The following is a 278,001-nucleotide window of genomic DNA, read 5'->3' as shown; positions in this document are numbered from 1 at the left end:
ATGAAGTGGGTCTTGAGAACTCGTTTGAAGTTTTGTGGAGAGTATATGGGAGAGAGGTAGAAAATTCCAGAGTTAGAGAGCAGCACGTACGAAGTTTTGGAGGTAGGAAGAAGCGGAGTGCATAAGCAGAGCAAAAAGGAGGGACAAGAGTGTAAAGTGAGATGAGGTCAGAGATGTAAATTGGAGAGCTTTGTAAGTGAGTATGAGAAACTTGAATTGGATTCTGAAAGTTAAGGGGAGCCGGTGTAGGGCTTTTATGAAGAGGTGGGTTGGATGAGCCGGTTTGCTGCATTGAGGATAGATTGGAAGGGAGAGAGATCTGCCAGGGATTCAGCATAGGAGATTACAGTAGTCCAGTCTGGAGAGTAGATAAAGGCCTTGGTAGAATTCTGGGTGAGAAAGGGACTGATACTGTAAATACGAGTAATTTTAGATGAGTTAGGACTCTGAGGCGCTGATTGTGTGGTTTGATCGAGAGGGGCGAGTCGAGAATTACTCCAAGACAACAGACCGTTCTTTCACATGTAATATATCACATATGACCCCATTCCCGGGGGGGGGGGGGATAGAGGTCGGACCTGCTTGGTCTTGATCCGATGCGCACGGGATATCTGATCTGATATCAGACACCTCTGATTTTCGGCCGATTTTCAGCCTGATCCGTCGGAATTGGGTCAAATCTGAGTAGTGTCATATTTGCCATGGTGCAATGGAATTTTTTCCACTGAGACAATGGTGGTAGCGCCTATTTGGGCCAAGGGTGATAATCCTGGTGGCACCACCAAAGTTATGGCCCATTTCAAGGCTAGACATATTGAATTGGTACCTGTACAGAAATGTTTTCCATACTTTGTAGTATACTTCCTAATTTGTAATAATTCGATAACAGGATTTTATAGTTACTGAACGATAACTATAGCAATTAAAATCAAACACCGATTCTGGATTTAGGTGCAAGGTTCTTGATGCTGATGTCCTGCTGTAAGGGTAGAAGCCGGATCATCCTTTTTGATACTGCAAATGATCACTATCACTGGCGATGCCATAATGGAACCAAGCTGGGTGATTAAATGAGTTACGCTCATTTCTCCTTCATCCACTAGGTGTCACTGGAGTTACACTGGGGAATAGAAGGTGACCACAGGGAGCATGGGCACTTTAAATGAAAGATTAGAGTGGCTAACTCCTCCCCTTCTACTTCTGCTCACAGGTCAGTCTTAGTTTGTGCCCGCAAGGGAGCGGACACACTTTTGCCCTCAGAGCACATAAAGATTTTTTTATTACAGCTGCGCAATTTTTCTTTGCAGAGTACAGGCAGATAGTTGCTGCACTATATGCCTGCTACGTTGGAGCCAGCCGCTGCAAAGGTTTGCACCCCGGCTCCCTGGCTGCAGAGACCACCGTTTCTGGAGTGAAACGGGCGCCGCCCACAAAAGCGCGTGCCGTGATCCTCTCACCGCCTACGGCAGAGCTGCAGTTGGTGAGTATTCGGTGACTTATAACATGGCAGGGGAAAACTCCAAGAGAATTGCTTGTAAGACATGTAATTCTAAATTGACACCTTCGTCTCCTGGGGTTCTTTACTGTGATAAATGCATTGTAAATCCCTCTGTCACAAGGCCCTGTGGACCCTCCTTTCTGGGCCGCACAGGTTACAGAGGTCATGTCTCGCTTGTCTTTCTGAGTTATCACAATCTCAGAGATAGAGAGCCAGCAGAATGATTTAGCCTCTGCCATCCAGAGCCTCACTAGAGCCTTAGCTCCAGGGCAAGCTGAGCCTCGCCCTTCCTCAAGACAGCCACCACCTTTGCAAAGGAGGAGGGCCTCTCCACTACACAACTCCCCAGGTTCTGACATTATGCCAGACTTGGAGAAGGGAGAATTTGCGCCCCCTGGTGACGACATGCATTATGTGCAGGATATGTTTGCTTATGACACACAGGACCCTGCTCAACCCTCTCAGGGAAAAGGTCAAGGTTGCTTGTAATGTTGCGGATGGAGTTGACACTCCTACCCGTCCGTCCCTTTTTGGGAAAAAGCAAAAATTGTCTCCAAACTTCCCCGCAGCTGAGGAATTGGATGAGCATGTTACCGAGGCTTGGAAACATCCAGACAAACGGTTTCAGACCCCAAAACGTTTTTTTCAAAACTATCCACTACTGCCGGAAGAGAGTGGAAATTCCACCTGCTGTGGATTCATCCGTGTCGCGACTGTCTAAGAAAAGGCTGTCCTTCCGGTTCCTGGGGCTACCACCCTCAAAGACATCTCTGACCGCAGGTTGGAGCTGACTTTGAAAAATATTTTTTCTGCAGCCGGCGTGTTGCAGTGTCCGGCGCAGAGCGGATGTTGGGTGAACAAGGCCATAGGTGTATGGGCGTCACAAATCTCGGCTGAGATACGTGACGGCTCAGACCCTGCTACTATTATGCAGTTGTCTGAACAGATCCAGGATGCCTCCACTTTTCTGATGGATGCATCCTCGGATGTGTGTGTAATTGCAGCTAGAATTTCTGCACTGTCCATTTCGGCCCATAGAGGCCTCTGGCTTCGCCAGTGGCAAGCGGATGCTGAAACAAAGTGGGCAGTGGAATCCATGGCCTTCAATGGTGAGCTCCTGATCAGACCAGAACTGGATAGATGGATGGCTACAGGCGGGAAGTCACACTTCCTCCCTTCTGCAGATCCACCCCCGTCTCGAAGAACCGCCCAGATGTCTTCCTTTCGTCCCTCAAGCAGGTTCAGAGGGGGTGCTCCATCACACCTGGGTTCCAGAGGTGGCGGTAGAGGCGCCTTTTCAACCACACTGGACCCCAATGCAACCAAGCCTACTGCATGACGGTCCTCCGTCCCATCTGGGGGATCCCAGGGTGGGAGCTCGTCTGCGGAACTTCGGTCCCATATGGCTCCAGTCCTGTCGGTACGCCTGGGTAAGAGATCTTGTGACCCTAGGTTACAAGATTCGCTTCAGTCTGTCTCCCCCAAACAGGTTCTTCAAAACCAGACTTCCTCTTCCTCCAGAGAAAGGACAACTGTTATTGGCAGCCATTGCCAAATTACAAGACATGGGAGTGGTGGTTCCTGTAGATCAGCGTACCCGGGGCTACTACTCCAGTCTGTTCCTCGTGCCAAAGCCGGACGGCTCTGTACATCCTATTCTCAATTTAAAGGATCTGAACCCGTACTTGCACGTGGTCAGATTAAAGATGGAGTCCCTGCAGTCCGTGATTCAGGGTTTGGAAGGAGAGTTCTTGGTATCCATCAATATCAAGGACGCTTACTTGCACATTCCCATCTGGCCCCCGCACCAAGCATACCTTCGGTCCGCAGTGCAGGAACAGCATTGGCAGTTTCAGGCTCTCCCGTCTGGCCTCTCCTCAGCACCTCAGATTTTCACCAAGGTGATGGTGGTCTTGATGAATGTTCTCCGCACGCAGGGAGTTACTATCATCCCCTACTTGGACGACCTTCTGTTGAAGAGTCGTTCCCGGGAAACCCTGCTGGAGCACATTCTTCTCACACAGAAATTCTTCACATCCCACTGGTGGATTCTCAACTTCGCCAAGTCACAGCTTCACCCAACTCAGCGTCTCTTATTCCTAGGGATGATCCTGGACACCAGCCAGATGCGGGTGTTTCTGCCAGCAAGATCCAGTCCTTACAGGTCCTGGTCAGGCTTGTCCTGCATCGCAGACAAGTGTCCGCGCACCAGACGTCTGGGGAAGATGGTATCTACGTTCGAGGCGATACAGTATGCCCGGTTTCACACTCGGCCGTTCCAGCTGTCGCTCCTCCATCAATGGTCGGGCTCTCACCTACACCTGCAGCAGCTGGTGACCCTGTCCCCTCGTGCTCGCCTGTCCTTGCTTTGGTGGCTCAACACCTCCAACCTGCAACAAGGAAGGAGGATTGCGATTTGGGATTGGACCCTCATCACAGACGCCAGCCTCCACGGTTGGGGAGCTGTCACCCTGGTTCGTCAGTTTCCTGGGGTTATGGACACGACAGGAGTCTCCTCTCGGTCAATGTTCTGGAACTACGAGAAGTCTATTACGCTCTTCTCCAGGCCAGACCTCTCCTCCAAGGCAAGGCCGTACGCATCCAGTCCGACAACTCCACGACCGTGGCGTATATCAACAAGCAGGGAGGCACCTGCAGTTGCGCGGCCATGAAGGAGGTCAGCAGGATCCTGCTCTGGGCCCAGGCCCACGCTTTGGCCCTGTCGGCCGTTTTCATACCTGGAGTGGAAAACTGGGAAGCCGACTTTCTCAGTCGGTGGGACGTACATCAGTGAGAGTGGTGCTTACACCCTCAAGTATTTCAGAAGCTGATCCATCGCTGGGGTTGTTCCCAAGTGGACCTGACAACTTTCAACTCCCCGGGTTCTTCGCTAGACCCTCAAGCAGAAGGGGTGGACGCGCTGGTCGCTTCTTGGCCCTTCCAGTATGTGTACCTCCTTCCACCGTTCCCGTTGATACCCCGAAGTGCTTCATCGAATCCGGAGGGAGTCACGGCTCTGTTGGTAGCACCAGACTGGCCACGTCAGTCTTGGTACACCAATCTGACAGATCTGCTAATAGACGAGCTGTGGCCCCTGCCTCTTCAGGACGACCTTCTCAGCCAAGGATCCTTCATCTTCCCAGATTTAGGTAGTCTTTATTTGACGGCGTGGCTGCTGAAAAGTCCATCCTGAGGAAGGCCGGTATACCTAGAGCGGTTATACCCACTATGCTGCGTGCCAGGAAAGAGGTCACCTCAGCACACTATCACCGTTAATGGCGTTCATATGTGGTTTTGTGTGAGAGGCGTGGTGTTTCCACATGCATGTTCAAGAAGGTGAGACTCCTTTTTCTTAAGGAAGGTTTGACTTTGGGGCTGAGGCTGAATACCCTAAAGGTACAGGTCTCCGTTCTCTCCATCTTTTTTCAGAAGAAGTTGGCTTTTCTTCCTGTTTTGCAAACCTTTTTCCATGTGGTGCTCCATTTACAGCCACCCATTCGTCCTCCAACGGCTCCCTGGGACCTGGACTTGGTCCTTCAGTACTTACAGACTTCTGTGTTTGAGCCCTTGGAGGAGGTGGACCTTCACTATCTCACGTGGGAGGTCGTACTGTTGCTGGCTTTGGCATCTGCCAGACTGGTATCTGAACTGGGGGCTCTTTCTTGTCGCTCACGTTTTCTTCAGTTCCATGCTGACAGAGCGGAGCTCCGTACTAGTCTGGATTTCCTTCCTAAGGTAGTATCTGCCTTTCACTTGAACCAAAGCGAGATCCCTGGATGTGGTTAGGGCCCTGCGAATCTATGTATCCCGCACAACCCCCATCAGGAAGTCTGACTCCCTTTTTGTCACCTACGACCCCTTACGTCGTGGATGGCCGGCTTCAAAGCAAACTCTAGGTGGATTCAGTAGACTATCCGTCAGGCCTATGTCACCTTCTCGGACTCCTCCTGCTTGCATCACGGCGCATTAAACCAGGTTGGTGGGTTCTTCTCGGGCGGCTGCCCGAGGGGTTTCTCTCCAGCAGCTCTACCGAGCTGCTACCTGGTCAGGCTGTAGAACCTTTAAGATCTACAGGTTTGATACCTTTGCGGCTCCTGCTTCAGTGTTTGGCCGCAGGGTGTTATGGGGTTCTCAGCGCTCACCCACCCGGGTTGAAGGCTCTGGGACGTCCCCAGTGTAACTCCAGTGACACCTAGTGGATGAAGGAGAAAGAGGGATTTGTACTTACTGTAAATCCTTTTCTCCGAGTCCACAGGTGTCACTGGATGCCCACCCAGCGCTGTTCTCTTCTGTTGCCTTCGGGATCATTACCTTGGCGTTTCCCTGCTAGGGTTACATTGGATATATTATTTTTTCGTTGTCTGTTGACTATGTACGTTTGAACTTTCAGTGTTTTTCTCACTGTTTTTCTTCTTTAATTCTTGTATTGAATGATGTATGTGGTGTTAACCACCTCTTCCGAAGTGTGTTTAATTTTCCTGTTCCCTTCTGGGCACAAACTTGACGACTGACCTGTGAGGGGAAGTAGAAGGGGAGGAGTTAGCCACTCTAATCTTTTATTAAAAGTGCCCATGCTCCCTGTGGTCGCCTTCTATTCCCCAGTGTAACTCCAGTGACACCTGTGGACACTGAGAAAAGGATTTATGGTAAGTACAAAATCCCTCTTTTATTGGCTCATGTGTATGCTGTACACCAGGCATTCACAACTATGGTCCTCAAGGCACACCAACAGTGCAGGTTTTAGTGATATCCAGGCTTGAGCACAGGTTAACAACTGCCTCAGTTTGTGCATGCCCCCACTACAACTGTCCCAACCCCTGCTTTTGTTCATCACGGTCGACATTGGCAAGTGTGTATGTACTTGCTGCTGCCACTGGGATCGCCCAGTGTGTACGGATCATAAGTCTTGTTCATGCTTTTATTCCTTTTAATAGAGGGATGAGCATACCATTCTAATTTGTTATCTTGGCTTATTGCCTTTGTTTGACTAGCGGCACCAACATTTCTCAATTATCTGTAACGCTGCCAAAAAGGCATGACTCCTATTTCTACAGGTGGATCTTTCTTCAGGCCTGAGACTGGGCTCCCTGAAGGTACAGGTTTCGGCCTTGTCCATCTACTTCCAAACCTGCTTAGCCTTACTTCCAGACGTACAGATCTTCTTCCAGGAGGTGCTCCTCATTCAACCCCCTTTCAGGGCTCCAACTGCCCCATGGAATTTGGACTTGGTTTTAGGGTTTCTACAATCAGCCTTATTCGAACCCTTCGATTCGGTGTAACTGTAATACCTCACATGGAAGACGGTGCTTATTTTGGCCCTAGCCTCCACTAGGAGAGTTTCTGAGCTAGGGGCTCTATCCTGTAAAGCACCGTTCTTGATTTTCCACCAGGATAGAGCGGAACTTTGTACCTGCAAGGCCTTTCGAGTTTCCATCAGTTGTGGTTGTTGAAACTCTCCCATGTTGAATGTGTGGTCAAAGTTTTCTTTTTCTAACTAGTTTGTTTTCCGTATACTGTTCTGTGGATATGTGTTATGTTTGTACTAACCTCCTCTTTGGAAGTGTGCTTTGTCTATCTTCCGGCCACAATTATTTTGACTGTCTGGGGGAAGTAGAAGGGGCAGAGCTGGCCACACTGTCTCTAAAATTCTTAAAGTGCCCATGTTCCCTGCAGTTGCCCTTCTATTCCCCACGGTTACTCCGGTGACACCTGTGGAATCGGAGAAAAGGATTTAACGGTAAGTACAAAATCCCGTTTTATTGAACACTGAGTTGCTTTATACCTTTTTAACCCTTTGCAGGCAAAATTTATTTTTCAACAAAAAGTCAGTTTTAAAGTAATTGTAATTTATTTAATTAAATAATTACATATACATATAAATTGTCAGCTGCATGCAGCGAACATACATATGTAGCATTGTTCGATCTATGGAATAGTCTAAGAGGACACCGACAGCAGGTGGAGAATTCCCGACTATGATCCCAGCGCTGCTAAACTACCCGTAAGTGGGATCCGAGTCCAACCGTGCTGTTGAAGAACACAATGAAGCATCACATTTAACAAGTCAAAGATAAGGCAACATTTATGTCTGCACCATCGTGGGGTATGTGTGTGAAAAAGGTTGGTGAGACTGGGCTGGAACAGTGGTGTAACTATATTTTGCTTCCCCCTGACAAAATTGTAATGCCACTCACACTATATGGCACTTTATACGCCACACTCTGTAATGCCTCTTACACATTATTTATATATATATATATATATATATATATATATTCAAACCCCCCTAGCACCCCTTATTTGCTAATACCATGCTCATTCCCTAATACAACCCCCTACAACCTCATTCACTTATGCTACACCCACCCTTAATTTGCCCCAAGCAGTACTTACACCCCACATTACCTATTAACACCCCACTACCACTCGTTATTATGAAACAGAACATCGTTTGCAATATACATGTATTAGAGGTAGCAAAAATTAAGGGGGGGAGGAGTATATTGCTTTTAATGTTATTTGACTAGCAGTCATAGGTCAACAAAAAATAGTCAAGTCCCCCCATATCACACATGCTAGCAGTTCAACTACCTCTCAGAGCTGGAGTCCATTCTGTGAGGCTGGGAATCCACGTCTGGGGCTAGGTGTTACTAAGGTATTCCGGTTGTCTTGGTCCCTTATCAGTGGTCCCCAGCGAGCATAAAGCCTAGTGAAAGGGAGCGACTGCAGCTGGGCATCATATGTTTCGTAATTCATCATACGCATCAAAAATTGTATAAGTGATTCCAATGAGGGCGATGTCCTGAGCAACCAACACTTCATAATGAGTTTCTTGGCCGCTGTGACCACCATAGTCAAAAAAGGAATATTGCATAGATTGTGTGGGCATAATTCCCATACATCAAAGTTGGCAAATAATAGGGGAAATGGATGTATTACTACCCTAGTATCTAATATGGTAGAAATATAATTCGTCACCTTATTCCAAAATCTCTTTATATGTCCGCAGGACCAAATATTGTGGAAAAAGTTTGCCGAAGACATACCACACTTCACACAAGATCCCGATTATAGATCATAGTTAATCGTTGCTTCCTCTCTCTCTTATGCTATTGGTTTTTAACTTGTTGAAGTAACGTTACTAAACCCCTTCCACAAGCAGCTGCATTCTCAGAAAAGCACCTCCGTTAAACGCCTAAAAATTACCTCGATATAAAAATGTTGACTGGGTGCTCCGATGTGCGCTGTCTTATAATTGTAGCAAGTATAAATAATACATATGATAGAATAAGAATATATTTAATGAGTTTGAAAAAACTCAGGAGCCCGAGGTGTGCTCCCTACCACCAGTGCTGTGCCTAAACACGTGGAAAGGGGGCCGTGTGATCGAATGGGCTTATCTCCCAAAGGAGAAGGACCCCGTTTTTCCCCTAACCCCTCTTCAACCATAAGGCCGAAGAGGGGAAAATAGGGAACGGTGGGTCCTCTTCGCCGAAGCTTAGAGAGACCCTCATTCCTCAACCCCCGGAAGGGTTGGGACGGTGGGTCCTCCGCACCCGAAGGTTTGGAGAGACCCTCAGTGGACTTCCCTCCGCCTTGCGGCTCGGGGTCGTCCTCGGGGGAACCGAAGCTCTCCCCAAAAGGCGATCGCTTCGGCACATTGGGGAAATGGAAGGCCCGAAAGGGTCGACCACACTACCCAAAAAAACGTGAAAGAAAACGTGAAAAGTGACAAACGTGAGAAGGAAAAGAAATAAATAATGAAGAAGACCCAGCGGGGGTGTGAAAAATTGTCCTACCCCATCCAAAAGGACGAGGTAAGGACGTGAAGTGCTAACCTAGAGGGAAGTGTGCAGTCCTAGTGCATGGTGATTTTGGGATCACCCGTGCATGTTCGGCACCCCCGAGTTTCCCCAGGGGCACAGTGCAGCCTCGGACTCCAAGCAGCCGACCAATCAGCGTCCGACCAAGTGTTTCTCTGCTCCCATCATAGGGCACTTTCCAGACCCTGGCCTGGGAATGGGTACTCCACTGGGCTTTTCGAAAGAATCCCTTAGGGGCTGCAACCCCCTCGGAAGAGCAATCTACTCAGTCTCAGTGTTTCTCCAATCCCAAGGTTAAGGTACTCAGCCAGACTTTTCACCACTCCCAGGCAAAAAAGAGGGGTCCCACACCCTCCGCCCATCAGAGCAGCTACTCAGTCCAGCCTTTCTCTATTCTCTGCCAGAGGCCAGTCCATACCCACTGATAAGAACAGATACTACACTTGATCTTAGCCAAAAAAATAAGAATATATTTAATATCACTTAAAATACATATACATAAACCAGTAACGTATATTCACCCAGGTGGTACAATGTCCAATGGAAGTACTAGAAATGGTGGCGTAACACACTGTGGTGGTTATTTTGGTTCACTCTTTCTAACAAAACCATGTGCACTGCAGGTGGGACAGATGTTACTTATGCAGAGAGAATTAGATTTGGGTGGGGTTTTACTTCAAAGTGAGATCTATATTGCAGTGTAAAAAATAAAGCAGCCAGTATTTACCCTGCACAGAAACAAAATAACTCACCCAAATATAATTCTCTCTGCACATTTTACATCTGCCCCCCTGAAAGTCCTTCCTGCCAGTCAGACACTACAGGCAGTCCCAATGGTAGGTGTTCCCTCCCTTCGGGACTGCCAGTCCAGTCTCTGATGAACAGAGAGCTGGCTTCATATGGAAAGCCAGTCCCTGCCTTACTGCGCAGCCCAATCTGGCTTCTATGTGCTGTGGTCCATATAAGCTGTGGTCCATATAAGCTGGGGATATGCACAGTTGCAGAGCAGTGTTGGCGCATGTGCCATTCTAAGCACCTGCTGGATCCATTGCGCAGGTGCTGGGACCTGGACTAGCAGCTGTTTCCTTATCGGCAGCGGGTGGTGGCAGCAGCCCCCCTGACACATGTAAGTAACAGCCACCACTGTATCTATCTCTGTACTGTGTATATTTTATATGCTTTGCTCAGACCAGTTGCGCATGTGTAGTAAACAGCTTTGCCTCAGTTTCTATATTCCTGGAAACTTTTTTCAGCGCAGTCCGATGCATGATGGATTCCTCCAGATCCCTGCAAAGATCTGTTATCCATATTCTTCGCGCAGAAGGTTTCAGAAAGTTATCACAGGATGGAAGGCGGTGTACGAAGAGCAGTATCTTGCACGATGCACTATATTCCACTGGTGTCAACATTATGAGGCAGTACACGAAAGCATCAAGGACTTGCCATGGCCTTAGCAGGTGCACATTGCCATCAACCCTGCCACGTTTTCTGCTGTGGAGAATCTCATTTGTCAGAATCGCTGGATCACCAAATATGAACTTGCTGCACTGCAATGGCAATGAAATCTGTTCCTAGCTCCAAGTACCGAAACAGATGGGTCAAGCAAACACTCATTCTCGCCAAGTTCTGGTTCTCTGATAGATGCTTGAGCACCCATTGTGCACAAACTTTGTCATAACCAATCTTGTTGTGGATTATGTGATGGGAAGTTCCCTTCCTTATTGACAGTGCAGCAGAAATTTCACATGTGGTGATTCGACGATTATGACTACTGAGATCCTCCACAGCCAAATCGTGAGGAGACACTGTTCTCTCCCCTTTTGCGTGAAGAAATTGGATAACCACACTTTTCTCTGATCTGGAAGAATCCATCATGCATCGGAACGTGCAAAACAACTTTCCAGGAATAAAAAAAACTGCAGCAAAGCCGTCCACTACATATGCACAACTGGGAAAAATGCCACGCCATTTATCAGCAAACAAATTAACCCACTGTGATCAGATACAATGCCGCTACAGCAAAAGTCTCCTTTTCATTAGGGCACACCTTATATATTGCCCATGAAAATTCTGGTCCCTCTGGTAGTTTTCTTTCTGTTCCATATTGTACCTTTTTTTTTTACAATCCCTTTTATTCAATTTATTTTACATACAAAATAACATATACATTATACAATTCACAATTACATGACAAGACCACTGGGATATAGCGCCTAGTCATATACATCGCATTATCGTTCCATATTGTACCTTAGAAGTTCTCTATGAATTCAGTGATGGTCCCTGACGGAGGACTCATATGTTGCTTTTACCTTGCAAAAACCTGACCAGGCTGTTCTGCTGTAACATTAGAGCTGCCATATGTCAGCCTTTTTCAGGTTGCTGGTAGTGTAAAAATAAACTTATAAAACGGAGGCAGGAAAAGTAATGATGATGAATATTTACTAGTTCCCAAATTCACACAGTACACAAAATACTTCCTCGCTGCTATGGTGACTGGACATTAGAAGCCAAACCAGGTGGTGGCCCAACATCCCCACTGACAAAGTACTGCTGGCTGTCTAATGTTCTTGCTGACATGGTAATAACGGCCGCCTAATGTCTCTGCTAACACGGCGCTACTTGCACAATATAACTGACCGCCTAATGTCTCTGTTGAGAAAGTATAACTGGCCGCCTAATGGTCTCAGCAGAGTTATACTCAGTCAACAGAGACATTAGGTGACATTATGCAGCTCGGTGGGGAGGAGCCTGGTGTAGCATGGAGTAGCAGCAGCGTGCTGCAGCTCCCACTATAGCTCCTGACAAATCCTGTATTCCCCAGGTTGGAAACCCCCGCAGGGGAAAAAAAACCCACAGAGCAAGCGCTCAAAAGAAACCTGAAAGGCACCTGGTAAAGCTGGTGGTGCTGCGGAGATCCGTGAAGCAAGCGTCGGTGTCCGGCCAGTGACGGGACGCCAGTACTGAAAAGTGAGATCCGGCGAGACCAGGCAGATGCCCCAGGTTGGATGATGACACTGCCGCGAGCCGCTCTGTGGTGAGGACGCGGGAGGATGTCGCGAGTGATAAGCGGAGGCGCTGCTGCCGACTGCCGGGAGGTTTGCAGAGAGGCTCCCTTCTTTCCCCCTCAGGAGACGGGCAGAGATATTTTGCTGCCGTTAAGGAGACACAGCCACCATTCAGAGGACTGGGCAAGTGAGCGAGTGGTGCGGCGGCAATACAAAGCTGAGATTCCCCAGAAGCCCCCGAAGCTAAGCAGTGTGAGCCCCCACAACAGATACTGCAAGCTATTACTGCATCAGAGCAAAAGGTTATGGAAAAAATTGGCCAGGTCCAAGTAGATGTCTCTCTACTAAGGCATGACTTTCAAAAGATCAGGGAAAGGGTAGATGAGACAGAAAAGCGTATATCTCAACTTGAAGACGATGTTAACCCACTAAAAAAGAAGGTTTGTGATTTAACCACACAGATATCAAGCACCCAATCCAAACTTTCAGTTATGGAGGGGAGGTTGCGCCGCAACAATATACGGATAGTTGGATTACCGGAGCACACAGAAGGCGTGGACACAGAAAAATTTGTTGAAAATTGGCTAATGCAACTGTTTTCCAGAGATGTATTTACCAACCAGTTCTCTGTGGAGAGAGCGCATAGGGTCCCAGGAAGAATGCCTAACCCTGGGGCTCCTGCACGCACCTTAATAGCCAAATTGCTGCATTTTAAGGACCGCGATACAGTGTTGCAACTAGCCCGGGCCAAAGGCCAAATACAATATGATAACCACCAGATATCATTCTACCCAGACTTTGCCCTCTATGTACAGAAAAATAGAGCAGGATTCTTGCAAGTCAAGAGACAATTGAGAACCCGGAATATACAATATTCTATGATATCTACCGCTAAATTAAGAATAATACATTAAAATATAACCCATTTCTTTCTAAACCCAGCTGAAGCAGAAAAATGGGTTGAAATCCTTGCAGGAGCCGCAAGCTAAAAATTAAAATGGATAGATGTATCTGGACATTAATGTGTGATGTCTTTCTGCGGGACTTAATTTTTTTTTTTTTTTTTTGCATCATAAGGTACTTAATTGCATCAACAAGAGAAGGTGAACTGCAGATGCTATGTCAATAAGAATAAGATGTTCAAGGTTAACTGCAGATGCTATAAATATTGATGTCCCTTTTTTTTTTCTTCTCTCCTCTCTGCATCATATGGTGCTTAATTGCATTAATAGGAGAAGGCTAACTGCAGATGCTATGTTAATAAGAATAAGATGCTTAAGGTTAACTGCAGATGCTATAAATATTGAGGTGTTTTTTTTTGTGTGTGTAGTTTCCAACAGGGGAAAAAATATATATATATAGGGCAAAGTGGGAGTGTTCTCTAAATGTTAACCCCTTCATGACAGAGCCAGTTTGTGCCTTCATGACAGAGCCCTTTTTTTCAAATCTGACATGTCTCACTTAAGTGGGGATAACTTTTTTTTGCTTTTACTTATCCCAGTGATTTTGAGATTGTTTTCTCGTGACACATTGTACTTCAAGTTAGTGGTAAATTTGGGTCGATACAGTCTGTGTTTTTTTGTGAAAAATACCAAAATATCGTGAAAAAATGGAAAATTTAGCAATATGCAAAATGTCACATTTTCTGCTTGTGAGACAAATAATCATACCACTCAAAATAGTTAATAACTAACAAAGACCATATGTCTACTTTATGTTGCAATCATTATTTCAACTTCCTTTTAATTTTTTTGGACACTAGGAGGCTTCAAATATGACTAGCAAATTCTCAAATTTTCAAGAAAATTTCAAACACTGATTTTTTTAGGGACCAGTTCAGTTCTGATGTGACTTTGAGGGACTTGTATGTGAGACACCCCCATAAATGATGCCATTTCAAAAACTGCACCCCTCACAGTATTCAAAACAGCATTTTGGAAGTTTGTTAACCCTTTAGGTGTTTCACAGGAATTAAAACAAAGTGTAGGTGAAATTTCAAAATTTCATTTTTTTTTCGGATTTTCAATTTTAATACATTTTTCTAAGGAACACAGTACATTTTACTAGAGAAATGTGACTAAAAATTGATTCCCCCAATTCTTTGGTTTTCATAAATATCCTATATGTGGCCCTAGTGTGCACGGTGACCAAACCACAGGCTTCATAATAGAAGGAGCACCTACTTGATTTTGGAGACTCCTTTTTATGAGATTATTTTTTAGGCACCATGTAGGTTTCTAGGCACCATAAGATGCTAAAAGTTAGGAACCCCCCCACAAGTGACCCCATTTTGCAAACTACACCCCTCAGGGAATTCATCTAGGGGTATAGTGTACATTTCAAACCCCCAGGGGTTTCACCAATTGTGGTACAACTGGGCAGTGAAAATGAAAAAAAATAATTTTTCATTTTCACAGCTCAGTTGTATCAAAATTGGTGAAACCCCGGGGGGTTTGAAATGTACTCTATACCCCTAGATGAATTCCCTGAGGGGTGTAGTTTGCAAAATGGGGTCACTTGTGGGGGGGTTCCACTGTATGGGTGTTTCGGGGGTCATTCAACCAGAATCTGTGCTGCAAAATCCAAAAATCACTCCTTCCCTTCTGAGTCCTGCCATGCACCCAACTGGTATTTTTTGGTCACATGTGAGGCATTGCCGTACCCGGGAGAAATTGGGGCACAGATTTTGGGGTGCTTTTTCTCCTTCATACCTTGTGAAAATGAAAAATTTTGAGCCAGATCTGCATTTTTGTGTAAAAAAATTTAATTTTTTACACAAAAATGCAGTTCTGGCTCAAAATTTTTAATTTTCACAAGGAATGAAGGAGACAAAGCACCCCAAAATCTGTGCCCCAATTTCTCCCGGGTACGGCAATGCCTCACATGTGACCAAAAAATACCAGTTGGGTGCATGGCAGGACTCAGAAGGGAAGGAGTGATTTTTGGTGGTGGAATGAATGGCGGGTGCTATGTCGCATTAGCAAGACCCCCGAAACACCAATACAGTGGAACCCCCCCACAAGTGACCCCATTTTGGTCACCAGCTTTGGGAGGGGGGCTGGCGCTGCGGCTGGCGGGGGGGTGGGAGGGGTGCTGGCGCTGCGGCAGCCGGGTGGGTGGGAGGGAGGGGGGCTGCCGGGTGGGAGGGGGGGGGGCTGGCGATCGTTGGTGATCGGTGCGGTATACGCACACACACACACACACACACACACACACACACACACACACACACATATATATATATATATATATATGTGTGTGTATATATATATATATATATACACATATATATACACACACATATATATATATATATATGTGTGTGTATATATATATATATACACACATTTGCACATTACTTTTAATTTTATTTAATTTTTCACTTTTCCAGCAGCAGCATGATGCTGCTGCTGCTGCTGCTGCTGCGGGGGGGAGGGGGGAGGAGGGGAGCGCAGCGTGCGCTCCGGACGTAGCGGTGGAGCCGCTGGAGCTGCTGCTGCTGCCGGGTGAGTGCCCGGCGGGTGGGAGGGGGGTGCTGCCGCTCGGTGGTGATCGGTGCTGCACCGATCACCACCGTTTTCTGTGTTACCGAGCGGCTTAGCCGCCGGTAACACAGGAAACGCTGTGATTGACTGTTCAGATTTGAACAGCCAATCACAGCGATCGCCGACCGGGGGGGGCACCCCTGCCCCCCCTGGGCGACGAGGGGGGATGTCTGCTGTCAGGGACAGCAGACATCTCCTAACTGTCACCGCGTCTATAGACGCAGTGACAGTTAGAATCCATGACGTACATGTACGTCAAATGTCGGGAAGTACTTCCCGACCATGACGTACATGTACGTCAAATGTCGTGAAGGGGTTAAAAATAGGTAAAGGAGGATTTACGTGCGTACGTTCCATATTAGCGTACGCTCTCCGTACGCGGCCGTTGAGGTTAAGTCCACCCACAACTCAGCCGCATACGTACGGCCAGAAACAACGTCAAAGGGGAGTGGCGTACAATTGAGCGTACGCCAACGTACACGGACGGCCCAGCCCTTACACTCCGACAACTGGCGTACAACAGAGCGTACGCCACCGTTTACGGACGTCTCTCGTCCGTCTTCCCACCGACTTCTTGCGGAAATCTGAGCGTACGCCAGCTTGCACGGACGGGTCGCTATTGTTTTCAATGGAAAACTCAGCTTATGTCACCGCTCGTGAGAGTGAGCGTACGTCCGTGTACGCTGGCATACCCTTCACATTTATGGACCTGCAAATCTTGCCTTTCAACTAAAATTCAGACAATTAATTAATTATTCTAATTGTTATTCAATTATTGTTTTCTATTAACTCAATTGTCTACCTTAATAAAGACCCTAATAAAACAACATTTTAACCCTCATTACATGTATATTTGTTATGTTCTAATGTGGCATTTTAATCACTATCTATGTGTCCCCACATTGCTTTTACTTTTAAATAAATTTATGTTGGTGTTTGTGTGTATGTACTAAATTATGTCCATAATTAGTTTGATCTGATTTTTTTAACATGTATACCTACCCTGATGTTATGTGTGATGTTTTAATCGAACAACAATAAAAAATCATGCCTTTTCACTATGTGTTATTTCACCCCAAAACACACACATTCACACATCATTCATTACCCCTCACCTCAAATTACCAATATAACTTACATTACACATCTGTATGTACCTGCCCTTACAAACCCTCTCACTTTGGCCCTTATTCTGGTTGGTGCGGCCAGAGCCGCACACGGTGCTCTGGCCGCACAAACCAATCCCCGCCCACGAGACGGATCGCCACGGCCGTCCGTACACGGACGGCTGGCGATCCGCATAAAAATGGTGGGGCGTACGCCTCCACCATGGTGGGAGCTGCCCCCTGCATTCGATGGTCGTCGACCATCGAAGGCAGGGCCGCACGCCACAGCAGCTCCCGCAAGCTGAGACCACACGGACAATCGTCCGTGTGTTAGCTTGTATGGGGGCTGAGAGCTGACATCCGGCGACGTCAGCTTTCCGCCCCCATCAGTGGCGTCATAGCCTCATTAGCATGCATACGCCCCGCGTTTGCATGGGAACGCCCATGAAACGCGGGGCGTATACATAGGGAAATGAGGGTATGAAGCCCCTCACGCCCCTATACGCCCCATTTGCGGCGGACGAAATACGTCTGCGGCGAATGGGGCTGCACATGCGCAGATTGACCTCTGCGCATGTGCAGACTAAAAACATCGGCGGTACGGCCGCACGCGGGCCGTACCGTCCGAACCAGAATAAGGGCCATATTTATGATTAAAAACACAGGCAACGGGCGTGGCCTGGCGAGCAAAGTGAATGGACGTCTCCTCACAGAGCTCCTGCCAGCCACGCTAGAAAACAGAATAAAACCTCTGACAAAAGGCACATCAAAGCCCCGAAAACTGCCTACAGCACTCCACAACAGCCCACAGAAGACTGCGAGCCTCTGCCGCGGAGCCGGAGTGCCCTTTTTAGGGCGCTTGCAGGTTGCGGCCTAGGCCGCTACAGGAAGCCGGGGTCTCGAGTTTAGAGGAGACGGAGCAGCGCGGTTTCCGAGACGCCGCGGGAGACCTCCTGACCGGCCGACAGCAAAGAGAAAGGAAAGGGGAGACACCGGAGGGACCCCCTAAGGCAAACCACACGCCGCAGCATAGAATACGGTCAGTATTGCGGGGAGACGGAGCGGCTGACGGGGTGCGTCACCCGCGGTGCGACACCACCGCTGCTGCCGGAGACCCACCTGCACACTGACCACGAAACCACAGCCCCAGACAACAGTAAGCAACCCCAGGAGAGGAACTGGGGGCTCTCCTGGTCCCCTCACATGCAGACCTCCCTCCCCTCACCGTCCGTTTGGGAGACGCTAGTGGCCGCCATTTTAAATCAATAATCCCTGCTAAGCAGTGACAACCATACCATATACAGGGGATAAGATAAAAGGCCCAAACAAATAAGCGAGAAGGCACAGTTACAGGCTCTCATTGAGAGGCAGAATACTCCAGCCTCCCCAAAATACCCTTATCTCAGCCACACAGGACGCAGAGGAAGGTCAGCCAGCAAAAATCATAATACACTCACCATCTAAATAAGACTGATATAAGGAGCAGCCCTGAAGCTATAAAGTGCAACATCCACTCGCAGGACACAGATCATCATGAATATGATAAGTACTTGAAGATGTGATGCACGTCCAGGCCACGTAGGGGGGACCATACGCAGAACCACTAACTGATGTAGCACTAGCTGGAAAGGGGCCACGCATGCAAGTCCAGACCTTTCCCATATGACAAAACGACGCCGTATTAAACCAACGGGGAAGACTCCAGTGCGACCGACACAAGCTCAGGCCTTCTGCACCTTATTTGGCACGCCAGCACAGGATACCGACCCACCTCCATCAGGGACCCACCAACCTGCTATTGAGGAATATCCCAGTGAGTCTCTGACGACATCTCCCACAACCTATGATCCAAAATTAACAATGGAGAAACCTGATCTCAATGCAATCTTAGCTAAACTACAGGCGATTCCAACCCGCCAAGAAATGCAGCAGGACCTACTCTCCACAGAACAAAGGATTCAAGAATCCATGCAGGCCCACATCACTACAATTAAAACAGACATTAAACATATGGCGAATAGAGTGGTTCTTCTAGAAGAGCAATGTGAAGATGTTGACTCCCAACTCTCAGATCTACATGACCTGATCTCACGCCAATCTAAGACGATGATAGAAATGGGTCGCAGACTGGATGACATGGACAACAGAGGGAGAAGAAATAACTTGAGGGTACGTGGGGTCCCGGAGGAGGTTGTGACCTCAAACATTGAATCGGCACTGACCAAAATATTTAATGAACTCCTAGAATCCAATCCAGACTATCAAATAACCTTTGATAGAGCACATCGAGCACTACGACCAAAAGGCGTCAACTCAGAGAAGCCGCGAGATATTATTTGCAGACTTCACTACTACCAAGAGAAGGAAGAAATTCTTAGGGCTGCAAGGCGCTCTCCAGATATCACATTCAACGGCCACAGTATTCAAATATATCAGGACCTTTCCTGGTCGACCCTCCAACAGAGGCGTATACTACGCCCCATCACAGACGACCTCAAAAAACACAATATCAGATTCCGGTGGGGATATCCAATAAGCATTCAAGTTATCCACAAGGGATCGTCCGTCATCCTCCAGGAACCCGAGGGGTTAGAAGAACTCTGCAAGACTTTGGGATTGTCCGTCCCCCTTTTGCCCAACTGGCTTGACCCTGCTGAACTTTCGACCTTACCCAGAATAAGGAGAAACAATTGGCAGGTGGTACAGAAAGATAAGAAAACGCCCTCGAGGAAAAAACAGGCAGTCGATCAAGCAACAGGAGGAGAAGAACCCCCGAGACAACCAACCAAGACATCGGCTGCCACCAACGATGACACGTGAATATGCCTCTCCCACCTGAATGACTCTTAAGCTATAATACACAATTACCTATTAAGGTCCAATAGTTAATGTTAATATATAGGATTTAGGAAAACTATGGGAGACAATCGCCTCCGGTTAGTAAGAGATAGGAAGCAGGAGAGAATTACCTCTCTCAAAAACTCTATTGCTAAAATAAAAGGGCGCCCCGAGGCCCACTTATTATAAGAAATAGTCAAGAAACGCTCCTGACTGTTACCATTTACATAATTATATACATTAGAGAGCTTATAAGGGGCTTCCCTAATGCCTAAAGTTGAAGGTCGGGACTTTAAACTGTATAATTAGTTTGGTTTATGTTTCAGCTAGATGCTTACATATAATGATATTTATCTGTCTTGAGTTAAAATGTTGGTGGTTCACTTAGGTTCCCCCAGAACCCCCCCGCTCTGCTATACATTTGTAGAACACGGGATGCCAGAGGTCTCCCATGTCTAGGAATGCAGAGTTCTACATTTAAATTAGGAAATGTTTACTGCATACATATTATAGCATGTTCACCCAATTCCTTTACTCCCTTATATGTCTCTTCTGCCCCCATTTCTGTTCCCACCCCCTTCCTCCCCTGTTCTAAGATGCCTAGTCCATCACCTCCGAAACTTCACAAACATAGAAACAATGGCTAGTCTGAAAATCGTATCACTAAATGCTAAGGGGCTAAATGTTCCCGAAAAAAGATCCAAGCTCCTCCATTCAATGCATATAGAAAAAGCAGACGTGGTGTTCTTCCAAGAGACCCACTTCAAAAAAGGCTCTGCTCCAAGACTGTACTCACGACATTACCCAACAGGCTACTTTAACGACTTCTCTGAGTCCAAATCTAAAGGGGTAGCAATACTATTCTCTAAAAACATACATCTAACAGAAGTATCTGAAACCCACATAGGAGACGGCAGGGGAATTTTAATTAAAGCCACCATGGCTAATCAAATATTTACTTTTATTAACCTCTACCTACCAAACAAGGGCCAGATACGCTTCCTTAGAGAGGCAATGGAGCTAATAGAGAACACAATAGAAGGAGTACTAGTGACAGGGGGAGATTTCAACTGGGCAATAGAACCCTCCATGGACACAACAAACCCACACCCCAGTTCTTCCAACAGAGACTTAAGACGCTTTAGATCCGTGTTACACGACTTTCAATTAATTGACACATGGAGACTTCTCCACCCAAGGGATAGAGACTACACATTCTATTCATATGCCCACAACACATATACACGAATCGACTATCTCTGCCTAAGCCATAGATCGCTAGACCTGGTAGTAGATGCTACAATTGGACAGATCGTGGGATCAGATCATGCACCTGTCACACTCGTGCTGACATTGCTGAGCCCCCCGACACGCCACTGGAATTGGCGCTTTAACGAACAATTTCTGAGAGATGACGAATCCAGAAACAAAATATCAAAAGCCATTGATGACTATATAGCCACTAATGTAACAGACGATGTATCACCAGTGGCAGTTTGGGAGGCGCACAAATGTGTAATACGAGGTAAATGCATTCAAATAGGTTCCTACCTTAAAAAGAAAAAAACAGAATGTAGAGAGGCACTCCTTAGCAAAATAAAGGATCTTGAAACACGACACAAATCCTCCCTAACCTCAGATGTTTTCCTAGAGCTTCAGGAAGCACGGATAGCTCTAAATAGTATCTTGAATGAGAGTACACGTAGGGCCTTCCGGAGATGTAGACACAAATTTCATAGATGGGGGAATAAACCAGGCAAACAACTAGCAAGAGCACTAAGAGCACAAAGAGCCTTGACATATGTTAAGGAAATGAAAGACACCTCAGGGACAATGTGCACTAAAAATACGCAGATAGCCGACATATTTCATGAATACTATTCCACCCTCTATAATCTCTCCGCAAAAACACGCCCCAGAGACATACTAGCACATGAACAAGACATCAAGGAATACCTGAAGGAAATTCAGTTCCCTACTCTTCCATCAGAACTCACATCAGCGCTTAACGATCCGTTCACAGATATAGAACTTGCAACGGCCCTTAAAACCACTCCATCTGGCAAGAGCCCGGGCCCAGACGGCTTTACAACCACATATTATAAAACATTCCAAGACAAACTACTACCCCTTCTTCTGCGAGCATGTAACGCGGTGTCACAAGAAACACCCCTCTCAGAACACTCGCTCAGCGCACACATCACTGTTATACCCAAAGAAAACAAAGACCCAGCCCTCCCTTCCAGTTATCGCCCAATCTCCCTACTCAATGTAGACGTAAAACTGTTCGCAAAATTATTAGCGAATCGACTAGCCCCACTAGTCCCATTGGTTGTACACCAAGATCAAGTGGGATTTGTGCGGGGGAGAGAGGCGAGAGACAACTCTATTCGAGTCTTTGACCTCATTGCTCATGCCCAATCCACGAACACTCCCACGATGCTCCTCTCCACCGATGCCGAAAAAGCTTTCGACAGGGTGGATTGGAAATTCATGGAAATGGCTCTGCGACACATGGGGCTGGAAGGCAGGTTTCTACAAAAAATCCTCGCTCTTTATAGGTCCCCCAGGGCTCAAATTAGAATAAATGGACTCTTGTCCAAACCGGTCACCATATCCAATGGGACGAGACAAGGATGCCCATTGTCCCCACTAATATATGTTATCTGTATGGAGGCGTTGGCCAGGGCGATCAGAAGCAACCCAAATGTTAGCGGTCTAATGGCTGGAAAAACCAATCACAGACTGGCTCTATTTGCAGATGATCTCCTGGCGATCATAACAAATCCAGTAATCACCCTCCCGAACCTCATGACGGAGTTTTCCCGATATGGGAAGCTGTCCAATTTTAAAATAAATTATACGAAATCCACCGCACTAAACATCTCGCTACCAAACGATACCAAGGAGGCTCTAAGTACTCGATTCCCCTTTACCTGGAACCCAACCCATATTAAATACTTGGGCATATCTATCCCGACCTCTCTAAAAGCAACGACATCCCTAAATTACATCCCATTACTAAGGTCCATACGCAGAGAAACGACACAATGGGCAACACAAAAATTCTCATGGTTGGGAAGGATGAATATCATAAAGATGAATGTCCTACCGAGGTTCCTCTATCTATTCCAGACGATACCTCTAAAACTGCCAGCTCAATATATAGGAGAGGCCCAAAGGGCAATCAGCAGATTTGTGTGGGGTGGGAAAAGACCCAGATTCAAACATAACTATCTATACCATAGGAAAAACAAAGGAGGTCAGCAGCTTCCGATGCTACTGGCATACTACCAGGCAGCAGTCCTACACAGGATTGTAGACTGGTCAAGATCAGATACGTGCTTTAAGCAATGGGTCGACTTAGAAACACACTCCTCAGCTCTGTGCCTTAAAGTAGCCCCATGGCTCCAAAACATACCCCATACCAGACACCCCACAGTTGAACCCACACTGACATTATGGAAAACCATCCGGTACAGACTGGGCCTTTCCTCTCCTGAATCTCTTCTTCTCCCCTTTATTAACAACCCGGAATTCCCACCGGGGATATCGGGGAGACAAGCATCCACCTGGCAGCAAAAAGGCCTGACCAGGGTGATCCATTTAGTGTCAGGGGGAAGTGTCAGGTCTTTCTCGGATCTCATGTTAGAAAAGAAGCTACACCACACAGATTCCTGGTTTTATTTTCAACTTCGTACACTCAAAAAGAACAGCAACCGCCCTCAAAAAAGTTCCCACTCTATTCGAAGTGCTGTGCTCCCACACCTCGGACCCCACCCATGTTATCTCCACGATTTATAAAGTCGTGTTACACAACCATTTCCCTGACCTCCCGCCTTTCTGTAAGGCGTGGGATCAGGACCTTACGCCAAAAGGCATAATTATAGATTGGGAGAAGCACTGTGCCAACATGGCGCAGTGCTCCACAAGTCTAGAGGTGGTGGAGACACAGTACAAATTACTGACCAGATGGTATAGATGCCCTCCTTTACTCCATAAATGCTACCCTTCAGTCTCACCTCTATGCTGGCGGTGTAACTCCCAAAGAGGCACTTTGATCCACATATGGTGGGACTGCCCTAAAATATCTACTTTCTGGGACAAAATAATCCAGCTGTCCTCAGCTATCATAGGATCCCAAGCCCCTGACAAACCTGATTTCTGGCTACTCTCCCACACTAAAATACCTATAGCAAAATATAAACGGTCACTATTAAAACACTTAAATAATGCAGCAAGAGCGGTGGTTCCGGTTCACTGGAGATCAACAGACCCCCCCACAATATGGGAATGGTTCCAAAGAATAGACTTTTATTGTGCAATGGAAGATATTTACCACTCAGCCCTAGATAAACAATCAGACTATAATACCACATGGTTACCCTGGCTAGAGTTCAAATTAACAGCGCCATACAAAGAACAGGCCCCACTTGCCTCACAACAGCCCCCGACACAGCACTAGAAACATCAAGGAAGAGAGACTAATAAAACTATACCCAACAGACACAATACCATTGTTTCAATCGACAGAAGCAACAAAGGACAGGCTCCTCACTCTTATCCTTCCCCCCTCCTTATTAGTCTTTCCCCCTCCCCCTATCCTACCCCTCGTATTGTCTCCCCCCCCCCACCCCCCCCCTTCACCCAGTTACATTTAGTGGTTTGATTAAATGACAAAAAGTTTGAAAGACAAAAATTTAAGGAAAGGAAAGAAAGGAAGAAAAAAAAAACGAATGATATTATAGAATAAGTACGGTTTATTGTACAAATGAATCATATATTATAGAGACTCGGTACTTATAACAATTTCTATGTTCAAGCATTGTCACGGTTAACATATCCTTTGCACTGTTACCACAAATGTCTGTAACACTATTTACCTGGAAAAAAAAAAAAACCAAAATAAAGAATTTATAAAAAAAAAAAACACAGGCAACTTCTAACTTTCAAAAAACTTTTATTCGTAACAAACATAATAAGGGGGGGAATAAAAAAAATTACATGAGGGCCTCCAGACGTACAAAAAGAATATTTAAATAAAATAAAGTCAGGAATATTTCCCGCATTATATTGGCCACCTCCTCCTGGTGCTGTTCAGTGTCTGTAGTGAAGGGGAAAAACACATTATAATTAATATATCATATACATAAATGTTTATTGCATTGTAACATAATATGAATTTGTGAGTTAAGTGTGAAGGCCACATACATTTTTCAACTACATTGAAGATGGGTATGCTGTAAACACGGTACAAAAGACTAGTATGTTTTCACACACATACTGTATATATTACATGAAATGAAATAAATTCCTCCTTATTGGATAAATGTATGCTGTATCACCATTGGGAGGTTTGTTTTGGGGGAATCACCTCTAACCTCACAATTAACCTGTGCTATTTAAGGGTAATGACATTGTTGTGGCTTAACCACTCCTTACTTACTAAAATGTTTGCCATTGCTGTACAAATTATAGGCCTAAAGGGGGTGGGGGTGGGGGTTGGGGAGTGGCTGGTGGAAGGGGATGGCGAAATTTGGTGGGCCCCAGCTGGACCCATTGTCTCTTCCTCCTCCTCTTCCTCCTCCTCTTCCTCCTCCTCTTCCTCCTCCTCGTCTGGCTGCTCCTGGGCTGCCTGCTCCCGGGCTTCTATGCGTGCTCTTGCCCGTGCTGAAATGTTCATGTTGATGGCATAGAAATCGAAGATTGGGTTTCATAAAAATTCACATTAGTCATGCTCATAACCTTCCAAATTATCATTGCTGTTATATTTCAGACATTTATCATGCAAACTAATTGATATGCTACACCCAAAAACTGAGCAACTACTTAAACCCCCCCCCCTATACACCCCATATACACCCCCTATACACCCCATATACACCCCCTATACACCCATATACACCCATATACACCCCCTATACACCCATATACACCCCCTATACACCCATATACACCCCCTATACACCCATATACACCCACATACTCAGGAACATATTTATAAAAAGTACAGAAAACATTGCAAAAAAACGCAGACATACTAGTAAATAAAAACTTACATCGGGCAATATGGCGGCGAATAGAGCAAAGTAACACTGGCTGCCGCCGGCGCACGTCAGACCAGCGGCGCTCCACCTGTGCCAGGCTTCTGCGGACGCCGGTCCGGGTGTATATTAGGCGGCGGGCAGCATTATACGCCCGCCGCTTGTCCATGTTGGACACATATGGGCCCCTGGGCCCCAGCCGACGGTCCATGACCTCAACCAAGGCCAGCAGCTCCTGGGTCGAAAACGTGCGAGCCCTGGTTGAAGTCATAGTGGCAATGGCGCAGTTATTAATTGCAGGTACATATATCACTTTTGGTGCTTGCTGATTGGTGTAAAAAATTGTTTGTTTAGTATTAACTTTATTAATCCTTCTTACATTAACAAACTGGATGCGAATAGAAACTTACGCAGACCGTTCCGATATACACACACCATAACCAACAGCATGCATTCAATGTATAGAGAGGAACTGTATATACAGTGTGCGTAAAAGAATACACGCAACCGTCTACTAATAAATACGCTGCTAAAAGGGGCACAATACACCGATTTCCATGGAGAGACGTACTGTATATACAGTGTGCGTAAAAGAATACACGCAACCGTCTACTAATAAATACGCTGCTAAAAGGGGCACAATGCAACATGTTGGTGTATGACAATTTCATACTCATTACATATGTAAGGAAAGCATTATAACGTGATGTTTTGAAATGTGACTCACAAAGCATACACGAACTCCAACAGATACCAGCTGACAACACTCATCATTGGAATGACAGGTGCACACATTTCATGATGTAGCACACAATGCTCCACAACCTGTGTATGTGCATATACAGGTGATTGATCAGGTGCGTTGAGACCTGCGTAATTTAAACGGCAATTATCGGCGGGAAATATCGGCGTAAATTAGCAACTACATTGCAGGGAAAAATATACGCCCCCTTGTTCATGGCGGGAGATTAACATATAAATATTCAGTCAGATGCAGGCCAGAATTGCTGCAAACATGTCTAGCTCAGACGATTCCGCAGCTGAGGACGCTCTACAGAGAGCTACAGCAGAATCCCTGCTTGAAGCTTTGCAGAAGAGGGAACAGGAGCGGAGAAGGAGGGCTCAAGAGAGAAGTAGCCTGCAAGACCAAGCGGGCCCCTCACTAACAGGCCCTGTTCAACCTCCACCAGCTCCACAAGGGCCAAGCAACCAGCCAGAACAAGAGGTTGCATCTCTCCAAACAGGTGTGACCCAGCAGGTGCATGGTGAGAGAACTGGGGCCACCAGAAAACGAGCTGCAACATCTAGGGTGAGGACTGAGCAGGATACCACCACCAAAAAGAGAAACCCTGCATTTGTAGAGGCAGAATTAAGAATTTTAGTGCCCAGAGCACGCGAATGGATCGAATTGCCAACCAGGAAGCCGGGTGCCAGTGCAAGGAGAAACCTTTGGGACAAGATCACAGAGGAAGTGAACCAGGTGTCACCAGTGGTCAGAGATTGGCTAGCGGTGAAGAAAAGGCAAGTGTGTTTGTCCCCCTGATAATGTCATATGTGTGTACATATGTTACATGTATGTTTTGAGAATAATAGAAAGGTGTGTTTGTAGATAGTGCTACACTTCAATGTCACATGTGAACACAACCATGTCTAATAACCCACATTGATATATGAAACATGCACCATTGGTGTGATGTGAGGTTATGGGCACAGTTCTGCTCATGTGAAGTATGTGATGGGACAAGAGAAAGTGTGTTTTTGAAAGAGTTGTTGTAACATATTCCATATGATGGTACTGAAACAAGAATGACCAAACTGTGCACATGTAGCTGGTGAGAAACTACACATCCCAGTATGCCATCCCATAGTTAAATTACTCCATAATAACCACACTGTCAAGCTATGGTGGAATGTGTAGTTTCACAACAGGTGGAGGTGCATAATTTGGCCATGGATGATGTCATTTCTGCATAGTGATCTATGTATGTGCATTTAGTGGCCTAATGAATGAGATGAGACACTGAAATGCCTCCTAATGGAGACATTAATGTGTGTGTGGGACACATATGGCTAAAAAACATAAGATCACCCACACTAGGAAATGTCACGTAGCACAGTGGTGCACATATCTCATGGTGATATTTGTATTTTTAAACTTGTAGGTGGACAGACTTCAAAACGACACTGAAGAGGAAGATGACTGACCGGTACAACCACAGCATGTCCACCGGGAGAGGGCCTATGCCAGATAATTTGGAGTATACCCCCCTGGAGCAGGACGCCTTGGACGTCATTGATGTGGCCGAGGTCAGGGGGATATCCAATATGGATAGTGAGCTCCCGGCGGAGGTCTTTGCTGCTGCTTTTGATGGTAAGTCACAGTAATGCATTGTATTTTGAAAGATATTTTTTTGTGCGTATGTGATGGTGACATTGTTTTCAATTATTATCCTAGAAGAAGCAGAAACCCAGGATGAACCGGCAGCATCTTCCTCTGAAGAGCCACAGGTGGAGCAAGTGGTCCAGCCTCCACCAAGACGACACCCCCAGCCACAGGAGACATGGGATGAGAGCGTGATGGTGATGCTGGAGAGGATCGAGCAGCAAGGGGTGGATGCTGCGATCCGTCAGCAGCAGGTTGGGGAATTTCTGGCGGATTGGAAGGCCACAAACAGGCAGCAGTGTGAGGCCTTCAACCGCATGAATGACACTCTGGCGGCTGGCATGCAAAGCATTGGCCAACACCTCAGCCGCCAGAATGAAATTCTTGCGGAGCTGCTGACCACCGCCAGGTCCCTAAGGGACAATCCCCCATCTGCTGGCCCACCCCAAGCTGCTCCCCAACCTTCCACCTCTGCTGACCCTCCTGTGTCCACTATGGGAAGACGCCGCAAGCCATCTGAGCCAAAGGCCCCTGTCCCCAAGGCCCCATCTAAAAGGGGGAAAAAAGGGCCCAAATAATGAGACCTGGTTCACTTCCTCTGTGGTTGGACCCCAAATGTTTAAATTGCACTGGACATCCACTTCCTGAGTTGGCCATCGATCCATTTTCGTGCCATGGGCATTAAAGTTCTTATTTTGACCTCTACAAATGCAGGATAAATTTTTGGTGGTGTGTATCTTGCTTAGTATTCACCCTGGTTGTTGCAGTACGTATTCTGGTGTCCCCATTTCTTTCACCATTGCATTTGCAGGGTAACACATGTTTGGAGATATGCAACCTCTTGTTCTGGCTGTTTTTTTATTTTTGTGTCTATTTTATTTGTTTATTTGATTTATGACATTAAAGTGTCAAATAAGCTGTGATGCTGAACAGCAAATAAATTTATTTTACCAATTAAAACAAAATTGTTGTATGTGTAATTTCTTGTGTGAAACAAATACTACATTTATGTGTACTTACTGACCAGGGTATTTTTGAACATTTGTTGAAGTGTGGTAGAAGTTTCCCATGTGTAACCCTCTCCATGGCCATTCCCATGTTCCTATCCAACTTTTCCCTGCTAATTAGTTTGTGTCAGCACATGTGCAGAGCAACTTAATAGGTGAGAAAGCAGTTTGTGTGCAGGTGAGGTAGCTCCTACAGTAGTAGGTAAAAGCAGGTCCAGAACAATGCTTTCCTCATGGAGTGGGTGAGGCAGACAAACAAGGGTCAAAAGGTACATTTGTGTAGGAATGCATATGTGTCCTCCCTAAAAAAAAGATGTGTGAATCGGCCAAACATGATAAAATTGCTTGTGAACAAACATGTATAACTTTTTAAATATATATGATTTTACAGTGTCATAAGCAGATGTAGGAATCCTTTGTTAGAGAGATGTGAGTGCAATAATGTGATTGGTGGCATCTTACATCCAGAGTGTAGTAAAATCCAATTCATAGCAGATCAGATAGTGGTACAGTTCTGTATTTTGGGTACTATACAAAGATTGTGTGCAAAATAGTGGGCATGGGCTTAAAACATTGCTGAAACATACTTTGTAGGTGTTAGATGTGGTTTATGTTATTGTATCATAAATACAAAACCTATGTTTGTATTAGAGTGAACACGTTGACACATGTCGACTTGTGTAGATTGAGTGTGCTACTGTGTAAAGTCTATGAAAGCACGTAGTGAATGTGTCTAACTGTTTAACAAATACCTACCTTAGCATATATAAGCAGGTCTTAAAAAGATTCTTACCTTAAATTAAACAAACCTTTAAATGTAGAGAAGTATAGAAAGATAAGCTTCCAATGTGTTTGAGTGCTGTGTGTGGCTTGCAGGTAGTGAAATCATGGTTTGGACTGAATAGACTGCAGCATTGCTTATTACATTCAGTATGTATGTGTTTGAGTAGTAATCAGCGTAAATTAGCAAACCCAGGCGCACGCAGGCATGCGGTATCTGTAGGGGTGGTCTGAGCTGGCGGTTGGCGGCCGCCTGTTTTGTGTCCGAAATGAACGGTGCTTTAGGCGATCGTGCGGTAGTAGCACCGCTCATTTTTGGTGCACACCCCCGTGTACGCCCATATTTCCCTCATTATTTCGGCCGCTCCCCTCAACACGCCCCTATGCCGCCCCCAATGCCCGTACTCTCGCGTACAGGTTTTTTCGCACGGAGAGACCCGTCCGTAAGCGTTGTGGAGTGTTCGCGCCTGCGCATTAGCGAATGTACGCATGCGCAGATCATGAAAAACCCCGGAACGTACGCGTACGGCCCGGCCGCACCAACCAGAATAAGGCCCTAAGTGTTTGTAAGGGGCGGATGGGAATTAGGTATACCTTGTGTCTTGGAGGTTATACAGGGTGGGTTAGGGAGGCGGGTATATGTGGGAATTTATGCAGAAAAGTGTGTATGTGTATGTTATTTTTTAAATGTGTGCATGTAAGGTCATCAAAAGGAACAAATACAATAACATGTAATCGCCTAGCATCCATCAACATGAATACCCTTAAAAGATATATGCAGAAAGAGGAATGACCGGGTACTCCGTACTGAGCTGGAATGTTAGAGGCTTAAATAACAAAGTCAAAAGGTCTCTTGTTCTGAGGCAAATAATAAAATATGGAGCGGATGTGATTTGCCTGTCGGAAACACATCTATATGGAGAACGGGTTCTCTCATTAAAAAAAACGTGGATTGGACATATTTTTAATTTCAACATTTACTCAAAATTCCAGAGGGGTGACGGTTCTAATCAAACGGACGGTTGCCTTCCAATTGGAAAAGAGCTTGATTGACCCATACGGTAGATTTGTGTTTCTTAAAGCCAGTATCAACCATAAGCTATCTATATACCACCCCCATATAAGAACGAGGTGCTTCGACAGGCAATTCAGTTTACATCCGAATCTCCAGACATTCCAGTTATATGCATGGGGGACTTCAATAATGTTATGTGTAAAAATCTCGACCGGTGGATAGAGAACGGACAGAGGTTAGAGGTCCTGGAAAATACACACCCTACCCCATTCTCGAAACTGGTTAATTAATTAGGGAGGATAGACATCTGGCGGCTATGGAACCAGGAGGGATTACAATACTCATGCTATTCAACCACCCACAATACATACTCGCATTAATATCTCCTATATTAGTCCCTACAGTAACAGAAATAAAATACCTTGCGCAAGGCATTTCAGACCACTCGCCCATATTGCTAAAAATAGACATGGGAATGGATCGTGGTGCGATAGCATGGAAGTTGAATCCCTTCTGGTTAGAGTTGATTGGCAATAATGGCGAGTTGATATCCAGCTGGGAGGAATATGTTATCAATAATAGCTCATTCGAAAATCCAGCCATAAGACACAACGCTTTTAAAGCAGTAATGAGAGGCACATTCTTTAAAAAAATAACAGAAATAAAAAGAAATGGAAGAAAAGAGGAGCAGGATTTAGAAAAAAGATACAGAGAAGCGGAACTTAAATATATTACATCAGGAGCGACTATTGATAGAAACAATTTAACAGATACCAGGCATGAATGGGCTACATATCTATATAGTAAATCTAAAAGAAGGTTACAATTTTCTAAATATAAACAATACTTTCAATCAGACACAGGTGGAAAACAACTAGCATTTATAGCCAAAGACGTAAAAAGTAGTAATTTAATATCAGGCATCAGAAATAAACAGGGGAAGCAATGCTACTCCTCCAGAGAAGTGGCTGAGGTGTTTAGGGATTACTATCAGGGGCTGTATGAGTCTGGGGAGACGGCCACGGACTCTGAGATACAAGAATATCTTGACCAAATCACTATGCCAACCTTAACAGAAAAAGACATACAAATGTTAGAGGCGCCATTTACAAGATCAGAAGTTGAGAAGGCAGTCCTCTCACTCCCGACCTCTAAGGCACCAGGTAGGGATGGGATCCCCACCGAGGTGTACAAGAAATTTGGTGACTTTTTTATACCCTATCTGACAGAATTATATAATACACTGACTGAATGGGGTTCATTTCCACCAACTATGTCAGAGGCTGTGATTATATTGATACTAAAAAAAGATAAGGACCCACTCTCCCCAGACTCATACAGGCCCATATCATTATTGAACACCGATGTGAAGATATTTGCTCGGGTGATTGCCACTAGATTAAGCGCGATAATAACAACAATAATCCATCCAGATCAGACTGGGTTCATGCCAGAGAAATCCACAATGGAAAATCTAAGACAGCTATACTGCCACTTACAGAGGGGACAGGGCCAGCAATCGGAGGCCTTGGTCGTATCTCTGGATGCGGCCAAGGCCTTCGATACTGTGGAGTGGAATTATTTATGGGCCGTATTGAAGAAATTTGCCTATGGTCCCCAATTTATTAAATGGATTAAAATATTATATGCTAGACCTGGGGTAGCCAACCCTAGTCCTCGAGAGCTACCAACAGTGCATGTTTTGCAGGTCTCCTCACGGAATCACAAGTGAGCTAATTAGCTTCATCTGTGTATCTTTTAAAATGTGTCAGTGATTAATGAGTGCAGCTGTGCAGCAGCTAGGTTGTCTGGAAAATGTGAACTGTTGGTAGCTCTCGAGGGCTAGGGTTGGCTACCACTGTGCTAGACCAACTGCAATAATATCAGCAAATGGATATACCTCAACCTCAATCAAAGTGAGTAGAGGCACTAGACAAGGCTGCCCCCTGTCCCCAATGTTATTTTCAATGGCAGTGGAACCCTTAGCATGCCTAATACGTGCACACCCAGAGATTAGGGGAATTAAAATAGGGGAAATTGAGGATGTCATAGCCTTATATGCAGACTATATGTTAGTGTTTTTGCAAGATGCTGGAAGATCTCTCCAGACTATGCTAGACGAGGTTAACGGATTTGGTAAATATTCTGGATTTTCCGTAAACTTGGACAAATCTAGCATATTCCCAATTTCCGGAGATATTGCTCAGGGGCATCAAATTATAACTCCCTTAAAATGGACCCAGAAGCTTAAATATCTAGGTATTTAGATAACCCCCCATGCGCAAAATTATGTAGAATTAAATGTAGACCCTGTAACAACGAGATTCAAGGAGCGAATCCATGTCTGGAAAAAATTACCGATAACATTAACAGGACAAATTAATATGTTCAAAATGATAATTCAACCTAAATACTTATATATGTGGCAAAATTCACCAGTTTTTATTCCTAAGTATGTCTTTACTGCAATAGAAAAAATTATCTCATCTTTTATATGGAAAGATAAATCGCCACGAATAGAGATTAAGACACTCTGTAATAAAAAAGAGCAGGGCGGTCTATCTCTCCCGAACCTTAGAAATTATTATATTGCCTCCCAGATGATGCATCTGGAAGCCTGGGTAAAAAATACAATGGACAAAACATTTCAAGCTTTTTTTGAGGAACAGACAGGCAACTGGGGCTCCCCTCTACACTTTCTGCTCTCGGGTATATCTCTAACAAATCTACCACACATCATTAGACAAGCACTAATGATATGGAGGTTGGTGCACACCATATGGCAGTGGTCGGGAATAGAGATTGAATCACCACTATGGGATAACAAAAAATTCCTTGAATTAAAAAAAACTGGCAGAAGGAAATATATGGCGCCAGAAAGAAATTGTTAGTATAGGTCAAACGGACAGTTTAAGCCATTTAGCCAACTACAAACAGAATTTAATATTGCAGCTACAAACTTTTATAGGTATCTACAATTAAGGCACGCCATTCAAAGTCAATTTGGCGGCCTAACGTTGATAATCACCTCATCACTAATTAAAATAATAAATAAATAATAGAGGCAGAGTGTCTAAAATATATATGGCTATGGACTCAAACCAGATTGGTATTCCACTGGACCAACTGAGAAAGAAGTGGGAGGTAGATATAGGTCCAATATCAGAAGAGACATGGAAAGGTGCCTTAAGATCGATAAGATATGCAACAGCTAGTACTAGATACCAGCAAATTCACTACTTTGTTCTGCATAGAATATACCGTACCCCAATGGGCTTGCATAGAGCCGGATTAAGAGAGGACACAAGATGCCCAAAATGTGTAGAGAAAGAAGCAGGGTTTATGCACCTTTTATGGGAATGCCCAGGGGTGCATACATTCTGGCAAAAAGTATGGAATGAACTCAGAATTACAGTCCCAACACTCGCCCAATTTAGATCTAGAGCATGTATATTTGGTATAGATATAGAGGGAGATCAGTCGCCCTTGCTATATCAATATATCATGAGTATGATTGCTATGGCAAAGGTAATAATAGCCCGCTCATGGTTCTCATCTAGACCACCTGAGATTATTAAATGGAGATTACTTGTAAAAGAAGTAATTAGACATGAGAGATTTATGCATAGCACAAGAAATACAATGAACAAGTTCCACGCTAAATGGGACAGATGGTGTAATTCCCCGGTTGCCAGATCAAGCGATGAAGATTTAACCGCAGATTTAACATAAGCACATAAATAAGGAAGGGAGTGAGGACGGGAAAAAGGGAAGGAGGAAAAAAAAAAAAAAAAGTAGATTACTGATAATACAAGGGAAACAACAGAAAGTCTTTTTTGGCGGTGCACTGGGAGGAGAGAAAATTGATAAGCAGCTGACCATTTGTTTATTATAGTTTCTTTTTTAAGGCTCACAGTTATGTATACTCTACACGAAAAGACAGATAAGTGGAAGGGAAAAGAAAAAGGGAAAATTTTTTTTTTTTACATTTATATATAAGGAAATGAAAATATGCACAAAAGATATAGGCACACGAATAATCACTATGTCTAATAAGAGACAAAAAAAATAAAAAAAATGTACTCGAGACACTACTAATATACCGATCTGCACGATAACAATAAGACGAAATATGCACGTTAGAATGAATAAATGGAATATGTTGTTCTAGACAATATATGCAATATGGTAATACACGATGCACTCTAGAATACACAAATGGAATAGGCTGAAACAGTGAAATTGGTAGCACAATAACAATAAAAGGTAATATGCACATTAGAACGAACAAAGGGACCATGCTGTGATAGATAAGCTAAGTAGTCAAATATAGTTTAACATAAAGCGAAATATAGATAAGTTCTGATTAATGGATGAACGCAGGAAATAGCTATATAATTCTGAGTATTAGGTATTAAAACCTTAGAAGTTTAGAGATGACCGATGTAATTGTTGTTTTGTATGTTCAAGTATGTAATGTAATGTATTGTATTTTAATATGTCCATGTAATGGACGCGATGTCTTATGTTTATGTGTATGTGAAAAACAAAATAAAGAATACTGAATAAAAAAAAAAAAAGGTACTTATGTATTATCTGGGCTCCCATGTTAAATGCACCCCATTTTTTTCATACCCCTACTATCCAACTACGCATGGAGTTGATTTTATATAGTGTGGCGAGCGCAGCGAGCCACCATGCCCGAAGCGTGGCGAGCCCCGCGAGGGGACGCGGTCTCATAAGAAAAACGGGAGCCCAGATATTACATAAGTACCAAAAAAAAAGACATTATGCAGCCAATTATACTGTGTCAGCAGAGACATTTGGCGGAGAGTAGTACTGTGTCAGCAGACAATACTCCCTGCTGACGTGGTGCTTCTGGACGCGTTATGTCTCTGCTGATGTGGTGCTCTGGCCATCTAATGTCATTGCATTATTGCTGGTTGGATCAGACATTGAGGAAGCATGGATAAGCAATAGGGAATAATACTATTAAAAGGATTCATGCAGGAACTATTTCAGGTGGGTTAAGTTCGAGGAGTCCCAGATGAGTGGATTCCCAGAAAAGTACTTTTAATTCATTGTATAAACTATGGTTATTGATCAATTCAGCAGATATCCAATACATCAATGGCATCAGTAAACTGGAGCCCCACCCTCTGCTTCTAGACTTAAGATCATCCTGGCACTTCAGGCTTCTCGAACCTTGACTGATTCCAGCTTATATAGGCTAAAAAGTCAAAACTAAGCTATTTCATAGTTCCAAAGTTCAAGTTACAAAATAATAAATATGGTTTGAAATTTGAAAATAGCATCAAAATAAAATGTATAACATGAATTACAGTATATAGATTTTATAGATTTAAGACACAAGGTGAAAAATATTGTCCCAGGTATAAGATCTTATGTGTTAACATATGTACCACTCAACCACTTGTCTAGTTGGTCTCATATAACCAAACAATAGGCTTTGGGGGTTATTCAGACCTGATAGTTGCTCTACGAAACTGCAGAGTCCTGCGATCAGATAGGCACCGCCCCACCAGAGTGAAAACTCACCATGTGCAAGGCTGCGAATGGCTTGCAAAAATCACGCCAATCAGTGGCTAGTTGCAAATCCATATGCTACTCACTATCTAATTATTTTCCTAGTCTGTGCAGTATGTGTGCATAACCCAGAACCTAACTTAACTAGTGTTCTAATGTTCAATGTGATATCCCCCTCTCTAAACCATATTGAAGTAGATATTAGACCATATATGTAAAAGGAGAATATAGTGACGTTTTACGAAAACATGTCATTCATCATATGACATTAGAATCCATAATATACAAAACAAAAACACAATAAGCAGATTAATCCTCCAATATCTGAAGATTCAAAACAAAATGAAGATGCTTCATAGTGAAATTCCAACAATATGCAGTTTATTGCAATGAACATAGATAATCCTTGGAGGACTGTACTGTATGAATTACTGGCAGCGGGGGCCTCACCAGGTGCCCGTTTCATATGACCAACGTGTTTCATCTCCCGACTGGAGTCTTTTTCAAGGTCAGAATATCAATGGTTCAATATTCTGACCCTAAAAAAGACTTGCGTTGGTCGTAGGAAACTGGGACCCTGAGAGGCTTTCATTTGCGGGACAGCACTGGGTATTCTTGATTGTAAAGCGCAACGGAATATACTGCGCTATATAAAAAAAACTGTAAATAAATAATTGGTGTTATTGCCCCTGGGCCTTTGCACTAAGCACTTAAGCACTGCACGCCAGTTCCAGCGCTGCTGGTAATTCTCACAGTACAGTCATTTTCAGGGCTGTCCGGTGCTCATTTTCTAGATGGGCAGCCCCCGGCTCATTTTCCAGCTGTTAGTTGCCATTAGTATGCACACGGCATCTGCCCAGTGATCACTGGCTGCTTTGCGGTGTATAGCAGTGTTGATCACAGGCTCCCCCAACTGTCCCAATCACCTGTGGAACATCAGGACAGTGTCCAACTGTAATTGGGACAGTTTGGAGGTATGCATTGGCACCTTAATTGATGTACTAAAAGGTTGTCATTATACAGTACATGTGTAGCTATGGCTCTGCAACACTGGAAACCTGACATAGGGTTACCAATGTATGGCGTATATGTACAGGATGTGTCAGCCATTTAAATTGTTTTATCAAAGGTAATAAACCGTCCACCTTTTTATTTTACATTTTAATTTGTGTTGACCTGTTCCTACCTCTCTACTTACAGGACTTAAAGGATCTGCATCTGGTGCCAGGCTTGGGTTATGTAGATGATTATAGATGCACTAGGCATCAGTTATATAGGTGAATAACATGGGCACCCAGCAGGTACAAGATCTACACTTGTGTCGCCCAGAATACATTTAAGGTGCACCAACTAAAATATTACATAAGGCACCAATGTGGTCAGGGGCTGTCCCTAACAAAATAACAAATAGACTAGTGATGTTGAGAAGAAAGCTACATTTGCTATAGAATTACATTAATTTTGTTATTATTATGTGTATAATGGAAACCTTCTAGAACAAGCAATGTGGGGGATTTAGGGTAAAGCATCATTAAGAAAAATGTATCCGCTCTTGGTTGTCATTACTACTGTTGATTTGATTGATTTCTTTATCGTTACAATTTATTACCATGTGTATAAATGTCAGGGAAGGCTATTGTATCATTTTCTGGTACAGTTCCTTTCTTTTTATTTTAAATAAGCCTTTGTCAAATGTCCGGTTGAACTTTCACCCCTTTTGGAATTACACCGATTCGTTTTGTGCTATTGATATTTTGAAAAATGTTTTCTGTTCTTCTCTATGCATATTGGGAATTCAGTTTGTGTTTTTTGTCTTTATTTCTTTCTCTTTGACCAATGTATACCCATTTGATCATTACTGTATGTTGGTTTTCATTTTCATGATATTCCCTTGCATAGCTGTATTTTGTATCTTTTATCTCGTTAGGAGAATAAAAAAAATGCATCAGTTGGCATGATCGCGTCTATGATGCATATATTTGCAAGTTTACATAAGATCCTTTTATTGTTGGAGGGGCTCATCTAAAATAAAGGGAATAAATACTAGATTTACAGTTTATTGTGAATACTAACTACTCATTGTATTTTCCAGCTCAGAATGGGATTGATGATGATGATCAGATATCAACAAGGATTGAAGACATGGCTGTGTCCTTGAATGTTATCAGTTCCATGCACCCAGAGACTTGGGGGGAAATTTACTAAAGGAAATTTGTAAAAAATAGGTGTATTTCTATCCAGAAATACACTTATTTTTGACATTTACTATCCCGAAAATACGGCAATTCGTATTCGTATTGATAGCACATCAATACAACTACGAATTGCCATATTTTCGGGATAGTAAATGTCAAAAATAAGTGTATTTCTGGATAGAAATACACCTATTTTTTTACAAATTTCCTTTAGTAAATTTCCCCCTTGATGTAGGGTAGTGTGTAGACCTGGAATAAAGTCCCTGTATTATGTTCTTTCAGTATGTGGGAGAATGCATTAGAATGGAAGCAGGAAAATATTCTGCACCCCTGCTGCTTAGAAGGTAATCTTACCCTGCTACATTTCTCTGTCCCTACTGTATGTCCTTACTGTCATTGTGTCCCTGCTGTCTCTCTCTCTCTCTGCTGTCACTCTCTCTCTCCCTGCTGTTCATTTACTGAAGTGTAAGTTTACAGAAGTGTAGGTCTTGTCCTTAGGGTCTAGCTATCATTTTCTAGAATGCATCAGATAAAGGACAGGCAGTATCTGATTGGCTGTAAAGGGCAATGCCTCCACCTTTGTAAAGCGGAATTTTTGTAGTCACCCTTTAGCTATAGTTTAAAAATAAAATCAGTGACAAAGAAGAGTTCTGTCATACTAGAGTGCGGTTTTAATTCTTTATTGTGGATTGTATATGCAAATATGTTACAGATTTTTTTTTGACAATAATTTAGAGATTGTTAACACAAAAACACTGCTGTAACATTACATTAAGATATACATTAACATGTATTTATATTAGTACAGTTAAAACACTTTGTGAAAATGATCAAATAAAATATTTGAAGGACTAATAAAACCGTATAATGAAATGTTCAAGAGATGAGTTTATGGAAGTAAAATACACTGTTCAGTGTTTCCCAGACATTACACTTTAATACCCCCATTTCCACCAAAGTTCAGAGTCTGAACCAGGATTTGGAATACTGGGCCAGATGTAATTAGCTTCAAAAGTGATAAAGGGCCTTATTCTAGTTCGCTCTTAGAGGCAAATTCCTTCTCAGGTGGACAAAACCATGTGCACTGCAGGGGGTCAGATGTAACAGGTGCAGATAGTTTGGGTGATTTATTTTGTTTCTGTGCAAGGTAAATACCGACGGCTTTATTTTTACACTGCAATATAGATCTCACTTAGAATTAGATTTGGGTGGGGTTTTTCTACAAAGTGAGATCTATATTGCAGTGTAAAAATAAAGCCGTCAGTATTTACCCTGCACAGAAACAAAATAAATCACCCAAATCCAATTCTATCTGCACCTGCTATATCTGCCCCCCCCCCCTGCAGTGCACATGGTTTTGTCCATCTGAGAAGGAATTTGCCTCTAAGAGTGAACTAGAATAAGGCCCAAAATGTAGAGTGATAAACCACCAGCCAATCAGCTCCTTACTACCATACTACAGGTTGGGTTTGAAAAATAACAGTTAGGAGCCATTGGATGGTACCTTTTCAATGAGTCAGACCTAGGACTTTACTCCTTTCACCCCGGTACAGACCAGTGACATTCCTTGGTCGACGCAGCTAACTCTCCCTTTTGGACGGTATTTGGAGATTAGGTAATCTCCAAGCACCAGGAAAATGGGCAGATATTCGCTCGACTTCATTAACATCAAAAGGGTGTGCAACTACATGAATTATACCTTATATTTGTCAGGGCAGTGTCACAATGAAATCTGAAAACAAATTCAGTTAGTAGCAAAGTTCTGTATTCCCTTCACATGTGAATTATTGCACAGTGTTCTACATAATAATCTTGTCATCTCAGAGGCACGAGAAAGAAAAAAAAAAAAGGAAGACTATTTTAGGACCATTTGGTACTGTTTACCTAGAACGGCGCCCACGATCTATATCGCGGGTATCTTGCCGCAAATCGAAGGCATCGCATGCATCTTATGTGTTTGTAATGTTAAATTACCTTCCAATCAACCAGATCAACCCAATGGACCCGATTTTACATAGGGAACAATGTTAAATTCCCTTCCAATCAAACAGATCAACCCAATGAAAAGGTCGGAGGACGCGTACCACCACCCCTCGCGGGCTCGCTGCGCTCGCCACGCTTCGGGATGACGTTGACCGCGGGGTGATGTTAACAATGGGGGGGGGGGGCATTTCACACTTCAGGGTGGTTATTCTATTCAATTTGTGGTCTGGGGGCTATTTAACATTGTTCCCTATGTTAAATCGTGTCCATTGTGTTGATCTGGTTGATTGGAAGGGAATTTAACATTGTTCCCTATGTAAAATCGGGTCGATCTGGTTGATTGGAAGGGAATTTAACATTGTTCCCTATGTAAAATCGGGTCCATTGGGTTGATCTGGTTGATTGGAAGGGAATTTAACATTGTTCCCTAGGTAAAATCGCTACAATCGCACCCATCGCAACGCATGCCACTATAATGGCATGCGATGTACATGCGATCAACGCGATGGGCGCCGTGCTAGGTAAACAGTACCGACCATTTTTGTGGGATTTACATGCAGAAACATAGCTAAGATATTACCAATGGAATTGGCCCATATGGTGACACATCTAGTTCCACACCCGAGTTTGAATCAACCAATCGCAGCATGTTTTCATAAATAGCAAGTATGCAAATTACAAAAGCATCATCCTCTTAATATGGCAAACTGAGGTCAACCATGCTCTTTAATCACTCGGTGGCAGAGTGATGGGCAACCGGTGCCACAACATAGAGTACAGGGTCTGTATTACTGGCTAGAAGGGTGCCTGGAGTTATCAGACAGCAACCCTTGCAGCCTGTAGAGCCAACTGACGTGTCCTCAGGAAGCCCCACCCCGTATTAACGTTGGATGCTCAGGCGGTGGACTGGCTCAGTGCACATTTGAGGCCTGTTACAGCTCTGGTGGACGTATTTGGTTATACATAAACAATCCATTCTATTGTAGATCACTCTGCTCACTAGAAAACAGCCTTTTTGCAATACTGTATTAGTTAAATTGTCACTTGTTGTTGTTTTTTTTTAATCCACAATGCAAATTTTTGCATTATATTGGTTCTGCCAATGGTTCCAACAGACAGTATAAAATGCCTTCATACACTTATATAAAAAGTAATCTGCTACACAGGAGGTTTCTTCCAATAGTTCCAATAAAATGACTACTGCACAAAAGAATTGATTACTAGATTAAAAATTATTTTTCTGTTGCTTTAGGGGATCATTTATCAATGAATGATAAAACTAGGTCCGAATGATAAATAGTAGCCAGCCTTTAACTGTCATGTTTTTAAAAAAAAATAACAGTTGGGAGCTGATTGTCTAGAGCAGAATTTTTCATGGCAAGCTAGGTCATAAGTTTCTATGTTGATAAAATAATTTAAAAAAATTACTTTAAGTAAACTGTGTTTCTATCTCATCCTTTGTGTCAGTTATGTGGTAATGGACAGGATTCACTTCTGTTCCTCCACAATATGCCTATTACTTTGACCATAAATAATTTGAATTGGTCATGGACCACCAATCCAGGCTACCCCCAGGGCACCCCAGTACACAGTTTGGGAACCACTGGGCTATAGCATTATTTATCATTTAAAACAGGTCTGATCACGCATCGGGCCCCTTACTTTTTCAGGTGTGGAGGTTGCTATCGCTGTCTTCTGAGTAATCATGCCACCAGCCAATTGCTAGTTGGTATGTTACCCCTGAAGGCTGCTGCACTTTACTGGGCTGTAATATGATTCAATGGGTATGGATCATTTGGTCGACAGTCATTCGGTCAACATTCTGAAAGGTCGACATGGGTCTAGGTCGACAGGTAATTAGATTGACATGGGGTTTTTCACTTTTTTTTTAACCCGAATGTCGACACGGACACAGTTTTAAGTGTACCGCTGAACTTCCCATGCTTCGAGCATGGTGCCTCACTGCTCTCGGCACACTATATTATTCTCCCACCATGCCCTAGTGCATTGTAGGGCATGAATACTGCCTGTTGGCTCAAAAAACTGTGAAAACCCCATGTCAACCTTTTGACTGTCGACCTTGCCCATGTCGACCTAAGGCTTGTGTCGACCTAATGACCTTTTGACCTAGACGCATGTCGACCTAGTGGTGTCGACCAACTTATGGTTCACCAAATGACCGTTTCCCCTATCCATCAGCAATATAACACTAATACAGTACAATTACACTGATAAATGCTATTTAAACAAAGTATAAAAAGTATATAACACGATCTTTGAAATGTCATTCTAATAAAAACCTTTAATTTATTGCAATTGGACTTAGTAATGCTACGTACTATGGCGGGATATACATTGTATATACTAGGAGCATAAATGTACAGTTCATTTAAAAACAAATGCACAAATATTACTGAAGTTGTATTACAGTACTGAAAGCCTAAATATGCCAATTGCTTTTATTGAGGGCATTCGCTCATAAAAAGGCACGGCCTGTCTATGTCACCATGGCGTAGCACACATCCCAGATGTTTGCATTGGATACCGCTAGGCTGATGTGTGGGCGCTCGGCTACAAAGGGCACTTACGTATTATAGACTATAATACGCCAATAGCAATGTTCATGCATCCGTTTTTCATCTCTATAAGTTTAACCATATGAATATCTATGGTTTCAAAGTTCCTTGAAGAGGACAGTATATGCTTTAAAACATGCATATAAAATAAAGCCAATCACCTATATTGCTGTAGAATCAGATGATCACTAGCCTAGAACTTGAAGATAAAAGATTTGGATACTTAGCAATTCAGTGTTGTATGAATACAGATTTCAATGGAACAATGCACAGTAATATTCGTTCATATATCTTTACAATATCAGACAATAGAAGATGTGTGGCATATTCCATAGATCATGCTGTATTGGAAGCAAACGGAATTTAAGGCAATTATATCTTTTGTTACTACAGCATAGGTTCTCAAACATGGTCTTAAATGCACCCCAATGGTCCTGGTTTTAGGTATGCCCATGTATAGCACAGAGAGTAAAAATCAAATGACTGAGGTGCTTATTCATTCACCTGTGGCCAAGCATGGATAAAATCAGACCCCAGACTATGGGTGTGCCTTGAGGACCACGTTTGAGAACCTCTGTACTAGTCCATGTAAAGCCGAACCAGTTACACGTTATGCCCTGTATGGTTCTCTGGAAGTCAAAATCGCATGACCTTAGCGATAACACCAAATGAACAAAAATAAAAAGTCAATTGTCCAAATTTTTGGCAACACTGTCTACTGGGGCAAATAACCTCCTCGCCTAACAGTTTGTGGTAAATAACTTTTCATGTCGGCACTTGCAAAGTCCATCTGTGAATTTTTCAGTTGACCTTCAGAATCTATGTCTTTCACATCATTACAATCCTGAAGGTCGTTCTCAGGATTTAGCCCAGCCATGTGCTGGTTCTGCGGAAACTGCTCCTGTAGAGGAATAGGAGGGTCCTCCGATGGTAACCCTTGAGGTCTGCCTCCATCCTCAGGATTACAGTTCTGTTTAAAATACTGGTTGGGTGTGGCTGAGGGACTGACTTCTAAGGCTTCCACCTCATCAGGTCTCTCCTCAGAATCGAGCAGAGGCTGGGTTGACTCAGACCTCGAGAAGATTGGTGGAACCACAGCAGTTGGCTGCTGGCCTCTGTAGCCACTGATAATCACTGTAGAATACTGCACATTGCTGGATGTGTTCTGTGCAGATTCAACGTCTTCTCTGTCAGAGAGGCTCAGCTGCTGCGACATGCAGGACGAGCCCCCAATGCCACTGCTCAGGCCCTCTGAGGTGTTCTCTTTCATTAGATCCACAGACTTTAGGTCTTGTTCACTGTAAGGCTTCTTCTCATCGACAGTGATCTCTACCACGCTGACATCCGTAAAGCTACCATCTTGAAATGGTTGGCTTTTAGAATCATGCTATAGATTAAAAAAAAATAAAAAAAAGATATATTATTTCAACCGTATGCCTCCACAGGCAGCACACTGTATCCCAGTGCTCTCTCAATCACCTGTACCGACACACTTAAGGGACTGCTGTTGGCGCACATGGAAGATATTTTGTCAAAAGGATTTGGTGAGCTACTCAGGCACTAGTGCAGTTTATTATAAAGAGACTGTGGGGTAGATGTATGAAGCAGTTATAAGGGAGGAGAAGTGATAAAGTCCCTGGCCAATCAGCTTCTACTTGTCCCTTTTTAAACTCAGCCTGTAACTTAACAGTCAGGAGCTGATTGCCTGGTGATGAAGTACCAGGCACTTTATCACTTCTCTCTTATCACTGCTTCATACATCTACCCCTGAGTATCATAAATAGCTAGTAGCTAGCCAGATCACCACAGTAACTCACTACAGCAAAGAGTAGATCAGCTATGAAGTGAGACAATCTTGTTGAATGCAGTGACCAGTCATTTATTGTGCTAGTAAGGACAGTATTGCATATGGCAGTGACATAGTCATGATAGAGTTTTGTGCTTCTACAGAGATACCCAGCTAATAGGTTCAGCTCAGACGGAAAGTAACAAACAGGTGATGGTTATTAAGAGCTGGGAATGGTTACAGGGCAGTGTTCCCTCTAAGCTGTGCGCGCGCACACATCTTGACGAGTGTGCGCACAGACATTACAACAGAGCGCACAAAGCAGCAGTGGTCCGTTTTTGCAGTTGTGGACTCAATTAATGTGTGTTTCACCCATTAAATGCATTGTGTGCTGTGTTTTGAATGTTCAAATGTTTAATATAATTGTGAAGTGAAGTTAACACAAATGCTGAACGTCATTTTCCAGTTATATATGTGACGCACAAAAATTGAAATTTCCTTCCAAAGTTGCACAGCCAAAATCTTTTGCCGCACACAACCTTTGTAAAATTAGAGGGAACATTGTTACAGGGTATAAACAAAAAGATCAGTGCCAAAAGTGAGTAATAGCATTGTATAAAGTAGGGTATGGTTATTGTGGATAGGTCATATGGTGGCTTTTACCTTCGCCCCTATAGTCAAATATAGGACAATGGTAGGGAAGGTATCATCATAAACTCCTAGTTGCTGGTAGGTGTAGGGAGGATGAAGAACCACGGTACATAAGTACAGCCCAAGGCCCAAGAAAATCTTTATCTACTGTATCACTAGAAAACAGATAGATTAACCAGGCTGAATATGTTTTCACTGGAGAAACGGAGGTTGAGAGGTGATATGATTAGTATACTAATACTAGTATTCAAATACAGGATTGGGAATCATATGGAACTGGGAGATGATTTGTTCAGTAACAGGGCTATACTTAGGACACGCGGGCATGTGCTGGGGCTCGAGGAAAATAAATTCCAAACTGAATTAAGAGGATTCTTCACCATTAGAGCAGTAAAATTCTGGAATTCATTGCGGGTGGGGGTGGTTACAGCAACTACTGTTAATGAATTTAAAATCACAACTGGATATAATTTTGGCCACTAAGGGAATACTATAGATATGACTTAGTCCATCGAGCTCAACCTATCTGACTTGTAACTACTGACTTGAGTATTGCCTTTTTTCCAGCCTTAATTACTATGTTACTTTGTATGTTATTGCTGGCTACACTTCGGCAACTGAACAATATACAATGTCCTCTTTGCAGGGATAAAAATGTCTTTATACATCCCAAAAAAAAAAATTGTTCCCTTCTTGATAATTTCACAAAGGACCCAAACAGTTGTTTCTGCAACATTTCTGTTTTTTTTTCTTTTGAGCAACTCTTACCCTGCTTGGCGTCTGAGGTGACCATTGGGCAATGTTACTTTTCGAGGGGTCTGGAACATTCGGCCAAATGTGTTTCTTAATCCTAAAAAGGAAAAGGAAAATATAAAAAAGGAAACATATGAGGTCACTTTGTGTCCAAGCAATTAAGCAATTAGTTTAACCAGAAAATACAATGTTGTGGGGGGTATGACACTGTAAAGCAAGTGATGTCACTTCCCTTTGTTTTGTGATGTGCATTTAATTGTGTAGTGTTTTAGTCCCAACAAACCACAAAAGAACATGGGAGACAAATTGCTGGGTACTCACATGTCTCTCTTTTTGCAAAACAAGAGACCACCAAATAGGAGGAAGAGTAAGAAACCGAGGCAGGTAGACACCACGATGGCTTCAATCTCTCCTGTGTCTATAAGCAGAAGAGGGGTAAAAAGAAAAACGATTAAAAACTGCAAAAATGAGCAGAATGATGTAATGAGAACATTTATTTGAAACACAACGAACAGAGTTATACAGCTTTTCCATATCAGTTGCTGACTAATAACGACATAAAATGTATTTTTTTTTCTGCTTTTCATGATAATTTGGCCTCTAGGTGGCACCGTTCCACTTAGAAATGTTACGAAAGTACAGAAAGCTGCCAGGAAGCTCACACTTCGTATCAGGAATCTACACTTTGTATGAGTAATATTTAATGCAGGGGTTCTCAAACTTGGTTCTCAGGACCCCACACAGTTCACCGTTTCCAGGTCACCCAGCAGGTGCACAGGTGTACTAAATACTCACGGACTCATTTTAAAAGATCCACAGGCGGAGCTAATTATTTCACTTGTGAATCTGTGAGGAGACCTGCAAAACATGCACTGTGTGGGGTCCTGAGGACAGAGTTTGAGAACCTGTGATTTAATGTGATGGATTCTCAACAAATCCAGGGGGGCATATCACTGTGAATGTGAGGATACGGGCAGTAGCGATTAGTAGAAAAGGACTTTTATCCAAAAGGAAAGTCAAATATCTGGATCTTCTTTCTAATGCACTGTAAACAGTTTTATATGCTAGTAATAATATCTCGGTCATATTAGCATCCACGTCTACCCCCTGCAATGGGGCCTCTTACCCAACTCGTGGGTTACAAATGTGCTGTGTATCCCCTCCGTGCCTCCTTTATCGTTGTTTGCAGTCACGTAGACTCTATACAAAGTCTTGCCAAGTAACTTAGTGAGGGTGTACTCTGTTTGTGTCGCATTAACCAGGATACCTGAAAATCAATGCAAGACTTGTATTATTTATTTATCTCTTAACACATCACATGACATAGAAAACACATTGCTACTCCCCCCTTCTTACACCCATAATTCCACGGTTTCCCCTTGAGCCTCCATCTATGATTTAGTGCAGCGGATCTCAAACTGGCTCATGACCATCTCAGCATGGGGTTGCGGACCTTGCAGTGAGACACTGGTCCTGACCGCCGCAGGAGGCCTTGTTTTATAAAGATTGTAGGCCTGCAGGCTATTTCCACTTGATCGCCTTTACCAAACAGCCCTAGTCATTACCAAAATTGTGGGTACATAATGACAGCCTGTAAAATGGTTGATACTTTCTCTCTCATCAAGATTTGATATGGACTCTACTATAGTAAATGTATTTTATTTTTAGTAGAAAGAGCATCACTCTGCTCAGATTAAAAGACCTTAGTATAGCAGCTACCAGTAAGCAATAGCAGAGTCCCCAAAACTTTTATGAATGTCAGTATTTACTATTTACGGTATCTTCGGTACACCACCGATAATCTAGCACCCTCGTTTCTGCCATTGTGCATGATTATCGGTGGTATCATTCAGAGAATGGTTCACCCCAGCAATTCCTCCCCAGAAGCGCAGCTCCTTCACCCGCAGAGTGACTCGCTCCCTCACCCGCTGGTCCTCTAAACCTTCCCCTAACCCAGGGCTGGGCAACACCGGCCCTCCAGATGTTAGTGAACTACACATCCCAGCATGCCTTGCATCAGTTTCAGCATGGCCACATAGCAAAACTAAGGCAAAGCATCCTGGGATGTGTAGTTCACTAACATCTGGAGGGCCTGTGTTGCCCAGCCCTGCCCTATCCCAAGTTCCTGCAGCACCTGATGTGTCCAGATTAAAAGAGGTTCCAGACTATCGGGTGTCTGAAAAACGGTGGTGTACCTGTATTATGCATGAATTAGCAACCTTACAGCAAAGGTTACACATACAGGTTTCACAGAGCCACTAGATAGGATACTAGATCTTATACGATTTAGTATGCGATTTGACATCAGATATAGGATAAGATTTACTATCCATTTCATTACCCCACTATCCACTAGGGTGTGGAGTTGATTTTATATAGCATAGCGAGCCACCGAGCCCGAAGCGTGGCTTGCGCAGCGAGCCCCGCGAGGGTACACGGATTGTATTTTATGGAATTGCATGCAATATTGGTGACTTGCTTTGAAACAACATCCGTGTCCCCTCGCGGGGCTCGCCACGCTATATAAAATCAACTCCACGCCCTAGTGGATAGTGGGGTAATGAAATGGATAGTAAATCTTATACTATATCTTATGCGATATCTGATGTCAAATCGCATACTAAATCGTATAAGATCTAGTATCCTATCTAGTGGCGCCGTGAAACTACACAAGTACCCACATACATATATGGGTCATTTATATATTCAGTCTGTATAGAATCATCTGCATGCTTACTTTGTTCTACGCCATTCGCAGTGGAATATGTCAGAGTATAATTCCTGATGAAGCCATTGCGCTTCTCCAGAGAAAGTGGATTCCATTGCAGGACAGCTCTGGTCTTCTCTACGGTCTTTGAAGAAACAGAAGGTCCAACTGAGGGTGCTGCGAAGAGAAGAAGTGAGAATCATTTGTTAATGGGAATTAGCAGCCCAACGAACGTCCCCTTCTGCTTCAGTTCCAGTTGCTGGGATTAGTTAGGCTGACAATGCATTTGCAAAAGCAAACTCCTTTAATGTAATCTAAATTGCAGTGTAATACAGCCTACACACATGCCGATATTAAGGCATTTTCTAAGCGATTTTGCTTAGTTTTGCAAAGTCGCTTAGCAAATGCCCTCACATCGGTGTATGTGTGGGGGCTGTATCGGCATCCGTGCGCGTCCCCGCGTGTCTTTATCGGTGGCCGAGATTGATGGACAGTGTCCATCAATCTCGGCATCGGCAGTGTTCTCCCACCGGAGAACACTGGCGCTGTCCGCTCGCTTAGCACACAGAGCTGACAGCTCGCTCTGTGTGTGGGCTGTCAGCTCTGTGTGCTAGGCGATAGCGGCGCAGCACAGCCCGACCTAGCATAGCTAGGTAGCCCTGCACACATCGGCATGTGTGTAGGGCCTATAAGAATAAAGCAGCTAGTATTTACTGCACGTTACATCTGCCCCCCTCCCTCCAGTGCACAAGGCAATTGCTTTTGTAAACCAACCAGAATCACCCCCTTAGTGTGGTGGATATTTCTTTGGCTTGCATAGTAAAGGCACATCCAGGGCAATAAATCAGTTACTGGACTGTTACAGTTGATGTACACACACACACACACACACACACACACACACACACACAAAATAGAGAAATATATATGCAGAGCAACAAACCATAGAATACTTAAAAGGGTAAAGTAAGGTCTTGACAGGTCTTTATTTTCCACCTGTTTTACTTACGTTTCTGTTCAAGATACGCCCCAACGCATGCCGGCCTTTCCTGGCCATCGGTATATAGAGGATGGACTTGGATCAGATAGTATGTATAAGGTTGAAGATCATCTGGAAACAAAAATCTAAGTGAATATTTAACAAAGCCATAGCACTTTCTATTTCTTCATCAGACTCCATGACAGCCCAGATGTATGAGTTTACACTTGGTCAGCTGAAATCCTCAATGACTGAAAGAACACAGCCTTCAATAATCTTTGTAGTTGGCATGTTGTCAAGGTATGTGGACACTTGGATGCTTACTACACAGGAACTTTAGGTGCATGACATTGCAAGAAATGGCTACAACATAGAATTCCAGGAAGTCATTAATCAGGGCTGACTATTTTTATGCCAGTATTTTTTGCTTCGTTTTAATGAGAAAAAGAAAAAGTTAATCTGGTTTATTATCTTAATACTGTGAAACTTAGCTATGTATTTCAAACCTTGATCAACCTTGTTTATTGCTTTCAAATATTAACTATCCAAAGTTATTAGGCCTTGATGAAATATTTGACTTTTTTTTTTAAATGTTTCTTTTTCTGAGTATATGTAGACAAACATACAAATCTCAATAGAACTCAGTGTTTCTAATTAAACTTTAAAAATGATGATTAAACCAATTTGTTTCTTGGTTTATGGCCTTTAAAAATGAGAATCTTCATTGTGATTTTCTCCTGTCCTATATGATTGTTAAGGGGCCCATACACGCACAGATTTTCCCAGTGCGATGTATGCGATGAGATGCGCGCTCCCGCGGCATCTAATCACACAGTACAATGTGATGCGATGCTAATTTAGCACAAAACGTACCGTATAAATCGGTACACGTATGGGCCCCTTTAGAGGACGATTTAGTGAAATCTTAGCTGAAGCTAAGCACATTTAGTACCTATCTGTCTCCCACTATTTCTCTGCTGTGTGCATTTACTGAATTGGTTCAGCTTACTCTAATGAAGACAACATGTCACAAGAATGTGGAATACCACCATTACCTTATAATAGGATTTTTTTTTTTTTGAAAGTCAAGGTGCAATGCCTGTACTCGTATCAAAATTAAAAGGGATTCCCATAATACTTGTTTCAATGTTTATGTTAGTGTGTGTGTGTGTGTGTGTGTGTGTGTGTGTGTTGCAGAGACAGTCGATGATTGGACAGTTGAGAGACTCTATGCTGTTGCCAGATAGGTAATTGTTTGCATAAATTATAACTTAGAATCAGAGATATTGTTTTCATTAAACATATTATTGATGAAAGGTGATTTTAACCATAGTGAATAGTCTAGATAGATATAGTGTATAGTGAGGACTATATATAAATGTATTAGGTGAATGCTTATATGATTTAGGATAGTGTTTGAATATGTCCGTATATAGATCTACAATTGTGTCTTACTGCAAGGTTAGGGATTTTTATGTAGGTACAGTATATGTCTACTGTATGCCTGGTTCACAGCAAATAAATAATTAGAACCTGGTAGAATAAAGAATAAAGTCAACAGGTCATCTGGTTGTTAGGCCACATATTATGTAAACAGATCCTGGTATGTGCAGGGGGATGTTTAGATGCAAAGTTACAGATCACAATCAAAGATCTGCATACCTTAAGAAGTGTAGAAGCCAGCTGACCTACTGTACTGTCCAGTTATAGGGCAGGCCAGAGGCAATGACAACATGATAACAAACTACTACCAACAGGTTATAATTGTTCATGCCAATACCCTAGGCAAAACAGATCATTGTCACATCAACACAACCAAAGGGAAGCCTCTGAAGATTAAAGAAATACTACGTTTTATGATCTTAAGATCATAAATACCCTACATGCTCACTACCTTGGGGCAGAATGAGCAGGGCATGTTTTATGACACTGTGGAATCTGGCAAACCCTATAATTATCTCACACACTGGGCACAATGGGAATAGGCCAGTTTGAATGGGCAAAATATGGGATAAAAAGGAACAAGCTTATGGGTAGAAGTCAGTCAGCAGAGGGACATCAGGAGGAGAGACATCAGGAGGAGAGGAGAAGGATGAGAGTAAAAAGGGGAAGATGAATAAAGCTTGGTGGAGATGTTCACACCTAAGGAATGGAACAATGAACTTGCAAGTATTCAATTGGTGTTAGTAATTGTCTAAGTTTGTTAATTTGTTTTATGTTCAATGTTTTATAAGGAAGTATAAATATAATTATAATTAGCATATATATCACTATTGTGCACAACTTATTCTGTATGATTTGTGTTTTTCCTGTAAATAAAATATCTTTAATCAGAGCGGCAAAACCAAGTTTGAACTCACTTTGGGATTATAATTTCATAATTCCTATATATGAGAATTGCATGTATGTATCAGCAGCCTAGGTTGTAAGTCTGACGCAATATATTTGCAGATATATAGGATAAACGTGTATTATAGAGTATACATAATTTATTATTATTGAAGAGTCCCCTTTTCAATAATTGGCACCCCAGGTATTAATATAATACAAGATTCCCAGTCCACAATGCTAATGCACATATTGTAGAAATCCCACAACAAATGTGTAGCCGGCATGTACGCACGAACGTGCTATTTCATATGGAAGAGCTGGTATCAGCACACGAGCTGGGCGGTGACTGAGGGTGGGCTAGAGAAAGTGCACACAAATTGTGGGCATGTAATGGGAGGGTCTTGGGCACGACACTGCAAGCAAGTTGTGTTCACAGAGACACTGACTGGTGTGCCAAAGGTTGTTCTACCGCATACAAAGGTGCAGACTTATCTATAGAAAACAATATTCATGCTTAGAATTTCCTTACCTCTAAGAAATGCTCCCACGGTGGAACTTTGCTCCCGCTGCCATTGAACGTCACAGTCCATTACTATTGTATTACTACACCACTCAATCACATAACCAATTACAGGTGTTCTTGGGGTGCTCCATTCAACCCAAAGCTTCCCATCCTTGGGAAAGGCCTTCACATCAATTTCTTGTGGCTGTGGGGCAGCTTTAAAAATATGAAAACCAAACAAAAAAATAAATATAACAAAAAAAGAACAGAACAGAACAGGCCAATAACACTGGAGGAGGCAATAGTCACTCATAATGACATCTAATGCCACATTAGTAACAGGCCCTGGTCCCAACCTTCACCAAAATAAAAGGGTACCCCAAATGGAATCATGAATAAGCAACCTTCCTATGGCCCGTGAGGCAAATTTTTTCAAATATATTTATTGAATTCTGCAATCATTACAAATGTACAAAAGGAGAACATAAAATAAGACCCGCAATGGGTGTAACCATTTTAAATATCCAACTAGACATCAGAAATAATTTTCTATAAAGGTTGTTTACTGTATATCACGTCTATTGTTTGTAACAGTATAAAACATGTAACATAAGTGTATACAGCTTATATCCCTGCTCAAACACTAATAACTGAGGATAAACCCAGAGCAGTGGCATAATATAGTCAGAATTTAACACTTGTAATGAAATTAAAATAGGATGGGTGGGGGGGTAAAGAAAGGAAAAACGGGTGGGAGAGGCTGGAGGGACGGGGGGACGACACGTAATCTGTCAGTCGGTGTACAGTCTGGCTACTATAGTCATAGAACTTATCATCTGTGTAGTAGATAGACATTTTGACATCCTAGTTATCCGAGGCAAAAAACTTTTATTGTTGGGCTAAACAAGATCGCAGCTGGTTACTAATGTCTCATAAGTATGGGACACACCAAAACGTATAATTTTTTTTTTTTTTTTGGGTGGGGGGTGCTCCACCTGGGGCAATAACTAATTAAAACAGGTAAACAGAAGTAGAAATTATCAATACTGTGCAGATAATTAAAGAAAAAATTATTATATATTAAAAACAAACCACAGTTGAAATTGATACAAAGGGGGAAATTTACTAAAAGGAAATTTGTAAAAAAAATAGGTGTATTTGTATCCAGAAATACACTTATTTTTGACATTTACTATCCCGAAAATACGGCAATTCGTATTCGTCTTGATGTGCTATCAATACGAATTGCCGTATTTTCGGGATAGTAAATGTCAAAAATAAGTGTATTTCTGGATACAAATACACCTATTTTTTTTACAAATTTCCCCCAAAGACACCACTTTTGTACTTTCAAAAGGAGCAAAATTATCCTGGTAAACCATTAGAATCCGCCAACACAAGATGGCGCTGTAACACAGGATTAAACTGCCAGGAAGTAATGTCAGAGGCAATGACCTATACCCAGAAATAAAAGCCAGCATTAATTGCAATGGGGAAGAGCCGTAATGACAGGCAATGCAGAGAATACGGAATACTGTAGCCAGGGACTACCCAAAAAACCAATCCTGCATAAGAGTACCATTATGGGGATCATAAAGCCCAATCTGGGACTGTCATTACAGAATAAAAACAATTATCAATTAATTTTATAAAAAGGAACAGGTTAGCCATAAGCATTCATGTAATTCTATATATGTAACCAATATCTCTGAACTCTATTATCATGTAGTGTTCAAGATTGGTTACGAATACTATTCAGTGAGCTGGGGAAAAAAGATCTTGTGTACTTACTCAGTATTAACCCCTCCCTCATGCACCTGAGTAATATTACTGAACTAATTGAGCATCTATCACTATCTGTATGTATGTTGTTAGAGGCAGAAGGGAGCCCATATTAGGAGATATGGGTCCTGATATGCCACATGGAGTAGTCTGGGGTTGCTCAAAGGTAGGTAGCTCTTAGTATGGATATATCAAGTAAGGAGCCATTATCATGTGGCTCCTTGCTGGTTAATCGTAGACCGAATTTAGGGTAACCGTGGTGTGGGGTGCGGTGCCAATGGACTGGTTGGGCTGGGTGGCTTTAGTGCGGCACGCCCTTACATTCTATTAACACTTTTCCCTCACTAACACTATCTCTCTCTTATTTTAATTACATTTCATTTGATCTCTCTATATATAGCTTCGGCTTCCTATCACTTATTATTACTAACTATTGTATCTCACTGGCGTGCCGCACTGGGCTTCCTAGCTTATGATAGTTTTTGGGGTGCCGCACCCTGCACCTAGATATAGCGCTAGGGACCCCCAATATACAGAGAAGCCTTGACGTGGCTTGGGGGCATACCATACACCTGCGCAGGTATATGTAACCAATATCTCGGAATTCTATTATCATGTAGTGTTCAAGATTGGTTACTAATACTAATACTGAAAAAATGTCTTGTTTACTTACTCAGTATTAACCCCTCCCTTATGTACCTGAGTAATATTACTGAACTAATTGAGCATCTACGGCGCCCCCGATTTCCATCGTACAGCATCGCATCGCAATATAGCGGCATGCGATGCGATCTGATTGGGTGCTTACAATGTGAAATGCACCCCCATTCTCAACGCCACCCCCACTATCAACGCCAACCCAAAGCTGGGCGAGCGCAGCGAGCCCGCGAGGGGCGGCTGTACGCGTCCTCTGACCTTTTCATACCCCCACTATCCACGTCGGCGGGGAGTTGAATTCAGATAGTGTGTCGAGCGCAGCGAGCCACCGAGCCCGAAGTGTGGCGTGCGCAGCGAGCCCCACGAGGGGACGCAAATTACTCAACTTGTATTCCACGTCCCCTCGCCACGCTTCGGGCTCGGTGGCTCGCTGCACTCGCCACATTATCTAAATTCAACTCCACGCCAACGTGGATAGTGGGGGTATGAAAAGGTCGGAGGACGCGTACCGCCGCCCCTTGCGGCCTCGCTGCGCTCGCCACGCTTTGGGTTGGCGTTGATAGTGGGGGTGGCGTGGACAATGGGGGTGCATTTACCATTGTAAGCACCCATCAGGGTTGTACAATTAAAAATCGCATCGCATGCGATTTGCTGGCATGTGATGCTATGCGATATTTAATTGTACCATCAGGGTCATTTTCCCGAATATCGCATTGCATACCTTATGGCATGGTATGTGATGGGCGCCGTGCAAGGAAACAAGTACCGCATCTACCACTATCTGTATGTATGTAATTCTATATCATCAGATATTTGTATGCTGTAGCACAGTCACATTATGCAGAGGTATACAGAGACTAAATACATACCCAGGTTTGCAGCTGGAATAATCAAAGTGGTTGCAGGAGAGGTCCCGTAGCTGTTAGAGGCGGTGACCGATACTTGTAACGGGGATCTGAAGACTGTTAGATTATAGCTTGGGCCATTTGCAGTGAAAGACTCGATTATCTTTGTGGCTTTCCTAATGCTAACATTGTATGTCAGTATTATGCCATTAGCATAGGATGGTGAAATCTGGTCACAAAAAAAAAAAAAAGGTTTTATTTTATTTTGATTATGACCAAAACGCGAATATAAAAGTAAATACATTTTATATATTGTAACTCACACATTTATGTTACTGCACAATATACTGGTATGTGATGTAGAAGAGTGAGAATCCTACCACTATCTTATCTTTCTTGGAATTAGGAATGGCCATCGACCATTAGAAATCATCGATTGTTTATGGCCAATGTTGAATAGTTTTGCCATCGATGGGGAGAACCAGATGGTTTCCCACCATCGATGTCAAGCTTAAACAAATAGTTTAGTTTTTTATTTTTCCTTAAGGGGCCGGGACACGGAGCATAGCTCCACCCCCGACACCCGCAATGCCCCACCCCTGTATTTTGATTGGACCACAGGCCAATCAAAGAAAATGGATGACCATCAATATGTAAAAACATTGATGGTCATCCATTGAATAATAATACACTTTCGATGGCCAGTTGTACTTTTGCCATCGATGGCAATGATGACCATCCCTACTTTGAATGTGACAATTATGCTGTTCTTCAGACAACACTACACTGCCATATTGTAGTGACATAATACACGCCACCACATGTATGGATATTCCTATAGGTACCCTAATGAACCCACCAGTAAAGCTGGGTACACATATATACAATCCCTGTTTCTTGCAACCGTTCGGCCGACCGTACTCCCGTTGGACCGTCCACAAACAACAGCCGCTCACGCGCGTACACACCTGTACAATTTTACTTGCGAGTCTTATTCCTTAGTATGGAAGTACCAGTGATCAGAACAAATACAGGAAAAATCTCTAGTGTAGAAACGTATTTGAATTCTAGATTTGATAGGCAATATTCCTATCCATGCTGGTGACATACTGTACTATTATACCCCCCTCTAGATCTTATTTATAATGTTAAGCAGCATGCTTAGATGGGCTACAAGTAAATGACAGTATTTACCTTCCACATCAACCGAACAATCCTCTTCCCGTCCTCGTCTTCATCACTGATCTTCCTCCAAAGTTCTGGACCACGGGATGGTGCTGGGGAATAGAAAGGGACAAAGTTATGGCCGTTATTTAATTTACCATTTGCAGTTTCCTGTGTGACTTTAGCTGTGGATCTCTCTTGGTGGTCGCAATGTGCCACAGAACTGCCCATCTTTACAGCATTTAGAGAAATGGAAAAACATCTGGTTTTCTGTAACATTGGTGTGTGCGTGGAGGAGGTCAAGGGGCAAATTAGGCCGGCAATACAAAAGGGCCACTGCCAAGGTAACCATAGAGATCACCAATGGAGAGCATGGGTGTCCTACAATAAGCCATTAAGCCGGGTTAATGACATTCATCACCACACTAGGAACAGTGCAGTGATATTATGGAATCCAATTAGAAAATGTTTTTATCAAGAGCTCAGGATACTGTGGGCAGAATGTACTAAGCATCGCATCCACAAGGCGGCACATCCCGGCATTTACCGTATAGATCCTAAATCGCCTATGTACTTATACATGTGGCAGAGATAGATTACAGAGAATAATGGCATTACACTGCAGGGTTGTAGCTGTCGGGAATGATACATGTGCAGGTGTTTGCAGAGGTATAGAATGAACACGCCAGCAGATGACTTGTGCTATGAACAGCCAGAGTTACGTACTCAATGGTGTTTATTTAATGTGACAGGTGCAGCCGTACTCACTGTCGTAGACACTGGATTGAAGCCTCAGTGTAGGGGGCTGGTTCTACACAGCTCACCAGCAGGTAAGTATGCTGCTGGCAGGTAGTGGTGCTATAATAGCAGGTAATCACTAGGTAATAATGTAGGTGATCACTCAGCTTCTTTCTAGAGGTAAGGGGAAGACTTGTGTGTAACAAAGCTTGGAGATAAATATGTGAGTGATTACTAACCAAATCAGCGACTGTCATATTACTCACACAGCCCATAAAATAAAAAGGTAGCATTGCTGTACAGCAGGGGTGGCAAAACCGGTCCTCGAGATCTACCAACGGTCCACGTTTTCCAGGTTACCTAGCTGGTGCACAGCTGTAGTCATTACTGTCACATTTTCAAACCTGCTGCATTCATTCCTACTATAGATCCACAGGTTGCCTGGAAAACATGCACCGTTGGTCGATCTTGAGGATAGGTTTGGCCACCCCTGCTGTACAGCATTCACCCTGCAACATCAGCCTCCTGCACTGCTGTAGAGTAGCACACTGTTCTAATATCCGCCTCCTGTGTGCATAGTACCCAGCTCCTCTACCTGCAGCATCCAACCTCTGCTGTACTATCTGCAATCCAGTTATCCTTTATATGGACTTTGTTGTGCTGGACTTGCAGAACATGGGTCCCTTGAGTAGGGTCATGTGAAGTTGCATTAGTGTAGGTAGTATAGTGGGGAGTAAGGTCATGTTTAGGTAGTATAGGCAGGTTGGTGTGGGTGCATCAGTTTAGATAGTCGAGGTGGGAGTGCAATAGTGTACCTAGTGTAGGTTGGAGTAATGTTGGTGTGAAGTATAGGTCTGTAGGTTGGAAGGTGCATTAGTGTAGGTAGTATAGGGTCAGTGTAAGGGCGCACTAGTGTAGCTAATATAGGGTCAGTGTAAGGGTGCATTAGTGTAGGTAGTATATGGTCAGTGTAAGGGTGCATTAGTGTAGGTAGTATATGGTCAGTGTAAGGGTGCATTAGTGTAGGTAGTATATGGTCAGTGTAAGGGTGCATTAGTGTAGGTAGTATATGGTCAGTGTAAGGGTGCACTAGTGTAGGTAGTAAGCTTATTGGTGAGAGTAGTGTTGGTGCAAGGGCACATTAGCGTAGATAATATAGGTGGTTCCAAGAGATTCTGGGCTGCATAATAAATGGAACATTACAGTGTTTTCTTCCTCGACACCAGTAACGTAGCATTTCATATGCAGATACAGCTGCAGTCACACTGAATATAAAGCATGCTTGTGCATCACTCAATTGTGCAAATAAGATGCGTTTTAATGAGACTGAAAAGAGACATTCGATGTGCCATGGCATGGTGGGACTGGGAGGGCCGTTTAACCAGAAATGAGGCTAGATGTAGGTGGACACATCTATATACTGTAAGCACAAAGCAATAAACTAATTTTGTCATTTAGCTAAATGACCCCAACTGCAATGCCGAAAAACTATTTTTACTTTTTCTACAAATGCCAAAATATATAACAATATAATGAATGCAACTTCACTGATAATTTAAAGAGCTCTAGAAATTCTGCAGAGGTGAGCAATCAACATGCAGATCTACCAAACATGAATAGAATGGGTGGACATGAGACATAAGGTAATATGGACTGGCCTGTGAAAGCTCACATCCTCCATGACTTACTAGATTCAGGCGTGGTGGCTGTATATTCCTTACTCCAATTACTCCAGAACCCAGTGTCAGTCTGCTTACAGCGGAGAGAAATGACATAGGCTGTGTATGGCTGCAGACCTTGCAGTGTGTAGGAAGTTCTGAGGGAGTTTATGTCACTTGATGGAACCTGATAAAATAAATACAGGCATGGTCAGTAACCAGTTTGCAGGTGCTGCCTCAATGTTGTATTTCAGCATATTAGAATAATTTTTTTTTTAATGATATTGGTAAAAATGATCTATATACATCTTGCATTTGCGCTTTATGCTCTCCTATATCCAACGCTTAAAAGACGATAAATAACTCCGGTACTTGTGTATTATAGCGGCGCCCCCGATGTACATTGCGCAATGTTTTTATCGCATCGCATGCCATGCACCCGATGGCATGCGATGCAACGCGATTTTTGCCCCTATGCGATAAAACATTGTATAAGCACCCTAAAGGGTGCTTACAATCTGAAATGCACCCCCACGCCACCCCCCACTATAAACGTGAACCCGAAGCGCAGCGAGCGCAGCGGTACGCGTCCTCCGACCTTTTCATACCCCCACTATCCACGTCGGCGTGGAGTTGAGAATAGAAAGTGTGGCGAGAGCAGCAAGCCACCGAGCCCGAAGCGTGGCGAGCGCAGCGCGCCCCGCGAGGGGCCGCCGATACCTGTGAAGCCCGCGCTCGGTGGCTCGCTGCGCTCGCTACACTTTCTATTCTCAACTCCACGCCGACGTGGATAGTGGGGGTATGAAAAGGTCGGAGGACGCGTACCGCCACACTTCGGGTTCACGTTTATAGTGGGTGGGGGGCGCATTTCACATTGTAAGCACCCATTAGGGTGCTTATACAATTTTTTATCGCATCGCATTGTATGCCATACACAATGTCATACAATTTTAAAATTGTATGACATTGTACAATATCGCATCGCATACCATCGCATGCCTTATGGTATGCTATGCGATGCGATGCGATGGGCGCCGCTATAATACACAAGTACCATAACTCCACTAATGATGTTGTGGGTAAGTATATACTGTATATATGTAGGCTTGTCATAATACCGCTTGTTGTCACAGGTCAGCTCAAAAGAAAGTAAGAAACCCCACGTCGACCTTCCCCATGTCGACATTATGCTTGGACAGCTCGTGACGATAAGAAGCCTATACTCTTCTATAGTGTAATGCCATCTTGGTACTTATGTATTATCTGGGCTCCCATGTTAAATGCACCCCATTTTTTCATACCCCTACTATCCAACTACTCATGGAGTTGATTTTATATAGTGTGGCGAGCGCAGCGAGCCACCATGCCCGAAGCGTGGCGAGGGGACGCGGTCTCATTAGAAAAACGGGAGCCCAGATATTACATAAGTACCACCATCTTTAGATGGCGTTGCCAACAGCATCCAAGCCCCAGAATGTATGCCAATCTTGAGAATGAAGCCTAGGAGAAAAGGACAAACCCCAGGTCTGGCCATCTATAGAATGATAGCCAACAAACATTACGTAGGCTATCAAATAATATAAGTCATACAGACATCCAAAATATATATTCACAGGCCATGGTTCTGATGATGTGTATTGGTCCTACACACTAATACATCACAGCAGTGTTTCCAAACTGCGGTTCTCAAGGAAAACTACAGTCCAGGTTTAAAAGATATCCATGTTTGAGCACAGATCGTTAAAATCACAATGACAGTGGTATTAAGTCACCTAAGCTGGGTCGGTAATGTGCCTCAACGGTTTGTATGCCAAGGGAATTTGTCAAAATAGGTGTGAAAATTGCCAAGCAAACATTTTTATTCATCATTATGACCGGTAATGTTACCTTATATAGGAAATATCATCTATTTTTACAGACATTTGTTATTTGAATTTATATAACAAATGTGAGCGACGCTGGCATTTTTAGCTGATATTTTGAACATCTCTCACAGATGTTGGCACTCAAAGGGTTAAGATGGCCATACACAAGGGAGACTTGTATGCGATCCCAGCCAAGCCTGCCAGAGGATTGGTGATGCTATATATGTCTATTGTGCAGCCCATGCGATCTTCAGGCTCGGATACGATGCACACAGGACCGCGCATTGCGTCGGACATGATGCCACAGAGCACATGCGCTTTTGACACTTCTCTCACAGGAATTGGATGAAAAGAGCCCAAATTGCTGTGGAATCTCCCTAGTGTATGGAAGGAGGTTGGGAACACTGTGCTCGGGAGTGGAAAGGCTGTTCTGCACTGATCCACCACAGTCCCGGACTCACTGACAGTTTGGGTGGTTTCACTATTTGAATTTTGGACTGTGGTGCCCCAACTCTGCATCTGCCACTGGCAAACAGAGCATTTTGTACCTTATAGAATGGGTCATGGCTGTATGCCTTTAGCCTAGGACAACCAGGTTCTAGCTATTAAATGCTCTTTAAACCATGGATAGCATTTGGAAATTACCACTGATGCGTCTGATGCGCAAGGAAACTAATTTGCTATGTGTTATCTGCTATTTAACTAGGTCATGAAATATTGATCTCCATTGGATTGTGCAAGCAGGGGTACAGGTACCTCATCCCATTCTGTGCTCTCACTGGTCCGATACCGCAGGTTATATTTTAAAAAAGTCAAAAAGTCGTTCTTTGGATTTTTCCACTCAATTTTCAAAGCCTTTTGTAGCTCTGCAGCCGATACCACTCGCACAATTTCTGGAGGATTGGGCATAACTTCATGTACATATATAAACAAAAAGGAAAATAGAAATATACATTTAGAACTTTGGCAAGACACACATTAGAATATTTAAATACAAACATACATACTTAACTTTGTGGCGGCACTCCAAACATGCAGTAGAATGAAGAATCAATTAGGAATAAGCCAGAACCCTCCGAAAGACACACTGTCACGATAGTAGAATGTAGGAGACGGCGGCACCCGTAAATAAAGGACACCAGGCCGATTTGAGCCAACGTTTCAAAGCCGTGTGGCTTCTTTATCAAGGTGCAGGAGAACGTGCACCTTGATAAAGAAGCCATCTGGCTTTGAAACGCTGGCCCAAATCGACCTGGTGTCATTTATTTCCAGGTGCCGCCATCTCCTACATTCTATCTATATATTCCAAATCATCCGGCACTCACATAGAATCCAATAGCAGCTCGCCCCGGTGCTCAAAGAGAAAGTTTATGCAGACTATCCAACAAATAATGGCACTCCGGAGGCTTCAATAAACATTATAAAGGTGGAACTGTAACTATTACAATACAGCTCCACTCCGACACCAGGCCAGCACTATACCACCAACGGATAACAGGTATTTTAGCACTCTATTGTAACACCCCTTCATGCTCCCCCAATACACACACCCACTTTCTTTCCACCACTACCACCAACCCATGCACTTTAAACGGGATGCGGTCATTTGGTCTACTGCATTATGGTCGACAGTCATTAGGTCGAATCCATTAGGTCGACATGCTAAAAGGTCGACATGACTCTAGGTCGACATGGGAAAAGGTCGACATGATTCTAGTTCGAAAGGTCATTAGTTCGACAGGTCATTAGTTCGACAAGGTCATTAGTTCGACAAGGTCATTAGTTCGACATTGTCTATGTCGACATTCACAAGGTCGACATGGAGTTTTTCACTGTTTTTTGAGCCAACATGTGCTGACAGGCGGTATTTCATGCCCTACCATCCACTAGGGCGTGGTGGGAGAATAAAATAGTGTGCCGAGCGTAGCGAGGCACCGTGCCCGACGCATAGCGAGCACAGCGAGCGATGCGAGGGGATGCAGTGCACTTTAAACTGTGTCCATGTCGACTGTGTTGACATTCAGGTAAAAAAACAGTGAAAAACCCCATGTCGACCTTGTGAATGTCGACATAGACAATGTCGAACTAATGACCTTGTCGAACTAATGACCTGTCGAACTAATGACCTTTCGACCTAGAATCATGTCGACCTTTTCCCATGTCGACCTAGAGTCATGTCGACCTTTTAGCATGTCGACCTAATGGATTCGACCATAATGCAATAGACCAAATGATCCCAACCCCTTTAAACCTACCTACACTTACAGCACAGCAACAACATCCATAACCCATGTTACCCCGACCCCACAACACCACACCCCCACCACCCCCATTAACGCCCACAATTGCTTACTCTCACTCCAATTGACAATACACACATTCAGACAAAAAATACAAACATCATTCAAAAAAAATTTGGTTGTCATTTTAATGGGGCGTAGTTAGTAAAGGAGATGAATGAATGAGCACACAAATCGCACACAAATTTCCCCACTAACTCTTTCCAAGGCTTAGTACATCTGCGCACAGAGAGAGGCATACTTACCTAGATTAAAAATATCAACTGTTATCCGGTCCGATTCAACTGTACCAAGATCATTCTTGGCTTCCACCGAGAAGTTTGTGTCGATGTAGAACTCGAAGTCTGGATAATTTAACGTGCACGAGTTGTTCGCTTCTAAAGCTTCGCAGTCCTTCCGTGATTGGTTATTTCTCCTGCAAATCAGAAAAATTATTATTTATATCTTTATGTGCAAGATCTAAAAATATATACGCACCATAAAAGAAAAAACACTCACAAAGAGGTACAGTACTGTACTGCTTCAGGGATTTACATTTATGAGTTTATAGCTTATGTACTGTACTGCTTCAGGGATTTACGTTTATGAGTTTATGTACTGTACTGCTTCAGGGATTTACATTTATGAGTTTATAGCTTATGTACTGTACTGCTTCAGGGATTTACGTTTATGAGTTTATAGTTTATGTACTGTACTGCTTCAGGGATTTACATTTATGAGTTTATAGCTTATGTACTGTACTGCTTCAGGGATTTACGTTTATGAGTTTATAGTTTATGTACTATACTGCTTCAGGGATTTACGTTTATGAGTTTATAGTTTATGTACTGTACTGCTTCAGGGATTTACATTTATGAGTTTATAGCTTATGTACTGTACTGCTTCAGGGATTTACGTTTATGAGTTTATAGTTTATGTACTGTACTGCTTCAGGGATTTACGTTTATGAGTTTATAGTTTATGTACTGTACTGCTTCAGGGATTTACATTTATGAGTTTATAGCTTATGTACTGTACTGCTTCAGGGATTTACGTTTATGAGTTTATAGTTTATGTACTGTACTGCTTCAGGGATTTACGTTTATGAGTTTATAGTTTATGTACTGTACTGCTTCAGGGATTTATATGTACAGGGACAATGACAAAATCCACACCCATATAAGAGCATTCAGTAATTGCACTAGTCTCTCAGGAATTAAAGCAGCCAAATATTCAGGGTCACCTGCAAAGGGCCAGCATTTTTGAAAAGTTGCCAAGGATCATATGGCAGCATTACAATTACCCCCCCTTTTTTTTTTTTTTTTTTAAACACATTTTATTGGGTGAATCACGAGCAATTGACAAGTGTAGCAAAATACCTTGACATTTACAATGACAACATTGAATGGGCTTACAATAAGGTGATTCAAGATTTTTCCATTTAAGAAAGAAAGAGAGCCTCGCGATGGCAGTGTGGCCGACCGCCCAGGAAAGACATTTCCGCGAGGCGAGTAAAGGAACCAAAGGCGGATGGAGGGAGAGAAGAGAGTTTATAGAAGTTAAGAGAAAAGGATAGACAGAAGGACAGAGGGAGAGAAAGAGTGGGAGGGGTGGCCTCGGTGAGGTGTTCTAGAGACTAATTGAGGGGGGAGGGGTATTCTGAGAGGTCAGCCAGGGAGACCAGGTTTTATTGAATGTTTTGAAAGAGTTACGTAGAACACCCCCCCTTTTTTTTTAATGGTTAAAATACATAAACATGCACTCATACTGTACCTCTACAATGGCAAATAAAAATATATATAAAACAAAAATTATATAGATGTAATTATTCCTGTAAATAATGGAGATGAATGCGGAAACACACACATACATGATGATCATCCCTGGTTACTTTCTAAACCATCAGAGACCACCTTACCTTCATCTGTGGGTTTTGGAATACCCATAATTGGAAAGGGTTCTCCCTTCTGCCCTAGCAGCAGGGTAACTAAGGTGTCTTTGCATCAATGAGGGGCTATTAGCCTGGTCATTTTTTTTGTTTTTTCCTCTATCCACCCCTTTAGGATGTAACTATTAAAACAAAGTATTTAAGATATGAAAAGATCTATATTATTTGTAATACACCTATGATTATCATATTCTAGTTTTAATTTATATAAAGCCCCTGAAGTCTTTTTAAAAGGTATGAAACATTTACAACTACAAAAAATAAAGAATATATATCAGTAATTCTTTGTGTAAGTAATGGAGATGAATGAATGAATGAGCACACAAATGATAACCGCTTGTTTAGCAGTTCACGTCCCGAGACCACCTTACTTACCTTGGTCTCTGGGTTTTGGAATACACATAATTGGAAAGGGTCCTGCCTTTTGCCTGAACATCAGGGTAGCTAATAAGGTTGCGTTGCATCAATGAGGGGCTATTGGCCTCGTCCAATATGTTCCTATAGTACAGCAGCAAAAGACAAGCACACACAAGAGGGAGACAGCCCAGAGGGTTAGACAAGCTACAGAGAAAGCCTGGAAGACATTGGTTACAGATCAGGAGAAAGCACACGGTTAATAAAGAAAGCTGCAGAAAGCCTAAGCATGGCTCCGTGCCTGATTACAGGAGAATTACATAGAACAGGAAAGGAAACTCTAAATACAGATCTCTATATATGGTGATATGGAATAAGAGCTATGTAGGAGCGCAAGGTCTGGTTCCAACAAGGGCCATCAGCTATATTCTACATACAACACAGAGGAAGCTACCAGAGTTATTGAACCTCTACGCTAGGGCATAAGAGCGCACCGCCAATCTAGTTTTGTTGGAAATCTACTAGTTGGACTTTAGCAGAGCAAAGATTAGAATAACTCTGGCTGCTTCCTCCCGGCACTAATCACAGAGCTGTGAATTAAAATCGACCCCTTTGTTCTGACCAATGTATTGCTGGACCACCCCTATGAGCCTTTGTACGTTCTCCTCAAACAGTTGACATAAAAATATTATTTGGTTAGTCACTTAAAAAGTGGAGAAAGGACATATTCCTACAGCCCCTGTAAGTAGTGTTGGGGCTGTGCAGAACCAGTAAATATAGAGGTGCAAGAAGCTCAGCTTATATTGGCTATTGTTCAAGACAAAGATTTGTGCGGGCAAAGTCTAAATCTCATCTGCCTATTGGGGAGATTCTGGTTCATCATGCGGATTTGCCTAGGGGACCGATGTTGAAGGCCTGCTTATGCGCATGTTCCGGTCTTCACTGCGAGCACCTCCGGAGACTTGCCACTAGTCTCTGTGGTGCTCGCACCGGGGGTGGCATAAAAGGAGATGGGAAGGAGGTGTTTGCATTTGCGTTTCCTGGGTGTACCCATGAAAACGGTGGATGCGCCCAGGAAAACGCTGTGTCCCCACTTCCGAATAGGGGCAACCATCTGCCTTCCGGGGTAGGGCGCTGCTAATCTAAGTCAATAGAGACTGACTTTGCGAGATTTGCAAGCGCTACAGAAATCATTAGATGGTCGGCGATGGTCATCAAATGATTTTGGGCCCGCACACAAGCCTGCGAATGGAAGTTTATGCAAAACATCCATTCTCAGTGCCACGGGGAAATTCAGTAAGTAGCGGGGGTGCGGGAGTCTCCTTTGCGAGCCAACCAGAATCAGGGACATTACACCGGCTCACACCAACAGTGTGTACAATTGGCTAATAAGATAGACCGCCTCACCAACTTGCACATGCACAAAGGAGGAAAGCATTTGCTTTGCATCAGGATTATGCAGGTGCCAAGCCGCAGAGGTAGATTATGCAGGAACTCTCTGATGAGCAGCACTTAACTACATACAGACAAACTTGGAGAGCGAAAAGGAAAGTGCTAATACAGACAAAACAGGAGTAGGTTTATCAACATCCCCTTAATAAGAGATCTTCTAATACAGAAACAGTTTGCGTGAAATGTGATCGCGCCATAAATGCTCCGTATTCATGTGTGTAATGTGTGGGTGTAGGGCATATACCCTACAGAATAAGGCTCTGATACTGCAGGTGCTGCCAACCTCCCTATCCCATAACCCTTTCTGGGATGAGATAATATACAGGATTATGCACAGGTCATAATAAAATTATTTGTCTGCATTGTCATGAATATTTCTGTCCAAAACGGTTAAAGAGACAGTTACTGAATAAGAGGTTATCACTATACAATTCTGCTTACTTTTTACTGAGGAACAGAAGACTGCACAAGCTCTCCATGCTGATTTATAAAGCAGTGATAAGAGGACCAGTGGAGATGTTGGCTGTAGCAACCAGCTTTAAAAGGTAGCATGTATCAAATACAATATGCGGTACTTGTTTAGTTTCACGGCAGCACTTCCCAGCAGATCGCATCGTATGCGAATATCGTTTGATTTTACAAAGTGTGGTGAGCGCAGCAAGCCGCCGAAGCGTGGCGAGCACAGCGGAAAACTAGCCCGAAGCCACGCTTCGGGCTCGGTGGCTCGCTCCGCTCGCCACACTTTATAAAATCAGCTCCACGCCAATGTGGATAGAGGGGGTATGAAAAGGTCGGGAGTATGTGTACCGCGTCCCCTCACGGGGAACACTGAGCTCGCCACGTTTCGGGCTGATGTGGATAGTGGGGGTGTGTTAAATCGCATCGCAGATCGAATCGTATGCAAATCGTATGCAAATATTGCATGCGATTTACATACAACCTGCTGGGAAGTGCCGCCGTGAAACTAAAGAAGTACCCATTATGCTGTATAAAACCATAGGTAGAAAACTGATTGGTTGCTAGGGGCAACTGCCCCACCTTCACTTCATCTTTTCATTGTTTGATACATCAACCCCCAGTTATCACTGATTGCATATAACAATCCAAATCAAAACAAATGTCATTTATAAACTTTCATTACCATGTCTGTTTTACAGTGTATTTAGTGGGTATTATCGTTGGTCTCCCCGGGTTCCATGAGCAGGTCAACCTCTCTCGGTTATAACAAATGCAGGACAGATTGCTAGGCTTTTCTGGAGGCACTGCAAAATACAATGAACGGATTTATTAACAACATGCGTTTTACAATTCATTAACATTTATATGAACTGGCAGCACTCCAGGTTTTAAGCATATCCATGCTGGAGTCCAAATGGTCAGATCAAATGGACTGTGGTACGACGGGGTAGATGTATGAAGCAGTGATAAGGGAGGAGGTGTGATAAAGGGCAGGATGTATCAACAGATATCGCCACCCCTCGCCACGCCCCCGCCGCAATGCCAGCGCATATGTACTAACATATGCAGCTGGCATTGTGGTGCGGTGAAAGAGGCCCCCCGCGATACCTGTACTCCCAACCACACACTGCTCCCCTTACGCCGGGAGAGCTCAGCGTGGCTGTCCGCGGCGCCTATAGGCTTCTATAGGGTAACCCTGCCCAGCGGTAACGGTGTGGCCAGGTTTTAGTACATATGAAAAAGCGGTAAAACGGGGGGGTTTTACCACATTTTCAGCCCGTTTTTGAGCACATTTTTCACCCAGGCCATTTCCCCCCCTTTTTTTGGGGGGGGGGGGGGGGGGGTCAACATGGGCGCCAACCACAAGAATGTGCAGCAGTTGTGCCAATACATGCGGTTTTCAGCAATGCTGGAAATCAGCACTGGGATTGAATAGGTGAATCAAATTTGTCCCCAAAAAGGGGCGAAACCTGCAGTCTTTTCACCGGGCAGAAATAGCTTTTATATATACTTTAACATACTTACAGCCCAATGTGATAAAGATTCCATGAAGAGTGGTCTTAATCTGTCCATGAATATTAATGCTGCAGGTGAGGCTTGTACCCTTATCCAGGGTGGGCTCAAACGTCACGCTAGACACGGTCTCATTTATCACGGTGTACTGGCTCTCTGGAATCAGGTTAGTATAGACTTCCCAGTACAGTTTATCACTACTGGCTTTGTCGTTGTACTTCTGCAAACAGGTCTGGTTTAGAATACAGAGAGCTGTGAAGTTGGTGTGAAGCTCCACGACCGGTGACTGGGGAATGATGTGGGCACATGACGTGATTGAGGCACCACCTGAAACAAGGATTTTAAAGAAAATCATTTGTTTTAGTGACAGAATATAATTCCACACAGCAAAATGAACTTGTAATTTCCCACCACTAGTGATCAGAAACATGGTCCCTCTACTTCCAAACTAGCAGTGGGCATCCTTAGAACAGAATACCTAGAGAAACACTGTGTGCTCTATCCCAACAGTGGGGTTTTACAGAAACACTGCGTGCTCTATACCAACAGCGGGGCTTTACAGAAACACTGCTCAGTCTATCCCAACAGTGGGGCTTTACAGAAACACTGCTCAGTCTATCCCAACAGTGGGGTTTTACAGAAACACTGCGCGTTCTATCCCAACAGTGGGGCTTTATAGAAACACTGCGCGCTCTATCCCAACAGAGGGGTTTTACAGAAACACTGTGCGCTGTATCCCAACAGTGGGGCTTTACAGAAACACTGCGTGCTCTATCCCAACAGTGGGGCTTTACAGAAACACTGCATGCTCTATCCCAACAGTGGGGCTTTATAGAAACACTGCGCGCTCTATCCCAACAGTGGGGTTTTACAGAAACACTGCTCAGTCTATCCCAACAGTGGGGCTTTACAGAAACACTGCTCAGTCTATCCCAACAGTGGGGTTTTACAGAAACACTGCGCGTTCTATCCCAACAGTGGGGCTTTATAGAAACACTGCGCGCTCTATCCCAACAGAGGGGTTTTACAGAAACACTGCGCGCTCTATCCCAACAGAGGGGTTTTACAGAAACACTGCATGCTCTATCCCAACAGTGGGGCTTTACAGAAACACTACGTGCTCTATCCCAACAGTGGGGTTTTATAGAAACACTGCGCACTCTATCCCAACAGAGGAGTTTTACAGAAACACTGCGCGCTTTATCCCAACAGCGGGGTTTTACAGAAACACTGCGCGCTCTATCCCAACAGCGGGGTTTTACAGAAACACTGCGCGCTCTATCCTAACAGTGGGGTTTTACAGAAACACTGCGCGCTCTATCCCAACAGCAGGGTTTTACAGAAACACTGCGTGCTCTATCCCAACAGAGGAGTTTTACAGAAACACTGCGCGCTCTATCCCAACAGCGGGGTTTTACAGAAACACTGCGCGCTCTATCCCAACAGCGGGGTTTTACAGAAACACTGCGCGCTCTATCCCAACAGCGGGGTTTTACAGAAACACTGCGTGCTCTATCCCAACAGCGGGGTTTTACAGAAACACTGCGCGCTCTATCCCAACAGCAGGGTTTTACAGAAACACTGCGCGCTCTATCCTAACAGCGGGGTTTTACAGAAACACTGTGTGCTCTATCCCAACAGCGGGGTTTTACAGAAACACTGTGTGCTCTATCCCAACAGCGGGGTTTTACAGAAACACTGTGTGCTCTATCCCAACAGCGGGGTTTTACAGAAACACTGCATGGTCTATCCCAACAGCGGGGTTTTACAGAAACACTGCATGGTCTATCCCAACAGTGGGGTTTTACAGAAACAGCTTAAAGTGGACTTATCACCTACACATTTTACAAATTCTATTCTCACAAAAATAAACTCCAGCCCAAACTATAATCTGCTTTTAAAATGTATCAGATACCATAATTGACTGTGGTTTTAAAGGACTTCTGTAAAGACTTGTAGTATATACATTATGTCTTGCAAAATATACCATTATAAAATACATGAAAATCCCCATTATTGGAAAACCTATTAGATCTGAGAAGTGACCTGTTACCAGATCCAATAACATTTTTCTTGCCTTACTACAACGTGCTTTGTGGACTACGCAATAAGAAGTGACAGGTTTGCTAAGAAGCCAGTATGCCCTGAAGCCAGCATAGCACAGTATGCTACTCCGTATCTCTCCTTACTGCTGCTGCTGCTGGCCAGGAGTGTCCAGTACATACACATCAGATGTGCGATACACTGGTGAATGAAAGGCAAGTGAGTGCACGCATCCTGAGCCAAGCGCATGCCCCTATGGACAAGTCATAAAAGACAGTGTCATCCCCGTTTTCAGGTGAAGGGGGAGTAACTTGGTGGAAACCAGACACTGGCACATAAGCAAAGCTCAGATTTTATAGGTCTTTTTAATAATTTAAATACATATGTCATCTCTCCACGATTATCATACAGATAAGATCTACTTTGTCTCATCCTCACATACTGTACCTTGTGCAATGAAGACTGCAGAGAAAACGCAGAGAAGGTAATGATGAATCATGTTGGCACCTGAAAGAGAAAAGACAGAAGGTGAGTAAAAACTTCCTTAAGCCCCAGACACCTGAGGAGATGATTTGCCATAACCAGACCACTTGGGGTTTTTGTATGAATATTTGGCTCCACCTAGTGTTCACAGTAAAATATTGCATGGACTAGGAGACAGACATAGCATATAGAGGTGTGCACGTACATCTAGCCTCCTTCCGTGTTAAACAGCCCTTCTAGTTTTGCCATGGGTTGACGCGGTAGCACAGAACCTCTTTGCCTGTAACTGTTCCATTGCAATGCGTCTTATATGCAATACTGTGAGCATAATACGAACAAGCAGCTTCTGTCATACCAGCTATGGTAAACCTTGTAATGTAGCATTGCATATGCAGATACACATCCAGACGCAGTTGCACATCCTATATTGTGATACGATGCACATGATACCTAGTCGCACAAGCTCACACATTATTTGAAACACTCGTAGCACACAGAGGAAAAATTTAGGTGAATACATCTGGATTGCTTCGTTCCAAATCGGCAGTACGGATGGTATAATGCTGCATTACTGCCTCACAGCGCTGAGGTCATGGGTTCCATTCCCTCCATGGCCCTAAATGTGTGGAGTTTGCATATTCTCCCCATACTTGCGTGGGTTTCCTCCGGGTACTTTAGTTTCCTCCCACATTCCAAAAATATACTGGTAGGTTAATTGGCTCCCAAGTTAGAGAGTTAGATATGGGTGAGGTGTGTTGAAACTGAGATCTAAATTGCAGTGTGAAGCTGGCCATACACTAGTGCGATTTGGCCACTTTGCATCAGATTTTGACAAACCTGGCCGAGAAATCGGGTGAAAAGTGAACATAGATCAGGCTGTAAGTAAGAAGTCTGGCTAGCCTTTATGGTTTGAGATGGGGGTTAAGTGCGGATGACCGGCTTCTTGGAGGCTACTTTTATGCACACAGATATAACACTTGGTACTAGGAAAAGAAACGCAGCTGCACCATAACCCAACCGCAGCCTAACCAGAACCAATTGTGGACACAATAGATCAAGAACTTTAACCCCACAGTCAGCTAAAAAGGGGTTAAAGATCAAAATTCGTGGATTACAAATAAGAACATTGTCTTATGGATAAATACATGGAAAAATCCCAAAAAGGAGGAAAAGGGAATGCGGCAACATGGCAAGGACAGCAAAAACAAAGGCCTATCTTTTGTTAGCCCATCTCCATCTCTGCTGGATGAGGAGCTATCAAGAGATTTAAATGACTCCTCACAACAAAGTTTGTCATCGACTTTCAAGGCCCAGGAGATATCAGACATCCTGGCCCCTCTGTTGGACAATAAATTGACAGGCTTAAAAGAGGCCATAAACTCGATAGCAGTCTAACTTAAAAAGAGTATAATGTCCGGTTTGAGGAGGCAGAGAAAAGAATCGTGGCAGTGGAGGAAGAACTAGACATGGCTAAAGCAACTATAGTGGCTCAAGCATCATCCCTGTCAGCAAGTCAAGATAAATTGGAAGAGCTGGAAAATTGAAACCGACGCAATAACATACACCTAATAGGCCTATCGGAATCCATGAAAAATAAATTACTGATGGAACTTGTTTCAAAATGGCTCCCCAAGGAATTAAAATGCACAGCAATAAACGACCCTATGCGGGTGGAGAGGGTACATCGCATCGGCCCAGAACAACCGGATCAACGCAGACCACACCCTGTGATCTTCAAACTCCTAAATTACACAGATAAAATCATGAATGGACGCATTTAGGAGAAATCGGGACCTGGAATACAAAGGGGAAAGACTGTTGCTATTCCAAGATTTTTCATATGAAGTGCAGATGAAAAGGAAGGAATTCACTCCTATATGTAATGCATTGTACAATGCTGGAATACGCGTCTCGCAACTGTATCCAGCTAAGCGAAGAGTCCAACATAGCGGGAAGCAACATGTATTTGAAACAACTGCATCGGCTCAATCGTTTATGGCAACAGTGGTAAACAAGCAAACAGAAGGCCTGGGAAATAGAGACTAAACAGAATATGGACACGCAAGTATATCATTGCCCAAAAAATAAATATCAATGAAAAATTACAAAAATACGGCATGTTATGCTGCTAGTTATTTTTGGGTTTGGGGGTAATGGAGTGAATTGCGCTGCTGATAGAATAGATAGATAATATGATGAACACACTAGATGGCTGTAGAAGATAAATGAGTAATGGACACACTGTTTGTAAATTTAGTTATTTTATATGAAAAAATGAAAAAAATATATATATAGCATTACATTAGTAATCAACACATTAAAACATTAAAAAATTCCTTTAGTACAATGAAATTGTAGGCAATACAATTATCTATGAAATAGTAATCCAAATCGATGGAGATATCTTTTGTATTGGTAGCAGCAGACTTTCAGTATAATAATTTGTTACACTATAGTCAATTGATAGATGTATCACTTTTATGATCAAAGTGAGAAACAGAATGTCCAGATCTTAGATGGACTTTGTATACTTTATACAATATTAGCAATTAAGAGTATGAAATTTGCAGACACAGGTAAATATATGTATGCTCACCCTTGATAGTAAATGAATTCGGAGTTGGAATTCTCCAGCACTCGGTAGTCAGGTTTTTATGGGGAGATGGTGTCACCACTAGTGAATAATCCTGTTGCTCCTCTCGGCAAGTGCCGGTGTAGCCAGCCAGTGGTTCAGTATGGATTGACCACACTGACCACTGCGGAAAAGGAGTAGTTCTTAGGAAATTTTCATTTACCGGGTGCTTCGTTGGATGGGGGTTCAGTACACCTGATGTGATAGGTGTTTGATGACGCAGCTGATGGCCGGCAGCGAGGGGGGGGGGATGCGCTGCACTTCAGCTGGCTTGTAGAGTCCAGATAACGGTGGTGAGCAAGTAGGTTTACCTGTGTTGTTTGTAGCAGCGGTAAGCAGGGATGCTGTTCCTTAGCCCGCTAATATATGATGTAATCAGCGGTAACCAGCGCTGGGTTTCTGCGGCTGGGAAATATGGTCAGCGTTGGGTAGCGGTCAGCCGGTGGCATGTAGAGGTTGCGCTGCCACTGTGAGTGCGGTCCGTGACCAGCAACAAGCTGGGATGCTATAGCTTAGCCGGCTTGACGTAGTCAGCACTCGGCGGTGACCGGCTCTGTGTAAATGCGGCTGAGACGATTTCAGATCAGCGTGTATTGGCAGATAGCCGGCAGCATGTGAAGATTTGTGCTGCTAGTGGAACAACTGAAGTCTGCTGACGTGAATCTCCAAGTGAGAGTAGGTGATGACGTCATCAATTCAAATTCAGTGCTGAGATAGTACACAAATTTTGTTTCACGTTTTGAAACCTTGTTTTTTGAACAATTAAAATATATTTGTGTGTATTTTATGTGGTAATAAAATATATTTGTGTGTATATTATGTGTTTATACAGCATAAATGCAAGATACTTCAAAATACATCATTGAAATATTAAAATATTCCGAAATACGGAATAATCCGTTATCCAAAATTCTCCTGGTCCCGAGCATTTTGGATACGGGATACTCAACCTGTATTACACAAATAACAGGATGTTCCGTATGGGAACATCTACAGATGCAAACTGCTTTAAATCAGGGCTGGGCAATTGCGACCCTCCAGATGTTGAGGAACTACACATCCCAGCATGCCTTGCAGCAGTTTCAGCATGGCCACATAGCAAAACTAATGCAAAGCATCCTGGGATGTGTAGTTCCTCAACATCTGGAGGGCGGCAATTGCCCAGCCCTGCTTTAAATGCTCAGAACCAGGGACGGATCTATTCCATTGCATGTGGGGATGCGGGGAAGTAAAAAGATATTGGGAAATAGTAAGTAATTACATAAAAGACACGTATGACATCATGGAAATTCTTACACCTGAATGGGCCCTGTGGGATCTCCTATATATTTGGCTACATCTGTCACTCAAAGTGGGTGTCTGTGTCTATAACGCTCTGTTCCTGGACTTTCCTCTTAATGTGTGATTGCCTTCATCTGTGCTGAACACCTTTCTGAGAAATTAACCTGTTTAAAACAGGTGATGGCAATCATACATTAAGGGGAAGTCTAGAAACAGAGCATTGTGTCCCTCCTGGAGAGGGTCATGTTGGGAGGTATGTGACAGAGAACCAGCCCAGTGAGCCCACAGACAGTGCCAGACACCCACTGCCTTCCCATGTTGCCCAGCACTGCTACTCCACAGCCACCAGGTGAGCGCCCCCCTCCCGCGATTTGCGGCAAAACCTCCCCCCCCCCCCCCGCGCGCCCCCCCCCCCCTCCCGCGATTCGCGGCAAAAACACCCGCTCCCCCGCGACCCCCTCTACCGCGATTCGCAGCAAAAACACCCCCGCGACCCCCCCCTCCCGCGATTCGCTGCAAAAAGAACCCCCCCACGACCCCTCCCGCAATTCGCGGCATAACCACCACCCCGCGACCCCCCCCCTCCCGCGAATCGCGGCAAACCCTCCCCCGTGACACACCACCCCCCCCCCCCCCCGATTTGCGGAACCCCCCCCCCCCCGGGACCTCCCTCCCGCGATTCGCGCCAAAAAGAACCCCCCCGCGACCCCCCTCCCGCGATTCGCGGCACCCCCCCCCCGCAATTCGCAGCAGCCCCAGGATTAAATGGCACATGCAAAACACTGACATGGCTATGGTCGACAATGAAAAAGGTTGACATGAGTTTTTGAAGATTTATTTTTAATTTTTTTAATTTTTTCATATTCATTGTCATGTGTCGACATGGACACCAATGAAGTGGCACACTTATGTCAACATTTACATGTGTTGACCTTTCTGTGTTGATTTTTTCTTGTGGCGATTCGCGTCACACCCCCCCGCAACCCCCCCTCCCGCGATTCGCGGCACCCCCCGTGACCCCCCACCTCCCGCAATTCGCGGCAACCCCCCACCGGAACCCCTGTGAACCCCGCCCTCCCGCGATTCGCGGCACCCAACCCCGCGACCCCCCCCTCCCGCAATTCGCGGCACCCCCCGTGATTCGCGGCAGCTCCAGAATTAAATTGCACATGGAAAACACTGACATGGCTATGGTCGACAATGAAAAAGGTTGACATGAGTTTTTGAAGTTTTTTTTTCATTTTTTGAATATTTTCATATTCATTCTCATGTGTCGACATGGACACCAATGAAGTGCCACACTTATGTCAACATTTACATGTGTTGACCTTTCTGTGTTGATTTTTTCTTGTGGCGATTTGCGTCACACCCCCCCCACAACCCCCACTCCCGCGATTCACGGCACACACACACACACCTCCCCCGCGATTCTCGGCACCCCACCCCGTGATTCACGGCACACCCCCGCGACCCCCCCTCCCATGATTCGCCGCAACCCCTGCCCCGTAACCCCCCCTCCCGCGATTCACGGCACCCACCCCCGCGCCCCCCCCTCCCGCAATTCGCGGCACCCCCCCGCGATTCGCGGCAGCTCCAGAATTAAATTGCACATGGAAAACACTGACATGGCTATGGTCGACAATGAAAAAGGTTGACATGAGTTTTTGAAGTTTTTTCTTTCATTTTTTGAATGTTTTCATATTCATTCTCATGTGTCGACATGGACACCAATGAAGTGCCACACTTATGTCAACATTTACATGTGTTGACCTTTCTGTGTTGATTTTTTCTTGTGGCGATTCGCGTCACAATCCCCCCACCCCCCCGCAACCCCCACTCCCGCGATTCACGGCACACACACACCCCCCCCGCGATTCTCGGCACCCCACCCCGTGACCCCCCCTCCTGTGATTCACGGCACACCCCCGCGACCCCCCCTACCATGATTCGCCGCAACCCCCGCCCCCGTAACCCCCCTCCCGCGATTTGCGGCAACCCACCCCGCGACCCCCCTCCCGCGATTTTCTGCAATCCCTCCCCTCCCGCGATTCGCAGCATCCACCCCCCCACAACCCCCCCTCCTGCAATTCGCGGCACCCCCCGCGACCCCCCCTCCTGCAATTCGCGGCACCCTCCGCGACCCCCCCTCCCGCGATTCGCGGACACCTAACATACAGGGCATCTTTCATACAATTCTAACCATATTTCTCATATACAAACGTTCACAAATTAAGGGGGCGCAGCCCCTTACGACGGTGTGAAGAGCGCCCGTAGGGCGCGATGAATCACCTAGTATTCATGTAAATCCCCTGCAAATTAGATTTACGCAAGGGCAACGCATATTAATAGCTAAAATAGCCGCAGCTACAAGGAAGACGATATTATCACAGTGGACTCTTTCGAATACACTAACAATATCAATATTAATTCCCAGAATAACACACACACTTATTCCAGATGGATTGGATGGAAATGATTAGAGTTAAAAGAAGAAAAAGTTACAAAGTTTTTTTTTTTTACTACGGATAATAATAAAGATAATTAAAAAAAAAAAAAATTCATCAGAAGTTCTTGCAGTGGAAACAGCGTATTATCACAAAGAAAGAAAAAAGAACATTAGACCATCTTTAAACAGGGTCAGATTAACAAAAAGGATAGATGAGACCACACTGCTCCAGGCACCCACATAAGAGACCCATTCTCATGACAGCCAGCTGGCTGCACGATTGGTCATAACTCATAAACCCTTTGAGTGCCAACGTCGCTGTGAGAGATGCGCAAAATATCCTCCTAAAAATACTAGCGTCGCTCACATTTGTTATATAAATTCAAATAAAAAATGTGTAAAAAAAGATATTTCCTATATAAGGTAACATTACAGGCCATGATGATGAATAACAACTAGGTGATTCATCGCGCCCTTCGGGCGCTCTTCACACCGTCGTAAAGGGCTGCGCCCCCTTAATTTGTGAACGTTTGTATATGAGAAATATGGTTAGAATTGTATGAAAGATGCCCTGTATTGCAACTTAGGTGTCCGCGAATCGCGGGAGGGGGGGTCGCGGAGGGTGCCGCGAATTGCAGGAGGGGGGGTCGCGGGGGGTGCCGCGAATTACAGGAGGGGGGGTTGTGGGGGGGTGGATGCTGCGAATCACGGGAGGGGAGGGATTGCAGAGAATCGCGGGAGAGGGGTCGCGGGGTGGGTTGCTGCAAATCGCGGGAGGGGGGTTACGGGGGCGGGGGTTGCGGCGAATCATGGTAGGGGGGGTCGCGGGGGGTGTGCCGTGAATCACGGGAGGGGGGGTCACGGGGTGGGGTGCCGAGAATCGCGGGGGGGGTGTGTTTGTGCCGTGAATCGCGGGAGTGGGGGTTGCGGGGGGGGTGGGGGGGTGTGACGCGAATCGCCACAAGAAAAAATCAACACAGAAAGGTCAACACATGTAAATGTTGACATAAGTGTGGCACTTCATTGGTGTCCATGTCGACACATGAGAATGAATATGAAAACATTCAAAAAATGAAAAAAAAAACTTCAAAAACTCATGTCAACCTTTTTCATTGTCGACCATAGCCATGTCAGTGTTTTTTCCATGTGCAATTTAATTCTGGAGCTGCCGCGAATCGCGGGGGGGGTGCCGCGAATTGCGGGAGGGGGGGTCGCGTGGGTGCCGCGAATCGCGGGAGGGGGGGTTGCGGCGAATCATGGGAGGGGGGGTCGCGGGGGTGTGCCGTGAATCATGGGAGGGGGGGTCACGGGGTGGGGTGCCGAGAATCGCGGGGGAGGTGTGTGTGTGTGTGCGCCGTGAATCGCGGGAGTGGGGGTTGTGGGGGGGGGGTGGGGTGTGACGCAAATCGCCACAAGAAAAAATCAACACAGAAAGGTCAACACATGTAAATGTTGACATAAGTGTGCCACTTCATTGGTGTCCATGTTGACACATGACAATGAATATGAAAACATTAAAAAAATGAAATAAATCTTCAAAAACTCATGTCAACCTTTTTTATTGTCGACCATAGCCGTGCCAGTGTTTTGCATGTGCCATTTAATCCTGGGGCTGCCGCGAATCGCGGGGGGTGCCGCGATTTGCGGGAGGGGGGGGGGGTTGCGGGGGGTGGGTGCCGCGAATCGCGGGAGAGCAGTGTTTATGGCGGTTCCGGTGGGGGGTTGCCGTGAATTGCGGGAGGGGGGGGTCGCAGGGGGGTGCCGCGAATCGCCGGAGGGGGGGTTGCGGGGGGTGTGACGCGAATCGCCACAAGAAAAAAATCAACACAGAAAGGTCAACATATGTAAATGTTGACATAAGTGTGGCACTTCATTGGTGTCCATGTCGACACATGAGAATGAATATGAAAATATTCAAAAAATGACAAAAAAACTTCAAAAACTCATGTCAACCTTTTTCATTGTCGACCATAGCCATGTCAGTGTTTTCCATGTGCAATTTAATTCTGGAGCTGCCGCGAATCACGGGGGGGTGCCGCGAATTGCGGGAGGGGGGGTCGCGGGGGTGGGTGCCGCGAATCGCGGGAGGGCGGGGTTCACAGGGGTTCCGGTGGGGGGTTGCCGCGAATTGCTGGAGGTGGGGGGTCACGGGGGGTGCCGCGAATCGCTGGCGGGGGGGTTGCGGGGGGGTGTGACGCGAATCGCCACAAGAAAAAATCAACACAGAAAGGTCAACACATGTAAATGTTGACATAAGTGTGCCACTTCATTGGTGTCCATGTCGACACATGACAATGAATATGAAAAAATTAAAAATAAATCTTCAAAAACTCATGTCAACCTTTTTCATTGTCGACCATAGCCATGTCAGTGTTTTGCATGTGCCATTTAATCCTGGGGCTGCTGCGAATTGCGGGGGGGGTGCCGCGAATCGCGGGAGGGGGGTCGCAGGGGGGGTGCCGCCAATCGTGCAAGGGGGGGTCGCGGGGGGGTTCTTTTTGCAGCGAATCGCGGGAGGGAGGTCGCGCGGGGGGGTGTTTTTTCCGCGAATCGGGGGGGGGGGTCACGGGGGAGGGTTTGCCGCGATTCGCGGGAGGGGGGGGTCGCGGGTGGTGGTTATGCCGCGAATTGAGGGAGGGGTCGTGGGGGGGTTCTTTTTGCAGCGAATCGCGGGAGGGGGGGTCGCGGGGGTGTTTTTGCTGCGAATCGCGGTAGGGGGGGGTCGCATGGGAGCGGGTGTTTTTGCCGCGAATCGCGGGAGGGGGGGGAGGTTTTGCCGCAAATCGCGGGAGGGGGGCGCTCACCTGGTGGCTGTGGAGTAGCAGTGCTGGGCAACATGGGAAGGCAGTGGGTGTCTGGCACTGTCTGTGGGCTCACTGGGCTGGTTCTCTGTCACATACCTCCCAACATGACCCTCTCCAGGAGGGACACAATGCTGTTTCTAGACTTCCCCTTAATGTATGATTGCCATCACCTGTTTTAAACAGGTTAATTTCTCAGAAAGGTGTTCAGCACAGATGAAGGCAATCACACATTAAGAGGAAAGTCCAGGAACAGAGCGTTATAGACACAGACACCCACTTTGAGTGACAGATGTAGCCAAATATATAGGAGATGTTTGCTTGCCAATTTTCACACCAATTTTGACAAATTCACTTGGCACCCAAACTTCATCACTTTTTGAAGCTTGATCTGCCCCTGAGGCTGATAGTGTAGAAGGTGTACACGCCCACATGGCACTGGCCACGCCCACAGCTCCTCCCCTTCTCACCATAGCAGGACCTTGACCATTTTCAGCCTCAGGCCCACTTGTCCCTTAATCTGGCCTTGATCAGAGACACAGGCTTCTGTACATAAATTGCCCAACAATGTGTATGTGACAGGAGTTGTGCTAGAACAAGGGGTCAAGCCCTTGAGATGGAAAGTTGTCAGTATTCCAAGCATAAGTGCAAGGGACAAATATAAAACATAGAAATCAAACAAATACAGACAATAAGCCATACAAAATAGTAACAGCCTGAGTGAATAAGATGCAGAGAGCAGCGAGTATCATCAGGAAGTAGAAATAGAAACTTTCCACTGATGTTGCAATACACAGTTCCTAGAACAGGGGAACATGAAGTGCAGATTTCTACAAACAGTATTAGTGCTGACAGGACCAATCAGAATAATTTCATACCGAAGGTGAAAAGATGACTGGCTCAGGTACTCCCATAAGGGAGATGCAGGGGGCCAGAATCAGGGGTGGGCACAGTGAATCAGTTCAACATGGCCAGTCCGCTGCAATGCATGTCATCACCCCCCCTTCCTTCTCTGCTGTCTACCAGAAGGACTGTACACAGGGCACACGGCCCACCTAGAGGAAAGTTAGAGGAAAGGAAGTTTCTCACCCAGCGTAGGAAAACTTTCTTTGGTACTTATGTAGTATCTGGGCTGCCGATTTTTTGATTGTATGCCTTAAGTTAAGGCATACAATCAGATGCGATGCGATGCGATGACCCGATTTTTCCATAGGATTCAATGTTAAAATGGACTGAGTCCATTTTAACATGGAATTCAATGGGAAAAAGGGGTCCTTTTCATACCCCTACTATCCAAGTGGGCATGGAGTTGGATATAAACCTGTGGCGAGCGTAGCGAGCCACCGAGCCCGAAGCGTGGCGAGCGAAGCGAGCCCCGCGAGGGGACGGTATTCTGTGTCCCCTCGCGGGGCTCGCCACGCTTCGGGCTCGGTGGCTCGCTACGCTCGCCACAGGTTTATATCCAACTCCATGCCCACTTGGATAGTAGGGGTATGAAAAGGACCCCTTTTTCCCATTGAATTCCATGTTAAAATGGACTCAAAAAAATCGGGTCCATCGCATCGCATCGCATCGCATCGCATGCGATTTGGTCGGGTGCGATGCGATGCGATGGACCCGATTTCAAAATCGGCAGCCCAGTTACTACATAAGTACCCTTTCTTTACAATAAGGGCAGTTAAAATATGGAATATGGATATCTTGGTTTTGGCAAGGTCTTTGGGCGCTGCTTTTGACATTTTGCAGCCTCACTATCACAGGATGGGGCTATTCCTTAAAACCCCAAGACGTGGTTACAGAGCTACAAAGAAATGTTTTGTGATTGCGCTAAATCAATTAAACATAAAGTGAATTATACTTAGCTTCAATTTCTGGTAGTGTAGTTCTTAATCCTGTTCAATATCGTACAGATGTATCCTCATTAGGCATATTTTTGGGGAAAAATTGGGGAAAGGAAGTAAAAGTGGGTTCTTCTTCACTTATATTGAAGAACCCACCAAAACGGTGTCTCTTTTAAAAAGGCTACTAGAGGCACCGTTGATAGAGTTGAAGTCGCCGGTGTCTCTGGTCAATTAAATATCCACACTAAAAGTTTTTTTTTTAATATATTTCACTCAGAAGCACCCTTCTTAGTGAAATCTTTACATTTCTCATCTATTGTATGGGGCTTAAATGTACACAGCCCCTTACACTACTGAATATACTTTAAGGAGAATTCAATTTACCAGATTAGTAGGTGCACAAAGTTCTTTACCTCCCAGCAATGCTGCAAAGTTACAGAAAGTTGTTAGAATACACAGGGGGAGGATCTCCTAAGAAACCTGCCTATAATAACAAAACAAGTATAAAAAAAAAAAAAAAAGTTAACGTTCATTAAATTAAAAACACTTGCTTCATAAAAATGCACTTCTCCTGGTGCAGGGAAAACCCACCTACAACACTAAAGGAATAGTACATCGTAGGACCCTATTTTAGAACTACACATTTCTCAGTGTGTTGATGAAAGAAAGACAGACCGAGAGACAGACCGACAGACAGAAAGACAGCAAGCAAGGGCAAATACAAAGAATAAAAAAGGAAAAAAAAAGAAAAGAATAAAAGAAAAAGGCCAGTTCTTAGGCCTTATAGTGTGAGAAGTGCATATATGCAGTCTTTTGTGAATACAAATTTCAGATTAGAATCTCTGGCACAGACATGCGTACATTTGAGAGCACCAAAAAATAACAAATATATTGTTCAAAGTTTAATACAACAATCACTGCAATGTCCCAAATTCAGGAAGTACTGCATGGTGTGGTTTGTGGTTCTCTGGTCTCCCATCACACCTTCCTTATTGTGAAATACTGTCCTAAAGATGGGTCTACATTCAATTTATTTATTTTTTTAAACTAGAGTGTGTCTTGGCACTGGGTATTTACAGACAGTCAAAGGCATGAGGGTCCTGCTCGCAAATTTACAATCTATTTGGACTCCCAAACAGGACTTTTCGTGGTGTGACCAGTACTTTAGTTGGATTTAAATGCTATACACGGCTAAAGCTAGTCTATTTGGGGCGAGGCAGGCATGATAATTATTGGATGCCCAGAACAATTGAATTGCTCTGTTGGTTGTCCATTAAATTATTGCAGTGGATTGAATTGCATCTATAGAAATCAGTGAACCATTAACATTAATCCCAAATCTGTATACAAACCACAACTGAAAGAATGGCTACTTCCTGCATCTGAACCAGTTATAAGAGACCACGTAAATAGTGGACTGTTAGTTACTAAACATCGGTAGTGGATAGCATCTGGGCAGTACGGATGGTGTAATTACTGCCTCACAGAGGCAGTCTCACCATTGGCCTAACTGTGCGGAGCTTGTATATGGGATGCAGTTATAATCCCGGCGGTCGGAATCCCGACCGCTGAAATCCCGACACTTTTTTCCTCTATGGGTGTCCACAACACCCATAGAGGGAGAATAAATTAGTGTGCCGAGCATAGCGAGGTACCGGGTCCACTGCGTGGCAAGTTCAGCGAGCCCGCAAGGAGGGCGATCCACGTCCCCCCCTTGTTGGGATTTCGGCGGTCGGGATTCCGGCATCAGGATTTTGAACGCCGGGATTCCGCATCAAATCCATATATTCTCCCTGTGCTTGCGTGGGTTTCCAATGGGTACTCTGGTTTCCTCCCACAAAAAGGTAAGCTGGCGTGGAGGGAGAATAGAATAGTGTGCATGGCGAGCGTCTCGAGCCATGCAAGGGGACGTGGTGCACCGATACGTTGTCCATGTCGACATTTCAGACAGAAAACGTGAAAACCCCATGTCAACCTTTTGACTGTTGACCTTCCCAATGACGACGACCTAATGACCCTGTCGGTCTAAGCCCATGTAAACCTTTTCAGGCGTCAACCTAAGGCCATATTGACCTTCAGTGGTTGACCCAATGCATGGTGACCTTCCTGTGGTCAACCCTATGACCCATACTCCTCAAAAAAGGATAGAGGCTAATGAGCAATATTCTGACACTTGTGAATGTAAGGCCTAAGTTACAGACCTCAGATCACTGACTCACAGCTGTCACATAAGCAATAGTATAAATGATAAAACGAGATTACAAAACGCAAACCGCAGGACTACTTCCCCCCAGAGTGTTTCCTAATCATTTGCTGCACTGATTTTGTGTTATATTTTACAGTATATTTACCATCTCTGATGGTTGTGTTATGTATAAAATCAGCCGATGCCGGATGGCCTCCCCAGTCGGGATCCCGACTTATAGTACAGGGGCTATTCTCCCTCAGAGGGCTTACTAGGGCTCGCCCCTCCACCCCCCTCTCGGGAAATCCCAACTGTTGGGAAATCCTACCACACCCAGACCAGCAGTCGTACTACTGCAGCTCTCACAACTATACAGTTCCCAGGTCATACTGTATGGGGTAAATGTGCGGGTTTATATAAGTGGGGATGTTGCCGATAGAAACCAATTAGACTCTAGATAATATGACTGGTTGCTTTAGGCAAGAGCACCACTTTGATAAACCTGCACTTAAGTAAATATACCCCTAAAATGTTCAACTTTTGGTGAGATAAGAGTCTTATAAGTCGTGTAAGTCCAGGACACACAACATAACAAACAATTATGTCTCACATGTGGTGCCTTAATGCCAGTCCCTATTTACAGTCTTCAAATGGTATTGACTGTTGTGGTTTAGTATGAAATCCCATTAATGCCAAATGGATTCACCCAACCGAATCCGCACAACAAAAGTGTTAGACACCCTTTATGCAAATCGCACTGCTATTGCCAGCATTTTTAACGTTGCTGTAATGGTAACTCACCCCTTCTGCCAGCAATTGAATTTCCCCTCTTATGCTGGCCACACATCAGACCAACTTTCATCCAACTAGTTGGTTGGATGGAATAAAAATCTGGTACTGGATGGGAGCAAATGACAATGAGCAATTTGCTCACAAACCCAGGAAAATGGACAAAAACATTCAGTGAAATTATTTAAATGAAACAGATACAATTACAGTACATTGTCTGAGTGACAGGTTTTGTCTGTTTCTAGATTTTCTGAGCAAATTACTGAATTACAAATTACATTTGCTCCCATCCAGTACCAGATTTTTATCCATCCAACCAACTAGTTGGATGGTTGGATGAGAGTTGGTCTGATGTGTGGCCAGCATATGATCTTACATTATCATAACCGGAATCTCTCTTTAGATAATATTTATTCTAGTGTAGAAAATAGAAGGATGGAGCTGAAAGACGTCAGTAGCTTGTGTTTTGTAGGTTTCTAATAGTTGGGTGAAAAAGAAAATGCAGTTACCCTTAGCAACCTGGGTTCTGATTCAGTTGTGGTTGGAGAGTGCATTCCTGCTGCTTATTTGGAAGCAGCAGTAATGCTCTGATATGGTAATTTAGCCGGAGGCATCTGGTATATGTAGATACATACTGCATGCATGTGCGCTACGCAAAGCCGTCCACAAAGCCGCTCATCTGCTGGCAATACAAGCATATGAGCGGCTTTCCCATAGATGTAGTGTGCACCACCGCTCACCACCGGGACGTACACACTGGGCGGCTTTCAGCTGAAAGCCGCTCAAACTTGGTAATTGAGCAGCTTTCAGCTCAAAATCACCCAATTTGTGTGGGCCTTTACTGCGCTGAAAACAAAATTTCAATGCAGTGATTTCATTGGCTAACAAAAAAGAAATTGCAACCACAAACTGAGAAGCTTTTGGACTGGAAGATGAAATGCAATTATGGTGATTTAGTGTGAGGTCAACTTAAATAATAGACGTGAACACCACCTTACCAATTTCTAGTTAGGAACCAATTTCAGGATGTAACTATAAATGGCTCCTTTCACTTTGAAACTACAGTAATACTACTCAGTTTAAAGTAAATGCAGTACATTCTAGAAACATGCGAACACTATTTCAAACTCCAGTTCCCCTAAAAACAGTCAGAAACAGAACACTAGAATAAGATATCAGAGCTTGTGACATTTGGCAGTAATAACGGATTACGGTGTGAAAAAGCCATGCAAGAAATTGATGGTAGGTATGGTAAGGTTATATATACTTTAGCAGAAGGAAGTGGAGGCTGGTCACTGACTGGCCGCTGACATGAATGAGAAATGTAATGCACCTTCTTCTTATGCAACAAATAAGGAAAATAGGTTACTAGGCTGTATAAGGGGCATGGAGACTTGGAACTCAAATGTATGTATGCCACTCTTCAAAGCACTGGTTATACCACATCAAGAATACAGAGTATATTGGGCCCTGCACTACAAAAAGGACATCATAAAACTGGAAAAAGTCCAAAGAAGAGCAACAAAGCAAAGAGCGGTTGGAGAATTTGAGCTATGAAGACAGTTTGGATAAATTGGGATTGTTTGCGCTGGAAAAGAGACGTGTAAGGGGAGAGACATGCTTAATGTACGAATATATCAGGGGGCAATATAAGGAACTGTCAGACACCCTTTTTTCATGGAGGAAGGAATCTAAGGCACTTGGGCACGCATTCAAAGAGGAGAGAAAATATCGTACCTTCAGATGGAGAAACTTTTTTACGGTCAGGGCACCTAAATTTTGGAACCGTCTTCCTGTAGAGGTGCTGTCGGCAGATACACTAAATACATTTAAAATAAGGTTGGACAAACATCTATTGGGTAAGAATATCCAGGGGTACAAATAACAATCAGAATCTTTCTAGACGGAAATCAGAATACACATCTTACATAAACTGATACAGCAAATAGATCGTACACTCTAATCAAAGGTTGAACTCAATGGATCCAGGTCATTATTCAACCTAGGACGTCACATGAAATAGGTGGACATAGCTAATAGGGTCGATAATGGGAAGGTTGAGAGTCAAAAGGTTGACATGAGTTTTTTTTTTTATCCTGAATTTCGACATAAGTCGACATGGACATCGTATCACTGTACCGCTTTCGCTGCACTCGTCACACTATTATATTCTCCCATAACAACCTAGTGGATGGTAGGGTATGACCTACCGCTTAATGGCGCAAATCGGCTAGAAAAAAACGTGACAAACCGTCAACCGTCGTAATTGTCGACCTAATGCTTGAGTTGACCTTAGCCATGTCCACAGATTCATGTGTTGACCTTAGCCATGTCAAACTTTAGTGGTTGACCTAATGTATGTCAACCTTCATAGCATGAACCTAGAGATTGTATCCCTGTAGCAGAATATTCAAATCAATTTCTGAGACTGCAATCAAAAGAAAGAACGGAAAGCAAAATAAAAATAAAATAAAAATTACTACGGAGAGGGCTAGAAGCTAGACATACAGCCACCGGTGGCATCATACTGCATTGATCTTGTCCACTTGTTGATATACGATGGACGATCATTGTAGTAAATAACAGAAATTACCTGATTACATCTACTCATGTCAACTGGGTTGTATTACACAGTCCTGCTAATGAGATACGCTGTTAATGCCCTATAATCAGGGCTCAACAAAACCCAGGGGCCAGGTCACCATGGTGACTAGATTTGCCAGGAAACAGATCTCCCCAGGCAGAGCAGTAGCTTGCGTTAATGGCAACAGCCGGGCAGATCGGTTTACAACTCACCCAGCTACCATTGTATCAGAGCAGGTCTGCAATGCAGCTATTTTAGAACTTGAGGCGGCTCTCGAGCCAATCAGAGCACCGCATTGAGTTTTGAAATAGCCGTGCCACAGACCTGAATTACAGCGGCAGCCGGGTGAGTTGTCCAACGCTCTGCCCACGCATGGCAGCGGTGGGGAGGGAAGAGGAGGAGGCAAAGTACATGCAAACCCTGGCAAAGTGCACGTAGGTAAGCAGCACTTATGTGGCATAATATGTAATAGGCATTACAGTGTGTGGTATTATATGTAAATGGGAATTACAGTCTGAGGCGGCTCTCGAGCCAATCAGAGCACCGCATTGAGTTTTGAAATAGCCGTGCCACAGACCTGAATTACAGCGGCAGCCGGGTGAGTTGTCCAACGCTCTGCCCACGCATGGCAGCGGTGGGGAGGGAAGAGGAGGAGGCAAAGTACATGCAAACCCTGGCAAAGTGCACGTAGGTAAGCAGCACTTATGTGGCATAATATGTAATAGGCATTACAGTGTGTGGTATTATATGTAAATGGGAATTACAGTCTGTGGCATAATGTGCAATGGGCATTACGTGTTTTGGTAGAACTTATAATGGACATTATGGCGTGTGGAATAATATGCAATAGGTATTACGATGTGCGGCATAACATATCATGGGCAATTGGAATGTGGTATAAAATGTAATGGGTGTGTGAAAGGCATTAATTTGTAAATTTTGAGAGGCTTATTTCCTTGGCCAAAAGCATCGCACAGGAATGGTGATCTTAATGGCTGAACTTATTCACCAGCTTTATCACATTAGTTATTTAATGCAGAACTTTATTTAACCCTCTACCTGTGAATAATACTCTGTAAAAGTCTTAAAAATATCACTCATGTTGAAAGATATTAGATTATACAGTACCATCCATCCCCCCACCTTGTTTCTCAGGGGGTTAAATTTAGACTCATTAGAATCCATGTTTACATAACTCTGCATACACAATGGTCAGATGTAGTCAGGCTTCTGTCCAATAACATGTTCAGGGAACTCCAGTAATGTACGCTAGTGCCTGGATAGAACATACAATGCAGTTTTGTGGTGTGCTTGCCTCACACACTTCAGCCTTTGTTACTAGTTTACACCAATTTGTTGTTTTGCAATTGCTATAGAAGATATTCAAGTAATAAACATAAAACGTTGCCGGACATTCCTGAAAGTGGATTGAAGAGACCTAAAATCTACTTTCCTCCTTTTTGGACCTTCCAACCAGGGAATTCAAGTGGAAATCGTGTAATAAATGCCCTGCCTCATTTGCACACTCCAAGGAGACCCACCAAAATTCTAGAGTGTCCAGGCAGAGTCACAGTAGCTGCAGGATGTTACATGGAGCCGCTGCGATGTGATGAACGGCGCCCATCTACTGCTTTTGCAGCTACGCTGCGCGGACAGGGGGCCATCCTAAAGATGTGCATCTCTGTCCAGTATATCATATAAAATGCTAGGTACAAACTGATTGATTGCTATGGACAAGTGCGGTCCAGAAGGCATTAAGGGGTCATTTCTTAGGGTGTAGTATGGCGGTTTGACAATCGGGATCCCGACGGTCAGTATCCCAACATTGGAATCCCGACTGCTGGTGCTACAACAGGGGGGCGAGTGCAAAGAAGCCCCTTGCGGCTCGGTGGCTCGCAACAGGTTCTATTCTCCCTCTATGGGTGACATGGACCCCCACAAGAAAGAATAGCCCCTGTCAGTTGGGATCCCCCCAGTCGGGCATATAAACAGTTGGGATTCCGATGTCGGGCAGTCACCGGGCACCCGATTTTTTTGCTGCCGTACAGACAGAAAGAGAAAATGCACCGTTCAAATTTGCAACTGCATTACAGATCAATACGCAAATCACGGAACATCGGAGAAACTTTGCTGTCTGAGCCCGTGAGTAGTTCTATGGCGGCCACTGAGAAGGGCTGGAAGTGTTAAACACTATTGTCCCCTTAGAAAACACCCAGTACATCTTTTTTTTCCCAGGCACACCAAGAAAACGGCATGTTTCCATCCACCAAATGCCAACAGCGGCTACATTGAAATTGCGAATGGATGGTGCAAGGGCATTGCGAACAGTAGGCACGCACAGTCATTCAATAAATTGACTGTCGAATTCTTAAATTAGCGATCAATACTGAACACGGCTTCCTTAAGTTATTCCTGCGAGATACCATTCACAAGCAATTAACAATTTTAGTAATCACGATGATACACCTTGAATTATGGCAGTCTCCAACCCACATCAGGAATACTGAAATCTGTCATTATTGGGCCTTTCACTAATGTAACCAATTTTAATCATTTTATTTATTATTTTTATCCAATATTTCATTTTCAAAATCTACCTCGCTTTTACCAATGCCTGCCGTTACCCAAATATAAGGGAAGGACATTGTGGCAGCAATTTCATGAAGCTGCACACAGGCAACTGCAAGTAGACGCTGCTGGGCATATTTCAGCCTGTGGTTTAGAATCAGGGCCAGAACAAGTACAGACGTTTACTTGGCAAAATACAGACATTAAAATAAGTGCCCACTGAAGCAGAGTGTTCCCTCTAAGCTTCTTTCGCAGGGTGCCGCACCCTGTCCATTTTTAAAACCTCAAAATGCACCTTGCCCTTTTTGTGTGTGACATTGTGCGCCCTTATGCTACCCCTCACCACGCTGACATGTCGCTGAGAACTTTTGGTGTGTGCGATCAGGTATTACAGTGTACGCCATCATGTGTAATGGGCATTATGGTATGTGGTATAATGTGTACGAGGCATTACAGTGTGTGCCATAAATTATCATTACGACAGAATATGTAATGGGCATAGTAGAGTATGACCATGTTTAATGGGTGTAAGCCCAGCGCAGTGTACAGGCCCCCCTCCTGACTTGACTTACCGGAACCGGCTCCTGCTTCCCCACCTCCTTGTCCGCTGAGATGCAGCCTGGAGCGCAGGCTTCTTCAAATGTAGCACCAGCTGGTGAGCCAATCAGAGCTTGCGTACTGGCAGCCACTCTGATTGGCTCAAAAGCTGGTGCAGCATTTTAATTGGCCTCAGGTGTCCTGGGTTGAATAAACCTGCATTCTAGGACCTGCTTTGTTCAGCGCAATGCAGGCAGTCGGGGTGGGTGGGTGGGGGGGGGGGTTTGGTGGGCAAAATGAGCTGCCTGGGCCCTTCCAGAGGCTGGGGCCCAGGACAGCTGTACCCATAGCACCCCCCTATTGGTGGCCCTGGCAGTGTGCAATGTTTTATATATGTTTTTTATTTCTACTGTAAATTTCTAATATAAATTGTGCCCTCCCGATTGAAAAAAAGTGCCCTGCCTGGTGGTCACCCCCCTGCCCTAAACAAATCCTAGAGTGAACACTAGTAGCATACACATACTGTACTTCCTAATCTAGTTTACCCGCAACAGCCTTGTAGATAAAGGGCCAAAAAAAGCCAAACATGGTGGGTATCAAAAGAAAAAATAATAAGATTCCTTCCCTAGAATGTCCAATGGAAAACTCAATATGGTAGAGAAAGTCATAACGGTCACCTGTCCGTAATTACCAGGGACAGTTTGAGAAGGGTCTAGTGTTCAGTACTAACTACAGATGTATAAACCTAGGGGCTCATTTATCAATGAGCGGTAAAAACAGTGTATGATAAAACATGTGTATAATAAATAAGCCCCCAACAGTAATTTTTCAAGCGTGACAGTTAAGAACCAATTGGTTGGAGTACCTTTTGGGATTCACAATAAGTTTGAACACTCATTAGTAAATGAGCCCTTAGTTTGTGGTCTTGTTTGTTGCGATGCATACATTTAGCATTAGCGCTCAGTCGCAACCATGGTAGAGGAAGCAGGAGCGTGTGTATGCATGCTCCCGAGATGCCATGATTCACTTGCTGTGAAGACAGTACCAATGTGCACAGAGAGACCACGCACAATGAGTTTCTGTTTCCTGCCTCAGCCGCAAAGTGTCCTGGGAACTTTCTTATAGAATGTTGGAAACGATTTACAAGTTCAGGAAAACTCTGAAACAGATCAACATCAAAAGGAAGTCAGGACTGAGTCACTGCGTACGGTTACAGTCTGAGTACTAAACAAAGAAAGGGTACATTAATCAAAGCTTAGCGAGATACTGGAGAGAAATAAAGTACTTCTTTCTTTACAGGTTCTCCTTGAAAATTACGGTCAGGGGCGGATTGTTCAGTACTTTATTTCTCTCCATTCTAGGATGCAACACAAAGAACATAGCTTGAAGAGATAAAATGCCAATCAGGCTGGGTTTCAAAAATGACAGGTATAAGGTGATTGCTTGGTACTTGATCTCTCTCCGAGTTTTGACACATCTCCCCCTTATCCTGCAACACGTGTGAGATTTTATGTGCCCAGAATCATTACTTTTATAGCCCCTGTTAATTTGCCAGATAACGATTGAGCTTGTTAATAGTAAACTGCTCCAGTCACACTTGATTGACATTGGCAGCACATCACACCCACAATGAACAGTTACAAGAATCCTTTGCACAGGATGTTGTAACATTACTCTGACAGACATACACTATAAAGACATGAGTCAACTCCTACATACTGGAACTATACTGAGCTGTAATAAAGTATCATGAAAAAGCTGCAAAAACCGGAGGCACTCACGTAAGCTCCCAGGATCCGATATGATATCCCGGCGGTCGGGATCCCGGCGGTCGGAATCCCGACACTGGAATCCCGACCGCCGAAATCCCGACAAGGGGGGGGACATGGATCGCCCCCCCTTGCGGGCTCGCTGCGCTCGCCACGCAGCGGGCCCGCTGCGCTCGCCACGCAGCGGGCCCGGTGCCTCGCTACGCTCGGCACGCTATTATATTCTCCCTCTATGGGTGTCGTGGACACCCACGGAGGGAGAAAGTTTCGGGATTTCGGCGGTCGGGATTCCAGTGTCGGGATTCCGACCGCCGGGATCCCGACCGCCGGGAAATTAACCGCATCCCAGCTCCCAGTGTGTGCGCGTAGCTGGGTACATAACGTGAGTGGACACTTTGCTCCAATACCCTGGTTTATGGGTCACACACTCTACACTCTGCCACCCAGTAGTGAAAAACAACATTGTTAATTATTCATCCTTGATCCCTGTTGTATGTTTGCGCAAGCCGGTCTGTTGTCGAACAACTGTTTCTGGTCCGCTTGTGCAACGAGAATCCGCAACAAATATCAGCACATTTTTTATTTGCAATCCGGCCGCAGTTTGATTGACAGATAGTCTCCGCTTGCGGGCGGTAACCAGCCATTTTCTGGGAGTGTCAGGATAACTGCAGGCACTTCCAGGCGTTTTTTTTTTCCCAGGGAAGGGGCGTGATGTCGGCTTCCGCCTCAAGCAGCCTGTGTCGGTCGCAGACTTGTGTTAGAGTTATGCACAACAGCAAAATCATTCAATGGTGACTGGAGAATGACAGTAATTTGCAGTACACTGATCGATTTGCATGGAGCGAGCGTTCACTGTTGCAGGGCAGCGGTTATATGATCACAGACCTCTGCAATTTTGCACAGGTCTGAATGAGGGCCATTGTCTTGTGAGCACCTCGGATGTAAAAGCTCTGCAGTCCATCCCAAATCTCTAAAAATGTATCGTACACATTGTGTTTCATCTTTCATTTCCATTATCCAGATTACAGAAATGTATTGACCCAGTCGCCTGCATTACTGTCCAGAACCGGATTACATAAGGTCACTTATGTATATGTGCACATTCGGGAGGAACTGGGCGGGCAGCTGATATCCAATGATGTCAGCTGCCCGCCACCGGTGCACGTCACGCCCCATGCCCCTCCTGCAATGTTGAGTGCACGCATCTGGCGAACTGGCCACACGCACAGAAATACGCATGCGCATTGCACAAACATTACCTGGAGCTACCTCGGGACACTCTAAGCGGGTGTAAAGAATGCATATCATTCTATACACGGGCCGCAGCGACGGCTGATCTGCACACCTTAGCTGATGCCAGGGGCACACACACACACACACACACACACATTATAATTCTGCCTTTTTACTGGCTTTATCTAAGGGCATCACGGACGGTGTAATGGGTTAGCATTACTGCCTCACAGCATTGAGGTCATGGGTTCACTACCCACCATGGCCCTAACTGTGCGGAGTTTGTATATTCTCCCCGTGCTTAAGGGGGTTTCCTCCGTGTGCTCTGTATATTTTTGGATTGTGGGAGGAAACCAGATAGGTTAATTGGCTTCCAACAAATTAACCCTAGAATGTCTGTGTTTGCATGTACATGTGGTAGGGAATATAGATTTTAAGCTCCACTGGGGCAGGGACTGATGTGAATGTTCAAATATTCTCTGTAAAGTGCTGCGGAATATGTGTGCGCTATATAAGAAACTTAATAAATAAAATATGGGTTCAAATTTTAATTTGACATTCCATCTGTCTGGAGGAGCTTGAGTTTACTGTGCGTCCTTGGGTGGCAGATTTCTGGTGTTGGTTTCACTGTTTACAACCCTCAGTATCCATCCTTAACCCTTTGAGTGCCAAGTGAATTTGTCAAAATCGGTGTGAAAATTGCCAGGCAAACATTTGTATTCATCATAATGACCTGTAATGTTACCTTCTATATATCAAAAAATTATTATTTTTTTTTACACATTTTTTATTTTAATTTATATAACAAATGTGAGTGACGCTGGTATTTTTAGTCGATATTTTGCGCATCTCTCACAGATATGTTGGCACTCAAAGGGTTAAATGCGAATATGCCCTTTCATATAAAGTTGCAAATGGGTAATTAACCGTAAAATTATACAAAACAAATAAATACATCACTGCCTATGACTAGAGATCTTCATGAGCCGTAATTTTGACCACATCCCATCTAGAAGGAAACATTCATTTTACCAGTAAATTGAGCTTTTATTTTGTGTATGCCGGTAGACTGTTGCCCTTCCGTGAAATTTATATTTCCACACCGACCTCTCCGCTCTGCACAAGATCTGCGTCTCTCATCCACACTCTTACTCGCTCTCACTTAAGGGGTGTACACACGGGGAGATTTTGGCTAATGGACAATTTTGACTAAGCGATTTTGGTTAGATGCACTGGAGATTTTGACTAAGCGATTTTGTCTAAAGGTCCATACACATTGGGCGACTATGCCCTGCGTATATGGACAGCGATGATCATTTACATCGCTGGGGGGAAAGCTGCTCAGTGCATACATACTGAGCGGCTTTCCCCAGTGCATACACACTGAGCGCCGACGGAGGATTCCAGACCGCACTCTCATTGCGGGTCATTAAGGTCACCAACCCCACTGTTGTCTGTACATGCAGTAAAATCCAGACTATATCATCAATGACAGTATGCTCCTGGATGTAGCCACAATATCGTTTGTCCAGGAGTTCCAGGCAGTTCAAGGGAAATCGTTAACAATAACGATCATGGACGATATTGGCTTATGTGTACCCAGTTTAAGGGCTTTATTCAAAAAACACAAAAGATTACCCTGTTTATGTAACCACGCAGTATTAGCACATAAGGTTCTAACAACTTATTGACTTGTCCCTTAAGAGCAGATAAATAGTGGTGGATGGAGACCTTACTCAAAGTCCACCGATGATCATTCCAAAATTAGCTTGTGTCATCTAGTCCGTAGTAAGCATCAGTCCTATGTAGAGTACACACTGGATATACAAGGAAATTATTTCTGTGTTTACTGAAACCAAATTCAAATTTTCAACTGCATTTAAAATGCACTTCATACATAGACAGATCTTGGGCCAGATTCTCTAAGCTCCAAAAGTGATAAAATAGAGAGTGATAAACAGACAGCCAATCAGCTCCTGCCTGACATTTTTCAAACACAGTCTGTGACATGGCAGGTAGGAGCTGATTGGCTGGCTGTTTATCACTCTCCATTTTATCACTTTTGAAATTTAGAGAATCTGGGCCCTTATTTGCCACAATATCAATTCTAAATGCCGGGCCCCCATACACTAGTGGGGTCCGGTATGGGATCTGGCGGTCAAAATACCGACACCGGGATCCCGACAGCCACAATCCCGATAGGGGGGGGGGGGGGTAGCAAGCACAACGCCTCCTCTTACGGGCTCGCTGCGCTTGCTACTCCGCCGGCCACTCATTTATTCTCCCTCTATGGGTGTTGTGGACACCGACAGAGGAAGAATATGTTGGGATTGTGGTGGTCAGGATCCCAGCGTCGGTATTTCGACCGCATCCCCACTAGTGCTATTTGGGCCTTTTTCACATGATTTTGATACAATAAGTTGAGTGAAGTGTGGCAAATTTACTGAGGATTACAATCCACCATCCCCTGCGTATCCAGGGATTGTCTTTGCTGCAACAAGGATTTATCATATCCCCTGCAATACCTTTTATGCAAAGTGACCGCGTACGATACAGCTGCCAGGACATATATAAGGTGGCTTTAGGCTCAAGTTCAGAACTCTATTCCCATGGACATTATTTGGAAAGAGGAATCTGTGGTGAGCAGAGCGAGCACGGTGCCTGAAGCAAGCCTGCAAGGGTACAGGTTTGAAAAATGTTCTAAACAAGTTTAGTTATTAGTAACCCTGGAGGCCTCATGTTCTGAACTTGAACCTGTTACTGACACGTGCACTGGAAATGAAACATGAATGCTGAGGTACGTTGTACATGGGTGGCATTCAGCAGTCTGTTAAATGGCACTGTTCCCCATACAACTAGTACAGCTGAGCAATCGTGGATGCTTATGGAGAAATAACCTGGCAAGTAAATAATGCTGCAACCAAGACTTTCTGCCATTATTATGAGATTTCTTAAACATCCTTTTCTCGCAGACATCTGTGCTGTACTAATCCCGTTGCTCACATGTGGATTGACATGCCGCATATTTCTTTGATTATTATTTTTATTGCTTCAATCATATTAGGCAGCGCTGTATACAGAATGCAGTATCCCCTGACATTAGAGATTACAGTGTGAAAATCCCCAGAACAAGCACATTGTAGGATAGTAGCACACAGTGTACTGGGCCTAGTTAATGTGATCATGAAAACAAACCGACAACCAGAGGGAAGGGTGACTGACCGGCTGGGCTGCAGCCTGAAGTTTGTGAGGGAGGGGAGACCCACTGCAGCCAGGGACACCTACTACAAACAGGGCCAGAGTAAGGCTGCGGGGTACCCAGGCAAAAAGCTTGTGATGGGCGGGGGTCAACAGTCAAAAAGTCAACATGAATTTTACATAGGTTTTTTTTTTTTTCCCCGAATGTCGACAATGACACCTTCGAAGTGTACCACTGTGCCCGCCATGCTTGGGGAACTATATTATTCTCCCATCACACCGTAGCGGATGGTAGGGCATAAAATACCACCTGTCGGCATATGTCAGCTCAAAACAAAATAAGTGTAAACTTCATGCTGACCTTTTGACTGTCAACCTTGCCATTGTCCACCTAATGCTTGTGTCATCCTTCCAACCATTTAAACATTAGCCATAACGACCTCTTTCAGTTGTCAACATAAGTCAGGCTGTCAACCTTCAGTGGACAACAATGCATGTCGACCCAGTGACCGCATCTCTACAAATGTCAGTGAGAAATCTTGGAGATGTTATGAGGATATTCCCCCCAGTACCACAAATGTGTAACACACACACACACACACACACACACACACACAAATATGTGTCACAGATGCCCCAGTTCTGTCACAGATAGAGAGCCCCCCATACCGGTTAAGTAACTATGGAGGGGGCGCGGCTGGGGCTTCCAAACTATTCCAGCAGTTGGGAGCACAAGCCATGCTTGTACTTGTAGTTCTCCGGCAGCTAGAAATACAATACAATACCGTCAGCAATCCCTATTCTATACCCGGGCAGCCGCAGGATGTGATCACCAGCCTGGCTGCCGGGGCTGCGGGTGTCTATAGGGCTCAGCTACAGAGCAGCGACACAAAGTAGCAGTGATGCAGAGCTACAATGTCACAGCCACAGAACGTTCACGTACCTGTCTTATACCCCGGCCGCGCAGCGTTCTGTCCTTCCGGCAAAGTCCAGGGACATGATCTCGAGGCCTATTCCCCAGCTGCCCAGCATCACAGTCACACAGACGGGAAGTGAGGATATTAAGCTGTGCCTGGTCGGGACACTGGTGGGGCTCAGGCTGATTCCCAGCTCCCTGACCCTCCCGAGCCCGCTGCCATTGGACTACACAGGCACGTGACTTCCAAAACCTAAGCAAAAAAAAAAAAAAAACAACACCTCCTCCCCTCTTCCATTCTGCACAGCCCGTCAATGCAATGTACAGCCTCTTGTGCACCGCCCCTGGCTGCCTCATCATCACAGTCACACTCAGTCAGTCACTTCCAGTAACACAGCCTCATCATTACTGCAAAGGGGAGCACATCCAGGCAGCACCAGCAATATATCAGCCCCCGGAGCTTTATCAATGACAGGAGTTCAGCTGCTATTACAGCACAAAGTGGACTATTAATTATACAACTATTAAAAACAGAAACAAATATCTAACTGTTATTATATAGTATGAGAGAGACAGAATCTTTCATGTCAGTTTATTCGCATTGTGAATTCTCTAAATAACTATCCCAGATAATAAAAAGCTAATGCTGCACCTCACCTCTATTGGGAGATTCAAGAGGTTTGCATGCCGGAGGACACTAGATGGTGGCTTATGGAGCAATTCAAGTTTTGCTCCATTCGGATGCGCACAACCTGAATTGTAGTACTGTATAATTCCCACAGTTGAGTTGTTACTCCAGGCCTGAAATGTTTCTGAAGATGTATTACAGAGAAAACAGTCACAGGACATAACTATCATTTCAGGATGATGAACTGTCCTTTCTGGACCTCTCACTTTTAATGATGAGATTTTGCCCTTGTGAAAGTCATGTGGGTGAGAAAAAGGGACGGCACTCAGGGACAATTGTAATGTAAAATATAACTGATTGTGCACTTACAATTCAACAGATTTCCAATTATGGAATTTCAAAATTTCATGTTTCATCCCATTGACCACTTTCACAATTAACATTTGCATCAACAAAAGTCCTTGAAACGAGGTACAGCTTCGGTGAGATAAAACTAACATCTCTTTTTCAAATTCCTTTCTCAGATTATAGTCCTTGTTCCATAGCTGCCTACCCTCCTGTATTCTGCAGGAAAATAGCAGCAATCTCCCTCTCTCCCTCATTAGTCCAGCAATCTCCCTCATGTCACCTAGCCCACATTACACTGTAAAATTATTTTTAGGAAAAAGGAATGAGAGACCGATACATTTACATTGAATCATCAGCACCATTTCCCAGCACTTTACCAAGTATAGTAGCTCTTACTAACTAGGGATGGCCATCGTTGCCATTGCCATCGATGGTTGGCATCGATGGCAATTCAGCAACTGGCCATCGATGGTGCTAAACTATGCAATGGATGACCATCGATATTTTTACATATCGATGGTCATCCATTGTGTTTGATTGATTGGCTTCTGGGCCAATCAAAACACGGGGCGGGGCTTCGCGGGTGTCGGGGGCGGAGCTATGCTCCGTGGCCCGGCACTTTAGGGAAAAAGCAAAAACGAAACTATTCGTTTAAGCTTTACATCGATGGTGGGAAACCATCTGGTTCTCCCCCATCGATGGCAAAACTATTTGACATCGGCCATAAACCATCGATGATTTCTAATCATCGATGGTCTATGGCCATCCCTATTACTAACTGCTTTGGGGCTCATCTACATTTGGATATGTCATTTTCAAAGATTCCTCTCAGATGTAGCAGTACACATAAACGCTTCCAGGTGCCACATTCACAATCTCTTTTCACAATCTTTCCATATATGGAACCAGACACGCCCTATGGGAGGAGCATGACACGCCCCATCAATGGGGCTGTTAGCAAAATTCTATTACCAACTATAATCTCCCTGAAACTAGTTTTCAAAAGTAGGCAAGTATGCCTTGTTCCCAAAGGATCCATCTTCGTCAAGTAATTCTCGGTACTTATGTACTAACTGGGCTGCCGATTTTGAAATCGGGTCCATCGCATCGCATCACATCCGACCATATCGCATGCGATGCGATGCGATGCGATGCGATGCGATGGACCCCATTTTTTCATATGATTCAATGTTAAAATGGACTGAGTCCAAAAGGGGTCCTTTTCATACCCCTACTATCCAAGTGGGCATGGAGTTGGATATAAACCTGTGGCGAGCGTAGCGAGCCACCGAGCCAGAAGCGTGGCGAGCGTAGCGAGCCCCGCGAGGGGACACAGAATACCGTCCCCTCGCTTCGCTCGCCACGCTTCGGGCTCGGTGGCTCGCTACGCTCGCCACAGGTTTATATCCAACTCCATGCCCACTTGGATAGTAGGGGTATGAAAAGGACCCCTTTTCCCATTGAATTCCATGTTAAAATGGACTCAGTCCATTTTAACATTGAATCCTATGGAAAAATCGGGTCATCGCATCGCATGCAATCAAAAAATCGGCAGCCCAGATAATACATAAGTACCTAATTCTCCCTAACCAAAGGTCGGATTCAGACATGATCACTCATCTTCCAAGGTGCAGATGTCTGCGAGCAGATAGCCGCAGCCCAGAAAGACTGAAGACCCAGCAAATGTTCTACTGAATTGCGAAAACCTCGCTATTTGTATTCATCTACATATCCATGCGCAATTCCAAAACCATCAAATGATTTCCCCAGTTTGCGCAAATGTGAGTATAGTTTGACACTTCCACAACTCTGAGACAGAGACGGGCTGACCGAGGCCGGCACTGATGTCACAATCCCTCCCTTCAAATGCACACACCTGCGTTTTTCCGGAGACTCCCATAAAATGGGAGGTTCTTTGCATTACTTTTTTTTCACAATTTGCACCTGTGCATGCACGCTACGATCCATACACATGCGCAGGTGTTTGATAATCAAACGGATTTCAAATTTGCACAACAGCAATCACTTATGAAACAAACATGGGTGTATTAGCAATGGTGAGGTCCACTGCAGCCCTTCCCATCCACACATAAACAAATCTGCCAGAACTCAGGAAAACGTTGGAGTTTATCGAAATTGATATAAATGTTGTGTATTCCTTGATCAGAATATCTGATGGCTGTCTCTTTGCTTAAGGCTCAATCTAATGTGCACATCGTGAGCGGGTCTTCAGTGTTTCTTCCGACCCTCTCACGATGACAGGGGGGGGGGGGGGGGGGCACGACCCACTCACGATGTGCACTGTGAGCGGGTCCGATCCGATGGCGACCCGCACCGGGGAGTATGGACGTTCTTCAGATCCTACCTGCAGCAGGTAGGATCTGAAGAACGACCGACCGACCCGTGGGACTGCGCATCGGATCGGTATTGATCCACACCAGGACAGAAAAGGGCCCAATCACCACACAATCTACATCCAATCGGTCGGAATTGGATCTAGATTGATGGGATCGGGCCCTAGTCGTCCTGGTGTGTACCCAGCATAATTGTGTGGCCTATTTATTGCTCTGGAATTCCTACTATTAGCTTGGGACGTCAGTCCTTCAGGACGTTAGGGATCTAGTGTATGAAGGGTCTAGTTATAATAAAGGGTCAGCTTTAAATCAATAGAAGCGTTATACCGGCGTTCTATTAGTTATAACTTCATAGGATATCAATTGTGAATTGACTCCTCTCTTCATTCCATCAACGGAATTCTACTGCAGAATATCGCTTTAAAACTGGAAAAAGCTGTTATTGTGGTTCTAAATGTGCTATGCCAAGAACTTAGAAATATTGGGATATTGTCACTGATCTTACACCTCTTAGGTCTGGTGGGGGAGGTGTATTGGGAGGGGCAGTTAACTAAGGATTGACACATGTTTATGTAGGCTGATATATTTAGTATAGCTTGGGACGCCAGTCCTTCAGAACGTTTCCCGGTGGGCCAATCCGCCCCTCTCCCAAAAGTCATTAAAAAGGGGCCGGCCGTGGGTTGGCTGGGCCGCGGGCAGCGGCCGCAGCACTTTGCCCACTTCCAAAATGGCCATGGGAGGGCTGCTGCACAGCAGCTCCCAGGCCCCCAGTTCCCGTTCCCCCTCTGACCGGCCAGCACTGAAGCAGCAGCAGGTGAGCCGCCCACCGCCCCCCCCCCCCCCCCCCGGCGAGCATTATTGCATACCGCCATTGCGGTGTGCGCATAATGGCCCTTATTCAGATCTGATTGCAGTACAAATTTGTTTGGAAAATGGGCAAAACCATGTGCACTGCAGGTGGGGCAGATGTACCATGTGCAGAGAGAGTTGGGTGGGGTGTGTTAAAACTGAAATCTAAATTGCAGTGTAAAAATAATGCAGCCAGTATTTACCCTGCACAGAAACAAAATAACTCACACAAATCTAAATCTCTCATATCACATATTACATCTGACCCACCTGGTTTTGCCCATTTCCAAACAAATTTGTACTGCGATCAGATCTGAATAAAGGCCAATGTGTAAGGGGTATTGTGGTGTATCACATATGTGTAATGGGCATTGCGGTGTGCCACATAATTTGCAATCTGCATTGTGGTGTGCGCATAATGTATAATGGGCATTGCAGTGTGTTGCATAATGTATGACACATTATGCAAGGGGGGTCCATTATAAATTTTGCTATGGGGCCAACAACGTTCTAGTTACGCCCCTGCCTGTACTGCTCTCATGAGACCAGGACATTGATGATTCTATGAAAATGATTTCTAAATATTTCCTTTTCATCAGTTCCCTGCAAAGGTGTTTATTGTAATAGTCTTTTAACTGGTCTTCCCAAGAACAGACTCTCACCACTGCAATCCATTTTAAATGCTGCTGCTAGGCTGATCTTCCTTGCAAGACGCTCATTGTCTGCTGATTCGCTCTGCCAGTCCCTCTATTGGTTGCCTGTATCTTACCGTATTCAATATAAAACACTTCTACTCGCATATAAAGCTATTAACCATACTGCACCAGCATTTATCTCTCTACTTATCACAAAATATCTCCCATCTCGACCACTCCGCTCTGCACAGGATTTGCGTCTCTCTTCTGCACAGATCACTAGCTCCCATTCACTATTACAGGATTTTCATCGGGCTGACCCCACCCTATGAAATGCCCTTCCACGCACAATAAGACTCTCCACTAGCCTCCAAATGTTCCCGTGTTCCCTGAAAACTCACCTCTTCAGGCAAGCCTATCATATTTTAGTACCACCCGCAAGGCTGTCTTAACAGCAGTGTGGGCCCCTGGGCAAAGCAATGCACTGGGGCCCTTACCCATTCTCCCCTCCTAAGGGTGGGGGGTGCTATCAGCAGCAGCTTTGGTGTCCCACGGGTAGCAGGGGGTGCTCTATCTTCCATTCAACATGTAGGACCTGGAGCAGTAACTTCTGCTAATTACTCCTTTACTGCACAGGTGGTGGGAGGGTGAACACTAACGTGTGGAAGGGGGCACTGAGCTGAATGAAGGGTCCCTTGTAAATGACTTTCAGGGAGGTAGGGGGTGTTTTATATGCAGGGGAGGGTTGGATAATGGGTTGGATAATGGAGTGGGCTTAATATTCGGTGGAAGGGTAGATGGTTTGACTGCAGATATTGCCATTATCTGGAAATAGATTTCTTAGCCTTCAATAGTATAAAAACCTAGAGTCTCAACTTTCAGGAGGTGCTGGGAACTTGGGGATCAGAGATCAGGAGCCAGAGCAATCCATTTACAAAAATATAAAACTGTACACCAGACGTTTGGAGCTGGAGCAGCTTGAACGCTGATATCTCTGGTTCTGTGGATGATAGAGACAAGCCGCAAGTGTCGACAGAAAGGGGAGAGTCCCAGCTTTTGGATACCCTTATTCACCTGGGGCCCCAGGGCAAGTGCCCAATAAGCCCATACAAAAAGACGGCCCTGACCACACGCATAACCCTCTGAGGCACATATGTATTATATAGCTTCCCTTCTGAACTTGCAACTTGGTGGGACTGCTATGCTATTACTGGTGCCTGTCCTTGTGTTTCCCTTCTATATCCCTATAGATTGTAAGCTTTCAGCAGGGCCCTCTTACCTCCAAGTCTATTGTTACCTAGTTTGTTTTATCTCTGTTTACAATTGTAAAGCGCAACAGAATCTGCTGCACTATATAAGAAACTGTTAATAAATAAAAAAAGGTGTGCTCATGTCCACCCCCCCCATGTGCTATTCCTGTAATGTGTACCTCTGCAGATTGCACACCCTGCCAGCATTGACCTAACCAGATGGTTTCCACAGATGGTTTCTCTGCGGGCAGGAATTTGAGGAAAAATTACTTCATAGATAGGGGTAGTGGATAACTGGAATAGCCTCCTATCAGAGGTGGTAGAGTTAAATGCAGTAGGCCAATTTAAACATGCTTGGGATAGGCATATTGATATCCTTACAAAAAATAAGGATCAAATATGGTTGATGTTGTAACATGTTTAAAAAGGGGGCAGACTAGATGGGCCAAGTGGTTCTTATCTGCCATCAAATTCTATGTTTCTATGTTTCTGTCTCTAACTGGGTTTTATTGTGCATGACTCTTCAGCCACAATAACATCACATGTTTGAGTAGCTATACTTAAAGTTCAGGTTGATTAGACTACAGGTGCATATTGTTTACTTAGCTCTATAAAAAAGTTTTGCATGTGATGTGCCTAAACCTGTGATTATGTTATATTAGTGTCACAGTGTTGTATGGCTTTACCGGCCTACCCACATGTGTTGTATATATGCAGAGCCACAGAACAATATGTATGTTTTCCTAAGACTTTCCCTTTTTTTTTTTAGCCATGACAAAGGTAACTTCAACAAATGTCTTGATATAAGTTCACCAACAGACCTTTTTACAAGAGTCAACTGATGGAGTGCGCACCTGGGTTTGGAAGTCCAAACTGTCAACCTAAAGTGCTTACCTGGTAGCCTTACATAATTTATTAATATACAAAACACTGAATGGAGTGATATAATTAGAAGAAAGGAGAAAATGACTCCCCCACTATTACTCTTCTTGATTACGGTTACACACTTACTACTAATATCTGAGCTGTCAGGCTGGATTCTCAGGACTGTCCAGCACAGTGTTGGAAGGTATTAAGCCTCAAAATAAGGACATTTGTCTTACAGAGTATAAGTAAATAACATATACATGAATCCTGATTTTCCACATCAAGATTCATCATCTGAACACTGTCCTTACAGTATGCTGCAAAATGAAGATGGAGAGATAGACAATGCTGAATGAACTGTATTACTTCCATCCATCCATCAAAGCTACAGCCTTCCAGTAATCACAGCCCTCCTCTCCTTATCACTGTCTGAGTTTGCTGACACACACTGTAGAATAACATCCTAGACCAGATTTCTAATGCCTATAAGTTGCATACATAATTATTAACATGAATTGAGTCATACCTCCCAACTGTCCCGATTTTCGTGGGACAGTCCCCTTTTTTTGTGACTGCCCCGCGACCCAATGGCAGGCAGCAATGTCCCGTGATGGGGGGAAGGGCAGTTGGGAGTCCCCCGGCCCCTGTCCCGCACTGTGCTGCTCAGCAGAGCATCGGGGAATAGATGCTGTGTGCACGCATGTTATCGAATAACTGTACAGATGCTTTGTGCATGCATTTTTATCAAATAACTGCACAGATGCTGTGTGCATGCATGTTATCAAATAACTGCACAGATGCTGTGTGCATGCATGTTATCAAATAACTGCACAGATGCTGTGTGCATGCATGTTATTGAATAACTGCACAGATGCTGTGTGCATGCATGTTATCGAATAACTGCACAGATGCTGTGTGCATGCATGTTATTGAATAACTGCACATGCATGCACGGGCAAGCCCAAATAGCATTAAAAAAAACAATATATCGCTCTTATCGGAATACACAGTTTGCAATAGCAATATGACTGTAGCTGGCGTTTTGGGACATAAGCAGAATTTTCTTGCAGATCAGCAAACAACTTTGAACCAGGCCTTGTTACTTTCAATGGTCTAGCTTTTGTACGTTACATACCAATGTACATTGTTTGCATATCTTTTTTTATTTAACACAATAAGAACAAGTAGAGAGTAAAAAAAAAACAAAAAAAAAAAACATTTAATTCCATATTTAACTGAAAAACTTTTTTTTCCCCTTGACTCGGTTCCTCTCCTACAATGTCCATCATGTTTTTGGCATGGAAGATCACAAAATAACAACTTATAAAAAAAATGATTATCTCTTATTTAAAAAATAAAAATAAATTGCAAAAACCTAGTTCATGTCATAATCATCCTGAAAGAAGGTACAAAATACTCACATAATGCTCGTCGTACAAACCCAACACACAGTAGAACATACATAAAATACACAATAGGAATCTCTATAGTAATGGCTATCGATCTGTGACTAGTCCTTAGTATCCGATTTGTCTGGCGATTTCATAAGGCTCTCTGTTGCATTGTGTCCCTTCTGGCTTGGGATAGCTGGGAGTACTCGGCTTGTCCTTAGAGGTTCTCTTCTTAGGACCGGTAGGAAAGAATACAAAGAATGACTCTGAGTTTTAGAGATGATTAATGGTGATAAATTGTTACCAGTCCTTAAAGAATTTGAAGGCAGAGACATTGACTTCTTTACACCTTGACAAACTTGGCCAGATGGCAGCTGGACTGAAAAAGACAAACAAAATAAACAAAAAAAACATATTACATAAGCATACATGAACAGCGCATAGCACAATAGAACGTTAAACCTAATTACTTGCAGCCAAATAAACTTCTTTTGTGTGCTACAACAATGCCAAAGATGCATTACCACTTAGCAACCATTAAGACATTGGGGTCTATCAAATGAGGGCAAAAATCACTGTGTCATTGGTTGTTATTGGTTTTTAACATATTTGTATCTGTTAGTAGATAACCCCATGCAGCCCCAGATGTACAGTATTTGCTATGGACTCACAAGATTGATACAATTCTCAACTCTCCATTAGCAGAATGATACAGAGGCATAGTGAGAAGGTACCTTGTCCCTGTGATTCTGCTGGCAGATGGGAGGGGCTTTAAGGTGAAATAATGTAACTCAGTGAATAGGGATGGCCATAGGTGCAGTCACCAACGCTGGTTGCCTTTGATGGTGATTCTGCAACCAGCCATCGATACTCATAAACTATGTCATGGATAACCATTGATAGTTTTAGCTATCGATGGTTATCCATTATCTTTGACTGAATGGCCCGTAGGCTAATCAAAATGTGGGGGCGGAGCCAGGGCCGGCAACAGAAATTTTCCTGGGGATGCCTGTTTAAACACGCAGCTCCCGGCCGCCGGGCGCTTACACACACTGACATGAGCCCGTGCTGCTGTGGTGCTCATGTCAGTGTGTGTAAGCGGTGGCCAGAAGCTGCGTGTTCTGACAGGCATCCCCAGGAAGCTTCCACTCCCGAGTTTGCAGCGCCGCGGCCGCAAATATTCTTGTTAGGGGGGACGGGGGTGGTTTATGTGTCAGCCGCCCACGGCAATCGAGTACCGGGCGGCTGACTGCAGGGATGAGTGGCAGATTCTGGGGCCCCTCCGATGGTCGGGCCCGGGTCAGCTGTCCCCTTTGACCCCCCCTGTCACTGGGCCTGGGCGGAGCTATACTCCGTGTCCCGACATATTGAAGAAAAAAAATCATTGGTTCTTTTTTTCGCCAACGATGTAAATAAATCTTTTTCACCCACATTGGTGGAAAAATTATTCAACATCATCCATAAACCATCGATGATTTCAAATCATCGATGGTTGAGGGCTTCTTTAATCGTTCGATCAGAATACTTCACTAGTATGTATAGGACTTGCAGAGATATAAAGTGGAGAAAGATAAACGTACCAACCAATTTGTTCCTGTCAGTTAAACTTAGCAAAGTCATCAAATCATCAGAAGATGTCACCATGCTTCAAAATGATCTTGCAATTCTAGATGAGTGGGCAAAAAAATGGAAGATGAGGTTCAATGTAGATAAATGTAAGGTTATGCACCTTGGGAGACACAACCAGTGTGCAAGTTACAACCTTAGTGGAGAGGAACTGGGTAATTCCATACTTGAAAAGGATCTAGGAGTCCAAATAGACAGCAAACTAGGATGTAGTGCCCATTGTAATGTAGCTACAAAAAAGGCCAACAAAATTCTGGCATGTATTAAGAGGGGAATGGAAACTCAGTAGCGCACGCAGGGGGGGGTTTCCGAGTACCCAGAAACCCCCCAGAAGTCTAAGGGCCCTAGGCTGAAAGCTGAGTGTCCCCTCTTTCCATGGGTACAAGAATTTTAAAAATCGGCCCTTGGGAACCGGAGATATATGACTTCAAAGCAGTGGTCCCCATCCAAGCTTGTTATTTGCTCTTCCCAGTCAGGTCTTTCAGGTTCTGTCTGACTTAGAGTTTTTCTGAGGGTACATTCCAAAAGCTGGGACTCTCCCCCTTTGATGGACACTAGGAGCTTGTCTCTACTGTTCCCAGAACCAGAGATATCAGCCTTCCAGCAGCTGGTTACTGCTCCAGCTCCACACACCTGGTATGTAGTTTTATATGCTCATTGGCAAATTGCTCTGCCTCCTGAATCCTCTAGTCCCCAGTACCATTTGATAGGTGGGATTCTCTAGTTTTTAATTTCATTACAATCTAAGAAATCTATTTCCGGGAACTGGAGATATCTGCAGTCAAGCAAGCTGTCCTCCCACCAGAAAATGATGAATAATAAGCCCACTCCACTATACACCCCTCCTCTGCATATTAAACATCCTCTACCACCCTGGAAGTTATGTATCAGGGCCCCTACATTCAGCCCAATGCCCCCTTCTCCCACTTCATCTCCCACCATCTGTGCAGTAAAGGGGTAATTAGTGTAAATTACTGATCCAGGCCCTACATGCTGAGCAGTTGATATAATACCCCCTACCACCCGGTTGTTTTTATTATTTATATACATTTGGTCTATCTATAATACTTTAACTGACCCGGCATATACTGGGTCACCTAAGTGTCCATTTCCGTGCTTTGCTCCGCCCCTTTGGAAACCCCCTTCTGAAAATCCTGCGTTTGCCACTGAAACTAGGGACTCAAGGCGAGCAACAAAGCTTATTAGGGGAATGGAGAATTTAAGCTACGGGGAGAGATTAAGCAATTTGGGACTATTTACATTAGAAAAGAGACATTTAAGGGGGGACATGCTCAACATGTACAAGTATATCAAGGGCCAATATAAGGAACTGTCACACACCCTCTTTTCTACTAGAAAGGAATCTAGGATGCGAGGGCATGAGTATAGATTAGAAGAAAAAAGATTTCATTCAGCTAGTAGAAAGAATTTCTTTACGGTCAGAACAGTCAAACTCTGGAACTCTCTTCCCAGATTGGTGGTAATGGCTGGCTCATTAAATGCGTTCAAGGCAAAGTTGGACAAACATTTACTGGAGAAAAACATCCATGGGTACAAATAAGAAATATAATTTGTCTGTAAAATACCAGAACCTACCAAATCAGCAATGGATATCTATACCAGGTTGAACTAGATGGACGCAAGTCTTTTTTCAGCCTTACCTACTATTTAACTATGTAACTATGTTTAACTTTATCTCTCCACATTTGAATACATATACGCCTATATGTTGACGCAACATTTACCATCTCTCTTAAATACATTATTTCAGCAGTAAAAACATTTTTATTACAAATCCATAGGTCTCAGACAGACAACGCGAGTTCATTCTTAACTCTCAATAATTAATTTTGGCGCTTTATTTTTAATTGACTCTATTATTTTGAGGTTCCTGGCACGGCAATGGGCACCAGGTTTATGGGGCAAATTATGGGCAAACCTGGTGCTCTATGGTAGACATATTGATGGTATATTTGGTACTTGTTTCCTAGCACGGCCACAATCGTGGGGATCGTGTACCTTTAAGTTAAGGTACACGATCCCCACGATGGACCCGATTTCCTTTGAAATCAGGTCCATTTTGCCGGCAAAGGTACAAAATCGGGGGCATCGCGTCGGTCGGGACCATTAACATTGGTACCGACGCGACCGACACGATGCCCCCGATTTTGCCATAGGCTTCAATGTTAAAATATTTTTTAACATTGAAATCGTGAGCATCGCGTCGGTCTTGTGCCATTATAATGGCACAAGATGAGATGGACTTGATTAAGTCCATCTCACATTGATAAAAATGTGAAAAATGTGAAATGGCCAATATGACCCATTTCACATTATATATGGCCCCGTCGTCACCCCACGATAGACGCCCACCTGAAGCATGGCGAGCGCTGCGAGCCCGCGAGGGGCGGCGGTGCGCGTCCTCCGACCTTTTCATTCCCCTACTATCCACGTCGGTGTGGAGTTGAGAATGTATAGTGCCTGCCTGGGCTGGGCCGCGGGCACTTTGACCAAATCCTAAATGGCCGTGTGAGGGCTGCTGCGCATGTGCGGCCACAAGCAGCTCCTCCCGCGGTGCTTTGCTGTGGTGAGTGGCCTCCGGCTCCAATTAAAACAGGATATCAGCAGTTATTTCCCCTTCTCCTCCCCGGGCCTATCTGGGCCTATCTGTGATTCTGTGGCCATGCAGCTTCCACCTCCTCCTAGTCTCCATCCCCAGCAGGGGCGTAACTAGCGTGAGGCAACCCCCGCGGCCGCTTGGGGGAGCGGGGGCAGCGGGGGCGCCTGCACCCTCATACCCCACGGTGCAGTGCAGGGACTGGGTCGGGACGCGCTGTCAGACAGCGGCGCCGGCAGCAGGAACTCTCTCTCTCTCCCCTCTGACGGCAGCTAAGCTCCGAGTGTCATAGAGACAGGCTGCCGCTGGCTGCAGATAGAGGGAGCTAGTGTGCAGATCCTCTAAGCTCCAGCCTCCGGCGTGTCCTGTCCTGTACGAGAGAAGGCCTGCCCTGGAAGGAATCTTGTGGCCAGCAGCTGAGTAGGTACTAGGTAGTGGTACACTTTGCTGAAGTTTGAGGGAGTGGGGGAGGACTCGGAGGTGGTATGTTTGTGTGTATATGCTGTGTGTGTGCTTGTATGCATGTGTGTATGTATTATATGTGTGTGTGTGACTGTGTACATGCTGTGTTTATGTATTCTGTGTGTATGTTTGCTATGTGTGTCTTCTGTACATGCTGTGTATCTTTTTTGTGTGTATGCTATGTGTTTGAAGTTATGCTGTGCTTGTGTGTGTGTGTGTGTGTATCTGATGTGTGTGTGTATCTATGTTATGTTGGTGTCTGTACAAGGTGTGAGTATGCTATGTATGTGTGTGTGTGAATGTATGCTATGTGTGTGAATGTGTGCTATGTGTGTGTGTGTGCTATGTGTGTGTGAATGTGTGCTATGTGTGTGTGTGAATGTGTGCTGTGTGTGTGAATGTGTGCTATGTGTGTGAATGCCCCTGCTCTCCCCTCAGACCATTTTCACTACTAGCAGTAATGGAAGCTGAAGCTGCAGTCATAGATATATTTACACAGCAGCTACAGTTAGTAAAGTGTAGACACAGCAGAAACTGAGGTATGTAGTGGGAATAAAGGGGGGGGGGGGGGGACTTGTGTGCAGGGTGTGCATCATGTAAGGAGTGAATAAGATATTGTAGGTATAATGGCTAAGAGGGGTGGGAAATGGAATGTCATAAAATTCTGATGACAAATGATTGGCAAGGAGGAAATGTGCTAACATTATGATGAAAAATGTGAATGGTGGGAGGTGGGGGCATGTTATTAAAAATATGGACAGGTAACACAAATATCATGAGAAGGGGGCATGTGAAGAAAAATTTGAATGGTGGGGGCAATTGAGGATAATTGTGATGGGCAGGGGAGACATGTGAAGAAAAATGTGGGAATAGGGAAATTAAATGAAAAATTTAGTAGTGGGCAGTGAAGGAAAATTGAATAGGCAGGGTGTGTGCATGGATGAGAAGTTGATGAGCATGCAAGACTTTCAATATATTTTGTAAGGTCTTTGGTACTTTCTACAGATGGGCAACGGAGCCTGCCTCCGGTCCCCGCCCCTGTCGCCCTCAAACCCCCCACCCCGAGCGTCCCCCTAACCCTGCCCATCTCCCTGAAGCGGAGAGGGGCAGGGACATGCAGCGTCCCCGCCGAGAGACTGGGACGTGCGCGCATGTGAAACGCACGCGCGTCCCAGTTCAGTGTAGCCCCTGCCACCAGCGCTCGCCAGCAGGGAGGGTCTGGCGAGCCCCGGCCAAGGATGGCAGGGGCTCCATCTGTATATCCATGCCATTCCTTTCTTTACCTCTGCCACAATCTACATTTGTCCCTCTAGGCACCCCTCTCCCCACTCGTCCTTCCTCATCTGTACATCTGCTACCTCCTCATCCTCATGTGGGCCTGCGCCTCCTCCATCCATGGCTGGTGGCTGCCATTAAAAGTGACCAACAGAAACAAGAATTATGGCAGGTAAGCACAATTTACACACACACACACACACACACACACACATTATATATATATATATATATATATATATATATATATACATACACACACACACACACACACACACATACGTGAGATGTGTCGTTACACATTGTGTCATATTGTGAAAGGGGGTCCTAAGGTAAGTCGCATATAGTGTAGGTGCACTATTTGGAGGGGGGGCGCCAGAAAGTTTTTTGGCAGGGGGGAGCAAAATTTATAGTTACGCCACTGATCCCGAAGGTCTGTCCGTCTCCACCCCCCCTTTTCAATATGTGCGCGCAGCTACTGACTCTGCGCTGCCCCATCTGTCTCGCAGCTCCTTGATTCATCCTGCGTTGTCATCTTGGTCTTTGCAGCTGTTCACTATACCCTCGTGGCAGTCCTGCAGTTCTTATGTATTTTAAATAATATGTCTTACTGGCCGATAATAAGGGTTAAGGTTAAGGCAAACCCTAACCCTTATAAGGAGAGACTGAGCATGATGCTGGCAGCTTCCAATTAATTTTATGAGACTCTTCATTTGGAAGTGGACTGGATACCTCATAAGCACAAGAATTCTAATAGCTTCTATGTCTCTTTACAGACTGCTGTGTCTGATTCCAAGTGAAGAGCAAGCGATGGCGCTATTTTATAGCTATTTCCTATTTAATTTGCTACTTTTTGTAACTCAAGCAGTTTGGTTTATATGTACTACATAGTACCATACTTGCCAACTTTTGAAAACTAGCTTCAGGGAGATTATAGTTGGTAGTAGAATTTTGCACAGCGCCCCATTGAGGGGCATGTCATGCTCCTCCCAAAGGGCGTGTCTAGTTCCATATATGGAGAGATTGTGAAAAGATATTCTCAACGTGGCACCTAGAAGCGTGGCTGTGTACTGCTACATCTGAGAGGAATCTTGTAAAATGACTTATATCCAAATGTAGATGAGCCCCAAAGCAGTTAGTAAGAGCTACTATACTTGGTAAAGTGCTGCGAAATGGTGCTGATGATTCAATGTAAATGTATCTATCTCTCATTCCTTTTTTCACAAAAAATGTAACAGTGTAATGTGGGCTAGGTGACACGAAGGAAGATTGCTAGACTAATGAGGGAGAGAGGGAGATGCTGCTATTTCAGGGAGTCTCCTGCAGAATGCAGGCGAGGAGGTAACTATGATGTAACAGTGTAATGTGGGCTTGGTGAAATGAGGGAGATTGCTAGACTAATGAGGGAGAGAGGAAGATTCCTGCTATTTCAGGGAGTCTCCTCCAGAATGCAGGAGGGTAGGCAGCTACAGATGGACCGTCCCTCTTCCTTGCAGGGGCTGGCGGTAGGTTTGCCACAACATGTGCCTGTGTCTTCTTACAACGGAGCTTCCCCTGGATCCTCGCCGCCGGCCCCCCACCTCCCATCTCCCCCCTTAACCCTGCCGGTCTCCCTGAAGCAGAGATGGGCAGGGCTGCCAGGAAACTGGGACGTGCGTGTGGGATGCTCGTGCATCCCAGTCAGATGGGGCGTTCTGGTGGGCCCAGTGGGGGCGCTCTGGTGGGCCCCAGCACTAGCGGAGACGCGCTCCATCTGTATGCCTAGTACCCACATAATTTATGATTTGTACTTTGCACTTTGTTAATTCTAAACTTCCAATATATTGAATTTATACAAATAATAAGAGAATAATATTCAGCAGAAGACAGTATAGGAAATTACATACGTTTCTGTTTCAGTTCCCGCTGTCAAGTTCCTGAAAATTTTGTATTTTTGGAGCTTGATGAATTGATGTCCCCGTAATAGTGTATGGGGCCAGTAGGCCAGATCAGGATTAAAGGTGTCCATACACGGTGCGAGGGTGCTGTGCGCTCCCGCGGGCATCCTTATCGCACAGCACATAAAGTCTGTGCAGCTTGTGCTTTTTGAACTATGTCCCAATCGCATTGCATCGCACTCAAATCTCTAGTTCAAAACGCACAGGAATATTGTACCGTGTATGGGCACCTTAACAGGTAAGTGGAAGATAACTGTAGCAACTTTTGCTTTACCTTTATAGTGAATGCAAAAAATGCAAAATCATGCACTTGGGTCTCAAAAATCCAAAGACTAAATATAGTATAAATGGCACTATAATGGAAACTACGGAGGAAGAGAGGGATCTAGGTGTCACTATTTCAGCAGACTTAAAGGCAGTTAGGCAATGTAACAAAGCAATGAAGAAGGCAAGTCAGATGCTTGGTTGCATAAGGAGAGGTATCCAGAGGCGTAGGGAGGGCGGAGCCACCGGAGCTCATGCTCCGGGCGCCGATTGGTCAAATGGCGCCGCCGGCCCGCCCCCCCTGCAGTCTGCACAAGTGCAAGCAGTCTGCACAAGTTCAAGAATCATGGCAGCCGCCGGCGCTGCGCACACTGCCCGTTAGTATAGTACTATGAATCATTGTACTTTACTAACGGGCAGCGTGCGCAGTGCCGGCGGCTGCCCTGCCCGGCGCCTGCCTCCTGCCCTGCTCGCCCGGTCCCTGCCGCCAAGCGTCACGGACAGTGGGGCCGGGTGGCGGGCTGACACTCCGACCAGTCCTCTCCAGTGGCGTATCTAGCGCAAGGCAGCTACCGCTTGGGGAGCAAGCGGCAGCGGGCTTCGGTGTGGGTGCCTGGCAGTGGCATTCTATCGTGCCGCAGACCCTGCGGCAGGTTGGAGGAGGCAGCGCAGACGGGGTCTTCAGTGGCGCATTGAAGATCCGGAAGTACAGACTCCGGAGGCTCAGGAGCTGCTGCTGCAAGTAAGGAGGTGCCCGGCGCACGCATCATGGCCTGGTCCAGCTGTCACTGGGGTTAAGGAGGTCTCTCTCGTCTGCTCCTCTTATCAGCGGCCTGTGCTCAGCTGTCTGCCTGAGCAGAGTTCAGTATATGCTCCTCCCACATGTGACAGGCATTTGCAGCAGTCAGACAACGTGAGGAAGGCTGAGCCATTGGTGATTGAAGTCACAACAGCTGCCTGGCCTGGGGGCTTCATTCTGGGGGTCCCATGAAATCTTGGACACGGTGCTTCAGTCCTAGAGGTGTGCAGGAATAGGTAAGCAGTCTGGGGGTCCTCAGGGTAACTATAATGATGCTTGTGCCTCAGTGTCTTATAGGTTGTTATATAGCGCAGCAGATTCCGTTACAGGTTGTTATATAGCGCATCAGATTCCGTTACAGCGTCTTATATAGCGCAGCAGATTCTGTTACAGTGTCTTATATAGCGCAGCAGATTCTGTTACAGTGTCTTATATAGCGCAGCAGATTCCGTTACAGCGTCTTATATAGCGCTGCAGATTCCGTTGCAGCGTGTTATATGGCGCATCAGATTCCGTTACAGTGTCTTATATAGCGCAGCAGATTCCATTAAAGCGTCTTATATAGCGCAGCAGATTCTGTTACAGTGTCTTATATAGCGTAGCAGATTCCGTTACAGTGTCTTCTATAGCGCAGCAGATACCATTACAGCGTCTTATATAGCGCAGCAGATTCCGTTACAGTGTCTTATATAGCGCAGCAGATTCCGTTACAGTGTCTTATATAGCGCAGCAGATTCCGTTACAGTGTCTTATATAGCGCAGCAGATTCCGTTACAGTGTCTTATATAGCGCAGCAGATTCCGTTACAGGTTCTTATATAGCGCAGCAGATTCTGTTAGCCACGCCCCCAATTCATTACCGGAGGGGGGCGCGAAATATGCCCTTGGGCAGCATGGCACCTAGCTACACCGCTGGAGGTATCAGCAGTAGAAAGAAAGAATATGGTACAACCTCACCTAGAGTACTGTGTTCAGTTCTGGAGGCCATACCTCCAGAAGGATATAAATACATTTGAGACTGTACAAAGAAGGGCAACTAAAATGGTGCATGGACTACAGATGGAACGCCTCTCAGCCAGTGCTGGGGCTCGCCAGAACGCCCCCACTGGCAAGCCAGCGCCCCATCTGACTGGGACGCGCGAGCATCCCACATGCACGTGTGTCCCAGTTTCCTGGTGGCCGGGAAGGAAACCCTGCCAGTCTCCGCTTCAGGGAGACGAGCAGGGTTAGCAGGGGGAGCGGGGAGGAGGGGAGCGGGGAGGTGGGGGACCGCGTTGGGGACCCACGGCTAGGCGGCGTGGACCCGGGGGAGCTCTGTTGTAAGGGGATGTGTACGCGTCCCCTTCTGGCGGCTGGAAGATTCGCCAGCCCCTGCAAGGAAGAGGGACGCTCCATCTGTACATCACAAAACGTACCAGGAAAGACTAAAAGATCTTAATATGTATAGTTTAGAGCAGAGAAGGGAAATGTCACAATCCTGTCTGAACTCTGTGTATCTGGCCTGTCATTGTACTATTCACTGCTGTGTATTCCAGCCAGCTGCAATTAGATTGCAATCACGCTTCCTAGAGAGACTATGCTCTGTGGTAGTCCTAGCTCTGTGTGAGATCTTCTGCTGCCAATCATGTGTAGTCTAGTTCCCTGTCATAATTGCCCAGCCAATTTATGTATGCTGGGAAATCCAAGACACATTGCTAGTGCTTCAATTGTCTCCTGTGATTCAGTTGTGTCTTTGCTGCTGCTGCTGCTGCTGTGTGTGTTCAAGTTCCAGGTATTCCAGCTCCTGTGTTCCTGAGTCCAGCAAGGGCTACTCACCTCAGAAGTCTCCAGCCTAGCTCCTGTCGATGTTCTACCATCGTTCTGCATTCCAGTCGATGTTCTTCCATCGTTCAGAATTACAGTCGATGTGCTAACATCGTTCAGAATTACAGTCGATGTTCTACCATCATTCAGCATTCCAGTCGATGTTCTACCATCGTTCAGCATTCCAGTCAATATTCTACCATCGTTCCACTGTTCTAACCAGCATTCCAAGTATTCCACAGTTCAAGCAACTCCACGTAACGTATTACCACTCTGTAGTTATTGGCTTATAGACTTTATGGACTTCATCAGTGCTTTGAACTGCAACTGTCATCTTGCTTCCATTATTGCCGTTGCTTGTCACCAATTGCATACATTACTATATCATCAGTTGCCAAGTACAACCTTCTGTTTCCAGCCTCCATAATAAAACTGGTTGTACTTTTACCTCTGCTTGTTTACTGCCTCTGGGTGCACTTCGGTGCTGTTCATGTACAAAGGTCTGATCAAGCCTCCCCGATTTGTACATCGGTCCGAGCCTATGCCTGAGGCCTTCGTCACGTGACAGGAAAGGGGGGACATGATAGAAAATTTCAAATATATCAAGGGGTTTAACAAGGTACAGATGGGAGACATTCTTCACAGGAAGAGGAGCAACAGAACACGAGGACATGCACTGACACTAGAGGGAGGAAGATTCAGGGGAAATTTGAGGAAAAAATACTTCACAGAAAGTGTGGTGGATAAGTGGAATAGCCTCCCATCAGAGGTGGTAGAGGCAAATACAGTAGAGCCATTTAATGCTTGGGATAGACATATGAAGTGGCGTAACTATAGCTCCACAGCCCCCGCGGTGGCGGGGGGGGGGGGGCGCAGAGAAATTGGGGGCGCCGCCGGGGGGGCTGCAGGGCTATAGTTACCCGCGGTCTGCGTCTCGCCCGGCTCTCTGTCGGGACCTTCCTGACGTCACGGTCCCGGCCGGCTCCTGCTGCAATGAAAACTGACAATTAGAAAATGGCTGCCCCCATACTGCAGACAGTTTTCTGTCTGCAGTATGAGTACAGCCATTTTCTAAGAGTCCGTTTTCATTGTAGCAGCAGGAGCTGGCCGGGACCGTGACGTCAGGAAGGTCCCGACAGAGCCGGGCGAGACGCAGACCGCGGGTAAGAAGGGGGGGCAGGTTAGGTGTGTGTGGAGGGGGGGGGGGGCGCCGAATAAACGTGCGCCGGGGAGACGCTAAATAGTTAGTTACGCCCCTGGACATATGGATAACCTTACAGAAAGAAATAAGGATCAAATATGGCTTGAGGTAACATGTTTAAAAAAGGGGCAGACTAGATGGGCCAAGTGGTTCTTATCTTATTAATGGGAAGTTCTACAAAAGTAGAAGGAAAAGTTATTTGACACCAACTTTTGTAGAAGTTAATAGATAACGATAAGACCCCTCCGTAATATTTGTTTCATTGCACATAGCAACAGAACATGTTTACTATAAAATACACTCTCATCGACATGAACCATACATAACTATGACATGCAACTGAAGAGTGTTCGGGAAACATCCTGAATTCCCGTCTAAGGCTGGATATGGTATCAGGAAGCAGGATTTCCTTAGCCCATTGTAAAATACACATCATGTTATCTTGTTAATAATCATTTCACTGTCCTGTGAAAAGTACCTATCTATTTTGTTTAAAAAAAAATAGCATTTATCAAAACACATTTTTCCTGTAATTCTGAGAAATAATATTGCAACCTTGAGTAATATTTATTTTTCTACAAAGCTGACACAATGGAGGGGAAAGATATGATGGTTGGCTAAAACTATGTAGTCACATGGTAAACTTGAGGTCAATATTAAGTTTGCTCCATGTGGAATAGTGTTGCAACAATGCCAACCAGAAAAGGAATATGTATGGGACTGAGTTATAGAAAATCCCTATTTTAAGAGAAACCGTCTGCTTGCGTTGGTGACAAGGCTCCCCTATCATGTAGGTGCTGAATGCTGGTCTTTTCATTGGGACCTTGATTATCAAATATCAATGAGAACATATGTGTCTCCGAAACACTGCCATCCACTGGCAGAGAGTGAAACTACATCTCTTTCTCACACATCCACAAACACAGAAGGTAGCAGGTGCAAAAAATAGTCCATTGGTTCCCCACCAGTTATACCATGTTCTCATTGCCACCCCTGCAAAATCCCGGGTTTTTCTTGCCGGGTTTTTGGCGGGGCACAGAGAATGGATACTTTTCTACCCCGTTCATACAGCACCTTAAACCCGGGAAATTCCCGTGTATGACGCGTTCACACTGCTTCCCCTGGTCTGCCCTGCCAACAAGTGTGTGAATATAAAAGCAGCTTTGATTGGCTGTTGAAAAAGTAGCTGTGATTGGCTGTTTTAGAAAGCAGCTGTTATTGGCTGGCTGAGGATGATGTCATATAAAGTGGCCTGTTTTTTCCAAGCACACTGCATTGCTGGAATCATGGCTGATGAGATGCTTTTGTTTTGCACCATTTTGCTGTTTCATGCAGCAAATGAGAGCTTGCTGCAGCTGCTTACATTGTGCTACCTTGCACAATGCACCTTGAAGAGGAGGAGAGCGCAATTTCTTGCTGAGAGAGACAGTGCTCGCCTTCATTATGTGCGAAGGAGAAGAGCTTTCATCACCTCCAGCGTTACCTCCATATTGAGGTTCAGCACATCCAGTACCCGGCGAATGTGGACCAGAGACTGCTCTCATGGCGAGGTATTTTGGTCTACAGTGGAGGGTTATGAGGATGACCAGTGGATGGAGCATTTTCGCATGTCACGTGGGACCTTTCAGTATGTGCTGGACCTTCTAACCCCTGCACTTTCCAGACAGACCACAAACTGCAGAATACCCATCTCACCTAGAAAGAGACTAGCGATAGCGCTATGGTGGTATGCTACACCGGGAGAATACCGCACAGTCGCCTGCTTGTTTGGAGTGGGGAGATCCACTGTATGCACTTTAGTTCATGAGGTGACGCAGGCTTTGCTGGAAGGACTTTACCGTCGTTTCATCACCTTACCTCAAGGACAAAGGTTGGACGACATCTTGCTGGTTTCCTGCATCGTGGATATCCACAGTGTGCTGGAGCTATAGACGGTACACACATTCCTATTATTGCCCCCACAGAAAACCATGCGGATTACTTTAATCGCAAAGGCTGGCACTCCATAATTCTACAGGCTGTAGTGGACCACAAGTATTGGTAAGTACATTTTTTTATGATAATATTAAACTGTGCTTTGCGTATTGCTAGGGTAACTAAACAGAAATCTTAACACTTTATATTTTCAGCTTCACTGATGTCTTCATTGGCTGGCCTGGCCGTTCCCATGATGCAAGGGTTCTAGCAAATTCGGACCTATACCTTATTGCTGAGGAGAAGCAGGATGGCTGGTTGTTCCCTAGAGAGGTAAAGATATGTTTTTGCTTGTTGCAGTTGGGATATTTTTAGTGTTATGTATGCATGTATGTATAACCAACGTACCACATGTATTGTTGTTTTTCAATGTCTCTCTTTACACCGGTAGAGAAAAGTGGCAATCAGAATAGCATACTTGTACTCCAAGAATTCCATATTGTAACTCTTATTTTACTTTGCAGAAATCGAAGATCATCGATGGGGTGGAGATCCCAGTACATATAATCGGGGATGCAGCATACCCATTACAACGATGGTTAATGAAGGGGTTCACCCAGCGCCATCAACTTACCCCGGAACAAATTGATTTCACCCACACCCTCAGTTCTGCACGAATGGTGGTAGAAAATGCCTTTGGCCGTCTAAAAGGCCGTTGGCGTTGTTTAATGAAGCGCAATGACATTGATACCAGCTTCATGCCTCATGTAGTTGCTGCCTGCTGTGTGTTGCACAACATATGTGAGTTTAAGAAAGAACAGTTTCTACCAGAATGGACCGTACTGGAGCCTGAGGTATCAGATCACTCTGCAGATTCTGAGATGTATGAGGGGACAAACACATGTGCAGAAGACATTCGCAACACCATTACCAATCACATATTTGCTTTAACCCACTAGTGTACAATAGTTTTTAATTTTCAATAAACTTCAAAAACATTTCTGTTTGTTTGTACATATTTTATTCATATGTACAACATATATTTTTTTAGTTAAATAGCATAAAGTGTACCAAAAATGCACATAGAAAAATATAATAAAATTGTAATGACAATACCCAAACGCCTTACATAACTTCTGTACAGGCCGGGTGGGCAGCCAAATAAACAAAAAGTCACTAAACACCTCTACAGCACATGGTAGCGGGGGTATTCCTTTCTTGGAGCCGTTCGATTCTCCGCATGACTATGTGGACCAGCCGCATAATCAAGGCAGTGCGGTGGAACTGTGGGAGGCTGAGTTGCACCCGGTGTACGCTCAGGGAAATGGCAGTGATTTGCTGGAGGCTGAGGTGTCCCAGCAGCATACTCAGGGCACTGCGGAGGAACTGGTGGAGGCTGAGGTGCACCAGCTGTACGCTCTTGGAAATGTCGAGGATTTGCTGGAGGTTGTGGTGTCCCAGACGCATACTCTGGGGAGTGCGGTGGAACTGGGGGAGGCTGAGGTGGACCTGCTGTACACTCAGGGAAATGGAGGGCATTTGCTTGAGGCTGAGGAGTCCCAGCAGCATACTCAGGGAAAAGGTGTGACATTGGTGGATGGTGAGGTGTGCTGTGTGGCACCATGTTCCCCTGGTTTGGGGCTACAAAATTTGGTTGGCCTGCGCTATACATTGGATAACCATACTGAAAATTATTGTGTGGTGGCTGGGGCAGTACATGGCCTTGTGCCCTAAATAGACTATTAAGGAACTCCATCTGCGTATCTCGGTTCTCTCGATTGATACGCTCATGCATACCAACAATGGCAGTAATGAACGTGTTCTTTAGGTCACGCTCATTGTCCATAAATCGCTGCAGACGAGCATCTTCATGAACTTGCATCGAATGATCCATTTCCTTCAGGTGTTCAAGCATTACGGTGGTCATTGCTTTTGTGGCTTGTTCCATCTTTGTGGCCCTCTTTCTTCTCAGTGGCACATTATAAACTATGGGAAAAACAAACAACACATTACTATACAAGACTATAATAATGTTACTTCTCCTTCTACCCAAAAGACATTGTTGGTGCCCATGCACTCGGAAAACCATCTGTGCTGAAGGCTAGATATCAGTAAAACCTTAACTTCTCATTCAGACCTGTTAGCAATGTTGCTGACAGGCCTGAATCAGATCCCCTCTGCACAGATGCATGTGGATGTTAAATTTCAAAAATACTTAAATAAAAAAGCAGTGTTGGCACATGCATGCTTGAGGCCTTTTCCCTCCTGCACTCTTGCTACATGCTGCGACATATTTCTTTAATAAACAAAAATATAGTACTGTGTAATAATGGTGTGTGTAAAAGTTATAAACTTACTGTTGGTGCGCAACTTTGGACGTGCACTCTGTGGCAATGCTTCAAAGGCTGGACTTCCTTCAGCAGGTAGTGATGATGCAGGCGTTGATGGTGGTCGCTGCAAAGGTGATGGCGGATGCTGCACAGGTGAAGAGAATGCGGTGGGGCCTACAGCGGAATTGTGGGAGTTAAATGATGAATCCAGAACTTCACATTGGGCTTCACCATGGACTGAGCGGGAATCCATTTCACTGTCTGTGGCCTCAAGGTCAATGGGTGACGCTGCTGCTGCTACTGCGTTTTCTTCACAGACACTTGCTGCACTGCCAGCAAAACTGCTGGAGGAGGACAGTGATATGGGATTAGCCAGTGCAGAGTTCCCAAAGATGACATTGCACTGGTCATAAAATGGCCAGTCCATACAGGCACCACCACTCTTCCTCCTGTTTAGGTCATGGACCTTAGCATACTGCTTCCGCAGGGCTTTGAGTTTATTCACTACCTGTTGCTGCGTTTTGACGATGCCACGGGCAGACAGGATTTTGGCGATGTTGTAGTAAACAACGGAGTCCTTCACTGTGCCGGTCACTTGTTTTTTAATCTCCTCCTCTCCTCTCACTGCAAGCAACTCGAGCACTTCCTCATCCCTCCAATGCGACATGTCTGCTCTCCTCGACGCAGCATATGGACGTCAGACGCAGCACTAAATGGACGTCACATGTCACCTGATCACATCCCCCAATGAGCTTCTTTTTTTCCATCATGTTTGAAAAACCCGTGTCTGCGCTGTTCAGACTGAAGTACACCCGTGAGTTTGAAGAAACTCAGGAGCCCGAGGTGTGCTCCCTACCACCAGTGCTGTGCCTAAACACGTGCAAAAGCGGCCGTGCGATCGAGTGGGCTTATCTCCCGAAGGAGACGGGCCCCGTTTTTCCCCTAACCCCTCTCAGCCATAAGGCCGACGAGGGGAAAATAGGGAACGGTGGGTCCTCTTCGCCGAAGCTTAGAGAGACCCTCATTCCTCAACCCCCGAAAGGGTTAGGACGGTGGGTCCTCCGCAGCCCATGCTTTGGAGAGACCCGCAGTGGACTTCCCTCCGCCTTGCGGCTCGGGGTCGTCCTCGGGGGGACCGCAGCTCTCCCCAAAAGGAGAGAGCTTTGGCACGTTGGGGAAATGGAAGGCCCGTAAGGGACGACCACACAACCCAAAAAAACGTGACACACTACAGAAAACAGAAAACGTGAAAAGTGCACGAACGTGAAGAAGAAGAGAAATAAATAATAAAGAGGACCCCAGCCAGAAGGCCGGGGTGGGGGTGTGAAAAATTGTCCTACCCCATCCAAAAGGACGAGGTAAGGACGTGAAGCGCTAACCTAGAGGGGAAGTGCGCAGTGCTAGTGCCATACTAGTGCATGGTGATTTTGGCACCCCCGAGTTTCCCCGGGGGCACAGTGCAGCCTCGGACTCCAAGCAGCCAGCGTCCAACCAAGTGTTTCTCCGTCTCAGCAGCAGGCACTTTCCAGCCCCTGGCATGGGAATGGGTACTCCACTGAGCCTTTCGAAAGACTCCCTTAGGGGCTGCACCCCCCTCGGAAGAGCAATCTACTCAGTCCCAGTGTTTCTCCGCTCCCAGGGTTAAGATACTAGGCTGAGCTTTTCGCTGTGCCCAGGCTGGTGGTTAGCCAACCTGGACCAATCTACTCGGTCTCAGCTTTTCTCCGCTCCCTGGGAATGGATACTAGACTGAGCCTTTCGCTGACTCATCCTTCGGGGGCTACGAACCCCGTCAAGAGAGTCAATCTACTAGGCCCAGTGTTTCTCCCCCCCTCTTACCAGTGGATTTACGGAAACAACACCTCCTACCAAAGGCAGAGGTGAAGATACTTAGTGAGACTTTTCACTGCTCCCGGGAAAAAACAGAGGGGTCCCACACCCTCCGCCCATCAGAGCAGCTACTCAGTCCCACCTTTCTCTATTCTCTGCCAGAGGCCAGTCCATACCAACTGATAAGAACAGATACTACACTTGATCTTAGCCAAAAGGCCGAGAAGCAACTGAAGTACACCCGTGTTTTACCCAGGAAAAACCCTGCAAAAAACCCGTGTGTAATTCCCGGGGCATAACACCCGGGAATTTTACAAGGACGCATTCACACTGAGACACGACACGGGAAATTACTGCTCGCCCTGCCAAATACCTGGGTTTTTTAGGCAATGAGAACGGGGTATTAGTGAGAAATAAGGAGCACTCTCCAATATAACCAAGTAAAACTTGTTATAAATCTTGGCTAATGTTTATTTCAACACAAGAAGTAAAAAGTTTTATATCCAATTAAGACAGCTTAACATCCATACAGCTGACATGTTGGTCCCCAATCATGGACCTTTCTCAAGGAGCCTATATCATACAGAAACAAACAATATAGTACTTAGTCATAAGATACTCAGCAATATATAATCGAGCTAGCATCTGTGTTAGATAGAAAAAAAACAATATATTACTTAGGGCAGTATTCATTGGGAAAAATTTGCCGTGTTTTATGGTGAGTTTGTGCTATTTTCACGTTGGAAGGAGCATTTTGCTCTCCAAAAGTGAACCACCCTATTCAATGTGATATTTTCGCCGTCTTTCTAAGTGATTTTCGCCGTATCTCTCCGTGTCTCTCCGTGTCGCAATTCTCCATCTTTTCATGGAGAACTGGAATGTGAACTTTTAAACTAAAAGGTTTTTTTTTTATTTTGGTGTCCAAAAATCAGGATTTTTTTCTGTGAAGGGGCATGCTATTTTTATTCATACACATGAATATATATTTAATTTAAAAAAATATATTTTTTTAATATTTTTTTTTACACAGAGCAGCCAGCAGGGGGCCGGAGCTCTCGAGCCGCTCATTAGATATTCATATATTCACTGCACCCGATCATTACATATGCACGATCGGGTGCAGTGAATACTGGGTCCCCCGCTGGCTATAGGGGGGGCAGCTTGTGCTGCCTGGGTCCCGGGGAGCCCACCTCCCCTCCACATATGTTCTGGGGCAGCCAGGGAGACTTTAATCTCCCTGGCTGCCACCGTCCCCCGGCTCCCTGCCAGCTCCCTGCCGCAGACGCTCGTCCGCTGCAGGGGTTAAGACTCACCGCGAGTGGCGGCGAGTCTTAACCACATTGAATAGTGGGAGCAGGAGTGGCAGCGAGCCCTCCGGAACAGGGCGAGTGCATGGCGAGAGAAAAAATCTCTCGCCATGCACGAAGAATAATTCTCATTGAATACAGCCCTTAGCCATAAGAGGTTTTCAGGTGAACAAACAGTCAGCGTAGTCACAAAGACCCAATGGTGGAATGGAACAATGCTGTTCCATTCCACCATTGGGTTTTTGTGACTACGCTGACTGTATCCCCCTAATATCTAAAAAGACAAATATATAAAGGAACAAATAATGTGAAAAACAGCATATAACAAAAAACATGAAAAACCTACATAGAATGCTTCATCTGGAAGCATTGAATTTAGTAAAACTGTATATATATTTGAGACATCATTATAACAATTATTCGGACTACAAAAAGTATTAGTTAATAAATGGAGTAATCTCATACCCCTCGTTTAATCCGTGTGGGACTAGGATTAGGGATGGAGATTGACCATCGATGATTAGAAATCATCAATGGTTTATGGCCGATATTGAATAGTTTTGCCATCGATGGGGGAGCTATGCAAAGCCATCCACAAAGCCGTTCATCTGCTGGTAATACCAGCAGATGAACGGCTTTCTCATCGCAGGGCCGTACACTGGGCGGCTTTGAGCTGAAAGCCGTTCGAAACACCAAGTTTGTGCGGCTTTCAGCTCAAAATTTCCCAGCATGTATGGGCCTTAACTGTATTCTTTATCGTTATATGTGTAATAAATACTTTTGTATATTGTTCATTTTCCTGTAAATACCATTCTAGAAAATGAAAGCAGTCACAATTCTCAGAACATCAGCTACTTTCATTTTCCAGAAATACAAATATTGAATAGGAGAAGTGATAGTGAGCCACGTGCTGTGCTGTACATACTGTGCTGTACGTACTGTGCTGTACACAGTATTTCTGATGATGAGGAGCTTACATCTATACACTTACTTTTCTTTACACAGTGATCCGGTATTGGGGCCAGGTTATTTCGCGTTAGACGGAATTCCCTCGTTCTTGGCATTTCCTGGGATAGACGGGGAGAGTTATGACCTGAAAATAATTAGAAATATTATTGATAGGGAATTTAATTACACAAAGGCTTTTTCTCACATTATTACTGAGAAAACGATTTAAAACACAATCCATCGGGGGAGAGAGAACACGGAGAGAGAGATAAAGTACCAGGAAAATCAGCTCCTAACTGCCAGGTTATAGGCTGTGTTTGAAAAATTATTCTTATACTTCTACTGGTTAAAAGTAGAGATGTGTGGGTTCGGTTTTAACCGTGAAAAAGTAATTTGAGCATCGGCCATATTCAGAAATCACAGGACCACAAAGATAAGCTGACGTCAGGGAAGCTTGGAAAGTTCTTTGTTTAATGAGCTCAATAAATCATATTTATACTTTAACATAATGTTGCTCTCCTCCCAGCAAGGAGGAGATATTAAAGAAAGCATACATATTCATATTCAACACACCCCAAAGGTGGGGTTACAATTAAAACTTTGGTTCAACGTGCAAAAAACGTGGTATCTCTGACGATAACATAGGCGTTTACTTCTAATGATGGGAGTATTTCTAAGTCACTTCACAAAGGCATATGGATTTCATCAAAACTCTTCTCATTAAAATGGAATTGCATGTTTTTCTCTTTCTTATCTTACTTTAAGAATGTGGTCCTCTCCTACATCCCACAGCTGGTTCATATCCATTTTAATTGGGATTCTAGTAGAACCAAGGACAAGCTGACTATATGTAAAGCTTAACTATTTCAGCTTCTTGAAGATGAACATACATTTGCCATAATTCTAATAATACATCTTACTAAAAGGAATATTCAGCTTATATAGACAATATAGTGTTTAGTAAGATTCACTCTATCAACCGCATTTACTCGGTTCTTATCACCAATTAGAGCAAATTTGGATTTTTCTGATTGGCTATAGTCTGTCACATGCACTGGATAGCCAATAAGATCCTACTTTAAGATCCGAGTCAATCTGGAAAAAAACAGAACCGGCACATCTCTAGTTAAAAGTCTGTCAAAATGACAGCTTCTGCAATGTACTTTCACTTTGAGCTGTGACAGTTTATATTTTCACTCTGAGCTGTGACATTTTTTCGCCCACAAACTCTCCACCCACCTCCAATCCTTATGTGCTCCTACCTCCAATCAGAGGTGGATTTAGCCCTCATGGGGCCCTAGGCAATATACTGATTTGGGCGCTCCTCCATCAAACAATCCATAGCCAGGGCCGCAGCAGCGGCAGTAGGCTCAGCATGAGTGTCTCACTGACAGCGTGAGAGCTCGCGGGAGGTGGTCACGCCTCCAACAATTAGATCACCCCCCAATTTTAACAGGGCCCGGCATACCCCTCAGCGGCCCTGTCCATAGCACTATATTTTTGGTGCTGATTGCAGGCTGCATCAATAGAGAAACTTGGCGCATACATAGTCTACGGATAAATGCTCAGCTGCATGAACACCGCATTGTTTACAGATTTGAATCAGGCTTCATATCTGTGTCACATTTAATGTAATCTAAATACCCAGAACCATTTTGTGTGTCAAATATTTTCTATCTTATTAAAGAACATTAAAGGAACATTAGGAAGTGTGGGCAGGTCCATGCGATGTCACATAGACCTCCTTTAGGAACATTTTTCCAGGAAATCTTCAAGGAGCCCCTTTGGACCTTCCGGGCCCTAGAGAGGCACCTAGGATGCTTTGAGAAAAATCAACCTCTGCCTCCAATCTCTGTCTTCACAGCTCCATCTCTCCATATCCAGCGAGTTTCAAATAGATCGGTAACCCTGCAAAAATTGCTTTCACTTTCTGTTATGACATCTTTTAGTACACAAAGGAATAATTGAGTCTGTTGAGTGGCCTTTAGTGGATAGTGGTGGTACTTCACCTCACAGAGGTAAGGCGTAGTTAGCCTTATATATATAGAGGGAGCCAGCCTCTTTCTTGCAGGGGCTGGCGATTCCATCGCCAGCCCCCCCAGCCATGAGATGCTCGCATGCACCATTACTACGGAGCTCCCCGCCGCCGCCCACCGCTTCCCCCGCCCAGAGCCGGCCTTAGGCATAGGCAAACTAGGCAATTGCCTAGGGCATTTGGAATGCCTAGGGGCATCAGCAGCTTCTGCTGATTAAAATGATATGCAGCATGCCTATATTCTGTGTGTGAGTGAGGCTGTATCTGCATATGAAATAGTGTATACATGGAAATCACTATAACGTAGCGTTCCGTATGCAGGTACAGCCACAGTGGCACACAGAATATAGGCATGCTGCATATCATTTTAATCATCGGAAGCTCCTTGTGTGTGCTGGTCATAACAATGCAAATAAGACAAATTTTCAGCAAAAAAGGCACCCAACGTTAGCAGAACTGGCCAGGAGCAGCATGACCTATTGAGGCAAGATGTATGATGAAACATCTGTATCTAAGCAGAGGCAGAGGTCACAGTGTTAGCAGCTGTGTGAGTGCTGTCTGCGGGTGGGTTGGTTGTGCAATAGTGTTCGGCATATGTGTAAGGGGCATTATGTGTGTCATGTATAATTGCATTAATAATGTGTGACATATGTGTAAGGGGCATTATGTGTGTCATGTATAAACACATTATTAATGTGCGACATATGTGTAACAGGCATTATGTGTGTCATGTGTATAAGGTCATTAATAATGTGCAACATATGTGTAAGGGGCATTATGTGTGTCATTATGTGTATGAAGGGCATTAATAAAGGTTGGCATAATGTGTAAGGGGCATTACTGTGTGATATTATCAGGGGTGCCGAGAGAAAGGGGTAGGGGGTACAAATTACCCAGGCCAAAGTCTGATGGAAGGGCTCAGTGGGGGCCCCGGGCCCCCTCCCCTTAAGTGACAACAGCAGCTGCAGCGGCTCTTCTCCTCTGCCCAGCACACACTGCTTTTGTGCTGGGTTGCAGTGTGGCCATGGAGGTGCTTAAAATACAATATTTTCTCAGGATTTTTTTCTAAGGGTATAATGTGAAGAGTAATGTACATAAGGTAAAGTGGTACTACAGTGTGATGTAACATGAATAAAGGACACCATCACATGATATAATGTGAATAAAGTTGCACTACTGTGTGGCATAATTTGAATTGGGGGTACTATTGTGTGGCCATGCCCCTTCCCAGCAAGAACACACCCCTGTTTGGGCTGTGCGCCGAATGTGTGCACTGTTTCTATTTAAAATATTGCGGGTAGGTGCACCTAAATTATGACTGCTATGATCAGGGTTGATGGTGCTGGGAAAGGGGAGCAGGGTCAGAGGCGGAACTAGTGGCGGTGCTATCGGGCACCAGCCAAAATCTTGAATAGGGCATCATTTAGGCTAGGGCCAGCTCTGCCCCCACCGCCATCCACCAGTCCCCACCACCGCCCTGAAACCCCCTAACCCTGCCCGTCTCCCTGAAGCAGAGACGGGCAGGGTCATGCCGACCAGCTGCAGAGTGACTGGGATGTGCATGCGTGTGAGACGCACGTACGTCCCAGTCTGATGAGGTCCCTCTCCACCAGCGCTCGGCAGCGGGGAGGTTCTGGCGAGCGCTGAGAATGAAAGAGAAGGTCTCCATCTGTATTGATTAACAGGTGGGGTGCAGGCTGCAGCAATGTTTTTTGGTGTAAGATACACAATTGTAGCAATGCACTTGTGTCTGGACCCTGGTGCATGCAGTTCCAAATGTGGAGACGTACACTGTAACATGCATGCCCACCATGACTGGCTCCGGGCACAGCTGTTGTTTTTTTTACATGAAATGGGCATTTCTTGGTGTACCCAGTATCTTCCTTTGTATGACTTTTCTCTATGGAGTGAGCCAGCCATCAGGAACACTGCATTTAAGTTGACTCTACCAGTAAATTTATGATTGCCCCAACAAAATAATAAATATGTGTTGCCCTCTATTGGATGCTAATACATTAATGTGCAGCTTTACTCTACGTTGCCCTCTGTTGGATGTTAATGCATTACAGTATTCAGCTTTACTCTATGTCGCCCTCTATTGGATTCTAATACATTAATGTGCAGCTTTACTCTGTTGCCCTCTGTTGGATGCTAATACATTAATGTGCAGCTTTACTCTATATCGCCCTCTATTGGATGCTAATGCATTACAGTGTTCAGCTTTAACTCTATGTCGCCCTCTATTGGATGCTAATGCATTAATGTGCAGCTTTACTCTACGTTGCACTCTGTTGGATGTTAATGCATTACAGCAGTGGTTCCCAAACTGTGTGCCATGGCACACTGGGGTGCCTTGGGGGACTTGCAGGGGTGCCCTGGGTTGATGGTCCAGGACCAATTCAAGTTATTTATATCCAATATAATAGTCAAATTATGGACAAACAGAAGTACATTTTGTCCATTACAACATAACTGATCCTAAGGATGAGATACAAACACAATTTATTCAATTTAATATTTGTTTCTGACTTTCTCAATGAGAAACCTTTAGCCTAGGGGTGCCGCGAAAAAAATTCTGATGCTTCAGGGTGCCGTGAGTCAAAAAAGTTTGGGAACCCCTGCATTACAGTATTCAGATTTACTCTATGTCGCCCTCTATTGGATTCTAATACATTAATGTGCAGCTTTACTCTATATCGCCCTCTATTGGATGCTAATGCATTACAGTGTTCAGCTTTACTCTATGTCGCCCTCTATTGGATGCTAATGCATTATAGTGTTCAACTTTACTCTATGTCGCCCTCTATTGGATGCTAATGCATTGCAGTGTTCAGCTTTACTCTATGTCGCCCTCTATTGGATGCTAATGCATTACAGTGAGCAGCTTTACTCTATGTCACCCCTTATTGGATGCTAATACATTAATGTGTAGCTTTACTCTATGTCGCCGCCTATTGGATGCTAATGCATTACAGTGTTCAGCTTTACTCTATGTCGCCCTCTATTGGCTGCTAATGCATTGCAGTGTTCAGCTTTACTTATGTCGCCCTCTATTGGATGCTACTACATTAATGTGAAGAGTAATGTATATAAGGTAAAGTGGTACTACAGTGTGATGTAACGTGAATAAGTGACACCATCACATGATATAATGTGAATAAAGCTGCACTACTGTGTGGCATAATTTGAATTGGGGGTACTATTGTGTGGCCATGCCCCTTCCCAGCAAGAACACACCCCTGTTTGGGCTGTGCGCCGAATGTGTGCACTGTTTCTATTTAAAAAATTGCGGGTAGGGGCACCTAAATGATGACTGCTATGATGAGGGTTGATGGTGCTAGGAAAGGGGAGCAGGGTCAGAGGCGGAACTAGTGGGGGTGCTAGGGGGCACCAGCCAAAATCTTGCCTAGGGCATCATTTAGGCTAGGGCCGGCTCTGCCCCCACCGGTCCCCACCACCGCCCTGAAACCCCCTAACCCTGCCCGTCTCCCAGAAGCAGAGACGGGCAGGGTCACGCCGACCAGCCGCAGAGTGACTGGGATGTCGCCCTCTATTGGATGCTAATACATTAATGTGCAGCTTTACTATTATTTTTTATTATTTTATTAACAATTTCTGGTACTTTCATACCCCTACTATCCAACTATGCATGGAGTTGATGTTATATAGTGTGGCGAGCGCAGCAAGCCCCGCGAGGGGATGCGGTCTCATAAGAAAATCGGGAGCCCAGATATTACATAAGTACCCAATTTCTTATATAGCCAGGGGCGGGCTGGGCCGGGGGATAGAGTGCCATGTGCCCCCCGGGCTGCTCAATCAATGTGCCGCCCCGGGCCGCTTGTGTTCTTAGGCTGGTGCTGCAGCCACGACTGGCTGACCAGTCTCAGACTGGTCTCCAGAAACATGGCCGCCGGACTCCAGCACTGAGGACATGTCTAAGTGAAGGAGGCCGGCGGCCATGTTTCTGGAGCCCAGTCGGAGCTCCAGTGCGTTCCACTTCTACATCCCCATGTTGCAGCCCACCTCGGTCCGGCATAAAGATCAGGTAAGCCAGAGTAGCCGGTGGCCGGGGTCCAGTTATTATTAGTAGGGGGAGAAGCCTTTGGGGGGTCCCTTTATTATTATTATTATTATATAGGGGAAACAGCATGTGGGCTCCCATTATTATTATACAGGGGGAGCAGCCTATGGGGGTCTCATTATTATTATACAGGGGGAGCAGCCTGTGGGGGTTTCATAATTATTATACAGGGGGAGCAGCCTGTGGGGGTCCTATTATTATACAGGGGAGCAGCCTTTGGTGTCCTATTATTATTATTATACAGGGGAGCTGCCTGTGGTGTCCTATTGTTATACAGGGGAGCAGCCTGTGGTGTCCTATTATTATTATTATACAGGGGGAGCAGCCTGTGGGGGTCCAGCTATTATTATACAGGGGAGCTGCTTGTGGGGGTCCTATTATTATACAGGGTGAGCAGCCTGTGGGGGTCCCATTATTATGATACAGGGGGAGCAGCCTGTGGGGGTCCCATTTTTATTATTATTATTATACAGGAGTAGCAGCCTGTGAGGGTCCCGTTATTATTATACAGGGGAAGCAGCCTGTGGGGGTACCTCTCTCTCTCTCTCTCTCGAAACCGGAGTACCCGGAGGAAACCCGTGCAAGTACGGGGAGAATATACAAACTCTGCACAGTTAGAGCCATGGTGGGAATCAAACCCATGACCTCAGTGCTGTTAGGCCAGTGGTTCCCAAACTGTGTGCCGTGGCTCCCTGGGGTGCCTCGGGACACATGCAGGGGTGCCGCGGCTTGGTGGTCTAGGACCAACTCAAATTATTAATGGTTAATTATTAATGAGCAAAACCAGTGCTGGTGGCTGCCAATCATAGAATGTGTACAAACAGAAGCAAATACTGCCCTTTACCACATAACTGCCACTAAGAATCGCATATAAACCCAATCTAATAAAACATTTTGGGACCTAGGGTGCCGTGAAAAAAATTCTGATTCTCTAGGGTGCCGTGAATCAAAAAAGATTGGGAACCCCTGTGTTAGGCAGTAATGCTAACCACCATCCGTACTACTCTATGTCGCCCTCTATTGGATGCTAATACATTACAGTGTGCAGTTTTACTCTAGGTCGCCCTCTATTGGATTCTAATACATTACAGTGTGCAGCTTTACTCTATGTCACCCTCTATTGGATTCTAATACATTACAGTGTGCAGCTTTACTCTATGTCACCCTCTATTGGAAGCTAATACATTACAGTGCGCAGCTTTACTCTAGGTCGCCCACTATTGGATGCTAATACATTACAGTGCGCAGCTTTACTCTATGTCGCCCTCTATTGGATGCTAATAAATTATAGTGTGCAGCTTTACTCTATGTTTCCCTCTATTGGATGCTAATACAATGCAGTTTTACTCTATATCGCCCTCTATTGGATGGTAATACATTAATGTGCCGCTTTACTCTATGTCGCCCTCTGTCGGATGCTAATACATTAATGTGAAGCTTTACTCTATGTCGCCCTCTGTTGGATGCTTAGACATTAATGTGCAGCTTTACTCTATGTTGCCCTCTATTGGATGCATTGCTTAGACATTAATGTACAGCTTTACTCTATGTTGCCCTCTATTGGATGCATTGCTTAGACATTAATGTACAGCTTTACTCTATATCGTCCTCTATTGGATGCTAAGTAGGGATGGCCATTGTTGCCTTTCCATCGATGGTTGCCATCGATGGCAAAAGTGCAATTGACCATCGATAGTGTATAAGTATGCAATGGATTACCATCAATGTTTTTACATATCGATGGCCATCCATTTGCTTTGAAAGATTGGCCTCTGGGCCAATCAAAATACAGGGGTGGGGCTTCACGGGTGTCGGGGGCGGAGCTACATGCAGCTTTACGCTGTCAGCAACATCCCATGTGAAATAGAACTCCCATTGTAGTAAATTTTCTAATTAGCATTGGATATTAAGCATTGTTCTGCAGTTAATGCATGTGATTGTATTCAGAATTGCTGGTGATTTAGTTGTAAGTGACATGTAATGTGAATATAGGTGTTATTGAAATAAGCTATCCATACCCTCCAACTGTACCGATTCAGCCGGTACCGTACCCCATTTTAACGGTCTGTACCAGCTAACTAACAGTGTACCGAATGTACTGGTTTTTAATGGCTTTTGACTCCTCCTGCTCGGTTTGACGATCGGGTGCCCGGCGGCGGCAGATAGAGAATTCTGTAATCCCGGCTTAATTCACCTCTTCTGCACCCATTCCCAGTGGTGCATTGCGGGTCCCAGTGTGCATCACAGCACTGCAGACCCTAAAGGCAAAGCCTCTGGAGACAGCACATGCACAGTTGTAGTTTCCAGACACCTTGGAGTAGCAGCAGTAGCACTTTGGCAGCCGCGGGACTGGTGAAGGCAGGGAGCAAGTGGCACAAATCTAATACCACTTGTTAAAGTAAATACAAAAAATGCCCTGTACACATTCAGAAAGGGGATGTGGCCACAGCTTCTTTGTTGATGACCATGCTCTTTGACAGTGGCCACGCCCCTTTCCCAATGTGTACTGATTCTGCTGTTCCAATGTTGGAGGGTATGGTTATCCTGTTTAATCTGCAGCAGTGACCCATTAGTTTCAGCTAAGTAAATATTCTCTCACCGTGTTGTTTAACCCTATGGGGGGGGCACAGACCTTGTTGTCCAGGGCCCCCACACACCTTAATCCGGCCCTGTCTACCCCAGCTGTTTAAGCTGTGGTTTCTGGCATGTTATAATGGGAGCAGAGTTGTAAATCATTGTGGCACATGTTTGTTCAAAACCACAATTCAAAAAAGTGAGCAGCAACAGGAGACTGGACAACTCTGTAATGAGGCAATGACAGTCCCCCAAATTCGTGACTCTCCCAGACCTTCTAGGTCAGTTGGCAAGTATGACCCAGGATCACTGCAGAGAATGTGGAAGAAGCATGCACATCTATATCCACCTGCCGAGCGATTGCTCACTACATAGATCTGCTTAACTAAAATGGTTTAAACCAGTGGTCTCCAACCTTTTTGGGGGCATGAGCTACTCGAGACAAAATAAACCTCCTAAAGAGCTACTAAAATAATAAAAAAAAACATCTGTTTAATAACCAAAAAATGCCCTTTACACATTATGCCACACACTGTAATGTCCCTGACACATTATGACACATACCGCAATGACCCAGACATAATATGCCATACACTGTAATGTCCAATATGCAGCATACATACCTACCAACTCTGGAGGCAGAGAAGAAGCTAATAGGGGGCATGGCCTACTATCCTACTATCGTGCCATAAACTGGTATTATTTATTATTTATTTACAGGTTCTTATATAGCGCAGCAGATTCCGTAGCGCTTTACAATTGTAAACAGAGATAAAACAAACTGTGTAACAACAGACAGACTTGGAGGTGAGAGTATGCCCCAACAGTGCCAGAAACTGCTATGCCCCCACAGTGCCAGAAACTGCTATGCCCCCACAGTGCCAGAAACTGCTATGCCCCCACTGTGCCAGAAACTACTATGCCCCCACAGTGCTAGTTTCCCAGCAGCAGCACTCACTATTGTTGCTGCTGCCGCCGGGCGTAAACAGGACAGTCCGGCATCCCCCTGCAGTGCTGTCCTGTTGCCGAGGGGAGGAGAGCACAGTACACCGCACGTCTCTCCTTCCCCCCTCACTTCCCTGTGACTGGACTGTCCGCAAATCAAAGCTCGCGGGCCGGCTCCTGATTGGCTACCGGCACGCGAGCTCTGATTGGCGGACGGCCCAGTCACAGGGATGCACAGTGAGGCGTAGGAGAGACGCACAATGCACTCTTTTCCCCTCAGAGGGAGAAGGGAAGTGCCGGTGGGTAATAAAGAGATGGGCGGCAGGTAATGGAGGGACGGACGGCTGCGGAGTGGTCGAGCCACCCGGATCGTTGCCGAGAGCTACTGGTAGCGACGACCAGTTGGCGACCACCAGTTGGCGACCACTGGTTTAAACTAACACTTATGGGAAAATATTTGCCTATTTTCAAACCTTCCTTTTCTAGGAAAGGTTATTGAGAAAGTGGCTGCAACTCAACTAGAAGCCTGCCTGTCAACCCATGATATTTAATCATTTTGGATCTCATTGCAGCATTTGACACTGTGGACCATAGGATTCTAAATAAGCACCTGAAGAATTTCTAGACTGAACAGTCTTTAGCTGGTTCAAATCATTTCTCACTTTCAGGTCACAGAGTTTGTCTTCTGGAGTAGACTCATCGTCACCAGTGCCAATGCCATGTGGTGTCCTACAGGGTTCTATGCTATCTCCCATGCTTATTGAAGCATACATGCTATCACTGGGTGAAGTACTTAGAAATGATGGCCTGGTTTACCAATAACCATACCTGTCCTTTGCTCCAGGTACTGATAATGATAACCCAATAACAATCCTACAGTATAAGAATGCCCACACATATAAAAAAGATCTGCAGATAATACCAGATAATTAAACATGTTTAAAAACCTGATTAAGCAATCGATTGGCGATTTTGATTGGGATTGCCAAAAGGGGAGCCCACACATCTAAAATTAATTGTGGCAATCATCTCCATATCTGAAAATTGTCACAATTAATTGCTGATGTATGGGGCCCTTAAGGCTGTCTAGCTGAGCTCCAGAAGTGCACGAGTGCTAGATGGCTGCAACTGATCCCTGATAAAACAAAGCTCCTTATGACAGGTCACAGGACAAGGCTGCAGCATAGTCTAGCAAATAATAGGACTTATGCTTGGAGGTTCAGAACTACAAAACACTAAATTTTGCCGTTGTCCTGGATGGTGGCGTGACACTGAAACATCAAGTATCAGGCAATATCAATAGCAATGCACTCCTACCTGGGTCTCCCAGCAAAATAATTGCACCACCTGCAGATGGTATAAAATGCTGCTGCCAGGCTAATAACCAACCAGCTCCATTCCACCCACATAACACCCATTCTCTACTCCAGGGGTGGTCAAACATGTCCTCATGTTCTACCAACAGTTTGCGTTTCCCAGACCGCTTAGGTTTAGTCATTACTTACTGTCATATTTTTAAACATATGCTGCAGTCATTCCTAACCAACACATTCTACAGATCCACAGGTGGCCTGGAAAACATGAACTGTTGGTAGCTCTTGAGGACCAGTTTGGTCACTCCCGCTCTACTCCCTTCACTGGCTTCCTGCAGGATTGACTTACTCACATTTGAAGCCCTACAAGAGAGGCCCAAGGTACCTGAAGACGCTTCTGATTTCACACGGTGATTTGCATATGATGGACTGTTAACTAGGGATGGCCATCGTTGCCATGGGGGGGGGGGGGAGCTATGCTCGGTGTCGCGGCACTTTGGAAAAAAAAAAAAACATCGTTTTGCTGTTCCATCGATGGAGGGAAACCATCTGGTTCTCCCCCATCGATGGCAAAAGCATTGGACATCGGCCATGAACCATCAATGATTTCAAATCATCGATGGTCGATGGCCATCCCTACTGTTAACCCTATAACTGTACCTACAATCTCCTCTGGGGAATGAGCTTTTAGGTATGTGGTCCAATTTCTTCATAATAAAATAATAATTATAATAGTCATAGTAAATATGACTTAATTGTCATATTGTAAATCAGAGCATGTTACATTTCAACATTTACAAATATATGTACAGGATTCCCATTCCCATGATTCAATATTTATTTCTTGAAAATGAAGCTTCTTGGCAGGGTACTGTTACATTTGAAACACTACTAATGCTATTTGACTAAATTTGAATACATGGCTGTGATTCCAAAGTTGCAACCAATTGTACAGTCACCATTTGCATCTTTGTATTCATCACTATAAACGTTACATTATACATTATACAAACTGACACACAAGCCACACCCCTTCAGGAGACTGCATTAACGATTTTTCAATCACCATGTGAGTCTGAATGTGCCAATACACTCCCATACCATGCCTTTACTGCACTTTCAATGATAATGCAAATCCACGGCAGTTGCACTCACACCCACTTCCTGCGATTCCAGCTCTAGCTCCACCCCCCTAGTTGCAGTGAGTCTCAAGTCAGACATAAGATAAAAAAAGGTTAATTTCCTGAAAGTTGCACATGCACAGTGAGAAAAATCACAATTAGAGACGGGAAAAGGTCTGAAATTACTTTTAACACTGTGCAAGCATGACAATAAGCATAACTGAGTCAGACAGGAGAAAGCTAACTGATTATTACATGGTGAGTTTGAAGAAACTCAGGGAGCCCGAGGTGTGCTCCCAACACCCAGTGCATGACCTAAATCATGCATAGGGGGCCTTACGTACTTATGGACCCTCTCCCAAAAGAGAAGGGCCCCATTACTCCCCTAACCCCTCTTAGCTATAAGGCCAAAGAGGGGAAAAAAGGGATCGGTGGGTCCTCTTCGCCGGAGCTCAGAGAGATCCTCTTTACTCAACCCCCGGAAGGGTTAGGACGGTATGAACATAAGGGTCATACACACAGCCCCAAAAAAATGTTACAAACTACAGAAAACGGAAAACGTGAAAAGTGACAAACGTGAGAAGGAAAATAAATAAATAATATCACCCCCAAATGCAAAGTTAGTAAATGAGGCCCTGCTAAATTCATTTAGTATATTCCTTCCATTGTACACTTTACCTGAATGTGAATTTTCCATATGAGGAAGATGAGGGGGATATAGGCTGTCAATATGATTAGATTTTTTGGGCAAAGCAAGATCCTTGAACTTGTCTGGATGAGGTGAAGTCCATGATTTATGGGGGAGGATTTGGTTAGCAGCTATATTCCAAGGATTATCTTTCAAAGTCTGGCAACTAATCCTGTGGTCAAACAAGTCATGTTCACTCTTGCTTTTTTGAGACCTGTGTGCAAAATGGAACGAGTTGTTCTGCGGGACATCTGACGTAGTCTGCAAAGTTGTTAAAAAGGTGTTTCCAAGAGTTATCGGAGGGAGACTCTGCGTTCTTATGGGTGGAAGACCTTTGCAGTTCAGCTTGTCTGGCAGTAGATATTTCTGTGAGTCCACTGTCCTTTTTTTACAATTGACAGAGGCCATTTGTTCATCTGTTGGATCTTTGCAGTTTGTGTCCAGGATACAGTCAAATGTGGTGATGATGTCATCAACCTCTGAGGTCTCTTCTCCATTATACCTGAGTTTGTCTTTCTGGTGGGCTTTCTGCTCCATTTTCTTCTTCTTGCATGAGAATATCTGATTTAGCACAGTGAGACGTCCTTCTTTCCTGATGCCTTTGGAGCCTGGTGAAGCGAGCGGTTGCAATGCATCTGGTCTACTGCAAATGCAGAAAACATGGATGTTATCTAACAGAACTTCATCCAATACATCAATACTAATGTCTAATCAATACTAAACATTGGCCATCGGCCAGCTGCGCAAACATTTTCATTCTGTCCACCCGTGGATCAGGCCTTCAGACTTAACTTTCAGCATATGTTGGAGTTTATAAACAGGATCTATCTACATCCCCAAGTTCATATGACCACAAGGTGTCATTAAAATAAATATAATTACTTCAGATAAATTATATCAAAATATATTCCCTTTAACCTTACCATACATAATGCTTAGGTAATGGAGAGCACAAGGAAAGAAGACTATGGGCGGTATTCAATAAAGGATTCCGACTGTCGGAAACGTCCCGGCACTCGGAATCCTGGGCTGTTTTGGCTTGACAGGAACTCAACAGCTGGAATTCAATGTTCCGGCTGTCGAGTGTCGGAAAGAAGGCGTGTGGACAAAAAATGTCCGTGAGCTCTCTCTGCACATCAGCCCCAACTGCAGTGCAGATGGTTTTGTCCATTAGAGAGAGAATTTGCTTTTGAGAGTGAACTAGAATCAGGCCCCATGTGTTTGTCACACATAAGTAAAAAAATAAATAAAATGTCGACCATATGTATGTAGGGATGCCAATCCCGGGGCCTTTTTTTCAATCCCGAAAATTGGGGATTGAAAAATGCCCAATTCCGGGATTCCGGGGATCCCGGGATTGACTTCCCTAATATAGAAATGAGGTAGCCAGGTTAAACCCACCCCGGCCGCCCCGCATATTAACTTACATGTGCAGTGCGGTGCGGCCAGGAGGGTGGCCAGTGAAGGCGGGAGCCGCGAGGGAGTTTTGAAGTGGGAGCCGGTGAGCGGGTGAAGCTGAGAGACAGTGAGCGAGCGAAGCCGGTGGGCGGGCACACAGTAAAAACGTGTGTCTGAGCACTCGCTCAGACGCTGCCCGGCATTACACTGCGCATGCGCAGTCTAATCCCAATTCCCGGGATTGGAAACTCCAATCCCGGGATTAAAATCCCGGCGTTTTAGGGGCCAAATCCCGGGATCCCACCGATCCCGGGATTGGCCACCCTATATGTATGTTGACCACTGTGACCACTGTCACATTGATCATTTGAACCTATCGGCCTTATACACTGTTGACCTTTTACATTTCTATTAACAGTATTTACCTTTAGTACACATGGACCATACGGGGTTGACCTATTGACTGTTGACCTACCATTAGGAACCCTTGGATATAAACCCAAAATCTCTGCGCAATTTAAATCTGGCCCACTTGGACAGCAACACGATTTGTCCAGGTGAAAAGTGACCTGCTTCTTCTGCTTACAGATCCAATGTTATCATGTGATGAAAGAAACAATGATGAAAATGGTTCCGTATATTGTAGATTGTTTTTAATTTCGTCCTTTATAGCTTTTACAGTTACCTCCACACAGACTATGGGTGAAATTTACTAAGAACGAATAGCTACGAATGGGCCTATTTGTAGCCATAGGTAAAATAAGGCCGGTATTTGACCCAAAAATATGCCTGGAAAATACTACTTATTTTCCAGGCGAGTGTTTTGGGAACCAGGACTGGCCCTTGAGCCAGTGTTTTGGGAACCAGGACTGGCCTTTGAGCCTGGTGCTGGTTTTTGAAATTGCAGGGAACCCCTAACTTGACTTGTTTGGCCCCTGAATTTGTAAAACCAGGACCGGCTGGTTATAGTCTTTTGGGGGAATCCCACGCTTTTTTTTGTTATTATTATTTTTTTTTACACAGGGCAGCATTGCACATATCTGTCTGATCCATGCAATGCTGCTGCTTCATACGTATTTGGTGGCCGTAAATATGGCCGCCAAATACGTATATAAAATGCGTAGGAATACAAATGCATACGGCCGGCTATGCCATCGGAAGATACGAATCCGGTAAAAACTGCAGATGAGTAAATTTGCCCTATTTACAAGGCCGGTCGTATCCATTGGTAACCGGCATCGGCCGTATTCCACATTCTTAGTAAATTTCCCCCTATGTACAGTATGCTACTTAATTATTCACTCACTTCAAGCTGAGACTGGAACATAATGTAGTATATTGTTTCCCAAAGCACGAATATATCATTCACAGGAATATTCTGCAGGGAAGATTAATATTATGCATTGGTTCAATGTTATGTGTTTTCTTCAACAGTCCATGTATATTGTATGAATGAAGTGATATTGTGTGAAATGCTAGTGTAGTACTGTGTCCACATGGTGTGATTTGTGCTATAGATTTTGACAAAACCACATAGCACATAATGCAAATTGCACCATGCTGTGCAGCATCCGATCCCGATGTGATCCCATAAGCGCAGCCCCACAGCATCAAAATCGTATATAGAAATAAACTGTGCAGCACACTCTATTTCTATGATATCAGAACGAGGGCCATGCTGCTTAATGCAGCATGCCCCCACATCCAACCCCTTCACCCTGCCAGCAGATGCTAGCACCCTGCCGGGTCCCAGCGGCACCCATGTTGAACCGATATTGACGGCCACCAAATTGCCCCGTGTGTACACACTTTAACACGTGCTGCGTCTATAATTAGTCAATATTCAAAATAGCAACGAAAAAAAGTATAAATTCATATTCCAGCCTATTCTAGCAGAGTAAGAGACCGTGGGGGTTATTGTAATTGGTTCGGTCCTCCGCACGTTCGCACGGGGGAACAATGTTTTTCTGCATTTCTGTGTATGTGCAACTACATGTTCTTTGTCCTGCTCACACCTAGCAGTGCGGGTGGGGGGCGTGGGGCGATGGCGGTGAGGGGCATAGCCCATGGAAACACCCAGCATTTCATGGGTGTTCCCATGAAAACACTGGGGGTTCCCATGCAAATCGAATGGTAACATGGGAGCGGGGGGCAGGTAGCTGACGTCATAGGCCGCACAGGGCGCTCGCAGATCAGAGAAACCATACAGGCGTCTCTGATCTGCGGGCACTGGAGAAATCATTCCATGGTCACTGACCATCGAATGATTTTTCTCCTGCACCCAAAGCTGCGAATAAATGATTATGCAAATCATCCATTTGCAGCCGTGCGGGGGATCGTGCCATGTAAGGGGGGGGGACGACGACAGGCGACCGTATGGGCGGCATTTAGTCCACACACAACACTGCAAAATTCGCAGTGTTGCGTGTGGACCAGAATAAGGTCCCATGTTGGCTCTAAACCAGGGGTCCTCAAACTATTTTGCTCTGTGACCCCATCAGATAATAAAAGTAATTACAAGAGCCCAGCAAGTTACTGCAAAAGGTAATCACATCACATGTGTAGTCAGCAGACAGCACATACATGGCAGCATTGTGGAGGCACAGAGTGATGGGAGGAGTCTAATATACCATAACCTATCACATCACATGTGTAGTCAGCAGACAGCACATACATGGCAGCATTGTGGGGACACAAAATGTGAGGAGTCTAAATAACAGACAACAAAGATTTTTTGGGCTCCTTGAATCACTGACTGAGATTAGAAAAGTCATCAGCCTGATGGTCAGCAACATGGAGTCGCGACCCCATGCTGAGAAGGTCGGGACCCACTATGCCACTATGGGGTCAGGACCCACAGTTTGAGAACCGCTGCTCTAAACCATACAGGGGGGAGATGTTTCAAACCTTCGAAAGAGAAAAAGAAGACAAGTTCCTACAGCAACCAAACAATTCTAGCCATCATTTATCTAGTACATTATACTGACACTGATTGGCGGATGTGAGCAATTTCTTAACTTGCTATGAATGTCAAACTACAACCCATAAATGTATCTATACGCTTTGTTAATCTTATATATAAAAGCAGTTGGTCTGTTTGTAGGTCTGCCCAGTTATGCTTTCGACTACTCTTACTCCGATTTGGAAGAACCCAATACGAGGAGGTCCAGTTGGATTCTGGCCAGGATTTAGGGGGGGTCTATGCGGAACTTTGACACAGGGAGCCTGTTCTGGGAGTTCCACTGGATGGAATAACGGAGGTGTGAAGTCTGTGGGTGTGGTTGCTGCATGAAGCAGGATGACACTGCTTTCGATAGAGCAGATCAAAACACTGTGCGACTCAGGGTCTCTTTCGTATCGAATCGAAAGAGACACTGAATTGCACCACATGTAATGGGGCATACAGAGTTTATTTACTAAGATGGAAGTTTTTTTGAAGATGGTATGTTGCTATGGGCAACCAATCAGAATCTACTACTTTATTTAGCACCTTGAAGAAGAGATATAATCTGATTGTTTTCCCATAGCAACATCCCATCTGAAATATAACTTATTAAATAAACCCCCTAAGAGAATGAAAAACTCGGCAGAACCCAACTGGGCGATATTGGACCGACTTTGGACCGATTTAGGTTAGTACGTAAACCAGGACGAGTCCTGCGTGATCGCTCAAAGTCCCCCATTAGCTTCAGCTTTTACATAGTTAATTTTATTCAAAATGATAAAATGATAAGTCTATACGGAGACATTATTTAGAAGACCAGTGTGTATACATGCAACAATTTTTGGGGGTGATGAGGTTTCTGCTGTCCACATATTTACCTGTTCTCCTGAGAAAGTAGTTTGATGCATATAGCGTGCCCGCAGTACATGGCGTAGGTTAGGGGCGTATTCTCATTGATGTCCCTGGGGTTCATATCTACTCCTAACTTCAGCAGAGTCTGAACGCAGTCAGATTTTCCCGCTGCTGCAGCCCAGTGTAGAGGAGTTCTAGAGCAGAATATGTAGAGACATAAATACACCTATATATACACACAGTATAAAGCACACATATTATTTACCAACAGATGAAAATATGACTGGTTCACAATCACGAATCTACAGTATATGCTTAGATAATGGCCTGTGTAGCCTATCCCTAAATCCACTGTTACCAGTACTGCTAGGAGGTGTGGCCAGATGTAGGTTGGCCCCACCCGGACTTCTACAGGAAGTACTGTATATGCTAAGTGGGTTGCCCCCAGAGGGGACTTGGTCCTCATACTTGGTATCAACCTTCCCCTCCCTCCAACTCTCATGCATTTCTATGTACTTAAATTCACTTCCAATTTTTGCACCAATAAAAACAACATATATCCAGTTTTATGAATGTACATAATGGCAAATAAAGGGTATTATTCAGACCTGCTCGCTAGGCTGTGTATAGTTGGAGCCTAGCGAGCAGGTTAACATTGCCCTGGCAAACGCACGCCCCCTGCCAGCCGGATCCCTCGCTGCGCGCGAATGTGTAGCTTACACATCCGCTTGCATGCGCCCGCACAGAGGAGAATACATTCGATGCTTGCTCACCATCAAATTATTTTTCCTATGTTCTCAACAGAAATGTAAGATTTACTTTTCTGCTGCATGCTGATGTCCGGTTTGGGCGCAGGCGCTGATCTCATCTGACATCATCTGCCCGCCCAGAGCAGCCCGGGGAGCGCCTGCGTTCCAAAGGGCCCATCCAGCATTTCTATGTTCATGAAATGCCAGGTTTCCACCCTGTTCGCTGCGGGGGTTTGCACCTGTCAAACAGGCATTTCAAATACAGGCTTGCTATTGCAGGAATTGTCCTGCAAATGGGGTGCCGGACGGGGTCCCAACATTCGGCATCCCAACAGTCATTTACCCAACATCGGGATCCCGACTGTTAAAACACCGACAGACGGGTTCCCAATAGAGGGAGAATAGAATAGGTGGCGAGCGTAGCAAGCCACCGTACCCGCAAGGGGTGGTGTTGCGCTCACCATGCTGTCTGAGTCCGGCCAGTCGGGATCCCGACTGTCGTAACCCTATACCACACCCCTGCAAATGCACATACGGGCAAATACGTCAGTAGATAAATGCAACTCATATCCCAGAACCACCAAGAACAAAATTTAAGTTGGGAATTCAGAGCCAAAGTCAATGCCAGATGAGAGGAGGCTCAGCAAACCAAGGTCAGCAGATGGGAGGCCTAAGAGGAGGTCGGGACAAGGGTATCTCTGAAGGTCTCAGAAGTCCAGCAAGCAGAACCAGGTATTCCTAAAAGCCTCGTATTTACTATCTGCAGAAGTCAATATATTCTCCACCGCCATAAAGAAGTCTTACAAAACTAGTAATAAACTGTTAGACACGCTGATGTACTGGAATAATTCACTTAGCAGCAATATTTAAGTGACAGAATAGGAATTTCTTGTGTTTTGAATGGGGCAGTGGAGACAAATGAAACAGCCAAAACACAGAGACAGACAGGTCTAGAGCAGTGATTCTCAGCCTCGGCCCTCAGGACCCCCAAATGCTCACGTTTTTTACAGGTCACCCGGCAGGTGCACAGGTTTTTCACTGCCACATTTTAAAAGATCCGCAGGTGGGGCTAATTACTTCACTTGTGATTCTGTGTGGAGACCTGGAAAACGTGAACTGTTGGCGGGTCCTGAGGACCAAGATTGAGAACCACTGGACTAGAAGCAGTGGAAGCTTGGACATTGCCATCATATGTGAAACAGGTTACGAGGAGCCCTAATCCGGCCATACACTAGAGCGATATCGTGTATGGAAGATTTTTGACAGGTCGTGCGATCAGTTGTGATCAGTTGTGATCAGTTGTGATCAGTTGTGTAGTATATCGGTTCGAATGGAGGTCCCGCGAGTTGAGAGGTTGACCATCAGATCATATGTGCTGCACGTTTGATCACTCGTGATTGGGTGCAGATAGTGTGTTATTTTTTTTTTGCACATGCAATCAGTCGTTCGGTGGCTCGCACAACTGACCTCATTTAACTGGCAATTTCTCCAACACTTCCATCCCCCCTGTGTGACGATAGGTCCTATTCGGCAGCTGAATCACACAAAGGATCGTTAGCACATCATCCGCACATTGTGTGTCAAAAATAAACCAAATGGTGAGTCCAGGGCTGCCGGGTAGTTTAAGGGAAATCATGACACAATCAGAATCGCAAGCAGGTCTAGGTTCTAGTGTATGGCCATCTTTAGAGCAAAGCAAGCATGTGTTGGGAACACCAGTCTCATCTTTGAGAGAGTATCTGGACATCTATACCATTGGGATAACAGACTGTATTGAGTTTCCACCATGCAGGAACTAGATGATCAAGAGTGAGTTTAGCGGAAAATATTTTTTAACTTATCTTACCCCAAAATCATCCCAGACCTCTTGTTCCATGGTTCTAGTAAGTTATGGAAGAGTTGAACTAGCATCCGCTGACAGCTGGTTATATAGCAGGGAGATAACATGAGTTGGGACACCAGAGCTAGAAGTACTCAAAAAGTCTAGGAGCCAAATGTACTGGAGGTACTGGAGATTGAAGGAAATGGTGGGCCTGCACATATTGCCATGTTCCGGCCAAAGAAGTTCCACTCATCACACAACATCAAAACAAGCTCATTTGACCCCTACTAACTAGCTGTCCAACATGGAACAAAGAAAACGGCCCAAAAACATTATGGATCTATAATAAGCCTTGGATGGAGATAAGGTGAACAGAGATAAAGTACCAGCCAATCAGTTCCTAACTGCCATGTCACAGACTGCGTTTTGAAAAAGGACAGGAGCTGGTTTGGCTGGTACTTTATCTCCATCCACTTTATCTCCATCCATGGCTTGGTAAATAGGACCCTTAGTGCCCTAGGCAAGATCTTGGTTGGTGCCCCTTATATATTCCCACCCACAAGTTTAGTTAGATGTGGGTGTGGCTTTCCTCCTCCTGGCGCTGGAAGATACCATCAGTGGAATAAAGAGGATATGCTCCTGAGGGATAATAGTGTTTTACTATACCTAAAGACAAAATGATAGGGTTTAAGGGAAAGGCACTTATACTTTAGAAGGCATTTTATAGAGCACATCTCTGAGCCTTTCAGCACAGCACCCCTCTCCCCTTATAGCAGAACACAGCACCCTTCTCCCCTTACAGCAGAATACAGCACCTCTCTCCCCTTACAGCAGAACACAGCACCCCTCTCCTCTTACAGCAGAACACAGCACCCCTCTCCTCTTTACAGCAGAACACAGCACCCCTCTCCTCTTACAGCAGAACACAGCACCCCTCTCCCCTTACAGCAGAACAAAGCACCCCTCTCCTCCTACAGCAGAACACAGCACCTCTCTCCCTTTACAGCAGAACACAGCACCTCTCTCCCTTTACAGCAGAACACAGCACCTCTCTCCCTTTACAGCAGAACACAGCACTCCTCTCCCCTTACAGGAGAACACAGCACCTCTCTCCCCTAACAGCAGAACACAGCACCCCTCTCCCCTTACAGCAGAACACAGCACCCCTCTCCTCTTTACAGCATAACACAGCACCCCTCTCCCCTTACAGCAGAACACAACACCCCTCTCCTCTTTAAAGCAGAACACAGCACCTCTCTCCCCTTACATCAGAACACAGCGACTCTCTCCCCTTACAGCAGAACACAGCACCCCTCTCCCCTTACAGCAGAACACAGCACCCCTCTCCCCTTACAGCAGAACACAGCACCCCTCTCCCCTTACAGCAGAACACAGCACCTCTCTCCCCTTACAGCAGAACACAGCACCTCTCTCCCCTTAAAGCATAACACAGCACCCCTCTCCCCTCACAGCACAACACAGCACCCCTCTCCCCTTACAGCAGAACACAGCACCCCTCTCCCCTGAAGGATTTCCAACATGAAAGGGTGGGCCCAATGGTGGGATGAAAGATGGGGAGCCCCAGAGCTATGACAATTTGGGCCAGCAGTTCCATTCCCTTAATATTAAACCACTGCTTTTTTGTTTCTATTCTAAACCTCCCTAGGATTCTATTGAGCAGACTAGCTGGATAATATCCCCAAATATTAGTAAAACAGAGCCCCCCTCCCCATGTATTCTGTCTGTACATCAATTCCAGCTTCAAAGTGGCTGCTCCACCCTCCACCTTCTTCCTCCCACCCCCAAAACTCTGCTCAGAGCCTGCTGTACGTCTACAAACCACTGAGTGGGGATCTGGATGGGGATGGTCTGCAGAAGGTTGAGGATGCTGCTGCATGCCTGGTTGACATTATAGTCAACATAGAGAAAACAGAATATTGAGTATACACACTAGTTTTTCCGAAGGGCCAAAATGAGCAATATATTTTTAAAAAGTACAGGGTTTAACCAAGAATTTATTGAACTTCTCAGCAGACTCTGGGTCCTAGTGCCCAGCATGTGTAATACATAGCAGAAATAGATGGATAGTGTTGCACTCCCAACTATCCCAACCATTATAACATAGAAAAATAAAAATATGTACAGTAATTGCGTAATAAGAGCTGCAGGCTCCGTGTCTGTGACTGAGCCCTAAGACTTAAAAAACCTTAAAATCCCGGTTGTATTATTATCTCATCTATTATAGCACATTATTACACAGATTAGATCAAAATTGGTGGAATAACTTATCTTAATATGCTACAGATGTCATAATTACCATTACCATATGTATAAAGGCTTTTAGCTAGGACGTGTAGTAGTCCCAGCTGGCTGGTTTAGGAGGTAAGGCTAGCCACTATTATTAAAATAATATATTATATTTAGACTATTCATCTCCTGGGGAAAATAAGCTTTTAATTACATTTTCATCACCATTATAATTCCATGGAGAAGACTGCACTCTGGGACAGCAGCACATATGAGAGTGCTTTATGGCAGTACAAAGAGACCTGTCTCTCCTGACATACCCATGCACTATTAGCTGGGCTCTGTCTGTCACTCATTTGTCTGCTGTAATCTCCATCAAGCCTCGGTCATGTGCTGAGCCCTCCCAGTCCCCGCACCTTCATTAACTGAACAGTATTGCCCATGGCGGTAGTATTGCTCCTGGCAGTAGTGACAGAGATCAAGCGGCAGCTAGTGGAGAGAGAGGGGGGAAATGGGAATTTCTTAGCCAGACCCACAGTTGTGCCCACAGCGTTGGCCTTCAGCTGTCTATTAATGATGGTGTTTTATGTATTATTTATTTTGTGTCTTTGTGCTATATGTAATAAATTCATCAAAGGAGCTTATTTTACGCCTATTAAATAAATTGACTCCTTTGATAAATGTAGATGATAAGCTAAAAAGGCCATGAAATGTTTCAATCATAACAAACTAAAGGGGTCACTAAATAATAAATAAATACGGATCCAGGATAAAATACATATTGCTGGCTGTCCTGGCTGTATCGCTAAGAACAAGTCATTATTTTAGCCAGGACTATTGAAATGGCATATTAGGAAAGTACTAGCACTATGTAATGGACACGTAAGCCCAAATGTTGACCTCAGGTGTTGACCTAAGCCCTGTTGTCCTACAGTGGTCGACACCAATGCATGTCGACCCATACCCACTTTATGTAGGAACTTGTCATGTAATGACACCAGTCAAGGACTACAGCTTTTACCCATTTATGGCATGAAGCCGTTTTCTGAGGGTATCTGGATGGCAGATTGACCGTACAAAAGTCCACAGTCAATAGGTCGACAGGTAAGTGTTCAAGAGGGGTAAAATGGTTAGGCACTAGGAGGAAGGTTATGCTCTAGAGCAGGGGTGGCCAACCAATCAGATGCAAAGAACCAAAAAAAATAAAAATCTGTTTTGGTAAGACAAAGAGCCGATACCATGAAAAAAGGGTGTGGCCTAGCTCCTGAAAGGCCCCACCCCATTTTGAAATAGGTTGTGGCTTATATACAGATTGAGCCAGTTACATCTATTCGGCCTGAGCGCCATATCTTTCCGTCTCAGGGCGCCATTAGATGAGAATGGGACGCATGTGCCTGTGAGACAATCGCACATCCCCGTCTCGGCAACCGGCGCATCGAGACGGAAAGATGTGGCACACCGGCCGGATAGATGAAACATCCATATATGTTGGTATATATCATTGGCGCCAATTCTGTGGGAGCTCAAGGGCCCGAGCACCCACGGAAATTGATGAGCACCCATGGGCCCTTAGTCCCTCTGCTGGGCCGCCATATTAACTTGCTAATTTGTGGCTGCAGCACCCACCTCGCCAAACCAGCCGCCTGGGAAACAGTATGCCGGGATAGCAGGAAGAGTGTATTCCGTCCGTGGTGTAATAAGTGGACGTGGGGCGGGTGGGCCAGCCTGTGCATACTGTGGGGCAAACCAGCCGCCTGGGAAACAGTATGCCGGGATAGCGGGAAGAGTGTATTCCGTCCGTGGTGTAATAAGTGGACGTGGGGCGGGTGGGCCAGCCTGTGCATACTGTGGGGCTCAGGCGTTTGACGTCAGACGCTGGCGCCGCACAGCACATATACCGTGCACTGACTGAGTAGCGCAGCAGCGGTGGAGAGTAACTGTGCATGCGCACATAATTTTATGCACATGTGCAGCCCATTGGTGTAAGCGGGCGTGGCAAACTGCATGTTCGCTGCTCCGTTCACACCTAGCAGTGCGGGCGGGGGGGATGGGGGTCAGTGCGAGGGGCTGCACCCATGGGAATGGCAAGCATTTCATGGGCAACCCCATGAAAACACTGGGCGTTTCCATGTAAATTTGCCTGTGACACGGGTGCGGGGGGCAGGCAGCTGATGGCAGCTGATGTCAGCTGCCCGTCTGCTTCCCGTACAGGGCCCCTGCAGGTGTAAGACACCATAGAGGTGTCATATGGTTGACCACTAATGGTCGACAGTCACAAGGTCGACAGAGTCAAAAGGTCAAGGCAAAAAAGAAAAAGAAGTGGCGCTGGTTTTGATGAAATAATCATACAAATATTTAATATAAATTAAAAAAAACATAACATAAATAAATTAATACAACAATCAGATAAAATGGTGATTTGATATCTGGACCGGAGGCTGAATGGAGTGGGACCAATGAATGGTTAGTCTTGGCAAATGAAGATATGGCTATTGCCTGAAATAATTCAGGTTGCCTGGTGGGCTGATAGTTACCACTGGTAGCAATTTGGCCATCAACAAGTGGCAGCTCTTGGCACAGCACCCGTGGTAGCGCCTGTCCGTGCACCCTAGGGAGCACATTGCAATCCAGAGTCAAAAGGTCGACAGGTGAAAGATCAACATGGTTATATGGTCGACATGGTCAAAAGGTCGTCCTTTAAAGCCTGTCGAACTTTAGACCCTGACGACCTATTGTGTGTCAACCTTTAAACCCTGTCGACATTTTGACTGTCGACCTTTTGACCCTGTCGACGTTTTCACTGTCAACCATTAGTGGTTGACCATATGACTGTCTATGATGAGTCAGTCTATGATCAGTCCGGATACCGGGGGGGAAGGGAGAGATGCGTTAAAATGATACGCAAAGCTGTCAACAAGAATGACCTCTAATACGCATAGTTACCTCCTCCCCTGCATTCTACAGGAGACTCCCTGAAATAACATCAATCTCCCTCTCTCCCTCATTAGTTTTAGCAATCTCCCTCATTTCACCTAGCCCACATTACACTGTTACACCATAGTTACCTCCCCTCCTGCATTCTGCAGGAGACTCCCCGGAATAACAGCAATCTCCCTCTCTCCCTCATTAGTCTAGCAATCTCCCTCATGTCACCTAGCCCACATTACACTGTTACATTTTTGGGGAAAAAAAGGAATGAGAGATAGACACATTTACATTGAATCACCAGCACCATTTCCCAGCAATTTACCAAATATAGTATCTCTTACTAACTGCTTTGGGGATCATCTACATCTGGATATAAGTCATTTTACAAGATTCCTCTCAGATGTAGCAGTACACAGCCACGCTTCTAGGTGCCACGTTCACAATCTCTTTTCACAATCTCTCCATATAGGGAATTAAACACGCCCTGTGGGTGGAGCATGACACACCCTCTCAATGGGGTGCTGTGCAAAATTCTACTACCAACTTTAATCTCCCTGAAACTAGTTTTCAAAAGTAGGCAAGTATACGGCTACACCAACTTTTGGAAAGCAGAGGAGGGGATATTTGTGGTGGTTGCACTGCAAGGGGCACATGAGCCAATGTTTACCTGTCATCCACATCAAGGGCCTGCAAATTGCATTCTGGGACTCTGGCCAGCTCGCAGATGATGTCACTGTATCCGGCTGCAGCTGCTATGTGCATACATGTCTTCCCATTCTCATCGTCATAGTTGATGGTGGACTGACCCTGCTGATGATCCAATATTATTGAGCACAGCACCCTATTTCCACTCTGAAATTAAAGCAGAATACGTGTATATTGAGTAAGTCATGCAAATTAGGAAATACTACCACACTTAGGTCTGACAGTCTGACCTAACTATTGGGTTCCTTATGTCAGAGATGTAAATGGATCCTCACTATTTGAAGACAAGAACCACTTAATAGATTTAGGGTGGGATGTACTAAAGGGAAAATGCGGTAAAACGGGGGTTTTACCGCATTTTCCTATGTACCATTACCCGTCTGCCCGTTTCCGCCAGGCAGGGTATTGCCACCTCTGGGTGGTGATACCCTATAGAAGCCTATGGGCTTCTATCGACGTCCGCTGCCCGCCATCCGAGCGACCCGTCCTCCCATCCTCCATCGATCTCCTCCTCCCCCAGCAGGTGTCACAGCCGGGAGGACATCCGGCTGCAGGGGGGAGGAGGAGATGCCGGGGACACTGACAGCCGCCGAGATGTGACGGAGACCCCTGCACACCACATTACAGGTATCGCGCGGGTCTCCGTCACTGCACCCCAATGGTAGCATTGCGGCGGCTGGGCAGTGAGGGGCGGCGATGTATATTAATACATCCTGCCCTTAGAGCTTTTACTTAAAAGCCAAATATATTATGCAGAAACCTCCCAGCTATCCCTGGTGTTGGAATATGCCTGTCTGGCAGTTTTGGTATGTTTCAATCTAAATGAAACTAAACATCCTGACAGATGAAAGTTTTCTTAGGTTGCCTGCAATAACTAGCACTTTATTCACATGATTTCCTGGAGCCCTATTGCTTCCTATGGGGAGGAAGTCCTAACAAACACACCACCCTCTCTGGCACACTTGCCTACTTTTGAAACTAGTTTCAGGAAGATTATAGTTAGTAACAGAATTTTGCACAGCACCCCATTGAGGGGACGTGTCACACTCCACCCAAAGGGCGTGTCTAGTTCCATATATGGAGAGATTGTGAAAAGAGATTGTGAACATGACACCTAGAAGCATGGGTGTGCACTGCTACATCTGAGAGGAATTTTGTAAAATGACTTATATCCAGATGTAGATGAGCCCCAAAGCAGTTAGTAAGAGATACTATACTTGGTAAAGTGTTGGGAAATAGCGCTGATGATTCAGTGTAAATGTATCTGTCTCTCATTCCTTTTTTCCCAAAAAATTTAATAGTGTAATGTGGGCGAGGTGAAATGAGGGAGGTTGCTAGACTAATGAGGTAGAGAGGGAGATTGCTGTTATTTCAGGGAGTCTCCTGCAGAATGCAGGAGAGTAGGCAACTCTGCTCTCTGGCCATGACTTTCTCTTAGCAGTGATCATGATGCCCAAGCGCACTAACACTACCAGTCCTGGTAACATACAGTACCACCGCTAATAATTACCAGTGGGATCATCTGTGCGAAGTTATGTGGGGACAGCGGTAGTTAAATACCCTCCGCCAAAACTTGCAGAGTTGTACTGTATACCTAATTATCCCTTAATGTTGTGTATACAGAAAAAGGTACAGAAAATTTCAATGTTCAGTTAATGTTATGGAAAACAGGTGTCACTAAAACTTTTACTACACCATAAAGTAAATCAACACACTGTATAAATCAGTACCTGCACTGCCCAGTGAAGAGCTGTTTTGAAGTCTTTATCCACCAGAGTGGGGTCTGCACCCTTCTGCAACAAGAGCTGAACGTGCTGTGGCCGGTTATGAAAGGCTGCCCAGTGGAGGGAGGTCATCCCCTGTCATACACACAAACAATATAGAAATGCGGATTTGATAACACAAATTGGAGACACAACTGTTGCCTATACAGTACAAAGAGATGAGTAAATAATTATTCCCCTCATTACACATTTGGTTACAATATATTACTTGTTTCCTCTGCAAAATCTGGCCTCAGTACTACCCAAATGCTCATTGCATGGGCTCGTTCCAGCTCTTTTTTACTATCAATTCTGCAAAGTAATGCTGGGTACACACCAGGACGACTAGGGCCCGATTCTGTCAATTTAGATCCAATTCCGACCGGTTGTATGCAGATTGTATGTACTATCGTGTGTTTTTGTCATTTATTTGATCCGATTCCGATCCGATGCGCGTACACGCCACTCGTTTGGTCGCATCTTTGGTCCTACGTGCTGCAGGTAGGATCCGGCAATCCCAGGCCGACCGACCGTCAATCATATGCAGATCGTGAGTGTTTTTTGCCGCCTCCGTCGTCCGTCCGTCGGTGCGTCCGTCGTTTGATCCAGCCTATTTGAGTAGCATTTCCTAAACACTCCCCCGGCGCCATGTTTTTCCACATAGCAAACAGTGCTGGCGCAGCAGTTGGACTCTCCTTCTTGTCTCAGCTCCCAGAACAACAACCTGGTATGTTTGCACTCCCAATGCTCTCCTATGCATGCCCACTGTTGCCACCAATGTATATAGTGTGTATAGAGCACTGGTTTGTCAACCGTGCACCCGACCATGTCACTGTTTGCTCGGGTGGGCCCCATGTGTGTATATATATATATATATATATATATATATATATATATAACCATTGTCCACCATTGCAGTATTCCATGCACTCCTCTCTGCTAGGCCCCATTCACCTGTGTGTGTGTGTGTTTGTTTGTGTATATATAGATATATATACATAAACCATTGTCCACCATTGCAGTATTCCATGCACTCCTCTCTGCTAGGCCCCATTCACCTGTGTTTGTGTATATATAGATATATACATATAACCATTGTCCACCATTGCAGTATTCCATGCACTCCTCTCTGCTAGGCCCCATTCACCTGTGTGTGTGAATAGCAAAATGCACAATAAAATGTATAGTGGTTTTCATAAAAGTTTATTAACATTTTAAATACTTAAAACATAAGAACTAGGTAAACTGGTAACTATAACTATAAAAATTTAAATCAGAAACAAAACATGGATCTAACTATAAAAATTTAAATATGAAACAAAACATGGATATAACTATAACAACTAAAATGGTTTTATCTTTTTACAGTCCAAATGTCCAACGCAAAGGAACAAGAGTTTTTAGAAGGGTTTATAGAAAAATATCGTTCACACGAATGCCTGTGGCGAACAAAATCCAAAGAATATTCAAACAAAATGAAAAGAAACCAAGCCTTGGAGGACTTGGCTCACTACAGTCTCCCATTTCACCCAGAGGCCAATGTTGAATGGGTGAGGAAACGCATCCAGAATCTGCGCACAGTGTTCTTAAAGGAACACAAGAAGGTGGAGGCAGCAAAGAAGTCTGGTGCTGGAGTCGACGAGATGTATCAAACATCGCTCTGGTACTATGATAGGTTGACGTTCACCCTCAGCCAGGAGTCGATGAGAACAGGAGTAGTCCTGATGGTCGAACAGGAAAACCAAGAAGTCACGGCGCAGGAGGAGGAGAATTCGCAGTCTGCATCGGTGAGTCTATTTTTTTGGCTATCTAATTGATTCCTCCTGCTAATCCACAGCGCCCTCCCCATTAAAGTAGGCCATGTACTCTTCCCTCACCTGTTTGGCTCGTGCACTCCCTGTGTAGTGTTGTGTTGGGGTTTGCAAGGAGGATATCTGCACTACCTCCTCTGGCAGTTCTTGGTCTTCTTGGAGTGCTGTGCCTGTAGCCCTTTGCTGTGTGGCTTTTCTGCGGAGCAAATTGTGCAGGACACAGCACGCCGTGACAACCCAGTCAATTTTGTCCACCCTCAGGTTAATGGCAGTGTGGAAAATGCGAAACCGGCTAGCCAGGATGCCAAAAGCATTTTCCACAACACGCCGTGCCCTGGATAGCCTGTAGTTAAAGATCCTTTTGTCATGGTTCAGGCCCCTTTGCGCATATGGCTTCATGACATGCTCGTGCAGGCCAAAAGCCTCGTCTGCCACAAACACAAAGTTAAGCCCCTGTTTAGTTTCCTGGACAGACGGCAAGTGAAGGGTGTTTGCTATGAGCCTTTCGTAGAACTTTGTGTCCTTGAAAGTGCCACCATCCGATGCACGGCCATTCCTTCCTACATCCAGGAAGATAAACTCATAGTTCGCATTAACAACAGCCATTAGTACAATGCTAAAATAGCCCTTGTAATTAAAATAGTAGGAACCACTATTGATAGGCTGGGCTATGCGGACATGTTTGCCATCAATGGCTCCACCGCAATTTGGAAAGTTCCATCGCTGTTCAAACTCCTCTGCGATGACTTTCCATGCATTCACGCTGGTAGGGAACTGAAATTAGAAGTAAATAGAATTGATTAGTAAACATGTTCAATTTTTTTACAGCTTGGTGACTACCCACCTGCAACCCCAGACCTATCTGTCCTATCTGATAATGCATGCACATCGAGCGAAGCTCCTACTCCGGCACGCACTCCGCCACCCACCCTGGAACCCACTCCACCACTCCCCCGTGCCAAAAAAATGCGTGGCAAAGGAAAAAAAGGAGAAGCAGCAGCACATGAAGAATTTATGATGCGGGCACAGCAAGTCCTGCAAAGAAACCCGGACAAACATGACAACTACTTCACTTATGTGGCAGAGTGTGTTCGCAACATGGCTCCGGACCAGCAACTTACTTTTGAAAAGGTATGCATGGAGTTGGTGTATAATGGCAGTTTAGGGTATCTCAACAGTGGCACTAAAATAGTTGGCATGGGTAGTGCACCAGACACACCACTGTCATTAGAATCACCAGTGCCTACTCCGCCTGCCACCGTAGCAGGCCAGTCGAGCACAATTCCAACACATACCCAGTCAACACCTACACAGCCTTCTCAACCCCCCCAGTACCGTCAATTCTACAGTTCTTTACTGATAGAAGATCCAGAGTCTCCTGTTTTTGAGGATCTGTCTTAAAAAATAGGCTATTTTATCATTTACCATCGACATGGTCTCAGCTGCAGGTATGTGATGGCCACTGCTCACATGGCGTATGGCGCACATCAATGGGGCCGGGACCATTGCATCTGCGCCATGCGCCATGTGGGCTGCAGCCTTTACATATCTGCAGCAGACATCCTCTGCCACACAAGGGCCACAGTGTGTTTTTTTGTTTTTTTTATATGCTGCTACCTGTACCTGCATTACCAGAGGGAGAACAGGATTCTCCTCAATCTGGATAGCAAACTCCATTTATTGCCCTTTTGTCTTTGCCAATAGTATGGGGTACTGTGCGGCAGACATGGTCTCAGCTGCAGGTATGTGATGGCCACTGCTCACATGGCGTATGGCGCACATCAATGGGGCCGGGGCCATTGCATCTGCGCCATGCGCCATGTGGGCCGCAGCCTTTACATATCTGCAGCAGACATCCTCTGCCACACAGTACCTTATCCCTACTGTTGTAAGGGCCTGTTCCAGAAGTTACCAGAGTGTGTTTTTTTTCTTTTTATATGCTGCTACCTGTACCTGCATTACCAGAGGGAGAACAGGATTCTCCTCAATCTGGAGAGCAAACTCCATTTATTGCCCTTTTTTCTTTACCAATAGTATGGGGTACTGTGCGGCAGACATGGTCTCAGCTGCAGGTATGTGATGGCCACTGCTCACATGTCGTATGGAGCACATCAATGGGGCCGGGGCCATTGCATCTGTGCCATGCGCCATGTGGGCCGCAGCCTTTACTTATCTGCGGCAGACATCCTCTGCCACACAGTAGCCCGTACTTATTGGGAAAGTTTAAACTGGGTCATACATACTTAAATCTTTATATATAGTGTGTGTTTTTGTACAATATCTTTTATATATGGTATTATAATGTGTTGACACAATCTATTTACTATTTTACATGTTTTACCTATGAAAGGCCTAAAAAACCTGTTTCTGTCCTAGGCCTAAATTATAAATAAAAATATTTTGTTTGCACAATAAAGTGTACGGTGTATATTTCATCCTTACCTTGCAATACTGGTACTGCAGCACCTTCACAATGGCTTTGCAGGTCTCCGGGATGATGAGACCCAAAGCTTGCAGGGAGATGAGGGATCCAAACTTTAGGTCAGCAAGAGACCGTCCTGTCGCCAGAAACCTCAGGGTCACCACCAGCCGTTCCTCAGCAGGGATAGCCATGCGATACTTGGTATCCTGCTTCTCGATGTGGGGAGTCACCAGACGCAGCAATTCCTGGAATGTGGCATCATCCATCCTCAAGAAGTTACGAAAATCGTCTGGGTTATTTTCCCTGATGTCCCTGAGCAGTGGCATGTGCGAACGAGTCTGACGCTGAAGTAGCCACTGCTTTGTCCAGCATGATCTTTCTCTCCTGCGCTGGGCTCTCTGACGCCTGAGCTTCAACACTGCATAATAGAGCAGGTACTGTTGCTGGTGACTACCCATCACTGCATTCTCCATAGTGCAGGGTTAAAAGACACTTTGTAATGGCAGGCAAAACAAAGTAATGTGTAAATAGCTATGTCCAGCGTTCAGCAGGTATAAACCAAGCCTCACTAGTAACAAAGCAGAAATACACTGGTTTAAAATGGCTGCTGCTATTCCTATCCCCCTCTGCTAGTCCTATCCCCCTCTGCTAGTCCAGCCCCTTCATTCAAATTTCAAAGGCCAATATGACGACGGTCGCATGTGTGCTTGCAAAAAAACAAAAACCAGAGATCCGACCGTCTTAACAACCATCGCGGGTGCATCGGGATCGGATCTAGATCTTTCCGCAAAAAAAAACAATTTTTGCTAATCGTTTGCTGTGGACTGCCTGGGAGCTCCCGGGAAGTCCAAGGGAAATCGTTCCATGGTCGTCTATCGGTCGTGGACGACGGTGGTCGTCCTGGTGTGTACCCTACATAAGGAATTTAACTGTGCCAAGTGAATTTGTCAAAATAGGTGTAAAAATTGGCAATCAAACATTTTCATTCATCATAATGACTTGTAATGTTTCCCTGGTACTTCCTTGTGTATTATCACGGCGCCCATCGCGTTGCATCGCATACCACTAATTAAGGTATGCGATGGGACCCGATTTGAGCCTTTCCCCGGGATGAGTGTACAATTTTAATATCGCATCGCATGCCATTATAATGGCATGCGATGCGATGCAATTTCCATGTTAAATGCCCACCCAGACCCGATTTTTAATTGTATCCCCACCCTGATGGGTAATGACTATGTTAAGTGCCCCCCCATTGTTAACGCCACCCCACTATCAACACCAACCCGAAGCGTGGCGAGCGCAGCGGTACGCGTCCTCCGACCTTTTCATACCCCCACTATCCATGTCGGCATGGAGTTGATTTTATATAGTGTGGTGAGCGCAGCGAGCCACTGAGCCCGAACCGTGACGAGCGCAGCGTCAGGTTGGCGTTGATAGTGGGGTGGCGTTAACAATGGGGGGGCATTTAACATAGTCATTACCCATCAGGGTGGGTGTACAATCTAAAATCGGGTCTGGGGGGGCATTTAACATAGGAATCAGGCAACTGGGTGCCTGTACAATTAAAAATCGGGTACAATCATGCGATCATATTGCGATCATATTGGATATTGCCCAAGCTGGATTGAAGTCCCAATCCGCCCCTGGCTGCAATCACAATGATTTTATTTATATCTAGTATAACTAAAAAGTAATATAATTAAATGAACACTTCATTTAATTATATTACTACTCAGTCACAGAATTTGGTCCGGTCAGCCTAAAAGGCTGTGATTAAACATAACAAGTTTAGCTTTTAATATTAGATTAAGGTTCCAAGGACTCTGAATATAATCACAGCATTGTCCCAGCTTTAATGAAAAGAATAATTATTACTATATTTTTTGATTATAATTATTGTTTTCGTTCATGTGCCGAAGTAATTCTCGGTGCTGTGCAGTGTGGTAACAAAGACAAAGCAGACAAAATACTGAAACAAAAGAGCTTAATGGATCCTTTTATTATTGTTACATATTCAATGCGATCTGGGCTTGATATTGGGTGTGGTATAGGGTTCCGACGAGATCGAGATCCCGACAGTCATTAGTCCGACGTCGGGATCCCGACTGGCCGGACTCATACAGCATGGTGCTCGCCACGCTGCGGGCACAGTGGCTCGCTAAGCTCGCCACCTATTCCAGGGTTGCCGACTTTATTATTCTCCTCTCCCGGAGAGGAGAGTTTCAGCAGCCGCTCAGCGGGCGGGGCTTAAGAGTGACATCACTATGCCCCATGATGTTAAACCAGCGAATTCACGGATCTCCGTGGAGGGGAGGGGCTAAAATGACGCGATTGTGCCGTTTTAGTTCCGCCCCCTCCTCTGAGACCCGAGGATTGCGGCATTTTAATGCCGCGATCCGGGGGACAGCGGGGGTCCCCCCTGAATCCTGGAGGGTTGCCCACCCTTCCGGGGGGCCGGGAGGGGGACCCGATTTTCGGGAGACTCCCGGAAATTCCGGGAGGGTCGGCAACCCTGACCTATTCTATTGGACCCCCACGAGGGAGAATGGCCGGTGGCCATCGGTAACCCGTCTGTCGGTGTTTTAACAGTCGGGATCCCTACTGTCGGAACCATGTCCGGCACCCCTTGATATTAACACCCAAGATCGCATTGTAATATGAGATCACTTCAGCTGTAGGAATTTATAACACCCGCAGGGACCCAGGCCCTGATAGGTGGTTCCAGTTCTTAGATCTACAGTGTCTAGATAGACAGTCAATAGGTCTACCCCAAAAGGTCGACATGCAATAGGTCGACAGGGTGAAAGGTCAACATGAAAAAGGTAGACCCGTGAAAAAGTCAACATGATTTTTTCCTGATTTTTTTTTTTAACTGGCTTGTTTTTACTTCACCATCCATGTTGGCAAAGAGGGAGAATATAATACTGCGTGCATAGCGTGGCACCGTGCCCGAAGCATGGTGATCAAAGCAAGCCATGCCATGCAAAGGTATATACTAATTGGGGGTTCATGCCGATCTGCTCAATGAGCTGCTGGGGCTGCTATGCACATACACAGCTGACATTTCTGAAGGAGGGTTCCATGGTAATCACCCGGCACTACATCCACAATATGTAGCCCATAGGCCAGGGGTGGGGGAACCTCCGGCCCACGGGCAGTAAACGTCCCGTAACCAGTCTGAGTGGCCCGCCCACCCACTCAGCGGTCTGGCCGAGAGTCAAGTACGGGCGAGTTCTCGCAAGAGGTCGGTAGTTCTTACGAGATGCCTCTTAATCAGCAGCAGCCGGAGACAGAGTCCTATTCAGTGGCAGCCGCCGGAGCGTGGGACGGCTGCAGCGGGGCAATTTGTAAGCAGCATTTTCATGTATGGCCCCCGAAGGAGTTTTACCCATTACAAACAACCCTTGCCACAAAAAAGGTTCCCCACCACTTTCATAGGTTATAACAGGCTACCACCATCTTCAGAGGATGAGAGAACAGTGGCGTAACTATAGCTCTGCAGCCCCCGCCATGGCGGGAGGCGCAGAGAAAGTGTGGGCGCCAGGGGGTCTGCGGGGCTATAGTTACCCACTGAATTATTATTATTTTTTTTGGGGGGGGGGGGGGGGGGGCGCTGCCAACATTTTTGGCAGGGGGGAGAAAAATTAATAGTTACGCCACTGTGAGAGAGTGGAGTAGAGTACATGGGGGGGGGGGGGGGAGTAGAGTAGAGTAGGAGAGGGGGTAGAGGACGATGGTTGGTGGAGGTCGAGGATGAGAGGATGTAGAAGACAAAAGGGGTAGAGGACAAAAGGGGAGGTATAGGATGAAGGGGGGGGGTAGAGGAGGAGGGGGATATAGAAGGGAAGGGGGTAGAGGTTTAGAGGGGCAGATTGAAGGAAGAGCATGGTTTTGAAATGGTTGTGACAGCCATCACCCTCTTATCTTAACCGCCCCCCCCCCATGTATCTCACTCTGTCCCTCTCATTCCAATACAGATCCAAGTAAAGCCGAGTAAAACTGAACCCGCTCATCTCTACTATTCATTCTATGTGCAAGCTGCAAGCAAACCAACTTTCATTCAGCACTACTCACCTCATTGTCCTGATGGTTAATCTCACTTAGCGTGGACTGTTGTAGCAGCACAGATAGGAGCCTATGTCGAAACAGACAAACAAAAATAGTTGCAGTTACAGTAATACAGAATCAGTAAAAAAAGGATACTTTAAAAATCTCTACATACAGGCCCTTATTTTGGTTCATACTGTCCTCCGCTCGCGTGCACAGAGAACCGATGTTTTTTTTCTGCCCATGCGCATTTCTACACGTGTACATGCGTCAGATGCATGCTCATGATTACGTGGCGGCACTGAGCTCATGATCACCTGGCGTCACTGAGCTCATGATTACGTGGCGGCACTGAGCTCATGATTACATAGGGGCACTGAGCTCATGATCACCTGGTGGCACTGAGCTCATGATTACGTGGCGGCACTGAGCTCATGATTACGTGGCGGCACTGAGCTCATAATTACGTGGCGGCACTGAGCTCATGATTACATGGCGGCACTGAGCTCATGATTACGTGGCGGCACTGAGCGCATGATTACGTGGCGGCACTGAGCTCATGATTACGTGGCGGCACTGAGCTCATGATTACGTGGCGGCACTGAGCTCATGATTACGTGGCGGCACTCAGCTCATGATTACGTGGCGGCACTCAGCTCATGATTATGTGGAGGCACTGAGCTCATGATTACGTGGCGGCACTGAGCCCATGATTACGTGGCGGCACTGAGCTCATGATTACGTGGCAGCACTGAACTCATGATTACGTGGCGGCACTGAGCTCATGTTTACGTGGCGGCACTGAGCTCATGTTTACGTGGCGGCACTGAGCTCATGATTACGTGGCGGCACTGAGCTCATGATTACGTGGCGGCACTGAGCGCATGATTATGTGGCGGCACTGAGCTCATGATTATGTGGCGGCACTGAGCTCATGATTATGTGGCGGCACTGAGCTCATGATTACGTGGCGGCACCGAGCTCATGATTACGTGGCGGCACTGAGCTCATGATTACGTGGCGGCACTGAGCTCATGATTACGTGGCAGCACTGAGCTCATGATTATGTGGATTTGTGGTTACAAGATAACATAAAACTGATGCTACAAGTACATAGCGAAACAGTATTAAGCAACATTCTGCCTGTACCTGACGTCAGCTTCCGCAGTGGCTGCGTGCAGAGGAAGTCTTCCATTTTTATCAGGTATATTCTGCTTGGCTCCATTCCTGAGCAGACTGACACAGCCTTCCAGCCACCCCTGCAAGTAGGGGACAACATACCATAGTCTGTATCATTGAAAGGGAGAGACACGTTACTGCATTACCTACACATTCATTTCCGCACTCTATGTCTGAGGTTTGCATTGTTCTTGATCTTGTCAGATATAATACACTGTGTAAACTGGAAGTACGATTGTAAATATAAAATCATTTATTATTGATAACCCTATTGTGAAAGGAAGACAGTCTCTTGCTAATGCCCAGGCAGGTCTCTTCCCTGCTAGTCCAGTACATGAAATGCCACTTTGTAGGGTACTCAGGGGCATAGGGAGTAATTCAGACCAGACCACATGGCTGTTCGCACAGTGGCGGTTGTGGATAAATTTGGCATGCATACTGCCCACAGTACGCATGCGTGAGGCCATCCTGAAATGACGTCCTGCTACTCTTTCTATCCACAAGCCATGTGCAGGATTCCTCCGGGTACTCCGGTTTCCTCCCACAATCCAAAAATATACTGGTAGGTCAATTGGCTTCCAACAAAAATTAACCCTAGAATGTCTTTGTGTACGTGTACATGTGGTAGGGAATATAGATTGTAAGCTCCACTGGGGCAGGGACTGATGTGAATGTTCAACTATACTCTGTACAGCGCTGCGGTATATGTGTGCGCTATATAAGATACTGTTAATAAATAAATAATATGGTGAGCTGGTTACGATGGATGGTTAATTTCATGGATGCGAACAGATGTGTAGCCGTACTTATCCTTTAGCACAGCGAGCATATTAATTTGTAAGGCGGAATGTTACACTAGTGGGGCGGTGGCTTAACTGAACGCTGGATGCTGGGAATTCGCGGCCGTGTGATCAGGTTTTAATTACTCCACATATAGCAATTCCTAAATAAAATAGTCAGGGCAGATGGACAATACTCAGAGGATCCAGTGATACCGTCCTGGAAAAGAAAGTTTCAACTTACCAATAAATAAATATTTTTAAAAAATGACACAAAGAAAAACTAGTTTCAAAATCAAATAAAAAATTCAAAGTGAGGTAGTTGACAATTGGCAGTCAAAAAGGTCAATTGCTTTAAATAGTCTGCAATCTGCGGTTGACATTTTGGGTAGTATTCAATGCCACTCACCACGGCCGGCGAGGGGGTTAAACAGCGAGGATCGCAGAAAACCAGCGATCCTCGCTGATTAACCCCCTCGCCGACCGCTTGCCTTATTCATTGTTCCAGGATTCCCCAAACAGCGAGACCCGCGGCTAATGCAGCGAACCCGCTGTATTTAGCAGCAAGTCTCGATGCTTCTGCAGCCGCATACTCCGATTCCCCCTCGCTCAAAAAACAGAGCGAGGGGGAATTGGCATATGAGGGGGGTGAGTTGAATACTGACAGGGTGAGTGGTGACAGCGAGCAGGAAGCCCTGCTCGCTGTCGCCGCTCGTCCTTGGCATTGAATAGACCCCTTTGACTGTTGAACAATCATGATAAACCCATTTCAAAGGCGTCTGTTATTGTTTTCTTTCACTCTCCAGAACAGCCGTTCTCAGCTCCAGTCCTCGAGTACCACCAACGGGTCATGTTTTCATGATTTCTGTAATCCTGCATAGGTCAGTAATTAATCCGCAGACAGAAAATCCTGAGAACATGACCTGCTGGGAAATCTTGAGGCATAAGGTTAGAAGATAGACATTTGCCTACCAGATAAGTGGCTAGTGACAGGCTCGTTCGTCCACAGGCATCTTGGGTGTTTATATTAGCTCCCATTTTCAGTAACAGCTTCACTGTATCAACCTGACGTCCTGATACAGAGTGCATCAATGGCGTGCAACCTGGAGAAAATCATTAGGAATTTGGTTTGAACAGTGTCTAAAATGAGCTTTATTCAAGTCATTCCAACATTATAATTTATTCATAATACAGGTCAAGTCTCCTATATCTAGGGTGACCAACTCATCCCTTTAATCCGGGACACATTAATTACACAGGTTCTGTGGCTGGCTTTCACCTGCTTTTAAACTGCCACACCTCAAGACTCCATTTCACCTGGTTTTAAACTGCCACAGAACCTGTGTAATTAATATGTGTCCTGGATTAAAGGGATGAGTTGGTCACCCTACCTATATCTGAAATGGTTGTACTTGTGACCAAAAGCATTTTGGATTCCGGGATTTCCATTTTTTCCCCCTATTTTGGAATACTTTCATGTAGATCCCTTTAAGATGCAGACAGGGCCCTCATATATATCAGGCTGTGTATATTCACTGCCTAGCGAGCAGGTTAACATCACATGCATTATCACCTATGCGCATATGCAGAACCCCCCATCGGGGACGGGGATGAATTTGGACCTGTGCCTGACCAGGTCTGAATTGGCCCCACAGAGTGAGATGTGGGCTGCATGAACATTGGGGAAGGCTTGCAGAGTCCAGAATGTGGCATCTGCAGCACCACCGGGCTCTGCGTCTGGGTAGAGGAGAGGTCCATCTACGCCGCCCTTTTGTTTTATCCCAGGGTAGTCACTTGGGGATTATTTTTTTGCAGGGGAAGATTGACATTTTCCGGTGGGCCGGTCCAGATTTGGCTGCTTTCTCCCCTGGCTGGGCCGTGGGCTGCAGACCGCACTACCACAGTGGTTAGCGGCCGCAGCCACCAACTCCTGGCTGACCACAGTAAATATGGCCACCAACCAATTCCTGGCCGCCCACAATAAATATGGCCGCGGCTTTGACCAGTGTGAAGATGGCTGCGGGTCGCTTGAGCGCGGTGGTGGGCGGAAACGGTCGCAGGCAGCGTGGCACCAAAGCCGGGTAATTGGCAGTACCCCCCCCCCCCAGCCGGGTCATTAGCGTAACCACACCCCATGCCCGGACTGGATTCAGTAATCAATCCGCCCCTGTTTGTTTGCTTTTCTCCTGTAATATTTTCTAATTAAGGGCTAAAGCCTAACTTGTGGTAAAAACCATGAATCCACTGCAGTATTTAATTCTCTCTGCACATGCTACATCTGCCCCCCCCCCCACTGCAGTGCAAATGGTTTTGTCCATTCGAGAAAGAATTTGCCCTTGCGAGTGAACCAGAATAAGGGCCATAAGGTTGACAATTTGTGAAGTGTCAATAATGAGATGACACATGTGATCAGATCTTTATCAAGGACATACAAATGTACAAGTAACACATTATCCTCCAATGAGCTAATTAGCAGAAACCGGCTCAAAATGTCCTTGTGAAGAACAAACCACAGAAAAAAAGCTTAAACCGCATTAAAACAAAGGCAAAGTCATGTAGTAAATAATTATGAATACATTATTAACATACTGTATATAGCAATAGTAACTACAGTGTATTGCCCTCCCTGCTGGTGAAAGTTTTTCCTGGAATTCTTTGATGAAGGCTTCTACATGCAAAGTAAAGGGCATATACCACGAAGAGTGCCAGGCTGCCCTCCTGAGTTACTTCTGTTTTAAGTGAAAGAGGAACTAGAGACTAGAGCAGGGGTTGGCAATTATTTAAGCTGGGGGGCTACTTAACACTTCCAGCAAATATTCCAGGGTCGCACTCCAGAAAAAGGGTGTGTGTCTTTGAATGAATTATAGCACACCATATACCCCTTTTACACATCATGCAACACAATAGTAGACCCTTTGTACGTGCCCCTTACATATTATGTCACACAGATTGAGGCAAATGTCTCATTATGCCACACGGAATGAGTGAAAATTCACATTGAAGGAGTCAAAATTCACATTGTTCTGAACAGAATAAGCCAAAATTCACATGGAATGAGTCCAAATTCACATTATGCCACACAAAATTATCCAAAATTCAGCGCCACTTGCCATTGCGTTACTGAATTTACCCCCTAGAGATTATTGTTACAGCCATGCTAGTTGGCTGATTGGAAGGAAAATCTGTTAATGTACGGGTGCAAAGGACCATCAAACATTTCCTTCTAAATGCTGGAAAATGGTCAAAAAGGGTCATTCAGGCAAATTGGTGAAATCAAATGGATTTATTGGGTGGTGTCACATCCACCATGGCGTTTACCCAAAACCCCTGTGCTGTACTCAGCCCTAGGCTCTCTAGCTGCACTTATAGAACCATGGCGCTCACCTCTGCTTGTGTCCCTGGCTCCGGTGGGGTACATGTGGCCGCATTGTCATCGCGTGGTGATACTGGCGCTATGTGCTCCGCTTCAATGCAGGGTATGAGTGGCGTGCCGCCATGTGTGTTTGTGCCTTGTTAGCTCTCTGACTGAATGCCGGCGTTGCGCACAGGGCCATCTTAAGAGCATTATGGGCCCCCAGGCAAAACAGTGCAGCGGGGCCCCGATCAAATATGTACATTCAAAAAAATATATATAATAGGAGGGAGAGTGAGAGAGAGACTGAGAGAAAATGGCACCCACTCAACAAACTTGTACCCGCCCGGACCCCACAATGCACTCTGTCCATGCACATAAACAACCTCCTGTTCTTCCATGTTTGCTGCACAAACTAACCAGGTGTATAACAAAAAGAAAGAAAAAAACAAAAACCTGTAATAGATATATAGAGATAAATATATATTTATATCTCTAGAAGCAAAATTGCACCCACTTAAACAACATGTCCCCACATGGCAATCTGCTAGAGCACATAAAAATAGCATAAAACAGGTCTTAGAAAAAAAAATTATAATCTCTGTACAGGCCAGGTGCTTGACATAATTTTTTTTAAGTATAGGAGCCAGACAAACAAAAAACAGTGCGCTGAAAAAATTACACCCTAATGCCTATAACATGTCACACACCTGTTACATATTATACCATATGCCATAAGGCCATTACACGTTATGCGTCACACTGTAATAACTATTACATAGTATACCACACGCGGTAATGCCCATTATGTGTTATGCCAAACACCGGAATGGCCATTACACATGCCACACACTGTAATGCCCATTACATATAATAACATATGCTGTAATGTCTATTAAGTATTATGCCACATAAGTGGTGCTTACATGCTTGTTGCTATAGGTTTCTTGCTAGATACCAGGGGTCTCTTGCTTGATGCCAAGGGTTTCTAGCTTGATGCAAACAAAAGGGTTTTGTGCTCAATGCCAGGTGTTGCATGCTCTTTGCCAGGGTTTACATGCCCGTTGTCACTGGGGATTAAACCTCCGCCTCTTCGCTCCCTCTCTTCACCATGCATGGTATTAACGGCAACAGTCGGGGCAAAGTGGTGGACAACTCACCCGTGCTTGGGCATGCACATGACATATGGGGACATTGGAGGACTGGAGATTATTTTATTTTATGCTTGCAGCTTTCTTTATGTGCTTGGGCATGCACATGCCATGTGGGGACATGTTTCATGTTTGTTAAGAGGATGGACACCATTTTCTTTCCAGAGAGAAAATGATGCCCATCCCCTCAACAAAGATGATGTCCCCACATGGCATGTGCATGCCCAAGCACGGAAAGAAAGCTGCAAGCATAAAATAAAATAACCTCCAGTGTCCCCATATGTCATGTACATGACCAAGCGCATTTAGAAATCATTAAGCTGCAAGTTGATAACCTGCCCTCCTCCCATGATGTCCATTATATTTATTAACGGTCAGGTCTCAGGGGTCAATCACTCTGAGATACCTGCACAGCACCACTGGTATTCTTCTGCACAGCGCTGCCGGCCACCGGGTCTTCTGCCCATTGACACCAGGCAGTTTGCAGAGTCTCTGCACTTTGGTGCCAGGCTCGAGCTGCATGGTCTCCCACGCAGCGCCTCTGGCTTCAGAGTTGCAAGCAGCAGTGTCTTATTCTCCCACCACTGCTGAACTAGGGCATGGGACGGCGGCGCAGCCACTGGGAATGATATAGGGCAGGCAGGGGTAAAGCAGAAGGATGGGTAGTGACTAGGTCAGTGACAGTGATGGGGGAGCAACGGGCCCCTGGATCAGCTTGGGCCCCATAGCAGCTGCACTCCCTGCAGTTACGCCACTCTCTGAGTCCCACTCCCGACCTCATTACAAGCAGGCAGCGGCAGGGGTAGCCGCCCGTGACTCCAGCCACCCACCTGCTCCAAAGAAGATATCTGCTTCTGCGCAGCATGCTAGCCAGCTCCACACGTTGTTAGCGGGCCGCGGTGGTGTCCGTCGTCCTGCCTCCGCACTTTGCTGATGCGGTGCAACTGCAAAATGTAATGAGTGGCGTGACCATGACGTCTTTACATCCGGGCAGCCGCTCATTAAATATGCATGAGGGAGGAGCCGCATCCAAGGAGCAGACTGTGCTCTCCGAAACTGGCAGCCAGCCAGAAATCGGAGTCAGGTAGCTTTCATTTTTATTTATTTATTTATAGTGGCCGCCAGACAGAGCACCGACCCTGGGCATTGGGCCCCTAGGGTTATGGGGCCCCTGGGCAACTGCCCATCAAGCCCATACGCTAAGACGGCCCTGGTTGCGCAGCTGCGTACAATCCAGGCCGGCTGTAATCTGTCGCCCTCACTGGCGGGCTCATCTTGTTGGTAACCTCAGCCTCTCCTGTGCGGCTCCGCCTCCCCTGTCAGATTGCCTGACCTATTGCTGCACAGTTCACCTGTTAAGTACTGACTGGCCGGGGTAGTCCGGCAGTCAGTACAATGATGTCGATCCCTCAGCATCATTGCTCCAGCCTGGCTCTGTAGCTATCTGCTACCATCCTGAGCATCCTCACTGAAGATTCTCTGCTGGTCGTCTACTGCTCCAAGTGCCAAGGACTCCCTACCACCAAAGAGGATCCAGCAAGGTCAGCCCTTCCAAGGGGTCTCACCTTGCTTTCATTCCCGATGGTTACTTCCACGGTCACCTCTGTCTGCAGCTACGACCATACTCAGCAAGGACAAGTCTTCTTCATTTATTTCTTTATCCAGTTACCTCCAATCTTCATTCGCTCATCCAAGCTTCAACTCAATCATCCTATTCTCAAATTAATCATCCAATTCTCAATCCAATCATCCAATCCTCATCCAACTCTCAATCCAATCATCATCCAATCATCCAATTCTCAATCCAATCATCCAATCCTCAATCCAATCATCCAAACTTCAATCCAATCATCCAATCCTCAATCTAATCATCCAATCTTAAATACAATCATCCAATCTTCAACCAATCCTTCTTTCTTCAAAATATCCAATCCGATTCTTTATTAATCCTACAACTCTTCAAACAATATCACAATATTCTTTCAAAGACCAAGCATCATCATCTTCTGCAATAATATATTGGACTATTGACTTTATATTTGCATATCTGCCATATATCTTTTATGCCATCAGTATCATTGTCTTGCAATATCTTTATTAAATCAGTTTAATTTTATCTCACTTGTTTCACTCCATTCTGTCGTGGATGCAACCCCCATACGTTAAAGCACCCAGCCTACGTTACTCTACGGCTGGTGCTTCTAAGAGCGTGACAGGCGGGATGTAATGTGCCCGAGTTCAGAGGCTGTGCAGAATGCCATCTGAACTAGGACTTTGGCAATCATTAACTAAACATGGCTTTGCACGGCCGCCAAACTCCCAGGAGGGGGTGGACAGCCGGGAACTGCTTATTGAGGGTCCCATTCTTCATGCTGGCATTGCCGCTGCTTCCTGTCAATCAGCGGTGTCCGGCAGCAGCACACAGAAGCAGCGTGTTTAGAAGAGTAGGGAGAGCGCCTCGCCTGTCTGGGGCCTCCCCTGCTTTGCGATCCGCCGGTTCTGGCGAGCGGCCATGGGCAAACTCCGATGCTGGAAACAAATCCCCGGCACTTTGCATACAGTACCTCTCTCTCCTCACCCTTGCATAACTAGAGCGGAGAACGGGGCACTGTATGTGCTGCATAGTGCTGGGGATTTCCTTCCGGCATTGGGGTTTGCGAATCGGGCTGTTTTCACTCCTTGCAGTGAATCTTTTTAACTGAAAATCAGATTCACCCTATTCAATGGTGGGGGGAGGGGGGGCTCACCTTCTCCCCCACAAATTCAATACATAGCACAATGTACATAAAGTAATGTTTCCATCAGTACGTTACATTGGCACAGCCATCTGCCAGTCACCTTAAGAAGTTAACATCTGGCAGTCACCTTCAGAACTTTACCCCCCACAGTACATCAGAACGTGTGATAGCTAACAAGCATGGAATAAATTAGGCCTTCACTGTATTCCTCAGCTGTCACCTGCAAGGCCCTCCTCCCCCGAGTGCTGGTGCCCTAGGCTGCAGCCTACTTAGCCTATTGCTTAATAAGGCACTGGATATGTCCAGCCATGTGCAATATGGATAACCCTATGCACAATACATTCATCTCACTCACTACTTTCTGTACTCTCAATTATTTACTAATGACTTTTTAATGAATGTTTATTAAATGTCTTCTTCTGATCTTAAATGGCTTATGAGAGAATACGGAATTACTGCCGCTGAAGTTTATAATACAATTATAGTTCACAGTGTAGAATAAATCAGGCTGATTACTGTCAGTGTTACATCTATTTTGAAAATCCACAGAACTGAACTAAAATCATAGTAAAATCTGAATTGTCAATAAACCACATGATCTATTCCTTCCACAACCTACTATACCTCCTATGAAAACCTATGTTTTGGTAAGTGGGGGGTAGATTTATTAAGCTCGGTGAAGTGATAAAGTGTCTGGTTTTTATCACCGGCCAATCAGCTCCTACCTGTCATTTTTCAAACCAAGCCTGTAACTTCACAGTGAGGAGCCTATTGGCTGGTGATAAAAACCAGACACTTTATCACTTCACCAAGCTTAATAAATCTGCCCGTGTGTCACTGAATAAAATTTACAAAAGTATGACATTAATGATTTGCATCTGATATTCCAGAGGATTCTACTTTTGATGCAGTTTTATCACTAAACATATTTCCCGCTTAAGGACAATGGACCTTATTCTAGTCAGTTTGCAGCAGGGCTGTGTTCACACGGGGACCAATGTTTCTGTACTGTGCATGAACATGTGCATACGCTAGGTGGGTGCACCCACGGCGACCAGGACAGTGGGTGGCATAAGCAAACGCAGGGGGGGGGGGGGGGGGGTTCTGGTTGTCTGAAAAAAAACCTCCTCCTGGCAAGTGCAAGTATATTATGACAACAATAGCACTGGTATATAATATGATCAGTAGAGCTGCCACCACATCATGCAGTGTAAGGGACAGAGCAGAGCTGCTGCACATGCCTAGTGTACCAGCTTCTTCTACCACATTTACTGTATGTGTGGATCTGAGCCCTCAAACATCACAATGGACCAGAGAGCAGCTGCCAGGAGGAAGAGACAGGAGCCTTACCATGAAGTGGGAGATTGTGAGCTTAGAAAGTGCAGTACTGGTTGTATTATGTCTATGTATTTATTTATTATGATATGTTTAACCTTTTCCTGACCACTTATCTTATTTAAATGTTTGAAACGGCGTATACTATAGACCATCTGTACTGTTAAATATTAATACTGTATTCCATACAGTGTGCAGTGTATAAAAAGACCAATTTACAGGGCTGTTACCGCTCCCCCAGACTCCCGTACTTACTCCAATGTGCTGCAGAGTGGGAACTGATGTCAGAGAACCACCCTGCTTGGGCACCTCTGCATTTGTTCTGACACTCCCAGAAAACTTCAGGTTTCCACTCCCCAAAGCATGCTTCCTCCCCAGCAGCTCTGCGTTTACGATCCTCTGTCATCTGAACATGCAGTCAAATCTGCCCTTATTGTCAATGACAGTGTTCAACGGGGCCAGGTGATGTCACTAAATGATATCATTAATGATATTGTTTAGTGTGTATGCCCTGTATTGTTCATCAGGGAGTACCACCAATATCGTTAACGATATCCGCGGTGCTGCGAAACGCATAGTGTGTACCCACCATTAAAGAAGGGCAATGTAGCATCAGGACCCAGAGCGTAACTAGATATTCATAGGCCCCATAGCAAAAGTTTTCAAGGACCCCCTATTTAGCAACTGATGGTGATAAATGTATTAAAACATATTACTTAGACAGTAAAGATGGGCCCCGTTCAGCTCTTGGCCCCATAGCAGCTGCATCATACCTCCCAAAAGTCCCGAAAACCGCGGAAATATCCCGGGTTTCGGGGACATTCCCGCGTCCCTCCCACGGCCGGCAGTGTCCCGTGGTGAGGGGGTCTGTTGGGAGTCCCCCCTGTCGGCTGGTGAGCAGCGGTGAATTAACGTTGTGTGCATGCGCACATCGTCTATTCCTGCAGCCAGGGGGCTGAGGGCATGGCTAGAGGCTCACAGAGCCTCTGGGTCATGCCCCCATAGCAGCAAAACAGGGGCGTGGCCTCGCGGGGAGCCATGCACATAGGCCACACCCCTTTAATTAGGCCACGCCTTTGGCGCGCATCCCCCTGTCCCTCCTCCGGCTCCCAAGAAGTTGGGAGGTATGGCTGCACCCCTTGCATCTATGGTAGTTGCGCTCTTGTCAAGACTACATTGAATCACATTGGTATGTGATGGCGATGCACAACACATTGCACCTCCCCCATTCCAGAACATGCCTTACAAATAAAATCCTGTTCTACACTCCATAGAAATCATTTATCTCTTGTGAGATTGTGTTTGTCCTCTGTTAACCTGTTTTTTACTGTATAACAGAAGAAAATAATTAACACTCCAATGTCCTCATAGCATCAGAAAGTAAATTAATGTATTTGCTCTTTTTTTACTTAATTGCTACATTTATCACCAAATAAACTGTGAAATGTTGTATTTACTGATGTAAACTCAATGACCTGTGATACTCGTCATTGTGGTTCTAGTATAGAGAGATGAGTAACCAAGTAACAGGTCTTGATATTGAGGGAGATGATTGTATTGCTTTGTCTGGTAAAGCATCCTTAAAATAGCAGGAATGATTTTAGTCTCATGTAATAAAAATGTAGCTTTTTATGCTGTGAATCATTGTTTCTAGAGTGTGCTACGAACACAATGTTTTTTTATAGTATTTAAAAATGCTTGGGTTATTTTTTCTATGCAGCAATCATATGTCTCTGGGCTTGTGTACATGGTCCCTTACATTCAGATCTGATCGCAGTACAAATTTGTTCTCAAAATGGGCATAACCATGTGCACTGCAGGTGGGGCAGATGTAACATGTATAGAGAGAGTTAGATTTGTGTGAGTTATTTTGTTTCTGTGCAGGGTAAATACTGACTGCATTATTTTTACACTGCAATTTAGATTTCAGTTTCAACACACCCCACCCAAATTTAACTCTCTCTGCACATGTTACATCTGCCCCACCTGCGGTGCAGCATAGTTTTGCCCATTTTGAAAAGAAATTTGTACTGCGATCAGATCTGAATAAGGGGCTTGGTATAAGGGGGGAGTCAGGGTCAGGAGCGGGATGGGAGGGGTTGTAGTGGTGGTGAACTGATTGACTCGCTATTTGTTAGATACATTCCTTCATATTTTAATAGATTATTAGAATTTAACAGTAATTAGATTTAAGAAAATATATTTACATAAAAAAAAATTAAGTAATTGAATTCTATTATCATACTGAGAAACCTGGTAAATCACCAGCTGCAATCCTGTGATACTGTAGGTAGTGAAGAGCCCCACTGCGCATTTCTCCCTTTGATACATATATACTGTATGTATACATTTTTATTATGAGTCAGTTTCCCCTTTTCTTTTTTTCTATTAATTTTTGTCAAAAGATAAATAATGTAAAGTTAGTAAGAATATCAGAAAAGACTGGATGGTGTGTGTGGGCAGCGTGGTGGCGGAGGTGGGGGGAGGTTTGGGGATGCGGTTACCTGCTGCTTTTCATCTATTCAGGATGATCCCTGCTTTCACATATGACCATTGAGCTACTTTTCCCTAAGGGATTCTGCTTTTTATCATGCATCCCTTTTATCATGTCATTGAACATCCTCTCAATTTTTTTTTTTTACTAGGCACCGGTTCTAGTCTCCTTTGTCTACTCACACTGGGGCTCATGTAGAATTGCACGTAACTGAGATGCATTTTGCACTTACTGTACAAAAACCCCGGGCAGAACGGCAGTTGGAGGAGGTGTATAATCACAGTGAAAATGTACAGTAACTGTGCCTTGGTCCATACACACTGGGCAACTATGCCCAGCGTGTATGGACAGCGATGATCGCTATCATTGCTGGGGGGAAAGCTGCTCAGTGCATACACATTAAGCAGGTTTCCCCCTGTCCGGTGCCGACAGCGGGGGGCGGACAGCTTTGCATAGCACAGCGCTATGCAAAGCCGTCCTCAAAGCCGCTCATCTGCTGGTAATACCAGCAGATGAGCGGCTTTGCCGGTGATGATATGGGATCGCGCAGCAGTGCTCATTGCCGGGCCGTGCAAACTTGGCGGCTTTGAGCTGAAAGCCGCTCAAACTTGCTGTTTTGAGCAGCTTTCATCTCAATGTCGCCCAGTGTTTATGCTGACACCAAGACAGACACATATGCACCAGTTAGGAGGCAGGTGCTCAACCTCAGGTACAAACTGTGATTCGTACAATTGATGTACTGTAATGCTGTGTACATGCGATTCTGACTTGCGATTTTGACTATATTTGACTATAAAATCGCATAGCAAATAGTTGATTGTTCCGATTAAGATCTATGTTTTGTTCTGCAGGTCCAACCTCCGACCCGATGCGCATGGAACCGTGCATCAGATCGGACGTCATACATATGCGATTTGGCCCAGCTTCCTCCGATTTCTTGGCCCGATCTCCCAGAATCAGGTGAAATTGGGCCAAAATCACATAGTGTATGGGGTCTTTAGGGTTAGATGAAAATAGCATGTTCACATTCAGACCACATATCCAACACCACACTCCTACCTGCCAAAAACAACCGCCTCACCCCCCTCTGAGGCTTTGTGGTAGTTTATGTGGATACAGTGGCGTAAGTTCATACGAGTCGCCCGGAGGCGGTATAGATAGTGGGCCCCCCCCCCTACCCTCCAAAATATACATACACACACACACACACACACATATAGTTTATATGGACTACACAGAGCTTGGGGAATATAATAATGCATTTAGTCCATAATATTACACTATATTTACAAAAAATATAGTATTCTCAATATAGCTACATATATATAGGGTTAGTGGCATGTGGTGTAGTGCATATCTTTACAGTAGCTATTTTATTAGTAACCTACAACTTATCCCAAGCAGCTAATGACTTGAAAACATCATTTGTAGCATAAAATACATTGGAATGTTTTCAGCAAATAGAGATTGTCAAACTGACGGATGTCTGCAAGACTTTCTCTGACCTTCTCCACTCGAACGGCTGGGTCAGTTCCCCCATCAATTTCCCCTCTCCCGTCTTCCAGCAGCTACAGTGTCAGTGCGGATCTGACAGCAGGAGGGATCCGCTGCTGCTTCTGATACTGTGGTCTCCTCTCCTGCCTGCCCTGCACTCGAAGCCTGGAGATCACCGCTTGCTGCCTCTGATGCTGTGGTCTCCTCTCCTGCCTGCCCTGCACTCGTGGGCGGGAGATCGCCGCTTGCTGCCTCTGCTGTGCAGCTATGCTGCCTGCGGTGCGTAGGACTCGCAGACATGGCTGAGGATTCCAGGGGATTAAGTGGGCAGCGGGACACATACTGGCTTGACAGGAGGTGCAGAATGCGGGAGCATTGGCAAGTATGGGTCAGTGGCTGGGGTGTCTTGCTTGTGCCTGCAGCTGCTCTCTGTGCCCCCCCTGATGGCTAACGCCCGGCGGCAAATGTCTCCATTGCCTCCGGGAGTTACGCCACTGTGTGGATATATGGAGTTATACCGGCTATGTGGTGATATACTGTAGGTACTAGTAGGCCCTGCTCTAAGCAAATGCTTCGAAAGCTAGTCTGACACCTTGTGATTGCCTCTGTTTGAGCATGTGTGAGAGAGAAAGAGATGTAGTTTCACTCGCTGCCAACAGATGGTAGTGTTTAGAAGACACACAAACGGACAATAGACCTATATATAGATGAGGCTAATTTATTAGACTAAAATGATTTGGGATCCTCACTTACAGGGGCTATTCTCCATTGTAGGGGTCCACAACCCTCATAGAGGGAGAATAGAACCTTTGGTAAACGCAGCGAGCCACTAAGCCTGCATCGGTGTCCCGACTGTTGGGCCGCTATACCACACCCAAGGATGTATACTGACTGTGTGATGTGAAGGAGCTATATGGAGGTATACCGGCTAGGTGATGGTAAATGAGGCCTCTGGCACGCTGCCCCCCACCCCCCTCCCAAGCCCCACAGCAGGACAGCCCCTGGATCCATCCTAGCTGAATCCTGTGGTGTGCTGAAGGGGAGATGGCATGTTTGAGCCCCTCCACTGCTTCCCTGGGAGTAGCAATGTCTAGATGGCGCCGCTGATGGCTGCCTAGGATCTATGCCGCTAGTCAAAATATGTACCCCGTGTTACCCATGTCGTGTTCTATATCTGTACTGTTTTTTACTTGCTACCTATCTGGCTGGTGCAGTCACCAAGTGGCGCCGCTGAATGGCTGCCTGGGTGCTGTACAGTTCAGTAATATATGTTCCGCATATCCGTGTCCCTCATCATGATACGCGTATCTGAACGTGTGATATATATATATGATATATATATATATATATATATATATATATATATATGAGTAGTAGTTGTGGGTTGGCGCCCTTTGGTGAGATCTTCAATAATTAGATCTATGAAGCCTTAAGTAGGAATTCCATACACATAGAAGTAAAGTCCAAAATTCATATAAATTTATTAAAATGTCTCTGGTTCCACACTACAATGGTGGTTAGATCAGATCATAAAAAGTTCAGTGGTACAGTTCATATCAGCACTATAGACGATCCCAACGCGTTTCGTCCCAACACGGGACTTCATCAGGGGTCCGCAAAAGGCATAGGGACAATTTCCACAGTATTTTCGCTACGGACGTCTCCGACTGGGTTTATGTAAAATGGGACCTTAAGGATTCAAAGAACCTTGGGGAGTAATTACCATAAAAATTCAATTAATCCATAGGTGCACTCTCTTTCTTAATTGTGGGTTAGGCTTCCCGATATTTGGCTCGGCACAATCAGGTCGCAAAAGTGCCGGTAATTTTAAGGCTTGGGATTTCGGGGTTCTAGGGTATTCACCCCGCTATACCATCACAGACTCCGTTCACTTTTTCGGAGGAGGTTAGGTATGGGATCCTTTTTTAATGAACACTTAATAGATGTATTCAGACTTTGCCAATTGGCCTTGTTGGATAGACACACTTATTCAGAGACCGTCCTGGATCAAGATATATTCGAGAATAAGGTGTAGCCAATGTGTAGTCAGAAACAGATCGGAAACAGGGTTTATCACTGTCCTTTTGGAGATATGTACCAGTGTGAAGGTTCAGTGGGAACAGTCTTGACTGTTATTTCATTATCTACATTGTTGAAATCTTGGGAGTGCCATCCTGCCCGTTTGCTACATTTGTCCTACTTTGGATTGGAAAGGCAACCCAAGTCGCTGCTTGCTCTCATACCAGAGTGCCAGGACCCATTCTACTATATATATATATATATATATATATATATATATATATATATATATATATATATCTGTACTGTCATTGTTACTTGTTCCCATCCTGCCTGCAAATCGAATTCCTAGTATACGCAAGTATACCTGGCCAATGAAGCTGATTCTGATGTGATGGTAAATGAGGCCACATAGAGGTATACTGGTGTTCAAGAGAAATAGATGGGGCGGGATGTACTAAACAAAAAATGCGGTAAAAACACGGATTTCTGGGTTTTTACCGCATTTTCAAGATCACTAAATCCCCTCCTGGCGGGTCTTCGCTGAGGTGGGTTACGCCAGCTCTAGCTGCCATAAACCCATAGAAGCCTGCTGTGTGAGGGATCTTACGTGGATCCCTCCCAGCATGCCCCTCAGCCACTAGCTACTCTGCGCATGCGCAGTTGGACTTCCCCTCTAGAAACGAGGAAGTCCAGGCAGCTGCGGGGATTGGAAAGGGAGAGCTGTCCTTTGTATTGCTCATCAAATATGTTAGTATATATGAGGTGAGAATCAACGCGATGGGCGGTGAGATGTAATGCCGCTTCTTGGTACATCCCACCCAGAGTGAGAGAGAGAGAGAGAGAGAGATATGCATACTAGAAGTAATTAAGTGTGCCGAATGGTAGTTAGCTGTTTGTTACAATTATAGTACTTTAATGTTTAACCACAGAGGCTGCTGGATGTATAGTGTTATTTTGCCAAGTACTGATAAAAGACACATAGCGCATGTACTATCACATCTTCATAAGAGGTTTCACAGCACTAATACCTTCATTGTCACAGTATTCTAGAATTGACGGGTCTTCACGGATGATTGCTGTCAGTGTGTTGACATCGCCATTAGCGGATGCTTGGTATACCACAGTCAAGTCAATCTCTTCTGCTGAATCACCTTCAAATAGAAAGGGACAAAGCCTTGTTACTCGCGAGAACAAGCGCATTTAGTTACATTTACAATGATGACATAAGTTTGCAGTGTCCATGCATTTCCGCTGTACTCAGATTTAAGCTTCCTTTACACAGTCACCCTGCACTGTCCCATTCATGTGAGACTGCTTAGCCAGTGATTAGAGGTATAGAAAAGACAGGGACTACAGGAAAGATCACTGACATTTACGGCAATGCAGTGACAAAGCAGGACAGCAGTTAGACACACCTTGGACATTTCATGAGAGTCCGTGTAAATAGCGCACAAGACAATTATTTATTTTTTAATCCCTGTGTGAGATTCTTTGGGGGAAATTTACTAAGATGGGCGTTCTATTTCACATGTGATCTATTACAGTATCTTCTAGAAGGTGCGAAATAAATAAGAAGTAGATTCTGATTGGTTGCCCATAGCAACATCTTTTGGCCTTTCTGTTGTATTTATCACTGTGGTGAAACATAGTTTAGTGGAATATTGTAAGTGGGGCTTCATATAGACATTTATACATTATGTACTATCTGTGTATAACACCTACTTTTTATCAACAAACTGAGGGCGAGAGCCTTGAAAAGTGATAAAATGAGTGATAAACCACCAGCCAATCAGCTCCTACCTGTCATTTTCCGAACACAGTCTGTGACATGGCAGCTTGGAGCTGATTGGTTTGTGGTTTGTCACTCTCCATTCTATCACTTTTCAAGCTAAGTACATCTGGCCCTAAAACCTTTATTGATCCTTGTTGGGTTCAAAATGACAAACTGTCCTATATTGCAGCAGTTTCTGCTGAAACCGCTGTGTATTTTCTTCATATTCATTTAATGGTACTTTTATAGACACAACATTAAATTGACATGGAAACAGTCCACTGTGGAAAATAATAATAATAATTTATATTTTATTATTCCTATAGCACTAATTCAGCTTGAATAGCTAATCTGCAAAATTGCAGATGACTGCGAGTAGTTAGCTGCCGCCCACACAGAAAGAAAACCCACCCGTGCAAATTTGCGAGTAATTTGCGAATGGATCCCTAACTAGCATTGACTGGCAAATCCATACACAATTTCCGAATCTTCGAAAGGATTTTGCACAAGTAAGGAGACCTGATGACAGGAAGTAAGCGTTAGTCAGGGACAACCAAGGCATGAAGCAGGGGAAAAGGAGTGGCTAAACCATGCCGGTGCCCGAAAAGTGGGCGTGGCCTCTATAAACGGGGTGAGGTTTTGCAGGAATGATGCTTCCCATTAGCCACGCCTCCATTTTTATCACTGTGGGGGCATGGCCAGCGCTCGTGCCCCCATTCCTTCTGTTTCAGTGAATAAACGCTGTGCTCATGAAGCAGGGTGTAGCTGCTCCCTACCCCCTGTTATGGTTCCATAAAAAAAAAAAAAACCTGGGGAAGTTTATTACATGTGATTCTTTTGTGGATGGATGATGCCTTTATTACTATTGACGTTAAAACAATGTGATGTTTGGTTTATCACTTTGTTGCCTAATTTCTTCACAATTAGCCACTTCTAAGAATTTCTCACCAGTGTTCTCAGATGTTGGTGTCAAAGAAACATTCTGTTAATTGGACAAAGCTGAGAACACTAACAGGGATTGACTATATAAGAATTCATGAATGGAAACATACGTCATCTAAACACACTATAGGGCAAATTTATTAACAATTTATTTTACTAAAATAATGTCCAAAAATTTGTTTTCTCACACTTTTCACGTTATTTTAGTAGTATCACTGGAATGTATTAAAGGGCTTTTGGATCAGTTTTCGGAAAAAAAGAATTGGAGAAAAAAAATTGGGACTGGATAGGGTTAAAGTGATTGTACTTGTAAAATGATTTAAAGTATAGTATATACAGTTTAAAATAGACTTGTGGAATGGGGAAATAAGCAATAGCTCAGCTTTGAACTAAGCACTTCCATCAATATTATGCAAGGAAGGACAATATCACAAAGACGTCCTGACGATGAGCTGAATCTTCATTGTTTAGCAATCGGTTCCTAAACCATCAGGGCTTGTGATCTGATCTGACTTCAAGCAGAAGTAAAAGGTTTCAAGGTCCACCAGTATAAGATAACATATGTATGATTAGCGCACAGCCTGGAACCAGTGGCATCAAAAGGGGGTGCGGCCCACACCCGGGTGTCACCCTCGGAGTGAGTAACACAAAAAGGCTTTCCCACAGTGGCTGGAGCCGGGTGCTGCAGTGTGACATTGTCCTGGCCTATCCAGCTAATGTCATAGAGGATAGAGGAGCCTGTAGTCTCAAGCAGACTACACCCCTTTTTCAGTCACATGTCTCCAGTATGTGAGGGGATACTACAGAGTGCACATCGGGTGTCAACAGAAGCCATGATGCTTCTGTCTGGACCAGATCCCTGGATGGGGAGTTGGGCCAACGAGCAGTGGGGGCCACCAGGATGTCCCCTGTGGGCCAGTCCATCCCTGAACATATACCTTCATACCCATGCAGTTAAGGCTTGCTAAATCCAGTAGTACCACATAAAATTAAAGCTGATTCCTTTATGCATGTTACCTTTAAATCTAAGAGGGGTATTCAATGCGGCCGGCGATAGGGTTTGTACGGCTAGGATGGCTTAGTTTCGGTGAGGAGAAGCCATCCTCGCCGTCAAACTCCCTTGGCGCATGCAATGTTTGGGCAGAATCCTCGCCGTGAGAGGCCAACGAGGATCCCCTTAAATTATAAGGTTCACCGCAAATGCAGCGAGTCCGCCGCATTTTGTGGTGAGCCCCGACAGTTTAATGGCCACACTCGCCGTTTCCATCTTGCCTCAGGGAACAGGTGAGGAGGCAAACGTTGAGTGGCGAGGATTCATAGAATATCTTGATATGGGTTTTTTCACGATCTTTCAAACCGACATGTGCCAACAGGTGGTATTTCATGCCCTACCATCCACTATGGCGTGGTGGGAGAATAAAATAGTGTGCCCAAAGCAGGGGGCTGCGGTTGACTTCCAACTGTGTCTATGTCGACTGTGTCGACATTCGGGTCAAAAACCAGTGAAAAAACCCATGTCGACCTCGCAACCTGTTGACCTAACCCATGTTGACCTTGTCCCATGTCGACCTAGACACCTGTCGACCTTCATCCATGTCGACCTAGAACCCTGTCGATCTTGTTGCCTGTCGACCCAACGGTGTCGACCTAATGACCGTCGACCTAAGTCGGGTTGACAATACGATCCACACCCATACAGACACATGTAATTAGGACACAAAGACCAGTAGGACAATGTGAGTTGAAAACAGAGACTCCTGGGAAATATGGTATAGCCGCCACAGACCAAGCAAAGACAAATCTGTTCTCACAGGAAGCAGATGTCTAGATGTGTGCTGTGCACACGTATGCATGGATGGCTTTCCAGTAACGCAGAATTAATTACCTTACCTTTTCCTGGAAAATCTTATCTGTTGTCTTTGGTGACCTCCCAAGGCAGCTGACATCCCTGAATTTAATTATGGTCTTGTTACATCTCATGTCCCTGCGTGTTTGCGTGCAATGCTTGTCTATTTCATTTGTATATTATTTACCAATTACGAGACTTGTCCACACATCTGCCTAAACATTTACAATGTTCTCGTTTAGACATTTCCAAGGGTACAGTAGCTTTAAATGGTATTTATGATTTATAAAAATTGACGGCTGCAAAAATGTTTATATTGACTTTATAGCTTCAGGGAAAGAAAATAAAATCCCCTTCCCAGCAAATATCAATTCTCAGCAGCGAAATAGAGCAATACATGGTAAAAACAAGAAACGTCAATTTTTGATCTGTTGTTAGGCCTTAATTCCACTTTACCTGAGGAATGTAACCTGCAGCCATCCAGCTGCCCCCATGTAGCATACTTCTGATGCAGTTCTATATTTAATTGCTCCACAAAACAGAGCGTAATGGGCCCCATACATCAGCAATTAATTGTGACAATCCTCTGTTCTGGAGATGATTGTCACAATTAATCTTTAATGTGTGGGCTCCCCCTTTTGGCAATCCCAATCAAAAATTAACCCCTTCATGACAGAGCCAGTTTGTGCCTTCATGACAGAGCCCTTTTTTTCAAATCTGACATGTCTCACTTAAGTGGGGATAACTTTTTTTTGCTTTTACTTATCCCAGTGATTTTGAGATTGTTTTCTCGTGACACATTGTACTTCAAGTTAGTGGTAAATTTGGGTCGATACAGTCTGTGTTTTTTTGTGAAAAATACCAAAATATCGTGAAAAAATGGAAAATTTAGCAATATGCAAAATGTCACATTTTCTGCTTGTGAGACAAATAATCATACCACTCAAAATAGTTAATAACTAACAAAGACCATATGTCTACTTTATGTTGCAATCATTATTTCAACTTCCTTTTAATTTTTTTGGACACTAGGAGGCTTCAAATATGACTAGCAAATTCTCAAATTTTCAAGAAAATTTCAAACACTGATTTTTTTAGGGACCAGTTCAGTTCTGATGTGACTTTGAGGGACTTGTATGTGAGACACCCCCATAAATGATGCCATTTCAAAAACTGCACCCCTCACAGTATTCAAAACAGCATTTTGGAAGTTTGTTAACCCTTTAGGTGTTTCACAGGAATTAAAACAAAGTGTAGGTGAAATTTCAAAATTTCATTTTTTTTTCGGATTTTCAATTTTAATACATTTTTCTAAGGAACACAGTACATTTTACTAGAGAAATGTGACTAAAAATTGATTCCCCCAATTCTTTGGTTTTCATAAATATCCTATATGTGGCCCTAGTGTGCACGGTGACCAAACCACAGGCTTCATAATAGAAGGAGCACCTACTTGATTTTGGAGACTCCTTTTTATGAGATTATTTTTTAGGCACCATGTAGGTTTCTAGGCACCATAAGATGCTAAAAGTTAGGAACCCCCCCACAAGTGACCCCATTTTGCAAACTACACCCCTCAGGGAATTCATCTAGGGGTATAGTGTACATTTCAAACCCCCAGGGGTTTCACCAATTGTGGTACAACTGGGCAGTGAAAATGAAAAAAAATAATTTTTCATTTTCACAGCTCAGTTGTATCAAAATTGGTGAAACCCCGGGGGGTTTGAAATGTACTCTATACCCCTAGATGAATTCCCTGAGGGGTGTAGTTTGCAAAATGGGGTCACTTGTGGGGGGGTTCCACTGTATGGGTGTTTCGGGGGTCATTCAACCAGAATCTGTGCTGCAAAATCCAAAAATCACTCCTTCCCTTCTGACTCCTGTCATGCACCCAACTGGTATTTTTTGGTCACATGTGAGGCATTGCCGTACCCGGGAGAAATTGGGGCACAGATTTTGGGGTGCTTTGTCTCCTTCATTCCTTGTGAAAATGAAAAATTTTGAGCCAGATCTGCATTTTTGTGTAAAAAAATTTAATTTTTTACACAAAAATGCAGTTCTGGCTCAAAATTTTTAATTTTCACAAGGAATGAAGGAGACAAAGCACCCCAAAATCTGTGCCCCAATTTCTCCCGGGTACGGCAATGCCTCACATGTGACCAAAAAATACCAGTTGGGTGCATGGCAGGACTCAGAAGGGAAGGAGTGATTTTTGGTGGTGGAATGAATGGCGGGTGCTATGTCGCATTAGCAAGACCCCCGAAGCACCAATACAGTGGAACCCCCCCACAAGTGACCCCATTTTGGTCACCAGCTTTGGGAGGGGGGCTGGCGCTGCGGCTGGCGGGGGGGTGGGAGGGGTGCTGGCGCTGCGGCAGCCGGGTGGGTGGGAGGGAGGGGGGCTGCCGGGTGGGAGGGGGGGGGGGCTGGCGATCGTTGGTGATCGGTGCGGTATACGCACACACACACACACACACACACACACACACACACACACATATATATATATATATATATATATATATATATGTGTGTATATATATATATATATATATATACATACATATATATACACACACATATATATATATATATATATATGTGTGTGTATATATATATACACACATTTGCACATTATTTTTTATTTTATTTTATTTTTCACTTTTCCAGCAGCAGCATGATGCTGCTGCTGCTGCTGCTGCTGCTGCGGGGGGGAGGGGGGAGGAGGGGAGCGCAGCGTGCGCTCCGGACGTAGCGGTGGAGCCGCTGGAGCTGCTGCTGCTGCCGGGTGAGTGCCCGGCGGGTGGGAGGGGGGTGCTGCCGCTCGGTGGTGATCGGTGCTGCACCGATCACCACCGTTTTCTGTGTTACCGAGCGGCTTAGCCGCCGGTAACACAGGAAACGCTGTGATTGACTGTTCAGATTTGAACAGCCAATCACAGCGATCGCCGACCGGGGGGGGCACCCCTGCCCCCCCTGGGCGACGAGGGGGGATGTCTGCTGTCAGGGACAGCAGACATCTCCTAACTGTCACCGCGTCTATAGACGCAGTGACAGTTAGAATCCATGACGTACATGTACGTCAAATGTCGGGAAGTACTTCCCGACCATGACGTACATGTACGTCAAATGTCGTGAAGGGGTTAATAGGGATCGCCAATCGATTGCTGAATCAGATTTTTAAATGTTTAAAAATCTGGTTTTATTGGAGTTTCATTTTTGTATGTGTGGGCATTCTAACAGGAAAAATCTGCCGATCACTGAAACAAATCTGTAGTGTGTGGGCAAGTCAAATAGATTGTAGAAACCATTTATCTGGGGGGAAAAAATCACTGGATCTGGGAAGCAATTCATTGTGATTGCTGATGTATGGGGGCCATTATAGTCACTTAAAGATCCAAACTGATATTCTTCCTGCTGGAACATTGACATTGATTGGCAGTCTGATGCCATTTGGGGGTGATGTGGTAAAGGATTCAGTTTGAAAAAACGGAGGCCTATCGCTACCATTTATGGCAGGGATGGAGAACCTTTGGCCCTCCAGCTGCTGTTGAACTACACACCCCAGCATGCCCTGCAACAGTTATAGCATGACCAAATAGCAAAACTGTAGCAGGGTATGCTGGGATGTTTAGTTCAACAACAGCTGGAGGGCCAAAGGGTTCCCATCCCTGATTTATGGTGTGGGAAGAGGCCAGGTCGTTGTAAGAAAGGGATTTCCTGGCGGGTGCTACATGCTGCCCGATGGTGGGTGCTTTGATCCGATGCTACATTCTAAGACGAAGCTCAGGTCACTAGTGCAGCAGGAGGCGTCTACATGTAATAGACGCCTCCTGCTGCAGTCACATACAACGCAAGCAGCAGTGACAGCAAATCCAACCACGCCTGAATGACGCCATTGTGTTTTTTGGGATCCTTGCAAGCACTTAAGAACACAAGGAAATCCTTGCAAGCACTTGTAGAACACAGAAACTCCACACAGATAACTGGAAATTGAACTCATAAGATCAGGACTGTGTATCAGTAATGCTAACCATTATGCCACACATGCTGCCACAAGCCATGCTATATGCAAACCTCGGGACCCTTATGCCATGTCGATTTTATATGCCTCAGTCCTCAGAGGCCCTTTTGTGCACATAAACAGTAAGTCAGGCAAGGGGAACTCCCAATTGCTCCCCCCCCACCGCGGGACACTGCCAGCTCCCGGTGGGACAGTCCCCAAAAAAGAGACTGTCTCGTGAAAATCGGGACAGTTGGAAGGTATGCTTTGGACATAGTATCTCTGTACCCAGGAGCATGTCCAATCTGTCGAAGTACATAGGAAGAAGAAGAACATGTGTTTGGACACGCGTGCACATAAGACATATTGGGCCGTGTTACTATGGCTACCCTGTCACACCGAGGCCGGAGACAGCACACAGTACACTCTACAACACCTGCAGGGAAATAATTAGGCACTTGTGTAGTTTCACGGCGCCAGCATGGCGCCGTGCGCCTGAATCCCCTTGCGGGGCTCGCTTCGCTTGCCCACGCTATGCTTGCCACGCTATTTAAAATCAACTCCATGCCAACATGGATAGTGGAGGTATGAACTATCCATGTTGGCATGGAGTTAAGTTAGTTTTTTGGACATATTTCGTGGCGAGCGTACACCCGGAAGTAGCACGGTGCCACTACACAAGTACCAATAATTATTTAACCAACAAGCTCCTACAGCTTGTCCAGTGATGTGGACAGCATATTACCCTGATATTGCTCACCCAGGTTATGTGAGGATATGTACATGAATACAGCCTCGCTACATCACCTTAGTTACCACATTGTATTCCTAGCTACAGTGCCTGCTATGTAGCTCATTTACAATACAGATATGATGAAACTTCATTAGTGTATTGGACACTATCACCATTTATATGCTGATCCTTTGTTTCATTGGGTTTATTTAAGTTGTTGTTCTTTGTAAATTGCGCAACCATGGTTGGCTAATTGGAGATCTGCCTAATGGGGTTCTGAGATGTGCGAGTGTGGGATGCACAGGTTCCCAGTGGCAGCCCATATGTGTTATTTGTAGCTGCAAAGCAAATGTAATTAATTTAATTTATATTGGGTAAAAAGTTTAGGCATCACTATATATAGAAGAAGAACATTGGTTATAAACAAGGTCAATGACACATGGATAGAATGAATTCTACGGTATATCTTTTCATCATATATTCCAATACAAGAAAAATGTCAAATTGCCATTAAACTGTAGCCCATATACAGGGGCGGATCCAGGATAAAATGACAGGGGGGGCACCATGATAAAAGAGGGTTTAGGTGGGGGAGGGGCGGTGTTAGTGCTGCCAGTGTACAAGCTAAGAGAGTGGAAGAGGGTGAAAATGGGATTAAAAATAGGCCCTGGCATTTAAAATACGCAGGCCCACCATGGTGACAAAAGTGAAGGATGTAGTTGTGCGTGCGCCGAAGGCGCGCTCCAGAAAAGGGGATGTGGCCACTCAACAGGGGGCATGTCCTTGAGTGTAGTGTACAACACCATATACAATTTCTACACATTATGCAACAAAATACTAGACCCCATTATACTTACCCCTTACACATGATGCCAAATGGATTGAGCCAAAATTCACATAATGCCACACGGATTGAGACAAAATTCACATAATGCCACACAGATTAAGCCAAAATTCACAATACGCTTCATAAACAGGGACATTGTCCACCAAAGGCGCGCATTAAACATTTACACCATAATGTCCATTACACGTTAAGCTACATGCCATTATGTCCATTCCTATTAAAAATTATGCTACATAAGTGCTGCTTATCTACATGCTCATTACCAAGGGTTCCATGCTCATTGCCAGAGGTTCCATGCTCGTTGCCATGTGGGATTACATGCTCATTGCCAAGGGGGAATACATGCTTGCGGTAAATGGGGGACAGCCGCCGCAGGGGAGAAGTGATAGCCACTGAACGTGGCAGAGCCTGGCTGTATTCAGAGCACTGCAGGTCCTGGCTATTTGAAATAATACCCCTTTCACACCAGAAAATGCATTCCCATTAAGACCCCTTTTACACCAGCCTAGTCACTGTATTTTCTGGTGTGAGGGGGAGAGAAAACCACCCCTCCCCCCCTTTAACCAGTTATCTAATTTAATCGGCTATATTTTCGGAACCAACTGACCCATTTACATGAGACAAGTATCATATTGAAGAACTTTTGAGTGGGCTTTGAATGATTTTGGTCCAGTGAAACTGGGACATTTGGTTTCAGAGTAATCTGCCCTCAAAAAACATGAACAGCCATGAAATTACATTTCAAAAATAAAAAAAATCGGATTACATGCAATATCTCTGGAACCGATTGACCGATATGGACCAGCCTGATATCATATTGAAGGCCCAGCGATTTGGAATTGAATGAGATCAATCACAAGCTTCTGTGATGCCAGGGGTAAACTGGCAGCCATCGGAACTGGGTGGGGGTCGGAATTGACGGGTCCCATATTATCCTATGGGGAAAAAACGTTACAGCTTTGCCAGACGATATCTCCGGTTCCCGGGGGGCTAGAGACACGGGGCTTGGCTCGTTGGAAAGCCCTGGCCCTCAGCTACAAAATGAAATGACAGGGGGGGCACGTGCCCAGGTGCCTCCCCCCCTGAATCCGCCACTGCCCATATATACTCTCTTAAGGTGTGTACACACGGTGTGATGTTGCAGTCGCCTATATAGATTCGAAATCGGTGGCCACCGGCACCCAGCAGGGAGGGAGAAGCGGTTCCTCCCAGCACTGACCTATTCGTTTATGACTATATAGTCAAAATCGAGAGGTGGGCGGCTCGGCAGCGAATGTATGCTCCTCAGCGAACTATGCTGAATCAGGCCCGCAGTGTCTCCCACCATTTCTCTCGAAACACACAACTGGGTACTTGTGTACTATCACGGCGCTCATCGCATCGCAGACCATAAGGCATGCGATGCGATGCGATGCGATATCGCGCGATGTTCCACAATGTCATACAATTTTAAAATTGTATGGCATTGTATATGGCATACAATGCCATACAATGTGATGGGATGCGATTATAACTTGTATAAGCACCCTACTGGGTGCTTACAATGTTAAATGCACCCCCACGCCACCCCCCAAGTATAAACATGAACCTGAAGCATGGCGAGCGCAGCGAGCCGCGGCAGTACGCGTCCTACGACCTTTTCATACCCCCACTATCCACGTCGGCGTGGAGTTGATTTTATAAAGTGTGACGAGCGCAGCGAGCCACCGAGCCTGAAGCGTGGCGAGCACAGCGAGGGGACAAGCAGAACTTCACAGGTATACGCGTCCCCACGCGGGCTCGCTGCGCTCGCCACGCTTCGGGTTCACGTTTATACTTGGGGGGTGGCGTGGGGGTGCATTTAACATTGTAAGCACCCATTAGGGTGCTTAAAAGCACCCATTAGGGTGCTTATACAATTTTACATCGCATAGGGGGCTTAAATCGCATCGCATCGCATGCCATCGGGTGTATGGCATGTGATGCGATTAAAAATCGCGCAACTAATTATTGTGGGCGCCGTGATAGTACACAAGTACCGACAACTGAATGTCTAAAAAATTAATTGGAATTTAAAAAGTTAACACCGACTGGAGAGAAGGAGATTTGGTGGAAGAACTCAAAAAAGGCTGAAATTAGGTAGCTATATGAATTCAAAACTTTAACACCGAATGGTCTCAATATAGATATTGAATTAAGGGTACTTGTTTCCTAGCACGATGCCCGTCGTGGATAATCGCATAGCTTAAGTTAAGGTAACTTAAGGTATGCGATTGACGCGACCGACCCGCTATTTTGCTATTTTTAGCCTTTTTTCTCCGTCAATGAAAAAATCGCCTTGATCGCGACCATTGCATGCCATTATAATGGCATGCGATGCGACCGACGCGATCAACACGATTTTACATAGAAGACAATGTTAAAAGGGCCAATGTCCCTGATTTTTTATTGTATAGGCACCCTAATGGGTATTTTACATGTGAAATGGCCCCCCATTGTTAGCATCAATACTGGGGTGGCGTTAACTATGGGGGGCCATTTCACCCATGAGGGGGTATGCAATAAAAATTGGGGTCTGGAGTGTATTTTACATTGGTCCCAATGTAAAATTGGGTCCCAGGGACCATTTTACATTGCTTCCAATGTAAAAATCGCGTCAATCGCGTCGATCGCATCGCATGCGATTTGGTTGCATGCGATGCGATCGACGCAATTTTTTAGGTCCCGATGCCTGCAATTAAAATCGCTGGTGCCGTGGTAGGAAACAAGTACCGAATTAAGGGCCTGATTCTTTTTCACTCGCAAAAGCAAATTCTCTCTCTAATGGACAAACCCATGTGCACTGCAGTTGGGGCAGATGTAACATGTGCAGGGAGAGTTAGATTTGGGTGGGGTTTGTACTTCAAACTTATATCTATATTGCAGTGTAAAAATAAAGCAGCCAGTAGTTACTCTGCACAGAAAAAAATAACACCCAAATATAAAGGCCCCAATACATTAGGCTGACTTGTCCGGAGGATCTGACCAACACATCGTGGATGCTAAAAAGCACCCGCGATGTGTCGCGGATGCGTCCGATCCGACAGATTGAACCTGCAGCAGGTTCAATATGTAGGGTCTGACCCGATGCATTGGGATCGCGCATTGGGTCGGATGGGGTGTCAAACGATATATAGGTCCAATCCGTCAATATCGGGCAAAATTGGCCCAAATTGGATAAGTGTTTGGGGGCCTTAACTCTCTCTGCACATGTTACATCAGCCCCACCTGCAGTGCATATGGTTTTGCCCATTAGAGAGAGAACTTGCTTCTCCAAGTGAACCAGAATCAGGCCCTGCATTTCTTTCATCATACAAAAAACACCCATACATACAGTATAATTATTAATGTATAAATGTCACTTTAAAGGCCGATACACACTAGATGATAAGTTGCCCAGTGTGTATGGCCCGTCGATGAGTGGTGAGCGCTGATGCAGGCTCCCGCATCATTGCCGGCTGCCGCTGTTCATCTGCTGGTATTACCATATGGAAAGCCGTCCACCCCCGCAAAAACCATTTGCACGGTCGAAAAATTTTCTGACCAGCGATTTTCACCATCATCGCTGTGCATACACGCTGGGCAAAAATGCCCAGTGTGCATGTACCTTAAAAAACAATGAACCCATGTGCTTGCCGCCTTTTTAGAAAGGGTTGCCGTGCTTTTCCATTTTTCTCAATAAAGTTTTAAAACAAGAGATCCAATGAAAATGGTGATGATCAGGTATACGGTCACTAGGTCGACAAGAGGAAGGTTGACATGCATTGAGTCGACCACTGAAGGTCGACATGGGGTTAGGTTGACAGGGTCATGAGGTCAACACGTGCATTAGGTTGACTTGTTTTTTTTTTAAACTTTTTTGACGACAGGCGGTATTTCATGCTCTACCATCCGCTAGGGCGTGGTGGGAGAATATAATAGTGAGCGAGGCACCATGCCCAAAGCATGGCGAGCCCAACGAGCCATGTGAGAGGACGCTGTGCATTTTTTTGGGTGTCGATTGGTTGTCCATAGCAACATCCCATGTTGAAACTCTCATCTTAGTAAATTTCAACTTTGTTTAGATTGTACTTCATCACGTTACTTGTAGCCTATGAAGCCAAGAAACTCAGCTGGATCCGCATTTAGGGGCGTTTTCTCTCTGCCGGGAGCAGTAGGGTGTGAGCACTCACACCCTACTGCGCATGTGCGAATCTCCAGGAAAATGTCACCGCTGTCACTTTTCCATCGATTTTCATATCGCTGCTGCCTGCAGCACTAGAGCATGCAGACTCCACTGTCCATTCACAGACCGCCATAAAATGGCCACGCAACATTTTTCTGGCAATTACTGCAGGGTGTGCGGTGTGAGCCCCTACGAAACACTTGGGCCCGTGTGCACTGCGCACACTGCAGCCATTCTAGATACACCACTCTCCTCATTGTATAGTTAAGAGTCTTAAGACCAATACACATGGGGTGATTTTCCCCTTATTTCTGAGCGATCAGTCTTAGAAAGTAAGCACACATCACCCTGGGCCAGATGTACTAAGCTTCAAAAGTGATAAAATGTAGAGTGATAAACAACCAGCCAATCAGCTCCTGCCTGACATTTTTCAAACACAGTCTGTGACATGGCAGTTACTAGCTGATTGGCTGGCTGTATATCACTCTCCATTTTTTCACTTTTGAAGCTTAGTACATCTGCCTGTGTTGTGTACAGCTCATAGCGACGGTGATGCGTGGTCCCGCACGTCGCCATCCCCTGACTAGATTTTGACTATATGCACTAGATTTTGATCAGCACAGATCGCTCAGCACACATTGCTGGGGCATTGCATGTGTGTCAGCGATGTTTGCTGAGCGATCTGTGTTGAAGTACATAGCTCAGCGCAGGGCCCCGCTGTGTATGGGGCCCCTGTTGTGTACGGGGCTCCCGCTGTGTATAGGGGCTCCCGCTGTGTACGAGGCTCCCGCTGTGTACAGGGCTCCCGCTGTGTACGAGGCTCCCTCGGTGTACGGGGCTCCCGCTGTGGATAGGGGCTCCCGCTGTGAACGAGGCTCCTGCTGTGTACGGGGGTCCCGCTGTGTACAGGGGCTCCCGCTGTGTACGAGGCTCCCGCTGTGTACGGGGCTCCCGCTGTGTACGAGGCTCCCGCTGTGTACGGGGCCCCCGCTGTGTACGGGGCTCCCTCTGTGTACGGCGCTCCCGCTGTGTATAGGGGCTCCCGCTGTGTACGAGGCTCCCGCTGTGTACGGGGCTCCCGCTGTGTACAGGGGCTCCCGCTGTGTACGAGGCTCCCTCTGTGTACGGGGCTCCCGCTGTGTACGAGGCTCCCGCTGTGTACAAGGCTCCCGCTGTGTACGAGGCTTTACTGAAGATAAGTAAAATTGATCATTGTATTTATTTCACTCTATGATCTTGGCAGGAACCTTTGTAGAAAAATTGCATTAACCTCAGTGAGCGTTCCATAAACTGCCAAAAATGAGAAATCCAGATCATATCCAAATCTATTTTCTGTTCTTTATATATGGAGGAAAAAAGATGAATTTTGTGGATTATGAAGAAAAAAACATTACCTTTAAGAGTTCATGCATTGCTTACTGGCCACAGCGGAATGTACTAGGTGGTGATTTATTACAGTCTGCAAGGTGGCATTACAGCTTTAGCATTTGCCTTCGCAATCAATGCTCTGGTCACTCTTTTAATTTCTAAACCTAGTAAGGTGGGAGAGGGCGACTTACCGGCACCCCGCTCTGGTCAACGAAATAATGGAAACATGACGACATAGTTTGTGGCAATTAAAATGGTCACAGCTTTATTTCACAAATCCATAAACATAACCAAACACTTTTGCAGGGCAAGGGATAGAAAGGGGAGCGGTGCGCTCTGTTCCTGCTAATGTGGTACCCCTGGGACGTGTCCGTTCCACCGCCGTGGGTACGCGACCACGCCCCCTACCAAGTTGGTACCGCCTGGGCCGTGCCAGTCACCACCATGTGACTCACATGAACACGCCCCTTACACGCTATGGGCCGTGCCAGTCACCACCATGTGACTCACGTGAACACGCCCCTTACACGCTATGGGCCGTGCCAGCCACCATCATGTGACTCACGTGAACACGCCCCTTACCATTATGGGATCAGCTACCATCCGCACCTCACCCTACCTGGCACGCAACCCGTATGGCCCCTGCCGTATTAATGCTGGAACCAGGCGTGCGGCCGCCTAATGGTGAGTATGCGAGGCATTCTGTAACTCCCCTACATTTCCTGCCTTGTGCACCGCTCCCTTCCCGCAATACTGTGACAACATTATTATTCAAGCATCTTATACACCGTAATGACAATGACAACCAAAGTCAATGTTACAATTACCCTCATAGCCAATATAGTCCTCCTATACAACATAATACAACAAGTATGCAAACAGTATATACATATATATATATTATATAAATTTCCCTTTTTTTTTTTTTTTTTTTTTTTTATAATTTTTTATCAACCTTTTTTTTTTTTTTTTTTTTTTTATAATTTAATTTTTTTTTTTTTTTTTTGAAATATTCGAATTTTTTTTTTTTTTTTTTTTTTTCTTTTAAACACAACATTTTGACGTGACAACTACAACATTTCTAAACATGTCCAATACAAGATTCACAACCTGACACCTGCCAAGTGCCTTTCTCCGGCTTTTACCAAAACAACTGGGCTGGGTGGGTGGGTGTTTCTGTCCTAGCTGGGTGATGAGTGAACTCAGACCCCCTGCTCTCTGCTTTTGTTCCTGCTGCTGCTCACGCCCCCCTCAATTAAACCTGTCCTTTCTCACTGGCCCTCCTCATGGCTAGGTGACAAGAAGGGGACCGGCTACCCTGGCTGCTGCCTCCCCCCCCATCCCCCCGAACCCAGGTTTCCCTCCGTTGACCTGCAGGGTGCCTAGCGCCCCACCCCCTTATCCTGCTTCAGGGGCCATTTTGGCCCCCTGCGCTCCCTTAAGGTGGGAGAGGGCGACTTACCGGCACCCCGCTCTGGTCAACGAAATAATGGAAACATGACGACATAGTTTGTGGCAATTAAAATGGTCACAGCTTTATTTCACAAATCCATAAACATAACCAAACACTTTTGCAGGGCAAGGGATAGAAAGGGGAGCGGTGCGCTCTGTTCCTGCTAATGTGGTACCCCTGGGACGTGTCCGTTCCACCGCCGTGGGTACGCGACCACGCCCCCTACCAAGTTGGTACCGCCTGGGCCGTGCCAGTCACCACCATGTGACTCACATGAACACGCCCCTTACACGCTATGGGCCGTGCCAGTCACCACCATGTGACTCACGTGAACACGCCCCTTACACGCTATGGGCCGTGCCAGCCACCATCATGTGACTCACGTGAACACGCCCCTTACCATTATGGGATCAGCTACCATCCGCACCTCACCCTACCTGGCACGCAACCCGTATGGCCCCTGCCGTATTAATGCTGGAACCAGGCGTGCGGCCGCCTAATGGTGAGTATGCGAGGCATTCTGTAACTCCCCTACATTTCCTGCCTTGTGCACCGCTCCCTTCCCGCCACACGAGGTTCCCGGCGCGCCGGGTACCGAAGCCCCCACCCTGCCCTAGCAACACCACCTTCCTCCGCAACTTATGCACTTTGTGGCTCCTCACCTGCACTGCATGGGACTCCTCCCACCGGACTGTGACCGTTCCCCACTGGTTGCCCCCCAGTAACCTCATGCCACCCGGATCGTGCAAATGCATCTAAAACCATAATCACCATATGGCCCTTGAAATACATTTAAATGCTGCTGCTATGCTGATCTTCCCAGCAAGACACTCATTTGCCTGCAGCTCCACTCTGCCGCTCCACATTGGTTACAATGGTTCAATGGTTTGGTTCAAAGATGGCGCTGATATTACACCAGTGCAGCCCACCTCACACACAATGATTCAACATAAAACACTTCTATGCATATAGAGCCATCGACCCTACTGCACCAGCCTATATCTCCTCACTTTCCACCAAATATCTCCCATCCACTTTGTCCAGTCTGCCCTGAAAACTACCTCTCAGGCAAACCTGCCATATTTTGTCTGCTGTTACCAGCTTGTTTAATCACTGTCTACCAGTGTCAGGTGCCACGGACACAGCTGCACTATCTATGAAACCGTAAATAAACAAATAATTAATGAACTTGCCCGCATGTTTTTCCTGCCCAGCTGTTTGCTTCTAATAAACCAGCTGTCCCAGCCTTGTGAACAATGTGTACTACTCCGCCCCCCCCCTGGAGTGACCCTGCTATCAGCGTTTGGCCTCTCCTTTCAAAGACCACAAGCTGTGTGCCTTCCTGCCATAAAACCAACAGGGCTGGGGGGGGGGGGGGGGGGGGGGCGGAATTGTCCTCAATTGGTATCACTCTAGCATCAAAGTATTTCCTCACCCTATCTGGGAAGGTGGGGGCTGCCCATGGGCGCTTGTGGAACTATCTCTCCCAGCACATCTGCTGTCTAGGACACCTTCTAAACAAAAGAAAGGGACAAAATGCCATACATTTGCAGTTTGCCCCAGGTAAATTTAACGTGCCTCTGCTCGCACTGTATATACAGTGTAAGCCTGTCCAGTGTGCCCATGTCTTTACCTTAAACCCACCTTCCCCATATCATTGCATATACCATGTAACCCGCGCTGGGCCAGACTGGCTTCCTTATAAGGACCCTAAAACCCTCCAGGAAGCCCTCTGGTGCAAAAACCCTGACTTCCCCGCCTCGGCTTGCCCTATTTTACTTAACCGGGCATCTGGCCCTGGCGCGGCTAACTTCTTAATCTTAATGTTTAATCCTGCCAATCGCAGCCTTTCCCTCAGCTCCTTGCACTTCTCATCAAGGTCTGTACCTGAGTCGCTATCTCCCGCAATGCTCTGCTTGTTACGGCTGAGCGCCCCTGTGCCTATGCCATCATCTGCGGTGCTCTGCTTGCTATTACTGCACGGCAATGCCCCTGTGCCTACCGCTATGCTCTGTCTGCCCTCTCCAGTAACCTCGGACACGGAAACATTTTTCACATTGCTACCCAGCCAAACCGCACCAATACATGCATATACATTACAAACATTGCTTATCTCACCAATACCGTGCGTTGCCAATCCGATGCTTCCTTGAACCGCGCTTTTCTGGGCAATGGCCCCAGTCTCCACCGATTGTGTTGGCACCCTGCTGGCCGAGGCATGGGTCAAACTGCTTCCACCTGGCTGTGCTGCCGCCCTGCTGGTCGAGGCATGGGCCAATGTGTCCCCAATTGTTCCGTGGCAAGATCCCCCCGCCCCCCTCTGGCTTGCTCCAACAATGCCTGCGTCTGCTCCTCATCGGCAAGACATTCTGGCCCCTGCGCCCTTGGGGTATCAAATCTCTGTGCCCGCTGCCCATTAGCAGGGGTAGTGGGGCTGCAATACTCCCTCCGGGGGAGGGAAACAAAATGGGCCGAGTGGGCGAAATTACCCTGGCTCCCGCCCCCCGCCGCTGGCACCTGGCAATCCTCCCGGCCCCCCCTACGACTTGGGGTGAAATTGGGCTGCCGAGCAGAGCTATTGTAGCTCTGGGTTTCCGCCAGGAAGACCCACTTTCCCCGCACCCCTGGAGACCCTGATGTGCTCTCCCTGCTCCCCCTCCCCCCTGTGTCCCGGCATACCTCTCTGCACCCCTTCCGGCGTGTCCAATTGGGCCTGGTGCATAAAAACACTGTCCTGGCCCTCCACCCCTGATTCGTGCCCCTCTGATCCCGCGGCCTCAGGAATCACCTCCCCCCTCAAACGCTTGCCTTCACCCTGTAGCAATGCCCCGTCTGACCTGGCCGGAATTTCCCTTCTGTGTCCCCGTGCTGCTGCTTGTGCTGCTGCTGGCCAGATGCTTGAGAAACCTTGCTGAACCGACTTGCTCTGCACTTCTTTCCTCAGACCACTAGATGGCGCCCGCGAGCTTCTTCTCCCCTGTATGTGTTGCCTTCCTCGATCATCCCCCCTCTGAAACGTGCTGGCTTACTCCTGCTTCCATCCGAACGATTTACTGGCTTTTTACGTCCCTCCATGCTGCTCCCTTAGATGGCCTGCGAATGCTGGAATGTGAGGAATGTTAGGTATGAAGCCGGTACTGCTGGATGTGCAGCTGGGAAAGCACTATCCTCCTTGAATGTGCACTCAGCTGGGACTGCTACAGGCCTTCTTGGAATGCAGTAACTGCTCCCTGCTGATTCCTTTGTTCTGCTGGATATAAGTGTTGGAGCTGCTGAAGATGTGTTTCTGTCCTAGCTGGGTGATGAGTGAACTCAGACCCCCTGCTCTCTGCTTTTGTTCCTGCTGCTGCTCACGCCCCCCTCAATTAAACCTGTCCTTTCTCACTGGCCCTCCTCATGGCTAGGTGACAAGAAGGGGACCGGCTACCCTGGCTGCTGCCTCCCCCCCCATCCCCCCGAACCCAGGTTTCCCTCCGTTGACCTGCAGGGTGCCTAGCGCCCCACCCCCTTATCCTGCTTCAGGGGCCATTTTGGCCCCCTGCGCTCCCTAAAGTGCTGAAACGTAACAGAAAATGCTGAGAGATTTTTCCAACACCTGATTGGAAAAATAGCACACAGCTCAGATCTGCCAAGATTATGGAATGCACAGGTAGAAAGGATTATTTGCATCTTTATTCATAGTTTCAGTGAGGCTGCTTCTATAGAGCATAAAACATCACATGACATCTCTTCAGCGATCACCGCTGCTCTGCAACCCCGCCTCCTCCGGCCCTGGGAGGGACAGCGGGACAGTCTCCAAGTCACGGGACTGTACCGCAGTAATCAGGACAGTAGAGAGGTATGCAGTAGTGCAATTTAACACTACAGTTTTTGCATTATATAAGGGACAGAATGGCTTAATAATTACACTCCATAGACAATCACCTTATGGAATTCCTTATCTCTCTAAGGGCCAGATGTTCTAAGCTTGAAAAGTGATAAAAGGGAGAGTGATAAGAAGCCAGCCAATCAGCTCGTAACTGCCATTAGAGGCTGTCAGAGGCTGGGTTTGAAAAATTACAGGTAGGAGATGATTGGCTGATGGTTTATCACTCTCCATTTTATCACTTTTCAAGGCTTAGTACATCTCCCCCTAATCCCTTCAGGGATGGCTATAGCCTAATTTGACTGCCGGCGGTCATATTCAACCCGCTTCATACCACACATACCTCATGCCCAGCGAATACTTTTAGTTCATGCAGCTATAATTCATGATCAATGGTTTACCATCATTTGTCCACATTTTTCACTCCTATATTTAAATATAGAAGCCATGTGAATTATTTTTTTACTGATCATTCATTGGATGAAAAACATGACTAAAGGACAAATCCTTGTGTGAATCCCCAGCTGTGTACATGGGAAATGACACAATGTCTGCATTGCAGTCTATAGTACTGCAGTGCATATGGTCAGATATGAAATAATTATATTGTCTTTCTTAAGCATTGGGGCATAAAAAGTCACATTTCATCGATGTTCTTTATAGCAGCCTTTTGAACTCGCTTCCCATTGTCTGGGCTTACATAAACGAAAGCAAAAGAGAGGGGTATAATGCAAGTAAAACTGGAGCATACTGCCACCTCTGTCCTCAGTGGCTCCACAATATCCTGGCACGCTCACCCCTGCATACCTCCTTACCATTCTGATTTCAGCAAGAAAGTCCTTATTCCAAATTCACAAATGGACTGCATTACCCTGATTGCCAGGCAGTATGTCTGGTTGCTGCTGGTGTGCATTGTAAGCCGGTACAGAGTACAGTTGCCTCTCATCATAGGTGTGCGCAGCCCATTTTATTAGGGGGTGCACCATTGGAGGAGCGTGTTCATCACACCTACTGGGCATGTCCATCAAAGCCGACTGGGCATGTCCATCACGCCTACTGGGCATCAATGCAAACTAAATAGAAGGTGACTTATTTATGTATATGGGCTTCAGAATTAATCATTCCCACATCACACACGAGAAACAAGGAAAGTGCGCGCCAAAGGCGCGCTGCAAAAATGTACACTGTAATGGCCATTACACATAATGCCACACCCCATAATGCCCATTACACATAATGCCACTCACCATAATGCCCATTACACATAATGCCACACACCGTAATGCCTATCACACATAATGTCGCACACAGTAATGCCCATTACACCTAATGCCACCCAGCATAATGCCCAATACACATAATACCACAGACCATAATGCCCATCAAACATAATGCCACACACAGTAATGGACATTCCACATTATGCCAGGGCTTGACGAATTTTTGTAAAATAGGGATAATAGGGACAGTGTGCGCTGAAGGCGCGTGCCAAAAACTCACACTGTATTGCCTAATACACGTCACAAACCCACATGCCATAATGACCAATACACGATATGTCACACACATTATACCAAACACTGTAATTCCCATTACACCACAAACTGTAAGTCCCTTTACATATTACGCCACACACCGTAATGCCCATTACATGTTGTGACTCACACCGTCATGCCCGTTACACCTCACACTGTGAAGCCCGTTACACGTTGCGCCTCACACTGTGATGCCCATTACATGTTGCACCTCACACTGTGCTGCCCATTACACATTACACCTCACACCATGATGCCCCTTACACATTGACCCAGACCACGATGCCCATTACATCTCACACCGTGATGCCCATTACACATTACACCTGACACTGTGATGCCCATTGCACATTATGCAATAATGCCCAGTACACATTCCATAATGCCCATTACATATTATACCACACATTGTAATAATAGCTATTACATATGATGCCACATAAGTGTTGCTGGGGGCCCCACACGCTGTACACCCTTCACCCATTTAATTCTACTCACCTCATCATCGGTCCGGCAGAGCAGCGGTAAAGACCACTGGGAAAATGGCTGCGAGGTGACCCATATTCACATTACACAGCATGTAGTGACCCATAATCACTATACGCAGTGTGCAGTGACCCATATTCACATTACACAGTATGTAGTGACCCAAATTCACATTACACAGCATGTACTGACCAATATTCGCACTAGTGACCGATATTCACATTACACAGCGCGTAGTGACCCATATTTATATTATACAGCGCGCAGTGACCCATACTCACATTATACAGTGCGCAGTGACCAATATTCACATTATACAGCACGCAGTGACTAATATTCACATTATAGAGCGCGCAGTGACCAATATTCACACGTAGTGACCCATTTTCACATTACACAGCACAGTGACCAATATTCGCACATAGTGACCCATAGTCACATTACACAGCGCATAGTGACTAATATTCATACATAGTGACCCATAGTCACATTACATAGTGCGTAGTGACCCATATTCATATTATACAGCGCGCAGTGACCAATACTCACACGTAGTGACCAATATTCACATTACACAGAGTGTAGTGACCCATATTCACATTACACAGTGCATAGTGACTAATATTAGCACATAGTGACCCATATTCATATTACACAGTGCATAGTGACTTATATTTGTATTATATGTAAACGCTAGATGTACCCTGAGGTATATAGATGCGGGGAACATATATTCGCTGCGCCACTGGACCCCCGGGTGGGGAACAATATAGGCTGAGACGGTACAGTTATCACACAGGGAACACGTACCTGTCGAGCATCACAGAGCCTAGGCAACCAAAGAAAAAAAATTCTTATCCACGGCGCCACTGGTCGCCGCAACAGCCGTGTCTGGCTGTTGCGGCGACCAGTGGCGCCGTGGATAAGATAATACAGCAGGGACAGTATGGTTAATACAGCAGGGACAGTACGGTTATCACACAGGGCACACATACGTGCTGAGCTGCACAGCGCCTAGGCAGCCATCAGCTGCGCCACTGGTCACCGCATCAGCCAGGCAGGTAACAATACAGCAGGGACATTACAGTTTTCACAGTTATTTGCGGGCGGTGTTCTACTTGCTAAGCAGCAAAAGATTGTTGCTTAGTGAGTGATCCTGAATCAGGCCCCCTGTTCCCCTCACTACATTCTCACACACAGCCCACTCCCACACAATAAATGTCACACTCCCCAGTCTCTGCAGTGCACACATTACCTTCAGGCTTCAGCCAGGAGCCAGCCTGAGAGCCTGCCACAGTGGCAGAACAGTAGGCAGGGCCGCTGCAGCTGCAGTGTGGTCTACCCGGGCACAGGAAAAGGCAGGGGCATGGCCTAATCACGGACCCCCGTGGCCACGCCCCCTTTTGAACACTCGACTCGTGCTGACTGCTGCTGAAGGAGCCCAGCCAGGCCAGCAACCCAGCGCAGGTACTGCTAGCCGGCCGGGAGAGGGGGCACTGCCGCTGCCGGTCATTAGGAGGTGCTGCAATTGTGCCGGGGGTGCCAGTCATTAGGAGGTGCCTGTGCACCCCTGGCACCCCCTGTGTGCACGCCTATGCCTCTCATACACGGCAGATAACATGAGATAGGTGGGGACTGGAGACAGCTAAAAGACAGCCTGGTGTGGCACACCCCTCTACACACAAGACATTCCTCCTCAGTGATGTGGCAAGGTACCCAGTCCCAGTACAATGATCCAATGTTGGGAGACATGCCCTTGTTTGTGGTTTCCTAACTCAGTCCTTAAGGTACCCTTATAGTCCAGGTTTTAATCATATCTATGGTTGAATACAGATGAGTAGAGAGTGACAGACTGGTGGTGTGATTAAACTCCGAATCTGCTTATGACACCAGTGAAGGGCATTGAAGCGGAATTAGCATAAAGGGCGGGATGCACTAACGCAAAAATGCCGTAAAAAACCCTGTGATCTGGGTTTTTTCCACATTTTCCTATGAACTAATGCTCGCACGCTGGGGAACCACTGCGGGGAGTATTGCCAGAAAAAGATGGCAATACCCTATATAAGCCTATGGGCTTCTATCCGCAGCACTGTGTGCGGTATCTGTCACAGATCCGTCCCAGCATGCCCTGCGGCCAGCGCGGTCACTCTGCGCATGCATTGCAAAGAACAGCTTTTATTGCAAGAGCTTTCCCTTGTGTTACTAATCGCATACAGTATGTTAGGGCATATGCGATTATTATGGAAGCGGTAGCCGGTGAATACCAGCAAAGTAGGGCTGCAACCCCACAGACATAATTGCAGATGGCTGCAACCGTTTCTAACTTAGAATTAGGCCCCAGGAAGAGAGATCCCGCCACTTCAACAGAACACCCCCCCTCTACAGACCCCACCTGCACAAGGGCTGCATAAAGAAACTTTTTGGACTGGATTTCCATCCCAATCCGCTACTGCCTTTAGGTCATGAGGGCGGCACATGAGGCAGCACAAGGCTATAATGTAGCACATGTGGCTATGTGAACATAAACTAGATGGGGAAAATTCAGGCAACATGAGGTCATGTCACGATAGATGGAAGTATATACATGGGAGTATGTAAGAGACATTTAGGTGTGATACTATTTCATATACTATACATTGCACAGTAAGTATTTATCTCAGTAGAAAGTAGGCTCTATCATTTCTGCTGTAATGGTGCACTAACCTTCACTACTGTAACATTACTTTCAGTGGCTTGTGGTGCTAATAACAGCTTAGTGCCACCCGCTTATCATATCATTATTATTTCACAATAAAATAGCATAAAACGAAATGATCAAATGTAGGATTAGTTTCAAATAATTCCAAAAAAGAAGCCTAAAAAAATGGAATTGGAGAATCTTGTTACTCTTTACTAAGACTGAAGTTAAAATGGAAATGATGGCTCCACTGGTTACTCACTACTACTTGTATGGAAATACCCAGTGGTCGAAGTGGGCCGGTATGGGACAGTATGACATACCGGCACCTTTCTTCCACTGACCCAGAAATGCTTTTGTTTTTTACACTAATTAGCCTTCAGGCAATCTGTTCTGCAGGAGGCGGGGGAGTGGCCATCCTGCTGCACTTAGAAGGCAAGTCTGTGATGAGCAGGTCCCCTCCCCTTTGGCATTCTCGCCACTGGTCAGTCACGTGCCCGGCCCCTCCCATGTGTGCTGCCTGCCTGCTGCTGCGGTCTCCGTCACCGCGTGGTGGATGAGCCTTCTGCTGCCGCTGGGTTGCCCTAGCTGAGTCAGACAGTAAGTCACAGTGCTCTCCTTACCTTCCCTGCCGCCGCCCAGCCAGCCGCTCCCCTGTGCCTTCTACCTTCCCTCCCTCCCTCCTTGCCTGGAGCTTACCCTGGCGCAACACGCCAGTACTTAAGTCCCGCCGGCTGCACTACCCACCCTCCTGCCCCCGTAGTTTAATCTGCTGCCGCAAGCCATTTACTATAACAAGGAGCTCCCATTCTCAGACCCGGATGCTGCAAGTCTGTCAGCCCAGACTGACTTTTGGGAACAGGGGAAAAATCATTCGATGGTCGTGACCATCGAATGATTTTTCCCCCGTACTCTCCCCTGCGAATGGATGTTTAAGCAAAACATCCATTGGCAGTGCGGTGGGGATGTGCAGACCGTGGCAGGGGTGGTCATTCGCACGACCGGCAGCGTTAGAAGGCTCGCTAAGCAGCGATTTTTCACCCCCAGCCAGAATCACCCCCTGTATTGGGTTAGTGCGAGTACCAACTGCATCTTGTGCATAACCTGACACTTACCTAATAAGATAATTATTTCCATGCACACAATGTATGCCCCATATGCTTGCAGGTTTGTATCATGCCGTCAATGTTTTGTTTATTGCAATTAATGAGTTATTGGGCCAGATGTATCAAGCTTAAAAAAAATATCAAATGGAGATTGATAAACCACCAGCCAACATTACTGCATGTTTATAAGCTGGGTTTGAAAAATGACTGGTAGGAGCTGATTGCAGGTGGTTTATCACTCTCCACTTAAGGGGCCAGATTCTCTAAGCTTCAAAAGTGATAAAATGGAGCATGATAAACAGCCAGCCAATCAGCTCCTGCCTGCCATGTCACAGACTGTGTTTGAAAAATGTCAGGCAGGAGCTGATTGGTTGGTTGTTTATCACTCTCCAATTTATCACATTTGAAGATTAGTGCATCTGGCCCACAGCCTGTGAAATGGCAGGTAGGATCTGATTGGCTGGCTGTTTATCGCTCTCCATTTTATCACTTTTGAAGCTTAGTGCATCTGGCCCTATCACTTTTTGAAGCTTGATATATCTGGCCCATTGACATTATAATCATTGATCATGTCGGCTATGCAGAATGTATAAGAATTATAAAACTGGACTGATGGCTTTGTACATATAGTAAGATATCCTACAGACATTTAAGCGTTAACTCCTAATTCCTCTGACCAACATTTCTCGGAATGACGTTTTGATAAGCAGGTGGAACTGGAAAGATCCCCGCTGAGCAAGGCCTTGTCTGGAAGTCCTGTCTCTCACATTTATGTTGTTAGAACTGGGTCCCCACTGTGCTTTACAGATCTCAGAGCCAAAGACGAGTGCTATAGGTTTGTTAACCATAGTATTCAATAGACTGTGACAAGACAACGGAAAAGTCATACTGAAAGTTGCATGATGTTTGCAGTTCTATATCTTGCCTCATCTTAATTAGGTTTACCATATCATCTCTTTCAACCAGGACATTTATGAATTGCGCAGGTTCTCTAGCGGATTAAAAGCAGGGTAGATTCAGTCTTGAAGTCAACAGCCACAGAATCTGTGTAATTCATGAGTGTTCCAGGTTTAAAGGGATTGTATGGTAAGCCTAGTCTTAATTATTTTATGCCATAGCAGAGGTTCCTAAATGAGTTCCTCAAAACACCCTAATGGTCCAAGTTTTAAGGATAAAAAAGCTTGGACAAAGGTCACTGTAATTAGTACATCAATAAATTTGATTTAACCATCTGTGCTCAGCCATAGATATCCTTAAAATCTGGACTGTTAGGGTGCCTTGAAGAACGTTTCGGAACCTCTATGTCAGGCATGTCCAAACTATGGCCCTCCAGCTCTTGTGAAACTACTAAGTTCCATCATGCCTTGCCACTTTTTTGCTATTAGGGAATGGTAAATCTATGGCAAGGCATGCTGGGATGTGTAGTGAGTGCATACTTGCCTACTTTGGATTTCACCTCTCCGGGAGAAGGCGAAGCCCGGAGAGGCAATGCATCAGGGGGCAGGGGCAAGGCTGACATCACTTGACATAAATGACGCGAAATGCCCCCCGCGGACCCACAGTAATTAAACCAGCGGGCAAGGGGGGAGCGGGGCAATCACCACCTTCCCGAGGGGGCCGGGAGAAGGACCCGATTTTTCGGGAGGCTCCTGGCCATTCCGGGAGGTTAGGCAAGTGTGGTGTAGTTTCTCAACAGCTGGAGGGCCACAGTTTGGACATGCCTGCTCTATGTCATAGGAACTACCTAATGATGCCTTCTGGTTTAACTGCCTTGCAGTGCTGGTCTTCAAATCTGACTCCTGTGTGATAAATGTGTGGAGTATTATCAGTGTTGAACTAGTGCATGAAGGGCCTACTGGGAGGTGCCATGCTTGGCGGTGTGACCAGCCTCTATATGGAATGTAACCAGCTACTGCAGAGTGCATGATTTGGGCCTCTTTATAAATATAATTACAGTAAATACTGATAGTACACGCATGATAATGTACCAGATTAATAACACAATGCACTGTAGAAAGTACAACAGTATATTGTAATATATGTCTAATGTCTAATTTAAATGCACAGTCTGGAGCCTGATCCTTAGTGGTACCATGGTCGAACACTAGAGGTTGACGGGGTCAAGTTAGAGGCCTACACTTGGTCATCCGCATTTAGATAGACAGGGACGGGAGATGAATAGAAGGTAAGCATCGACGCGAACCTGGTCGATAGTAGCAAAATCGACACGGGTTGTTCATCTTTTTTTGTTCCAAATGTCAGCAAGATGCCTGTGGACACTCGCCATGCTTTGGGGATGGTGCCTTACTAGGCTTGCTACACTATTTTCTTCCTACTCCATGTCCACTTGGATCATAGAGTAGGAACCAAGTGCACCAAAAAAAGACAAAAAAGCTGTGTCTACCTTGCTACGGTCAACCAGGTTCCCGTCAATGCTTACCTTCTGCCAATCTCCCGTCCCTGTCTATCTAAATGTGGACGACCAAGTATAACTAGACGCTGTCAACCTCTAGTGGTCAACCATGGTAAGGTCGACCACTAGACCATCAATCCACAGTCCGGATACTGCTGAACACACCTCCTTGTGGCAACTGCATTTGATGGTAAGGTACTAAGCTCCTCCCTGTTGCCCACAATTCCTGCCTATTGTTGTCACATCATGATGCCACATGTGTGGGTGGCGAGGCTGGCCTAGGCTGGATTGGAGCGCTGGGGGAGGGGACTGATACACTTTAGGTTTAGGCACTGCGGGTGAGAGGGAGTTAGGGTTAGGCTCCTGGGGATAATTAGGGTTAGGCATTGAGAAGTTAGACAATAAGGGGGTACATTTAGGTTTTTGGTGGGGGGTTAGTGGAGAAAGGGGGATGGTTAGCATACTTACCTGAACGGTGTTGGGATCCTGACCACTAGGATGCCACTGTCTGTCTTCTGACTGCCAAAACCCCAAGTGCAAGGATCACAATCCTATAGTGAAGCTATAATATCGCCCAGCGTAAAGCAGGCATATATATTACTCTATTGTTCCTGGCATTAACCTGATGCATACATATCACTGTTCCCTTCTGGCGCATATGCTACGCTGGCAGAGCCAGGCACACTTTGAGACGCAACTAGCTCTGCAAGCTACACAAAATACATCTCTCATTCAGCACATGTGACACATGCAGCACTATTCTATACCATCCTTCCTATATGTATATTTAGGTGGCACTCTCCCAAATGTCTGATGTTTGTTGACATTCACAAATGCTTTCTCATTGAAAATCTATGACAAATATCTAGGGTCCCCTGCACTTTTCCTCTGGTGTATGTGTATGTGCCAAACCAAGTGAGCCTTTTGCTGATAATAAGTCTCTAGTCTATAAATAAAGTCCAGACCATTTAAACTTTGACGGGGAGGAACCCCATTCATTCCCTGGTGCAATAGAGTGCACCCAATTGCTGCATACTGCTTCTGCTGAATCCTTGCACTGCAAAAAGGCAGCTTCACTCCATCTGCATTTCCATAGCAACCTAAACATGCAAAATTGGTTCCCCTAGTGTTTATTCTGCCAGAAGCTACTCTAAGCACACAGTATATTTCCTGCAATAAGGTACCGGCAGGCCCGTTGTGGATATAAACTCAGACACTTCGCTGTTCCAATGATCCAACATACCCAAATTGTTTTGCTAATAGAAATCATTTGAGTGAAGCCGCACAGGCCAGAGCAGCATGCAGCAAGCATCAGCGGTTCACTTGTATTGTCGTTGTGGAGAAACACCAAATCGTGTCTCTCCTGGGTCTAATTCATGGGGGTCAGACACGATTCATTACAAATGTCATGAGGATGCTACGAACGGCGAGGGGAATTAACACTAGATGACTGCCAATTGCGGGAGAGATTTTAGCGTACAAACTGTGTCGTGAGGGCTATAAAAACAGCACAGACTAAACCTAAACACTACAAAAATAATAAAGTAACGAGATAAAAAAATATGCAGCATAGAAGGATATTATAAATGCAGTAAGTGACGTGTTTTACATGTCTGATGAAAACTATTCTGGAATTCATCATTCAGGAAATAAAAACATGCATTTGACAAGACGTTAGTGTCTACAAAAATCTAATGATTATTAAATATTTTAAAAACCTGCATGAATTCCGGACATAGTTTTTCCGTAACGAGCGACATCACTTCACATGCTCAGATTATTATTAAACACATACGACGAATAGGAAGCCAGCGACTGCTGAATTAACAGTCCATAAGCAGCTGAAATGGTGAAAGCACTTAATCGTTGACTTACCTTTATGTTGATCAAACACGGAGGAGTTGCTGAAATCCATGTTTTCCTGTCTATATGGGGAAAGACGGAGTAAATTTCATCAGCCAGGTTTCCAGGAAGGATCCAGCGTTTTACGGAAATAAATACATGTGATTACAGCAATCTTTTCTATGTGACGATACAGAATTATCTTTACGGATGCTGATGGGAGACTGGGCTAAATAACATCATCACGTTATTCCCATCTAGCTGAGATGCCTTTTAAATGAAATTCACTCATTGCTAGTTAATGGCAGACCTTATTTGTGGATGTGGAGGGTGTTCTGGTGGGTGAATCATATCTTTTGTTATAGCTGGTACAGAGGCAGTGCAGCTTTCCAGCATTAGGAGCAGGAATGCTGCTATAAGCAAATAGACATCTCAATGGGTGAATGATTGCCGGATCCACAGAGGTTTGTACTGGGCATGTGCAGGCAGGACGTCTGTGCAGCACTGGTTGTAATGTACACACAGCACTGATTGCAGACAACACATATAGGAGTTTGAGAATGAAACGAAAGACAACGTTGACTTATTAAAGAATATTAAAGCCACACATTGGGTTTAAAATATACATACTATAGTGTCCATATACAATCTTTTCTTTTGTGCATATGATTTGTAAATCCCTTATTATCCCCTGTTGTGTTAGGGGAATAAATGTAAGAATTCCATGTGCTCAATCAATAGACAAAGACATCTGTGATAGAACAAAACTCCTGCTTACATTCTGGTAGGTCTCTGTCGCTGACTGTTCTAGAGCTGATAGTTACACCGATGTGCGTAGTGGAGAATAAATATGCCGCAAACAACAGATCGCATGTGTGTGTGCTCATTCACATTTGTGTTAGTCTGACAGTTAGGGGCATATTCAATTAGCCATGTTATTTTTTTTTTTTAAAGCTGAATTTTAACCACTTATATGGGTAATAATATTTTCCAAAAAACGCTCAGAAATTGTAAATTTTTTGTGTGTGATCGAAGTAGGTTAAGAACATATATTAAAACTAGGTGATTCATCACGCCCTACGGGCACTCTTCACACCGTCGTAAGGGGCTGCGCCCCCTTAATTTGTGTACGTTTGTATATGAGAAATATGGTTAGAATTGTATGAAAGATGCCCTGTATTGCAACTTGGGTGTCCGCGAATCGCGGGAGGGGGGGTCGCGGGGGGTGCCGCGAATTGCGGGAGGGGGGGTCGCGGGGGGTGCCGCGAATTGCGGGAGGGGGGGTTGCGGGGGGTGGGGGAGTGGTTGCTGCGAATCGCGGGAGGGGAGGGGTTGCAGAGAATCGGGGGAGGGGGGGTGGCGGGGGGTGGGTTGCCGCAAATCGCACGGGGGGGGGTTGCGGGGAATCGTGGGAGGGGGTCCGGGGGGTGTGCCGCGAATCGCGGGAGGTGGGGTCACGGGGTGGGGTGCCGAGAATCGCGGGAGGGGGAGTTGCGGGGGGTGGGGGTGCCGTGAATCGCGGGAGTGGGGGTTGCGGGGGGGGGGGGGGGTGTGATGCGAATCACCACAAGAAAAAATCAACACAGAAAGGTCAACACATGTAAATGTTGACATAAGTGTGGCACTTCATTGGTGTCCATGTCGAGACATGAGAATGAATATGAAAACATTAAAAAAAATGAAAAATAAATCTTCAAAAACTCATGTCAACCTTTTTCATCGTCGATCATAGCTAGCCATGTCAGTGTTTTGCATGTGCCATTTAATCCTGGGGCTGCCACGAATCGCGGGGGTGGGAGTGGGGGGGGTGGGGGTTTGCTGGGAATTGCGGGAGGGGGGGTTGCGGGGGGGGTGCCGCAAAACGGGGGAGGGCGGGGTTCACAGGGGTTCCGGTGGGGGGTTGCTGCGAATTTTAACCACTTATATGGGTAATATTATTTTCCAAAAAACGCTCAGAAATGTTAATTTTTTTGTGTGTGATCGAAGTAGGTTAAGAACATATATTAAAACTAGGTGATTCATCACGCCCTACGGGCGCTCTTCAGACCGTCGTAAGGGGCTGTGCCCCCTTAATTTGTGAACGTTTGTATATGAGAAATATGGTTAGAATTGTATGAAAGATGCCCTATATTGCAACTTGGGTGTCCGCGAATTGCGGGAGGGGGGGTCGCAGGGTGTGCCGCGAATTGCGGGACGGGGGGTTGCGGGGGGGGTGGGGGGGTGCTTGCTGCGAATCGCGGGAGGGATTGCAGAGGATCGGGGGAGGGGGGGTGGCGGGGTGGGTGGGGGTGGGGTGGGGTGCCGCAAATCGCGGGAGGGGAGTTGCGGGGGCGCGGGTTGCGGCGAATCGTGGGAGGGGGGGTCCGGGGGGGTGTGCCGCGAATCGCGGGAGGGGGGGTCACCGGGTGGGGTGCCGAGAATGGCAGGAGGGGGGGTTGCGGGGGGGGGGTGTTCACGGGGGTTCCGGTGGGGGGTTGCTGCGAATTGTGGGAGGGGGGGGTCGCGGGGGGGTGCCGCGAATCGCGGGAGGGGGGGGTTGCAGGGGGGGGGGTATGTGTGCCGTGAATCGCGGGAGTGGGGGTTGCGGGGGGGGGGGGTGATGCGAATCGCCACAAGAAAAAATCAACACAGAAAGGTCAAAAAAGAAAAAGAAATCTTCAAAGACTCATGTACTCATGTTAATCTTTTTCATTGTCGACCATAGCTAGCCATGTCAGTGTTTTGCATGTGCCATTTAATCCTGGGGCTGCCGCGAATCGCGCATGGGGGGGGGGTGTAGAGTACAGTACATCTGTACAGTAGTGTACAGATGGCCAGAACAGGGCATACATCAGATGGCGTACATCACTGATGCCACAGTCATGGCGTACATCACTGATGCCACAGCCATACCTCTGGTGCCCCAAGATCATTGAGGCCCATCACTGTTGTCCCCTTGACACCCCCCCTTTGTCGCCGGGCCTACGCACATTGCACCCATTATAAATACGCATTGACATGGGACAAGTACAGTATTGGATGTTATATGGACAGGACAGGCGGGAGTTACGTTTTTTTTTTTTTACTAATTAAAAAAAAAATTACTGTAAGTTACAAAAAGTGTCTTACAGTACATGCATTTATATATGTGCACCTTAACCCCTTCCCGACAATTGACGTACATTTACGTCATGGTCGGGAAGTACTTCCCGACACATGGCGTAAATGTACGTCATGGCTTGTAACTGTCACCGCGTCTATAGACGCGGTGACAGTTTCAACATGTCTGCTGTCCCTGACAGCAGACATGTCCGTGCATGCCCAGGGGGGGCTGCGATGCCGCCCCCCCGTCGGCGATCGCTGTGATTGGCTGTTCAGTGTGAACAGCCAATTACAGCGTTTTCTGTGTCACCGGCGAATAACGTTCGCCGGTGACACGCGATCGGAGGTGATTGGTGCTGTAAAGTACAGCACCAATCACAGAAAGGTCAAAAAAGAAAAAGAAATCTTCAAAGACTCATGTACTCATGTTAATCTTTTTCATTGTCGACCATAGCTAGCCATGTCAGTGTTTTGCATGTGCCATTTAATCCTGGGGCTGCCGCGAATCGCGCATGGGGGGGGGGTGTAGAGTACAGTACATCTGTACAGTAGTGTACAGATGGCCAGAACAGGGCATACATCAGATGGCGTACATCACTGATGCCACAGTCATGGCGTACATCACTGATGCCATAGCCATACCTCTGGTGCCCCAAGATCATTGAGGCCCATCACTGTTGTCCCCTTGACACCCCCCCCCTTTGTCGCCGGGCCTACGCACATTGCACCCATTATAAATACGCATTGACATGGGACAAGTACAGTATTGGATGTTATATGGACAGGACAGGCGGGAGTTACTGTACATTTTTTTTTTTTTACTAATTAAAAAAAAAATTACTGTAAGTTACAAAAAGTGTCTTACAGTACATGCATTTATATATGTGCACCTTAACCCCTTCCCGACAATTGACGTACATTTACGTCATGGTCGGGAAGTACTTCCCGACACATGGCGTAAATGTACGTCATGGCTTGTAACTGTCACCGCGTCTATAGACGCGGTGACAGTTTCAACATGTCTGCTGTCCCTGACAGCAGACATGTCCGTGCATGCCCAGGGGGGGCTGCGATGCCGCCCCCCCGTCGGCGATCGCTGTGATTGGCTGTTCAGTGTGAACAGCCAATTACAGCGTTTTCTGTGTCACCGGCGAATAACGTTCGCCGGTGACACGCGATCGGAGGTGATTGGTGCTGTAAAGTACAGCACCAATCACCGCGGGGTGTAAGGGTGACACTGGTGTCACCCCACCTCACCCCGCCCGCCCCCAAAGGCCGTGATTGGTCCGTCGGACCGACGGACCAATCACAGCCATGGAGGGGGGTTTAAACTAACGGTGACTGCACTGCAGACGCCATTCCGGTCTGGAATTGCGTGCAGTGCGGTCACCGTGCCTAGCTGCCGCAGTATACTGACCTGAACCTTGCCAAATACTTACCTGATCCTTGCAAATATCTTGCCTGCTTCATCACTGCTTGTAGTGTGCTGGATGCTTCCTGGATCCTGTTACTTGTGACTTCCTGTGTTGTGAACTTGTGCTGCTGCAGTGTAATAGCGTTAGATAGAGAGAGATAGTGTCAGAGAGTGCTATATTTTGTGCTGCTGCAGTGTGATATAGTTATAGATAGAGACATAGAGAGAGAGAGATAGAGAGAGATAGAGAGAGATAGAGAGATATAGAGAGAGATAGAGAGAGAGAGATAGAGAGAGATAGAGAGGCCTAGTGACAGAGAGTGCTATATTTTGTGCTGCTGCAGTGTGATAGTTATAGAGAGATAGAGAGAGATAGAGAGAGATAGAGAGAGAGAGAGATAGAGATAGTGACAGATTGTGCTATATATTTTTTATATAACTGACTGCTGCCCCCCCTTTTGTGCTGATCAGTATAAATTAACTGATCAGCAACTTTTTGGGGGCGCAGGTTTTTTTTATATATATATATACCTGTCACTGCTGCTGCTGCAGTGTCATAGAGTGTTAGATAGTGAGAGATAGAGAGATAGAGAGAGATAGTGACAGAGAGTGATAGAGAGTGCTAAATTTTGTGTCTGCTGCCCCCGCCTTTTGTGCTGATCACTATATCTGAGGTGAACAGCAACTTTTTGGGGGTGTAGAGGTTTTTTTTTTTTATATATACCTGCCAGTTGCACTGTCAGTTGCACCAAAGGTTGTGCACCTGCTGCCCCTCACTGGTAATCAGTGTTGCATCACTGATCACCTTTTTTTTTTTTGTGTGTGCTGTGGGGTCTTTTTTTAATTTTTTTTTTACACACACTGTGATTTTGTGGGTGTCCTGTGGCCGCTGTGCGCTGATCAGTGACGTACATCACTGATCATCTTTTTCGGCACAGGGTTGATCTATTTTTTTTTTTTTTTTGATCAAATTCCTGTTGCCTTTGAGCGCTGTTCAGTGACGGACGTTACTGACCAACATCTGTGCTCAATTTTTGGCGCAGGACCTTTTTTTTTTTTTTTTTAACCCCTTCAATTTTTTTTTTTAACCCCTTCAATTTTTTTTTTTAACCCCTTCAATTTTTTTTTTTTTAACCCCTTCATTTTTTTTTTTGTATAAAGTATTTTTTTTTTTCTGCACTACATACACACTACATACCCCCCGGGTTGAAATAAAGTTTGTACCCCCCCCTACACTATACACGTGTTGAAACATTTCACTACCAGTAACACAAAAATAAAAATGGCATCCCAAATGTCATCCCAAATGTCATCCCAGTCATCCAGAAGAATGTATTCAGCGGAGGAGGCATATGCCATGCTTGCTTCTGACTCTGACACAGCCAGTGATGCAAGCGGGGAATTTGAAGGATTCGCCTTAAGCTCCTCTTCCTCCTCTGGTGATGAGGGACCCCCTCAAAGACGCCCCCGTAGAGCAGCTGAGACCCCCCCCCCCAATAATTGATCTCGTATGGACCCCACCACCAGACAATTTTGAGCCCCAGGTTCCTGAGTTTTTGGCCATGCCAGGAATCCAATTTGATTCCACAGGTCTCAGAGAAATTGACTTTTTCAAATTATTTTTCTCTGATGATTTTATAAATTTAATGGTGGACCAAACTAATTTATATGCCCAGCAGTTTATTGCTCAAAACCCCACGTCATCATTTGCTAGGTGGACCCCTGTAGATGCAGTAGAGATGATGACGTTTTGGGGTCTGGTGTTTCATATGGGCATAGTAAAAAAGCCAGAAATTAGGCAATATTGGAGTACAGATGTTCTGTACAGCACCCCATTTTACCGTATGGCCATGCCCCGGGCTCGATTTGAGACGATCCTTAAATTTTTGCATTACAACGATAATGCACAGTGCCCACCCAGAGATGATCCCACCTTTGACCGGCTATTCAAAGTCAGGCCGGTCATTGATCATTTCAGTGCCAAATTTGAAGACATGTACATCCCAGATAAATTCATTTGCATAGACGAGTCCCTTATACATTTTAAAGGAAGGGTTAAATTCCGCCAGTACCTTCCCAGTAAGAGGGCAAGGTATGGCATAAAAATGTATAAGCTGTGTGAAAGCACCTCAGGGTACACTCACAGGTTTAGGGTATATGAAGGGAAGGATTCAAGAATTGAACCGCCAGAATGCCCCCCCCCTCCCTCGTAGGTGTTAGTGGAAAAATTGTCTGGGATTTAGTGCACCCCTTCCTGGATAAAGGTTATCACCTCTATGTGGATAACTTTTACACCAGCATCCCCCTGTTTAAGGCCCTTGGTTCAAGAGGTACAGCAGCTTGCGGTACTGTGCGCAAGAACCAAAGAGGCCTCCCAAAAACGCACATTGCCCAAGTAATGAGAAGGGGTGAAAGCAGGGGAATATGCACCGAAAATATGTTGTTGGTCAAATATAAGGACAAGAGGGATGTCCTTATACTGACAACAATTCACGGAGACAGTACCACCTCCGTCCCTGTACGAGGTACCAGTACCCACACCTCAAAACCTAATTGTATCCTGGATTACAATAGGTACATGGGCGGAGTGGATCTTTCAGATCAGGTACTGAAGCCGTACAGTGCCCTGCGGAAAACAAAAATCTGGTACAAGAAGCTGGCCGTGTATATCATCCAGATGGCACTGTATAACGCTTACGTGCTATTCCGTTCTACCGGCCAGAGGGGGACATTTATGCACTTTCAAGAGGAAGTCATAAAGGGCCTAATATTTGGGAACCAGCAGGCAGAGGGCCCCAGTACTTCTAGTACTGGCCCCCGTATTGTACCAGGGCAGCATTTTCCTGATGAAATCCCCTCCACTGGAAAAAAGGGCAGGACACAAAAAAGGTGCAAAGTTTGCTATAAAAAGGGAATAAGAAAGCAAACTATTTTCCAGTGTGACACTTGCCCCGACAAACCCGGCCTATGTATAAAGGAGTGTTTTAAAATATACCACACATCTATGGATTATTAGGTTCATAATTTCACCGTGCTTCGGGGGTCTTGCTAATGCCACATAGCACCCACCATTCATTCCACCAGAATCTGAGCCGCAAAATCCAAAAATCACTCCTTCCCTTCTGAGTCCTGCCATGCACCCAACTGGTATTTTTTGGTCACATGTGAGGCATTGCCGTACTCGGGAGAAATTGGGGCACAGATTTTGGGGTGCTTTTTCTCCTTCATACCTTCTGAAAATGAAAAATTTTGAGCCAGAACTGCATTTTTGTGTAAAAAAATGTAATTTTTCATTTTCACTGCCCACTTGTATCAAAATTGGTGAAACCCCTGGGGGTTTGAAATGTACACTATACCCCTAGATGAATTCCCTGAGGGGTGTAGTTTGCAAAATGGGGTCACTTGTGGGGGGGTTCCACTGTATTGGTGCTTTGGGGGTCTTGCTAATGCGACATAGCACCCACCATCATTCCACCAGAATTTGTGCTGCAAAATCCAAATATCACTCCTTCCCTTCTGAGTCCTGCCACTTTTTGGTCACACATGAGGCATTGCCGTACTCGGGAGAAATTGGGGCACAGATTTTGGGGTGCTTTGTCTCCTTCATTCCTTCTGAAAATGAAAAATTTTGAGCCAGAACTGCATTTTTGTGTAAAAAAATGTAATTTTTCATTTTCACTGCCCACTTGTATCAAAATTGGTGAAACCCCTGGGGGTTTGAAATGTACACTATACCCCTAGATGAATTCCCTGAGGGGTGTACTTTGCAAAATGGGGTGACTTGTGGGGGGGTTCCACTGTATTGGTGCAACATAGCACCCACCATTCATTCCACCAAAATCTGTGCTGCAAAATCCAAAAATCACTCCTTCCCTTCTGAGTCCTGCCATGCACCCAACTGGTATTTTTTGGTCACATGTGAGGCATTGCCGTACTCGGGAGAAATTGGGGCACAGATTTTGGGGTGCTTTTTCTCCTTCATACCTTCTGAAAATGAAAAATTTTGAGCCAGAACTGCATTTTTGTGTAAAAAAATGTAATTTTTCATTTTCACTGCCCACTTGTATCAAAATTGGTGAAACCCCTGGGGGTTTGAAATGTACACTATACCCCTAGATGAATTCCCTGAGGGGTGTAGTTTGCAAAATGGGGTCACTTGTGGGGGGGTTCCACTGTATTGGTACTTGGGGGGTCTTGCTAATGCGACATAGCACCCACCAAAATTCCACCAGAATCTGAGCTGCAAAATCCAAAAATCACTCCTTCCCTTCTGAGTCCTGCCATGCACCCAAATGGTATTTTTTGGTCACATGTGAGGCATTGCCGTACTCGGGAGAAATTGGGGCACAGATTTTGGGGTGCTTTGTCTCCTTCATACCTTCTGAAAATGAAAAATTTTGAGCCAGAACTGCATTTTTGTGTAAAAAAATGTAATTTTTCATTTTCACTGCCCACTTGTATCAAAATTGGTGAAACCCCTGGGGGTTTGAAATGTACACTATACCCCTAGATGAATTCCCTGAGGGGTGTAGTTTGCAAAATGGGGTCACTTGTGGGGGGGTTCCACTGTATTGGTACTTGGGGGGTCTTGCTAATGCGACATAGCACCCACCAAAATTCCACCAGAATCTGAGCTGCAAAATCCAAAAATCACTCCTTCCCTTCTGAGTCCTGCCATGCACCCAAATGGTATTTTTTGGTCACATGTGAGGCATTGCCGTACTCGGGAGAAATTGGGGCACAGATTTTGGGGTGCTTTGTCTCCTTCATACCTTCTGAAAATGACAAATTTGGAGCCAGAACTGCATTTTTGTGTAAAAAAAATAATTTTTCATTTTCACTGCCCAGTTGTACCACAATTGGTGAAACCCCTGGGGGTTTGAAATGTACACTATACCCCTAGATGAATTCCCTGAGGGGTGTAGTTTGCAAAATGGGGTCACTTGTGGGGGGGTTCCTAACTTTTAGCATCTTATGGTGCCTAGAAACCTACATGGTGCCTAAAAAATAATCTCATAAAAAGGAGGCTCCAAAATCAAGTAGGTGCTCCTTCTATTATGAAGCCTGTGGTTTGGTCAACGTGCACACTAGGGCCACATATAGGATATTTATGAAAACAAAAGAATTGGGGGAATCAATTTTTAGTCACATTTCTCTAGTAAAATGTACTGTGTTCCTTAGAAAAATGTATTAAAATTGCAAATCTGCAAAAAAAATGAAATTTTGAAATTTCACCTACACTTTGTTTTAATTCCTGTGAAACACCTAAAGGGTTAACAAACTTCCAAAATGCTGTTTTGAATACTGTGAGGGGTGCAGTTTTTGAAATGGTATCATTTATGGGGGTGTCTCACATACAAGTCCCTCAAAGTCACATCAGAACTGAACTGGTCCCTAAAAAAATCAGTGTTTGAAATTTTCTTGAAAATTTGAGAATTTGCTATTCATATTGTAAGCCTCCTAGTGTCCAAAAAAATTAAAAGGAAGTTGAAATAATGATGGAAACATAAAGTAGACATATGGTCTATGTTAGTTATTAACTATTTTGAGTGGTATGATTATTTGTCTCACAAGCAGAAAATTTAACATTTTGCAAATTGCTAAATTTTCCATTTTTTTACGACATTTTGGTATTTTTCACAAAAAAACACAGACTGTATCGACCCAAATTTACCACTAATTTGAAGTACAATGTGTCACGAAAAAACAATCTCAAAATCACTGGGATAAGTAAAAGCAAAAAAAAGTTATCCCCACTTAAGTGAGACATGTCAGATTTGAAAAAAAGGGCTCTGTCAGGAACGCAAAAACTGGCTCTGTCAGGAAGGGGTTAAAATAACTGTCAAATATATATTTTTAAATCTGTCATTTAAAAGCAGCAAATATTTAGCATTTTGAATTAAAGGTTTTTTTATGTTAATTAAATTTGCCTGATTTCTCAACTATTTATACATTTACTGTACCACAGGTTTTGCAATCCATTTTCTGCAATTGTAGTGAGCATTCAGTATTGGGTGTGGTAATCCAATAATGGGTGTGATACTCAAATGTAGGGCCTAATTCAGGATGGATCGCTTATCAGAGAACTCTCAAACCGAGTGATTATCGAACGACTGCACATGCTTAATGTCTGCATTGCGCATGCGTAAGGGGAAATAGCTATTGCAAATGTGTAAGGATTGTAATAGGTGTTTTTAATTAGGGTCTGTGATGTCAGCGATGATCACTTCCAGCCTGTCTCATTCACAGATTGATACCGAAAACTCTTCGATGGTTCCGGAATTGATAATGGTAGCGATTAGTGATCCATTTACAAGTCTCTCGCACTTTAGCTAGGGGCGTTTTCTCTTTCTGTCCGGGCTGCATCTTTCTCTTTGCATTCCACTGAGAGTTTTCACATTAGCGATCCATGCTGAATTAGGCCTTACATTTTGCTGCAAAAATCTGACGACCATTTGAATATGCCCCTTATGCTTGTTAAATGCTACAGGTTGAGTATCCCTTATCCAAATATCCGTTATCCAAATTATTCTGAAAACCCTACATTCCATAAAGTGCAAAAAAAATAAAAAATTCTAAAAGCACTACTGGGGACATCTGTAACTGGCACTACTGGGGACATCTGTAACTGGCACTACTGGGGACATCTGTAACTGGCACTACTGGGGACATCTGTAACAGCACTACTGAGGACATTTGTAACTGGCACTACTGAGGACATGATATGTAACTGGCACTACTGAGGACATGATATGTAACTCGCACTACTGAGGACATGATATGTAACTCGCACTACTGAGGACATCTGTAATTGCTACTACTGAAGACATCTGTAACAGCACTACTGAGGACATGATTTGTAACTGGCACTACTGGGGACATCTATAACAGCACTACTAAGGACATGATATATAACTGGCACTACTGGGGACATCTGTAACAGCACTACTGAGGACATGATATGTAACTGGCACTACTGAGGACATCTGTAACTGGCACTACTGGGGACATCTATAACTGGCACTACTGAGGACATGATATGTAACTGGCACTACTGAGGACATGATATGTAACTCGCACTACTGAGGACATGATATGTAACTCGCACTATTTATTTATTTATTTATTAACAGTTTCTTATATAGCGCAGCATATTCCGTTGCGCTTTACAATAGCAGACAGTGAAACTACTGGGGACATCTGTAATTGCCACTACTGAAGACATCTGTAACAGCACTACTGATGGACATGATATGTAACTGGCACTACTGGGGACATCTGTAACAGCACTACTGAGTACATGATATGTAACTGGCACTACTGGGGACATGATATGTAACAACACTACTGAGGACATGATATGTAACTGGCACTCACTACTGGGGACATCTGTAACAGCACTACTGAGGACATCTATAACTGCCACTACTGGGGACATGTATACCAGCACTACTGAGGACATGATATGTAACAACACTACTGAGGACATGATATGTAACTGGCACTCACTACTGGGGACATATGTAACAGCACTACTGAGGACATGATATGTAACTGGCACTACTGAGGACATCTATAACTGCCACTACTGGGGACATCTATACCAGCACTACTGAGGACATGATATGTAACAACACTACTGAGGACATGATATGTAACTGGCACTCACTACTGGGGACATCTGTAACAGCACTACTGAGGACATGATATGTAACTGGCACTACTGGGGACATGATATGTAACAACACTACTGAGGACATGATATGTAACTGGCACTCACTACTGGGGACATCTGTAACAGCACTACTGAGGACATGATATGTAACTGGCACTACTGAGGACATCTATAACTGCCACTACTGGGGACATCTATACCAGCACTACTGAGGACATGATATGTAACTGGCACTATATATGTGCAAGGACATGATTGCTTGGCATTCAAATTCAGTGATAATATACAAACTTTGTTTCATGTTTTGAAACCTTGTTTTATGCACAAATAAAATATATTTGTGTGTATTGCATGTGGTGCTAGAAAATGAAATCAGTACCGACCTCCACAATTTCTAGTTGCAGCCCTGCCTGAATATATGGATCTTTAGATTCGATAAATATTATTTCAATTTCATTCATTATGGGGTACTGAGGTCTTATATCCTTGGGGAATAGAGGATATCTGACAGGAGACAGGCACATAACATTTTCTTCAACCAGGGTGTGCTGGCTCCTCCCCTCTACTTCCCCCTACTAGCCAGTTTTAGAAAATGTGCCCTCAGGAGAGGATGCACACTCCTGGAGATCCAGAGAGTTTTTCTTCAATTTATTTTAGTTTGTTATTTTGGGGTGGCTGTTTAGGCTTAACAGCTTCCCTGCGATGAGGGAAGCCGGGGGAAGGGACTGCTGCAGGCCTTTCAAGGAACGGAGCTGATCCCTGCTGCAGGTCCACCGACCTGAGAGGGTGCTGTTACCGCGGGCATTGCGCTGCAGCGAGCACACCCCCAGCTGCTGCACACCCCTGGCTCAGCCTGAAAACGTCGGTGGTGAGTGATAACCGGGTCCCCTCAGTGGGGACGCCGGTTTTAAGTGCGGCATAATGGCGATGGCGGCGCGATGGCCCTGCACAGGGATCGCGCGCAGCTGTTTTAACACTGCAGCCACACCGACAGACTGTATGCCAGGCATTGACACTGGACCACTAGGGCATATACCGTTACGAGGGTCAATCCTTATTAAAGGGTTACCAGGCGCCATTATAAATATTAGCATAGCCCTGGCGCCATTACAAGGGGCGGGGCTTAGCTCAGAGTATATATAGATACTACTGTACATTCACTGTGTGTGTGTTCAGCATGACTGCAGTGTGTTTAAGGGGGTGTTATTTTCTCCAACATGGTGAGAAAAATAACTTGCATGACTTGCAGCAACAAGTTTGCTCCTAGCTCCACATCACAAGTTGCATGTGAGCAGTGTATGTCACCACAGCTCAGTAACATGTCTCCGCAGCGCATTAGCTCGCAGGCTGACTCCCAGGAACCTTCATGGGCCACGGGTATGAAAGCCATGTTAGAGACTGTCTCATCACAGCTGGCGACAAATACTTTGCAGACTAAGCAAGTCCAACAGGATTTAAAGGTCCTGCCAGCAAGGGTGGATATTCTTACACCCATGCCAGGGGTGTCCCGTAAAAGGGCACTTGATGCCGTGGCACCTGACTCCGATATGGATGATAGTGATGGCGATGGTGACGCAGATGATATTGTAGATTCACAGGCGTCTCAGTCTTGCATTCAAGGTACTGAAAACCTTGTCCTTGCTGTTAGAGAAGTACTAGATTTACCTCTAGCCACACCGGTTGAGGGTGACCCATTTTTTGTGTCACACAGAAGGCAAGACATAGTCTTTAATGAACAGTCTGATTTAGAAGAGGTGTTCAAAGCTGCCTGGAAAAATCCAGAGAAACGCTTCACATTGTCCAAGCGTTTTAAATCTACCTTCCCTTTTGACCCCACGGGCAGGAAGGTGTGGGAGGAGCCCCCTATAGTGGACGCTTCGGTGTTCCGCCTTTCAAAAAATGTGGTGCTCCCAGTTCCAGGTACCTCTACCTTAAAGGACGCGGTAGATAGGAAACTAGATGGCATGGTAAAGGCTATGTATACAGCCAGTGGGGCATCTCAACGCCCGGTGCTTGCTAGTTGCTGGATGGCAAAAGCCATCTTCACATGGGCAGGCCAGATACAAGAAGGCCTGTTGGGTGACATGGATGTACCTACAGTAGCTGAAAAGCTACGTCACATCCAGGACACAGCAAAGATGATGTGCGAAGCACAAAAAGAGTTAGGTGCAATTAATGCCCGCAACTCGGCCATGGCTGTGTCGGCCCGCAGGGCCCTGTGGTTGCGGCAGTGGATCGCTGACGCGGACTCCAACGCAGCGTAGAGAGTCTCCCCTTCACTGGGGATAGGCTCTTTGGGAGTGAACTGGATGATTTGATATCAAAAGCTACGGCTGGTAAGTCCACATTCCTCCCGTCAGCCTCCACCCCGGTAAGACGCCCTTTCACAGAGGGTTCACAGCAGTCCTTTCGGACCTCTAAATTCAGGTCCAAGGCCAGAGGAGGCTCCACCGCCAATAGAGGCGCCAGGGGTAAGCCTAGGAAGGCAGCGGCTGCTGCTACAAGAGACCGTAGCACAAGTGCAGCTACCCCTAAGCCCGCCGCATGACGGGCCACTCCCACCTCGGGATATTCCCGCGGTGGGGGCAAGACTGAGGTTCTTCAGTCACGTGTGGGATGCATCCGCCCTCGACCCTTGGGTCAGGGCCATTATTTCACACGGTTACAGGCTGAAGTTCGAAAGACCACCCCCTCAGAGATATTTCAGGTCGGGATTCCCAGCAGCAGCGGAGGATCGCAGTATCCTCAGACAAGCTGTACAAAAGCTGATCCTAGCACAGGTCATTATACCAGTGCCAGCTGCAGAAAGGAACAAGGGTTACTTTTCAAACCTATTTGTGGTTCCAAAACCAGATGGGTCGGTTCGACCCATCTTAAATCTAAAGTCCCTGAACCCCTACTTGAGGGTGTTCAAATTCCAAATGGAATCCCTGAGGGCAGTGATTGCAGGTCTGGAAGAGGGAGAATATCTAGCGTCCATCGATGTGAAGGACGCGTACCTCCACATACCGATGTGGGCCCCACACCAGGCCTTCCTGAGATTTGCAATCCTGGAGGAACAATTCCAGTTCCAAGCCCTACCGTTTGGACTTTCAATGGCCCCATGAGTCTTCACCAAGGTGATGGCGGAGATGATGTCCTTATTAAGGGCTCAGGGGATAAACATCATCCCATACGACTTGTTGCTAAAAGCGGAGTCAGTGTCCAAGCTGCTGGGGGCCATAGAGACAACAAGACATCTCCTGTCTCAGCACGGATGGATCCTGAATATACCAAAATCTTCACTGATTCCGTCCCAACGTCTCCAGTTCTTGGGGATGATTTTGGACACAGTGGAGAGAAGGGTGTTTCTCCCAGGGGAGAAGATTGCAGCAATACAACAGCTGTTGAGGGAGGTGCTAGCCCCAGAAAGAGTCTCGGTCTACCTCTGCATCAGACTGATGGGAACTATGGTGGCCTCATTTGAGGCGCTGCAGTTCGGGAGATTCCACTCAAGAATATTCCAGTGGGACCTATTGAGCATGTGGTCGGGCTCACACATCCACATGCACAGGTTGATTTGCTTGTCTGTGAAGGCAAGAAAGTTCCTGCAGTGGTGGCTACATACGCCAAATCTCCTTGCAGGGAGACGATTCGGGATCCAGAACTGGATCTTGCTGACCACAGATGCCAGCCTTAACGGCTGGGGAGCAGTTGCACAGGGGATGCGATTCCAGGGCCGGTGGTCATACATGGAAACACAGCTCCACATAAACATCTTGGAGCTGAGAGCTGTACACTATGCTCTTCTGGAGGCTCACTCCCTCCTGGAAGTCTAGTCGGACAATGCAACTTACATAAACCGCCAAGGCGGTACGAAGAGCAGAGCGTGCATGAGAGAAGTCTGCAAGATTCTGACCTGGGCAGAGATGCATGCTGTGGCGATATCTGCCATCTTCATACCCGGGATGGACAACTGGGAGGCGGACTTCCTGAGTCGTCACGATCTCCACCCCGGGGAATGGGGTCTGCATCCTCAGGTGTTCGAAAGCATCGTAGATCTGTGGGGGCTCCCACAGATAGACTTAATGGCCTCAAGGAACAACCACAAGGTAGAAAGATATTGCTCAAGGACAAGGGATCCTCAAGCAGAGGCAACAGATGCTCTGACCACGGACTGATCATACGACCTAGTGTACCTGTTCCTGCCCCTTCCCCTCCTGGGGAGAGTGTTGCAAAGGATCAGGCATCAGAGAGTGCAGGCAATCCTAATAGCACCGGATTGGCCCAGGAGAGCATGGTACGCAAATCTGCAAAACATGCTGGTAGAAGATCCGTGGCGGCTGCCTCTAAGGAAAGATCTTCTAGTACAAGGCCCCTTCGTCTACCAGGACTTAGGGTGTCTTTGTTTAACGGCCTGGAGGTTGAGAGGAACATCCTAGCTCTGAAGGGATTTCATTCCTCGGTCATAAACACCATGACCCGGGCCAGGAAGACAGTGACGGCCTTGCACTACCATAAGATCTGGCGAAGATATGTGTCTTGGTGCGAGCACATGAGTTTTCCGCCAGCATATTTTAAATTAGACCGTTTCCTGCATTTCATGCAGGTGGGCCTTGATAAGGGACTCCGGCTGGGGTCTTTAAAAGTTCAAATATCGGCCCTTTTTGTCTTTTTTCAGAAAAAGTTAGCGGTCTATCCCGAAGTCCAAACCTTTTTGCAAGGAGTCTTGTGAATACAGCCTCCTTTTGTGGCGCCAACGGCACCTTGGGACCTAGATGTTGTCCTGGAGTACCTTCAGTCAGCCTGCTTTGAACCAGTGGATACCATTGACTTGAAATACCTCACCTGGAAGACGGTGACGCTACTGGCTCTGGCCTCGGCCAGAAGAGTTTCTGAGCTTGGTGCTCTCTCTTGTAAGAGTCCATACCTGATTTTCCATCAAGACAGGGCGGAACTTCGGACAAGACAGCAGTTCCTGCCTAAAGTGGTCTCGGCGTTCCATATGAACCAGCCGATTGTGGTGCCTTCTGGTTCAGGACATAAGGATATTCCTGAGTCACTTGATGTGGTTAGAATCCTGCAGATCTATGTTAGGAGAACATCAAGGATCCGTAAGACGGAGTGTCTTTTTGTGTTGTATGGCGCACAAAAGAAAGGCTGCCCGGCATCGAAACAATTGATTGCTAGATGGATTCGTTCCACTGTACAGCAAGCATATGTGGCAGCCCATTTGACTATTCCGGCCTCAGTGAGAGCTCACTCCACTAGAGCCGTAGGAGCATCCTGGGCGGCTGCTCGGGGTGTGTCAGCATTGCAGCTATGTAGAGCTGCCACCTGGTCTGGTCAACACACTTTCGTCAAATTTTATAAATTTGACACTGTGGCCAGTGATGATACCCAGTTTGGGCAGGCGTTGTTGCAACAGGCTCTGCACGTTCCCGCCCTTTCTGGAAGCTTTGGGACCTCCCCAAGGTTATAAGACCTCAGTACCCCATAATGAATGAAAGTGAAAATAGGATTTTAATACCTACCGGTAAATCCTTTTCACTGAATTCATATGGGGTACTGAGCACCCGCCTCAGTGCGGTACTCTGTGCACAGGTTGTAATCCTGTTATTGCCTTCTTGCTAATTGCAATTTCTGGCATTCTGTAAAGTTATAGGTCCGTTGACCTGTTTAGGAGCAGCTGAGTTTTGGTGACTAATTGCTCCACAAAAATCTTTTATAAATTATGTTCTAATAACACAATGACGGGGTTAACTACGTTTAGTTGAGAGAGTTGTTGTGTTTGTTGTGGTCTGCTGGTGCAAATCTCACCACGTTATCTTAATGCTAATTCCTACCTCACATATCCTTCCTTCGTTTCTTAACTGGCTAGTAGGGGTAAGTAGAGGGGAGGAGCCAGCACACCCTGGTTGAAGAAAATGTTATGTGCCTGTCTCCTGTCGGATACCCTCTATTCCCCAATGTTATAAGACCTCAGTACCCCATATGAATTCAGTGAAAAGGATTTACCGGTAGGTATTAAAATCCTATTTTCTTATTACCAGAATTAATGTAATAAGAAATATATTTTAGCCCAGAAAAATAAAAAATCACATCCTGGAACAGGCGCTTCAATATGAGCCCATATCAGCAATGTGTACACTAAAGTGATCAGGGAGCACTTTAATTTATAATGTGGAGAGGCCCTTTGCCAGCTCCTGTTAAAGGGACATGGTCAATGGAATGGGCATGGTCAACAGGAGGGGCGTGGCCACGTTCTGCATCTCTCTTCTGTGTGGATCACTAGCTCTTACTATTACAGGACTTTCATTGGGCTATAAATAAGGCTACAATGCAAAGAAAGGGGAAATATTGCAGCTACATCTTATTCCAAATGGATCAGACAGAAAGCTGCTGTCTCTATTGCGTGCCCCAGTGGGGGAGTAATAACAAGTCAGTTCTCTTGCTCTCGTGTGACCCCATACTCATTTGCATTAACATATGTTCCATAAATGTGAACTGCCACATGAGCCCACTCTGCACTGCTCAATGATTTTATTCAGCATCTGTTGACAGGATCACCTTAGTAATGTTATGGAGAGTGACATATTGGATTAAATCTATTTTATTGTTCATTGCATATATGTACAAAGCCAATCTGTTCAAAATATATGAAACCTGGTAATACAGACTTCAGTCCATTATGATCAGGGGTTAAAGTGAGGGGGAACTGGGTGGAACTGAGTTCCACCACCTCTAATGGTAGGGGGAACTGAGTTCCACCTGTATCACAGCCCTGAACAGTAATTCCAACAGAAAAGCCTGTCCAAGCCATTTCTTCTGGCAAGGCATATGCCATGCTACCACCGCCGCTGAAGTGAAGAAGTGCCACTAAAAGGACACGAAAGATGTGTATAAGCAGCACAACTGTGTTCATTATGTGTATAAGGGGCACTACTGTGTGATTTAATATGAATCAAGGGCACTACATCCGGTGTAATGTGTCCCTTTATGGGAGGTAGGGCACAAATTTCCCGACACTGGTCTAGGCTCTGCCCAATTCGGGGGGGGGGGGGGGGGGGGGGGAGGGGGGGAAGTGCTTGCCGTTGTTAGGGAAGGGAGTTCCACCACTTCTCCAGGACCACTTTAAGCCCTGATTATGATATTTGATTAAAGAATCACAATCAAATAAGAAGAGAACTCTGATTGTAGTCATTCATTGTGTAGTCTCTTCCCAACTTGCCGTCCTGCCAGAGTGAAATCCCATCCTGTGCAATCCTGCAAATTGCTGTGCACAGCTTGTGAAAATTACACCAATGGATGATTAACAGCAAATCCATACATAGGATGCTCACCAGCGAATGATTTTTCCAGTGTGTGCGTAGCCCAGGACTTACCGTACTCTGCAGAAACGAAAAGGAACAGGGCCAGGCTGATCGAGAATGGAGCCCTAAAATACCGGGGGACCCTAATCATTTTATCCCCTGTATTTCTGAAACCATCACCAGCTCAGGGCTGGTCATGCTCATGAGGTGGGTGACCTAACTCCATTTAAAAAAAAAAAATCTTATTTTTACGCAGAGAAGCATTCGGTTTTTCCGATAGTGAATTAATTTGTATTTGGCTGCTTCGTGGGCGACAGTGGCGTAACTTCGTCCCAGCTGCCCGGAGGCAAGATAAATATTGGTGCCCCCCCAACCCCCCCCCCCCACACACAGCACCTTATATAACTATATGTATGTATGTATGCAAGTGTGATATCTATATCATGTTTAAATGTGATGTCTATAGTCCTGCTAGGAGGGGGAGTCAGCCACAGAAGCGATATTGACTGCTTTCAATTAACTGATTGAAACTTTCAGAGGAGGAGAGGTGCCCCCTTGGGAGCAGGAACCCGACCGCAGATGACTCCATTGCCTCCTAGAGTTAGGCTGGTGTCACACACTCCGGTTCCTGCCGGACGGTGAAATCCCGCACGGCCAGGGAGCCGTGCCGCACACATTAGTTGTGAATGGACACTATTGTGTCCATTCACACGGGACGGCCACGACCCGGCCGCACGGATCCCGCCACTGGAAGGGACAGCTGCCGGGTTGTGGCCATCCCTTCCATGATAAACTAGTGTGTGTGGCACGGCTCCCTGGTCATGCGGGATTTCACCGTCCGGCAGGAGCCGGAGTATGTGAAACCGGCCTTACGCCCCTGGTGGACGACCTTGAAGCATCGTACGTATCAGTCAGATCTGTGCGTTGCTTCAAGGTCGCCAACAGAGCAGTCAAACACAAATGTCTTCACCATCGGAAAATCTGAATCCTGAGAACCCGTCAACGTTGTAAATTTTGAACAGCCACCATAGAAAAGTTCCCCTATTATGTCTATTTATTTAGCAGATTTAAAGAAATTACTTTGTATTAAAGTAAACCGTTCAAAAACAGCAATAACTTTTGCATAAAGACAATTTTTCAGTATTTATGTTCCCTTTGCATGTCAATTCCATAATCATATGAATATTACTTTTAACACCGATAAAAGCATTTATTCCATTATTACCTCTTTATTAGTCGCTCCAATGATTTGGGAACTTTCATTGATTCCTCTCGGGACAGAAATATTCATGTTCATTTATCGCTTCCAGAGCACTTTGCAGACTGTGGTTGCTGGGTTAGATTTCAGCATATGTTTCTCTTGTAGTTTCTCTAATGTTATCCCGAGGGATAAGCAAATCACTAAATCTCTACTATGGTAACTTTGCTTTTAATGAGGTGAGTGTATATAGAAAAGCCTTCTACAATGAGAGGGTATGGGACATAGGAACGACAGTAATTAGGTGGTCAACAGTCAAAAGGTCAACAAATGGAAACGGTCAACATACCTTAGGCCGTCACAGTAAAAAGGTCATTACGAGCAATAGGTCGACATAAGTTTCCATTTTTTTTTTGGTATCTTTGTCGAGATGCGCCGACATGGACATCGTATAAATGTACTGCGTCCCCCCATATAATAGTGTCCCCCCCCCCCCCTATTATATTATCCTTCTATGTCCACATGGATAGTTAAGTATGAAAAACTGTGGTTTACAACAAAAAAAAACAATGAAAAACTCTCAAAATTAGGTGTTGGGACATGGAGCATAGCACCGCACCCTGACATCTGTGAAACCCCACCCCCAGACCCTGATTAGCCTGCAATTCACTGAACGTTAAATTAGAGGTGACCTTCGATGGGTGAATTCATCAATGGTTTCTGTACAAATGGTTTTGAGGTTATACACCAATAGTACCAATGGTGTGATCATCCATGACTAGTCTTGTCTGTTTGTAAGAGGACACACACTTGGCAGTTGCTTCCATAATGTCTTTGGATCTGATGAGCTTGTGGATAGTTTTAGGTTACCACAAGTTGGGTTTCACTCCCTCCAGCTGGTGCTCCCTCACCAGAGGCGGATTGGCCTGCCCAGCCGGCCCAGATTTCCCTCTGGCTGGGCCGCCGACCATGCTTCCAGGGCTTCACCCTATATATGCAAGCGTCCGCAGCCTGGTCAAAAACTGCAGCATAGCCCAAAACAAATATGCACATATGCGGCGGCCATATTTGTTTTGGGCTATGCTGCACTTTGTGACCAGGCTGCGGCCGCTGGTCGCTGTCGGATGACGTCACCAGCGAGCGGACGGAAGCACGGCGGTGCAGTGGACGAACCTGAACCTGAAGCCTGGTGAGTAGTGCCCACACCCCCCCCCCCCCGGGCTGTAGAGTCAGCACCCCCCCGTTCCCGGCCCGGATTTCGATCCCAATTCGCCCCTGTCCCTCACAAACTTATACACGTCCATGTAGAACCAAGGTGTGCTCTAGTTAGGATGGAGCTGCTCCACTTGACCTAGCCGAGGCCTATCCAAAGGAGTAGGAGGAGTAGCGGGACATGGAGTAACCACCAGAGCCATTAAAGTTCTTCATCAAAATCCTCCAGATGACATACAAAGAAGGCTCTCCATACGGGGGGAATGTCTGGTATACCCTTGCCGCCTCTTTGTTTATCACTGTCTGCTTAATTCTGTCCAGTTTGGAGCCCCAGATAAAGTCTCCACAGTCCAATTTTAAATTGAACAATGGCTAGTCTTTCATCCTAGCACTTCAGGGCTGCTACTTCTCCACCAAACCAGACTCTCAGTATTTTGATGAAGTCTGGCTTGATGGAAAATAGAAATGAAGCGCATGACAGTTGCCAATGTTCAAAGAGCATAGCCCTTAACTTCCCACAGTTGATCTTTGCCCCTAAAGCTCAGCTGAAGTTTTTGCAGATCTGCACGAGTGCTGTCACCAATCCCTGGTCTGTGCAGAAGAGAGTAATGTCTTCCATGTACAGTGAGCACTTGGCCTCTGGCAGGGGCTGGCTGGCAACTTTTAGCCTGGGGGGCAAGTCCAGAGCACTGGCCCATAAGTAACAGCGCATCATTAAATTTAGGTTTTGCGGTTTAAAAATATGTATTAATAAAAAATAAACAATAATAGGACAACACAGGCTGCTCCCCTGTATAATATCAGGACACCACAGGCTACTCCCCGTCTTATAATAATAACAGGACAACACAGGCTGCTCCCCTGTATAATAATAGTACCCCCCCCCACAGGCTGCTCCTCCTGTATAATAATGGGACCCCCACAGGCTGCTACTCCTGTATAATAAAAGTACACCACAGGCTGCTACTCCTGTATAATAAAAGTACACCACAGGCTGCTCCCCCTGTATAATCGGACACAACAGGCTGCTCTCCCTGTCTTATAATAATAACAGGACCCCACAGGCTTCTCCCCCTGTATAATAACAGGACCCCACAGGCTGCTCTCCCTGTATAATAATAACAGAGCCTACACAGGCTGCTCCTCCTGTATAATAATGGGACCCCCACAGGCTGCTACTCCTGTATAATAAAAGTACACCACAGGCTGCTCCCCCTGTATAATAGGACACAACAGGCTGCTCCCCCTGTCTTATAATAATACCAGGACCCCACAGGCTTCTCCCCCTGTATAACAACAGGACCCCACAGGCTGCTCCGAGTCCCGCTGTATAATAACAACAGGACCCCACAGGCTGCTCCCCCTGTATAATAATAACGGGAGCCCCACAGGCTGCTCCCCCTGTATAATAATTACGGGACCCCCACAGGCTGCTCCCTCTGCATAATAAAATTACATCACAGGCTGCTCCCCCTTTATAATAACAGGACACAACAGGCTGATCCGCCTGTATAACATGACCCCACAGGCTGCTCCCCCTGTATTATTATGATAATAACAATAATAACGGGACCCCCACAGGCTGCTCCCCCTGTATAATAATAACGGGACCCCCACAGGCTGCTCCCCCTGTATATAAAGGGACCCCCACAGGCTGCTCCCCCTGTATATAAAGGGACCCCCACAGGCTGCTCCCCCTGTATAAAAATAACGGGACCCGCACAGGCTGCTCCCCCTGTATAATAATAACAGGGCCCCCACAGGCTGCTCCCCCTGTGTAATAATAACAGGACCCCCACAGGCTGCTCCCCCTGTATAATAAAAATACATCACAGGCTGCTTCCCCTGTATAATAACAGGACACAACAGGCTGCTCCCCCTGTATAACATGACCCCACAGGCTGCTCCCCCTGTATAATAATAATAACAGGACCCCCACAGGCTGCTCCCCTTGTATAATAATAATGGGACCCCCCACAGGCTGCTCCCCTGTATAATAATAATGGGACCCCCACAGGCTGTTCCCACTTATAATATTAACTGGACCCCCACAGGCTGCTCCCCCCTGTATAATAACTGGACCCCCACAGGCTGCTCCCCCCTGTATAATAACTGAACCTTACAGGCTGCTCAGCCTGTACAGTCCCACTCCCTCTTACCTTGATGCCAGTCAGTGAGGCAGGCTGCAGCATAGGGAAGAAAGTGTAACGCACAGGCAGGAAGTAGGTGGAACATACAGAGTCTCTGTAGTGGCCTCCTGCACTAGACATGTCCTCAGTGCAGGAGGCCGGCGGCCATGTTTATGGAGACCACTCAGAAACTGGTCAGTCTGGCTGCAGCAGCAGCCTCAGAACAATGGCGGACCGCACGCAAAACGATTCAGTGGCCCGGGAGGCACATGGCACCCTGCCCCCCAGCCCAGCCCGCCACTGGCCTCTGGTCAGTCTGGACCTGGTTCGTGATCTCTCTGATCTCTGGATCTTATCTGATACTTATACCTGGGATCTCTATCCCAAAACAAAAACAAAAAAGGTGAAAGAGGACAGCCCTGACTGACCCCAGATAGAATTGGAAAGGGGTTAGTCTTCCAGCTGTTCCGCAACACTGAGCTCTGGATATCAAGGTACATTAATTTAACATTTAAACAAAACAATTTGCCAAAACAATTTTTTTTCACAGTACCTTACCCATCAACTCAAGAGAGACATGGTCAAAGGTGTTCTTCTGGGCAAGGGTAATCATTGCCGCCTTCATGTTCCGGTCATTGATATAATGGGGAGTATTCAATGCAATGGCGAGCGCATGGCAGCGAATCCTGTTTTTGATTCGCAGTGCGCTCGCCATGATTTTTCTCTCCCCTGCAATTTGCCGCCAGCCGCCAGCCCTGACTATTCAATGCGTCGGCGAAAAATATCCTCAGTGACGAATCCCCCTGCGCAGATGCTCCATGCCTGTCTGGAGTCTGCAGGGGGATGGGAGGGACTGGTGTCACGGCGGGGGAGCGCGCTGATGCAGGCGGGAGCCTCCGCACAGCCTGGGGACAGGTCCAGCAGCAGCAGAGCCTCCGGCTCCAGCAGTCCCATCGCTGACATCACCGTGCTGTGGCTGCCGGAGCCAGAGGTCTGCTACTGCTGGAGCCGTCCCTGTCAGCTAATGCCCCCCGCAGTGGCGTCACTAGGCGGGTGCGGCCCGCACCGGGTGTCACCAGTCAGTGGGGTGACACCAAAATCAGCCGTGCTGCTGCACCCCCCGCACCCGCCTAGAGACGCCACTGCCAACGGGAGACCCGGTCCCTGCATCTGAGGATTAAGCACGGACGTCCGCCCACCCGCCCGTAGGTAGCTGACAGCCGGGCAGACTGTATGTGCGCTGCCCGGCTGTACTAGTATCCGGCAGGAGTTTCTGTATTTTCACAGATCTCCTGCTGGACCGCCGGGCAGCCAATCAGGAGCGGCTATCAATGCCGCCGCTCCTGATTGGCTGCCCGCCGGTCCAGCGGGAGATATGAAAATACAGATTCTCCTGCCGGAGACTACAGCCGGGCAGCGCACATACAGTCTGCCCGGCTGTCACCAATTAAAGACGCAGCAGCACACAGGTACTGCGGGCGGGCGGACGGGTGATTCGGGGGGGGGGGGTAGTAAGCTTCCTCCCTCAAGCACAGCAGCCCATCCCCCATCTGCGCGTAATAGTAGTCATCCACAGGTAGTCCCCCCCTGTCCACCCAGCGTGTCGGTACCCCTCAGCCAGGCGATCCCATAGACCTCGCATGTCCCCCAACCATTCCTGTGCACTACATGTTTTTGCCCTCACAACCAGCATGTGCCTGCCAACCACTGACCCTTCCTCACCTGAAAATGACAGCCTGCTCCCGCTATCTGTCACCTGCACATACTTGCCGACCCACCCCCACAGGTGACAGCCTGCCCCTCCTCTCTGACCTACACTTACCTGCCCCCCCTCTGACCTACACTTACCTGCCCCCCCTCTGACCTGCACTACACCGGGTGACACCAACCCTAGTGACGCCACTGGTCCCCCGCATATCTCTCCCCCCTCCCGTCCCCTCACCTCCCTCCCCTCACCTCACCCCCAGCAGAAGGGCTTGCAGGGTGCTGCTGGGGTCAGAGCCGCTGCACTCACTGGTCCCGATCGTGCCTATGTAATGATCGGGACCAGTGTGCAGTGAATATATGAATATTAATGAGTGGCTCCGGCTCCCGGCCCCCTGCTGGCGAATGTGTAAAAAAAAAAATATATTGTTTAAAAAAAATATATATATATTAAAAATATATTCATGTGCTGCAAGTATATGAATAAAAATAGCATGCCCTTTCATTGGAAAAATATTCTGATTTTTTAACACCAAAAAAAAAAATTAAAAACGCTTTAATTTAAAAGATCACATTACAGTTCACCTAAAAAAGATGACGAATGCTAAACGGAGAATCATGGCGAAAATCAATGGAGAAAGCAGTTCTCCATTTGAGCATTGAATACACTGTCGGCGAATTCCACTAAAAACCCCATTGAAAATCACAGGCGAATTGTGGAGAATCATTTACGGCGAATCGGCAGACATTCGCTGTTCATTTGTGGCGAATTGCCTCCATTGAATATGGTGAATAGTTTTTTCTAACAGAAAATTTGCCGTAAACCCAGCGAATTGCCAGATTCACTGAAAAAAACGGCGAATCTGAGGCATTGAATACTGGCCAATGTATTGTGTGTCTGATCTGGGTGAACAATCTGTCCAATGACAGCCTTCAAGTGGTTTGCTAGGACTTGGCAAATATTCCAGGTACTTGTTTCCTAGAACGGCCACACCGATTTTGATCGGGTCGGAAATATCGCGTCGATCGCATCGCATGCGACCAAATCGTATGCGATGCGACCGGCGCGATGGATCCGATTTTTACATTGATTCGAATGTGAATAGGGTCCCTGGGACCCTATTTTACATTGGATTCAATGTAAAATTGTTCCCAGACCCCAAGTTTAACCCCCTTGATGGCTCAAATGCCCCCATTGTGAACGGCACCCCACGATTGACGCCAACCCGAAGCGTGGCGAGCGTAGCGAGCCCTCGAGAGGTGGCGGTACGCGTCCTCCGACCTTTTCATACCCCTACTATCCACGTCGGCATGGAGTTGAGAATATAAAGTGTGGCGAGCCCGAAGCGTGGCGAGCGTAGTGAGCATTCTGAATACAGACGCCGAGGAAGAAACATCTCTGCGCATCTAGAGCAGAGATGTTCCTTCCTCGGCGTCTCCAGTCAGAATGATTTCTGGCCAATCAGGAGCCGACTTTCTCGGCTCCTGATTGGCCAGAAATCATTCTGTCCAGAGACGCCGAGGAAGAAACATCTCTGCGCCGGTGAAGTCCTGTAAGCCGGGTACCAGATGGGAGCAGCGCTTCAGCCGGAGAGGATGCCGAGGTCGTCGCCGGGGACCAGGTGAGTAGGATTTGCTTCCTTAGGTACCCCTGGGGACTACCTCGGATCCCGGACCCCGGATTCTTCAGGACAGGAGCCCCGGAACCCCAGGACCAGCCCCGGAACCAGGACCAAGGCCCCGGAACCGGACTCTTCTGCCCTGGAGCCCCGGAGCCCGGACCCAGGATCCAGGGACCGACCTACGGGCTCAAGGTAGGTAAGTATCAGTGTGTGTGTGTTCTGTGTGTATTAAACTTTTATTTTTCAGGGTGTCAGTGTGTTTTATTTAACTATTTTTTGTACTGCAGAACTACAAGTGCCAGCGGGCCCTTTAATGCCCCGCATGCTGGGACTTGTGGTTCTCCAAGTCCCAGCATGCGGGGTAGGCTTGCTGGGACTCATAGTTCGCCAGTAGAAAACAATAGTTTTACTTCTTTTTTTTACACAATTCATCAGCCCGATGCCCACCGCCCAGGGGCATCGGGGACAGCCCCGGACTTTCAGCATGGGCTGGTAAGTCCTGGAGGGGGGGACCCCTTCATTGGGGGGGTCCCCACTTCCCCAGGACCCCTGCCCATGCTGACCAGCCAGGGGGTTAATGCTTTGGCCGCGGGACCTTACATAATAAGTGTCCCCCGGCTGTGGCATTACCCTGCTGGCTGGTTGGGTCCGGTGCTGGTTCTTAAAATACGGGGGACCCCTAGTCATTTTGTCCCCCGTATTTTGGGAACCAGCGCCGGACCTTGAGCCTGGTGCTGGTTTCATGAAATCAAGGGGACCCCGATTTGTCGGGGACCCTGATTTTATGTCACCAGCACCGACTCAATGAGTCCGGGGCTGGTTATGCTCGGGCGGGGGACCCCGCGCTCGTTTTTTTTTTATTTTACCCGTTTTTTTTAATTTTAACACCAGAACCCTGCACAGAACATTGCGATCTGTGCAGGGTTCTGGCTCATTCGCCAAACAGACCCTGGTCTGAAATAAGTGCGATAATTAGACACCTTAAAATTGCGATGTGCAAATGCGCATAGCATTAAATAAGCGAGTTCTATAGTTTTCTGTACGAAAACATCTGGATGCGATAAAAATGCGAATTAATGTCGCACTTTTGGTCCGCATGCCTTAACGCACATAATATGCGATTTCAGTCCCTTAGCGCATCCCATTAAATTGGCGATTTGAAGGAAAAATGCGATATCGCCATTTTGGTGTCTAATTAACGCCAAAAAACGCAAATCGCAGTCCATAGAATGTCACCCTCTTTCTCTATATAAACACTAATTCTTCAACAATGTTTTTCCTCTCCCCCTTCTTTCTTATTAGAATCATCAACTTACCCACTCTGCTTTTTTGTAAATCATACATATTGCGTACGTTTATGATGTTTCTAAAAACCATAAAATTTCGTCCTTATACTTATATATTCATGTAAATAATCACATCTCTCGATAAATTTTTTATTTATGGTACAATTTTCACTCGCAAGTACCCCAATTTTAATATACCTCTTCTGTATCTAATGATACGCATTTGCGTCTCAGCATTTGCTGTTGGAGGGCACTTCCTCATACTTTGACACGCATATGCGTTCCACCAGTATTGTGGACGCTATATGTACAGTGCAGGATGATTTCCGCCGGCGGATGACCACACAGCCGGAAATACGCACTCAGGCGGAAGTGAGATGCGTTCCACTTACCGGAAACTGGCGCATAGCGTGCGTTCCAGCCGGCGGTGATCACCTTTTCATATACATCTCCTAGCGTTCCATCCATTAAAGGTATTTATTTGGTTTCTCATATTTATTATTATACGTTTGAATAATACTAAAGGTCTGCCTCCTACTATTAAATGATGAATGTTTATTTACAAACACACACGTTCTCAGATCAATTGGATAATTGATTAATTATGTAAATGTGTATTTCCTGTTGGTGGGTATATATACCCAGACCCACTCCCCAAGTGCCATACCTTTGAAAAAGTCATAAGGTTACGACGAAACATGTTAGGCAGCACTTGCTTCATCTAACCATTAGACACAGAAGGCAACTGGACACTCTGCTGCTCAACACTCCAAATATCCTTGCTCACCCTGGGAACACACTGTTGGAAGCCACCCGGATTTCCCACCAGCGATTGGGACATTGATATCAGCCCCTTGTGGATTACAAAATATAGCATCATCATGAGGACATATCCCCATTTGAGAACTAGATCTTCCTCCAGCGGTATCCAACCATACGGCATGGTATGTGACTCCATTAATATTTGGCTCCAAACCCAGTGGGAACAGCAAATACAAAGTTGTTTATAGGAGTACCAATAAGCAGCAGAACTCTAGCACTATCCAATCAATACCTCCTGTGTCTTCATTTATTACTAATACACATGTATTGATTTTAATATTTGACATTGATATTGTTTATGTATGTATTGTACTATCCAATTGATCTACCATAGCGCTCCACATTATTTTCTTTTTTCCAAATATTCCGTTGTCCACATGAAAGGTGGGCCTTAGGACAAAGTGCAAAGCTGTAAAGTAACTTTAAGACCCCTACACACTAGAGAATATTGTAAAAGATATCACTCAGAAAGGGGCTTCTGAGCGAAATATTTAACAATATCCTCTAGTGTGTAGACTCAGGATCTTTAATGACCCCCTCCCTCATCTGAACAGATACAGATGAGGGTGGACTAGGGATGAACATCGCATTGCAATGTTTCCCAACCGTCAATGTTTTTGAACCAATGGTATTGTGTTTACCATACAATGGCTGCATTTCGATGTTTGCCACCATCGAATGGTTAACATTTGATAGTGTTGCGATGGTTATACTGGGTCCTGTCCCCTAGTCCCATCCGAAGGTGACCATGCTTAGTGGTTTTGCACATGAGCAATTTTTTTGTGTCTGCAGTTGTCGCTATCTCCCTGTTTGCATTGGCAAGTGTGTATGCATTTCCTGATGCTGGCATCGTGCTGGGTCCCCACTGCTGCCAATATTGGCATTGGTGGGGATAGTGTATGGGGCTTAAGTATATGGCTACTCTGTACACGGGTGATATCGCATATCGCCAAGTTTCCCGTTTTCATGTCCCTGATGAAAATGAGTCACTATATCAGGGGAAGGCGCTGGTTTCCGGGAAGCCACTGATAGCAGGAGCACACTCCTACTACCACTTCAGGACTGGTCACAGGAGCGTGCGCCCGGTGACTTTTGCCCCATACACATGGGGATATGGTCGCTCAGTGACCGTATCCCGACGATTATGGCTAGAATTGCCCTGTGTGTACCGGGCTCAAAGGGGATCACGCATCAGGAACAAATCGGCATTGAAAACCTTTAGATTTCCATAAAATTTTACCTATATAAGCAAAATCAAACAGAAAAATAAACTAAACCTAATAGAAAGATATCTGTTCTTCGTTCTAATTTTCCTTGTAATGAAACTCCCAGCCCCCATAAAAACATAGAAAGATGTTCAGAACAATAATGCACTTCTAGTATGAGATTCTAAAATGTTCCAGTGTTTCTCTAAATCGCCCTGCTGGGAAACATATTTGCATCTATTACAGTAATGCTTTATAAGATTGATAGTCTGGAGTGATTCAGAAATAGAAATGGGATATCTGGGAAAATCACCCAGGAACTTTGAACCTTTTTTATGAGTTTGTTTTAGTCTGCTCTTGAAAATCTATAACAAATCTGAAAATATGTGCTTTGCCGTAAGTTAAATTGCATTACTTTTGCTAGTGGCAGGACCTGTTGTAATTTGCATATTTATTTATATAATCATATATTAAATTTGAATTTTGATTGTGTTTTGCTATATTTTTAGCAAAACACCCATTGAGTACTGTATGTAGAAGGGTGATGGATATTAATCTGAATGCAGTGCAAAGCCAGAGCCTTTGATATTGGGGGTTATTCCTACCTGATTGCTGCTGTGCCAATTTGCGGAGCCCAGTGATCAGATATACGCCATCCCACTAGAGTGAAATCCTGCCCTGTGCAAACAAGCCTGCAAATTGCTTGGCACGCCTTCCGAAAATGATCTGGATCAGCAATTAGCTCAGGGTTGCCAACCCTCCCGGAATTAATGGGAGTCTCCCGAAAATCGGGTCCCTCTCCCGGCCCCCCGGAAGGGTGGGCAACCCTCCCGGAATCAGGGGGACCCCCACTGAGCCCCCCGATCGTGGCATTTAAATGGGTCTTAGAGGAGGGGGCGGAGCTAAAATTACACACTTGTGTCTTTTAGCCCCGTCCCCTCCATGGAGATCAGTGATTTGACTATTTCCTGTAATGGGGCTTAATGATGTCAGTCTCCTCTCCGGGCTTCTCCTGGAGAGGAGCATTTGAAAGTCTGCAACCCTGAATTAGCTGCAAATTCATTCGCAAGCCACTCAAATGACCTTTCAGTGTGTGAAGTCTGTGCATAGCCCAGGACTTACTCATGGCTGTGATAGAAACAGGCTGTTTGGGGACTGAGCTGATGTCACACGTCATCCTCCATACGCCTGGGCAGGCTTGCGTTTTCTCTGACACCTCCAGAAAACAAGCATCTGCAACCCCCAAACGCCGGATTTCTGTCACTCAATTTGCATGCAGTCAGCGATCAAAGGAATTGGCATGATTTGGTCACAGAATGGCCTCGCGTATGTGTACTAGGAGCCATTCGCATGGCCAGTCAGAGCTGTTCACAGGCCACATGTGGCCCACCCCTGGTATAGAGAGTATAAGGGGTGTGTGGGATATTGGCCTAGTAGACTGGCAAATGAGCTTCTAAAAATAAAAATTTAGAAAAAGGGAACATAAGAAAGTGTAATCAAAGTCTTGTCTCAGTCTTGTTTAGTTCACAGATTTCGGTAGAAGCCTTCTAAGATTCAAATAAAAATGATTGTTCTCATTTAGCTCCTTTGGGGCAATGGTGTCCAAGTTGTGAATCCAGCTTGATTCCCTTATTAGTAAAAGTTGTTCATGGAGACCATCCCTCGTGGGGGTAGCCAGTCGTTCATCATGTGTTAAGGTGGAGACATGATGACCCTTCTGTACAAAGTGTGCTGCTACTGGTTAGTCTGTTAAGCCATTTTCATATGCCAATCTGATGTCTGACCTATGCGGGGCTATTCTCTCCCAGAAAGTACGGTCTTGCCTATATACATTACAAGAAAAATAAAAAAACACTTCAGCGCTGTCCCTGAAATTAATTCTGGAAAGAACTTGCTCGATGATTTTCCTGGTTTGACTGATGTCTTTCGACACTGTCTAAACAGGGTGAGGCCTCTTACTGACCTCCGTAGGGGTCCCTATGTGCACATAAAGGTATCTTTTATGTGATCCCACAGGGCTGTCTCCCTTCACTCCTCCTCTGACCTCGCACTCTTTTTCATAGACCCAATATAGATGTTACTGACCTTGTATAAAGGCCCTATTTTCATATAAAGGTATCTTTAATGCAGGTTTAAGGTCCTCTGGTAAATTCCTTGTCACTTTAGATTCACTCCCAACAATCACATCAACACGTCTCATAGACCAACACTCACCTCTATGTGAGGCCCTATAGGCACGTAACGGTTTCTTTGGTCTTTTCAAGGTAAGGATATTCTCCACAACCAATGAACTCCATAAAAAATTTATTCCATATGGTAACAAGATAAAAACAGACGATAAAAATTTGTTAAAAACAAACACAAAAATGGTGAGACCCTAAGATTCAATCTCTCCCTGCAACCGGAACAGGTTTGAGCTGAAATTGCTAGATGAAAAATAGCACAAAAAGTCTCAATCTTAGGGTCTCACCATTTTTGTGTTTGTTTTTAACACATTTTTATCGTCTGTTTTTATATAAAAGATACCTTTATGTGCACATAGGGACCCCTACGGAGGTCAGTAAGAGGCCTCATCCTGTTTAGACAGTGTCGAAAGACATCAGTCAAACCAGGAAAATCATCGAGCAAGTTCTTTCCAGAATTAATTTCAGGGACAGCGCTGAAGTGTTTTTTTATTTTTCTTGTATTGTACTTCTTTGGTGGGAGTGTGGTGACCCACAGAAATTACACACAGCAGCAGCCCCGGGCGCAATTATCCATCTGTCGAACCCATTTTTCTTTGCCTATATACATTAGCCCACATGGGCACAGTAATATGTACACAAAATGGTCCAACTGGCACGTGAGTCTGTGCTTTCATTTTATACATCTCCCATAAGTCGTTTGCTTCCAGGGTTTGCACATGATCTTATTCGCGCATGCACAGACCCCGAACATCAGGGAAGGGGCCGAATTCTGAGTCTGAATCGGCCCCTAAATGCAAAGCTGGTACTACTGGGGGCAGGGACAGATTTGCCACTAGTCCGGATGGGCTGCCTATTCTGGATGGGTGGCGGTTTATAGTCTGGGAACATGGGGGGGGGGAGCAGTCACACAGTCCGACAGCCCGCAGCCCCGTCACCATGGGTAACACCTGGTAACACCTATTCATGTAGATGAAATAAATGTATAATTAATGATTAATGTATGGGTGGGGGGGGGGGGGTTGGCAGGGGGAGCAAAATTTCTAGTTACACCACTGCTCTGCCTGACCTCTCTTAACTGTACAAATCTGCATGATAGCATGGCCGTGCTTCCTTCCAAATAAGGCAAAGGGGGGTGCTCAGATATATAAGGAGACCAAGGAAAACTCTAAGGTTTACCTTGTTCTTGTGTTGCACTGGTGGGGTCCTGAGGAAGGCCACATTTGTGTAGCCAAAACGTTGACCTATCTGTAAGAGAAGCCCTGGCTATACACATGAATGAAGTAGGTGGTTTAAAAGTGCAGATAGTCACTGTTTAAATAATCCAGCTCACCAATTCCCGCACTGGGTATGGGGGAAATAATCACCAAAGGTCCACAATAAGGACTGCTGCTCCTTTGCACGGATATCCCCAAAATCCAGAAGGATGAAGAATTATCTGTTTAAAATATAAGCTGCAAAAGCCGCTTCATAGTGCATAGTGCAGATAAAAAACAGTTTATTTAGCACACATATGTAATCCACGTATGTGAAATAGGTCCAGATTCTCTAAGCTTCAAAAGTGATCAAATGGAGAGTGATAAACAACCAGCCAATCAACTCCTGCCTGACATTTTTCTAACACATTCTGTGTCATGGCAGGTAGGAGCTGATTGGCTGGCTGTTTATCACTCTCAATTTTATCACTTTTGAAGCTTAGAGAATCTGGCCCATAAAATGCTTGTACCAAAATGACACACGCTGCGGGCTGGGTACCACAAGGGCAGGGCTTGGTGACTCTCATTTGTGTGTACCCCGCTCGGGCTGTTCCCGTTTCTGCTATCATGCACGCCGCAAGCATTGGTCCTGGTGCAGCGGTGGAGGTTCGAGATTCCAGGTGGTGCACCGGACGTGTGGAGGAGTATGCCCGATATTTCTGTTAAAATAACCTTGTGGTACCCAGCCCACAGCTTGTGTAATTTTGGTACAAGCATTTTATGTCACGTACGTGGAGTACATATGTGTGCTAATTAAACTGTTTTTATCTGCGGCTTTTGCATGCTATATTTTAAACATATATATAATAATATATATATATATTTTTTTTTTCTAAAGGTAGACATTCTGTCCCTTAGCTGCCAGATGGCTCAATAATACTTCAGTGCCTAAACAAACACACATGCTGCCAAAATACATCGAGCCTGTTGTTCATTAGCTCTGTGATAAAATAATGACAAACAGAAAGATGGAGTTCAGTCTGTGTTATTTTTAACTAATGCCAACTTCCCAATAGATGTAAATGTTGAAATTTAAATATATGCAAACGAGCTGGCCAATAATACTACACAGCAACTGGATATAGACAGATGGATGTGACAATGGGATGTCATTAGGTCCTGCTAATATTATTATACTGCAGAATTCCAAAATGTCATTAGAAAGCAGCAAGGCATAATGTAAATCATGTGATGTGATAATGTAAATCTGTAGTGATACATAGTGATAATAAGCATCATGTGAATATGAGCAGCAGAGGGATTATAAACTCATTTTATACAGCTGGGTACACCCTATAAGACCAACCCTTCAGTATATAGTCCCCATGTTGATTGGAACGGATGGCTTATAATATGCTGTTTTCATCCTTCGTTCACTGCATCGTCCAATCTGATGTCAGAGTGAACAATCCGATATAAAGTGGGGCACATAGTTTACAGAAAAAACACAGACTGTACTTGGATACAGTTCTCCAAAGCCAGTGGCGGATTCAGGGGGGGGGCACCCGGGCACGTGCCCCCCCTGTCATTTCATTTTGTAGCTGAGGACCAGGGCTTTCCAACGAGCCCAGCCCCGTGTCTCTAGCCCAGAGGCGTAGCTAGGGTGGAGCAGGCAGAGCACAAGCTCCAGGCACAGACATGTCACCTGGCGCCGGAGCTCTGCCGCCGGCTCCCCTGCCCTGCTCGCCCGCTCCGGTCTGCGGGGCACTGGGAAGCGCATCAGGGTCTGCCGGAAGTGACAGAGAGCGTCCTCACAGTGGGAGCCCAGATCCTCTGCTACAGTGCAGAGAGCCTCTGTGCCTACCTCCCTCCGTTTGAAGCGCTCGCTGCTGTTCCGCGCTATACTGCTAGTGCTGGTGCCGGAGCTGCCTGTATAGCTGCGGGGACAGAGGAGCCTGATGACGGGGTGAAGCTGTGCGGCCGCGAGTGGGGGTCCCGGTGGAAGCGGCTGTCATCGGAGCAGGACGAGGAGCAGGAGTGGTGGAGCCTCGGGTACGGGGGGAGAGTGGCAGGTGAGAAGCAGACGGGAGGGGACACTGCACACTGGAGTGGGGCATAGGGCAGCATTGTACCCACTGGCACATGTGTTCCCTGTCTGTGACTGAGAACTTTTTTTTTTAAAGTAACTCAGAGCAGATCTCCCGCTACCCTGTCATTGCTGCATTCCCTAGCAGGATTTATTCCCTCTCCGTCACTCCCATCAGGGGCATCCCAAGGTGATTCCTCTAATATTACAATGATATATGCATATATACATTTATTTAAAAAAAAAAAATATATATATATATATATATATATATATATATAATTCAATAAGTGTCAAACATACAGTTTGCCACTTATTGAATTATGGGCGTGAAACATGCCCTTGCTCTGGGCACCGTGGAACCTAGCTACAACACTGCTCTAGCTCCCCGGGAACCAGAGATATCGCCTGGCAAAGCTGTAACGTTTTTTCCCCATAGGATAATATGGGACCCGTCAATTCTGACCCCCACCCGGTTCCAACGGCTGCCAGTTCTTCCCCTGGCATCCCAGAAGCTTGTGGTTGATCTCATTCAATTCCAAATCGCTGGGCCTTCAATATGATACCAGGGTGGTCCATATCGGTTAATTAATTCTAGAGATATTATGTGTAAACAATTTTTTTTATTTTTGAAATGTAATTTCATGGCTGTTCATGTTCTTTGAGGGCAGATTACTCTGGAACCAAACGTTCCAGTTTCCAGGCTCTGCCACTGTCAGTGGCTATCACTTCTGCCTGGCGGCTGTCCCCCATTTACCGCGAGCATGTATTCCCCTTGGCAATGAGCATGTAATCCCACATGGCAATGAGCATGGAACCTCTGGCAATGAGCATGGAACCCTTGGCAATGAGCATGTAGATAAGCAGCACTTATGTAGCATAATTTTTAATAGGCATTATGGTGTTTGACATAATACATAATGGATATAATGGCATGTAACTTAACGTGTAATGGACATTATGGTGTAAATGTTTAATGCGCGCCTTTGGGGGACAATGTTCCTGTTTATGAAACATATTGTGAATTTTGGCTTAATCTGTGTGGCATTATTTGAATTCTGGCTCAATCCGTGTGGCATTATGTGAATTTTGGCTCAATCCCTGTGGCATTATGTGAATTTTGGCTCAATACAGATGTAGCGGGATTCATCTTTGCAGGGGATGGCGATGGCGTCGCCATCGCCATCCCCTGCCCCGCCGCCATCTGTATGCGCGTCCCCTTCCGACGGTGCTGCCCTCGGTCGCCCGGTGCCCACACCGGGCGACCGCACCCCCCCTGCAGCCTCCTCGGGTCCCCCCCTGCCCCCTCGAGCGGGAGGCGGACAGTAATGCGTCCGCCTCGCCGCCCCGCCGCCCGGATACTGAGACGCGCATGCGTGGGGGATGCACGCGCGTCTCAGTCAGATAGCAGCGCCGTGTTGCTGGCGATCCTGGCGGATCGCCAGCAAGGATAAAACCGGATACATCTGTACGTTATGTGAATTTTGGCTCAATCCGTGTGGCATTATGTGAATTTTTGCTTAATCCGTGTGGCATTATGTTTATTTTGGCTCAATCCATTTGGCATTATGTGAATTTTGGCTCAATCCGTGTGTTATTATGTAAATTTTGGCTCAATCCGTGTGGCATTATGTGAATTTTGACACAATCCATGTGGCACTATTTGGATTTTGGCTCAATCCATGTGGCATTATGTGAATTTTGGCTCAATCCGTGTGGCTTGATGTGAATTTTGACACAATCCATGTGGCATTATTTGAATTTTGGCTCAATCCGTGTGGCATTATGTGAATTTTGGCTCATTCCATTTGGCATCATGTGTGAGGGGCAAGTATAATGGGGTCTAGTATTTTGTTGCATAATGTGTAGAAGTTGTATATGGTGTTGTACACTACACTCAAGGACATGCCCCCTGTTGAGTGGCCACACCACATTTTCCGGAGCGTGCCTTAGGCGCGCGCAAAACTACATCCTTCACTTTTGTCACCATGGTGGGCCTACGTACTTTAAATGCCAGGGACTATTTTTACTCCCATTCCCACCCTCTCTCTGCCGCTCTCTTAGCATGTACACTGGCACCACTAACACCGCCCCCCCCCCCACCTAAACCCTCTTTTATTATGGTGCCCCCCCTGTCATTTTATCCTGGATCCGCCCCTGTCCAAAGCGATATATATTGTGCCATTATATAGAAGATCACATAGTGGGTATGCAGTGGTGGATCCAGAGCAAAATGACTGGGCGGGACAATGACGGAGGAAGTGAGGGGCACCGTTGGCATGAAGCCCAGAATAAGTGGGTGTGGTCTCACTAAAGGGGTATGGCCTATATATAATGCCGTTTTCATGAACCTAACTATCGTTTTCATTGCTCTTCCCCAATTCATGCCAACCGCATAGGACATAGATGATCGGGATAGTGGGAGATGAAAAGGCTGTGGCGCCACAGGGAGAGGAAGTGGGGAATGCCAGGGAATGGGTGACAAGGGAAGAAGTGGATGACATAGAGGATGACCAGGAGAGGTAGTGGGAGATGGAGTGGTTGGGTGACACAGAGAGACAGCTTTGGAGATGGTGAGATGGAGTGAGTGGTTGTGAATTATTGCATGTACAGAATGAGTTTGTGACTAGGAGAGGCAGTGGGTGATGTATATGGGGGCAATGTACTGGATGGGAAGGGGGCAGTGAGATGGTGGTGGGAGAGGGTGAAGACTAGGCTGGAGAGTGGGGGGTCACTGTGACTGGACTGGCTGGGGGGAGTTCTTGCTGAGGGGCATTTAGTTGGGGCAGTAGGCTAGTTGGGGAGGGATAAGGGAGATACTAGACAGACAGGGTGGTAGAAATGGGCATGGGGGAGAAAGGGTGGGATGTACTATCGTCCGCAGCCCCTCTACACCGCACATTGCCGGCTACCGCATAGATAATTATGCTGCCCTTTGCGACGCGCCCGGCAATGTGGCAGCGGGTCCCCAGCAGCTCCCCCTCCTCCCATACCCCGGGGGCCGCAATACCCCCTGTCACGGTAACCCGGCGATTTCGTTTTAGTGCATTCCAAAATGTGTTAAAAACCCCAATAACGGGGTTTTTAAAGCATTTTTGCGTCAGTGCATCCCGCCCTCAACACTATCATCCACAGCCCCTCTCCACCACACACCGCCGGCTACCGCATTGATAATTACATTTATAATCACATATGCACTTACATACAGTATGCGATAATTATCGCAAGGACAGCTCTTGAGTTAAGAGCTGCCCTTTGCGATGCACCTGACTATGTGTCAGCTTGTCCCCGGCGGCACCCGAGCAGCTCACCCTCCTCCCTTACCCGGCTGGCTGCTGATGCAGGGCCAGGGACTCCGCCTCCTCCTTCTCCTTGTACCCGTAAGTGGAAATATGGGGCTAGGGAGGAGGAGGTCACTGGTCCGGGCTGTACAGCACTGTGCTGCATGGACCCAGATGAGGGGGGGCAGGGGGGTGGTCAGCGTGCATTTTTGCTGGGAGGCAGGGGTCGGTGAGGGGCTGCATGGGTCGCGATAAGAGCCCATAGGTTTCTATGGAGTATCACCAGCTTTTGCTGGCGATACCCCCAGTCGCGGTAACCTGGCGACCGGGTTACCCTGATAATGGGGTTTTTACTGCATTTTTGCATTAGTGCATCCTGCCCTCAGTGACATGGGGGGACACTGGGCTGGATGGGTGACACTTTGTGAATAGTGGGCACCAGGCAGGATGGGTAGAGAGCAGGGAGATAGGGGTGTGAGGAGGGGATACTTGGCTGGCAGGATGAGACATATGGGATGGGGGTCAGTAGCAGAGAGGGCACAGAGCTTGCAAAGGCAGATGGGAGCGATGACTTGCTGCGGTTCACTCGCTGCAGCACTGCGCTTACAGGGCAGTCCTTCCAAAGTGCTCCTGGCCACATTCTCTGCAGTACTCCATCCTCTACTCCATCAGTGCTGCGCAACTGACCTTCAGCAGCGGGTCCGTCTTACCCTGCTATCTGCTAATAAATATCCCTGGTGGTGGCAGCTCTAGTACCTTCTTTACCAACTACTGCCCCTTCACTGCACAGCTGCCCCATCCTGTGGATGAGTGCATTCAGAGAAAGGGTGACAAGCCAATCAGAAGGTGACCCAGCCCAGGAAGTGGGTGACAGGCCAATAAGGAGGCAGAGCTGGACTTATCACCCACAGCGAGGACTGGCAGGCTGACTGACAGCTGGCAGCCAGGTCACACAAAAAAAATGACAGGGGGCACTTGCCTTGGTACACTCAGCCTGTAACGTGTTCTGGGATTTAGGGAAATTGGAACAACTGTTGCACCATTTGTTACAGCATATAGTTCCTAATCATGCATGGATTACTTATTAGAGAAAACCCAGTGGACTGTGAGCAGAAGCCAACGCCCAGACAGAAGGAAATGCTGACCCTTGCAAAATTGCAAATGCATCATAAATAGCGATAATTTTGCAGATCCATTTGCAAAAATTGAACAGTTTTTTTTCCCATCTGCGCCAGTCTAATGCTTCTACTAATCTGCTCAAGAATCAAGCTGAAAGTGGTCATCAATGATGTCAAAGCACAGCGTTGGCCTGATTCTGCAATCAGTTAGTTTTAGCAATTCTGCATAAATCATCTTACCGCTATATCCTCAACTGACGCTGTTAACTACAGTATGCATTCAATAAAGTATTTTCTGTCTACAGGGCGGTGCGCACTGTGTAATAATGACTGTCAGGACTGAAGAAAGGTCTGCTAGGCCCAGCTACTTTAAGGGTGGTGGTGGTGGGGGGGGGGTTTGTATTATCGGGGCATGACCACGCCCCCCACCCCTAAAAAAAAGTATTTATGTGTGATCCCAAAAAGCTGTTTGTCCGTCAGAAGTAGACTGATTTTTTGGAGGGAATCTATATCATATCTTGTTCCAGCAAGTGGTACCTTCCTCTGGGCCAGATGCACTAAGCTTCAAAAGTGATAAAATTTAGAGTGATAAACAGCCAGCCAATCAGTTTCTGCCTGACTTTTTGCAAACCCAGCCTGTAACATGACAGTTAGGAGCTGATTGGCCAGCGGTTTATCACTCTCCATTTTATCACTTTTGAAGCTTAGTGCGTCTGGCCCTCTGTGTGGTAAAGTTGTAAAGAGGCGAGACAGAGAAAGGTGTAGATGGGGAACACAGTAAGCCAGTCACTGTGTAAATCTGCCAACCATAACTGTCCATCATTTATCCCAAATGAGCATCCTTCTCTGCAGCTCCTCGAAGACACCACTGTGGTTACTGTATCTGTCAGGTTAGAGTAACTGAGTGGAGCATGACTTTGTTGTAGTGTTATTCTCACTGCTGGAAAACCATGTTCCTTGGCAGCTGCTGTCACTGAGGAGGCATCAGAGATCACGGAAGGAGGAATAGAGATAGCAGCAGTTGCCTGTAATAACAGATAGTCTCGCTGAGTCCAGCAGCTGAACTAAAAGAATAAACATAACAAACTCTAAGCACTCAAACATAAAGAAGCATGCCACCTGTCATCAGGGAGAAGTGTGCCAGCATACTCCAAATACACAATTCACCCATCACTAATATTATATGCAGTGTGAAGGTGGAGAATTACTGCTTCTGGCAATCACATGCATGAAGAGAAAGATATTAATGGGTAACACTCCTCAGCAGGAGCGATGGCCTGTTGGGCTGGTCCGGCCACACACACAGTAAAACGGCCCGTCCGTTAGCACTGCAGCCTTCCAGCTCTTTTTTAATAATCAGCCTGTTTGTGATGGCACACAGCAGTGGCACCTTAAGAGTCAAGGGGGTCCCCACCTATCCTGTGCATGCACAGGTCTCCAGGAACATGGCGCCCACATGCATTGGTCATTTTCCCAGTGGTATTTAGAGCTCTGCAGCCAGCTCCGGGCCAACGGAGCAGTGAATATAATTCAATCAGTGCAGGTAGTGGGGTATCTATAATGGCACCCAGTGGCAGATTCAGGGGGGGGGGGCATCTGGTTACGTGCCCCCTGTCATTTTATTTTGTAGCTGAGGACCAGGGCTTTCCAACGAGCCAAGCCCCGTGTCTCTAGCCCCCCTGGAACCAGAGATATTGCCTGACAAAGCTGTAACTTTTTTTCCCCATAGGATAATATGGGACCCGTCAATTCCGACCCCCACCTGGTTCCGACGGCTGCCAGTTCCCGCCCTGGCATCACAAAAGCTTGTGGTTAATCTCATTCAATTCCAAATCGCTGGGCCTTCAATATGATACCAGGATGGTCCATATCGGTCAATCGGTTCCAGAGATATTGCGTGTAAACCGATTTTTTATTTTTGAAATGTAATTTCATGGCTGTTCATGTTCTTTGAGGGCAGATTACTCTGGAACCAAACGTTCCAGTTTCACTGGACCAAAATCATTCAAAGCCCACTCAAAAGTTCTTCAATATGATACTCATGTAAGTGGGTCAGTTGCTTCTGAAGATATAGCCGGTTAAATTAGATAACTGGTTAAAGGGGCGGGGGGGGGGGGGGGGGAGGGGTGGTTTTCTCTCCCCCTCACACCAGAAAATGCAGGGACTAGGCTGGTGTAAAAGGGGCCAAACTGGGAATGCATTTTCTGGTGGAAAGGGGTATTATTTCAAAGAGGCGGTACCTGCAGTGCTCTGAATACAGCAAGGCTCTGCCACTGTCAGTGGCTATCACTTCTGCCTGGCGGCGGCTGTCCCCCATTTACCGCAAGCATGTACTCCCCCTTGGCAATGAACATGTAATCCCACATGGCAATGAGCATGGAACCTCTGGCAATGAGCATGGAACCCTTGGCAATGAGCATGTAGATAAGCAGCACTTATGTAGCATAATTTTTAATAGGCATTATGGTGTTTGGCATAATACATAATGGACATAATGGCGTGTAACTTAACGTGTAATGGATATTATGGTGTAAATGTTTAATGCGTGCCTTTGGTGGACAATGTCCCTGTTTATGAAGCGTATTGTGAATTTTGGCTTAATCTTTGTGGCATTATATGAATTCTGGCTCAATCCGTGTGGCATTATGTGAATTTTGGATCAATATATGAGGCATTATGTGGATTTTGGCTCAATCCGTGTGGTATTATGTGAATTTTGTCTCAATCCGTGTGGCATTATGTGAATTTTGGCTCAATCCATGTGGCATTATGTGAATTTTGGCTCAATCCATGTGGCATTATGTGAATTTTGGCTCAATTCGTGTGGCAGTATGTGAATTTTGGCTCAATCCATGTTGCATTATGTGAATTTTGGCTCAATCCATTTGGCATTATGTGAATTTTGGCTCAATCCGTGTGGCAGTATGTGAATTTTGGCTCAATCCATCTGGCATTATGTGAATTTTGGCTCAATCCGTGTGGCATTATGTGAATTTTGGCTCAATCCATGTGGCATTATGTGAATTTTGACACAATCCATGTGGCATTATGTGAATTTTGGCTCAATCCGTGTGGCATTTTGTGAATTTAGTTTCATTCCATTTGGCATCATGTGTAAGGGGGAAGTATAAAGGGGTCTAGTATTTTGTTGCATAATGTGTAGAAGTTGTATATGGTGTTGTAGACTACACTCAAGGACACACCTCTGTTGAGTGCCCACACCCCTTTTCCGGAGCACGCCTTCGGCGCACGTACAACTACATCCTTCGCTTTTGTCGCCATGGTGGGCCTGCATACTTTAAATGCCAGGGCCTATTTTTAATCCCATTCCCACCCTCTCTCTTAGCATGTACACTGGCACCACTAACACTGCCCCTCCCCCACCTAAACCCTCTTTTATCATGGTGCCCCCCCTGTCATTTTATCCTGGATCCGCCCCTGATGGCACCCATTTTGGTAATACTTACCCTCCGGAAAAATTGTGCGGTGGGAAAAAATGGATGCAGACATTTTTCTGGCATTCTATGCATGTGCGGTGGAGTCTGAGCGCTCTAGTGCCCAGCCCCGATGGCCGGGGTTTGTGCATGTGCATTTCTGCACATGTGCAAACCTCGGCAGCAAACAGCATCGGTGAGTTACACAATTGCGTGGAGGGAGGGCCAGGGGTGGCAGCAGGGGAACGACCAGCATTTTATGGGCGTCCCCATAAAAATCCTGGAGGTTCCGCTGTAGAAGCAGGTGTGGCGATGTCTACTTGGGGTGGGCGGCTGATGTCACATGATGTCACAGTATAAGCTGATTCAGTGACCATCGAATGATTTCTCTCCCCTTCGGCCGCAAGTGAGGGGATGTGTTCCCTTACACATCCCCTCACATGGTACCGAGGTAGTCGGTGGGGGGTGCGTTCAGCGTTTATGGGCTCGCTAAGCAGCAAATGTACATTGCCCAGCAAGCCAACCTGAACCAGGCCCTTCATTTATTTTGTTTCTATTTAATTTTATGTAGAAAATGCAACTTTTGCAAGACACCGGTGTCTAATTGGTGACACTCCAATCCATTACTCTATTTTGTATTTTATAAATATATTGTATTTGTGTAGGGTAAATTTATTTTAGAATCTCTACATCATGGGGTGTAAGCATAGGCGAATCTAAGGGGTGGTCCGGGGGTTGCACGCAGCTCCTCCCATGGTCCTTTGAGTGACAGCTCCCTCCGCCCGCCAATCTTAAACAAGCAGCGGCGAGCACGCAGCAGTGTCCATGCGACGCGCACTGGGGATTGGCGCCTGTGCTGTTATAATACAAAATGTACTGTAAGTGTTAAAACAAAGGGTCTTTGTCAGCGGCAGCCTGCTCCCCCCTGCTCTGCCTTTACTCTCTCTCTCTCTCTATAAAAAAAAACTATTTAAGTCAATTGCCGGCAGTCTGCCCCCTTCTCGCCCTGGTATATAGGTATATACAGTATATATGGCCGTATGTATGTATGTATGTATGTATGTATGTATGTATGTATGTATGTATGTATGGAGAGAGAGAGATATGGCGGCACTCAGAAATAAAGCAGACCATGCTGTGGGTAGGTAACCAACGTTTCCAAGCCAAAATTTGTTTAAATACCCTAAGGTATTTAAACTCATTTTGTTATGTTGTATTGCCCGCTGATTCACAAGCTGTGATTGGCACCAATTTTGAAAAGCCACTGCCGGCATTTCTCATTGGTGACCAATTATAAAACACCACTACCCACACCATGCTTCCAGCACTGAGATCAGACATTTAAACCCAGCACTGACTTGAGTCATGTCCCGCTGGGTACACAGCTCTCTCTCCCCCTGCTGCTGCTTGAGTGCTGGGAGCAGAGAAGCAGTTCCAACACAGGTAGAGCATCTCTAGCGATGGCCATCGACCATCAATGATTCAAAATCATTGATGGTTTTTGGCCAATGCTGAATACTTTTGCAATCGATGGGGGAAAACCGGATGGTTTCCCTCCATCGATGGCACAGCAAAATCGATGTTTTGCTTTTGTAATTTTTTCATTGTGCTGGGAAACAGAGCATAGCTACACCCCCTGACACCAGCGAAGCCCCGGCCACGTGTTTTCATTGGCACACAAGCCAATCAATTAAACAAAATGGAAGACCATCAATTGGTAAAAATATCGGTGGTCATCCACAGTTTAACACTACTGATGGCCAGTTGCACTATTGCCATCAATGGCAACCATCGATGGCAATGGCAACGATGGCCATCCCTAAGCATCTCTACACATTGAACAGGTGTGTTTTGGTGCTGGTTTGAAACTTTCCGAAGTTATGTAGAACCAAATAAAATTAGGGAGCTGATTCCGATGCAGGTGGGGTAGCACAGACATAATCTTGGATATGGGCATGGGATGCAGTGACCAGGGTAGAGAAGAGGTGATGGTCATTGGCCAACCAGAGGGTGGGAGGGAGGGAAGCGGTCATCTGTCAGATCAAACTTAGGTCTACAGTCATTCGGTCGACCCCGGAAGGTCGACTTGCCCCAAGGTCGACAGGGTTAAAGGTCGACATGGCTTAAGGTCGACATGGCTTAAGGTCGACATGGGTTTAGGTCAACAGTAATTAGGTCGACATGAGTTTTTCACTTTTTTTTGAGCCGACATGTGCCGACAGGCGGTATTTCATGCCTTACCATCCACTAGGGCGTGGTGGGAGAATACAATAGTGTGCTGATCGCAGCGAGGCACCGTGCGGTGCATCTCCAACTGTGTCGATGTCGACTGTGTCGACATTCGGCTAAAAAATTTGAAAAACTCATGTCGACCTAATGACTGTCGACCTAAACCTATGTCGACCTTGGCCCATGTCGACCTTTAACCCTGTCAACCTTGGGGCAAGTCCACCTTCCGCAGAGCCGGCCCTAGCCTAAATGACGCCCTAGGCAAGATTTTGGCTGGTGCCCCCTAGCACTGCCACTAGTTCCGCCTCTGACCCTGCTCCCCTTTCCCAGCACCATCAACCCTCATCATAGCAGTCATCATTTTGGTGCTCCTACCCGCAATATTTTAAATAGAAACAGTGCACACATTCAGTGCGCTGCCCAAACAGGGGTGTGTTCTTGCTGGGAAGGGGCATGGCCACACAATAATACCCCCAATTCAAATTATGCCACACAGTAGTGCAACTTTATTCACATTATATCATGCAATGGTGTCCCCTATTCACTTTACATCACACAGTAGTACCACTTTACCTTATATACATTACTCCTCACATTATTCACATTATACCCTTAGAAAAAAATCCTGAGAAATGATTGTGTTTTAAGCACCCTCCATGGCCTCACTGCAACCCAGCACAAAGCAGTGTGTGCTGGGCAGAGGAGAATAACTGCAGCTGCTGCTGTCACTTAAGGGGAGGGGGCCTGGGGTCCCCACTGGGCCCTTCCATCAGACTTTGGCCTGGGTAATTTGTACCAACTACACCCTTTCTCTCGGCACACCTGATAATACCACACAGTAATGCCCCTTACACATGACACACATTATTAATGTCCTCATAACCATAATGCCCCTTACACATTATGCCAACCTGTATTAATGCCCTTCATACACATAAAGACACCCATAATGCCCCTTACACATATGTTGCACATTATTAATGCCCTTATACACATGACACACATAATGCCCATTACACATATGTTGCACATTATTAATGCCCTTAAACACATGACACACATAATGCCCCTTACACATATGCCGAACACTATTGCACAACCAACCCACCCGCAGACAGCACTCACACAGCCGCTAACACTATGACCTCTGCCTCTACAGATGTTTCCTCATATATCTTGCCTCATTAGGCCATGTAGCTCCTGGCCAGTTCTGCTAACGTTGGGTGCCTTTTTTGCTGAAAATTTGTCTTATTTGCATCGTTATGTGACCAGCACACACAAGGAGCTTCCGATGATTAAAATGATACGTGGCTTGAATATATTCTGTGTGTGACTGTGGCTGTACCTGAATACGGAATACTATGTTACAATGATTTCCATGAATACACTATTTCATATGCAGATACAGCCTCACTCACACACAGAATATAGGCATGATGCATATCATTTTAATCAGCAGAAGCTGCTGGTGCCCCTAGGCATTCCAAATGCCCTAGGCAATTGCCTAGTTTGCCTATGCCTAAGGCCGGCTCTGACCTTCCGGGGTCGACCTAATGACTGTAGACCTAAGTCTGTTCTGACAGATGTACCGCTTCCGGGAGGGAGTATATAGGGAAATGAGGTTGCAGATGTAGGGAGCAGTGGATTTAGAAAGGATCTTTTATGTGAGAGTGAAGAGTTTGAAGAGGATTCTGGGAGGAAATGGGAGCCAGTGCAGATGTACCTAACATACGCGTAGCGCTCATGCTTCTTTTTTCAACCCAGATCCATATTAAGATGTCTACAGCTCCATGTAAGCACCTAAATATTTCTAAGTGCGTTCAGTGCACACTAGTTTGTCAGTTGTCATGACACTGCAACAGCTCATAATAGTTGTGGGGAGGATAATGCTCACTGGTAGTCCATCAGATCGTTTTCAGGAACTACACTTAAGGGGGAACTCTACAATGTTGAAATAGGGAGAGTCCAGTGCTTGTCTGCTCAGATAAACTCCTTACACATCCAGTAAATGCAAATAAAAAACATTATCAAACCATGAAAGGATACTAAAGAAATATTAGGGCCTGATAGAGTTGAATGTAAAGTTGCCTGAATTGTTGTGGTTTGTATTCGGAATCTATTTATAGATGGAAAATGTTCCTCACCTCTTTTGCGACCTCACCTTTTTGGAAGACATATAGGGGGAAATTTACCAATATGAAAAACCTAGTTTTTCGTATTGGTATTTTCCCTACGACTGCATACGACTGTTTAAGTCGTATGCAAAGTCGTGTTCCGGAGGATCAGTTACAAAGCAGTCATATACGACTGCTTTGTAACCCTCCGATGTCGTAGGAATTCGTATTAGCAGCCGTATATACGGCTGCTAATACGAATTATTTGTAGGCAGTCTGCACGGATCAGTCAGATCCGTGCAGGCTGCAAGGTGTAAAAAAAAATGAAATAAATAAATAAATTTAAAAAAAAAACGGCGTGGGGTCCCCCCCACAGTCGAAACCAGCACCAGGCTGACAGAGGCTGGAGCCGGTAATTAAAAATCAGGGAACCCGACAAATAGGGGTTCCCTGACTTTTAACAACCAGCCCCAGGCTCCTGCTCTGGGGCTGGTTCCCAAAATACGGGGGACAAAATGACTAGGGGTCCCCCGTATTTTAAGAACCAGCCCAGGCAAAACCAGCCAGCAGGGTAATGCCACAGCCGGGGGGAGACTTTTTATGCAAGTCCCCCCGGCCAAAGCATTAACCCTACCGACCAGTCAGCCTGGCCAGGGGCCCTGGGGGAGTGGGGACCCCCCCAATAAAGGGGTCCCCCCCCTCCAGGACTTACCTGACCAGGCTGAAGCCTGGTGCTGTCCTCGATGCCCCTGGGCGGTGGGCATCGAGCTGGTAGCGGTGTAAAAAATAGAAAAAACTATTGTTTTTTACTGTGGCACTACAAGTGCCAGCAAGCCTCCCCAGCAAGCTGGGACTTGGAGAACCACAAGTCCCAGCCTGCTGGGCATTAAAGGGCCCGCTGGGTCTTGTAGTGCCATAGTAAAAAAATTAGTTAAATAAAACACACTGACACCCATTTTAAATAAAAGTTTAATACACACATTACATACATACTGATACTTACCTTTCTTGATCCCGTAGGTAGCCCTGGTCCTGATGTCCTGTGTCGTCCTCCAGGTCCATGTCGGCTGTCTGCGTCGTCCTCCAGGTCCATGTCGACGGTCCGTGTCGTCCTCCACGTCCATGGCGGTGTCCGGGTTCGAAGAAATCCATGTTGGAGCTGTGGAAGGAAATCCTACTCACCTGGTCCTGCGCTGAAGAAGTCTTCTCTTGATCCGACGTAATCCAGGTAATCTTCACAGCTGTCGGCGCTCCCCGCTGCCTCCGCTGTCTCTGCATCGCGCTGAGGAGAGATGCTGAGATGTTTCATATTCGGCGCCTCTCCTCAGACTGAATTCTATTGGCCGCCTAGCAGGCCAATCAGGAGCCGAGAAAGTCGGCTCCTGATTGGCCTGCTAGGCGGCCAATAGAATTCAGTCTGAGGAGAGGCGCCGAGTATGAAATATCTCAGCATCTCTCCTCAGCGCGATGCAGAGACAGCGGAGGCAGCGGGGACCGGCGACAGCTGTGAAGATTACCTGGATTACGTCGGATCAAGAGAAGACTTCTTCAGCGCAGGACCAGGTGAGTAGGATTTCCTTCCACAGCTCCAACATGGATTTCTTCGGACCCGGACACCGCCATGGACCTGGAGGACGACACGGACCGTCGACATGGACCTGGAGGACGACGCAGACAGCCGACATGGACCTGGAGGACGACACAGGACATCAGGACCAGGGCTACCTACGGGATCAAGAAAGGTAAGTATCAGTATGTATGTAATGTGTGTATTAAACTTTTATTTAAAATGGGTGTCAGTGTGTTTTATTTAACTATTTTTTTTACTGTGGCACTACAAGACCCAGCGGGCCCTTTAATGCCCAGCAGGCTGGGACTTGTGGTTCTCCAAGTGCCAGCTTGCTAGGGAGGCTTGCTGGCACTTGTAGTGCCACAGTAAAAAACAATAGTTTTTTCTATTTTTTACACCGCTATCAGCTCGATGCCCACCGCCCAGGGGCATCGAGGACAGCACCAGGCTTCAGCCTGGTCAGGTAAGTCCTGGAGGGGGGGGACCCCTTTATTGGGGGGGTCCCCACTCCCCCAGGGCCCCTGGCCAGGCTGACTGGTCGGTAGGGTTAATGCTTTGGCCGGGGGGACTTGCATAAAAAGTCTCCCCCCGGCTGTGGCATTACCCTGCTGGCTGGTTTTGCCTGGGGCTGGTTCTTAAAATACGGTGGACCCCTAGTCATTTTGACCCCCGTATTTTGGGAACCAGCCCCAGAGCAGGAGCCTGGGGCTGGTTGTTAAAAATCAGGGAACCCCTATTTGTCGGGTTCCCTGATTTTTAATTACCGGCTCCAGCCACTGTCAGCCTGGTGCTGGTTTCGGCTGTGGGGGGGACCCCACGCCGTTTTTTTATTTATTTATTTAATTTTTCTATTTTTTTACACTAAAGCCTGCACGGATCTGACTGATCCGTGCAGGCTAAAACGCAAATACGACATGAAAATGGTGTTCTATTTTCCTGTCGTATTTGCGTGGGTGTTTTACACCACTAAGCAGCCGTATTATCAGTACGGCTGCTTAGTAAATCAGAAACCACCATTCTTTGAATGGTGATTTCTGTCGTATTCTATCGATGGTGTAGACATTCGTATTTGTAAATACAAATACGAATGTTTCATCTTTAGGACTACGAATTGTTGTATTTTTGGGATTGTAAATCCCGAAAATACAAATTCGTAAAAAAAAGGTGTATTTCTCCCTACGAATACACCTTTTTTCTACGAATCCATTTTGGTAAATGTCCCCAATATTATCTCTTGGGTAAGCAGGATTATAGCAATAGCTGTAAGCGCTTCGCCTCTGACTCCTCTCTGGAACAACCCTGCCTTTCCACTGGGAGATTCTCCTCTGCAATTTAAACTTTGGCACAAAGCAGAAATCTTTTTAGTGTACGACCCATTTATGGGGCTGGGGCCTCTGTAGATAATATTAGGCCGAAGTTCCCATCTCTATCCTCACATTTCTTCATATATTTTCAGGATAGACCCTTTCTTTTCTCATTACCCCAATATGATGTTCTTCTTTCTCTCACTCTCTTTGAACATACTTGTATTAGGGATCCTCTCCGCAAAGAAACCTTCTACAAACTCTTCTTCAGGTTGTATTATACGCCCAACAAATTATCTAAAATGTTGCATAAATAGATGTGTGTGGCACCTCACAGCTTTAAAACTACATGTCCCAGCATGTCAGTTACTGGAAATAACTGGAAACATGCAGCTCACAGCATACAGACTTTGCCACACAAACTGCAGGGACAACAGGGGTTAACTAAGCTAGGGACAATACACTGTTGCCAGCTACTAGCTTCAGAGGCTCACCTGATTGGAGGGGAAGGAACAGGGCTCCCTGGTTATAGACCTGGTTGACAAGATGGGATAAATATTTCCTACCCAGGGCGGGAAACAGAGATGCAGTGCAGTGGGAGTGCTACAGTCAAGTGCAGAGCCAGTGAAGAGATCCAGCGTGGCTGCTGTGGAAGGTGGAGAGTGCTGGCCAGCCCAGAAGGGACAGCCTAAAAGTCAGAGGCTACAGGTCCCAGCAGCCTTATGTGTGTGGAGACAGTGGGGACAGCCTGCGAGTCATGATAGTAGCAGCCTGGCCTGTGTGTAGGTAGCCCAGCAGCAGCAGAGAGAGTGGTGGGATAAGCAAACAGTACCTGTGGCCGGAGACCCCATCCCACATTAACAAAATGGACACCTTGGCACTGAAAGGGTTTAATCCCTGTGCTGCGGCTCCATCTTTACACGAAAGTGGGCACTTGACATGTTTAAAATGTGTTTTGAACTGTATGAGCAGCACTGAGCTGGGGGTGCCGGACGCGGTCCCGACAGTCAGGATCCCAACAGTCAAAACTCCGACAGACGGGTGCCTGACGGCCACCCGCTATTCTCTCTCGTGGGGGCCACGACCCTCATAGAGGGCGGGATGTATCAACATACATCTCCGCCCTTCGCACGGCAGCCGCCGCGATGCTACCGCATATGTACTAACATATGCGGCCAGCATCGGGCTGCGGTAACGGAGACCCCCGCGATACCTGTGATGTGGGCTGCGGGGGTCTCCGTCACCTCCCGGCGGCTGCCAGCGTCCCCCTGCGTCTCCTCCTCCCCCCTGAAGCCGGATGTCCTCCCGGCTGTGACACCAGGGGGAGGAGAAGGTTAAAGGAGGACGGGAGGGGGGCGGCGTGCGGACGGCGTACGCCGAAAGAAGCCCATAGGCTTCTATAGGGTATCGCCACCCTCTGGGTGGCGATACCCTGGCCAGCGAAAACGGGGCAAACCGGTGATGATACATAGGAAAATGCGGTAAAACGGGGGTTTTACCGCATTTTCCCTTTAGTACATCCCGCCCAGAAGGAGAATAGATTAGATGGCGAGCGTAGCGAGCCACTGTGCCCACAGCATGGCGAGCAGAGCGAGTCCGCAAGGGGCTTTGTTGCGCTTACCATGCTTTCTGAGTCCGGGCAGTCGGGATCCCGACGTTGGGGTAATGACTGTCGCGATCCCGACTGTCGGTACCCTATACCACACCCCTGAGCTGGGACAGGTCCCTTGCTGCAGTGCTGCTGTGAGGTGAAGCCTGAGCATGCATAAAATATATCAAATGTATTATTATATGATAATAGATGTATTTTTTTTTTTAAACAACTTTATTAAACACCATTGTACAGAAGCATATACAATGTACATTTAAGTAATGAGCGTTATATGACAGATAGGGATTACAATGTCAAAACATTTGGGTCACATATGTTCCTTACAGAAAAGGAGGGGATGACAACAGTATGTATTGTCCAGTAGGCAACGGCAATGAGCGTGATTAGTCAACAATATTCACCGGAGGATCACCAGAAAGTACCCGAAGCGAGTACCATTGGGTATGCTGCAATGAGTTAGGTATTTTCATTCTCAATGATAATGACAATAAAGATATATAACTTTCCCAAACACTAAAGAATTTTTCTGAGCGTCTCTCCCTCTCCATTAAGCACTCCACCCACTCCATTGTAAAAACATGGAGCAGTTTTTCCTTGAATATCTGTAAAGTCGGGGGGTCTTGTATCAATCCAAGCCTGTAATATAGACTTTCTAGCCACTGCACTGACTATCAGAAGCAGCTTTTTACAACCCTTGTCCACCCTTTGTCCTTCTGGGAGCATGCCGAAAATAGCCCAAGCATCCCCAAATGGTACATAGTTTACTAAATGATTTAAAGTGAATGTTCTAACCTTCAGCCAGAATGCCCTAATCAAGGGACAACCAAAGAAATAATGATATAGGTCAGCAACTGCTGCTTGACATCTAGGGCATGCGGCTGAATCTATCATCCCTGCCAGGTGTTGTCGCTTGGGAGAAAAGTAAGCCTTATGGTATATATTTAAAAACATTTCTTGGTACTGCATAGCTGGCATAAGTTTCCTAGAAGTCTGTAGGGAGCGTAATATGTTGTCATGTGTTAAAGTTGGCATGGCCTTGATCCAGGCCCCCAGACCTGTCTGATGTAGTTCGTGTTTAAGTGTAGGTCTCAAAAATAAATAATGGGTGGAAATAGCCTTTTTCTCCATTGGCTGTGATAGAAGCATATTGTCCAGGTCGTTACGCCAATCCCTCTCCGTGAATCCCCTGATTACTGACGTAATGTTTAGCCTGAATATATGCAATAGGGAATCGGCCCAACGTAGGAAAATTCTGAGATGCTTGTGTGTATGATATTGGTAATTTGGAGTTCGTGTCCAAAAGGTCCCCTACCCTTGTCAGACCTTCCTTCCTCAGCCAAACAAATGGCTGTGATGCCATGCCTCCCTGAAAGCCAGGATTCTCCAAGAAAGGGAGAAAAATGGAGTTGTAGGCATTAATGTTGGACCTATGGCGGAGGATATGCCAAAGACGCCTAGTGGACCACAGTAGTGGATTAGCACGGTCCCCGTCCTCTATATCCACTTCCGGCACATGAAGGAACGCAGGTAAGCTGCAGTTTTTTAAAAATTCTTTTTCCACAGAAGTATTTGCATATAGGTCCCTGCCACATATCCAATCTCTAAGAAATCTAAGGATAGAAGCATGGTTATAGTGTAATAGGTTCGGAAAATTAATGCCTCCGTTAAAGTGAGGCTGTTGGAGTTTGTGTAATCCAATTCGGGGTCGTTTAGGGCCCCAAATGAATTTTCTAAAGTAACTGTTCAATACGTTTATGTCCCTATGTCAATAGGAGAGGAAGGGCCTGAAGCTGATATAACAATCTAGGAAAGGTTACCATTTTAATTAAATGGGCTCTACCCAGATAAGAGAGCTTCAGGTGTTTCCATCCGTCAAGCTCTCTTTGCGTGTCCCGTATAGCTTTGGTGATGTTAAATTTGTATAAGTCTGTTATTTTCTTGGGAAGGTGAATGCCTAAATAATCTATTGTGGAGGTAGCCCATTGGAGTGAGATCTTATGACTCCAGCTTGGGACGGTAACTCGGGGGTGCAGACACATACCCTTAGATTTTGAGAGATTAACTGAGTATCCTGAGATCTCTTCGAAATCCCGTAATTTATTCAAAATTTTCTCCAATGCCGTTTCCGGATTATTGATATATAGCAATACGTCGTCCGCAAACGCTGAGAGCTTAATCTCAGTCTTGCCTATTTTCATCCCCTTGAACTCGGGCCATGTCTGTAGTATACGGAACAAAGGGTCAATACAAAGATTAAACAGGAGTGGAGAGAGAGGACACCCCTGTCGTGTTCCTCTGTGCATCACTATTGGGGTTCCTTTTTTCCCATTTACGAGCAGGGATGTGGATGGCCGGTCATATAAAAACCGTATGAGATTAATGAATGTGTCCCCAAAATCCCTGATTTCCAATATCTTAAACAAGTGGGGCCAAGCTACGGTATCGAAGGCTTTGCTGGTATCAAGACTCAGCAACATGCCCCCTGGGTTGGCTCTCTGGGTGCCCGCCACCACTGCTGCAATAGCCATTCTAATGGCTCTAACAGAGTGCCTACTTCTTATGAAGCCTGTTTGATGCTGTGTAAATAGTTGTGGCGCTATTAGTTGCAGCCTGTTGGCAATTATTTTTGTCAATATTTTGAGGTCCATGTTAAGTAAAGATATTGGTCTGTAAGATTCTACAAGCATTTGATCCTTGCCCGGTTTAGGGATTAAGGATGTATAGGCTTCTGTGAAAAAGGGAAATTGCGGTTTATCTCTTAGGATTGTATTATAGAGTTGAAGTAAAGTCGGGGTTAATTCCGTTTCCAAGAGCTTATAATAAGCCCCAGAGTAGCCGTCTGGGCCAGGGGACTTATGGGAAAGTAAATGTCTAATAACTTCATGTAGTTCCTCAGTGTTTATCTCTTTCGATAAAGCTTCTCTCTGTTCCTGAGTTAATTTTGGTAATTTGGCCTGAGATAATAGGTCTTCTTGCTTGTCTTTTTGTACTGGGAATTCCTGATATAAGGATTGATAATAAGTTTGAAATTGGGTCTGTATATCTTTGGTAGACGTAAGAATTTGATCGTTAGTGGGGTTTTTAAGTGTCGTTATAAAAGAACGTTTCTTATAAGGTTTGGACATTAGAGATAGCAGTCTGCCTGATCTGTTTCCCCATTTGTAGTATTTCTGTTTAGTAAAGTCTAATTTTGTTCTAGCTTGAGCCGTCAAGAAGGATTCTAACATTTTCCTATGTTGGGTATATGTTTCTAAATTATTTTCTGTGGGTTGTAACTGGTATAGTCTGAAGGCCTGTACCACAGATTGGTGTAGTTCATGATACTGCCTAGAGGACTCCCGTTTCCGTTTAGAGATATACTGGATAATTTGACCCCGCATGACCGCCTTTGACGCTCCCCAGAACAGTACCACATCGTCCCAATGTTCGATGTTGTCATCATGATAATTGTTCCATGATGAGGCCAAGAATCTTTTAAAATCTTCTGACTTATCCAGGTAGTCTGGGAAGCGCCAAAAACTATCACCCTCCGTCTCAGGTTCCCTCTCCAACTCCAGTGTTACCGGGGCATGGTCTGAAATTAATATATCTTTGATAGTAGCGGCACAAGTCTGTGTCATCAAAGAGTTGCTTATTAAAAAGAAGTCAATTCTTGATAGGGATCGATGGGCTCTAGATAAGTGGGTATATGTTTTTTCTCCATCATGTAGCAACCGCCATGGGTCACATAGCTGTAGGGTTGTCTTAAGGGTTTGTATACTATACCAGGATGGGGGCAGGGATCCAAGGAGAGGTGGTGATTTATCTATTGTCGGGTCAGCTACTGAATTAAAATCCCCTGCTAATATTAGTTTATGTATTGTGTGACCAGCGATTAGTTGTACCAATTTCGACAAGAATCGTTCCGGTTGTTGATTAGGGGCGTAAATGTTTAGAATAGTGTAAGTTGTATGCCCTATTTCAATATCAAGGAGTAAGTATCGGCCTTCTGTGTCCTCGACCTTATCCAATAGTTTATGTTGTAAATTTTTATGTAGTAGGATGGCCACTACACGAGATTTAGTTCTGTACGATGCCGTTATACATTCCCCTATCCATCTGGCTCTTAGAGTAGATTCCTCATTAGCTAGCCAATGCGTCTCCTGAAGTAATACTATGTCTGGGGACAATTTACGTAAGTGGGTTATTACCTTTTTCCGTTTAATTGGAGTGTTAAGGCCATTCACATTCCAGGAGACAATGTTAAGGTGGGGTGGGAGATTATTCCCACCCAAAGAGCCTATGTGATCAGGCATGATTTCAATCTGCTATAGTATGGGAAGGGAGAGACACTGTGCTTCTGATGAATAAAACAAATGTACATTAAATCGTTGTTCAACAAAGTAACATGGTGTTTGTTTCTATTTTTGAAAAAACTATTTTCGGGCATAGAAAGCCCATTAACTGTAACTGAGGACCCCATCTCATTCCAGGTGGGGTTCTCCGATAACAATCTACACATTCTGAAATTTCTAGACTTTTGTAAAGTCATGGTGTGGGGCCATAGGCCTCCTCTAATATGAAAAATCTAAAACATATTCCCCAAAAGGGGAAAAATACAGACAAATAGGCATTTAGAAATACATTAATAACGAAGCATACCGTATCATTAACATTTGCGGACCGTTCAGTTCGAAGGATTCCTAAGGTGAAATCCCAGATTAACCTGGCTATTGGTCTTCAGGGAGATCAGGTAGCAGAGGTTGACCCCTCATTAGATACTCTTTAGCTCTTTCAGGATCAGTGAAGAAAATGGGTTTGCCATTTTCCATGATTCTCAATTTGGCTGGGTACATTAACGAGAATCTACGGTCAGGTTCCACTAAGATTTTACATACCGGGGAGAACTCCTTTCTTTTTTGAGAAACCAATGTGGAAAAATCCTGAAAAATTAGGATTTTATGACCCTCAACCTGAAGAGTTTGTGAGGCTCTATAAGCCGAGAGAATCTTTTCTTTTACTCTAAAATCTAGGAATTTAGCAATTGTAGGCCTAGATCTCGAGCCTTGGTTTTGCCTCTCAGGGCCTACTCTGTGTGCCCTCTCTACCTGTGGGGGGTCATCTGGGTTGAACACTCCTAATGCTGTAGGAATTTTAATAGTAATGAAATCAATTAATTGGGGTCCGCGTATTGCCTCAGGGACACCAATGAACCGCAAATTACTCCTCCTATTCCTGTTCTCCAGGTCATCAACTTTTGCTGTAAGAGTTTGAATTATTTGCTCCCTGCGGTCTATTAAGGCTTGTATAGACTGAGTCATGTCCTCATTGTCGCTAAGCCGCTGCTCCAAGGTCGCTATTCTAGCGGTGTTAGAGTCAATTTTAGTAAGGGAGGTTTCTAGTCTAGTATGTAAGTCCTCAAACTTTTTATCTAGCAAGGGCATTAACATCTGTATCGTGACCTTAGCGTTATCTTCTGGAGTAGGTATCGCAGAAGGTAGGGCAGGGGTGGCTGACTGATCCATACTAGAATTGTTTGTGGAAAATAATGGGGGAGAGGGCGGAGAGATCGTCGTGGATCCCTTTTGGCGACTCTTGCCCATGTTTCGGTCAGAGGATGGAGTATTTGTCTGTGATGTGGAAGCCTTTTCCAAATACCTGTCCATACCCCACTAGGGGCACACGTGCAAAGGACCAGGCCCCGAGTTCTCCCAATACAGGTGTCCCTTAGGCAGTTGTAAGCAATTTACCACATGTGTGGAGAAAGGGGGAAAAGATAAATGCCCAGTCTGTTAGCGAAAAAGATTTTAAGAGGCCCAGGTACCCCACTGCTAAGAGTGAATTACATTCTTGTTATCGAAGGGAAAGGGAACAGAAAGAAAGAACAGAGGTACAGAGATGGTAGGAAAGGAGAAAACAAAAAACAAACAAAGAAAAAGAAAAAGAAAAAAAAAAAAAAGGGGGGGGGGATTTCTGGGATATACTCAATTCAAGAGTGTTTAGAGCTGTTTTTCTGAATAGTCCTCAGCAGTTCGGACCGACAGTTACAGTGTTAATATCAATCTGATCCTCTCTCAAAATCAAAAAAGGGTACAAGTTAATATGTGGGTGGATAATTCAATAACTATTCTGAAGTAATACGTTGAAATTGGCTATTATTGTGTCTTGATCAGGGGAAAAAGATGAACCCTTGTAACTACGTATATTATGGGAGACTATATAGCCTGTATAAATATACCACCCTTCGGTCAGCACTAGGCACACAAAACCCTCTAATACCACCCAACAAGCAGTGTATTTGTAATATTCTAACTTGATACCAGAATTCACCACCAGGTGTCAGCGGATTACCACTGTAGCAGTCACTGAGAGTTAGTCGCAGATCTCCTGCCTCCCTTGCTGTGGTAGGGGCGTCAAACCAGTATGTTCTCAGAGGCACCTGAAAGAAAAGTCTGAGGCGATGAGACGAGAGGATATTATGGACTAAGAGGGAAGGAGCCCTGTACAACAATTCAGATTGTCCTACTCAGCTCCAGAATCCACTTCCCTCTCCCAATGTCCCTTCTGCTTGTGAAATTGTTATGTAGTCGCAGGTGGCTCACTAGGTGGTGCCCTTATATTATGCTGATGGTATTAGAGCAACCAAGCATTTGAAATACAATCAGCCAACCGATGATTAGAGCAGGTTTTTGAGTCCCCAAGCAAGCGTTCAACAGTCAGGTTTTTAATAATAGCTCAGAGGTGAAGGAGAGCTCCACATGACAGCCTTCTATGCTTGTTCCTTATCTGAGTTCTATGTAGTTGAGGACAGAGGTGGTCCCGATCAGTCCGTGCAAACCAAGGACCAGGTTTTCAATAAGTCAAAGGTATGTCCAGAAATAAGGAAAAAAGGATAAGAAAAATCCGGTTGTAACAAGAATACAGGAAATTTGGCTGTAAAATCCCCACCTGGAGTGTGCAGTTCAATAATCTGTTCCTGGTAACTGCAATTGTTCAAATATTGGGACAAAGGACAGGCTGTTGATGGGAACCAAAGGCTGGGATCTCTGGAATGGATCTGGCTCTGATTTGTAGGTGGAGAGGCAACTTCAACAGCTCTGCCCACGTGTAGGGGTAGATGGATGATGTCCCCAGGACAGGGTTGGGGTAGTTAGGGGGATGAGGGGCAGTCAGCCAGTGAGATCCTGCCTGTGTGGGCTAGTGACTGTGTGCAGCTCAGAGGCTGCGTGTAGTGAAAGTCGGAGGAGGAGGAGGGGGGGGGACAGGGACCCCACCAGCAAGTCACTCACCCGCCTCCAGGTATAGGTGGCAGAGGCAGTCCCCAACGTCCCAGCAGGTCAGGTCAGCGATGAGACCCTGCCTCAGACCGCAGGTGAATCGTCCGGGATCCCCCTCAGATGTCGTGCGGCTCCACGTCGCCTCGGGGTCCAGTCAAAGGTCCAGTAACACCAGTGAGTGCCGGCGGCCACAAGCTGCATCGCGCAGCGTTTAGAAGCCTGCTCCCGCAAGCTACTGACGACGGGGAGTGCCTCCACCCGCCCCGGCAGGACCAGCCGTCACCGGGACTCCAAGCTGACCAGCAGTGTCGGATGAGAGGAGGGCTCGGCCTGATGCACCAGCGGGGTCCGGGAGAGAGGAGCAGCAACCAGCGCAGGGATCCTCGCTTGTGTGCCCCCCTAGGAGTCCAGGACACCTCGATCCGAGCAGCGTCACCGAGCCGCGGCAGTCCACAAGCCGGTGAGTAGAATCAGGTCCTGGGATTCCGTGCCGCACGTAGAGTGTGGCGCCGGGTTTTGCGCCTGTACTCAGGCGGTCATGCGGGCCTTCCACACTGATGGCCAGACTCCGGTGGAAAGCTAGGTTTTCGGCTCAATATTTGTACCACCGCATTCCTCTCCCTGTCGAGAGCTCAGCGGGGTGGGTTAAATTCCAGGAAAATGCAATGGGAGAGCGATGGTGATAGATTTTCCTGAGGGTCAGCGGGAGCCACAGTAAAAAGCGGCCGCTCTAGGCGCCCCGCCCACCGGAAGTCCAATAGATGTATTTTTTAACGTAAAATGCATTCACTTTGTAAAATTCTGGGTGAAGGAGTCCAGCAGACTCTGGGGTTTATTCTGATTCGGGCGGCTGGGGCGTAAGCGTACGTTCCTGTTTTTTTTTTATCTGCGCATGCGTACCTTCCGCAATGCGCAGGCGCGACGACTCCACAACGCTCACGGACGGGTCTTTCCGTGCGAAAAAACCTGTCCGCAAGAGTACGGTCATTGTGGGCGGCATATGGGCGTGTTGAGGGGAGTGGCCGAAATAATGAGGGAAACTGGGCGTAAACATGGGCGTACACAGGGGTGTGCACAAAAAATGTACGGTGCTACTACCGCTCGATCGTCGAAAGCACCGTGCATTTCGGACACAAAACAGGCGGCCGCCACCGCCACCTCCATACCACCCCTACAGATAACGCATGAGAGCGGACGCCTGGGTCTGCCAATTAACGCTGATTACTACTCAAACACATACACCTGAATGTAATAAGCAGTGCTGCAGTCTATTAAGTCCAAACCATTATTTCACTACCTGCAAGCAGCGGTGTAGCTAGGCGCCATGGTGCCCGGAGCAATGGCATATTTCGCGCCCCCCCCCCCCCGGTAATGAATTGGGGGCGTGGCTAACATGTGTTGGCATGTCACATTTGAAAAGAAAAAACTTAAAAAAACACTGTAACGGAATCTGCTGCGCTATATAATACGCTGTAACGGAATCTGCTGCGCTATATAATACGCTGTAACGGAATCTGCTGCGCTATATAAGACACTGTGAAGGAATCTGCTGCGCTATATAAGACGCTGTGACGGAATCTGCTGCGCTATATAAGACGCTGTAACGGAATCTGCTGCGCTATATAAGACACTGTAACGGAATCTGCTGCGCTATATAAGACACTGTAACGGAATCTGCTGCGCTATATAAGACACTGTAACGGAATCTGCTGCGCTATATAAGACACTGTAACGGAATCTGCTGCGCTATATAACATGCTGACAGCTGTAAATAAATATACATATAAAGATATACAGCACAGTAGGCCAGGGCAGCAACAGAAGCCAGAGAGATTCACTCTCCCCCAGCCCCTACAAACAACCCAACCCCCCCCCCAGCCCCTACAAACAACCCAACCCCCCCCCCCAAGCCCCTACAAACAACCCAACCCCCCCCCAGCCCCTACAAACAACCCAACCCCCCCCCAACCCCTACAAACAACCCAACCCCGCCCCCCACACGAATCCACCACAAAAAAAAGTTACCTTGAATAATGGGATGTTTGTTAAAGAGGCACGGGCGGGCGGCAGCAACACACCTTCTTCTAATCCTCCAGGCTACAGCCAGCGCTTGGGATGGCTGATGGCGCTGCTGTAGCCTGGGAGGAGGGAGGCAGTCAGAGACAGGTGACTCAGGGAGTGGGAGGAGTCTGTAGTGTGCAGCTACGCTGCGCTGCTCGGAAGCCGGACCGAGTAGCAGCAGCAGCAATTCAGACAGAGAGGAGGTCATAGGTCGGAGTGTCACTGTCAGCCCGCCCCTGGCCCTACCGCCTGTGACGCTTGGCGGCAGGGACCGGGCGAGCAGGGCAGAGTAGGAGCCGGGCAGGGCAGCAGCCGACGCTGCGCACACTGCCCGGCGGCGTGACACTTGTAGTGCAGGGCAGGCATCATTTGCGGAGGGGGGGCGGGCCGGCGGCGCCATTCAGCCAATCTGCGCCCGGAGCATGAGCTCCGGTGGCTCCGCCCTCCCTACGCCTCTGCCTGCAAGCCACACACAGCACTCAAACACATTGGAAGCATATCTTTCTACACTTCTCTACATGTAAAGGTTGGTTTCATTTTAGTTAAGATTCTTTTTAAGACCTGCTTATATATGCCAAGGTAGTTATTTGGAAACCATTTACACACATTCAGTAAGTGTTTTCATATACTTTAAACAGCAGCACACTCAATCTACACAAATCGACATGTGTTAACCTTTTCACTCTAATACAAACATAGTTTTTGTATTTATGATAAAAATACATAAACCACGTCTAACAGCTACAAGGATGTTTCAGCAATGTTTTAAGGCCATGGCCACTATTTTGCACACAATCTTTGTATTGTACCCAAAATACATAACTTTACCACTTTCTGATCTGCTATGAATTGGATTTTACTACACTCTGGATGTAAGATGCCACCAATCACATTATTGCAATCACATCTCTCTAACAAAGGATTCCTACATCTGCTTATGACACTGAAAACTCATATATGTTACAATATTTAAACATGTTTGTTCACAAGCAATTTTATCATGTTTGGTCGACTTACACATATTTAACATACCTGTACCAAGACCTGACTGGTTTTTTAGGGTGGACACATATGCATTCCTACACAAATGTCCCTTTTGCCCCTTGTTTGCCTACCTCACCCACTCCATGAGGAAATTATTGTTCTGGACCTGGTTTTACCTACTAATGTAGGAGTTACCTCACCTGCACAGAAACCGCTTTCTCACCTATTAAGTTGGTCTGCACAGGGCCGGCGCCACCACTAGGCAGCTCTAGGCATTTGCCTAGGGCGCCGGCACCTGGAGGGCGGCAGTTCGCCCCTCACCCCCAGCATGGTGGGTTAGCGAACTGTGTAAAAAACTTGCGGCGCCGGCGTCCCTGCAGTGCTGGAGCGGGCAGGGGTGTCCGTGCCGCGGGGGAACCTGCGGCGCTGTCATTGTGTATAAAGCTGGCGGCGACTGGCAGGGTCCCTGCAGTGAATAGAAAATAACTAGCGCTATGCGTATATTTATTTATTGAAGTATACAACACTTCAATAAATGCACAAAAATACCCTGGTCAGTAAGTACACATAAATGTATTATTTGTTTGACACAAGAAATTACACATACAACAATTGTTTTGTAATGGTGAAATAAAATTTATTTGCTGTTCAGCATCACAGCTTATTATAAACTTTAATTTCATAAATAAAAATAAAATATGAAATATTTACATAAATAACAAACAGACAGAACAAGAGGTTGCATATCTCCAAACATGTGTTACCCAGCAACTGCAATGGTGAAAGAAATGTGGACACCAGAATACGACCTGCAACAACCAGGGAGAATCCTAAGCACGATACAAACCACCAAAAATAAAACCTGCATTTCAAGAGGTCCAAATAAGCAATTTACTGCCCTTCGCACGAAAATGGATAGATGGCCTACTCAGGAAGTGGATCCACAGTGCAAATAAAAAATTTGGGGTCCAATCACAGAGGAAGTGACCCAGGTGTCATTATTTTGGCCCTTTTTTCCCCATTTTGGATGGGGCCTTGGGGACAGGGGCCTTGGGGACTGAAGGCTTGCGCCGTCTTGGGCCAGTGGACAGAGGAGGGTCAGCAGAGGTGGAAGCTTGTGGAGCAGCTTGGGGTGGGGCAGCAGATGGGGGGTTGTCCCTTTGGGACCTGGCGGTGGTGAGCAGCTCCGTCAGAATGTCATTCTGGAGGCTGAGTTGTTGGGCAATGCTTTGCATGCCAGCCGCCAGAATGTCATTCTGGCATTTGAAGGCCTCAAACTGCTGCGTGTTGGTCTCCTTCCAAATCCCTATGAACTCCACAAACTGCTGCTGACGGTCTGCAGCCTGCACCCCATGCTGCTCGATCCTGTCCAGCATCTCCAACAACCTGCCATCATATGAGGCCAGTGGATGGGTGTGGCGTATTGGTGGAGGCTGGACCACTTGCTCCACTTGTGGCTCTGAAGAGGAAGATGCTGCCGGTTCATCAGGTGCTTCTGCTTCTTCTAGGATCAAAATTGAAACCAATGTCACCATCACATACACAAACAATCTCTCTTACCACAAACAATGCATTACTGTGACTTACCATCAAAAGCACCAGCAAAGACCTCCGCCGGGAGCTCACTATCCATATTGGATACCCACCTGACCTCGACCACATCAATGAGATCCAACAGTCCTGCTCCAGGGGGGTATATTCCAAACTGGATGGGATAGGCCCCCTCCCGGTGGACATGCTGTGGTTGTACCGGTCAGTCATCTTCCTCTTCAGTCCAGTTTTGAAGTCTGACCACCTACAAATTTATTCAAAAATAAATCAACATGAGATATGTGCACCACTGTGCTAGTGAACATCATTACTACGTAACATTTCCTAGTGTGGGTGATATTATTGTTTTTATGCATACGTTTGACACACACACACATTAATGTCTCCATTATGAGGCATTTCAGTGTCTCATCTCATTCATTAGGCCGCTAAATGCACATACATATCTCACTATGCAGAAATGACAGCAGCCATGGCCAAATTATCCACCTCCACCTGTTGTGAAAATACACATCCCACCATAGCTTGACAGTGTTGATATTATGGATTAATTTAACTATGGGAAGGCATGCTGGGATGTGTAGTTTGGACATCCTTGTTTCGGTAGCATCATATGGAACATGTTACTACAACTCTTTTTCAACAACACACTTTCTGTTGTCCCATCACATACCTCACATGAGCAGAACTGTGCCCATAACCTCACATGACACCAATGGTGCATGTTTCATATATTAATGTGGGTTATTAGACATGGTTGTGTTCACATGTGTCATTGAAGTGTAGCACTATCTACAAACACACCTTTCTATTTTCCACAAAACATACATGTAACATATGTACACACATATGACATTATCAGGGGGAGAAACACACTTGCCTTTTCTTAACGGATGTCAAATCCCTTCCCACTGTTGACACCTGGTTCACTTCCTCTGTGATTTGCTCCCAAAGCTTTCTCCTTGCACTGCCACCTGGCTTCCTGGTAGGTAATTCAATCCATTCTCGTGCTCTGGGCACTAAAATTCTCATTTCTGCCTCTTGAAATGCAGGGTTTCGCTTTTTGGTGGTGGTATCCTGCTCAGTACTCGGCCTAGGTGGTGCAGGTCGTTTTCTGGTGGCCTCAGTTCTCTCACCATGCAGCTGCTGGGTCACACATGTTTGGAGAGATGCAACCTCTTGTTCTGGCTGGTTGCTTGGCCCTTGTGTAGCTGGTGGCGTTGCAGTAGTGCCTGTTAGTGAGGGGCCCCCTTGCTCTTGGGCCCTCCTTGTCCTCTCCTGCTCCCTCTGCCTCAACCTTTTAAGCAGGGATTCTGCTCTTGCTCTCCGTAGAGCGTCCTTAGCTGCGGATTCATCTGAGCTAGACATGTTTGCAACAATTCTGGCCTGCATCTGACTGGACATTTATATTAAAATCTCCCGCCTTCAACAAGGGGCGTATATTTTTCCCCGCAATGTAGTAGCTAATTTACGCCGATATTTGCCGCCGATATTTCCCGCCGATGATCTTGGCAGATAATTACCGCTTAAATTACGCAGGTCTCCACGCGCCTGAGCATTCACCTGTACATGCACAAGTTGTTGACCATTGTGTGCTACATGTTGAAATG

At 45.7% G+C, this 278,001-nt stretch overlaps 3 protein-coding genes and 1 pseudogene across 5 annotated transcripts; all 4 read right to left on the bottom strand.

Moving 5' to 3' along the window:
* Positions 1 to 41,816: 41,816 nt before the first annotated feature.
* IL6ST (interleukin 6 cytokine family signal transducer) lies at positions 41,817 to 99,297 on the bottom strand. 2 transcript variants are annotated; one of them, XM_083153559.1, is made up of 17 exons: positions 99,104 to 99,297; positions 72,261 to 72,320; positions 69,783 to 70,097; positions 68,941 to 69,061; positions 66,369 to 66,491; positions 64,312 to 64,481; positions 62,523 to 62,677; positions 59,932 to 60,088; positions 57,536 to 57,618; positions 56,366 to 56,570; positions 53,085 to 53,273; positions 50,255 to 50,356; positions 49,276 to 49,422; positions 47,665 to 47,805; positions 46,860 to 46,956; positions 46,554 to 46,635; positions 41,817 to 44,735 (listed from the first exon to the last, which is right to left on the bottom strand). In XM_083153559.1, exons 2-17 carry the CDS (start codon positions 72,310 to 72,312, stop codon positions 44,064 to 44,066), a joined length of 2,811 nt encoding a protein of 936 aa, XP_083009685.1. In that variant the 5' UTR covers positions 72,313 to 72,320; positions 99,104 to 99,297; the 3' UTR covers positions 41,817 to 44,063. The 2 variants fall into 2 exon arrangements, with proteins under 2 accessions (XP_083009685.1, XP_083009693.1); XM_083153567.1 differs by lacking the exon at positions 66,369 to 66,491 and having other exon boundaries at positions 99,104 to 99,294.
* Positions 99,298 to 107,178: 7,881 nt separating this feature from the next.
* On the bottom strand, positions 107,179 to 212,266 carry ANKRD55 (ankyrin repeat domain 55). 2 transcript variants are annotated; one of them, XM_083153531.1, is made up of 13 exons: positions 212,083 to 212,266; positions 211,806 to 211,855; positions 181,731 to 181,853; positions 167,089 to 167,219; positions 165,308 to 165,417; positions 164,186 to 164,246; positions 155,843 to 155,971; positions 154,075 to 154,259; positions 148,257 to 148,331; positions 145,688 to 145,855; positions 140,458 to 141,110; positions 127,754 to 127,855; positions 107,179 to 107,777 (listed from the first exon to the last, which is right to left on the bottom strand). In XM_083153531.1, exons 1-13 carry the CDS (start codon positions 212,166 to 212,168, stop codon positions 107,518 to 107,520), a joined length of 2,133 nt encoding a protein of 710 aa, XP_083009657.1. In that variant the 5' UTR covers positions 212,169 to 212,266; the 3' UTR covers positions 107,179 to 107,517. The 2 variants fall into 2 exon arrangements, with proteins under 2 accessions (XP_083009657.1, XP_083009663.1); XM_083153537.1 differs by lacking the exon at positions 148,257 to 148,331 and having other exon boundaries at positions 107,181 to 107,777; positions 212,083 to 212,264.
* On the bottom strand, positions 119,361 to 127,734 carry LOC146020423 (uncharacterized). The gene is made up of 2 exons (XM_083153549.1): positions 123,653 to 127,734; positions 119,361 to 123,281 (listed from the first exon to the last, which is right to left on the bottom strand). The coding sequence occupies exons 1-2, from the start codon at positions 124,290 to 124,292 to the stop codon at positions 122,482 to 122,484; spliced, it is 1,440 nt and encodes a 479-aa protein (XP_083009675.1). The 5' UTR covers positions 124,293 to 127,734; the 3' UTR covers positions 119,361 to 122,481.
* On the bottom strand, positions 125,551 to 125,686 carry LOC146045234 (U2 spliceosomal RNA; annotated as a pseudogene).
* Positions 212,267 to 278,001: the final 65,735 nt, after the last annotated feature.

Source organism: Crinia signifera, chromosome 1 (genome assembly GCF_055691185.1).
Source record: "Crinia signifera chromosome 1, ASM5569118v1, whole genome shotgun sequence".
NCBI lineage: Eukaryota > Metazoa > Chordata > Amphibia > Anura > Myobatrachidae > Crinia > Crinia signifera.
This window is presented reverse-complemented; position numbering and strand designations above follow the sequence as displayed.

Coding starts and splice junctions, on each gene's coding strand:
- LOC146020423 (XM_083153549.1), bottom strand. CDS start 124,292: ATGTCGCATTGGAGGGATGAGGAAGTGCTCGAGTTGCTTGCAGTGAGA. Junction 123,282..123,652: donor TCCAAAGTTGCGCACCAACA/GTAAGTTTATAA, acceptor TTTTTCCCATAG/TTTATAATGTGCCACTGAGA.
- IL6ST (XM_083153559.1), bottom strand. CDS start 72,312: ATGATTCATCATTACCTTCTCTGCGTTTTCTCTGCAGTCTTCATTGCA. Junction 64,482..66,368: donor TCCAAAACCCAGAGACCAAG/GTAAGTAAGGTG, acceptor TCTGATTTGCAG/GAGAAATAACCAATCACGGA. Junction 60,089..62,522: donor AGAGCACAGAATGGGATGAG/GTACCTGTACCC, acceptor TTATTTTATCAG/GTTCCATCAAGTGACATAAA.
- ANKRD55 (XM_083153531.1), bottom strand. CDS start 212,168: ATGCTGGAAAGCTGCACTGCCTCTGTACCAGCTATAACAAAAGATATG. Junction 181,854..211,805: donor CGTGTTTGATCAACATAAAG/GTAAGTCAACGA, acceptor TTCTATTTGAAG/GTGATTCAGCAGAAGAGATT. Junction 165,418..167,088: donor TGTCACTAGCCACTTATCTG/GTAGGCAAATGT, acceptor CCCTACTTGCAG/GGGTGGCTGGAAGGCTGTGT.